Source organism: Perognathus longimembris, chromosome 28 (genome assembly GCF_023159225.1).
Source record: "Perognathus longimembris pacificus isolate PPM17 chromosome 28, ASM2315922v1, whole genome shotgun sequence".
Taxonomy (NCBI): domain Eukaryota; kingdom Metazoa; phylum Chordata; class Mammalia; order Rodentia; family Heteromyidae; genus Perognathus; species Perognathus longimembris.
Genome location: NC_063188.1, coordinates 31,485,203 through 31,773,560, shown reverse-complemented (window position 1 = coordinate 31,773,560; position 288,358 = coordinate 31,485,203). Strand labels below are relative to the sequence as shown.

The window sequence follows — 288,358 nt, the reverse complement described above, 5'->3', positions numbered from 1 at the left end:
TGCTAGTAGGATTCAGTAATTAGACTAAAATAATTTTATATCATGCATGTGTGTGCACACACGCATGAGCGCTCATACACACACACACACACACACACGCACTGAATTTAGCATTAGTAAAGAATAGTCAAGTTGGCTGAAACTAAGATCCAGTGACTACTTCCTTTTCTCCACCCACTTAAATAATACTCTTTAGACTATTGTAAATATGTAAAAGATTTAAGTAAACTCAAGGGCCAAATAGCATTAAGTTTAGATCATGTGTTTGTTCAATATGAGTAAAGAATGTGTCAGTACTTCTGCTCTGTATTTCCATGCCAACAGGTTTATTATTTGGCCAACCAAGTAGACTGTAGGCTATAGTGTAGCATATTAGCTATTTAATCTAAAACAAATTCATTTTCATTGAGCTTCAAAATGAGTTTTTCTATGTTTGAAATTGGATTAGGATTCACGTTCCCTACTTCAAGCACGTTTTTGATGCATTGTCCACTCGTAATTGTCATCAAAATAGAAAAATATGAATTCAAATTGAATAAGCTCATTACTGAGTCAGAATATTTCCGGCATTAAGTCACATGTCCAAATAGGTCTAACTCCCAACATTGTTGAAGACTGCTTTTCCCCTTAAATGAGAATTTCTTCATATTTGGAAGTAGCTGTTGAAGGAACTATTTTTCACTTGCAATGGTACTGTTATTGTTCTGACCTAGCCATCTTGTTGATTTGTTTATCTACACTTGTTTGCCATTTTTTTTTTGCCAGTCTGGGGCTTGGACTCAGTGCCTGAGCACTGTCCTTGGCTTCTTTTTGCTCAAGGCTAGCATTCTACCACTTGAGCCACAGAGCCACTTCTGGCTTTTTCTGTTTATGTGGTGCTGAAGAATTGAACCCATGGCTTCATGCATGCTAGGCAAGCACTGTACTGCTAAGCTACATTCCAAGCCCTGCCATTGTTATATTATAAGAACGATTTCAAAGTACGCTTTCAATGTACAGGCATACCTAAATTAATTTTCCTGGTGGAGGCTGAAAGACCAGGAACCGATGTCTGTCTTAGGGTGTTGTGGCCACTAATTCATTGATATTGTGCTGACAAAGCTCAAGAGCCACAAGTACACTAAACACTAGGTCTGATGACTACTACACCAAATATGTCATAATGCTTGTCCTATTTAATCAATGCGATATCTCTCCAAGATGAAAATTGCACTCCCATTTAGCAGAAGAAGCTGTATAAGTGGCTTACCTTAAAGTGGCAGATCTGAGATTGAGATACAGCTGCCTTAACTTCAAATTCAATGCTGCTCAGTTTCTTTTATTAGACATTCCTTCTCATCATTTCCATTTTACTATTCAAATAGCAAGTATTTAGAAATAGATGTTAGGTGTTATAGAATCCAGTCTACCTAAATTGTGTCAAATGTTTTTTGTTTTTTTTTGGTAAACTTTACACAGTCTATTAAAAACTTCCACCTGCCAGATTCTGGTGGCTCATTCCTGCAATACTAGCTACTCAGGATGCTGAGATCTGAGTATCATGGTTCAAAGCCCACCTGGGCAGGAGAGTCCATATGACTTTTAACAAATGACCAAAATTTTAAAAAAAAGCCAGAAGCATAGCTGTGGCTTAAGTGGTAGAGTAGTAGTCTTGTGCACAAAAAATCTCTGGGACAGTGCCTAAGCCTTGACATCGTGCTCGAAACTTCTCACATAATAATGGTGGGAAGGAAAACACAGAACAGGGCTTAGGTCCCAATATCTCCTTTATGGAATCACCTCAATTGGCCTAACTTCCTCCCACTAAGCACCGTTTTTTATGGTTTTACTACCTCCCAGTAGAACCTAATTGAGAAGCAACTAAACTTTACACATGGACTTTTGGGGACATGTTTACTCCATATCAGACATAAACTTGATCAGTAAGATGCTATATTTTAAACCTCAAATAGCCTACAAAGGTTTGGTTGACTCTCAACTTGGTGCTACTGGGAAGTGGTGGAACTTTTAAGAGATGGGGCCTGGGGCAAGGATGTTAAGTTACTGTGGAATGCCTTTGAAAGACCTTTTGGTACCCCACCCCCTTTCCGCTGTCTTTTTTTGTTTACCAGCTGCTATGAAGTAGTTTTCTCTACCATGTGCTCTTCATAATGATGCACTATGTTACGAGCCCAAATTCAATGGTGTCAACTGACCACAGACTTAAGCCTATGAAACGATGAGTAAAAACAAATCTTTCCTTCTTGTATGTTTTTATTTATTTATTTATTTATTTTTAAATTATTTTTTATTTTTATTTTGTCACACTGATAGATGGCTATGTACACATAAAGCTTCCTGGAAAATTAAGTTTGGAAGTGTGTTTTGAAAAGGGCAAAGGAACTCTTGAAAAGCATCATTTTATATGATCATATGTACATAGCTATTGAGCCCTTGTGATCCTTTCCTAAGAATATTCTCCTTTGGTCTCACTGTGAATGTTTAGAGTCGTGTTTAATTTATCACATCCAAGTGTAATTTTTAGCCTTCTATCATTCATTGAGTTTACTTGCAGATTTATGGGTACAGGTATTTTTTCTGTATAATTACTTGTTTATTGTCAAATTGATGTGCAGAGGGGTTACAGTTTCATACGTAAGGCAGTGGGTACATTTCTTGTACAATTTGTTACCTCCTTCCTCATCAGATGTGTTAAACAAGAAAGGAGAGGCAATCCAAATCTATAAGTTTTACTAGGATAGTGTAGAGTACTGGGCTGCATAGTACTTGGAAGTCAGCTAGGACATGATAAAGCAAGTCTGTTCACCTACTATGGGGGTCTAAACCTCTGGACTGGGATGCATTCCTGGGAAGGAAGAAGCCCACAGATTAGTCTATGGAGGAGGGGAGGATATCACTGAGAAAGAGAATATGCAGACTGTGATTATCCTCTTTAGGGCCAGCTGGACCTTAAAAGCTAAGAATGACATGGGAAAGTATAGGGAGAAAGGAATTCAGGTAGAAGGCAATAGAGAGGGAAAGGAATGGAGCTGAGTATCTAAAAGTTCTTTGGGGTAGTGTAGATCAGAGAACAAAGCTGAAAGTATAGGTTGAACCATGTGGATGGTATTAGAAATAAGTCTATTGGTTTTAAAATAAATTCAAAATAATGGGAAATTTTGAAAGCTTTGGAATAACATGTTTAAGAAGAACAATATGTTTAGAAATGTGTCTTAGAAAGATGAATTTGTTGGCACTTCAGAGGATGAGCTTCAGGGTATTAAATTAGAAGCTATCTAGGAGGCAATTTCTATTGTCCACATTAAACAATTTGCAAAAAAAAAAAAAAACTGGGATGATGACAGTAAGAATAAAGACCAAGTCAAAAAATTTAGATGCTAGGAAGTAGAGGTAGAGCTCAAATGCACAGTGCCAGCCTTGAGAAAAAAAAGCCAAGTGATAATGCAAGGCTCTGAGTTCAAGCCCCCATACTAGTATACACAAATAATCAGTTACAAAAAGAATTTAGATGCTAAATCTGACAAGGAATGGCCTTTGAATGGCATTAGAATGCAAGCTACAAGATAGCCAAGATATTAGTCTATCTTGTTCAAGGTTGGATCCCAAATATGGACTTTACACATAGTTCTTACTCAAATACATTTTGAATGCTGTTCTACTTTTGGACTAATTGTACAAACTAACCAGTGGTACATGTTTGAAACCTGACTCCTGGTGTTTTGCTCACCTTTCACAATTCCTAGTCTGCCTTTTTCTTTAATACTCCCAATTTTTGTTCCTCCATTCATTTGTGGGACCCACCAGTACTTCCTGCCAACACTGATAGCATATTGGATTAAACTTTTCTCCATTTCTCCCTTTCAAATGCTTTGGTTATAGTGTGTATATTGACAGTGTTTGTTTAAGACCTAAAGAAGACGCGTGAGCAAGGATAGCAAAAAAACAGTGTATCAAGCCAAGAATAAGACAGAATGTGTCTGTGTTGCAGGGAGGAACTAGGTGAGATTTTTCCATATTTTATCATCTAAACAATAGTTAACGATTTAATTATCATTCAACAACAGTATCCAGTGATAGGTAGACTAAAAACATTAAAAATCTACTTTCAATTTTTGGATACTCTATGCAATGTGTTTAGTTATTAATACAACTATTTACATAGCTATTGAAAAGCAGCAGAACATTCCAGTTTCATGATAGAATAGAAAAAACACTTTTACATCGTAGTTTCTTTTAAAGACCCCATTTCTCAGGGAGCCAAAACTAACCAAAGAAAGAGATATGAGGACATTCAATTACACCTAATATTTGAGACCACTGAAACCCTGAGCAGCCACAGTGAATTAACAGAAACCAGGAGAGCCAAATAAAATACTTACCAGTGGGTATCAAGGAAAGCTTTAAAACCATACTTGTAATTCAAGCTTCTAGAATCAGGAGGAATTACATGCAAAATTGACATGTTTCAGAAATAGTGTTATTTAAAAAATCATACTCACATAATAACCTTATATAAAATTTCTCATCTCAGAGGGGCTTAAGAAATGATGAGTTCTAATTTGCACTAGTGCTTGGTTAGTAGTAAGTTAGATACACCAGGAATCAAAGAAATTTAGTCAGCCTATGAAGGATAATTTATTGTGCAGCTGGAGAAAAATGTGGTTCTTCTAATTTATATAAATCCTCTTTTAGGTAGCTAGCTAGCTAAGCCAACTTGGCTTAACAGCTTTCTTTCTTATTTTGAACATTCCAAGTGTTACTTTTGCTCTTATTTCCCCCAACTAAAAACTCTTTTTGGGACTGCTGGGGTTCAGGGTCTGACAAAGACCATTGGTTTGAACCCTACTCCACATTAAGAGATGTACAATTAACGTGTTTGACTTATGAGTATCTAATGGGAAGATAAGAAAAACAAATAACTCTGGCCTCTTAAAGCCACTTGGATGCACCAATACAGGTAGCTGATTGCCTACCCATGAATCAAGTATGCCAGGGAATGGCTAGTTTCTCTTTTCCATTTTCTTTGTTGGGGATTGAATTCAGAGACTTGTGAATGCTAGGCAAGTGTTCTACCACTGAGCTATATTCTCAGTCCACCAGTTTCTCTTTGTAAACTTTTTAATTATAAAAATCAATTTGACAAAGTCAAATTTAATTAATGAGTTTCAATTATATAGAATGTCAAAGAAATATAGAGCATCCATCTTATCAGTAGTTATCTTCTCATTTGTAGTTCTTTGTGGTTATATTTGTTGTTATATTCACAAATAATAGAGGGATAGAGAAACTTAGGCCTCTTTGTAGTTTATTTTGTAGTTATATTCAGAAATAATAGAGGAATATACCTTATGTGTAGTTATATTCAGAGATCATAAGGGATAGAGAAACTTAGGACTCTGTCCTCACTTCTGATAAGAACTATCTTCTCAGATGAAGTATCAGTGAAGTAGAATAACTAGTGTTTCCAGGTTCTTATGATTAATATCACCTTTTAGACAAGCCATAGTATGTAGTTTTCCCAACATATAATTGTACTTATCTTAAGTAACCCCATGGAACAAGTGAATTCTAAATTCACCATCACAAACAAGTTCCTAGAAGGTCATAGTCATAGAGGTAGTTACTAGCATATTATTGCCAGATAGACTAAGATAATCAAGTTTCTGGATTTATCTAGGATTGAGGTGTAGGGCTCTTAGTGACAATTATAGACAAACCAGGACAATGGGTTACACTAAAAGTAAAGTCTTTAATAGTCACTAAGGGAAACAATGTAGCATAGGAGTTACAATACACACTGAAATATAGTTCAGTTTTATAACTTACTGCATGTGTGACACAGAATCATTTAATAACATAGATCTGTATAGTAACTTTTATATAAAATATAGTTAATGTTAGAACCTGCCTCAAATAGTACAATGATTAAATGAATTATTAATATAGTGTCAATCTCAATGCCTAGCCAAATGTATGTTTTTTTCTCTTCCTTATTGTCAAAGTAAAGTACAGAGGGGTTACATTTTCATATGTAAGGCAATTAGTACATTTCTTATCCAATTTGTTACCTCCTCCCTCTTTTCCCCGTCTCCTCCTTCCCCCTTCCCCCTCCCCCTCATGAGTTGTACAGTTGGTTTACACCATATGGTTTTGCAGATATTGCTGTTGCATTGGTTTGTCTTTTTATCCTTTGTCTCTCAATTTTGGTATTCCCTTTCCCTACCCTAGTTCCAAGACACGTATATACAATATCCAGTTCTTTTCCTTTAGCTCAAAGGAAATGACCAGAATACAAGGGAACACTAGGACCTCTGCTCCATCACCAGTTACCTAGTATTGATTTACTCAGTTATTGGAGTTTGCAGCAAATATTTAGGGATCTATTTTAGAATGCACCAGAATCACCCAAAGTGTATATTATGAATGCAGATTATCAGGCTTTATTGTCTGACCATTTATCTCAGTAAGTCAATGAAAGGGAATAAAACCCAATTTTCCCAGCCTTTCTAGTTACTACAGATGTAGATGAACTCTAAACTTCGTACAATGCTTTGCATCCTAATTCTAAATAATTATTTAAAATAGAATGCCTATAGTGTTAAAATAAATGAAAGAACAGATAATAGGATACCATGAAAGAACTCTTAGAAAGTTTTTAGAAGTATCAAGTAGAAATATTGGAAGTGAAAGAAAATCATTGAAGACTTCTGCTTCCATTCATTAGAGCATTATAGAGTATACAGTATTGCCTTCCTATTGCAAACAATTAGAAAACCTGGACAAACACCCGACGACTGTTCTCAGGTATGTGACAATTTATATGCACTGTATGATTATAATGTTGGACAAAGCTGAAACATAAAGAGTGAACTTCATGGCCACACTGGTTATCTATGTGGAGGTGATTCCTAGCATAGAAAAGTTGAGCCTAAATGGAGTATGAAAATAATCTTCATTTGAAGAGGCAGAGCTTGAACTAAGGGGGAAATACTGACAAGGAGGAAACTGTACATAAGTAGTAATTATAACTTGGAAGAGGGAGCCTTTCCATGTTAGACTTAGGAGAAAATATTTCCTTTTGTTGGTTGTGGGACTTGAACTCGGTCCCTGAGCTTTTTGCTCAAGGCTAGCTCTCTACCACTTCAGATAAATCACCACTTCTGGTTGGTAATCTGGTAGTGAATTGGAGATAAGAGTATTGACTTTCCTGCCTCGACTGGCTTCGAACTGCAACCCTCAGATCTCAGCCTCCAGAGTAACCAGGATTATGGATGTGGGCCACTAGCACCCAGCTTGGGGGAAGTATATTTTTCACATATACAAGTACAAGTATTTTTTCACATGTACAGAGTGAGCAAAAATTATTTACTACAATTAGGTTGAAAGTGGAAAGAAGATACTAAAGGTATCACAGTATAAAGTAATGTTGAAATAGTGGATTAGCCAGGGTGGAGACACCTGGGTGACATGGAAAGTTATGATTAAAGAGTAAGGACGACATTTCATTTTTGCTTATGTATTTATTTTTGTAATACTAGTGATTGAACAAATTTTTTCAAGCAATGGCTACTCTACCCTTGGTCTTTATTAGATTAACTCTTGGCAGGCTCAAACATAGCTGATAATGAATTAACTGATTGCTGGCCCCTAACTCAAGAACCAGCTAAAGTCAAACACAAAGTAAGTAAAAATCAAGAAGATAATAGAAATAAATAAAAATATAAGATAAGTAAAAATAGAGGATGTCAATGATTAGAGAAAATGTTAATACTGAAGAAATAAGTAGGATAAGTAGGGTAAGTAGAGCTTTCAGGAAAGAATAAGGATGTCACTAAAAATCTACAGACACTAAAATGATAGTAAAGGAATATTGTGAGGCCATTGTAGGCCAAGGGTTGAACAGCATAGATGAAACATGCAGTTTTCTTAAAATATGCAATTTAGTAAAATTAAACAGAGGAGAAATAGAATGATATAATAAGTCTCTATTAGATGTATTCATTTATTAAAGGCATAGAATAATTTGTAATAAAACCTCCTACAAAGGGAACCTCATGTTCAGATGGGTTCATTGGTGAATGTTATAAAGTATTTACGGAAGAAATAATTACAAACTTAAACCCTTAAAAATTAGATTAATGCAAAAGAAGAAATTTGAAGACCAATATCCTTCATGAATTTGGGCAAAAACATCCTCAAGGCAATATTGCCAAATCAAACCCAGAAATGTAAGAAATAAACCACATTGCTGTGATTTATCCAAGAAATACAGAATTACTTGAACTTTTAAAACTAAGTGTAATTCCTGTACTTGACTTATTTCACTTAACATAATGTCCTTCAGCACCATCTATATTGTGCAAACAAAATACAATGATAAAAGAAAACCTCATGATATTAGTATTAAGATATTCACACAGAATAATGAAATATACTACAATCTAGAAATAGAGTTACCCAACATGTAAGTGCTTAGACAATTGAATAGTCAGACAGAAAAACAGCCAAGCAACCAAACATCTCAGTACCTCACTTCGCACACAAAATTAACTTAAAATGAAACATGAGCTTAAACAGAAACACTATGTTTAACAATTCTAGAATATATAGTAGAAAGTCTTCTTTATCTTGTGGGAAAGGAAAATAAGAGAAAATGGTTATTAACACATTTTGTGAGGTCAGCATTACTCTAACACTATAGGTAGACAAAAACATTGTAAGAATGGAAAATGACATGGACATAACTACACAAATAATCAAGAAAACTTTACAGACAATTACAGAAGGGTAGAAGACCCATCCTGAATAATGATGGCACCATCCCATAAGATAGGAGCTTAGATGGAATAAAAACAGAACAAGGAGAAAGTTCACTAGCCCAAGCATTCTCTCTGCTTCTGTGTACAATGACACAAGTAGCATCTCCATAGGCTTACACTGCCATGTTTTCCTGCTCCACCACAGATCCAGAATCAACAGCCAAGGACTATAGATAGAAACCTCTGAAAGGGTGAGTCAAAAAATAATTCCTGCCTTAAGTTGTGTTTGTCAAGTATGCTATCACATCAGTAAGAAAGCTAAATAAAACATGGATCCTGGACCTAAGTGGAAAAGCTAAATGCAAATTTTCTAGAGGAAAATATAGGCTAAATGCCTATATGGTTTTGTGGTAAAAAGTTTTTTTTAGTTATATAGAAAAAATAAATTATATTTTAAAATGACAAGTTTTTCTTGCATTAGTTAGAATTCTTCATCAAAACAGAATGAATAGGATGGGCACATACATGCACACACATACCTACATAATGTAGGCAAATGTACACATGAATTGCCACATACAATTAAGGAGACCAACAAGTCCCAATGTCTGTAGTTGGCTAACTGGAGACAAAGAAAAGTTGATAATACAGTTGTAGCCTGAAGACTGGCAAGTGGAAAAGGAGAAGAGTTCATAGAATCTGAAGGAAGGAAAATAACATGTAAGCTCTTAGGCAAAGGAGTTCCCTCTGGCCTTCAAATGGCTAGATGAACTCTCACACATTGGGGAGGTAACATCCTTGCTCAATCTGCCGGTTAAGATGTTAACCTCATCCAGAAACACGCTGAAACGATATCTTGACAAATGTCTAGGTATCTCGTGAGACAGTCAAATTGGCACATTACACTAATCATTGTACCAAACATTTAGAAACCCTGCTTTTCACTGTTCAGGTAATAGAAAGACATGATGTACTAAGAGAAAATACTCTGAAATATTTTTTTCATTTGGCATTATAAAAGACTATTAAGATTCTATAGTGAACAGCTAAACCACATAGTTTAGAAAAATGGGTAAATAGATACCTCAGCAGAAAATATCGAATGAAAATGTATATGAACAGCCAATTGGCCAAAGAACACATAGAAAGGTGCCTAAAATAAGTCACAATTAAGGCAACACAAATTAAATTCATGAGACACTATTTCATACCAGTTACAATGGAAATTAAAGAGATTGATAATAAAAAGTGCAACTTAGGATGTAGAGCAACTGGACTATCATTTATTATCAGAGTGTACTAAAATGCTACAACCATTTTACAGAATAGTAGCTGGTAGTTTCTCATAAAAACTAACAATGTACTAAGACTTAGTAATTCTACTGGGAAGTATTTACCTGATGGAAATGAATATATACTTCTCTTAAAGACTTGTATACAAATGTTCATCGAAACTTTATAATAGCTAAAAGTTGGGAACAATCTAAATGTCTATTACCTGATGAACAGGTACATAATAGTATATGTACACAGGAAATGTAGAATCTGTTATTCTCAATAGCATGTGTGAATCTCAAGAACAGTATACTTAAAAAGAAAACAGACTCAGTATTTCCTCTCATGAATATTTCAGTCTAGGTCATCCCAAATTAGCCAATGGTGTGTGAATGAGGCAGGCATGATGATGTAGCATTAGGCCATGACATGAAGGCTACTTGAACAAAAGACTGTGATGTCACAATAGTTGTTCTGATAGCCACAACAAGTAGCAAGTGATTAATGAGTAATAGCATGTGTACTGGACAAAGAATTAATTTGCATCAGAGTCAGAGCAGCACATAATTTTCTTATGCTGCTTAGAACAATAAGGAAGTTGGAATGCAAGGGAATATGAGAGAAATTTTTGGTGTGATAAAATGCTTTGTATCATAATTGGGCTGATCAGTAATACATGAGTACATATAGTTGTCATGTAATTACACATTTAAATGGGCACATTTTGTTGAATGTACTTTATACTTTGATCAATTCAAAAAATATTATGAAGTCAGTAACTTCAATAGAGGTGAAATAGGCTAAAGGGAGAAATACTAAATTGTCCCTGGGTAAGATCTCTCAATGAAGAAATCACTGAGAATTCAGGACAGAGAACTAAAGAGGAAGAAAATATGAGAAAAACACAAAAGATACAAGAAGAAGTTGCAAAATTTATTTAATAGGAATTCCAAGAACAGAGAGAGATGAGGAGCCATAATATTGATAGTTGAGAATTTTCCTCAAGTGAAGACAGACACAAGTGAAAATATCCATTTAAACTCAAGCAGGAAAAGTAACATAAATCCAGTTTAGTCACATCACACATTATGTATTATCTAGGATTCACAGTGCACTTACTGTTTTATTCAATCCACAAGTAATTGGATAGAGTTGAAAGGACAATCTGAAGGCTGCTCACACAGCCTCAAGATCATTTTTTTCTTATAATGTCACCATCCAAACTTTTGTGATACTCTAGGGACTCCCACAATTACAGCAGTAATCCATTAACATCCCTGAATAGTCCTACCTCTTAATATTGTGGCACTGCGAATAAAATTTCCAACTCATGAACTTTTGGGGACATATTCAAGCTACAGTAGCTGAGAAAAGGTGATGAAATTTGAAGGTTCTGGTCTTTTTTTGTGTGTGAGCAGTTCTTATTTGGATAAAAAGGGAGGTTGAAAATGGCAGACTCATTTTAAGTTTTCAAAGCATCTCTGGGATTCCATTATCCAGGCTCCAGAGATTTCGTGCCATGTCTTCATTGGCAGGCTACAGAGTAGCTGCTGCTTTATTTACTTGAAAACTCATTAGAGCCCTTTCTCAATCTGAAGAAGAAAAATGTCACATATTCACATCACTAAAAGTATAACTTTTCCTCCAGCAGAACATAGGATTGGCATGTCAGAAACACAGATGTTTACTTGTATCTATGGCTTCCAACCTTTCTCACAGTTCTTTTACTAATTGTTTTGCCAGGCAGCATTTGACTTTTAGAAACCAAACATGACCTATGTGTCACTGCCCTTTTAAACAAAATCCAATCTTAAAGAATAAAATAACTAAGGTGCTCTTAAAAGACATCTAAAAGAACAAAAAGGAAAAGCCAAATTCAATAGAAGTAGAATTAAAGTTTGGACTCGAAGGGCAAAATGACACATACTAATTGGAATATTTTTCTTTTCATGAGATAATAAAATTAGGCTTCTTGCTAACTAATTCTTCAGATTAAATAGATTTAGGATATGAAATGGGTATAGGAAGGCTAGTCTATAGTGATTTGGTGACCCAAGGCTGTTTTAACACCTATAGACAAAACATGTGGTTTAGTTTCTGGATAAACAATGAGCTCCTGATGCCTACTGATGGATCAATTTTAGTCAGAATAATACAATTATTTGAATATGTGTGGAAAGTTTGCAAATATCTAATTGGAAAAAAGAATTAAATCAGCCATTCATTTATTTATGTTTCCATGGTGTCAGGCATGGTAGAAAACTACTCAGTACTTTTGGATTTTTAACTATTTTAGCTAGATCTTCTGTAAATACTTTAAGGGAAGTTACAATTCTTGAAAGCTTCCACATGCCTGCAGAAATTACTAAATGAATAATTGAATATTTTCATTTGATGTAAGGAGTAAGTCTGATCAGATGCACATACAAATATGCATATATGAATATCTTAAAACCTCCTTGCAAGTAAGTGATGCTGACAAAAATGTGGAGAAATAAAAGATTCCTGCTCTCACTCCATATCATGGTATAACTGTTGGAGAGTGGTCATTTAGCCAGGAACTGCCTGTTTCAGTTCCCCTCACATTTAAGTAAGGATTTATGACTGGTTGTCACTAATTGAATAATAGATTGCAGTAACTTTAGAGTATTTTCCTCTCTGACCACTGGGTGAAGAGAACTCTAGGGCCTCAGTTAAGGTCAGAAGCCTAAGGTGGAAGGGTTGGAATCTTTGATGTCCATTTTAATGTCCATTTGAATGACAACATTCATGAACTGTGCAATGCTTTCACTGTGTTAGTATTGTAACACTGGGAGTTCAAAATTTATTTATTAGGGTATCCAGCAATAACTTAATGTATACAATGTTAGTACCTATGGCCTTGAATGGTCTTGTGGGTCATTGAATCTGTATGGTATCATCTTTTTTTTTTTTTTTTTTTTTTTTTTGGCCAGTCCTGGGCCTTGGACTCAGGGCCTGAGCACTGTCCCTGGCTTCTTCCCGCTCAAGGCTAGCACTCTGCCACTTGAGCCACAGCGCCGCTTCTGGCCGTTTTCTGCATATGTGGTGCTGGGGAATCGAACCTAGGGCCTCGTGTATCCGAGGCAGGCACTCTTGCCACTAGGCTATATCCCCAGCCCCTGGTATCATCTTATTGATACAGTGATAGTAGGACCTTTTGGTCGGTCTCTGCTGCCATAGGAATCTCAAAGGGGTCAGAGCTGAATGTCTTCTATTTGCCCTTTTCTTCCCCACTCTTTCTCCTCCATAATCTGAACTGTATGGATTACATCAGCTAGCTCCCTTGCCCTCTGGCCTGTCTGAGTTTGGCTAATGCGAACTCCCACAGGAGGTCAGAAGGAGAGAGGAATAAGGTCAGAATATTGATTCTATTGGCTTTTCACTATGAAATTTTCTTGGAATGGCTGTGTCCCTCAACCAAATTACTGCTTCTTTCATGTCAGCCTTTTTTTTCTTACTAGTCCTTACCTCTCACTGATCATTATTCTCCTTATCTCATCATGTCTAGGGCTGGTAACAGATTGCTGCTACTAGCTCTGACTTATCAGACTATTGCTTTTCCCCTATATCTTATCCACTTTGAGATAAATAGGTCTTTAATGGATTATCTTTCATATTCTTTGAATTTGAACATGTCATCTGTTTCTATTTGATACCCTGACACATAAGGCAACTGGATCAGATGATCACAAGACAGTTCTCATTAGTCAACATGAATGGGGCTCACTGAGTCTCTTAGTCTCACTCAGTTGTGGTTATCTATACTTTTCATGGGTCTCATTTTTCCTATGACAGTAACCACAGCAAAGGAAGACTGGGAATTTTTGTTATATATATATATATATATAGTAGCTGACTAGATGTTTGATATTTTTAAAACTGTGATATGTATAAGATTTTCTACTACATAGTAATTAAGAGAGTTTAGTGTCAATAAAACAAGGTTCCAAGTTAGGCTGACTGTACTTCTTACTATCTATGTTACCTTGGACAAGTTACTTCATTTCTATAAGTTCCAGTATCTTCACCACTAAGATGGGGTTAATATTGCCTATTTCATAGGGCTATTTTGAGGCTTAAATGCCTACTGATACTAAGTATTCCTTAAATTTCCATTTCACATAAGCATATATGCTTGACTAAAATTGATATCCCAACAATATAGGCGTTGTCTAGTCTCTAACTTCACATACCCTCATAATATAACCACATATAGTCCAAGAAGCATGAAGACACTAAAGTCTAAAGTTTTATTTAAGAACAGCAGCCACAAAGTACAAATTTGTATTTGATTGTACAAATAGTATTTGATTATCCGGGGGAAGAAAAAACAAGAAGGAAGGGAAAGAGGGAGGGAGAGAGAAAGCATCATATTGAAGAGACTGTTTAACACAGAAAGTGCAAACATAAACTGGGTTCAAAATCTCATCTCTATGACCTTGGGAAAGATATTTAACTTCTATGTAATCCATCCTTTCCATATGAAAAGTAGGTAATAATAATGATATCTATTTTATAAGATTATTAAATTAAATGAATTAACAAAAAGTAAAGTGCTGACAACAAAAATTCTGGAACACCGTAAGCATGTGTAAGTATTTATTAATTCCTTAAACAAATTCACAACTTAGCAGTACTTTCTTAGCTCTTATTTTGAATTACATGTGGAGAGAAGCACTATATAGTTTTCAAGAGCTTGGTGACATTAAAGATTTTCATTAGGCTGTGCCCTTGCAGTAATGAAAATGCTTCATATCGTTTCTTGTTTGGAATACATCTGTCATTTTAGACAATAATACAACAATAGTTACTACAAAAGCAATACTCGCAAAACTGTTTGTTGTAAGTGAACTGAACACCTCCGTGGGGGGGGGAAGGGAAAGGGGGAGGAGGGAGGGGGGTATGAGGGACAAGGTAACAAACTGTACAAGAAATGTATCCAGCGCTTAACGTATGAAACTGTAACCTTTCTGTACATCAGTTTGATAATAAAAATTTGAAAAAACAACAACAATAGTTACTATCACACTTCATACATGGAGAACTCCAGAATCAGGGGCATAAGTGACCTGCCCAGATTTATGTAGGGAAATAAATAGTAGAGCTTGGATGGAACTCAAGTGTGTCTACCTAGATGCCAAGTCAACTGTTAATCCATTTTATTTGATAAATACAATAATACTGAAGGGCATTTTGTTGTCAATATGAAATTGTTCTTGCCACAAAATAGGATCATTTACTTCCTGAATCAGTTATAGAACAGATGTGAGTTATCACTGGTCTATTCAGTCAAAAGAAGTGGTCATTTTTGTGGATTTGATCTTGGAAAAAAGCAAAAAGGAAGCAAGCAAGGAAGGATGGTTGAGGAAAAGAAGAGAAGGAGAAAGAAATAAGAAAGGAATGAAGGAAGTGAAACACTGTGGCTGAGTTTGTGTTTTAGTTCAACCAGTATTTAGTGAAAGGATATTAGATATCACACACTGACTGTTACAAAGATGTGACTCTTAGTGAATGAAAAGGCTACATCACATACACAGTGTCGCAGCATGGTTCATAACAGAACATGTATATGTGCAAAGAACTTTGTTATAGATCGAATCTATTTAGATTAAGGTGAAGTCTACTGGTATATGATTGGGCAGGGTATATTTGAGAAGCTTCAGCACTTCTAAGTTGCCCCAGTGTATTCAGATGGCTCCATAAACCGACACAGGAGAATTTCTAGTTCCCTGCCTTAGGGTCAGAGACCTGGGTTAATGAATTGGAGTCACCAGTTTTCCATCATGCCTGATTCATGAGCTCTGTCTAGATTCTGTTTAAACTCTTCTTTTTCACCAAGGAGACTGCCTTTTTTCTCACACAACAAAAGAAAGAAAACTTAATGATAAGCAAGTGGAAAATGAGTTGTTTCTTCTTCGGATTCTTTTTGGCTTTCGAGTGGGTGCACATGCTTGAGGGTGTGTTTTGGTAAACCTCCCTTCTCCTCTCCCCCTAAGTTACTTGGCTTATACCACAGTTGTGACTAACTTGGAACAATCCTCCTGGGTGTGCCTTTCTCTTTCTCTTTCTGGAGACAGTTCTGAAGAAGTAGGATCTGAGCATTTTGACATGGAGCTGACTAAGGTTGATGTTCTCAGCCCACTGTAAATCTTTTTCCGTGGGCTAGCAAGTCTTTTGGCTTCTAAAGGACCTCACCTTTGAGTGTCCTCTAGATATCAGAAGATACAGCAAGAAAGTCTTTGTTCCTGTGAGTACTACTGTTTAAGTATATAAACTTTGGCTGTGTGTCTAGGATCCAGTTGTTATTTGTGGGGCAGAGTTGAGGAAATGTCCCAGTAGACCATATGGACATGTTGCTCTACTGGCATTGCACTTATGCCACTGCATTTTAAGTGTGGTTTGGAGTTGGTCTGCATACTTGTTTGTCCTTCAGAGCCCTAAAGGACAAACTGTAATGTGTGTGCACTCAAAGTAATTTTAAAAAATTCAACATTCCAATTCAGACCTTTAGAAAAGTTCTTTTAATGATTTCTAGTTACTGATTCAGCTATTCTAATAATGACTTACATTTTCAAATCCCCTTTAGTTCTCATGATAGCATCCTGAGCACCCTCAGACTTATTTCTGTTTGTACAAGTTGTTTCTGTAAGGGGAAATCAGAATTCTTTGTTTCAAAGCTCCCTTGGGTTCACTTTCTTCTTTTGTGTTTCTTTCACCTTTGTGCTTTTCTTTCTAGAGTTGACCTTATGGGCAAGTAAATGATGTATTGTGTGCTTTGTTTTGAGAGGTACTATCCAAGACACTGTCCAGGGAGTTTCCCACAAGGATTTCCACAGATTAACTTCAGTATCCCTTCTAAGAAGAAGATCTGTTTTTTGAAATTTATCTTTTCTTTTCAAGCTGGGCCTATAGACTCACCATTTTCTGCTTACTCATAGTTGAACCCTTTCATCCCAAACTTGATTGCTGAATTGCTTACAATCTCTTTGGCCCCTCGCCTAGGTGCTACATCTAGTGATAAGCTCACAGGTTATTTTGGGTCTAGTATAGTAGGGAAGTGAACTGCATTTCAGTCTAAATCTGGGCCACTGTATGTTTTTGTAAGTGAAGTTTTATTTATATACCACCATACTCATTAGTCTATGTAATGTCTAGCATTGCTTTTGCCCCATAATAGCAGAAGTGAGTAGTTGTGACAATGACTTTATATGGTCTGCCATATCAGAAATATTTAATATCAGGAACTTCACAGAAAAACTTTCCTGATTCTTTCTCTAAAGTTTGAAGGCTAGTCACTACTGGAGAACAGGCAGGGGACAACATACATAGCAAAGACAAAACCAAGTTGAAGATTTACAGCTTCTAACTCTTCTCTCCTCTCCTCTCCTCTCCCCTCCTCTCCCCTCCTCTCCTCTCCTCTCCCCTCCCCTGCCCTCCCCTGCCCTCCCCCCCTGCCCTCCCCTGCCCTCCCCTGCCCTCCCCTCCCCTGCCCTCCCTTGCCCTCCCCTGCCCTCCCCTGCCCTCCCCTCCCCTCCCCTCCTCTCCTCTCCTTTTCTCTCCTTTTTTCTTCCTTCCCCTTCCTTTTTTTCTTCCTGTCACCTTGGTATTGGCACTTGAACACATAAACTTGTGCTTGCCAGACAGGTGCTCTACCACTCAAGTGATCTTCCCAGTCATTTTTCACTTTCTTATTTTTTTTAATACTGTCTCACTTTTTGCTTGGGTTGGGCTGGACGGTGATCATCTTATTCTTCCCATGTAGATATGATGACAGACACCTGCCAAAATACCCAGCTTTTTATTGGTTGAGATGGGGATCTTGTGAATTTTTTGCTAGGACTGGCCTCAAATTTAGATCCTCCCCATCTCCACCTCCAACTAGGATTACAGGTGTGGTTACCATGACTGGCCATGTAACTGTTTCTGATGAACAATTTATGACTTCTAAAATGGCAAGTCCAAATCCAGATGGGCTTCATATGGATTCTTTCAGTCCTGTAGGTTAGCCTCACCCACTGTTCTAAGACCTTTTAGGCAAAAAGTTACCATGCTCCCTTTACACAAAAGAATTTGTAATTTATATCTGTGAAGACAGAATGATGATACTAGATAACAGGCTTTTTCTTACTTTCTGTAAACCTCTTTCTTGTATAACCTCTGTATAGCCTTTCTCTTGTATAACCTTTCTGTATAACCTCTGTCTTGAAAAGTAGTAACATGGGCACTCTGGTGGTTTTTTTCATGGATTAAAATGTAATAATACTCTAGAAAAGTTTGGTTCAGTTAATCAATCATATCTTGCTTTGGCTCTTTTCATTAGTTTTCTTTCAGGGGACAGAATGTGTATCAATTACTATCTAATTTTGAGCCTCTGCATTGTCCTTTTCCCACAGCTGCTTGGATTCTTCCTGGAGCATCACATAATTTTTTTGACCAATCCTAGACTTTGTCAAAAATTAGAAGTCTTTTTTTTTTATCTAGCCAAATACTTTTGTTTCACAAGAAAAGTGTACAAGACTAGATAAGATTTTGTGTTTCAACTTTGATAAATGTCTTGTAGTCTTGTTTCCTGATCTTTCCTGATTTTTTGACTCTATCATAGCTGTCTAACACCTATTGTTACATTTGTTTATGTCTTATTGGGACAGGAATTCTCTCATAAAACTATTCCTGTGGCTGGGGCCCTGTTATTTGTTAGCCTATTTCTTGAACATAGACTTCATACTTGGATTTCCAAGTGTCAGTCACTTATGAGTAATCATTTACTAGTATCTACTGTTACTATTATACTATTATATTACTATTATACTATTATCATGAGAGTTATTTCATATTAAATCCACTGATGTCTACTACTGGATCATTTAAAACATGAACATGAGGCCCTGGAGAAAATTCCTTTTCCTGTTTTTAGAGACCAACAACAATTCAATATTTGGGGTTCTGTGTCATTAATATATATCCTTGGGCCTCCTCATAATGGGTGAGAGCCTTGGAGGTCAAAGAACAGCAGTCATATCATATAGTCTATGAAAGCACATGGAAATTTTGACTCATCTGACCTTTTCATGTCTAACTAATGAGATTTCATGGCTATTTTTTGTCCTCTCCAGTTTACATTCTTTGTATCATTTTTGCTTGCCTTTCTCAATCTGTAAAAAATATTGTCTCTGGTATTTGTACATTTTGCCTCTGATGCAGACTTAACCATGTCATCAATTGAGGTGGTTTGACTTAGAAATCCAAGAGGTCAAAGTACATCCCCAACTGCTAACTAGAACATCCAGGAACTGCAGTAGGAACAGGGGACAGGGCTGTGGATGGGGAGCAAGAAGCTTCCTTGTTTACTGTTGGACCAGCAGTTGGCACAATTCCTGATACAGAGTATGTCCTCATAAACAACTTGGCTAAATGAACAAATTGCAGCATAGATTTCAAAAATATGGACTTAACCAATTCATCCAGTTAACATTATCTACACATTTTAGTAGTGCTTATTTTTTACTTCCAATCCTCATCTGACCAAAGTAACTATGCTAATCTCTTTAGTCTCTAACACATGGTGAATGATAAAACATACCTGGTGCAATTAAAAGTCATTTTCAATCTTCTCTTAAAGTGTATTTTAACCATTGTCAAACTGAAAAACTTTGAGCTGAAGTGACAGTTTATATTTATGGCAAATAAATATAGTTCTGAAAGAATATCCATTTCTATGAAGATTTGGATGACATGACAATCTACTGAGAGAGAGTATGCTAAGCATTGACTTGAATTTCAACCAAAATGGGTTTGGAAGGCACAGGGTACCTGGCCTTCTCAGATATTCAAACCATATAGTATTATTCTCAGTGCCTTCCAGCTACACATAGTGGGCTGTGGCTATGGAGTAGCCCACACTGATAGAGAAAATTTCTTGCTGCCTGCCTCTTCAAATCTGTCTTAGCTTGCTTTAAGAAGCAAGGATTCTTTATCATCTTAGTCTTTTTTTTACCTATTTTATAGATAAGAAAATGGATGCAAAGAGGTGAATGACTCATACATCCTTCTCCTGTGTCCAACCACTAAATTTGTACTTGGCTTCCCTGACTCCACACTTTAGGTTATATTGATCTCATGCCACCATCCTGACTGATATTCCACCAGGTTAACTCGACCCTTATGGCTCTCCCTGACCATGGAAGTTTTGTATCCATTTGACATTATACCATTAGTCAAAAAGTAGGAAAAAAATGGTCCATATACATATACCATTGTCTCTTAAATGATAAACTAAAATGACTATATGTACATATAGGTAAAGAATCCAGCAGATATTATCCTTCCTGAAAGTAGCTACCTCTCTATAAATACATTCTTCATGTTCACCAATCAGTTTGGTAACTTTTGCTGGAATATGATGTATATATTTGGGAAGCAATTCTACTTATATTGTTTCTTCAAGTTTATCTCAAGACAATTCTGAGACATTTTCTCTCATTAAGAGCTTACCTACCTATAGAAGTGTCTCAAATGGACAGCAAGATATATAAAAAGAATTTATTGCCTCTCATGGAAAGATACTGTGGAGATCCCCACCTCTCTCTCTTTATTCCCTCCCCTGTGTATGCAGGTGTGTACAGAATGCAGAGTACCAATTAGCTACATGCCACACTTGATTCTTGCCTTTGAGGAACTCTGAATCTGTTGGAGAGGTAAGGTTAACACTTAGGAAGTCTGTATGAAGAAATGTAAGATGTGCACAGTCAAGTACTAGTGTGGTTAATATTGATTATATAAAGGAAAAGGTGACCTTTAAACTTAGAGCTTTTAGATAAAGGAAACAGAAGGATTTCTTGCTAGAGAAAAGTGCTGGAAGTATAGGATTGAAAGACATAGGAGTTAAAGGGGTCATTGAGACAATTAGTATGAATGGGGAAGAAAATATGTTTGTGGTGGGATAAGTTCAGCTTAATTCTTATCTAACATTCTGTAGTATTATATAATCTGATTATTTTTATTTTTCCGAAGTGTAGGTAAATACTATTGTCCTGAAGAATTTGAATGTCTTAATGGAGTCACCTTACTCCATACCAGTCGAAAATGATCAACATCAATCACATTTCAAAATGTTATCAATCAGGCTGGCCATGTGGCCGTGTGTGTGTGTGTGTGTGTGTGTGTGTGTGTGTGTGTGTGTGTGTGTTTTAATCCCAACTATACTGGAGGTAGAGATGGAAGGATGACTCAAGGAAAGTCAGTTAAAAATATTAGTGAGACCCTATCTCAAAAAGCAGTTTGGGCATGGTAGTTAAACCTGTAATCCCTGTCACACAGGAGGTGAAGGTAGGAAGATCATGGTCTGAGGCTATCTCTAGACAGAAGTGTGAATCTCTATCTGAAAAGTAAAGTAAAGCAAAATAGGTCTAGGGAAGTAGCACAGGTGATAGAGACTCTGACTAGCAAGCTTATGTTGACTTCAAACCTTAGGCCTTCCCACAAAATGTATTGACCACTTTAAGAAAGCCTACTAAATTATTGTGAGTAGCCAAATGAGCATGCTTTAGTGACTTAAAAATCCTCCAATAAGTAATGTTTTTGGGGATAATAGGAAAAGTCATGAAAATAGTTTGGAAACTTTGTATGCTGGAGTTAATTGCCTTGAGTTTTGAAAGGACCTATTTATCGTTCACATTTACAGTCAAAATTCAGTGAAACATTGCCTCTAAATAATGTCTTGGGGGGGTTGGTGGGAGGGGGATCATTACCTTACTTATGTAACTGTAACCCCTTTGTATATCACCTTTACAATAAATTTTAAATTAAAAATACTTAAGGCAGTTTATAAATAGAATTGTACTTCTTAAAAGTCAATAAACAAGTTTTGTGTTGCTTATAGGCCAACAATTTCCTGTATGTCAGTGACTAAGAAAAATATATTTCAGATATTAAAATGTAAAGCAAAAGTTCACTACCAAACTCATACTGTAAAGCCAGCATAACCCTTATCCCAAAACCAGACAGGGACTCATCAAAGAAAGAGAACCATAGACCCATTTATTTGATGAACATTGATGCAAACTCTCTCAACAAAATTCTGGCCAATCAACTCCAACAAGTCATAAAAAAATCATACACTGTGATCAAACCAGATTCATTCCAAGGATGCAAAGCTGTTTTACTACATGCAAGTCAATTAACTAATTCACCACATCAATAGGAGCAAGGACAAGGATCACATGATTATTTCCATAAATGTAGAAAAAGCATTTGAAAAAAATCGAATACCAATTTGGAGAAACAAAGAATCCAGGGAACATTCCTGAGTATAAGAAAGGCTGCATAAGGGGCTGGGAATATGGCCTCGTGGCAAGAGTGCAAGCCTCTTATACAAGAAGCCCTAGGTTTGATTCCTCAGTAACACATATATAGAAAGCAGCCAGAAATGGCACTGTGGCTCAAGTGGCCGAGTGTTAGCCTTGAGCAAAAAGAAGCCAGAGACAGTGCTCAGGCCCTAAGTCCAAGCCCCAGGACTGGCAAAAAACAAAAACAAACAACAAAAAAACAACAAACAAGCAAACAAAAAAAGAGAAAGGCTGTGTAAGACAAACCTACAGCTAGAATTATACTTAATGGCGAAAAGTTAAAGCCATTTCCTTTAAAATCATGAACAAGACAAGGATGTCTGCTCTCTCCATTCCTCTTCAAAATAGTACTAGAATTCCTATCCAGAGCAATAAGGCAAGAGGCAAATATAAAGGGGATCCAAATAGGGAAATATGAAGTAAAACTCTCTTTCTTTGCAAATGACATGATACTGTATTTAAAGAACCCCATAGAATTTCTCCAAAGTTACTTGAGCTGATCCAAAACTTTGGCAAAGTAGCAGGACATAAAATAAATCCTCAAAAATCAGTGGTTTTTTTTTGTATGCTATCAATGCAAAGAGTGAGGCTGAAATCAGGAAAGCAACTCTATTTGCAATAGCTTAAAAAATACTTAGGAATAACTTTTACCAAAGAAGTGAAAGACCTCTACAATGAAAACTTTAAAAATCCAAAAAGGAAATTAAAGCAGAACTAAGGAAATGGAAAAACAACCCATGCTCCTGGATTGGGAGAATTAACATTGTGCAAATGGAAATACTGCCAAAGGCTAACAACAGATTCAATGCAATGTCCATCAATATCCCAACACTATTCTTTAATGAAATAGAAGAAGCAATAAAAAAAACATGGAACAACAAAAGTCCATGAATAGCATAAACAGTCCCAAGCAGGAAAAACAGTACTGGAGAAATATCAATACCAAACTTCAAGCTCTATTACAAAGCTGTAGTAACAAAAACAGCTTGGTACTGGCATAAGAATAGTCCCGAGGACTAGACTAGAACTGAAGACCCAGAAATGAACGAGCAGAACTATGGACACTTAATCTTTGACAAAGAAGCTAAAAAATAGGATAGAAGAAAGACAGTCTCTTCAACAAATGGTGCTGGCAAAATTGATTAAACACCTGTAACAAACTAAAGCCAGATCCTTATATATCACCCTGCAATAGAATCACTTCCAAATGGATCAAAGACCTTGAGGCACAAGCAGATACCTTAAAAACATTGCAAGAAGGAATAGGAGGAACACTTGGGCTCCTTGGCACAGGTAGCAACTTTCTTAATAAAGGCCCAGAAACACAACAAACCAAAGAAAGGTTGGACAAATGGGATTGCATCAAACAGCAGAGCTTCTGCATGGCAAAGGACATAGCTTGCAAGATAAATAGAAAGCTCTCAGATTGGGAGAAAATCGTCACTTGCCATACAACAGACAAGGGCCTCATATCTAAAATATACTCAGAAAACAAAAAATTAAATTTCCCCAAAACAAATCCTCAAAGAAACAACTGCCCCCTTAATAAATGGCCTAAAGACCTAAAGAGAGAGGTCTCTGAAGAGGAAATGAGAATGGCCAAGAGGCACATTAAGAAGTGCTCAACATCACTGGCCATAAAAGAAATGCAAATCAAAACCACATTGAGTTTCCACATCACCCCAGTAAGAATGGCCATTATCAACAAAACGGATAACAACAGATGCTGGCAGGAATGTGACCAAAAGGGAGCCCTACTACACTGTTGGTGAGAGTGCAAACTTGTTCATCCACTCTGGAAAGCCGTGTGGAGTTTCCTCAAAAGGCTAAACATAGAACTCCCCTATTGCCCACCAGCCTCACCCTTGCGCATTTACCCAAAGATTACAAGCAAGACCACAGTAAAGCTACCAGCACAACTATGTTCATCGCAGTACAATTTACCATCGCTAAAATATAGAACCAGTCCAGATGCCCCTCAGTAGATGAATGGATCAAGAAAATGTGGTACATATGCACAATGGAATTCTATGCTTCTATCAGAAAGAATGACATTGCCCCATTAGTAAGGAAATGGAAGGACTTGGAAAAAATCATACTAAGTGAAGTGAACCAGACCCAGAGAAACATAGACTCTATGCTTTCCCTCTTTGGTAATAATTAGTACATGTCTAGGATAGTCCTAGCCGAAGATCAAAGTAGCTCAATAGCTATGTACATATGAATATATAAGATGACGCTAAGTGATATGAACTCCAAATTATGAAAATAAGTGGTTTATCATTGTTGTTATTTTCAATGTACCATGTGAAATTATGCCTTTTTCTTTTGTCTTTCTTCCCCATGGTCTTTACCCCTTATAGCATTGTAACTGATTTGGGTATTGAAACTAAGGAAGGGAAGGGGAACATCAAAATGGAGCGATAAAGGGTAAAAGGCAAACCAATGCAACAGCAATATAGAGAAGACAATATGCTGTAAACCAACTGTATAACTCAGGGGAGGGCGAGGCAATTGGGGAGGGTCAAAGATGGAAGAAAAATGAGGGAGGAGGTAACAAGTTTGTTAAGAAATGTACTCACTGACTTATTATGAAACTGTAATCCCTCTGTACATCTCTTTGACAATAAATAAATTAATTAAATAATAAAAATGTAAAGGTCTAACTAAGTAATTAACTAATGAATAACCAGAAAATACCTAGTGTTTTAGTGTATGAACTGGTTCTTGGTAGAACTGCTCCATCTCATGGGCAAGTTGGGTGTGGTATAAGATCTGGATCAGGTTTTTTTCCCCCTAGTGTTTTCATTACTGCTTCAGATGCTTTGTTAATTCAGTGTTTTGTCTTTAAACAGAACTCCAGTGTTGACTGACAAATAGGCTCTGCCTCAGTTGCATGGTCTTTCTTCTGAAGATGACCATCTTGCATGTTTCTGAGTATGTTTCCTATGATTGCCCCAACAGTTGTGTTTTGTTGATCTGCCTAGGGAATAATTCAATGGAGAAAATGTAGTCAGCTCACCCCTCCAGTGAATAATGTGTTTTCTGCTTCCATCATATGACAATGAACCTTTCAGAGCCTCTGGAATGATTTCCAGGGAAGAATAAGCACCCAGGACTGCTGACATTTTTCTATGTAGCTTGTTTAAATAGGGGTAAACATGCACATCATATAAATAAGGTGATGGAAGGTACAGTCACGAAATGCTTTCTTCTGCTGCTTGCATGTGTCAGTATTGTCAATGAGCGGTTGAACATTTCGAAAAGGCAGGGAACATGTTCATTGGAATTCCACTCCAGAATTCCCAAGAAGGGATCAAATCATCTTTCCCCATGGATAAAATGGCCAGAGTTGCATGATGACAGATTTGGTTGGGTATATTAGGTTACAAATGCTGCATACATTTTTGGAGTGGGCTAGCAAATTTTGGAGATATAGTTAGAAAGACTAGAAAATGTTCAGACATTTCCACATTCTACCTGGAACCAAACTGGATTATGGCAACTTGTCATGCAATGGGTACAAAGTTAGAGGAAAAAACTGAGTTTCAGGTAGAAATATCTTACATTTAATGGCAAAGTGATGTTTGTACATGTAGGGATAAGTGTTAATGTTGCTTTTGTTTATAAGTAAGGATTCTCAGCTTTATTCAGAGGAAAAATCATGATGGGTTAAAATCACTTATCCCTCCTGTGATGCATGCCTTGGGGATAATTGGACATGTCCTTCTCAGTGTTCTCACCAAAAGAGACTTAGGAAAGTAGTCACACAGAAGAAATGTCCTTTCCTGGTAATAATTTAGCTTATTCAGGTTTTACACATTCCATGGCCATTGTCTTCTAATTTTTGTAATTTACCTTTGGGCCTCGTGATAGACTGATACAGTGATATCCTCTTCTCAGTTCCCATCCCCTTGTTCCATACTCTGGGATTGGCTCCTCCTATAATGACTCTGGGATTGGCTGTGTGACCTGCTTGTCCACTGGGACTGTAGCACACATCATACCTGGAAATTGCTTGTTCATTGGAACATGCTGTTTTTACTGCTTTATAATGTATAGTCATGTATATTCTCTACCACAATATATGTGTCCCAAGAATAGGAATGGTCTCTTATTTTTCTGTGTATCTCTAGCACCATGTCTTAGGTATAGTAGGTGCTCAGGAAGTTTGATAGAATGAATGATATTTGTGTATGAACGAGTGAGTTGGAATGAGAGCTGAAGCTAATGAACTATTGTGGCTGTTTAGGGAAAATAAGAGACAGATTAAAAGCAAAGGGCTTTTGAATTAGACTGGTTTCAGCTTTCCAGCTCCAAATCGTAAGTGCTGTGTGTGGTCATAGGCAAATTACTTAATTAGCAACTCTAGATTTTGTTTCTTTGTTACTGGACACTCTTAGTGAATATAGCTCAACAAGAGTAGGCTTCTGAATGGTATTAGCAGAGGCAATAAGGCCAGCACTTTTTTGACTTTCTATCTGAGGTCACTTTTCACAATACAGGGTTCATTGCCTGGGAAATGCAGTGACAACAGGACAGTTCTGCAAACGCAAGATGCAAAGTCTCCTGGAACAATCAAAACAATTACTCTCCAAGGTTGAATGAAAAGTCTAATCTTTAGGTTGTTATTGCACTTAGCAGAATTGGTGTGGTTATTAAAGGAGGCGTCTTTTTGTGTGTTTTTTTATATCAAAAGACCAGAGTGCTTTTACATCAACACACTAGAACCAATTTGAAGTGATTGAGTGTGGTCCTTCCAAATAGCAACCTTGGGGGAAAATGTCTACACTAAAGTAGCAGCTACTGCCCCCAAATTTTGGCCTTCTTTTTTGAGAAATGTCTTTAGAACTGGTTTATGAGCTACATAAGAAAGAGGGTTCTTCATATTTCACTTGAGGTGATACACACCCTGTATGATGAGCACACGCTCTGTCATCTGACCCCTGATGTCAGTACTGGCCTTTGGCCCTCATTCCACAGCATAGTTTCCAAAGAGCTCAGCTTCCACTGTGGCAGACTTTCTAATCAGTCTATGGAGAAAGGATTCTTTCTCTTGGATTTTATACAGAATGGTTCTGGAAGTGGGGAAGTGCCATGTGTTTTTTCCTATTAGAAATAGCAGTACTGGGATCAAATATTTGAAAAGTTCAAAATGCTTTTAAGAATTTTTACTCTATTTTTGATAGCCACACAGGTGACATTTATTCTGGATTAAATAAAATTGCTCCTATTTTCTACTTTCAAACCAATAAAAGTTACAACACGAAGAAACAGAAGTCAGAAAAATAGTAATTTCCCCTCTTCCTCCTTCAATTCTGTTTATCTAAGACAATAAATGTCATGAACTTTATGTATGCATTTTCATGTTTTATGTACACCCACAAAGACATATGTCTACACCTTTTTCAGTTTGCAGAAGTAAGATCATATGCAGGTACCAATGGTTCATGCCTGTAATCCTAGGATTACTCAGGAGGCTGGGATCCAGAGAATCATGGTTTGATTCACCCAAGCAAAAAAATCCGAGACTCCATCTCCAAAACAACCAATAAAAACCCAGACTGGAGGCATGCATGTTTCAAGTGGTTGAGCACCAGCCAAACAAGCAAATCCAGTGAATGTGAAACTCTGAGTACAAAATCCCAGTACTGCCGAAAAACATGAAATCGGGTTATATATTCCTCCAGGTTTATACAATAGATCTAATCCATTAAAAATACTTGAAATACATTATTCTGCTAAATGGATATAGCTTAATTTACCATATTTTTTATTAATAGTATGTTGCTGTTGTTGTTTTTACTAGTATTAGGATATCAACCTTGAACCCTTCACTCACTAGGCAGGTGCTCAACACTTGAGCTCTGTCTGCCCCATTGTTCTAATTCTCTGTTGCCACTATATGCAATACTTCTTTGCATTGCTTATGAACATAGCATCCTGAGATGTTTATAGTTTTAATTCTTCAAACATATGCCCCACAATGAGAATGCTGGATCAAAGGCTAAGTGGACTTAAGATTTTTGTGACTACCATACTGCCATTAACAGAAAAATCTGAAGAAATACACAATTATACAAGTAGGCTACAAAAAGTAGGGTAGAGTACTGTACTCATGGACATTAGAATACTGTTGATTTTTCAGTTCCTACTTTTATGGTTTGAAAAGTAAAAATATTTCCTTGTATATCAGTAGTCTATTAATTTGCATCTCCCTAACCTTACTAAACGTGAAGAACTTTTATTGTCTTATGTACCTTGGCCATTTGTATCAGAGACTTTGTGTGGTGACTTTCAGTTAGTATGTAGAGATTTTCTATTATAATTCACTTGTTTAAAATCTTTGCTCTTTCCTATTGAACATGTTATCATTTTTCTTATCAAATTACAAGAGCATGAAACCTACAAATGTCTTAACACTTAGCCTGTCCTATATGCTACAATGTTGGTTTCAGTTTATTTTCTATTCAAATTTCCCATTATTTTGCTTATGGAATCCCTTTTGAAGGGAACATATAGACATCCCTTTGTTGTCAAAAATATATTTCCCTTATGTTTAACCTAATTTTTTTCCAATTCACTTCTTTCTCTGGATTCTGTGCTTTATTACAGCTGTCTGTATCCATAAAGACATGTCTATTGGAGCTTTTCTGCTGATTTGACAGAGGTGAATCAACTGCAGCATCTCCTTTCACTTACCTTTTCCTCTTTACTAAATTGACTACTTCTTTACATTGACTTTGGCATTGTGAATCTGCACGGACATGTGTATACACATGTGTATGTCCACATGTGCATGCATATATGTGTGCTATTACCCAGTGGCAGGACCATACACAGAAGCTTCAATCGCTGCTTTCAGTTAAAGTGTTCACCCTCCATCCATTTACTTTCCCTTTGCAATCAGCAGCATCCTGCATGGTGGCTGTGTATCACTCTAGCTACCCTGCTGGGTAAAGAGGAGATAGGCTTGCTTGATTCAACTGAGAATTTAGTTAGAACTGTGCCTCTAACATGCTGAGGAAAGTTGTCAAAAAGGCACGTGATGTCTTCCAATTACATCCTCCCAAGCCCTAGTGTCTGAAGGTCTTCTTAGCACACAGTGTTCACAATCTCCATACATTCTTTCCCTATAGATTTAAATTCCAGCATGTGTGTTTGTTGCTCAGTCATTGAAAGTTTTGGAGTGATTTTGGTAACAGAGATGAGACAGGAAGAACAAGGCAATCTTGCTATGCAGTGGTTGGTATTGGCGGGGGGCGGGGGGGAACTACTGTTCCCAAATTTGCATCTGCAAAGCAGGCTATGTGGGCTATTAAGGATATACACAGGCAGAACATATATGTGGGCAAATATTGCGTAGTGTCGGACTGCTAAATTTGACTGAGGACATTCCTGTTCATATTCCTACTGTGTGAATTTGAACAAGTTGCCTTGTCTTGCAGAGCTTTGATTTCCTCCTTGGTAAAGTAGGACTAAGCACAGTATAAAGAACGTAAGATTGGAGGACATAAGCTAATACACATTAAGTACTTCACATAGGCTTACTAAGTGCCCAATTGATGTATGAGTCCTTTGTATTTTTAATTACCTTTTAGAAACTTTGGGTCAAACAACTTAGTTTTCAAAGCCTCCAACATGCTTGTGTACCTAGTGAATCATCACAAGGGAAGCTGAAAAAGAAGCAAATGCTTAGATTGTGGAATCAATGAAACTGTGCTCTGTGGAGGAGGACATTTGGGGGAATAAAGTGTAGAGGAAGAAGGAGGACAGGGCTTTGAAATAGAAAAAAATGCTGGGGTTCCTGTTTGACTTAACAATGACTTCTATTGCTTTAATGACTGCATTTTACTTTATTTTTCTAAGCCATTAGCTATCTATTTGTAAACCAAGGAGCCTGAGATTATGTATTTTATGAGAGAGTGAGACAGAGAGAGAGAGAGAGAGCAAGCGAGAGAGAGAGAGAGAGAGCGCTTTGTTGGCATGAGGAGCATTGGTGAATGGGTGATCACTGTGGATCCAGATGAAGGAGCAGGGAAGGACTTCTTGTGTTGGTGAGTGCAAGGGCATGGCCAGTGAGATCTCCAGATTGCAGGGATTAGGATTAAAATGAGCACATGATGGAGCTTCTTGCAGTTTGTAGCATGAGCCAGCTTCGATTATTAGGTCCCCTTTCAATCTCTGGGCTGTTTTCTTACTTTACTCTCCCAAGCAAGAGTCTTTTAAAGAAATCCTAGCATTTGATGACCAGGTCAGGTCCCTGGCTTATATCATTTGGTACTTTATTTATATAGATGGATAGAACCACTGAAATTCAAAACATACATAATGAATGAAATTTGAGTTTCTAGAAAGTGTGTACAGTCTTTTCTTTCCATGGTCCATTTGAAATCAGCCTCCTAGAATAGCAATGCTTGCCTGAAACAGCAGGCTGATGGGGAAGATCATCTGGGCAGGAGACTCTTCTAAGCATCCCATAAGTCAGATTGGAAAAGTGACTATCTCTTTACTGTACAATGTAGACCAGGCACAGGGTCAAATTAATTTTTCCTCAGCCTGTTGTTCCCAGACATACACAGCCCAGTGGAAAGACTATAAACAGAAAGCATGTGACTGACCCTTGTCTGTAACATTTTGGCTGCATGGTGAACTTCCCTGCCTTGGAACCACTCACTATTTCCTTCATCAGTAGCTTTCAGCAAACTTCTTCCAAGTGGTTGAGATGCTTGATTAATATAGCGGAAAGAGTACTGAGTTGGGAATTGAGACATGGAGGCCTTGTTTGTGCTACTGACTCATTCTGACATAAGACAAACCACGACCCCTTCCTGAACCTCAGTTTTTTTTCATCTGTTACACAAGGCATTTGATCTGTGGTGATCTCAAAGTGCATGCTATGGTTTTACTTCTTCACCTTTCAGCTCACACTCACTCTTATTCCATCTTCCTGAATTGAGCACATCCTTTTAGGCTAATTGCAGGATGTTGGAGAGCTGTCCAGAAACATCTGAAGTGCTGGAATATTGGTTTGAAATTAATCAGACACAACAGAACACGCAGGTGGTTGCTCTTTCCCTTTGACTCCTAGCCCCTGGGAGCTTGTATCCTGGAAGGTATTCACAGGCCACAGCTGCAGAGCACAGCTTGTGGATGGTTGCCCAGAAGAGCAACCTCTGTGAGTGGGAAGGGTAAGGGTAAGACCATCCACTGGAATTATTTCTGGGTGAATAGGGGCAATAGGTGAATAGGCAATAGGGACTGCCTTGGATTGTGATTAAAATTCTACCACAAGCTGTGAGCTCATAATTTACTATCTTACTACCCATATAAAACAGAGGCTACATAAGTGTTAGTTGATCATTATTGCAATCATTGCATCCAGGGGTTATTCCTGCCCCCCTTCAAAGAATTGGATAATTGCAGAATAAGTCATACCTTAAAAGGTAGTCTTTGGTTAGACTACTTATTCATCTTTTCAGAATGCTCCTGATAATTTGTTGTTTGACCCAAGTTTATCCAATTAACCAGTCTTATCTGTTCTTCAGACTACTGGGAACTTAATTGCCAATTCTTGTCGAGATAGATGTTTTGTGGAGTGCTAACCCTATCTCACTCTTTTCTCTTTTCTTTTTACCCTCCATCCTAACAAGCATTCATGGGAAAATGTTAGGTCATTAGTGATAAAAATAGCTAAAAAAATGCTTGTATCTGTTCCAAACTGTTCGAATCCAGATTAGCTCCTTTGGTTTGTCCAATTGGCATATTTTGTTATTTGAAGGAACATTCTAGAGCCACAAGGGGACACTGACTAATGGTGGCTTGGAAATATGTTCTTATCCTGCAGCTGTCAGAACCCAGTTAAAGGTTTACTTGGTTGCACATTACCATTCCTTGGGGGGATATTTTTTTATTTATTACAGAAATAGAATGTACATCATAGAATATATTACCACTCCTGAAAAGGCCTAGAAAATTACCTAAACTCAGTAGGGGGGAGCATTAGCTAAAGAGGACAAGAGAATTTAGGTTTAGCCTATGTCTAAAACCAAAGAGACAGAAGAAAGTTTGCAGCATAGCCACTGTTAATCTGTGAGCAGCCTTTCTGCTCTGAGATTTTCCTTTTGCTAAAAGGTGTTTTTACATCCATCCCTTTCAGGCCCATGGCCTTGAGGCCCTCAGAACTCTCTGTCACTCTCTTTGGCTATACCTGCTCAGATTAACTTGCTTCCCTGGGAAAACAACCACCAATATGCCTCATAGGCCTTTTCTTTCTTTCATTAAGAAAAAAAAGGGATCCAATGTCATGACTCAGGGAGTAAGAAAAGAGGAGCGGTTATTAGACCTCAGGAGGAAGCTGTCCACTTGGCCAATGCTGACTGGCAACTCTGGCTTGACTCAGTTGTTTTCCAGAAAAGGTCCTTTTACTACCACAGAATTTGGATTACAGACAACTAGTCACAGGAGTCTGACTTACTTATTTTTCTTTCTTCTGTTTTAGATGAATATATGAGAGGTTTTTCAACTGACAGAAGCCCTTTATCAGAGTTAAAAGGGGGAGAGCTAACTGAAGGAAGCCCAGGAAGTTAAGTAAAGGAAATCACTGATTTTTTTACTTACCGGGGGAAAAAGTCAAGAAACTACCTTCTAAAGAAAGGACAAAGAGTAAAAGGCAAACCAATGCAACAGTGATACTTACAAAACTATATGCTGTAAACCAACTGTAAACTCATGGTGGGGAGAGATCTGGGAGTGTTGGAGAAAAATGAGGGAGGAGGTAAGAAGTTGGATAAGAAATGTACTCACTGCTTTACGTATGAAACTATAACCCCTCTATACATCACTTTGACAATAAATAAATAATTTTTTTTACAAAGGATGGGAAAAATATAGATTATGTCTTCTGATCTCTTGAGTATGCAATGGTCACATGGTGCCTAGGGACTGGTGTGGGTTATGGTTCTTGAGGGGAGGGAAGACATGTGTAAAACTTGAGTACATTGACAAGGATAGAAGGAAGTATAGACAGTGGAGCCATTTCCAGATAAATAAGAACTGGGGAACCTGAAATCTTTACTTTCTCTGAAATTTCTTGCTGAAAGTAAAGGAAAAAAGTGTCCCTTAAGGAAAGTAGATCTTTTGGAGACAATGAAATTATGGGATGCGAGATGTTGGGCTCCAGGTTGGGTGAGAGAAAGAAAGAATCTAACCAAATTGGCCCCAGATACTTTTTTCCTTTAGAAGAGGAGGGAATTGTTTATTTGTATTAACTAAGAAAACAAAAGGAAATCTAATAAATGCTGTAAGTTCTTCTCTCAAAAGTGTTTGTGTCAAATGTCTCCTTTTTCTGTTATAGTATTAAGAAGACTAGAAAAAAACATTGTGAGGTTGTTTATTTTGAAAAAAAATGAAAAGAAAATTCCAATTGTAAGGCAAATATACTTAATTCAATCATTTGGGAATGAAGTAACTTTTCCTACTTTGCTGTGAAAGCCTGTTCTGAATCACCAAAGGGTCCAGGATTTCATCTTTTCACAAAAGGAATGTCAGTTGGATTTTGCAGACACCAAGTTCTTTTAAGGCAACTTGTAGGCAATAGTCTTTGGGATGAGAGGCTTGATCAGCCACCCTAGGTAATATCAGAAAGTGTAATGATTGAGTTTAATCATGATTTCTTCTGTTATCCTACCACTCATGCTTCCCAAGAAGACATTTGAGATCTTTGGCTCTAAATCAATATAAGCATTGAAGATTTCCAGGAAAGAGACTGTTATACGAGTTCAAGAACAAGAAGAGAGAGATAAGAACCTTGTCTCTGTGAAGAGCCTACTTAATACAGTCAAGGTCTTCTCTTTATTTACAGAATGTTAGAAGCTCCTATGGAAAGGATTTTTGATCAGCACCTGAACAGAAAGCAAGCAGTGTGTGTAGATGTAAGCAATCACATGAATGAGTCCTGAATATATTTCCCAGATTTACCCCTTATTATATGACTAAGTAAGCTGCTTACTTTCTTTGAGGGTTTTTTCTTTCTTATATACAATTAGGCTAATGGTAACAGTGACTATCTTATGTGGTTATTATAAGGTTCAAAGATTTATAAAGGTGAAAGTGTCCAGTAACTACTAGCTATAATAATTATTAAAAAATTAAAAATATATCTGTAACCCAATATGGCAACAACATGTATCTGATGATTCAATAACACATAATCATTGCAAGGGTAGCAACAGCCATTGACAGATGCTACTGACAGGTATCTGGAAGAAATTTCTCCAACTTACTGAAAATAATCCTATAAAGGACTCCTCTGAGCAATCAGTTTGCTTCTAACATTCATCTACAAAAAATGAATACCCCAAATAGATTTAAACAGATTTGGCTCTGTGTAGAATTGTGAAATAGGCCAAATGTGCTGAGATTTCTTCATTGGTCAGCTTCCTCCTACCTTTGGGGTACATATTGCTCGTGTATATCAAGCGCTTGATGTCTTAGTCTCCTCCAGTGACCTCTGGAAGTGGTGCTAAATATGGCACTTTCCTCTGCCTTCATTATTTCTTAAATTAGCTGTTCGACTATTAGAGTAGAATATTGGTTACCTGAGTGTGATGAGATTAAGCTGATGGGGAGAGAGGTATCAAAAGGAACAATGTTACAAGCACATAGGAGGGATAAATTCAGGTATTCTGTCACCTGGTAGAGTGAATGTACTTCACGTGTAAGGTACAATCACATTGACCATTAATAGTCATCTCTACCTGATTTTCAGTAACCCACATGTATAGTACTAGCTACTGAGTAGGTCTAGATTGGAGAAAATTGTGGGTTTTGATACTGGCCTGGGCAAATAAACAAGATCTCTTCTTAATGAATAGCTGAGTGTGATCCTACCTGTGTCTGAAGCTTTTGGAAGGACATTGGTTCCAGTCCAGTCATTCAAAGTCCACAATATTTCATCTCAATGGCAGTGGCTGATGTCTATTATCTCAGCTACTGCAGGAAGTTTATTATAGAAGGATCCAGGTCCAGGGACATGACCAGGCAGTAAGTGAGACCTTATCTCACATCCCTGTAATCCTAGCAACTCAGGAGGCTAAGATCTGAAGATCATGGTTTGAAATCAGCCTGGCCAGGAAAGTCTGTGAGACTTTTATGTCCAATTAACCACAGAAAACCAGAAATGGAGCTGTGGATAGGTAGAGCACAAAAGCTCAGGGACAGCACTCAGGTCCTGAGTTCAAGCCCCATGACTGATGGAAGAAAAATAACCAGCACAACAAAGGGTTTGAGGTGTGGCTCAATATTATAGTGCCTACCTAGCAAGTATAAGGCTCTGAGTTCAAAACCATAGTACTGTTTTAAAAAGGTCATTCTATTCTTCTGACTCCTGCTCCAGCTCTCAGCCTCATACTACACTATACAAAAAGTACATCTTGAAATTTCTAGTGGTACATAAGGTTATAACCATATGCTATGAGGTTGTCAGTGGAGTAAGTTGGAAAACTGCTCATTTTTCTTGGCTTCCACCATATGTTACTGGCATAGGATCCCTCATTCCATAGACAGCAAACAGTGGTGCAAATGTGACAAAAAAGAGGCCACATTAAGTTGGCATATCTCTAGAGAACGGGTAAGGCTACTACACAAATTAAAGAGGTACAAACAATCTTGAACTACATTTGCCACATTTCTCTGGCAGAAAAACTGTCCTGGAGACCATCTACTACATGATTCAGTTCCTTGCCACCAAAGTGGTTGTATTCATTTCCCTTTAAGGACTAGCATGATCCATCTACTTCCATTGAAGATATGAGTCTAGTTGAGGCTCCCTACCACTATCTCTGTTCCATGACTTTCGTTGGTTGGCACACAGTCTGGCTGATCCATGAGATTGTTAGCTTTCTGGTTCACCCTGAACATGTAGTTGCATGTATATGTCTGGGCTGTAGACCACAGTGCTGCAGGTTTCAGGTTTCCTTCAGGCTGCCAGCATTAGCTTGGTATCACAGAGAAGAGTAACAGCAGTAGCAATCAGTTTCCCAGCAGCCATTCAAGGAGAACATGGTGTCACAGGCAAAGAAAGTAGCCCAAACTCAGAACCCCCTTGTAAAATATATGTCTGTGGCTGGGAAACAGGGCCAGTCATGAATGCCAGTCCCAGAGTTTGTGCCAACTCATGACCTTTTGCTTTATTTTGAAACCGGATTTTTAAAGAAAAATGTGAGTACCATATTTTCTTTTCTTATAAAAATATATTTGCAATAGGAGAAAGTAAGATATACTATATGAAAGAGCCTACAAAGTGCCTGGCATCTATTAGGTATTAAATAAAATGTTTCAGGGCTGTGTTCCCTGCTTTCAATTATCACAGCCTACTGTAGGACAACTAGCAGGAATATTATATTAATATCACATGTTTAGTATATTGTTCCACCATGGGCATTCAATTATTGGCATCCAATGACTTTGGGTAGTACATGTACCATTCAGTGAATTTTGAAGTATGTATTTCAAAGCAGAAGAGGCAGTTAGTGGGTAGTGAGGATTTTCAGGACAGTTACCTAGACATTCACATAGAGAGAGCTTCAGTTATGTGACCTGATTGAAGTTTAACATATATTTTTAGAGCTTCTCTACTAGACTGTTATATCATATGCATACATTAGGTGATCTGTGATATAACATCTGTACCTACAGAAGGATTATAGACTGTGTGTGTGTGTGTGTGTGTGTGTGTGTGTGTGTGCGCGTGCACGTGCATACACGTGAAAGTCCTGGAGTTTGAACTCAGGATCTGGGTGCTGTCCTTGAGTTTTTTTGCTCAAGGTTGGTGTTCTTACACTTGACTTCTGACTTCTGATCCACTTCTGACTTTTTCATGGTTAACTGGAGATAAGATGTTCAAGGCCTTTTCTTCTCAGACTGGTTTTGAAGCATGATGAACCAGATCTCAGTTTCCTAGGTTGCTAGGATTATAGATGTGAGCCACCAGTGCCTGGCATATATACCTTTTAAATAAGGCTAAGAATTTTTGCATCTATGTTCATCAGGGAAATCGGTCTATAGTTCTCTTTTTGTGATGAGTCCCTGCCTGATTTTGGAATGAGGGTTATAATGGCTTCATAGAATGTGTCTGGTAGTAGTGAACTTTCTCTTTCAATTTCATTGAAGAATTTGAGAAATATTGGTGTGAGTTCTGTATTGATGGCCTTGTAGAATTCTGCAGTGAATCCGTCTGGATCTGGGCTTTTCTTGGATGGGAGAACACTTATTGCCGTTTCTATTTCAATGCTGGATATGAGTCTGTTTAGAAGGTTTAATTCTTCATGGTTGAGTTTGGGGATATCAATTTTTTTCTAGGAAATCACCCATTTCTTGCAGGTTCTTGAATTTTCTGGCATAAAAGTTTGCAAAATACTCCCTTATTATTTTCTGAATTTTGGTTGTTTCTGTGGTGATGTTACCTGTTTCATCTTTGATCTTGTTTATTTGGGTGTGCTGCCTTCGTTTTTTGGTCAGGTTTGCTAGGGGTCTGTCTATCTTGTTAATTTTTTCAAAGAACAAACTCTTTGTTTTGTTGATTCTTTCGATGATTTTTTTTGTTTCTAATGCATTTAATTCTGATTTGGTTTAAATTATTTGCTTCCGTCCATTGACTTGGGGTTTGGCTTGTTGTTCTCTTTCGAGGAGATTAAGGTGTTTCTTTAAGTTGTTGAATTGCTGTTTCTCCAGTTTGTTGGTGCATGCACTCAGAGATATAAATTTTCCTCTGAGTACTGCCTTTGCTGTGTCCCAAAGGAGCTGGTACTTTGTGTACTCATCTTGGTTGAATTCCATAAACATTTGAATTTCTGTTCTAATTTCTTCAATGACCCACTGATGGTTCAGCAGTGTGTTGTTTAGTCTCCTTGAATTGTAGGATTTTCTGTGGTGGCTGTTTGAGTTGAGCTCTAATTTTATTCCATTGTGGTCTGAGAGAATGCAGGGAATGGTTTTGATACTTCTGAATTTGTACAGATTTTCTTTGTGCCCTAAGATGTGATCTATTTTGTAGAATGTTCCATGTGCCTCTGATGAGGAAATGAGAATGGCCAAGAGACATATGAAAAAGTGTTCTACATCACTGGCCATAAAAGAAATGCAAATCAAAACATTGAGATTCCATCTCACCCCAGTAAGAATGTCTTATATCAAGAAAACTAACAATAACAAATGTTGGAGGGGATGTGGCCAAAAGGGAACCCTACTTCATTGTTGGTGGGAATGTAAACTGGTTCAGCCACTCTGGCAAGCAGTATGGAGATTCCTCAGAAATCTAAACATAGAGCTCCCCTATGACCCAGCAGCCCCACGTTTGGGCATCTACCCAAAAGACCACAAACAAGAACATAATAAAGCCACCAGCACAACAATGTTCATCGCAGCACAATTTGTCATAGCTAGAATCTGGAACCAACCCAGATGCCCCTCAGTACATGAATGGATCAGGAAAATGTGGTACATATACACAATGGAATTTTATGCCTCTATCAGAAAGAATGACATTGCCTCATTAGTAAGGAAATGGAAAGACTTGGAAAAAATTATACTAAGTGAAGTGAGCCAGACCCAAAGAAACATGGACTCAATGGTCTCCCTCATAGGGAATAATTAGCACAGGTTTAGCCTAGTCAAAGCAGAGGATCACAAGAGCCCAATAGCTATACCCTTATGAATACACAAGATGATGCTAAGTGAAATGAACTCCATGTTATGGAAACCACTGTTATATTACTGTTGTAATTACTTTCAACATGCTATGTGAAACCGTAGCATCTATTATTGATGATCCTCTTGGATCCCCTTCCTGTGGTTTGTACCTGCACTATCTCTGTATCTTATCTGAGTACATTGGAAACCATGTATACTGGTATTAGAACTAGGAAACTGAAAGGGAATACCAAAATTGAGAGACTCAGGATAAAAAGACAAACGACTACAAAAGCAATACTTGCAAAACTGTTTAGTGTAAATCAACTGAACAACTCTTAGGGAGAAAGTGAAAGGGGAAGGGGAGGGGGGAATGAGGGAGGAGGTAACAAACAGTACAAGAAATGTATCCAATGCCTAACGTATGAAAATGTATCCTCTCTGTACATCAGTTTGACAATAAAAATTCAAATAAAAAATAAATAAGGCTAAGACTTGTGACTTGCTTGGGCCACTGAAAGATGAGGAAAACTGGAGTATGTTACACCTAAATAGAAGTGGGAAGAAAACAGTGTCTGGTTATCACTTTCCCTTTTCCACTTTTGACTGTTAATACCCATGCAACTTTTACAGTCAGAGCCTCAGAGTGAGACAGATAAGATCCACTATGAGTAGATTTCCTATTGCCCTCCTGCCAAATTATGCTGGTCAGGTGCTAATAAATTAATAAATAAAATATTTATTATAAGATTCCTTACAGTACTAGGGCCTTGTATATACTAGACAACATACTCTACTGTTTGGCCTATGCCCCCAGCAATTTTGTTACAAAAGCAAACCTTTAAGCTAGATGCTGGTGGCTCATGCCTGTAATCCTACATACTTGAGGAGGCTGAGAAGAGGAGGATTGGGATGCAGGTCTAGCCTCAACAGAAAGGTTCATGTGACCTCATCTTAATTTGTAGCTTGACACAGTGGTACATTCCTGCTATACTAAACTATGTTGAAGACTGAGATTGGAAAGATAGTGCTATCAGGCAAATATGGGCATAAAAATCCATATGAATCAATCTCAACAGAGGGAAGCTAGACATAGTGCTATGTGCTTGTCATCTCAGCAATGAAAAGAAACTTCAAATAGGCAGATTTTGGTCCATGTGGTACTTGAGAAGAACTCAAGAACCCACCCCAACTAGTACCAAGCAAAATTGGTGTTTGATATTCAACTTAGTGGTAGAGTATCTGCTTAACAAGTGTGAGGACTTAAATTCAAACTCAGGTACTGCCCAAACAACAACAACAACAACAAAAACCAGCCAATCAAACACACCTTTGAGATGACTTTCAACTCACAATTCTCCTGACTCTCCCTCCTGAGTAGCTGGGATTATAAGCATGTACTACCATGCCTGATTACCACTAACATTTTGAGATTGCTTCCTACTGCAGCATAACCTAGCTTATCTGCGCTTCACCAACCTCCAAAGGTGTGAGAGGACTGTTTATAAGCAGCCAATAGATGATAACTCTTGTGAGCTTCAGCTGAAGAACCAACTTACTTTTTAGTGTGGTTCTGTAATAAATATTGAAAATATTCAAGTCACAAAGCTCAAGAAGTCTAGGTGCAAGAAATGGTTCTTGCTCTTAAAGACAAAGGCTGTTCTGTGACTAAGTACCCTCCCTTTGGGTAATGAGGTAGAACCTCTGAGCTAGTCTCATGAGGTCCAAGTTCAGTGGCTGTCCTGAATTTATGGAAAGCATATTGTAAATCCTCACTTTCCCTCATCATAAACCAGTGTGAGAGTTGGCATCTGTGCTGCAAGTGGAATTTTCTGCTTTCAGTGATTTGACACTTTGGCCCTTTTGTTACAAATCCAGTTTTAATTTTCTTAACATAGTCCAGGCACAGCACATAAACCTCTATACCCTGGGGAGGCCTGTATGGTCAGTTCCATGAGAGGCTGAGTTTTTTTTTTTCTTTCCTGAAATTGACTGCAAGTGTTGCAACAAGTATCCAGGTGATTTCCTTGTCTGGGCAGCTTAGGGACACAGGGGGAAACAAAGCTGTTGGAGCACACAGTAATTGGTGAACTTGGAAACTTCTTATGGAAAGGGCCACACCAGATGCATGGAAAACAAGACATAGACTGCCAGCCCTCTGCTTAGCATTCAACTTTGATATTTGCACAGTCCTTTCTATCAAGAACATCGCAAGTGAAAACTATGCAATATTCAATGGATACTTGTTACTCCTTATTTGACATACTCTTTCATTCTTCTGCATTTCGTACAGTTGGTGATTCCCTCCTTGAAATAGTCCTATCCCTTTCCTCTCGCTGAGTGCTCATCATATGTCTATAATTCCTACTTGGTATCATTTGTTGAATTATTCTTCTCTGTCTATTTGGTAAAAATGCTGAATACTGAAGCCAGGGATTCATGCACACTAGGCCAATTCTCTGCTTTCTTCATGCCCTCCCCCCAGTACTTTTGTTTGAATTTTGTTTTGGGACATAGGATCTCATTAAATTTACTTGGGTTCACCTTGAAATCTTCATCTTCCTTCTTCTGCCTGCAAAGGGGCTAGGATTACAGATGTGTATAATTATGCCCATCTATTCAGTTGCATCTCATGGTCATACTATCGTTGTACAATTCCATCCATTTCTGTTACTTTAGCTGCAATGTATATGGTTTGTTTTCCTCAGCAAAGACATGTTATTTTAGAATGTCATATGTATTCATCTTCATTTGGGTGCTTCGTGGTATCTAAATATCAACATATCCAAAGGACTATATGACCTCCTACTCCCTCTGCAGCACCTCCTCTATGTGTGTTACCTCATCTACCTGGTTTCCCTAAGAAGAAATGCAAATATTACTCAAACTCATTCTCGCCCTCATCGTACTGATTACTGTCAAATCTCTCCATATCTATGCTCCCATTGATTTGTTATATTAAAAAAGATGTAAAAATTAAATTCCTCCAAAATAAATCCTCAAAGAATGAACTTCCCCCTCAACAAATGGGCTAAAGACCTAAAAGGAGACTTCTCTGAAGAGGACATGAGAATGGCCAAGAAGTGCTCTACATACACGAAGAAGTGCTCTACATCACTGGCTATAAAAGAAATGCAAATCAAAACAACATTGAGATTCCACCTCACCCCAGTAAGAATGTCCATTATCAAGAAAACTAATAGTAACAGATGCTGGAGGGGATGTGGTCAAAAGGGAACCCTACTACATTGTTGATGGGAGTGTAATCTTGTTCAACAACTCTGGAAAGCAGTTTGGAGGTTCCTCAAAAGGCTAAACATAGAACTCCCCTATGACCCAGCAGCCCCATTTTTTGGGCATCCACCCAAAAGATTACAAGCAAGACCACACCAAAGCCACCAGCACAACTATGTTCATTGCAGTGCAATTTGTCATCATTAAAGTATGGAACCAAACCAGATGCCCTTCAGTAGATGAGTGGATCAAGAAAATGTGGTACTTATACACAATGGAATTCTATGTCTCTATCAGAAAGAATGACATTGACCCATTCATAAGAAAATGGAAGGACTTCGGAAAAAAAAAAACCCACAAAAAAACATACTAAGTGAAGTGAGCCAGATGCAAAGAAACCTAGACTCTATGGTTACCCTCATTGGGAATAATTAGTATATATCTAGGATAGTCCTAGCAGATGATTACAATAGCTCAATAGCTATGTCCATATGGACACATAGATGATGCTAAGTGAAATGAACTCTAAGTCATGGAAATAGTGGTTTATCATTGTTGTTGTTATTTTCAACAAGCCATTTGAAATTATGCCTTTTTCTTTTGTCTTTCTTCCCCATGGTTTTACCCCTTATACTACTGTAACTGATTTTAGTACCTGGTTATTGTATATAAATCTATTGAAACTAGGGAAATGCCAAAATTGAGAGACAAAAGATAAAAAGACAAACCAATGCAACAGCAATACTTAGAAAACTATATGGTGTAAACCAACTGTATAACTCATGGGAGGAGGGAAATGGGGAGGGGGGAGGTGAGGGAAAAATGAGGGAGGAGGTAACAAGTTGCATAAGAAATGTACTCACTGTCTTACATATGGAACTGTAACCCTCTGGACATCACTTTAACAATAAACAAATGAAAATAAAACAAAGCAAAAAGATGTTCCATCAGATCATTAAATCAATAGTTTCCAAATCTAGTTCACTATTTCCACTTTGTTAGTCTACATTAGTTGCTTCATTATTTAGCATGTGTAAAAATCATTGTCACCATACATGGCTGAGTTCTTCCTCCATGTATTAACTCACGCTTTCCTTCAGTATAATATGATGTCTTCTCTGCCTCGAAATGAACTGTTCGTCTTTCAGCATCAAGAAGTAATACTGCTTTCTCTGTGAAATCTACCATGGCATCATCTATAATAAATGATTCCCTATTTATGCATATAACATATACATGTGTGTATACATATATGTATGGGGGAGTATCTATCCTCAAATTTTATCATATGACAAATACAGATTTTTCATACTTGTTTGTCTATTAGACTTTCATATTAAAAATTTATGTTTTATATTTATTTGCCCATTAAACTTTATGCTTCTTTGTCGTGGGCACCTGTTAATCTTTTTTCCTGCAGGCCTAACAGTATGCTTGACACAAAATTGTATGCTGATGCCAGGGCTTGTTGTACTCTCCCTTAGCAATTTTGCTTAAGGCTAGTGCTCTACCCCTCCAGCCACACCTCAACTTCCAGTCTTTTTTCTGGTTAACTGGAGATAAACACCTCTTGGATTTGTTTGACTCAGCTGGCTGTAAAGTGTCATCCTGAGATCTCAGCTTCCTGAGCAGCTAGAATTACAGGCATGAATCACCAGAAACCAGCCTCCATGAATCTTTGACCATCATGACAATATGATTGCATTATGTTTTACACTGTGTTGATACTATCTTTAACGTTTTTTTGTGTGTGTGATTTATTTTTTGAAACAAGGGCTCACTATGCAGCTAAGGCTGGGCTAGAATTCAAAATCCTCCTGCTTTTATCTCGCAAATGTTGGGATTACATACACATGCCATCATGCCTACCTTGATAGTATCTTATTTATTTCTCACTGCAATACCATGAGAAGAACACACTTACAAAATAATAAAACTGAGGATCAAATAAGTTAAGCAAAGTATCCAAGGTTAGATACCTAGAATTAATCAAAGCTACAATTCTTGGCCTATATGACTTCATAGTCTGTATATATTTTGCTTGTATTTTTAAAATGCCAACAATGACTTCATTTTGAGCAGTTTTAGGTTCATAGCAAAATTGATCAGGAAAAAAATCAGAATTCACATTAACAGCTCTTTATCCTCAAGTATGCACAGCTTCTCTTGCTACATCTCCAGGTATGCCAGAATGTAACTACACTTAAGTATAATTATCACTCAAATTTCTAGTTTACCTAAGGTTGACTTAAAAAAAATTTTATTGTCAAGGTGATGTAGAGAGGGTTACAGTTACACAGGTAAAGTAGTGAGTACATTTCTTGTCAAACTTGTTACCTCCTCCCTCATTTTCCTTCCACCTTCCCTCCTCCCTAATGCCCCCCCCCCAGTTGTACTTTTTTTATACTGTATTTTTTGTGTCAGTCCTTGGGCTTGAACTCAGGGCCTGGGTGCTGTCTTTAAACTTTTGTGCTCAAGATTAGTGCTTTACTACTTTGAAGCACAGGTCTGTTTCTGGCTTTTTGGTAGTTAATTAGAGATAAGTGTCTCACAGGCTTTCCTTTCTGTGCTGGATTTGAACCACAATCCTTAGATCTCAGTTTCCTGAGAAACTAGAATTATAGCCATGAGCCACTGGTGCCAGGCTTGATGTTGTACTTTCTAAGGGCTCTGGCAAATATATAATGACATATACACACCATTATAGTAAAACACTAAAACATTAAACATACTCTGGGCTCCACTTTTTCATATTTCTTCAGTTTCCCTACTCCAACCCCTGATGATCACCGTCTCCATAGTTTGGTCCTTTCTAGACGATTTGCAATTAGAATTAGACAGTCTACAGTCTTTTCAGATTATTTCCTTTCACTTAGTAATATGCATTTAAGATTCCTCCACATCTTAAAAATAGACCCATCAAGCAATGGACAGGGTAGAGAGCCAGAAACAAAACCACAACTTTACGGTGAATTGATTTTTGAAAAAGATGCCAAGAACACACATGGGGAAAGGACAATCTCCTCAATAAATATCATTACAAAAGCTGGATATCTACATGCAGAACAATGAAGCTGGGGCTTTATGGCCCACAATACACAAAAATAAAGTCAAATGAATACAAGGCTTAAATGTAAGACCTGAAATATAAAACTACTAGAAGGACATTCAAGAGGAGTCTCCATTTATATCAGTATTGGAAAAGATTAAAAAAAATATGACCACAAAAGCACAGGCAATGAAAATAAAAACAGGTAAAAGAGATTGTACCAAAACAAAAAGCTCCAGTGGATCAACCAACCAATGAAGAGAGTGAAGACAATCCAGAGGGAGAAATAAAAGATTTGCATAGATATTTCTCAAAAGAAGATATAGCAATGCCCAACATAAGGAAAATCAAATTAGAACCACAAGGAGATATTATGTAACTCTAGTAACAACAGCTATTAGTCAAAAAGAAAAAAGAAATCCAGGTACTGTTGGTTCACGCCTGTAATCCTAGCTACTCAAGAGGGTGAGGGCTGAGGATCATAGTTCAAAAAGTCAGGAAGGACAAAGTCAGGAAGTAAGGAAGGACAGTCCATGAAATTGTTTGCTTGTTTGTTTGCCAGTCCTGGGGCTTGAATTCAGGGTTTGAGCACTGTCTCTCTCTTCATTTTGCTCAAGGCTGTACTCTACCACTTGAGCCACAGCACTATTTCTGTTTTTTTCTATATACGTGGTACTGAGGAATCGAACCCAGGTCTTTATGTATGTGAGGCAAGCACTCTACCACTAGGCCATATTCCCAGGCCCCATCTGTGTGTTTCTTTTAAATAATTTTAAATTTCATTTGTTTATATTTTGGTTTTTAATATAGATAGAATTTACTTTTCTGTATGGCAAAAGATAGGAGTATTTTTGTCTTATGTAAATCTACCTGTGCCAATCCCATTTACTAACAGGCCTATCCTTTCCCTAATGATTTGGAAAGCTACTATGTTATACATGCAATTCCTTTATACACATGGACCTAGTATTGGGCTTTGCTTTCTATCCTACTGCTTAGTTTGACTATTTATGTGCCAATGGTACATGGTTTAAATTGTTATGGTTTTATAAAAATTCATGTTATTTGGCAGATAAGTTCTTGTTCATTATTATAGACTTTTCTTGACTATTTCTGGACTTTTGTTTTTCTATACAAATGTTAGAATCAGTTTGCCAAATTGTACCAAAATAATACTATTGGGGTTTGTGGGCCCTGATTCACATTTAAGGATGAGTGTTGATAGATATCACATTATTTGTCTCAATTTTGGGGAGGGTATTTTTTCCAGTCCTGGGGCTTGAACTCAGGGCCTGCATACTGTCCCTGAGCTTCTTTTCCTCAAGGCTAGCACTCTACCACATGGACCAAAGTGCCACTGCTGGCCTTTCTGTGTATGAGGTACTGAGTAATTGAACTCAGGGCTTCATGCATGCAAGGCAAGCCCTCTACCACTAAGCCACATTCCCAGCCCAGGAGGGTATTCTTTTATGTTCTTGAAAGTATAGATATTTTCTATATATTGTGAGGTATTCATTGTTTAGGACCAATAACCATGCCAATAACTATGGCCCATGCAACTACAGACAGAAGATGGAGGTTTGTTAATGTGGCTCTAGTAGCAGACATAGGGAGGTGGGGAGTAGGACTCTAGTTTACCTGCTCATGCAGCTACTGGTGTTTTCTACCTTGTTTTATCTTAAACATGGAGTATGACTTCTAGCTCATGATGGACTACTGCTGGGCCTTCCTGAATGAATACTCCCTAAGTGTGGCAGAACATAGCTCATAGTAACCTGTTTTGGATAAACCATCACTTGATAGCTAAGTATTCAATATCTAAGAGACTCAGTAACCTGTTAACAGATGATTCTCAAAAGGAACATATATATGGCATAGTCCAGAATCTCATAAATATGCATTGTTACTTTGCTACTGGAATTTGTCATTTAGTTAATACCATTTAAAATATTTCTGGGACCTGGATATTTACTTTTTTACTTTTAAGCTTAAGTATACATGTATACATTAATATTAAGCATTTCTTCATGTTTAGGATATATGAGTTCATGGTACAGTTTGTGTGCGTGTGTGGCTATGTATGTGCCATGTGTAGTGTGTATGGTGTTTGTGTGTGTTATAAGTGGTGTGGTGTGTATGTGGGATGTGTTTTCATGGTGTATGTAGTATGCAGAGTGTCTATGTATGGCGTTTGACATGAGTTTGTATGTTCTGTATGTGATGTATGTAAAATGTGATGTATATATATGCTATGTGATGTGTGTTTGCATGTGATCTGTATGTTATATGGTATGTGTTTGGTGTGTGTATGCATGGTTCATGCGTGGTATGTGTGATATATGTGGTGATATATGTGTATGATATATGAGATATGTGTGTGGGGTGTGTGTGTGTGTGTGTGTGTGTGTATGCTAGACAGTGTGTAAATGAGTGCATGTTACTATGATGTTGGATCACTTGCTGCAGCAGTCTAGCCTTTGACCTTGAGTGACAAATAAGCCTGTGCTCAACCCCCAGCCCCACTGCCTTCTAGTGTTGTTTTCCTTCTTAGGTTTCTAGCATCACCCTTGATGCTCCCTTGCATTTTATAAATAGATGAGTACCTTGCATGCACTTTCTCTTTACAATAGATACACTTGTCACACTTGGCATTATTAACTGTGGAAAAGAAGTTAACAAATTATCATTCTTTATTGTCCAAAGGAACCTACCATTGCTTTCATTAGCTACAATTGCTTCACAACTCAACCTTTAGTGAATAAAGATATCATTTGTCTCTTTTAGTTGCTTACTATTTTATGGGACACCAGGGAACAAGTTCATATAGTCCTTTTCATAAGGAAATTAGGCCTCAAATTTAACACAGAACCTAGAATTTGGTCCTCAAAATTTAAGTGTAAACAGAACCTGGTAGATATGTTGCTTCTTTTCTCCTTGCCTGTGGACATTCTGCCTTGACTAATATATTTAGAAGGGTGAAGATCAACACCTGTTCCTCTAGCAGTTCTCTCTGGTACACTAACCTTTGCGTCACCCTGTATAAATACACACATGGTGATCAAGCTGTCAAACACCATACGGGACTTTTTCAGGAGTGAGAACAATGAATCACTCCTGGAATTTCTCACTGATGTCCCCCCAGATGTCTGCCACCTGCCTGGCCAGGTTTTTCTTTGTCCATTTATTTTATTAAGCCCCAGTCAACAGGCCCACTAATGTGGTGGCATTTGAATTGTCTGTTAAGCATACTTCTTGGACTAGATGGTCTATTACTAAGAGCCCTCCAAATTCTGGCATTTTATAGGTTCAAATTTCATTGCCAGCTTCCATGACTAAAGACAGATATCACATGACACTGAGTTTTTGCTTAGGAAAGTATCTCATGTTTATTGCCACCTCAGGACTTAAACACAAATCTATTTATCAGCAGTGAACTCTCTAGCACTCTAGAGGTTTGTGAAAGAAAAAGGAAGAAGAATAACATTTATGGTATCATTATGTAACATGTATTATCTTAGTTAACCTTCACCTACAAAGGAGGCATTTTTCCCTTGTGTCAAAGAAATTGAGCCAGGTGCAATGGCTTACACTTCGTAATCTGAACTACGCAGGAGGGTACAGTTTCAAGATCAGATCACAAAAAGAATTTGCAAGACCTCCATCAACCTTATCAAAAGCTTGGCATGGCAGTGCATATCTGTCATCCCAGCTACACAGGAAGTGAAAATAGGAGAATAATGGTTCAGGATAGCCTGGGAATAAATATGAGATTCTATCTAAAAATTAATCAAAGCAAAAAGGGCTGGAAGCCTGGCAATAGTGGCATAGCGCCTGCCTGGTAAGTACAAGACTCAGAGGTAAAAAATAGAAATTGAATTTGAAATAATCACAATGATTTGCTGAATGTTATATATTTAATAGGAAGAAGAGACTACATTAGAGTCTTATTATCATGACTATGTAGCCTTGAGGACAATAAACATTCCTGTGGATATAATGACATTCAAAATATATGATGCCTTGATTACAAATCTCTCAATGGACTTAATATACTTTTGTTATTGTTGTTCAGAAAAAGGACCAATCATCATGTTTTAGAACCACCAAAAGATCCCATCTCATTTGAACAAATTTTACAACAAAGGAGATCTTTACCCTTTTTTCCTAGACAAGCATATACAACCCAAATATATTAGGATATAAGATACCCACTGTAAAAAACCATCCATTCTCAGTATATAATCCAATGTCTTTTTTTTAGTATATTCAGAGTTTTACAACCATTACTACAATAATCATTTTGAAAACTTTTCTTTTTGGTGGTAGCATGATTTGAACACAGGGCTTTCTGCTTTGAGCTTGCTAAGCAGAGAGGTGCTCCAGCAATTATGCCATGCTCTCAATCTGTTTTGCCTTAGTTATTGCTAACGGTACAGTGCCATCTTGGACAGGGACTCTCCTACTTTATGACTTTCCACAGAATGTGATGATAGGCATGTGCTACCATATCTTCTTTTGTGTGTGTGTTAAAAAACGGATTGTGGTACCTGTTGTGCCTGCCTTGGGCTGGAACCAGTCTCCTGATCTCAGCCTGCTGTGTAGCTAAGATTACAAGCATGAGTCATTATGTCTGGCTTGAAGACTTTCATTAGCCCCCAAACTGCATAAACAAAACAGCAGTCATTCATCCTGGTTCCCTACCTTTCTCAGTTCCAGACCCAGGAAACCACTAATCTACTTCTTATCCCTATAGACTTAGTCCAGATGGTCTACATCAATAGAATCATATACTGTGGAATCCTTAGTAACTGGCTTGTTTTACTCAGCATAATATTTAAAAATTTTATCCATGTTGTAATATGTATTGGTAACTCATTAATTTGTATGGCCAAATAAAATCCCTCTGTTTGTATGTAACACATTTTACTTGTCCACTTCCTAGCTAATGGACAGGTGGGTTGAGTATACCTATTATAAATAATGGTATAGTTATTATTTGTGTACAAGTTTTAACTTAGTCACTTCTCAATCTTTTTGTATATACTACAAGTAAAATTTTCTGGGTCCTGTGGTAATTATATTGAAGAAATATTTAAGAACCAACAGTCAGTTTTTCCATAGTGACTCCAGCATTTTATGTTGTCATCAAATAATGAATAAATTTTCCTGTTTCTCCACATCCCCACTTTATGTTAAAGACTATACTGCTTTAATAATAGCATCAACATCAATATGAATTGCTGACATTTACAATGTATCAGGCACCGTTTTAAATATTTTATGTAAATTAACCTAGTGAGTTTTCATACACACACAATGACATATGTACCTCACATTCCAGAAGAGGAAACAGATACAGAGAAGAGAACCAAACTTCCCAAGCTCATATAACTAAAATGGTCAGAGTCAACATTTGAGTCTAATAGTTTTGGACTCGCAAGTTTGTCCTCTTGACAAAGAGGCAATAAATAAGGAGTCAGTCTCTAATGACTTACATCCTAAGTGTTCACATTTCTTCTTACAAAATATATGGGTGAATTGGTGTCATTTTATCCTTATCAATAAAGTGAATAAGATATAGAGAGGTTAAATAACTTCCCCAATCACATGACTTATATTCCTGAAATCAAGATGCAGATCCAGGTCCACCATGTCTAGTACTTCTGCTCTTCTGAACATGGGTGGAATTTAAACTGCGTTAGTAGTCAAACTGGAAGGGAAAACCATACTCATAAGTTATCACTTCCCTGTCCCTTCACCATGAGAAGCCATAGGAAGCAGAATCACCTCAACACTAGTGAACTTCCAGTGACACCTGCTTGCAAACTTTTGCACTTAAAAACTGAGTGAAAATTAGGTGGGAGGCTTAGGAGACATTTGGATGCTATGGGGGGGGGAGGGATTTCTGCAAATGAAAATTTCACTGCCCAAATAAGAATGCATTTTTGTCACATTGTCACTGGTGTGTCACATTGTCACAATAAATCTGAGCCCCTGGTTGTCCTTTAAAATGGCTTTCAATTGAATTGTGGTTAAAAAATTAAAACTACAAAGGTACTGTAGCAGTTAAGATCATAGGTAATAGTCTCTGAGTTCTATTCTGGACTCTAGCTCTGTAACTTTAGTTACCTGTACCATTTTAAAAATTATTATGAAATAGTTATTATTAATACAAAGGGATTTTAATGTAAAATTTCAGTCTATCAGTATAACACATCTTGATATATATCACTACATTTATCACTTTCCCCCATTTCTCTCAACCCCACTTATTCCCTCAATTTACCTTGGTCCATTTTTACCAATGTACATTGAATATTATGACTGCAATCACCCACCCTTCCTTTCTCCATTTGTCTGACCCCCATACCCTTGACCACATCCCTCCCTAATAAGTCTTCTGTCTCCCAGGTATTATTCACTTTGTTAAATTGGGAGTTAGTTGTTCAAAGGCATTATACTACTGAAATTCTTCCCAGCATATATACCATACTTTAGTTAATATGTGCATGGATACGTGCATATAACCCTGTATATATTTACATATATTTATAAATTATATCTAATTTCAACATATGAGAAAAAAATATGCATCGTGTGTATGTGTGCACACTCATGTGGGGAGGTGTCCTGGGGCTTGAACTTAGGGTTTGTACACTCTCCATGAGCTTTTGTGATCAATAAGCACTACACTTTCAACATTTGTTATTACTTAGAGAAAGAGTCTCACAGACATTCCTCCTGGGCAGACCTCGAACCACAATCCATAGATCTTAGTTTCCTGAGTAGCTAGGATTACAGACATGAGCCATCTGTGCCTGACAAAATACATGTCTTTTGTCCCTCTCCTCCTGACTTAATTCACTACACACAGTTTAACCAGGTCCACTCACTCCCCTGTAAATGAAATAATATCATTCTTCCTGACACATGAATAAAATTCCATCGTATATGCATATATGTTGTATCACATTTTCTTATAGCTTTACAAAAGTTTATCTATAAAATGGGCATCACAGTACTTGCCACATAGAACCTTGGGAAGGGACTAAATATAAAACATGCAAACTGCTTCAGACAGGTGTTATTTGTGTATTTTTCAAGAGTGATTTTATAAAGTCAAAGCCTGCCAGTATCTGCACCTGCCCACCTGGCAACTGGCTTGGACACTAACAGATGTAGTCCAGGTTGTATCTGGGCTACTTTACATTCTCCACAGCCTGTTAGGGAGGGACGGAATTTCAATTAGAACATCAAGGTCTGCTTTTTGCTGCAGTTCTATCTATGAACTATGGTGGATTTGCATAAATTAAATGCCCTACTAGCTAGCTGGGTAGGTGCCATAATCTTGAAAAATGGAATGTGATTAGTATGGAGGGGGAGTGGAATGGGGAGGGAGAGGGAACATTTGCCTTTGTTTCATGTGACCCTCTTCTTGTTAAAGCTTATTCAAGTTTGTTTTGATGGCAGCTCCCTTGTGGTTTGGTAATTTCCATGACTTTTTTTTTACAATGGAGAAAACAATTGGAGCAACATTTTCTTTCGTGAGAGGAGCTCCTTAGGAAAGAGATGGTAGACAGCCAGATTACATGCCATGGCATAGAATCATAGAATTTTCTAGTGTGAGGTGCCTCTAGGTATTACCAGTTCACTGCTATCTGCAATTCTTGTGGGCATTCCCATAAACAAAAGCTCATATCCTTTCTGTAGTTCATATCAAGAAAATGACCTTTCTTTTTTATACTTTCCCTTTAAAATTATTTATAGTTGTAAATGACATAAATCTGAGCTATATATTTGGAATATGAAACATACATTAGAGATTTTACTTTTGTCTTTTTTGTTGTTACTAGACTTTGAAGTCATGGCCTTACAGTTGTTCACTAGGAGCTCTAATGCTGACTCACATCTCCAGTACTTTTTTTGCATTGTTTATTTATGTAGTTACTTATTTTTGTGCCAGTCCCAGGGCTAGAACTCAGGACTTAGGTACTGTCCTTGATCATTTTTGCTTAAGACTTGTGCTCTATCACTTAAACCAGCTCTACTTCAGGTGTTTTGGTGATTAATTGCAGATAAGAGGCTTACAGAATTTTCTGCCAGGACTGGTTTCTAACTGTGATTCTCGAATTTAAGTCTCCTGAGTAGCTAGGATTACAGGAGTGAGCAACTGGTACTCGGCTACATTATTTTTGAAATAAGGTTTTGCTTCCTGGACCATGATCCTATTTTTTTTGCTTCTTTTGCTGGGATAACAGTTATGTGCCATTACATACATCTTTCTCTATTGAGATGGAGTATGGCAGAGTTATTTTGCTTATATTAGCCTGGAACCACAATCATCTCAATTCCAGCCTTAAAAACTGCTAGAATAACAGGCACATGCTACTGTCTCCAGCTATGGGTTGAGAAGGGTCACACATGTATGAGCTGGCTTCAAACGTTGATCCCCTTCACCTGACTGTCTCAAATGGCTAGAGTCACAGGCCTGGGCCACCAGCCTGCAGTGCATTAATGCTTTTAAAATTCATTTGATTTTGATATACTTTCCTGGGATAAGTGTCCACAAAGCTTTCACACAGTGTGAGCAAAAATTATTAAACTAAACATCTCTCCCCATCACCAATTGTTAGTTATTGAGCCACCACTATATTCAGAAAATATACAAGATATATTATGTATCTTCCTATGAAGAGAGAGACTCCACAGATCTAATGAGTGAGTCTATTGTTTAGTGGGGTTTCATTCATCCATAAATTCATTGAATAAATATTGAACATCCCAGGAAATAACTTAGTTCCTGTAGGAAATAGCAGTACTCCAGAGCCTACCATTTATAGTGAAGAGAAACAATAAAGACATAAAGGCAGGCAGTGATCAGTGCTATGAGGAAAACCAAGTAAATAGAGGAGTGTTTATTTACATAGAGCAATTAGGGACAACCTCTCTAAGGAGGCAATATTTGAACCAGTTGCTGAATGCAAAGGACAGGGCACGGGCAGAGACAGTCTATATAATGCGTACAATGAATCTATTGTCCAGTGTTAATTTTTGAATTTGATGAGTTTTAGAACAGAGAGGTTCCCTTGACTAAGGAGAGATGACCAGGATTTGGCAATCAGGGGGAATCATTCCACAGATCATATCAGAAACCAAGCCATAGCATTAGTCTATATAGGGCTAGCAGAGGAGAACTCAGAATGCCCATATCAGGAACAAAAATCAGCAGCTGCCACTCCTAACTCTGTAGAGGATCAGGCTCTGCTTTTGTGATGGCTAAGTCACTAGTCCATGTTAACCTCTCAATTCTTTCTCCCTACCCTGACCCCACCCAATATTGTGACCAAAGGGTCAAGGAGCTCTAGGTTCCACAGAACACAATGTGTTAAAGCCATGAGGCTAGATGCTCTCAAAGACTTGTTAGGAACAGAGATGGAGAGAAACCAGCGAAACTCAGATAAACTTCAGAGAAGAAATTATCAAGAAAGAACAAACTGAGCCCACAGAGATATAGTCATGTTTCTAACCTCGCATCCTCCTTTTGGTGGCCCTTTTTCCAATGTCCCTGATGGTATCTTAAACTAGATGATGTTCTCTCTCAATGAACAGTCCATTGATGTCTCCAGAAAGGGTAATTCATAACTTGTCCAAGTATCAGGCTTTAGTTGATCATCTTAGAACCCCAGGAGTCTGTGATGGTGCTTTGTGGAATGCTATGAGAGGTGAATGCTGTAACTCAACAAATACTCTCTGAGTTTCCCAGCCCTGATAAATAGATCAATTATATTTGACCAACAGCTTTTAAAAACCACTAAAGCAGAGATAAAACTGTCACCTTAAATTGTTAGGGTCCAAAATGAGGCTGTTAATAGTCCATCCTGGTATCTTAACTACAATGATCCCCAAGGGCCAATTACAAAGTTCTCTGAATCTGATTGCTAGAATTTCTGTTTCCCCTGAAGATTGTCATGAAGATCAAATAAAGTAACTGTGTTTGAAGGACTTTGCACAATGTCTGCCACCAAATAAGGACACAGTAAATATTTTATATATATATATATATATATATATATATATATATCATTACTCCAGCATCTTACTTATTTAAAGCATAGCCCATGCCCCAGGAACAAACAGCACCAGCATCCCCTGGGAGATCATTTGAAATGCAAAATCTTAGATGAATAGAATCCAAGTACATTCCTGTGCATGTATAGAAATGTCATGATGAACCCATTTTGATCCATATAATTTAATTTATGCCAACAAAAATAGATGCAGAACCTGAGGTCCCAATCCAGACCTAGCTAATCAGAATTTGTACCTTAACAAGACCTGTGAGTGGCTCATTACAATGGTCTAGATGCCATTAAAAGAAGAGATTTTGGATGATAATTTTCTGGGACCTTATTTGGGAGCAGTAGAGGTTCTACCTGGTACTTTTCAAACTGAGAAGGGTGAGTTTGTAAGAGAAGTGCTTGAGAGTCCTCATCTTGCAAGGCACGGACTAGCATTTCCTTGGCAGTGCATCCTCTCCTGATAAACTTATCTCAACTCCCTAAACTCTTGGCCCATTGTCTTTCTTAAGACTCTGAATCAACCCCTCTATCAGCACCAAAACATTTACAGAAGGGCTGGAATGTACTCTCAGCAACTGACATGTTCAAAAATGTTGTCTAGAATTGAATTAAACTACCCCAGTAATTCTTTTTACCATGCTGCGAAGGGGAGAGACAATGCAGATACACAGTCTCTGTTCCAATGAAAGAATCTGCCTTTGTGGATAAAAAATGAGCCATGTATGTTTTTACTTGACCTCCTCTCTTCTTATAAGATATCATCTCTGGGGGCTGTGGGGATGGGAAGATTGGACCCTTGTGTCTATGTTTACTCTTCTGGGTGGCTGATCTGGAAAAACCTCCACATCTCTGGGAACAGTGATGTGTAAATTTCACATCAGTGGCTTATACCTATAATCTTAGCTACTAAAGGGCCCGGGAATGGGAGGATCATGGTTTGAGGCCAGTACAGGCACAAAAGTTTGCAAGACTCCTTCTCAATCCATACCTGGGTACAATGGCATGTGCCTATTTTTTAAAAGCTTATCTAGGAGGCTGAGATTTGGAGGATTGAGGTATCAAGCTAGCTAAGGCAGAAAAATCCACCAGACTACATCTGCAGAGAAGGGAAACCGGATGTGATGTTTGACGCCTGTGATCCTAGTGACAAAGGGAAGCCTAAAAGCAGGCAAATTGAAACTCAGGCTCACATTCTGGCAGAAAGGGAGACTCTATCCTAAAAATAATCAGTAAAAGGTAGAAGTGAAGGTGTGTCCCAGGAGGATTTTGCCAGCCTGAAAAATACAAGGCCCTGAGTTCAAATGTCAGTGCCTCCATCACCAAAAATAACAATAAAAAGAAGTGATAAGGATTTTGTTCTTATTTGTGTTTTAGGGACGTCATTGGTTGCACTCGTTAAAATGCAGCCACTTGGATTATTCAACCTCTTCATTCAGTTTGTTGTATACACATTCAAAATGACTATCAATGAGCGTTCTGATGCAAGAGTAGTGAAAATTATGATCTATTTTGTTCTTTTTGTGCTTTAACTTTGGATCCCATATTTTTCTTGAAAAAAAACTAAACAACCAATAACATCCTCATCAGTAGACTCTACTGAATGTCTAATCTGACAGTTAACACTAAACACTGAGTTGGTATGCACTTTTCTCTGAAGAATAGACACCTACAAATTTGGTGAAACTTACAGCACCAAGGCCTCCAGCAAATTAAAGATATAGTGTTAAATAGTGTTAAAATGATTATTGCCATCATATTATTGATTGGCACTGCTTTGTTTTCATATCTGCTTTCTGCACCGGGCCCTATGCTCTTTGAGATCAAGAACTGTTTTAGTTCACCTGTGTTTCTTAGGGGCTAGCCCAAGTGAATCAACTGTGCTACAAGTCTACAGGACCCAGTATCTTTCTGAGCCATTCAACATTCAGTTCTTCCACACATTCCACTTGCTATAAACCATCAGTCACTTGTCTCAGCTACAATACACCCCACCTCACTTATTTGATTTCCCACTTTATCAATCCACATACACAGGTACTCATACATCATAGAAAGGCAAACCAAGTAAGGAATATCAGATAGTTCTAAGCTAAAACTTTCAAAAATCAACTTTTTAGTATGCCAGAGGAAGTTTGTTTGTCAGGATTCAGTCCAAACAAAGAAAAGCTCCTCTTATCCTTAAAGTTTTTGGGGAAGAAGTTTTTAAGGACACAATCCATGTCTGTGCAAATTTTTGTCCTTGATGATGATAGAAGAAGGGGCCAAAGTCAGAGCAGCTTTGTGGCCACTGTCCCTAGTAATGGGCCCTAGCCACAGGACCTACAGGCAAGAGATGTGGATTGTGTAGAGAATGGAATTTCCCGAGTGGTTATGCCGCAGACGCCAAGCTGATGCTTTCTCCCTGGCACCCTGCTTCCCTCCTCTGCCTTTATAAGTGAGATGGCAGAGAGAATCAGGAATGCAATCTCTGTAAGGCCAAAATGTGGTTAATTCCATTGATGGCTGGAAATCAAGACCAAGATCTTTAATACAGAATGGTGCCCTTTTAAGACTGCATTGTTTCGATGTGGAGTGAAAATTGCATTACAAAAAAAATGAGGCCTGTGTAGACTGTGTTTAGAAACATAGGAGGCCTGTGGTAGGAAAACATTTTCCCCAAGAACTGCCTTCTCTAGGGTTGCATTGCTTTGTCTGCTCTTTAATGCAAATATGGGAACAAAGAATTTGAATTAGATTGGCTAACAAACTACCTTCCTTCCATTGCCACTCTTCTTCAAGTCTTAGTAAAATTTGGTGAGAGGGGCTCAGTCAGGTGGTGAGAAATGAGATGTGTGAAGGCATAATAAGGTTAGGCTTTGTTATTCGTGCACGGTATTGAAGGCATTAGTTCTTTCTCACTCATTCTTTCACTTACTCATTCTTTAACTGGTCAACAGCTATGTGTCAGATTCTGTGTAAGATGATCCAAGTCAAACCCAGGCATAGTCTCTGCCTGGGCAAGTTTCTTTTTTTTTTTTTCCTTTTTTTTCAAATTTTTATTATCAAACTGATGTACAGAGAGGTTACAGTTTCATACGTTAGGCATTGGATACATTTCTTGTACTGTTTGTTACCTTGTCCCTCATACCCCCCTCCCTCCTTCCCCTTTCCCTTCCCCCCCCCCCCCCGGAGGTGTTCAGTTCACTTACACCAAACGGTTTTGCAAGTATTGCTTTTGTAGTTGTTTCTCTTTTTTTACCCTGTGTCTCTCAAATTTGGTATTCCCTTTCAATTTCCTACTTCCAATACCACTATACACGGTTTCCAATATACTCAGATAAGATTACAGAGATAATGTAGGTACAACCACAGTTAGGTGATACAAGAACATCATCAATAATAGAAGCTACAGATACACATGGGATGTTGTAAGTAGTTACAAATGTGATATAACAATTGTTTCCATAACATGGAGTTCATTTCACTTAGCATCATCTTATGTGTTCATAAGGGTATAGCTATTGGGCCTTGTGATGCTCTGCTATGACTTGCCTAAACCTGTACTAATTATTCCCAGTAAGGGAGACCATAGAATCCATGTTTCTTTGGGTCTGGCTCACTTCACTTAGTATAATTTTTTCCAAGTCCTTCCATTTCCTTACAAATGGGACAATGTCATAATTTCTGATAGAGGCATAAAATTCCATTGTGTATTTGTACCACATTTTCCTGATCCATTCGTCTACTGAGGGGCATATGGGTTGGTTCCAGATTCTCACTATGACAAATTGTGCTGCGATGAACATTGTTGTGCTGGTGGCATTACTGTGATTTTGTTTATGGTCTTTTGGATAGATACCCAAAAGTGGGGCTGCTGGGTCAGAGTGGAGTTCTACATTTAGCCTTCTGAGGAATCTCCATAGTGCTTGCCAGAGTGGCTGAACTAGTTTACATTCCCACCAACAATGAAGTAGGGTTCCCTTTTGGCCACATCCCCTCCAACAACTGTTATTGTTAGTTTTCTTGATACATGACATTCTTACTGGGGTGAGATGGAATCTCAGTGTTGTTTTGATTTGCATTTCTTTTATGGCCAGTGATGTAGAGCATTTTTTCATATGTCTCTTGGCCATTCTCATTTCCTCATCAGAGAAGTCTCTTTGTAAGTCTTTAGCCCACTTGATGAGGGGGCTATTGGTTCTTTGCGGTTTTGTTTTGGAAGAAGTTAATTTTTTTAGTTCTGCATATATTTTAGATATGAGGCCTTTGTCTGTTGAATGTCCGGTAAAGATCTTCTCCCAGTCTGTGGGTTTTCGGTTTATCCTGCGAGCTATGCCCTTTGCCATGCAGAAGCTCTGCAGTTTGATGCAGTCCCATTTGTCCAACCTTTCTTTGATTTGTAGCCTTTCTGGGTCTTTGTTAAGGAAGTTCCATCCTGCGCCAAGGAGCCCAAGTGTTTCTCCTACTCCTTCCTTTAGTGTTTTCAGGGTGTCTGTTTTGATTTCGAGGTCTTTAATCCATTTGGAATTGATTTTGGTGCAGGGTGATATATAAGGATCTAGTTTTAGTTTGTCGCATATGTTGAGCCAGTTTTTCCAGTACTACTTGTTAAAGAGGCTATCTTTCTTCCATACTATTGTTTTAGCTCCTTTATCAAAGATTAAGTAGGCGTAGTTCTGTGGATTCATTTCTGGGTCTTCAATTCTGTTCCATTGGTCTTCAGGCCTGTTCCGGTGCCAATACCAAGCTGTTTTTATTACTATAGCTTTATAATACAGCTTGAAGTTGGGTATTGTAATTCCTCCAGCACTGTTCTTTCTGCTTAGGCTGGGCAAGTTTCTTTAGCTCTGTAAATTTTCACTTGTATATTTCTAAACTTGAACTGGTATGTGTTTTAAAATACATGTATACTGGCCAGGCACTGTTGGCTCACATCTATAATCCTAGCTCAGGAAGCTGAGATATAAGAACTGCTGTTTGAAGTGAGCCTGGGTAGGAAAGTCTGTGAGACTCTTATCTCCATTTAACCATGAACAAGCCAGGTAGAATGCTAGCCTTAACTGGAAAAAAGCTAAGGGACAAAGCATAAGCCCTGAGTTCAAGGCCCAGTACCTGCACACATATGAAAAAACCATACAGGTATATTTACTTGAAATATTCTGCAGATTTTCTTTAAAATATTATTTTATTTTTCTATTTAAAACCTTAAATATATTTTGAAATCTGATACATGTTCCAAACAAAGTCATGGATTTGGGGAACCAAGGCTGGAGAGGTCTAGGAATTGATTCTATGGCCTTGGATTCAGTTTGTTGGATTTTTTATGTAGACATCAGCCTGTGAATTTGGTCAGACTGTGATCAGGGATTTACTGGACCAGTTCATTAGGGGTCTTCAGTGACACTAAAGTTGCTTTTTTGTGTACTGATGAAATTCCAGCCCAGTTAGTAATTTGTGTCCTGCTTGACATTTTTTTTCTCCAACTCAAACCCTTACCAATCAGTTTGCTTGCTTGCTTACAAGAAGTTGAACCGTGCCTCCAGTCTGGATTTTTGCTGACTTTTAGCTGAATTTTCTTTCTGGGCTGACTTTGAATTGATATCCAAACTTTAGCCTTCTGAGTAGCTATAATTATAGGTGTAAATCATTAGCACTCATCTTTCCCTGATTGAGTTATGGCCTTAGTGCCATCATAACCACATTAAAGCTTACCTTGACTCTTCTTTTTTTTTTTTTTTGGCCAGTCCTGGGCCTTGGACTCAGGGCCTGAGCACTGTCCCTGGCTTCTTCCCGCTCAAGGCTAGCACTCTGCCACTTGAGCCACAGCGCCGCTTCTGGCCGTTTTCTGCATATGTGGTGCTGGGGAATCGAACCTAGGGCCTCGTGTATCCGAGGCAGGCACTCTTGCCACTAGGCTATATCCCCAGCCCACCTTGACTCTTCTTAGAAAACTCAGTATTAGTGGTGTTTTTCCAAAGACAAGTGATACTTCACTAACAAGACCATTAAGGCTCTTAGACCTAGTCTCAGAAATAAGCTATTTATCCTGAAGCCCTTTGTTGTCTTGAGTACACAGGTTAGGGAACATCCTGAAATCGGGCTTAAGAGATCCTGTCTATGGTTTCCTTCATTGGTAAAAAATTAGTATATGTCTAGGATAGTCCTAGCATAGACCCACAATAGCTCAATAGGTATGTACATATGATCATAAAAAAACAATGCTAAGAGAAATCAACTACAAGATGTGGAAACAAGAGGTTTTTTCATTGTTGTTATTTTTAATGTACTATGTGAAATTATTTATTTTTTCTTTGATTTTTCTTCCCTATGGTTTATGCCCTGTTGTCACTGTATTTGATATTGGTACTGTGGGTATTGTATATATGGTTATCTGAATTAGGGTTGGGAAGGGGAACACCAAAATGGTGAGACAAAGGATAAAAGGTGAACTAATGCCACAGAGATACTCATAAGACAGTATGTTGGAAATGAATTTTACAGTTTTGGGAGGAGTGAGTCGTGGGGAAGGGAAAGTTGGAGAACATGAGGAAACAATGTTCAACAAGAAAAAACAATTCTCGACAAGAAATGTACTCACTACCTTATGTGTATAACCTTAACCCCTCTGTACTTCACCTTTACAAAAAAATTATAGGTTTCTTTAGACCAGCCACAATACAGTGCTGCCATTTGTTGAGCAGAGTTGCCTTCACTCACTGGGATGTAATGAATAGTGGAGAGGCATAAAGATAGAAGATATTTCCATTATAACCTGACATATTCACTGATACTTCAAACATTTCTTCTTGTTTCTGGCAGATACAGACAACTGAAGGTCTCTAGAGATCATCAATTTTGGCACATATGAACATCCTAAAAATATTTCATAAGTATTCTATAGCCACAGGGGGAGAGGAGAAAGAGAAAGGGAGAGAGCGAGCATGTGACTGCCCGAACTTTCAAGTCTCTTGATGACCTACAACATAAGTCTTCCTCAGTAAAAGTCACAAACAGCAAATTGTCTTTTCCCAGCTCAATAACATAGCAACACCTGGAAACCCTTGGCAATTCAACTTAGCAATCCAAAGATTAGTTCCTCATTCAGTTACCTTTGCCTTTGCCCTGCAAGGCAACTTGGGTTTGACATTACTATGTGGAAGTCTTTTACTACATATGACATTTGATATAATAACACTGCAATCTGATTATTCTGATTCTTATTGACTGCTTAAGTCTCTCCCTCCATCATGGAAGCACAAGATCCATCAGACCTAGCAAAAAAGAGTCCAAAGCCAAAGACAAACATTTTCTGTTGCCTCTAAGGGACCACAATAGTGAACTAAGAATCAAAAGGAAGGAAAACTTGACTTTACCATTCTATCTTCTTCTGACTTCATTGTTTTGGTTTAGGTAAAAAAAAATTCAACCACAATGAGATGAGTAAATTCTGAAGACTGTTTTGGATGCTATGTACCCCAAGAGGGGTTTTTGTCTTAACATATGTGCCACTCTTTTTGTACAGTAGGGACTCTATGAACATGGTCAAGGAGCACAGCAAAAAAGCAAGACTCATCCTCTCAGCTCTGAAACTAGTATGCTCAATGCAGTGTGGATGAAGTAGTGTAAAACTGTGGATTCTGAATGGGAGAATGAATAAGTAAATAGAGGTACTTGTTATATTGGAATACTCTACCTATAGGACAAAGGATTGATCTTGCGGTATAAAAATAAACTGTGAATCCAAGTTCAAAATATATTATAGGTGCATATATTTATATAGTAACATAATTGTACAGCAATACTGTCTGTTGCTCAGGGATGCATTTGTATGTATGCATTTATATGAAGAAAAAGTAAATGATGGATTTGAATGACCTATGTAGTACATAATGGTTCATTAAATTATCCTCAGTATCTTTTCATTATTTCTAACACTATATCTAGCATTAAATTTAGCACTAAAAGCATTTGATCGAATCTATGTATTGGATCAGCCCATCTGACAGAAGTCCATATACTTCCAGTGGCTGATCACATAGACTGAACTGTTTCATATATATGGAGCTAGAACTTGTTAAGACCAGTAAATCTGTGCTGATTACTGAAAGGGCAGGCTATTTAGTGTTATACCTTCAAAAGAGAGCTTTGGGTTATAAACTTTCTGGAATATGAAAGCCAGTAACACGTTATAAATGGATTAGACAGTCATGGGAAGAGGACCAGGGGACCAAGAATATGTTGCTTGGTTTGGGAACAGATATAATTCTAAAGTGAGAACCAATAGACTTTCTTTCTAATGAGTGTCAATTCAGGGAGAATTAAAATGCTTATTAGACAACATTCCCCCTTGTTTGAAATGAAATGTTATTGAGTTCCAACATGAATTATTCATCATGTAAAATGGTTCTAACTAACACATTTGTACCAGCCATGTTTGAAGGGTAGTGACCCAGAGATGCTTTTCAAATATTCTATCCTCAAATTAGATTGCAAGCATGTCACAAGGTCAACTGGCTATATGAGGCCTTGTTTTTTTGTTGGGCAATTAATCTAATCACCAGTCTAGATCAGGGGATGGCAACCTATAACTCATGGGCTAAATCAGGTCAAGTTCTGTTTTTCTTTTTGTGAAAGGACTCTGGAATACAGCCATACTCATTTGTTATATATTGTCTATGGTTGCTTTTGCAGAGTTGAGTAGCTGTGAGACAGAATAAGTGGCTCGTAAAATCTTTACCATGTCTATTTACAAAAACTTTATCAACATCTAGACATGAGTCAAGGGAGCAAGCAATAAGCCAATGCTGTATGGTATAGTGGGGAGGTTCTAGGCAGGAGAAGGGAGAAGCAGAGGAAGGGCAACTGAAGTCTAAGTTGGCTTTTTTCTCCCATTTACCACCAACTGCTCTATCTGCAGTTATTCTGAGATTGTTCCATTGCCCAGGCATGCAGTGCAGCCTCCACCGTTACTTCTTATAGTGTTTCCAGAGCCAGGCAAATACAAATCCATTAATCATCCAATTTAAATTACTCCTCATCCCCCATAACACACACATCTCAGATCTGCTCCTCTATTCATCTTTATTTCAGGTGCCAGCAATTCGAGTTTTCAAATTATTTAAGCCCAAATTCTTGCAGTTATTCTTGACCCCTAGCATTTTGTCTAAATTTAATTTTAAGTTTTGATATTGAATTGTATACATTTATGGAATGATGTTATGCTGTATGAATGAGATGGGAGTATTAACTACAATATGTATATGTCTCAGAGGAAAAAAATTTCTCCTGTCTAATTGATACATTTTACACTTGGCTACCATCTAAAGAGTCAAGAAACAGAAACAATCTAAGTGTATATCAACCGACGAATGAATAAAGAACACCTGTAAGTATAGAATATTGCATAACCACAATAGAAGGATGAAATCCTGTCATTTGTGACAGTATGGATGGAACTGCAGATCAGTATGCTAAGTGAAATGAGTCAGGCATATATGGAAAAACATTGCATGATTTTGCTTATATGAAGTATCTAAAATATAAGACTAGAAAGGTGGTTACCAGAAGGTAAGTGTTGGGGAATAGGAAGACGAAAAAGTTTCAGATGAATACATTTTAGTGATCTGTTTACTTTTAACTTTCTTTCTACCAAACACAACCAATTTATTAACAAATTCAGTCCAAGCTGGATGCTGGTGGCTCATGCCTGTAATCCTAGTTACTCAGGAGGCTGACATCTGAGGATTGCAGTTCAAAGCCAACCTGGGAAGATAGCCCTGTGAGACCCTTACCTCCAATTAACCACTCAAAAACTAGAAGTGGAACTGTGGCACAAGTGGCAAACTGCTAGCCTTAAGCACAAAGAGACACAGGGACAGCCCCAGGCCAAGTTCAAGTCCCACTACTGACAAAAAAATCAGTTAGGTCTTCTTTTTAATGTTTATCAGTATTTGACTACTTTTCTGTCTTTTCTTTTCTGTCTTCCTAGTCCAAATAATCATACTTTCTTGCCTGGATTACTTTAACCCTTCCTAATTATCTTTCCATCTTCTTTACAGTCTACTCTCCAAGTGGCAGCCAGAAAAGTCCTTCCAGATCATAAATACCATGTAAGTCCTTTGTTGAAAGCCTTCCACTGACTTCCCATCCTACCTACAAGAAAAATCAAATCCTTCATTTATAAGACACTATACGGACTGCTCTTCTTCAATCTCCAATTCTTCTACATCATTTCAACCTTGATACTCTTCTATCATGCCAGGCCCTACCACATAACTTTCACGTGACTCCTCTCACTGCCTTTAAGTCTCTGCTTAGCATCACTTTCTCCATGATCTTCCTTGACATATAAAAATCATAAATTCCAGATGAAAACTGTTGGCTCATATCATTTTCCTAGCTATTCAGGAGGCTGAAATGTGGAGGACTAATGTTTAAAGCTAGCCTAGGGGGCTGGGGATATAGCCTAGTGGCAAGAGTGCCTGCCTCGGATACACGAGGCCCTAGGTTCGATTCCCCAGCACCACATATACAGAAAAACGGCCAGAAGCGGCGCTGTGGCTCAAGTGGCAGAGTGTTAGCCTTGAGCAGGAAGAAGCCAGGGACAGTGCTCAGGCCCTGAGTCCAAGGCCCAGGACTGGCCAAAAAAAAAAAAAAAATTAAAAAAAAAAAAAAAAAGCTAGCCTAGGCATGAAAGTTCTGGAGACTCTATGTGTAACTAACTAGCACAAAACTGGGCAGGATGTGTGGCTTAATTAGTACAGCACCAGCTAAATGATCAAGCACAAGGCTCTGAGTTCAAGCCCCAGTACCAGTAAAAGCAATCAAGCAATAAATAAATCAAATGTAAAAAAAAAATTGTAACTCTCTACCACCAAGCTTAGGACTTCCTATTCTTCTTAGCTCTGCTTTATTTTAAGGAAATCCTTCATTTGATACATATTTCCTAAATTAATTGTCTTATTCATGATCTGTAACCCCTTATTCATTTATAAACTCAAAGAAAGTAGAAATGTTTTCCTGTCGTGTTCACTAAACTGAATTAGGGCCCCATTTTTCTTTTCTTTTCTTTTTCTTTTTTTTTTTTTTTTTTGGCCAGTCCTGGGCCTTGGATTCAGGGCCTGAGCACAATCCCTGGCTTCTTCCCGCTCAAGGCTAGCACTCTGCCACCTGAGCCACAGCGCCCCTTCTGGCTGTTTTCCATATATGTGGTGCTGGGGAATCGAACCCGGAGCTTCATGTGTAGGAGACAAGCACTCTTGCCACTAGGCCATATTCCCAGCCCATTAGGGTCCCATTTTTCTTCTTTGCTTTCCTGAAAGCAAGGAGGAAGAGCGTAGAACTCAGTTTACTTATTTGGTACACTGTGCCTTATTCAGAACATAGTAGAATCACTTCTTTCTTCTTTGTTTTTGTTGCCAGTACTTGGGTCTTGAACTCAGGGCCTCGGTGCTGTCATTGAGCTTTTCTGCTCAAGGCCAGTGCTCTACCAAGTGAACTACAGCTCTACTTACAGCTTTTTTATGCTTAATTGTAGATAAGAGTCTCACAGATTTTCTTGCCAGGGCTAGCTTTAAACTGCAATCCTCAGATCTCAGCCTCATAAATAGCTAGGATTGCAGATGTGAGCCACCAGCACCCAGCTGCTTCTCTCTTCTGATTCCACATGAGATGCCTGCAAACATCTGAGCAGCTGTGGTGGCACTACTGGTGAGAGCAGCACAGGCTGGCATCTCATTATGCACAATAAGCTCTTTCCCTGCCACTTCATCTTTCAGCCCTTGGCTTCTCTCCCTCCAAAGGAGCAGTCTCCCTTTTGTTTACCTCAAGCCACAGTTTGTGGGGACAAAATAGTCTGTGGAATCTTGAAGTTGAGACCAGTATTGAGGGATGGAAAAGGCTTAAAATAGCTTTGTGAGACCATAACTCTTAATGATCTAATCTTTCAGCAGCCTTGGCATGCTAGTGCAAATCCAGCTTGAAGCCCCCACTCATTGGTTGGCAACTCCATGGAGACAGTGGTCTCTTTGTTCCTCTTATCAGCCTGAATAATTAAGTTGTGGCAAGTAGGCCCTTTCACTATTTCATTCCTTTAAAGGGCTCCCAGGAGAATGAGTAGGCTAGATGGGCACAAAGGGTCTGCTCACCCCTTTCCATCTCAGAGCTGGGGGAGGGGCTTGGCATTCAAAAATGATTCACTTCACATGTAGAAGTTCTACATAGGAGATTCTCAAAGCACTGGGTTTCTCTCTCTTGCTGAGGTTTTCTGGTGCAAAGCTCACCATCCATACAATTTCTCAGGAGATTAATATGGAAAAGTTATGTCTCAGACCACTAGGAACTGGAAATATCAAGATATCTAGACTAAGGAAAATATAGATGGGTAAAAAATGCTGGTATTAACTATTATTAAAAATATCTAAACTGTCTATGAAAATGTCCTAATGAAACCCATTATTTTCTACAATATACACTAATAAAAGGAAGGCAAAATAATTAACAAAACTTTTGCAGTAGTGATTTCTAACCTGTTCTACTTCTGTGTTAAAGCTCTCTGGTCCTGCAATAACATGAATTTCAATCTTATTAAAAATAAATCTGCAAGTCTACTATACATTCTTCTCAACGCCTATATGCAGTTGCCTCCAAGTATGTGAACAGCTTACACTTACTTTAGCAGAGATTCTGAATCTTTATTTTTATGTCATCAAGTGGGCCATATTTTATTTGTTCAATCATTAAGCCATTTGACAAACATGTATTGAATACTTGCTATATATTAGGAATTACCTATACTTGTGAGTATTTGATTATTGTACCTTTGGCCTACAGATCAGACTACAGCAATTAAAATACTATGGGAGTGGCACAAAGACAGACATATAGACAAATGAATAAAAATAGATAACACAGAAATAAATCCCTGCATATGTCACCAAAATAGTTTTTATAAGGGTGCAAAGAGAATTGAATGGGGAGAAAGACACTCTCTTCAGCAAATGGTACTACAGAAACTAAATATCCCCCTGAAAAAATAATACAGAGCCTTACTTTACACCACATTAAAAAATTAACCTAAAATGGATCATAGACCTTGACATAGAAACTACACTATAAAACTCTTAAGAGAAAACATAGAGGAAAACCTCATTATATTGGACTTGGGTATGTGTTTTTGACTATCAAATCAAAAGTACAGATAACAAAAGGACCAAAGCTTAACATGGAATTCATAAAAAATTTAAAACTTTGTATTGAAGAATGGTATCAATAGAGTGAAAGGCAAACCATTGAATGAGAGAAAATATTTTCAAATCATATATCTAATTATAGGCTTCATATCCAGATTATATAGAGAACAATGGTCCAGTTTTATGAATGTGCTAAGTGGACAATGATGCCTCACACCACTAGCTAGTGAGGAGGCGGAGTACACAGAAATCATAACTCAAGGCCAGTTTGGGCAGGAAAATTTGTGAGACCCCCCTTCTGAACCCATTGCTGGTGCAGTGATGAACATTTGTCATCCTGGACCACTTGGAAGAATGGGATTGGGGGAGTCACAGTGCCAGGACAGTCTGGCAGAAAAATCTACACAATTCTATCTCCATGGAAGAAAGCTGGATGCAATGGTCTTATGCCTGTGATCCCAGTGACAATGGGAACCCTAACAGTAGGCAGATTGTGGCTCAGGCATATACCCAGATGGGATGCAAGAAGCTATCCTAAAAATAATCAGTGAAAACACAGGGCTGAAGATGTAGCTCAAAAGTACCCTACCAGCTTAGCAAGTGCAAGGCCCTGAATTTAAAAGCTTATACTATTACTACCACCACCACCACCACCACCAACAACAACAACACCACTACCACCAACACCAAGAAACCTCTGACAATTCCATTGTAAAATGGAAAACAGTAGTAACCTCTCCAAAATTCTTCATAAAATTGCCAAGTGATTAAACAATTTTGAGTTACATATTCAAAAGTATTGATAGCTGAGACTGGATATTTGGAAATCACTGTTCATAGCAGCATTATTTAAAATAGTCAAAAAATGAAAACAACCCAAATGTCAATCAATAAACTGCAGTCTAGACATACGATGGAATATCATTCAGCCTGAAGAAATGAAATTGTGACAAATGCTACAGAAGGGCTGAGCCTTGAAAACTTATGTTAAGTGAAACAAGACAGACACTGATGAAAAAATATTGCGTGACAATGAGAATAAAGTAGGATATTCTTAGGAGAGATTCACAAAGGATCAATAGCTATGTGCATATGATCATATAAAATGATACTTCTCGAAATGAACTCCAAAAAATCGAGTTTTTGTTATTTTAGTTTGTTTTTCCCCTTTGTATCTATTTTGATTTTTCTACATTTTGTCTTGTACGTAAGTTTATCTGTTTTGAGGAGGGTAAGAGGGATCACAGAAATGATGGGACAAAGGGTGAACAAGTGTAGCAGTGATATTCACTAGACATCATGTTGAAAATGAACTATACAACTTGTGTGGGAGGGAAATACTGGGAGAAAACAAGGGAAGACGTGACACTGTTCAAAATTCTGACTTATGTAACTGTTACCCCATTGTATATCACCATTATAATAAATAAATTAAAATATATATGGTGTGAGTCCAGCTATGTACCTAAACTGCCTAGAGTAGTCAAGTTCATAAAGACAAAAAAGAATGGCAGCTGTCCGGGGCTGGAAGGGGGAATCAGGGAGTTGTTTTAGGAGTATACTGATTCCGTTTGGGGTGAGGGAAATGTTATGGAGATGGACAGTGATGATTCCATAACAATGTCACTCAATGCCACTGAACTGTAGAGTTTAAATGATTAAAATGACACACTCTATGTTATGTATTCTTTTTACCACAATAAAAATCTTCAAGAATGCTCTCTGTCTGCAAGAATGTTTCCTAGCTTGCTATATTTGCATTGGTTTCATCCCAATTTCTTACCGCCTAGAATTAAGCAGCTTCCCTCCATTTCTCTAAGCCCCAGCCCAAGTCAGTTAAATTGCCATAACATCAAGCCAATGGAAAGAATTTTTTTTGCAGGGATAAGTTTCCCAGAGTTTGGAATGTCCATTGTGATGCCACCATGAATCAGGAGTCTGCAGTAACTCTTAAGGCAAAGAATTCTTTAATATTCCCCAGAAAATCTCCCTTCTTCCTCACATCTGTTCCGTTGCCCATGAAAATGTCCATTAGTGCCACTTGAAATTTGTGTGGCATTGTAGAGTTTAGAAACATATTCTCACACAAGTGTTTACATTTTACATAAATTCAGAAGCCCAAAGCTGAATATTTTTATACATATTTTTTTAACAATATAACTATATATAACTATTTAACTACATATAAATATATACAGGATCCTGTTCATAAACTGACTTCCCACTCAAGTTCTTTTAGCTACCAAGCTGTAAAGCTGGGATTTCTTGAAATGCTATGACTCTGCTCAGATCTCTCCTTTCTTAGTGGTCTTGTGGGTGTCTTGCAAATAACATGTTTGAAACTTAGCTCACCAGGTCTTCCTTCAACTTATCTCTCCTCCTGTGCTTTCCACATCTGTGAATGTGGCCAATATTTTTTCCAAAGCAGAAGTCTCAGATTCACCATTGATAACTTCCTTCCCTCTCTCCCCACAGTAAATCTGCCAACATGTTTGTGAATTTTATCTTTTAAACTGTTTATTATAATTATTGATTCTCTTCCTTCTACCCCTATTGCCAGTTCTCCTAGTCTAATCTACTATCTTTGTCTAAACACATTCAGTAGCTCCCTGAGTGAGCACCTTGCCTCCAGTCTTGCATTTTACAATTTATTTTCTCCTTCCTTCCTTCCTTCCTTCCTTCCTTCCTTCCTTCCTTCCTTCCTTCTTTCCTTCCCTCCTTCCTTCTTTCCTTCTTTCCTTCCTTCCCTCCTTCCCCTTTTCACCCTTCCCCCATCCCTCCCTCTCTTCCTTTGAACCATGCTATTCATTCAGATTTCAGGCCACAGGATTATCAGCATGAGCCTCCAGTGCCTGCCACAATCCATTTTCCTAGAACACACAGAGCAATTTTATCATAATCAAGTCCAACCAGGCTTCATCTGGCGTTTTTATTAATTTCTGTTGCTGGCAGTGAAGCTTTCTAAATAAACAGTAGTATTCAAATAAACTCTTATGTGTGGGAATGGGATAAGACGAATAAAATACAATATATGGATTTGACCCTTAGGGAATCCAGATTTCTATAACCTTATAATCAATGTCTCTGGCATTCTGAAACAGTGAAGATATAGACAATTCATTTAATTCATCTGGGCTTTATTATCCTCAGTTCTAAAATAGGGATCTATTTCCAGTCTTGACAGGTTTGGGGTAACGCTCTATGATTCTTATGAATATGAAAGGGCTTAGACAAATTTCAGGTTTAAATACTTATTTAATAACCATATATAACACTGTAGAATTTTTATTATTATGGAGAATGTACATTTTTGTTTGCCATGTCTACTTAATCCCTTCCCAATAATGATGATTCCACTTGGGGACAACATGTAGTTTTTAGATAGCTGACCCAAGTACTCATGGAACACAAACAAAAATAAGCTAGGGACTCATTTCATCTCCTGGATACAGTGCTTGGTTTTGGATAGCAATATGATCCCAGCTGTTCTGTCAGACTGAATCTCAAGACTTTGCTGAGAATACTGGCAGAAAATATTTTTCCTTGTTTGACATGAATGAGTTAAAATTTGGCCTTGTATGTAGCAGTCAAATGTCTTGGATCAAGAAGGAAAAATTTACTTAACAATGGAGTCCTTATCACAGAAGTAGTCTGAGAAAGAGGGAAAGAGAACATGAGACTAGGTGAGCAGAATTAAGCTGACCCAAGTATGGGTTTCTCTCTGAGCTATCCATCTGCATTGGTCAATAAGTTTCATTTTTAAGTCTAGAAAAATTGGGAACACCTAACAGAATCATTGATATTATTTTACTTTTTAAAATTAGACTATCTTAATGCATTTCCTCAATCACATACCCCTCCTCTCCTTTCACACTCTTCCATCAGACTGGTATTTCCCTAATAGTCCTCCTTTTGCCTTCATGTTGTTACTTTTATTTTGCCTTTGTACTTTGAATTTCTTAGGCCTATATTTTTATCAGATTGTTTATAAATGAATAAGAAATCTTTTCAAATACAGCAAAGCTCTAAGCAGAATGGGTGGCTCCTGAGGTTGCATTAGTACACCTCTCTCCTCAAGATGGAAATCCTGCTAAGAAAGTGCCCTGAAATGGATTGTTCAAGGTTTTCAACAGTTCTGTACTGCAAATGATGTCAGCTGCTTCTATTTTGAAAGAGGAAAAACGATATCCACTTTCATACATTTGTTTCCTCATCTGTAGTTGACAAGAGAAAGAACCCTGGAAATAAAATCATTGCAGGTGGCTGATGACTCTGCTCCGTTAGCACGTGTGATGAAATGGAGACTTTGGTTTGTAAAGAATGCCCCTCTAGAGGATCGTGGGTTTCAGAACTGAACACCATGAGGAAGCCTAAGGAGCCTCAGTCCACAGTGTTCCTTTCTCTGCACAGCGTCTTCCAGTCCCAAGGCTGAATGTGTAGAACAAATGCTTTTGAAACAACACAGCAGCCAAAACCCTAACAAAGGCACTTACATTCATCATCCAAGCTGCGGCTTCCCTCCAGTGGCCTTGCCTTCTTGATTGACTATTTTAACACCCATAAGCATTCTTTCTACAGTTGGATTGTAAAGATTTTATCAGATTTAGGGCAGGCAGGCAGGAGAATAAGCCTCCATAGTGGTATAATGGTAGGTCTTGCTTACTACAAACATGATCACATTTATCCTGAACACTTATGCTTCAGCACCACACTTACCATGCATGATGAAGAATACAGACATTTGGAATTTGGACTGTGTCCTCATTAAATAGAGTGCTTACTTAGCAAGACAGGAAATAAAGTGTCACTCCTCAAGCACCTTCTCAAAACGTGTTTTTCATCTAATACATTCCTACATACCTATTCTCAGCCTCAAATATCACCTCCTTAGAGATACCCTCTGATCATATCCCTATAGCCCTATGTAACTCTACTTGGACCACTGACTATACTTACACTTGACATTTGCTTGTGTGTGTTTTTCCTATTTTTGTAAATTAAAGCCACTTTTTCCCATTAGATTCTACATTCCTTGGAGGCATGGGTAGTCTACGTGTTTATTGTTTAACATACACTACTGTAGATTTTACTGTCTGTTAATTTCTCAGCAGTTTATAAATATTACATCATATATTTTTAGTTGTAGCTCCATACAGCATGGCTATTGTTATGTCTATGGAAGGTACTGATACAGAGGCAGAGTATCTTTTCTCAGCCCACCAAGTTAACAAGTGATAGAGCCAAGATTCAAACTCTGGGAGCCTGGTTTCAGAGTCCATACGCCCAACCATTATGCTATGTTGCTTTGTTTGCCATTAGATCCTCAGTACATACCATAGCCTGACACACAAAAATCATTGAATGAAGTAGTGGGTCTGGCCATTTGTAACTGTAAATGAAATAACTTCAAAATAATCTCACATTGATTTGTAACTCAAATTCATCAAGTTATGTTGCACCTATGATAATTATAGCCCTCTATGTGATCGATCATACTGGAGTTTGAATTCAGAAACTCATGTAGGTTAGTCCAGGCACTTTACTAATGAGCTCCAGCTCTTTTTAGCCCTGGATATTTTGAGATAGGATGTTGCTTATATTTACCCAAGCCTGTGTCTGGACAGCAATACTCCTCATTTACACTTCCCACTGGCATGATAGGGATATGGTACCACACTCAGCCTCTTCTGTTGAGATAGTGTCTCACAAACTATTTTGTCTGGGCTGGGCTGGAATAATGATGTCAGCCTTCCAAGTAGCAGGAATGAAAGGTTCCTGTCAGGTTGACTAGCTGCCTATTACTTCCGACTCAAGTTTGACTCCTTGAAATTTCTATTTAGTTAATTATTGTGCAAATGTCTTGAAAACAATTAGCTAAAAATGTTTTTCTGTATGCATTGTATATAGTAATGGTATGTTCTAGTAGACTCCTAATAGACTCTAACATCTTGAAAACAGCAGATGAAAATTTAGCCAACTATGGTCCATAGCTTTGGTAAATAAGGCTTTATTGGAACACAAAACATTCATTCATACACTGTCTATTTTTGCCTTTATATTGTCATGACAGAACTGGTTGCTTATGACAGATTCCATGACCCACAAAATTAAAAATTTTTATTATCTGACCCTTTACAATAAAAAGGTAATCATGGCCTGCTTTAGATAAAATACAATAAATTGTAACACATATAATTTCTGAATGAGCAAAAGGTGTGGACACCTGAAAAAATGGAACACAGGAAGTGAGTCCTTCCCCCCCACTTTTTTTTTTACATTTTTTGGCATGAGAGTAGACCAAAAGTTTGGATTGAATGAGGCATCTAATATGGATAGAAAGCTAGCAGTCTTCCTGGATTGAAGTGCCAGAGGACATAGTTCTGGCAACCACAGAGTCTGGGAAGTATGGAGATAATTTTATGAAGGACAGACTTTCAGAAGAGGACCATCAAGTCTGACCATGAGCTATGTATATATAAGACACAGGCGAAGCAGCCCAGCTCGATAATCAGAGTTGACACATAGAGTCCAATCAAATTAATTTACTGTTAAAAGAAAAATTTTAATGCCCTTCAGAGGAATACATGAGGATTTTAGAACCCCTAGAGCTAAGCATTCAGAATGTCTTGATTACATTTCTTTTTTTTTTTTTTTTGGCCAGTCCTGGGCCTTGGACTCAGGGCCTGAGCACTGTCCCTGGCTTCTTCCCGCTCAAGGCTAGCACTCTGCCACTTGAGCCACAGCGCCGCTTCTGGCCGTTTTCTGTATATGTGGTGCTGGGGAATCGAACCTAGGGCCTCGTGTATCCGAGGCAGGCACTCTTGCCACTAGGCTATATCCCCAGCCCTTGATTACATTTCTTAACATACGAAGAACCAGGAAAATATGAACCAATCTCAAGATAAAAAGGAAACCTATAACCCAGTCTCAAGGGGAAGATTATAATCTTAGTGTTGGTATCGTTCTCAAATTCACATGAAATTTAGTCGCCATTTTGATGGTATATGGAGGTTGATACTTTTGGAAGTGACTAATCATGAGGATAGTGCTATCAGCATTCTAAGAGAGCTCAACATGTGAATACACAACAGAAAGATATTATTTATGAGCCAGAAAGTAGGCCTTTACCAGACAATGAAATTTTCAGCAACTTGGTCTTCAGCTTCTCAAGCTCCAGAACTGTAAGAAATAAATTTGTCTTTGTAGTATTTTTATAATAGCTTATGGTGACTAAGACAATGAACATAAAACATAAAACATCTATCACAACACTATGTTCAATAAAGTGAAGACTGTTTATATTAAATAAAATGATAGCAAATATCAGCAGAGAAATAGGGATATCTTTGTATTTTTATAGCATATAGTAATTGTACAAGGGGGTTTCATTGTGATATTTCCCAATTAAACTTACCCTACTCATACTCCTTCCTCTCTCCCGTCTTTAAATAATTTCAACACATTTCATCATTATGTTTTCTTACATGCATACAAAGTACCTCATTTGCCATCTCTGTTTGCTTTCCTCCTACCAGCTGGTAACCATCCACCACAGCATCTGTTTTACTTTCTTGTTATTTTTTTGTGTGTGTCCATTAATTGTACACAGGAGATTTGCCATGCTATTTCCAATGTGCATAGATTATATTTTAATTGAATAGTCCCCTCTCTTTTTTTACTATAAAGAAACTTTTATTATTGGTATACAGCATAGTTCATGGATCTGGATGTCTCTAATTTCAGCACTCAGAAGGATGAAGCAGAAGGCTCACCAGTGAAAGGCCAGCATGAGGAGGGTAGGAGGAAGGGGAATGGGAGGGGGAAGAAGAGGCAGAGGAGGTAGAGGAGGGGAGAATATGAAAAGCAATATATGGGAAATTTATCAGAAAAAGGGAAGAGAGGAAGGGAGAGAGAATGAGAGAGGAAATGAGGGAGCATAAATAGTTTGTTTTATTTTGTGCTGGTGCTGCGGATTGAACTCATGGCCTGTGTGCTATTCCTTAGCTCTTTTACTCAAGTCTGGATCTCTACTACTTGAGCCAAAGCACCACTTCTGGCTTTCTGATAGTAAAATGGAGATAAGAGTTTCAAACTACCTTGCCTGGTATGGCTTTGGATCTCAGTCCTAAGCTCTCAGTCTCCTGAGTAACTAAGATTACAGGTGTAAGCCACTATTGCCTGGCAAAAGAGCCAACTTTCAAAAGTAGAAAAATATTGTGGAAAACAAATAATGAACAGGCACAGAGTTGATAACAAATATATTATTTCTGAATACAGTAAAACTAACACCACCTTTAGGGCTAGAAATAAGGAAAAAGGAACAGATTTTCAATAAGCCATTTCAATTTTGTTTGCAAGTGTATTTCCTTTTGGAATTAAAAATAGGAAAAGCAATCCAGAAGTTTGTGACTTCTGCCTGTAATCTTAACTACTTTGGAAGATGAGATCTGAGGAACATGGCTCAAAGCCAACCAAAGCAGGAAAGTCCATGAGATTCTTATTTCCATTAGCCCCAAAAAGGCTAGAAGTGGATCTGTAGCTCCAGCTAGCCTTGAGTAGAAAAAATGGACATTTAGAATTCAAGAATACTACGGGTGAAATAAAAAATTACTGGATAGGCTAACAGCAGAGTGGATATGACAGAGGAAAGAATCGGTACATTAGAACATAAAATAATAAAAATGATCAATTATAAAGGAAAGACGTAAATAAGGTTGAAAAGATATGTATAGAGTTTGAAGGCTTTTCAAGATACTGACTGTTTTTAACGTGTGACTGGAGTTTTAAAAGAGTTAAGAATGGGTGGCAAAATACTTGAGGTTATAATGGCTAAAAACACCCCAAATTTTGTGAAAGAAGCTCAATAAACCCTAAGTAGGTTAAATGTGAAGAAAACCATGCACAGATACATCATTATCATTTCTGAAAACTACAGACTATATCTTAAGGTGGACAGGAAAATGGAATTTTCAAGAATGAAGAAAGAGTAACAGATCAGGTGCTGATGGCTCATGTCTGTAATCCCAGCTACTAAGGAAACTGAGATCTGAGGATTGAGGTCAAATCTAACCCGGGAAGAAAAGTTCCTAAGACTCTATCTCTAATCAGAGAGCACAAAGTTTTGAGTTCAAACCACAGCACTGGCAGACACATTTTAAAAAATACATAAAAGAAAGACTAAGAGAAATGTTAACTATCTGGGTAAATAGAACAGATTTTTTAAGCTTTAAAAACATATTGTAATGGTTAAAATAAAAAAATATAACAATAGAACAGTTGTCAGGGGTAATGGATAGGGTGTGTGGTGTATGAACAGATGTTGGTCAATAGGTGAAAAGTTTCAGTTAGAGAAAATAAGTTCTAGAGATTTAATATATAGCATTGCGACTATTAATAATAATATATTTTGTACAGTTGAAAATTGCTAAGATGTTAGATCCTGAATGCTCTCATCACAAAGATAATGATGAATATCAAGCCAGATAGCACATGTCTGAATGTTAGTTTTAAATGCAGTCAGCTCAGAAGACAGCAGAAGACAGAATATTATCAGAACTGAGATATTACATAATTTTAAAGGAGTTTGTTCACCTTGAAAATACATCAATTTTAAATATGAATGCATGTGACAATAGATATTCAAAAACATAAGCAAAATTTGACTTAAAAGTAAGAGCAATGAACAAGTCTACAGTTATTGGTGACCTTTCAATAATTCTCTTAATAACTGATAGAACAAGAAATATAGAAAATTCAGCAAGGATATACAAGACTAGAACAATATCATAACCAAATTGACTTAGATGCCATTCATAAAACATTTCCTTCAACAACAGTAGAACACAAATTCTAATATACAGAGGGCATATTTTATATTATGAAACAAAAATACAGTGATCTCAAAGGAATCATACTAAAGGCACTAACAATATATTCTAATATTCAGAAATCAAAGAACACAATTCTATATAATCCATGGATTAAATATTAACCATGAAGGAGATTAAAAATATTTTGAATCGAAAGAAGGCAAAAATACAACATGGCAGAGTTGTCACAATTAAAGTAACATTTAGGGAAAAGTTCATTTTTTAATATTTTTTCACTAAGCAATATATTGGTATTGCTATTCACTTAATATTATAAAAAGTATTTTCTATGATTTTTCTTTTTATAGAATTGTCAATGCACACTAGTGAGTAAGTTAATGGTTTTCACTGTGACATTTCTGCACATATACATGCTGTATTTTGATCTGGCCCATTCTCACTTCTACCTTCTTTTGTCCTTTTCTCTCTCCTCACTTTGGTCCTCTTTCCCTTCTGAATGCAAGTTTACAATATTGAATGCTTGGGCTGGGGATATGGCCTAGTGGCAAGAGTGCTCGCCTCATATACATGAAGCCCTGGGTTCAATTCCCCAGCACCACATATACAGAAAGCGGCCAGAAGTGGCGCTGTGGCTCAAGTGGCAGAGTGCTACCCTTGAGCAAACAGAAGCCAGGGACAGTGCTCAGGCCCTGAGTTCAAGCCCCAGGACACGCCAAAAAAAAAAAAAAAAGAAAGAAAAACAAAACAATATTGAATGCTTAGAAACTAAATAATTTCAAGTCTACATTATAAACTTCCACACTGAAAAACTATCAAAAGAATATCAGACTAAACCCAAAGAAAAAATGAAGAAATTATAAAAAAAAATAGGAGCTAAAATTAATGAAACTAAAAACAGAAAATCAAGGAAATCAAAAGCTGGTTCTCTGAAAAGATCAGTATCATTGACAACCTCTAGCTAGAATGACTAACAGAAAGAGAAAATGCAAATTATCATTATTAGTAATAAAAGGGGAGGTGGAGGTGGATGCCAGTGGCTCACGTCTGTAATCCTAGCTACTCAGGTGGCTGAGATCTGAGGTCAAAGCCAATCCGAGCAGGAAAGTCCACGAGATACTTATCTCCAATTAACCACCAGAAAACCGGAAGTGGCGATGTGCCTCAAGTGGTAGAGCACTAGCCTTGAGCTGTAGAGCTCAAGAACAGCCCCCAGGATGTGGCCAAAAGGGAACCCTATTTCATTGTTGGTGTGAATGTAAACTGGTTCAGCCACTCTGGCAAGCAGTATGGAGATTCCTCAGAAGGCTAAATATAGAACTCCCCTAGGACCCAGCAGCCCCACTTTTGGGTATCTATCCAAAAGACCACAAACAAAATCACACTAAAGCCACCAGCACAACAATGTTCATCACAGTACAATTTGTAATAGCTAAACCCAGATGCCCCTCAGTAGACAAATGGATCAGGAAAATGTGGTACAAATACACAATGGAATTTTATGCCTCTATCAGAAAGAATGACATTGGCCCATTTGTAAGGAAATGGAAGGACTTGGAAAAAATTATACTAAGTGAAGTGAGCCAGACCCAAAGAAACATGGACTCTATGGTCTCCCTTATTGGGAATAATTAGTACAGGTTTAGGCAAGTCATAGCAGAGGATCACAAGAGCCCAATAGCTATACCCTTATGAACACATAAGATGATGCTTAGTGAAATGAACTCCATGTTATGGAAACGATTGTTATATCACAGTTGTAACTACTTTCAACGTCCCATGTGTATCTGTAGCTTCTATTATTGATGATGTTCTTGTATCACCTTCCTGTGGTTGTTCCTACGCTATCTCTGTAATCTTATCTGAGTATATTGGAAACTGTGTATAGTGGTATTAGAACTAGGAAATTGAAAGGGAATACCAAAATCGAGAGACACCGGGTAAAAAAAGACAAACAGCCACAAAAGCAATACTTGCAAAACTGTTTGGTGTAAGTGAACTGAACACCCCATGGGGGGAAAGGGAAAGGGGGAGAAGGGAGGGGGTGTGAGGGACAAGGTAACAAACAGTACAAGAAATGTATCCAATGCCTAACGTATGAAACTGTAACCTCTCTGTACATAAGTTTGATAATAAAAATTTGAAAAAAAAAGAACAGCCCCCAGGCCCAAAGTTCAAGCCCCACGACCAGCAAAATGAATAAATAAAAGGGGGGATATTGTTTTAATAACATTTAGGTATGAAAAAGAAAGGGAATATTACAAAACAACTTGATACCCATGATTTGACAATTTGGACAAAGGGGAACTAGAATAGTCCTACAAATGTTATAGAATTCAAGTGTACAGTTAGGAATGTGGTCCACAGTGGCTAGAGAGACTATTAGAAAGGATTCCACTATAGAGTACTGTAAAACTCTCTGCAACATCCCACAATTCGCTGGGCTTTGGTAGTTCACTCCTGTAACCTAGATACTTTTTTCATAAAATGTGTTCCACATATTTAAAAACAGAGAATTTTCAGGTTTCACCTAGCTTATGGAATGGGTTTTCTGAGTTGTTGTGCCTACTTTGGTTATGAACAAATGTCTGTATGAGGCAAAATTTCATTTAAGCCCTGTTTTTATGGTATTCTGGTGGGGATAATACTGAACAGTAGAGAGACCTCACCACTTCAAACACCCTTGCCAGCTATCATTGTTTATTAAATAATAGATTCACATTACCAAATGGCCTTAGGGAAGTTTGAAACAAATAGGTATTATGCTAAGTATTTTATGTCCATTAACTTATTATCTGTCAAAGCAATGCTAGGAGGCAAAAGCAATGAATATGAGAGGCTCAGTCAGAAACATATGAAATAAGTCACCCAAATTCAGACAGCAGCAAGAATGGAAACCCAGGCTGTATGATTTCAATGCTACTGTTTTAGTTACATCAGATGGGTACTTCATGCTGTAAGTCATTGTCTTCTCTCAGAACAGATAAACTAGCCTACAGTGAAACTGTTTACAGGTCCTGGTAATGAACATTCAAAGGGCTTGGATACTGGAAATGAAATAGGACAACCACGTACAACTCAAAACATCTAATGACACTCACTGAATTTTTATAGCACTTTTAGTTACAATTCACATACTATACATTTAAAGGGTACAATTAGGTGTGTTCCATTATATTGACAGAGTTGTGTAGTTCTTCTCCATTAACTCTGGCCAGAGTGATTCTTTTGTATTTATGACATTAGACAAAATTTGATGAGTAGTTTGGGAATATCTACTACCAAAATTTAAACACTGACTATTCCTACCGATGTCCTCTAGCATTTGTCACCATTGTATTATTTACATGTGCATTTAGAGTGGTTTTCAGAAGCATGAGAATTTCTTCTACTTTTTTGTCACTAATAGGTAGCCCTATCCAGACTTCCTACAGAAAAATCTACATGTGAGGTACAAGGAAAAGCTTTCACTCTGCCCCTTGGACACAAACCTTTCAAAGATTCTAACTGGACTGAAAGTTTCAATCATTTCTTCTAGTTCTACAACTCTCATGGGAGTGAGAGAGTGAAAGTGAAAGGCCTGAAAAATCTATCTGTGAATAAGAGGTTATTTTCTCAAGCATATTTATGATTAGTAAAACATAAACCTTTTAAAACATGTGACTGAATTCCTAGAAAGTTTTCATTACCTATTTTCTCAATCAGCAGGCATTAGAAATAAAACTCCTGTGTGGTCAGATAATCAGAGAAAGTTGTGGTAGGTAAAAATGGAAGTCATGTGGACCGAGAAAATTTAGAAAACATTGAATTAAATAAAGTTAGGGTAACTTTAGCAGAAGAGTGGGGGAAAGGAAGAGAGTTTGGGAGAATGTATATATAAGTATATGAGACTAGCATAATGAAATGCACTAAAACAATTTAAAAGGGAAGAATGAAAGGAAGCTAATGAAGAGTAATACTAGAGGTGGTGAATTTGATCAAAGTACTTATATGGAAATATTACAATGAAACAATAATAAAAAGAAATCTAATTACCAGTTAGAGAAGATGTTGTTAGCTTAGAGTTCTAAGTAAAATAAACAATTCCCTTTTGGAAGACAACAGTGACCCTGGTCACAGGATATAATTTCTTCACTTGGCAAAGCACCTACACATTAGCAGTCATTAACACAGTTGCTTAGTTCAGAGCATGACATTGAACAATTTCATCCCATAAACAAAGTAAGGAAAAGAAAGGGCCTCAAGTAAGTCTAATGGAATACAGACGTCAGCTTTTGTGGTGCTTTACGTGTATAGATAAATTTTTGTCTTTTTGATAGGCTAATTTCAATACATGGATTGTTTGGTTGGTGCCACTCCAAGGTACCAAACCCAATGCTCATCCCCATTAATGCTGGAAAATATTTAAAAGGAAATCAGACAGTGCTGAGCACCAGGGAAGAAGAATTCAATATATGTGTTCAAAACATTGTGTACCCTACAACTTTAGTAGACTATAATATAGAGAAAATGATTTAACTTCCTTTCCTTTTGAAGTTATTCCTTCTTTCTGTTATTTTTCACCTAAACACCTTCCCCTCCTATGCTTACTTGTGAACTTTCTCCGTCTCATCAACCCAGAGGCCCATTTTCTATCCAAAGCCATTCAATCAACTTGAATTGTCTGTGCTTTTCTAGAGGGGTTCCTCTCCAAAGTTACCACAATGTCTCAGTGTTCTTGGAGTTTTGCCTTAGATTCTGAAACTTCAAGGCACTCCATAGGCTACAGTTTTGACTTGAAATCACACTGACCTTTTCCTTTCAACCTAGTCCCCTCCCCATTCCTAGTGAACATTGCCATAGAGCTCTCCCAAGCCTTGCTCCAGGCATCCCCCTGACTGCATCTTGGGGTTAATATATGGTCCTTTCTAATCCACTTTAGGTGATTATCCTTTTGTTTCAGATCCAGGATAGTAATCATACTCAGACTGGGTCTTCACTACCCGACACACAAGGGTACATTTGAGGAAACAATTGGCTAGTCCTTGCAGAAAGGAGTTTTCGGTTGCCTGACAACTGGCTGATTGCCTCAATTCTTTTCTCTGTCTGACTTGACCTCAGAGCCATAAGTGGCTACTTTCCCCAGCACTAACACGGCAAGTGTACAATGATGACTTCAGCTGCTTGACAAGAGGCCATATCCCACGAGATACTCCAGATCGCTGATTTTCTTAAAATTGTAGAGCAAAAGGCTTTCTAAGGACTGGGCTGAAAAATATGCCTTTCTCCAACCTCTGTCTGACTGCCACCTAGTGGCATATGTGGGTGGGGGTGGAAGTGCTCCCACAAGGCACAATCAGTAACGGGGTGCATGTTGACTTGTTTAAAAGCCATGTTAAAACCAACTAGAAGTTGGTCCAACTTAATTAGCAAGTACTTGATAGTCTCAATAGTATTAGTGATCAAATATTTCCCACTATAATGCAACACTGCCTCCACCCTGCACCATATTGTTTTCCGGTCCCTTCTGGAGTGCCACATTTAAGCTTGACTTTTCAGATAATAGTTTCAATTTAGAACCATTCCCCTTTGTGTAGTTTGCGTCTTAAATATCCCTGCAAAGCTTCTATGTCCAAGTCTGTGTCTCAATACAGCTGTGTTCATGGTTAGTTAGGCCTTTGGGAGGTGATTGAAGTGTTGGCTTCATCAATGAATTAATTCATTGATGAAGGTAAAGCCTAATGAGTTTGTGGAGAAGGCCTTTGCTATAAAAATAATGAGTTATATCTCTGTTTCTGACTAGTATGTAGTGAGAATATTTCCTTGGCCACATTCATCCACCATGTCTGCCCTGCCTCAATACAGGCATAAAAGCAACTGGGCTAAGTAACCACAGACCTAAATCTCTGAAATCAGGAGCCAGGAGAAACCTTTTATCCTTTAAGTTTATTTCTCTCAGGTATTTTGTGATGGTGTGGGAAAGCCAACTAATAACCTATCCATGAAAATATCCTTGTCATGTGTTCCAACTTCCTAGGACTCTGTTCTTTATTTTCCTTACAGGAACATCTTTATAGGGATGGTTTATAGTAAGTAATCAGGTTTCCTCTACTAGGGGGGGGGCACTTGCATTGTAACAGGAGTCACCTGAAGAATCAATACTTTAGTGTGAGAGAGTTTTATTTTCCAACTCTTTTAATGCAGCGAGGCTCTGTTCAAGTAAAGTATGATAAAGTATCTCCAATTCTTAACTCTAAGTTTCATCTATTTTCATTTCCTCTGAAAAATCTTACTTGGATAAGTCCCCATGACCTACTCTGAACCATGGACTTACCTAGCATATTTTAATTGCGCTTTTGGTGTGTGTTTTCCCTGATAGACTGTCACCCATGTGTAAGTAGATACTGCATCTATGTTATTCACCATTAGAATTCCAGAGCCCAAACTAGTGCCAGCCCACTGGTGGTGATCCAGAGAGACGAAGAATGAATTGAAGCTCTCCCATCACTACAACCTGAAAGTAAAGGAACATCGGAAATAGCCATTACCCATGCTGTTTTGCAGGCTATTATTGAAATTACACTTAACAACAATCCTAACTTAGTTTTTAGGGGAAAATTCGGTTAAGCAGGTTTTCCTACCTTGCAGTTGTGGGATTCCATTTTGAAACTAAATGCAGTGGTCACACTCCTGGGGCATCTGGCTCTCACTAGGCTTTTTCCACTTATAGCTGGCTTGCTACTACTTGAGCCATGCCCCCATTCCTGTGTTTTGAGGGATTTATTGGAGATAAGAGTCTCTAGGACTTTTTTGCCTTTTCTGGCTTCAAATCATAATTGCCAGATCTCAATCTACTAAGTAGCTAGGATTACAGGTGTGAGTTATCAGTGCCCCGCCCAGGTTCTGGTCCTTATTAAGTCCTGAATGAAGTCCTGTGGGAACAGTCCTTTTCTTTTTCTACAGCAGGACCCTCAAAAGGCTTCTCTGTGGGGACTTCCCAGGTTGATACTTCCTTCAAAGCCATGCTCAAGTTCCATTTTCTGCCTGAAGTGAACCCATACTGAAATTGCTTTCCTCTTTTTCTGAGCTTCTAGAGTTTGAAAGCATTTGATCCACTTAATTTTTTGAAAACAGAATTCATTGTGCTCTTGCAGTCTTGCCAGTCACTGTCATAAGGACTTCATATAATTCCATTTAATCCTTAAAAAAACATCAGGAGATAAGGAAATGTAGAAATCATGAAGAAACATTAATTGTTCACATATATCAACTCTGTCTTCTCTTTTCCTGATTGGAATGGATTTCTCACCAGCTTGGCCCCAACTTTGTATTTTCTCATCAATTTCAATGAGCCCTTGGACAGAAGGGAAGACCTTGACTGCAGGACTGAAAGTGGCTAAAGTCTCTTTGCAGTGTTTCCTTTACCTTTTCTAGCTCCTGATGCAGGGACAACATGGACGAAATCTCAAGCTTTAGAATTCCTTAACCACTGATCCCTCCTAGTGCTAGCACAGGGACATACCCAGGCAAGTACTAAGGGACTAATGAACAGACCATAGGTCTCAGAGCTCATGGAGACCAGCTTCTCATCTTTTTTAACCAGCATTTCTGTTGCTATAGCAGCTGCTACTTCCCGCTATAAACAAACCTCCAACCTGGGCATTTTAGAGAAGTAGCAGGCTTACAATTAAAAAGAGAAGCCACAATAAATAAGTAATTATTCAAAAAAATAAAAAAAGTAGGGCTGGGAATATGGCCTAGTGGCAAGAGTGCTTGCCTCACATACATGAAGCCCTGGGTTCAATTCCCTAGCACCACATATACAGAAAACGGCCAGAAGTGGCGCTGTGGCTCAAGTGGCAGAGTGCTAGCCTTGAGCAAAAAGAAGCCAGGGACAGTGCTCAGGCCCTGAGTCCAAGCCCCAGGACTGGCCAAAAAAAAAAAAAAAAAAAGAAGAAGAAGAAGAAAAGAAAAAAAATAAAAAGTAAATAAAAAGAGAAGCCAGGAACATAGGAGTGACATTAGTGCTCTTTACAAGATGGAGGTGGCACTGCAGATACTCAGGATTGACTCATAAGGCCAGCTAGGTGCTGCATATTTCTCCCATCCTCCCAAATCTCACCCCCCTGTACATATTTTTCTATTGCCTCCACTGTTCAAAGGATTTCATTTCATTCAGCCCTCTGTAATTTTGTAGTTATAGAATTTGTTTGGAGGGCTTTACAAGAGAACAGTATCTAGCAGTTAAAGCAGCTATCATTCAGTTCACTAAAATTGCTTCCTTCTTCATGCCAGACAGCTCTCCTGAAGATTCACAGTTTGGTTGTTGAGCCAGATGGTTAATACTGGTGGGGCCTCAGGCTACTAATGAGAAGCATTGCATGTTTTCCCCATCATGTATCAAATGATTTTGAAGACCTTATATGACCTGAGAGCTTGATGTCCCCACTGTGCAGTAGATTTGTTTATAGTAGCATCACCAAAAAAAGAATAATGAGTGAGGGAAGGGGTGACATTGTCTAAAAAGAAATACACTGATTACCTGACTTACAGACCTGTAACCCTTCTGTACATCACCTTTATAATAACAAGTAAAAAAATTAAAGAAGCAAAAAAGACTAATGTCCCACACTCTCACATTACAATAGGTATAATGCCAAAGAGTGGTAAGAGTTTTCTATTTCCAAGATAATCTTATGGGATGAGAGTCACATACATAGTTCACCATTGGCTAAAACTTTGTGGCAACATGTAGTACCCTACTACAGTTGGAGGACTTAGTACACAATGGGAAGGGCTATAAAACTAGGAGAGGATCAAACAAGACTCCATCAGGAGGCTAATGTTAGTGCTGGACCTGAAATTTTTTCAGTCAAACAAGAGGGAAGAACATTCTGGTGTTGGAAAAAAGCAGTCAGAGGCACAAAGTTACACATGTGTTTGAAATATTTGGAGAGAATTGTATGATTTCGCTGGAGCCTTGGATTCAAGAGGACATCTCCCTTACTTGGAGCTTTCAAATGTATCTGGGAATTTCAACTATGATTGCTGGAGTGGGGGCCTTGAAGCCAATTTCAATGAGGGTTTGAAAGGGGAAATCAAAGCAGTACATGCACCCTAAAGGGAAAGGAACTTGGAGGACAATCTTTATCTGTGTCTTGGAGCCTAATATTCTGCACATTAAAAGTTGAGGCTTCAGAAAAGGGCTTAAAGAGCTCAGAGGACTCGTTCTTAGGGAATCCTCTGTGATATGCTGGGATACAAGAAAATTTTCTTTTGGTGCACATACAATACATTCAATAAGCTTGGGTGCTGCCCCTGAGCTATTTTGCTCTAGCACTCTACCCCTTGAGTCATAGCTCCACTTTTGGCTTTTTTGGTAGTTAATTGGAGATAACAGACTTTCCTTCCTTGGCTGACTTTGAACTGTGATACTCAGATCTCAGCTTTTTGGGTAGTAGAACTACAGACATGAGCCACTGGTGCCTGGTTAAGGTGACTGTTTTAATTTAAGGTGACAAAATAACAACCCAGGTCAAGAGGAAAGACAACATTCTCTTCATTTGTGCACAGAACACAGTGTTTCTGGAGAACACAGAGGATTGATTCCAAGATCTATTACTATGGTAACACTTATAGACCAGCACAATGAGCCCCACCAGCAATAGAACAGCTGGTAGCAGTAGTGACTGTCAAGAGACACCAAATACTGGAGGTGGAGGCAGTGGATGGACATGAGCTGGTCCCTTCACGATATCTCTTTGCATTCTGCAGGAGCTTCTCTAGTAAGTTGTCTTAAACTGCTATCTCTACTTCTTCATCCCCCTCTCTCCCTCTCTCTCCCTCCTTCCCTCCCTCCCTCCCTCTCTCCCTCCTTCCCTCTCCCTCACCCTCCTTCCCTCTCCCTCTCCCTCCCTCCCTTCCTCCCCCCCATCTCTTTTTACAATCCACTAGTGACTCTGGTCACACATGCAACATTACTATTCTTCCATGTTGCCAACTCTAATGCATGCTTTTCTGTCTTTACATTATTTGCATCTCAGCAACAGACCACTTGACACATTTGATTTCTCTCTTGAAGCCCTCTCATATTTTTACTTCTGTAATAGCACACATTTAGCTGTATATTGAAGGTTTGATTTCTGCGGGTCAACATGCATGACAAAACTCATTCTATATAAAATACCGTTCTCTGTACAAACTATTGCTTAAAAGTTTGTAAACAGAAGGTCAAAAGGGTCATCCTGTTGTAAACCATTAGTGCTCTAAAAGATTAGAAACCAATGATGAAATTTCAGTGCCTAGCTATATTCACAGTCATTAATTGATGCCCACTATGTAGGGGCACTATTGTAATGACTTTATAGGCATTGACAAAATTAAACTTTCCTGAAAGATTGCAGGCAAAGGCAATAGTACCGTTATACCCTTTTTATAGTTGGGGAAATAGACAAACATAGTTTTTAGGGTAAGAGCTGGCTTGAAAATCTAGGGAGTATAGAGTATAGTGTGAGAGGTCCTACTCATCCGCCAGTTCAAGGTCATTCAATCTCTCATATATAACTTCCTGCAGACAGATGAATTTTCAAAATTACAATTTTATTAATTTAGAGATCCAGAAACACAGTGACTACATAAATAAGTACCATTGATTGGTACAAGTCCAATAAGAACAGTGAAAGTGTAATACTGTTATGTTACTTTTACTTGTTTACATGAGCTAAGAAGAAAGCGGCTATAACTGCAAAATGGTGCCATGGTCTTGTTGTCCCAAGTGTGTTTATGATACAAATAAATACACAAGAAGAACCATATCCATTCTTCTCTATTAACTACAGGTGGCTTAGCCTCTTTTTGCTATGTCCTACTCCTGACACAACACCGAATACTGGAGGGTTTCCATATTGACTTTACTCAGTTCCCTGGTTCCTGCTTCCAAAGTGCTTTGGAAAGGCATGTCCCAGCACCTAGAGACAGAAGACTAGGGAAGTTCTCTGGGTGTTCCCTTAAGGCTGAGCTTTCAGAGAACACCTGGGTGGGAAGGCTTTGTGGTGAATCATCCAAAAGGGGAATCACCATTTTGCTTCAGAGATCTGGTTATTGGTCTCCACATTATGGCAATACTAATGGCTTTGAAAGGGTGGCCATTTACTCTTCTCCCCCATGATAATGCTCTATACCTTGCAGCCCAGGGTGTCCAATCTTCCTTTCCTGAGGAGAATGTGTGTGATGAGCTAGTGAGAGGCTTGTCCTGGTAACAAGGCCTCTATGTCTCTTTCATGGAAACTGATTATTTTATGCCAGGTGACTGTATTGTCTAGATTTCTTACATTTCTCCCTATCCATTTCAAATACACTACAGAAAAACATGCTATCATATTGGTTTTATAGTGGGAAATATGGTATTTCTGAATTCTTAATTCATCTTAGTATTCACTAGAGTTCATCATAAGTGATGAATCCAGAACATAGGCTTAAGTACTTTTGCTCTAAAGTATTTATTGTTTGAGGGAGGGGGAGACACTGTTCAAAAAGAAATGTACTCCTTTCCTGACTTATGTGACTGTGACCCCTCTGTATATCACCTTGACAATCAAAATTAAATTTAAAAAAGGATTTATTTTTGCACAAAATCATTTTTAAAGTCGGGCCTTAGAGTGGATAACTTATGCTGTGGTGCTTGGGCTACAAACAGACATTATAGAAACAGCCTTCTCTAGTATCTCCAATTCAAATCCATGCAGAAAATGCAAGGTTGGAAGTAAGGTTTAGAGAAAAATCTTTATCAGAATTCTCTGCTTCCTAAATGAACAATAACTCTCTTAGCTCTTCAGTTACATCAAGATTAAGTTTCTTTGCAAAGCAAAAATATCCCCCAAAGGCAAACAAAAAAATTCTTATAATTGGAAGAGAAAAACTGACCTTTAAATGAGCTTCAATGTAAATTTTCTGACTAGACAAATATATCCTCAAGGAAATTAATGAGTATCCATCTACTAATTGGTAAGTTTTTGCTGGGGTAACAAAAACAGCTTGCTTGACTTTTATCCTTTCCTGTCTTCAACTTACTTTGTTTTACATAGATTCAATTTCTGAGTACTGTACTCATTTCTAACATCTTTATAAAGTATCTCAAGATGTGAGAGAAGGGATGATTAGGGAAAGTTATTTATCATTTCAAACTTAATAAGGTCACAAAATGAGGTGCCTATCCTTCACTCTGCCACTACATTTAATGACTACAACATCCACTTCAAAGGCTTAAAGGAAAGCCTCTGCTTTTAATTCTTTACTTTTCTGGCCACCAACAACCTCCTAGGTAATTGGGAGCGACAGAATGGCAAAATGGAGGCTATAGGTTCATGTGCACATGTGTGTAGGTATGATGTCTGTGTCTGGGGATGGGAACTTAATGTTTTCTGCAGTGCTGGGTATGGAGCCCAGAGCCTCAAGCATGCTATGCTGCCACTCTACTACTGAGCAGTATCTGCAGTCCCAGAGTCAGTTTTCTTTTCTTGTTTACAGAACAAAAGACACACTAACATTCCGAGTCAATTAATTGCTCTGTACTCCAAACTCTTGCTAAGTAATTCTTTTCTCTTTCATTGAGTCACTGTCTAGATACAAACATGGGGGTTTTGTTAACTCTTTAACCTGCAAACAAATGTGATTTTCTAGTAAACTAGAGGTGGTATTCCATCCCTCCTCCTCCCACAAATCATTCATAAGTCTTCTAGTCTCTTTAGAGGAGATGTCTAAGGGCTGACACACCACTGCACATAGGGGAGCAAATTACACTGTGCATGGCGTGAATAATTGACTGCATTTGTGTTTGGGATTTTAGGGCACTGTTGACTTAAGCAAAATAAGCTGGCAGACCGGCTGCAGCTTGAGCTTTCTTGCTTAACACGGTCCAATCCTGTCAGTCTTGCTTAGCAATGGCCCTTTTCAGACCTCTCCAGGTATAAAACTTTGACCAAATCTTCCAGCTCTGTTCTGCACACTCGACTTGAACACATCTGGCTGATCTGAGATTCTCCTTCAGTGAAAATCTTCCATTGGCCTACAAGGCAAAAACAAAATGGCCAAGAGAGAAAATTAGGAAAACAATCAATGTACCTCATACTTGCCCACTTATCTATTAGACCCACCATGGGCTTAGAAATACAAATGTCAGGTGATTTCAGTGAAATAGCCTCTGCAACACTTTGCTGGGAGCAGAGATGAAAGATAAGCATGGAGTTTTCACTTCAACACTTGACATTGGTAAGAATTCCAAGAATAACACATGACTTCTTAAGAGTCAAGCCTAAGCATTCTTTTTTGTTATTTAGGTGGCTCACTTGGCATCAGATCAATAAAAGCACTGGCTATGATTACTTAATATATTACTGGAGCACTGTCTGATCTCATAGGGCCACCCTATGATGGTGTGGGTTACCACATTGGGCCATCCAGGTTATCCCCATTGGATCTCTCCTTTCTCACTTTCTCTGGCTGCGGAGTGTAAAGTACATACTACCTACTTCCATTGTACATCTCAAATCTTAATTTCTGTGTGTATAGAGTATGTCTACATCTGTCACGTCTGCTGAAGCCTAGCATGGTGACTTGTTCATGAATTACAACATATATTTGAAGCTAATAGCAATTTCATTAGTTACATCATTGATCCTGTAGTCTTAGAGTCTATCTTCTCTAATCCCACACCTTGTAATTTTCATAGTGTACATTTTATTTTCTATTAGTTCTGCAAAAGACAAATAATTGACCTCATCAAGTCTATTTTAGGGGTCTCTTCATTAATTGTTCCCAAAGGCCCCCAGGCATCATAATCTGAACAATACTCCAGGTGAAAGTCTTTTGTTTTTTCCAATACCTGCTTGTTCTTCCGTTTCCCATCGATAAATTGTGTTCTTACTCATCCAATCATTCCAGACTCATTTCTCTCAACACCCATCTTTCTGATTTAACCAGGGAAATGTCTCACACAGTAACTCTTTCTTAGTTTCTCAGTATAGCATAGCAACATCCTAGTTCAGACTATTGCTAAAAGCTGACCATACACTATCCCTCCACACAGTAAGCACCTCCCCCTAAAACCTGAATGCACCATTCACCTGCTTAAAATTTTCTACTGTGGTTTTCTGGCTGGGTGATCAAATTCAGTTTCTTAGCCTAGCAAACTAGACTTTTCTTAAGCTGGCTGCATCAAAATAGTTACTGAATGAATCTATTCAAAAGCCCAGAGATGCCAGGCCTTTCATCCTAGTAACTCAGGAGGCTAAGATCGGAGGATCATGGTTTAAAGCCAGCCCAGGCAAGAAAGTCCATGAGATTCCAATTAACCACCAAAAGCTGGAAGTGAAACTGTGGCTCAAGTGGCAGAGCACTAGCCTTGAACAAGAAAACTCAGGGATAATGGGCACCCACCCCCTGAGTTTAAGTCCCAGGGCCAGCACACACAGAAAAAATAGAGCCCAGAGACAACTTTCTAGAGCACCCTTGTGTTATCAGGATGTTGTTTGTAATTTTTAAGCAACTCCCAGTATTACCTAAACGATGTGAATTTTTCACTGGCTTCTTCTGTGCCTTCTGATTATTTCTTACCCACTCTTCTCATCTTTCAGTGCACCTATGTGGGCTTTGTGATCCTTCCTCACCCCCATCAAACATTTCGTGTTTGCTCCTGTCGGAGTCTTCTCTTAGGCTGCACCCTCTTCCTGGACTGAGTTTTTGACCTGGTGCCCAGTCACACCCTTCTCTTTCAAAACGCACCTCCTCCCCGAAGCCTTCCCCGACTAAGCCCACCTGGCTCTTATCTCATTGTTCTTTGCAGATTCCCCTGAGCACTTTAGGTATTTAAGTCCCCCAAACTATACTAATTCACACTGAAGGCATTTTCATGTCCTGTCTCGCCCATTAGAATTCCCTGCGGATAGAAATTTTGTGCCTGTTGTCTCATTAAAAGTATTTCCCCACCCCTACCATTACTGCCATCCCAGTGTCTCACAGTATCTAGTCCCTAGGCTCCATCTAGCGTAGAAAGTGGGAGAGTTGCAACTTTGAGTAAAAGTGGGAGTGGTGGGAAGGTAGTTATAAAAGAATCAGCACAGGAGCTGCTATGCTATGTATAACTTTGCTCTCTGAATTGCATCCCCACCACCAGAGCACATGGCCTTTCAGATAGGAAGTCTCTACAACTAAACTTGGAATCCTGTAAAGCTTTTATAAACCCCCTACTCCCTTGTGAATCGGTTTAGCAGTTCCATGAAAGACATTCGGAAATCCTTGACTAGAGACAGCTAATGCTTGGACGACATCCGGGTTTGTATTCATCAGGCCCAAGCTTTTCAGTTCACATTCAGCCACCCTATTTACTGCTAAGTCCCCTAGAAGAGAGTAGTATATCCTCTCATGTGATGTTTATATTGAGTATTGCTAATGTACAATGACTTTAGTTGTGCTTATAATATATTGAAAAACTAGAGGTAGTTTTCCAGGGAGCAATAAAAAGAGGTACCACTTACTCAGGGTTGTCCTGGTCACCAACTTGAAGTGATGAAGCTCCTCAAACATCCTCTTGGAAATCTTCTCAATGTGGAAGTGCTGGAGGATGCCTGGGGCCAAGCAGAAAGTGGGGCAGGAGATCAGGCACTCTCCAACTCTTTCTGGAACCACTCCTTTTACTGCCTGGGCTGGACGTATCATGTCATTACCAGGGCTTCTAAGTATTGAGCTGGGCTGTGTAATGTGCTTAACCAGGAACTCCAGGGTTTTAATTGACTCCATTTGTTTCCTTTGCTCCTTGACCTCCCATTAGTGTCTCCATGGAATTGAAATAAGGGAGCTAGTACTGTGGACCACAGGACTCTCTCATAGGGAAATCCATGTAGCATCAAGCACGAGTGCTTGTAGGAGTCTCTGTAGCCACAGGCCGTATTAGGAATCCTGCCTTTGCCCCAAATCTGCATAGACTACATCCCTGCCAAACCACTGGGCTGCCTCTTGGCTAAACAAGAAAGCTAATAGTAGGACCAGAGGCACATGATTTGGGTAAATCATGAACTCACTCATATTTTTTCCTTTGGGAAATATTCACAGGTCCTTTAGAATTCTCTAATTGAAAAGAATGAGAGAGTTAAAATAGAATGGTCTGCAAAGTTTCAAACTTGCCTGTGTAGTTTTAATTAGAATAAAGGGTAAACAGGTGAAAATTATCCAGTACTTAGGGAACAATATGTTATCAGCCCTCTTAAAGAATCTTCTTGAGGTCTACTGTGGAAGAAGAAGATGCAGCCCCACTGTGCATAGACCTTGATGACCCTGCAATGTTTAGAAGGAGGCTATTTAGATCCTCCAGTAGCAAGTCACCTCTGGGGTGAGAGATGAGGGGTGAGGAAAAATGGATGCATCACTTGGGAAGCATCAGACCCCTGTTTAGTCATAGGGCCACTCAGAGATGACCTGCAAGGTTAAAGGTGGAAAACAAACATGGCAAGGTAGAAAGTCAAAACAATCATGGGTAAAAAACCATATGTACATTCTAGAATTTTTTGAGAGGTGGGGAGGAAGATATTCTTTAGAGAAAGGGGGGGTATTGGGGAAGGGAGAGAACAAGGTCCTAGAAATTCTGCAGCAGTATTTATGAAAGTGTAATCTAAGCACCACCTGAAGCAGTATCAGCAGGCTATGACTTAAACATGTAATATTTATATCCTACTCAATGCCTTTTGAATTCATATCTCTGGCTTAGGTCCAGGTAGGTGCTTTTAAAGGCTGAAGTACATGGAAGATTGAGCATCTTGAGCCTCTGTGGGAGCCACTAGAAAAATGTGTGTTATGTCAAAGTAAAATCTCACCTTTACATTTGGATTCCTAGAAAACTTGACTAGACTAATTAACATTAGTCTTGTACATACAGGGATGTGTGAAAATATATGGGATCACAGTGAACATTATCGCACAGGTTATGATATTCACTGTGAGTAGTTATAAAAAGTGTTGTGCATCACAACTAGGATTGTTTGTCCAATAAAACTATTATCTTCTTGAATACAGGGATGAAGTTTTCAGTTTCTTATATCCCAGAGTATGTAGCATGATTCTAGTTCTTAGCTTCATATCAAATAAATGGAGTTTACCTGGTTTTTGAGCTTTACATTAGAAATATAGGAAAAATAGACTACCATTCTGTAGTTTGCAACCTTGGTTGAACCTGTGAAGCTTTACGAAAATACAGATGGCCCGGCTCTGTTCAGACCATTTAACCAGACTAGGTGTAAGGCCCATGCATTTGGCATTAAACATCAAACAAGCAGAAGTCCCAAAATGAAACCAAACAAAAAAATCACCCAAATTATTGTGATATACCCCAGAGTTAAGAACACCTCTTTTACTTTTTGGTGGTGTGAAAAGACAGTTTCTAGAACCCCAAAGGTTAATACGTAATTGAGACGTGTTTAATCAAACATGGTCTTGTTTAATTTGCACGGTCAGCATAACAACTGTGTTAGACATGCCAGTTTCTTAGCAAAAAGGAGTTTTGACCCAAACACAGGAACATGTTAAAACCAAATTAAGATGAGTCTTCTCATCCTTTTTTTGTCTCCCTTACAAAGACAACATGTAATGTCTTGCTCACCCTTTCGAATGGTCCAAACATGGACCTCTACCTGAGGTGGTCTTTCCGTCTCCAGTGCTATTTTTCTGGTTGTTTCCCCATCCTCCATAAAAACAGACTCATACACAGGCATTGTTTCTTCTCCACAAAAGTAGCCTTTGCTGTCAAAGTTTTGGCTTGGAAGTTCTTCTGAAGTTAGGAAGCAAGTAGAGTTTGGACATGATTTTCAAAAACTAGAAATGAACTTCTGTAATTATCTCATTGTTTATAACACCTTCCACTTATCACAAGTGGATAACCAACAAGAACGTTCTTACAGAAATAAAGGTACCATTTTTTTGGTAGTACTGGTGTTTGAATTCATGCTGGTTAGGCAAACATTGTACAACTTTGGGCTTTACCATCAGCCACATTTTTTTGTTTCAGTTAATTTTCTGAGCTTTTTTTTTTGGGTCCATCCTTAGACTATTATCCCTAGCATAGCTGGGATTGCAGGCTTGCCCACCACACCCTGCTCATTTATTGAGATGCACTATTACTAACTTTCCCCCCAGGGTTATCCTCAATTTGCTATCCTCCCAATGTCTGCCTACTAAATGGCACAGGTTACAGCACGTGCCACCATAATCAGCCCCAGTGATCCTATCCTTATTTTATTAGCTCAGCCCAGGTTGCCTCTGCACAGCCACCAAATGACAAATAGATGCATAACCCTGCATTGAAGTTCACACAATGAGAGAACCTACAGATGTGCAGACTGCAATTAAACTAGATCTCCCTACTACAGCTGCTGAGAAGTAGCCATTCATGAGGAGGAAGAATGAAGGCAGATTCAAACTCCTGTGCTTAAGGGAACACAGGATTTTCCATACTCTGTCAGATTCATGCTCACTCCAGCCCAGTTGTTGCCAAGAGAGGCCCAGGGAATGGGTTGAAAGAGGGCCTTGGTTAACTTTTCTGACATCATTTAGGCATACTTAGAAAACATTCATGACACTCATTTATGTGCATATACTTGCCCAATGGATCTATCCAAATTGCCTTGACATTTCTGAATGCTCTTTGATTTGTTTGTAAGGGGAATGATAATACCGGATCAACACCAGTGCCAAAACCTAGATGTCAGATTAGTCATATGTATGCTATGCCAAGTAAATGGTTGGGAGTCACAAAAAATTGGTTAAATCCCTCAACTAGGGATCATTTAATGTGTAAACTAAACTGTTGGATTTCAGCTCCCTGGCTTAGTAAAAGTACCAGTGTCTTAGTACTTCATTCTACTCCACCCTTCCCTTTCCTCAGCCCCCAACCAAAAACGTTTCTCTGGCATGACTAGATACGATAAGGTACGATAAGTTTCTTTTTGCTAGCTTTGCAATCAGCGCCCTCTTCAGCTGTGTATTTAAAATGTGTATTGAGTCAAGAACAACAGACTGAAAACTTAGACACCCTGAACACTTTGAGTATGTGCAGAAACCATCTGTGAGAATATCTCCGTGGTTGAGGATGAAACTGCTGGAGTGCTGAGTGTTTTGGATCTGTGACTCTAATTGGGGAGACTCACTGTCAGCCAATCACACACAGTTGGACAAGAAGTTATAATCAAATTGCTATTGTATGTCTCTTGCTGACTTGATTAGTTCCCCCCCTCCCAACATTTGGCACTGGAAGAACAAAAACATCATGTTCTCCTGACAATTCCAGGTTGTATTACTCAATTTGTGGATTATTCTTGAATCAAGCTTCCTTTCTCCTTTTGTCTTTTTTTAAAAGCTGTTTAATTACTTGGCAGGACAGTTCTTGGTGATGTTAGGCAATTAAGGGATGTGTGCTAACACTGTTCAAATGATGGGGACCAGGTCACTGAGTGTACAAGGCCTTCTCCATATTTACTTGTCACCTCCAGAATGGGAGCTGAGCTCAATTATTAAATTTTAGTCACTGCCTCAATGCTGGCTATGGTTCTAACTGACATGAAACTCAAACGGCACAGGAGTAATATGTTGAAAGTCCTCCCAGGATCTTGGAGAGTCCTCATGAACTACCACCTCTCCCCTCCCCATGAGCTGAACTTACTAGACTGAAAGATGTGCAAACAACAAAAGCCATTAATGAGTCCGCCATAGTTGGCACTTGAAAAGATGAAACGTGGCCAAGTTTATCTTCAGTAGGACCTACTCAGCAGTGTCTTCCACTTTCTTCACTGTACACTTCAATGTGATTTCTGATCACTCCATGCTCACCTGCTCTCCTTTCTTTCCAGGGCAGCATAGCATGCCAGGCCCCTAGTCATTTCTGACTATTCCCATTCTCATGAGAATGCTCCTGTCCTGATTCTGTTAGAACAAACTGAGAAACCAGCCTTATGGAAGTGATCATGATTGATGAAGATGCATCTTTCTTGCCCAGGAAACTTTTAAGTCTTAACAGGGGCATTTAATGAGAAAACCCAAAGGGAATGTTTAGGAAATTTGAGGTATTTTGGTGGTTTAGGAGGCTTAAGAAGTTAGTTGGGAAACTGATGAAACAGAAGTCTTTCCCGGTCCTGATGTACAGGTAAGGCTAGCCTCTACCTAGCTGGTCACTGGAGGAGCCTGCCATCATTTGTCATTGCAAACATTCTGCCTAAATCCCATCCAGTCATTCTTTTTTTATTCTGAAAAATATATAAGCACTTTTTTTTAACACAAAGAGTGATCAAAGTATGCATAGGTTGATGTATCTTTTTTCATACTTAATACATTGCAAATATTTTTCCAGGCTACCTAATATTGGACTACAATGATTTTAGTGACTGTATAATACTGCGATAGTTTAGCTGCTCCTGTACTTGTGGAATTATAATTGTCTCTAATTTTCCACAAATATAAAGTTTGGTAGCAAAACATTTTTGCTTTCAATATGTCTCTAATTTCTTTCTTAAGGTATTTGAGAGTGAAAATTCTTACTCAAATGTTTTGAGTAACATTACCAATATGAGAGGGAAAAAATTTAAAAGCAAAGCCTGATCTGGGTCTTATTTTTGCAATGTTTTTCCTTTTTATTTGAATTACTTCTATCAATAAAATTATCAGCACACATGAAATGGGATTTGGTCTGAAGGTCTGAGATTCAAATTGGAATATAGGGAGAGGGTAGTTTAAAGAACTATTACTTTTTGTCTAAAGTTATCCTGTATTATTTTTAACTACAGCTCTTAGACCCTTGAGAGAAAATTGTATTGGTAAAATTATAACTGAGTGATGATAAGAGATTTTGGGATCCAGTGAGATCACAGACTTGGATGTTACAAAAGTTCATATTCGGGGGTCCCTAATACCCTTATCTTTAGACTGTGCCTATTGCCTAACTCTAATAAGCAAATTTCCTTGTGAATTTCAATGTCTCTCCCTCTGCTCATTATTAGCTACTTCTTGTCCTTCCCAGACACACTCTGCCCCATTTACTCTGAAAGATAGAGATCATTATATTGTGGAAGATTTTGTTTGGTATTTGAATTAGTGCTTTCCAACTCTAATGTATTGGAATCATCTGAAAATCTTGTTAAAACACAGATTTTAATGCAGTAGGTTGGAGTGGGATCCTAAGAATCAGCATTTGGGCTTACAGCAGTGGTTCCCAAACTTCATCCTCCCTCTTCCTCTCCCCTTTCTTCTTCCTTTCTGATTCCCTGTCCCTCCTCCGCCTGTCTCTTTTGCTAATACCAGGGATTGAACTCAGGACCTGGGTCCTCTCTCTTAGATTTTTTGCTCAAGGTTGGTGCTTGAACACTTGAGCCACAAGTCCATTTCTGCCTTTTCAGTGTTAATTGCAGTTAAGATTCACACAGCTTTTCCTGCCTAAGCTGGCTTTGAACTGTGATTCTGCAATCTCAGCCTCCTGACTAGCTAGGATTATAGATGTGAGTCACTAATGGCTGGCCTCCCAGACTTTACTGCATACTAATACAGTCTGAGGGATGTTTAAAAATTTCAAAGCCCAGGACACACTTCAAATCAACTAAGTCTTAATCTCTAGGGATGGACACAAGGTTTTTTTAGGAACTTAGATGATTCCCACATGTAGACATTTCAGAATCACTGGAGCACATAAAAATGCTCAATAAATATGCACAGACTAGCTATATGTTTGCTCTGTTACACAGGAAAGATTCCTGAAATTGAAGGAATAAATGGTTTAGCTCTCTGCCTACATTTAAAAATGTTTGGCTTTTCATCTATGTTTACATAAATTCAAACAGAAGGTATAAGAAATGACAAATTCATGTACGTGGGAGTAGCCAATTCACTTACTATAGAATATAGGAAATCAGCTGTTTTAACCTTGGAGAACAGTGAAACCTATTGAAATTGGTTTTTTTAAGTTGGTGAAGAGAGAGGAGAGAGTGAGTGATCGAGTGAGATTGATCATGGTACATTGTATTCAATATGGGAATATTGTCGGGAAATCCCCTTGCACATCTAATATATGCTAACAAAGATCTAAAAGTAACAAATTGAGGCTCAAAGAATAAACTTATGAGATCTTTGTCTAGATGTATTAGGATGCATGACTACCCCCATCCCTTATTCTGCCACTGCCAATACTACAGACTACATTTTGATTTAGCTCTTATCTTTAAACCACTATTTAAATAAGGTGCCTTTTTAAAAAAAATCAGTAAACATTTCTTTCTGGAAAAGATGATGGCCGGGAAGTAAGCTAAGTTCTAGGCCTTGTTTTATCAATTAGTTTTATTGCTCTGAACAAGTCACTTAATGCATCACAATTTTCTTCTTTTGAAGATCTATGTAATGTGCTAATGGCTCCTATGCAGGAGGCTGAGATTTGGAGGACTGTGGTTTGAAGTCAGACTACACAGAAAAGTCTGAGAGACTGTTGCCAAAATAAAAAGCCAAAAGTCAAGTAAGTATGAGGTTCTGAATTCAAACCCTCAGTACTAGCAAAAAAAGATAAATATGCTTAATATTGTTAAAAGTAGGAAAGTGAGGTAAGTGAGTGGGATAGAGAGGTACATAATACATAGTTAAAAGGAATTAGTTCTGGTGCACAATGGGGTAACTATAGTAACAACAATTTACAATGTATTTCAAAATAATTATTAAGAGTTTGAAGGTTTCAAACACAGAAAAATTATGCTGGAGGAGACATAAATGATAGTTACCTTGCTTTGATCATTGTACCTTGTATACATTTCCCAAATTATTATACTGTAGCCCATAAACGGATGCAAACATTATGTTTTAAAAATTAAAAAAAGAAAATGGAAAAAGCTACTAAATTTGAGCTTGGAGATTACTTTACCCTTTCCAAAAGAGGCTGATGAGTCCATAGATGCTATGGAATATTTTTAGCATCACACGTGATTTATATTTTGATTAGAACCTAGACCTCTACCAGCATAACTTACCTGTCTCTCTTCCTGTCTAAAAAAGGGTATGGATGTAACTTGTTGTGAGGTGTTAATGAGAAAATGAAAGACATGATTTTTTTCTAATAGTCATATTTATGTAAAGTCTTTACCTTTTAGAAAGGGGTGAGTTCAACTGTGTGGCTATGTGGGAAGTGGTAGATATAGAAAATCCTCAGTATAGCTCTCAAGTTATAAATCATGTACAAATCACTTCATGCATTCATGTAAGAAGTGTTATTTCAATCATAGGTCAGTTATGTTTCTCAAATCCAAATAAAGTTGAAAAGGACTAGGTCAATCAACCAAAGGCAGGGTCTTCAACCAACGCACCTTTTGTCTTTTTACCTGGACACACCTTGCAGCACTTTCCATCTATTTTTTGAGGATACTTGCAGGGGTATCGGCTAGGGCAGTGGATTTTCTTACACTCTTGCTTGGTGACATTGCAAGTACATAGTACACACTCCACAATGCCAAATGCCCGAAGATTTGGGTGCCAGGACTCGCCATGGGAATAGGTCTTTCCGTTGGAAACACAGACTGGAAGACAATATGAGACTGGTGATTAATGGCAACAGAGCTAAGATGGATTTTCTATGCTTAGAATCCAAGCCTTGGATGTTTAATATCCTTTGTTTTGCTTATGCATATAAGATACATATAAAACTGCAATTCTAATCCCAGGGGTGACAGTGTACATTTGTAACCCCAACTCCTTGGAAGATGGAGACAGGTGGATCCAGGATTCAAATTCAATTTGGGCAAAGTAAATGAAACCCTGTCCTTAAAAAAAATAAAAACAGGATGGGGTAAAAATCTCAAGGGGCTGACTGCTTGCCTAGCATGTATGAGGCCCTGGGCTCAATATTAAAACCACCAACAAAATAGAAACCAAGGCTGATGCTGGCGACTCACATTAGCAACACTAACTAGTCAGGAGGTTGAGATCTGAGGATTGTGGTTTGAAGCCAGCCTCAGTAGAAAAGTCAGTGAAACTCTTCCAACAAGCCAGGCGTGGAGGTGTGGCTCAACTAGTTGAGCATCAGGCTTGAGAGAACAAGCTAAGAGACTGTCTGCGGCCCTGAATTCAACCCTCAGTACTGGAAAATAATAACAACAACACTAATGGTAGTAAAAGAAACCCCAGAAAGTAGAGTTCTGTCTGTTCTGAGCACCTGATAAAGAATCTCTCTAGTAGAATTTAGCAATAGCATTGTCTTCAGTGCCATAAAAGTTTATATAGATCCAGGTAGCAGTGGCTTATGCCTGTAATCCTAGCTACTCAAGAGGCTAAGATCTGAGGATTGTAGTTCAAAGCCAGTCCAGGCATGTCTCCAATTAACCACCAGAAAACTGAAAGTGGGGCTGTGACTCAAAGTGATATAGCATTAGCTTTGAGTGAAAAAGCTCAGGGATCCAGGCACTGAGTTCAAGTCCCACAACTGACAAAAATAGTTCAGATAGCCCAAGTAGATCTACTTGTATGCATGAAAATTTCCTAGAGAAACAACTACTGCTTTTTCCAAAGAGCCAATTCCTCCCAGATGCTGAAGCAAATCTGTTTAGAATGTTAACTGTATGGGACTGATCCACCTGCACAGTTCAGCAGGGATCTTAATGCTACTGGCCTCCTTTCTAGTGTGGGCAGAGAGGTACTAAGACAAGGCTGAGAGGCAAGGGACTGGTGTCTCTCTAGTAACTTGTGAAGGGCTTAGCCTTTCATGCTTCTGATCTTCAGACCATTTATATAGTCTCCTACCTTGTCATGGTAGTAGATTATTTTGCTATAGTGAATCATTGATTGCTCCACAGATATCTTTTGGAACTCTGCATTTGTTGATTGGGAAGTTTTTTCTGAGGGGCCTTGAAAGACCAAACATCTGGACTGCAGGCCCATGGCCTATGAAGGAGAAGGGCACCGGGAATGTCTTTCTATAAATCATTCTAAAACTTATCAGGCTCCAATTTGAAGGCACAGAACTAGGTTAAGGGATAAGAAATGTACAGAGCTATGAATGGGGAAGACTATGATCACATTTTCTCCCTTTTTGAGAGTGCTCAAGTCCTGACTAGGTCTGGGTGTGTTTATCATTATTAACATCACCTCATCACACCCAGGGAGAGCTGTCGGCATCCCAGGCATCCCAATCAACAACATCTCTAGGGCAGGATATATCATTTTAGGCAGGGCTTGGGAATGAAGTAGCCCCACTTGGGGCGTTTCTAGGAATAGAATGATTTGGCTGGAAGACAATAGGCTCAAGATGACTCACTGGGCTATTTCTTTCTCATCAAGTCCACTGGGTCATATTAAGAACTATGAATGATATTGGCTGCCTTTTACTGTCCTTTGCAAGAGCTGCTAGAATACTGGACAGGCTTATTAACAGGACAGTCCATGTAAAGATTTCCAAGAACCTACACTGGAGAGGCTCCCAATATTAGTGAGTCATAACAGATATTAACACTATGAGACTCAAAGCTGTGGGCAGGATCACATAAAACAGGTCAAATTTGTTGCTTATTCTTCTCCTCAGACAGTGACACTCCCTTCTAGTCTTTGTGATCAAGAGGGCCCATAGTCAGCTTCAAGAAAATGTGGGCTGGATTCAATATGGTAGAGTTCTAGTGCTCTATCTTTGACTTTAAAAAGAAGCCAAAAGGTGGACCATATAATTGGAAGAAAATCTGAGGAGAAAGGTGACCCATGCTGGGAACATGGAAGGCAGGAATACTCATGTTATGCAGTTAGTTTCTCTTCCCCCCCCCCCACCAGCCTTTGGACTAAGGGAAGCACCCAATCTGGGTGACAGCCCACACTCAATTCTTAATTTCTTAAGATGATTCGGAATCATCCATCTGTGGAGTTAGGAGCTGGGATGGAGACAAGGATTCTTCAGTGAATTATTATAGAAAGGTCAGAAGAGAAGTTCTGCATTCAGATCAGTAGGGAAGATGAATAAGTGGATTCCAGATGGAGCTTTTGTAGGACAAGGAGACACTGAAGGATGAGGTTTTCCCCTGGAAATAAAGAGGCCTTATGGAAATTATGGGATTTAGGGTTTTCAAAGTCCATTTCACCACTGTTTTTAAGGTTTGAAATACTTTTCAGAGTAGATGGGAAATATTGTGGGTAATTTCAAATTGTAAAATGAAATTGACTCTTTAACTAATTCCTCTTTATTTCATAAACTTGTGTCAGAAAGCTTTGGAAGTGGGCTAGGAATATGGCCTAGTGGCAAGAGTACTTGCCTCACATACATGAAGCCCTGGGTTCGATTCCTTAGCACCACATATATAGAAAAGAGCCAGAAGTGGTGCAGTGGCTCAAGTGGCAGAGTGCTTGCCTTGAGCAAACGAAGCCAGGGACAGTGTGCAGGCCCTGAGTCCAAGGCCCAGGACTGGCAAAAAAAAAAATCCTTGGAATTTAAAAATAATAAGTTTCAAATCCAAAAGATCAATAATAAATATTTCTAATGATTTTCATATAACATTTTATTAAGTTATGTTTAGAATACTCTTTTAAGTCTGTAAGTTTCAAAAGCAATTTCATCTTTTTATCTGTAATCTGAAATTTACATCTAACTAGTAACAGATGTGATCAACTAGCTTTGGCTTGACTAGGTTCGTTGAGATTTATAGTAGGAGTTCTTTGTAATGGATTGTTCTCCCCCCCCCCCGTTATTCAAATGTTTGGTTTAATAATTTATTATTTTTAACCCATTTAGAGAACTGCCTTGATTTGTTTTTTCTCTAAAGGAAACAAAACTTGTTTGTGGTTTCATAAAAAAAAAATACAGCTGAAATCTTGTACTGAAGAGCTGATTGACAGAGTGCCTAAAAAGTAAGAAGTAAGAAGTAGTTCATTGTTTCTTTGAATTCTCTCCTCTCACCTCTGCTTCCAGGGTTGAAAGGGTGGAGGCCACAGTTCTGTGGAGGAATAAACTGGACCATAGATATGTGTGAAAAGCTTGCTGCAGGCTGTCAGTTAGCTGAATGGGCTACAGGTCAGTGTTAACCTGATCAGTTGTCCTGGTGCTCCGCCAGGTGTTTCCTGGATTTCTAGCTGAACTTCTCATTGCTAAGGACAATCCCATTTGCTAGACACTGAACCATAATTTTCACATGAGAACAAAGATATCTAACGAGAACTCCAGGAGAAGCTGAAGTGCCTGAAGTGTGAGAAAGACATAGGTATTCATGGATGCTTCAGAAATAATTAGCACTCAGTACTTTTTAATTTGTGGTGTCTGACTTGGTAAAAACTCAAGAAAATTTCCCAAATAACCTACAGCCCTCACAGATAGTGGAAAAAGTGCTGGTCGCTGCTTCACAAATAGAAAAGGATGTGTGTGTGTGTGGGTGAGTATTTCGCCAAAGGAAGTCTTAAAAGTAACTGGAGTTACTTGTTTATACCCACTTTGTACACTTGACCTTGAGTGATGCAGATGTGAATATGTACTATACTTGGGGGAAAGGGTCCTTTCCCAGCCCCAGCCCTCTCAAGACTAGGGATGCTGAGGTCCTAAGGAGGACAAAAGGACACCTCTTACCTTGTCCATGTTTGTGTTTGTTATTGATGACAATCTGCACGATAGTCCCTGATGCTTGCTGAGAATCTATAAGAGTTCCCCGGTGACTTCTGGCCCCAGAGAAGCGAGGTAGCCCTCCAGCTTGTCGACTTGGTGGGGGATCATAGTGAGAACGGGGATAAGAATGTCTCTATAAGAGGACAAGAAGAAATTCAGTCCAAAATATCCACCAATGAGATGGCAGAGGTTGATTTACATACATTTGAAGTTACTGGATTCACTGATATCTTTGATTTTTTAAAAGATGAACTCTGATTCTAACTGCATATTCACTTTATCATATCCTTACACCAAAGCAAGCAAGGAAGTGAGCATGTGAAAGCAGCATTAGAACTTGCTGAAAAGATTTATACATAAATTCCTCAAGTAGAAAATAACTAAATAGACATAAGTATGCTTCCTGTTTTCAGACTCTCATACTTTCAAATGTAAGAATTTAGATAGCAATCTTCCATACAAGGCTGAAGGTGACAGAGGCCATAGGAGAAATTTCAAAGCTACGCAAGTCAGGAAGAGAAAGAGAGCTGCTAATCAGGGAGGGGTGGTGGCCTGAGCTGTGAAAAGTGGGTACGCTTTTTACAGGCATTTCGTGGGGAAAAGTCCAGGCAGAGGTTTCCAAGCTGAGAAGGTGTAGCAGAGAACAAAGAGTCCATAAAAGGGAACAGTCGAAGGATAACATTCCAAAAGGGTTAGAGCCAGATCATGGAGGACTTTACATGACAAGCTAAGGAGTGAGCACTTTATTTGGTAAGCCATAGAAGTGGGTATGTGGGAGCCTTTGGGAGATTTTTTTTTCCAAGAACTAACCAGAACTCTTACAAAACACTGAACCCTGATGATGTTTCGGGGGGAACTGGAGAAGAAAGAGGAAAGTCAAGTGTGGTATTGATAAGATGCACTGTAAGTACTGGCAAAGGCATAAAATCATAAGTAGGCATTTCATAGGTAGCTATTGCATAGGCAGGAGAGAGTAGTATTAGACTGTAAGCTCCACAGAGCCCAGCCTTTGTTATGTTTTCTGCTCTATCCTCAGTGCCTAATATGTACACGAGTCTCATTAACTGTTAAATGAATGAAACTGTCATCCCTAAGGAAGGCTAAAAATTTTTCAGTACAAATAAGGCATTATTCTTTCAGTAAGCGTTCAAGACTCGTGATCAACACACCATTCTGCTCCCTACCCCTCTTGCAAAAGCTGAGGTAGACTGCTGACAGAAGAGGATGAAGTGAATGGGAAAAGCCAAATAATGTTAACTGCTTTAGGATTAACTGTTAGGGGTGAAGGAGGGGAAATCCATTACAAATTTTCATAGGGAAATTACAATGGAAAATCCTTATATTCAGTGATAGAAATAGTAGAGAACTTTTAGAAAACAGTTAAACATTTATTAACATTATGTCTCCTAGTTGCACATGTTGCCAATTTAGCTTTCAAGCCTAATATTGCTCTCTCTGGAGAAGGGAAGAGTGAATAGAAGCTAGAATGAGTGGACCGTTTTTACTCTTTTGAAAGAAAACATTCTCTATATGCCCTTGTTGGTACATTGCCATAAAAATTCACACAAACACAATTTTCATCATTTTTAACATGCACATGGACAGGATTCTCAGTACAAATATTTCTCATTCCCACAATGGCTCAGACGTCTTTTTTCTGCCATAAGCACTCACATTCCACACAGGCCATTACAGATTGCTCTGTCTTTTCTGGACTTTGGTATAGTTTTTCAAAGGAACACAGAAAAGTTAGTTTGCCTGGTGGGTGTCCCAGTGATGCTGAAAGGGACAGAATTAGAGTCGCTGACCCAGGATAAGTTGCAAATACAAGAAGTTCTCTGATTCATGATGGTGAGCATAAAATGAAAGGCTGTTCTTCAGCACCAGGGACTGGTAGTTTGGAAAATGATTCAAGAAAAAAAATAAAAATAAGAACAAAAGCTTTAGGGGTTTTGATAAGAGGCCATATTGTGTATTAGTGCCCCCTACCTCCACACGGCTAAGCACACTCTTAGCACTTCACCTTCTCAGTTTTTTTCTACACACTGAGAAACTAATGCCAGACGGGATGAGGAGTACTTTATTCAAGAAGGTTGAATTTGGGGAGATACTGAGAGTAGGAAGGGATGTGAGAATGAAAGATAAAGAGAGAAAAGGAAGAGGAGAAAACGTGATCTACAAGCACTTGGCTAAAATCTGCTTCAAAGAGACATTCTTTTAGACATAGAAGTTCTATCAGCTACGGTGTTTCATGTATACACTTCATATTCTCCACTGTGCTACTGATGATAATCACTTTGGGAGCCCTCAAAATGTGAATGCCTGGATTCTACTCTTAAAGATTCTGATGTCATTGGTATGGGGTGAAGCCTGGACATCAGGATTTTCTCTATTATCCAGATGTCTGTAATTTGAAGCTAGCAATAAGAATCACATCAAGGATCTTCTGTTTAAGAAGATGAGTGGGATATGATGATGTATAATTTTGAGTTAGGGCAATGACTATCTTTCAGTTACCTCTAAACAAGTGGGAAAGACTTACCAGGAGCCACTCTGAGTTTATAATTTGAGCAAGAGAAATTGAGCTTTTTGAACATGAAATTGGAGATATCACAAGATGTCACCATTGAGGAGAATTAAGTGAATCTAGAATTATCTAAAAATTTAAAAAACAGCTCAAGAGCTAGGCTTGTAGCCTAGTGGTAGAGCATTTGTCTAGCGTGCAAAGGGCCTTAAGACCCACCTTCGGCATTGCAGAAAGAAGTTTAATTTGTGCCGTCAGAATGAGTTCTCATCCAGACAGCCATGAAAACATTAATCACTACTAAGCTATAGCGACCGCTGGTTGGAAGACTTTTTAAGCCAATTTCTTTCCCAAACCACTATTCTGACAGCATGAATAAGAAAGAAATGGACTTTTAAATTCATGTGTTCCAATCTCAATCTTTCAATTCTCTAATGGTTAAGTTCAATGTAATTTATTGAAGTCGGGCAAAATAACAGAACTTTGCTATTGTCCCAAACAAAATTATGTATGTTTGCTTCCATGTTTGCTTAGCTTTTCTAAACACACACACACAGAGAGAGAGAGAGAGAGAGAGAGAGAGAGAGAGAGAGAGAGAGAGAGAGAGAGATACAGAGAGACAGACAGACAGACAGAGAGAGGGAGAGGGAGAGGGAGAGGGAGAGAGAGAGAGACAGACAGACAGACAGAGAGAGGGAGAGGGAGAGGGAGAGGGAGAGGGAGAGGGATAGGGAGAGACAGGGAGACAGAGACAGAGACAGAGAGCGCAAAGACACAAGTAATGATGTGTAAAATTATGACTTGAAAATTAAAATGTCATAGGTTTTTACAAAGATGATACACTTAAACCACTGGTTCCCCTTCCTATTTTCTTCATAAAATTAGTAAGCTGATAGTATTCATCCCACATGGCAAATAAGCCAGATATGTTTCTGGATAAGTGAAGTTTTAAATGGTTCTTGCAAATAGGAACAGACTACTGAATAAAATCTGACTTTTTATTCCCATGTAGAAGTTAGGCCCACAAAGAGTATTTAGAAGGGGTTCTCTTTTATCTTCTCACTTTAGACTCTTCAACAAACAGGAAAATTGAAGAATTTCACTCTGAGAAAAACTTTTGATTATTAAAATTAATGCAAAGCCTCCTCCAGCCCCCTACATCCTTTACTGCATATTCTATGCCCATTCATTCAACACATATTTATTTATTGGGTGCCTACTATGTGCCAGGTACATATTTTCCATGACTACAGATGGTATGTATTATTCAAATCATATCCCACAATATCTATCCTTTTCAGAACAAAGGAAAATATTTACTTACAATAAAGTGGAACCATCTGGTCATTTTGATCCACCAGTACCAAATGTTTGTTTCTAAAGATAGGATTTTCAACTCCTTTGAAAATCAATCACTATCTCAAGGTCCTGTATTGTGTACCTAATGTATTTTGCTACAAAAGCCTTCCAGTAAGTCTTTCCCCATGCATAGTTTAGAAAGAATAATAAAGCTGAATGTCAAGTGATGAGCTTTGTGGGCAGCATAACATTATGTCAAGAAGAAAGGCTAATTAATGGTATTACCAGCAAGATTCTGAGGTGACATAGTGCTTACTACGGAGGCCAAATATCTGAAAGTGATTGAGATCCATATTTTATTGGGAACCACATCTAGCTGGCAACAACTAATTTAGGCACTGTCAAATTCTTACTGCCCCCATCACCACAATGACAAGATGAGGCTGAATAAAAGAAACCCGTGATACAGAAAGCTGAGACTGATATCCTCTCCTCTCAGGACCTGGAAGTAGTCGCACTATAGATCAAAACTGAATGGAGAAAATCTTCCTTCAGTGTCTATATTACCCAGCAAATGAGGATGCACACTGTCTCTTGTGGGATGGATCTGTTAATGTAAGATGTTTGTTCAGGATACTATTCTATACTCCACACACGATCCTTCTACATTCATTTAGAAAAAGCAATGTCTAAAAAGCAATACTACTAATGACTAAAGCAAATAGAAACACTTCATCCTTGGTGAAGCGTTGACTGGGTATTGGCAAGCTGGGACTATGCAGGTCAGACTGGTCCAAGTGATAATTGGGAAGATCAGCCTAAGCAGCACTTCCATGTCTAAATCACTCAATTGCAAGTGGTATGAACCTCTTCCTCACATCCTCACGATCCTGAGGCCTGCTCTAATTTCTCAGGCTCCTATCTCATCTTCAATGTTTACTGAAAATTTATTCATAAGATTTTACAAAATCACTTTAATTTTACTTATTATAAAATGACTTCATTTTCATGGCAAAAACATCAAATAATACAAAAGAGAAAGTAAAGTCATGTTCACTTTTCCTCTTGTTCACTTCTTAAGACACTGGTATGTGACCTTCTAGATTATGTATGTAGACACACACACACACACACACTTATATGCACACACAGCTTTAACAACCACAAGATGTCTTATAGGTTTGGTGTATTTAACAAAGCCTCTATCAACAGATTTTATCTTCATTTGTGTTGATGAAAACACTAAGTGTACGGTAAACAACCTGTTTATGAACAGTGAACAACTTTGAACATTTTGAATATTTCCCAAGTCCCTTAATATGATTTTTTTCTTTGACCTGGAACATCTTCTTTTCACACTCTAACATGTTTGGAGAATAACTCTTCTTAGGCATGCTCTTTTAAAGATGGGTTCTGTTTTGTTAATTACTTTAAGATAAAAAGGAACAAAACCTACTATGTGTAGCAATATGGCAGTATATCAAGCTTATTCTAAGATTTATGCTACTACAGAACTGAGATATAGTAGAATGAAGGGAAGATAACCTGTTCACTGTATGACTAAAGAGCCTTAAAGCTTATAAGAAACATGTGGACATGCTCAAAGTGTCAGTCAAATGCACAACCCCACAAAGGGTCTTCCTTACAGAGGACATACAGATTTGGTAATCTACACGATGAGCTACAGGTTTTTTGTGTTCTGGCCCTATTTACCAATTATGCAGCGCACTTACATGGTTATAGATTAATTAAATGGTTATATAGATAGTGATGATGTCATTTAAGTTTCTGATTAAGGTAAAGAAAAATGGTGCTAGAAATGGGCCCTTTTGGGGATTTCCTTGGATAGTAGCCATTGGGAGAAGAAAGCTTGGCCTGATGTGGTGTGTTGAATTATTTGAGCTATTCACACTTACTGCTTCTCTGTTGGCAGGTTGCCGGAAGATATCACCATCAGAATGTTCCCACGATAATTCTCCATCCCCTGTTTATTAAAAAGAAATAAAGGAGGAATCATACATACATAGAAGGGAAAACTATCACCCTTATGACCCAGCCACATTTTTGGAACTATTTTTCTAAAGTTCTCAAGATGCCTCAGCTCTTGTGGCTGCCCTTCAAGAAACAGCACTGAACAAATCTCTGGGTGGGCCTCAGGTTTCAAAACAACTCAGAAGAAACTTGTCTCTTTCTCAACAGATCATCTGGAAACATTATCCAAAATGTGAAATATAAAAGGGGAAATGATCACTTCTCATATTAATAGAGTTATCATTGTCATTTATTCCAGTGACAGTTAAGTATTTTGCAGATCAAATTTAACTCATGTTTAAAGTATCATTAAACAATGAATTTTGAGGATTTGATCTGTCACTATTTGTTATGTTCACTATAATATTGCTGAGATGTTATGACCTGATCTGGTAATAAAGGTAAACCTCCCCGTGGTTAATTTAAAGCACAAATATTCAAGATATTCACAGTTATTCTTGACTGACACACTCCTCTTTAGGTCTATATCATCCACTCTTCAGACAGCAAACACTTATCACTGCTGTCTTCCAGAATCTTTTAACAGGAAGATTCTACATGGAGCCTTTGGAGTAATAAACACACAACAGATATATGGATATTCCTCAGCTGATTAAAACCCAAGAACAATAGGATATTTTCCAAGACCATTTTGTTACCTATGTTCAAACAAGCAGATGGGAAAAGTCTGGTCTTGGAGATATATGCAGCAACCCAAATGAGTGCTATTTAATCTATCTATCTATCTATCTATCTATCTATCTATCTATCTATCTATCTATTTTTCTATCTATCTATCTATCTAATCCATCAATCATCCATCCAATTTGTCTATGAAGATAAACACCACATTCAATTTGCTATTTTATGAGATAACAAAGAATATGTTAACGTATACTTATAAAGGATTTTCCGCTTTAATAAATCCCCCATCATTTCAAATACCTAAAACTAAATAATATGTTACTACTTCAAACATGTGTTAATAACTTAAGGGAAATTACATAATACCATTGCTTTTTAGAGCTTGAAAAAACTTGGTTGATAGCAATATTAGAACCAAAGAGTCACTTATAACAAAGTATGGCTTTAACTCCATGATTCAAAATAAATCTTTGAGTGAGGAGTTTTAAAGATGTAATTATGACTGGTAGGTTAATTGTAAAACAGTAGTTTGATTCTATAGTCACATCATTCCTTGATCAAAATCTTGTGAGAATTCCCATACAAGACTGTAGTTAGCTTTCATCTTTTCTTTCTTTTTCGTGAAAAAATTTAAATTTTTTTAAATTTTTATTTATTGTCAAAGTAATGTACAAAGGGGTTACAGTTTCATACGTACGGCAGTGAGTACACATTTCTTATTAAACTTGTTACCTCCTCCTTCATTATTCTCCCACCTTCCTCCTCCCTGGTTCCCTCCCTACCTGCCCCCAAGCTGTACAGTTGGTTTACAGCATATTGTCTTGTAAGTATTGCTATTGCATTAGTTAGCCTTTTACCCTTTGTCTCTCCATTTTTGTGTTCTCCTTCCCTATTTCTGATAAACGTACCCAGTATAACAAAGTCAGTTTCAGTGACATCAGGGGTAAAACCATGGGAAAGAAAGACAAATTCTATGCTTCTATTAGAAAGAATGATTTGGCCCATTCATAAAGACTTGGAAAAAAATCATACTAAGTGAAGTGAGCCAGACCCAAAGAAACAAACTCTATGGTTTCACTCATTGGAATCAACTAGTACTTGCTTAGGATAGTCTAGCAGAGGAGCACAATAGCCTAGTAACAAGGTACATATGATCAAATAAGATGATGCCAAACGAAATTAACTACAAATTTGGAAGTAAGTGGTTTATCATTTTTTCTTCACTCTATGCCTGCCTTCTAATTCTATCATTTTCTCTATAATGGGAACCCATTGCACTCCTTGCTCTGCACTGAGCCCCCATTCCCGCTTCCCTGGTTTGTCCTATCATATTTTTCCTTTGAAATTATCTTTAGATAATTTAGGATTTTCCTCCATTGAATAGATGGAGAAACCAAGGCCCAGGGAGAGAAAGTCATTATTCATAGTCAAATAATAAGCATGTGAAGATTAACACACAAAGAATTCACGTTTCTTGGTTTCCAATCAAATGTGTCCATGTTGTAAGGTAAGGCTTATTCTCTGTGTTATTCATGACTATATTACCATCATCTATAACAGCTCTCAACAAATAGTAGTTACTCAATAAGCATCTACCAAAGATGAAATTTCAGCCCTTCTTTAATATTTCTTTTCTCCTTTCTGATTTTACCCTTCAGCACATATCACTAGCTTGTATTTTTTACACTTTACTTATTTTGTTCATTGTCTGCTCCCCCCCCCCAATTTCTCCCATAAAAACAAAGTATTTTGTCTGTTCTATTCATGGTTATAACCCAGTACCTAGAACAGTGGTGGGCATATAGTACTCATCCAATATTTGATATATGAATGAAGAGTAAAACATATTTTCTGATGTTAAATGTTTCCTAGTCCTGTTTATCTACTTGGACAGACTGAAAAATCCCTTGAAATGGGACAATATGTATTAGACTACCTTTGCATCTTTTTAATAACTATTTCTCAAAGCATGGCCCCTAACTAACAACATTAGTATTATCTGGGAATTTGTTAGACATACAACATTTCAAACTCCACCCTTGACCTACTAAATCAGAAACTCTGGAATGAAGACTAGTGATTTGGGTTTTGATGAACTCTCCAGGGGTTTTTGATGCACAGAGAAGTTCAACAGTAATTGGGCTGGGCCCCTTGGTGTATTGCTGGATACATACCAGGTGTTCAATACATGTACATTAAAATGTAGAATAAAATATGCAGCCATTTTTCTCTCCTCTTTCTGGTTATTCTGCATCTGAGTGAAGATGCATGAATACCTATGGGAACCCTGACTACTGAAAGAGTGAAGATTATTTCATCCTTGGCTATGACTAGGACATAATGCCCAAGACTCAATTAGCATTCACTGAATGGGGCTGGGATGTAGTTAGACACAGTAGAGCCACTTGCTAAGCAAGCATAAGATCTCGTGTTCAGGCCCAGTACTTCAAAATTGAAAATGTATTTGAATGCATCTTGGTATTCAAATATACCAATATGCCACAGAAGGAAGAGTGAAAACAAGATTGGTCTCCTGTGCTTAGAATATTTGTTCCTTGGTTGGAGGTACAACAGAAAATCACATTTCAAACATCATAACAAACAGTACAAGAAATGTATCCAATGCCTAACGTATGAAACTGTAACCTCTCTGTAAATCAGTTTGATAATAAAAATTTGAAAAATAAAAAATTAAAAAATTATAAAAGAATATATGCAGATCAACATGTCGAAATCCAAATGGAATATGCATACTTATGAGGTACTGAATGGAAGAAATAAGCAGTCAGATGTAATCATGCAGAGATTCCTAAGGGAACTGAGTGCCATTTATAGAGATAGATGCTGGCTGCGGGATCTAAACAGATAGTGATGTGAACAGAGAGAACCTCAATGGAAGGAAATGGCATTTGTCAAGAACCAGAGCTTTGGAAACAGTAAGTCACACATTGGAGGCAGAAAGCAAGATGTGGCTTGAGGAGCAATTTCAGATGTAGAGACAAGAACACGGGCTAGTAATTGCACTAGCTAGGGAAGGGGGGAGGGGGAAGAAAGGAAGAAGGAGGAGGAGGAGGAGTGAGTGAATGAGTTGTTATGGTAAAGGTGAGTAGGAATAACTGCTAGACTTAAAAAAAAACAGGTGGAAGAATTTTCAATTGATTCTATTACCAATTTTGATGTAGGGATCTCTATGGGAAAAATGGTATTTATGGAATCCTCTTTCTGGCAACAGAATGTAGAATAACCAGAGAACAACTGGAAGCTGTGAAGCCAAGCAGGAGGCTGCTGTGGTATTAAGTGATAGGCCACAAGTATCTGCACAATGGAGAAGAGTTAACTCAAACTGCTGCAAAATATGAAGCAAATGGCCAGACGGCTGGAACATTAGATCATGGTTGAAAGCAGAGAATAAAACAATATAAATGGTCATTAGGCTGCAGATCTTGAGAACTGCAGGATGCCATTAACAGTGACTGAGAAACTTTTCTCCTGTCCTGTTTTAGCTAGCAATGATAGGTTTAAGTCAAATGAAAACTGACCAGAAAGAAGATTAGAAAAGAGAAAAGATTCTCTAGTAGTTGGCAAGAAATGCAAAAATCAAACGGATATGGCTTCTGCTTGGATCTAAGTAGCTAAAAGAGAAAACAAATTACAAATAAAAGTCATAGAACATCTCTTTTCATTAAGTATCATTTTTTTTAAGATTTTGTGATTGGCATTAACAGAAAGTGCTTCATTAACATGGTCTTCTCAGAAGTGCAATTTATTGAATTTAGGCACTGGAGTTTTAAAGACGCTTCTAATTAAGGAGTGTCTTTCTTTAAGTACTTAGAGTCCAGTTAGAACACGGAGTTGTTATAGAAATGTACAGTCCCTGTTACAAATGAGCAGTGGTACGATGGCAAAGTAATGAGGCAAGATGGTGTCAAGCATGACAGGAAAATATTAATCCCCTGTAACCCAGATGAATGTGTCACAACCTGTATGTGAAAACTTGAGGCCTTGTACATAGATGAGTACTTAAATTGTAACTATGTTACTTCACTGAAAACTACTTGAGATATTCCTTCTGAGTACACACATATGTACACAGATATATGCATAAACATTAAAGTTATATATAATATATCACATGAATATATATAAATACTAAGGACTGTTAGTATTTCTGTTGCTTTTGAGCACATCATCAAAAATGACATTATTTAAGCTTGAATACTAATTGTTTCAACATTTGAATTATCTCATTTAACCTGAACCACAGATAGGCTGAAAGGATCTTAGATATTCACACTTTGTATTGGTATGAATAGTTTTCAGACTGAAAAGGCATCTGTCTGCATAACTAAAAATAGATGCAGTGTGCCAATTTATAATCGTAGATATTATATCTCAAGAAAAATATGTACCAAATATCCTAAGAAGTTATTACTTTGCCTTTTTCCCTGACTCACTGGACAATTTTTCTTGAGTGATATGGAGCTTTTTTCTTTCAGCCAACCAAGGCTTTTTGTGTAAAAAAAATCCAGTGATTCTAATGGAGACAGATGGATTGTAGTTAATTCCGAGAAGCAACAAGATGTAATTTTAACCAATTTTTTAAACCAAAATGAAAAACAACTCTGGTGTACTGTATGTCAAACAATATTCATTTAACCTTAAAAGCCACATGTGTTGTTTATTCAAACCTCAATTATAGTCTGAGTGGTACCCTATGGGGCCAAAATGGCTTGGCTTTCTGGTAATGGGAGAACTGGAGAACAAGTATTTGAAAAATGGTCAAAAGTTAGGCTGAAATTCAGACTGTTTATAACTTCCATGGCTTCCATTAATCTCTAGTTGGCTTGAGCAAGTCTGGAAAGCAAATCCTGTTCTCTCAAAAAGACTAAGTGTACAAGGAGACTCTGAGATACCCACAAAGATAAGTGTCAGACAGCAAAACTACGCCAGCATGTGGCCACTTCTGAACCACACAAAGCATCAGAAATAGGGTTGTTATAGGGCCCAACTGATCCAGGATAACATAATTTTATTTCCTATTCTTTTCAGGCAGGAATAATTATTATGATTCCCCCTTATGCTTCCAAAAGTGGCTTGGTTGAATGGTAAATGATATAGTCACTGTAATCACAAGGCAAATAGAGTTAAAATGAATCCCCAAGACAGAGGAAATGATTTTTATATTTTCAGAACCAAGAATGGAAGCCAGCAGAACCTGGGCATACAGTGAAAAGGCTTCTGAAAGAAAGCAGGAGACTGTAGGTGAAATCTCTACCTACCATGTGCCAGCCTCCATGCAAGGCTGTACTCAGGACTCAATATTCAAGCTACAGATGAAAGAGCAGATGAAAGAAGATAACCTCAGGATACCTCTAAAAAACATTTAATTCTTCAGATTCTGTGAGGAAGCAAGTGTACTGAAATTTGAAGGAAGATTTAACAAATCTTGGACTAATTCTTCCCTACTTATAAAATCTTGAGTTTCCAATACAGGATATGATAATGGTAGTAGGAGAAGTCTTTCAGTGTCATTTTTTAGAAAATACTTTATTGTCAAATAAAGCATTTTATTATTTGGGCTGTCCATATAGGCTCTTAGCATTTTAAACAAAATAAATTATGTCCTTGCAAACTATAAAGACACAGACAACAGAAAACTTTCTGCAGCAAGCCAAATCTGAAGAAAACAAAAGGACTTATCCAAAGAGATGAAAATATTTGGTCTAAGTGTTTTTTAAGAAGAATCAGGAGACAGGAGATAAATCAACTAATTGCTAGATAATGCCTATGACTTACAGTCTATATTTTCAAAGAAAATGTGGTTAAACAGAACCAAGTTCATCATTAGAAATGGGAATCTTAGCTTCTAAGAGTCCTCATTGTCTGTTGGACTGCTATACCTGAGAACATGATCATCACAAGCTCTGTCATTCCAAATAGTCTCCAAGATAACAGAATTCCCTATGTAGCTTCATATGCACAAGTTGATAGCATAATGTAATAATGGGAAAAAGGGAACCGACTGGGAATAGACAGCCTTGATCCAAATCCTGCCTCTATTCTTCCTGCTTGTGTAATTTGGGGACAAATTAATTTCTTTGTCTCACAATTGTCTTTTTGTTATAACAAGGCAATAATATCTACTTCATAGGCTTGTAAAGAATAAGTGGATTGGTCCATACAAAGTGCTTAAAACAGTGCCTAGCACATAGAAGTCACCTTGTAACCTTTGTGTGTGAATCTTCCTTAACTTCTTTCCCCTATATTTTCCTTTCCCTTCAATACTTTCTCTACCTTTCTCCCAAGAATGAAACATGGGAAAACCAAGTTTAAGATCTCTCATGAATTAAAGAAACTCCTAGCAAAGAGAAAATGTATAGCTTCCTATATTAGGGGACTCATTTTGTTTCTAAATTATCAGAATCCAAGGTCTTGGACACACGGGCACATGCACGCATGTGCAGCACATGCACACACACATGCACAAACACACCACCCCCCCCCACACACACATACACATACACAGATGGCTACAGAAATTCTTCCTTCAGCTCAGGCCTTCTAAATTAGCTTAGATACTGCTGGTGGAAGTGGTGGATCTGATTTTAATAGGTAAAGCAAGGCTGTAAGTGGATGCAGTCATCGTTAGTCTTTGCTGGAAATGACTGGATAAATATGTCAACCATCCACTCTCCACTATGCCTGAACTCCTAATAGTATTATGGTAGGTGATATTCAAAGGTGACTGCTATGCCTGACCTGAGCTTGCTCCTTTTGGTGTTTGCGTGATATTGGTATTGGCTCTACTGCCATTCCTATCCAGTTTCATTAATTTTCTAATAGAGGTTTGCATTTATTCTGGAGCTGGCCTGGGCTGTGCCCTTTTTATTTTTGTGTCCTGGTATAGCTGTAATGATTGGTTTTTATTGTTGCAATAAAGGTCTTGGGAACTTTTTGCCTATGTTGGCCTCGCCTGGAATAGCTATCCTCCTGATCTCTATCTCCCAAGTAGTGGGATATAGGACCAGGACTATCAGGACCAGATCATTGTGTTTTGTGTTTGTGGCAGTGGAGTTTCAACTTAGGACCTTGTACTTGCTAGGCAGGTGCTCTACTACCTGAGCTACACCTCAGAGTTTTGTTTTTCACTTGTTTCTATATGTTTATAAAGTTAATCATTAACTCAGAGTAAGTCAGAAGCTGAGCTCATAAAAACTGTTCTGATATGAGCAATGGGCTCATTCAATGACTTGGTCCTGGGAAGCCATAACATTCCTTGAAGTAGTTAGAAAGAATACAAATTGAGGAAGAGTGTTTTTCACCATCCTTGAAGAAATAATTACTGTGAAATGCTTCACTTGGAATTCTTTATTTTTATTGTAGAACCAGACTCAGATACAAAAAATTCAACGTGGCCCTATACAGAGAAGGCAAATTATTGACCCTGACAGGATAGCCCAGATAGTAAATTAAAACCCATGGTTATTAATTTGTTAAGCATAGTATGAAAGTCGGTGCTGTCTTGTCTTGACTACCCACTCTCCAAAGATTATCTTTTTACAAGGAAATATTGTGGCCACAAGACATTCCAAGAAGGAACAGTGACCTCATAAGGATGAAGGTTATAGAATAGTCATCAAGCCTGTTGAGATGAAGTCTGAGCACAAGAAATAGAGCAAAAACAAAAACAACCTGGAAAGTTTCTATGGGAAGAGAAAGATTGTACTTGGGATTTGGAGAAAGAAAGGTAGGAAGTGATGGAAAAATCTCTAAGAGGGTCCCATGTATTCAGAAGTAAATGATTCATTCTTGTAAAAAGAAACCCATATGGGGACTAGGGATTGTGTAGCTTTGAGAAGATCAGTGTATTTTATTATATTTTAGAGTGTAGATGAGAAAATACTAATTGAAAAAGCATTAAATCAATTTTAAATGTTTTTCTTTTACAGTGATAAGAATATTTAAGATGTGATATATTAAGTGTACAAGTAAATCTAGAAATTATTTATCTTAGAGGAGGAACAGTTGCTAGTCAACAGGCATGAAGTTTTAGTTATGCAAAATACAGTCTTATTTTTTAATTCTTCAATATTTTGTTAGTTCTTTAGATTTTATCATTTTCTTATCCTTCCCTTGTTGTAAAAAGAGGTGATATTTAACAAAGCAGTTTATGAATAAAATGCATCTTGATCAGATTCTTAATTTTAAGTCATGTTTCTTATTGCCAATCTTTCCTTTGATCATAACATCATGACCAAGAGATAGTGGTGTTTCTATTGAAAATGTGGGCCAACTAAAGCTAGATCCTTATATATCACCCTGAACCAGAATCAATTCCAAATAGATCAAAGACCTCGAGGTAAAAAAACAGATTATTCTGAAAACATTGCAGTAAGGAAAAGGAGAAACACTTGGGCTCCTTGGCACAGGTAGACACTTTCTTAATAAAGGCCCAGAGACACTGCAAATCTGAGAAAGGTTGGACAAATGGGATTACATCAAACTGCAAACCTTTTTCATGGCAAAGGACATAGCTTGTAAGATAAATAGAAAGCCCTTCGATTGAAAGTAGATCTTTACTGGCCATACAACAGACAAGGACCTCATATCTAAAATATACTCACAACTCAAAAAATTAAATTCCCCCAAAACAAATCCTCAAAGAAAAAACTGCCCCCTTAATAAATGGGTTAAAGACTTAAAGAGAGACTTCTCTGAAGAGGAAATGAGAATGGCCAAGAGGCACATCAAGAAGTCGTTAACATCACTGGCCATAAAAGAAATGCAAATAAAAACAACATTGAGATTCCCTCTCACCCCAGTAAGAATGTCCTATATCAAGAAAACTAACAACAACAGATGCTCATGGGAACGTGGCCAAAAGGGAACCCTGTTGTTCAACTACTCTGGAAAGCAGTGTGGAGGTCCCTTAAAAGTAAACATATAGCTCCCCTATGATCCAGCAACCTTGCTTTTGGGCATTTTCCCAAAGGATTACAGGCAAGATCACACTAAAGCCACCAGTACAACTATGTTTATTGCAGCACAATTTACCGTCACTAAAATATGGAACCAACCCGGATGCCCTTCAGTAAATGAATGGACCAAGAAAATATGGTACATATATACAGTGGAATTCTATGCATCTTTTAGAAGGAATGACTTGGCCCCATTCATGAGGAAATGGAAAGACTTGGAAAAAATCTTACTGAGTTTAGTGATCCAGACCCAAAATTGGAAACAATTTGTAGTTGTCTAGGGTAGTCCTAGCAGAGGAGCACAATAGCTCAATAGCAATGTACATATGATCACATAAGATGATTCTAAGCAAAAAGAATATATTTTTCAATGATTAACACTTGCTATGTTTACTGGTGTTTTGTCCTTGCCCAAACTCATATGTTTTGGTTACCAATTACAGTGGTATTAGGAAACAGGTATTTAAGAGGCATTAACAACTTTTTTGGGTGATAAGTTTAATTCTTCTGACAGCAGTAATTTCCCTTTCATATTTTTTACATACATGAAGTAGCCCATGGACATCACCAGTTGCTTAGCAAATGAAACAGCTCAAAAGGACTCTGAGCTAAATCTTTTTCTTCATAAATTACCAAGTCTCTGGTATTTTGTTATAGTAACAAAACACATATGTACAAATTAGACTATACCAAAATATTCAAAGAAGAGATCACTAAGAACTACTGTGATCAGGCGGGACTGTTGCAAAAGGTGCAGCTTTGCAGTTATGCTTATCTGATTCTAGACAAAAGCATCAAAACATATGCTAAAGAAACAATAACCACTTCAACAAATTGTGTGGGGAAAATTGGATATTCACATGTGACAGACTGAAACCTGATCCCTATCTTTTACCTTGTACAAAAATCAATCAACTTTGTGTGTACTAGAGGAAAACACAGGGAAAGTACTAAAAGATATAATCATAGGAAAGAACAGTCTGAATAAGACTCCAATAGTTCCAATAGGAAAGAAGATCATTTGTTAAGATAATTTATTAAGGTAAATTTCGAATAGGAAACAAACTCCACAGAATGGGAAAAAAATGCCTGCTGTTCATTGGGCAAGGGATTAATATACAGAATAAAGAACCAAAAAACACACAAAAAGGCTCCTCAAATTATATATGAGTTATGCAATTAGTAAGTGGCCTAAGAATTAAAGTTGCCAGAAGAAAAAATATAAATAGTTAATAGTTACATTAAGAAATATTCAATAAATGCAAAGCAAAACTACACTGAGATTCCATCTCACTCCAATCAGAGTGGCCATCATCATGAAAACAAATAACAAATGGTGCTGAGGATGTGGGAAAAGGAACCCACATACAATTTTACAGACTAATGTAAATTAGTATAATCACTACGAAATCCAGCATTAAGGTTGCTCAAAGGATAAAAATGGAACTAGTCTATGTCCTGCCATAGTATTCCTGGAAATATACTTTTAAGATCTGTAAGTCAGCAAACAATATAGATAACCTGCACATCTATTTTTGCTGAGGTGCTATTCACACTGGACAAATTATTGAATTAGTCTAAGTGCCCATCAATATTTGAATGGATAAAGAAAATGTGGTATGTAGACACTGAAGAATATTACTCATCCATAAAAAAGCATGAAGACATGTCATGAAGGAAAATGGATGGAACTGAAGATCATCATGTTACATGAGATAAGCCAGGTTCAGGAAGTCAAATATCACAAATATTTTTCATATGTGATATCCATATCTAAAAATTTTAATAACATGAATGTAAGAGGAAGGCTATTGGGGTGAGGCAATCGGTCAGTAAGAGGGGAGAAGAGGGAGAAGAGAGAGTAACTGAAGATCAATATGATAAATGTAAATTATATATGTATGAAAATAGCACAATGTACCCCATTAAAACTCTGAAAAATGAGGAGAGAAGAGGGTGAATGGGTAAGAATAATAAAGACAGGATGGAATTGATCAAAGTGTATTGTATGCATATTGCAAATATTAGTAGGAAAATCCTTGGTAAAATTAATTTATGCTAATACAAATTTTATTTTTTTTATTGTCAAACTGATGTACAGAGAGGTTACAGTTTCATACGTTAGGCATTGGATACATTTCTTGTACTGTTTGTTACCTTCTCCCTCCTAATACAAATTTAAAAAACGAAATTTTGGACTCTGGAGTCAGAGAAACTAGGTTCAATTTCAGTTCAGCCATTTACTACCATGTGTTTCTGGAAAGGTCACTTAACTTCTCTGCCTTCTTTTCCTCATCTGTAGACTGGAGAAAAAGGTTTTTACAATCATTGCAAGGATCAAATGAGTTATTATGCATGTAAATGTTTACACAGCCTGGTATCTGCAGAGTAAGTGCAATAGATAGATAGATAGATAGATAGATAGATAGATAGATAGATAGATAGATAGATAGATGATATATAGATGTAAATATAGGTGGTTATAGATATATCATATAGATATGTTTATGTATATCATACACATATAATGGTATGATAATGTATACATATATAATCCATCAAATACATAATTGGCTTTCAATACAGTCAACAGCTTACTCCAAATACCTGGACCTTGTTCACAGTCCAAGTACTTAGTCTTCCTCTTTGCTCTGGCAAGATAAACAGGAAACAAATAGTAGAAGGAAGATGAGTGTGGCCTGCCCATTTACAAAATGGCAGTAGTACAATTTCCAAAGAGATTCTTCTTTTCTTCTGATAAAAGTTGCCCTTCAGGTTCTCGTGGCTGAACTTCCAAACAGATGAGGTTTGCTGAAGAGCCAGCAACGACATGCACCCCGCCAGCACTCTGTCGACTACCCCAGCCTTGTAGACATGTCTTAACAACGGAGTCTGAGGCTTACATTCAATCTGCACTGAGAATTGCTGTCTGACCCAGGTAGAAAGGCACAAATATGTGTTTGGTGACAGTGTGGACAGGTTGTTTCAATGGGGCCTTTTATATGAAGGTTTCCAAGTTCAGCACTGAAAAGCTTATTTTTTCTCTTCAGTATTTGGCCTGCAGTTAGGGTGGTCAGCACAGGGGAAAAGCGTCTGAGTTTCCTGCTGGTTGGGTAATGTGCTTATAGAAGATATATGTTTGTGAAAACATTATTTCTACAAAATAAAATAACTAGGTGCTTCAGAAATGAGAACTTCACAGGAGTTTCAAGCACATTATATACAACTGAAAGATGGAAAGAAATTGAAGGCACAGAAAAAACAACTTTCTATTAAAGTGTAGTGTTTAGTCTTTATAAGGAATGATGAAAGAAAATGGTACATTTAAGTGGGAGAAGAGATGGGAAAGAATTTAGTGAATTGTCTAGTGTCTGAAGGGACAATAGGCGATCAGAATAATTATCTTTCATGTGCTGCTTCTGAGCATATAATAAAAGAAAAGAAATTCAAATTGTGACAAAAGAATTGAAGACAGTTTGCTCCAGGACCTGTTACTACAGGAATGATTAGAAATAAAGCTCTGTCTATGGAGATTAGGTAAATAAACAAACAGGCAAAATGACTGGAGACAGAGAAGAAGGTTCAGTTCTACCTAACTTTAGGATGACTTTAGGATAGTAATGACCATTTCTTAAGCAATCATTCTACCCTGAGTCCTCTCCCAGAACTCTGTGCCATCTCAGCTCATCTTCCTAACTATTGTGGGTGGTTGAATATAATCTCTATTTTTACAGCTGAGAATTCAAATGTTCTGATTGTTGAAGTAGTTTATCCCAATGTCACAGCACAGGAAGATCAGAGCCCTGCAATGAGAAACCAGTGTCCTGGCTTCAGAGCCCATGTTCTCCTTATTCCATGGCCTTGAGAATATCACTTTCTGTCTTTTCATGATTTCCTTACTTTGCTTTTATTAATTGTTCTTCAGTTTAGATTTCATATAAGCCTTTCTCCAAATAAAATTATCTTGCCCTAACAATGAGATTACAGAGCACAGCTGGCTGTATTAATAACCACATATTCATTTCTGCTTAGTAGAATTTTTTTTAAACTTTGGGGTAGGTTCCAATTAAGTTGGAGTAAGATGAGAAGGGAGGTGAGAGACAAAATATCTATATTTTCCTTGTGGGAATGTAATAACTTCCCTGTGGTAAAGATATAGATGCATATGGTAAGAAATAGAAGGATCTAGAGCCTTATTTAAGTATAAGTCAAGTCCAGTAACTGACAAATAGCATATTAGAAGGAATAATACTAACAGATATTGAGTGGTAGTCAGAATAAGGCCAGTACTTCCTCAAAAAGTACTAATTATAGTGTTTAAAGTGGAATGGTTAAAAAAAACAATTTAGTACATCTTACATTAGGAACTCTAGTACTAAAATAAGATACAGTTGTGATGTCTGTCTCCCAAACTTTACATGTGCAGATGTCATGGAGGCAGCCATTTTGCCTTTTGTTCTTCTTAATTATCATGAAATGGCTGCTACTCTCTCACCTCAAAAATGGTGGTCAAATAGTTGGAATTAGATAGTTTGGCCCAAGAGAGATTGAAATGGATTGATTTTTTTTATTTCTTTATTCGGGTTTCAGTAATAGGTTTAGTTTCAATGCACTAAAGATAGATGTAAAACCAGCATTCCAAGCTTTTCATCAATTGGCCAAATGATCCTTCGGAATGTTTTCTCAAAGTGGTGGGGCACACACCACCATTCTGCATGAGAAAGAATTACTGGGTAAGTTAAAATGCAGGCTCTGGGATCAACTCCAAGGACACTACACTGGAATATTTGTAAGTGTGGTCCAGATATATGAATTTCAACACATTTCTCTAGGAAATTGAGAAACACTGAGAGGGAGTGGAGAGAACAAATATTTATAGGTAAAAGCTCAGGAGCAAACTGGGTAAAATGTGAAGTGTGTGAATGTAAGAATATCAGTCTGAAAAGGTAAGGCAAGCCATGGAGGACCTTCACTGTCAGAGTGAGAATGTTGACATGTATATTAGTGACAAGAGTCATTCCTTTAAGTGGTAAAGTGCCATGTTTCTGAGCCTGGAGTCCAGAGCTATGCTGCCAGCATTCAAATCTTAGCTCCTGGGCTCACTGCTTTCTAAACTTGGACAAAGATCTTAATTTCTTTGCACTGGTTTCCTCATGCCTGAAATAGGATAGTAACAACATTCACCTCATAGGGATATCAGGAAATTAAATGAGTTCATATATGTAAAGTTCTTGGAATTGAGATTAGAATATGGTAAGTACAATATGTATTGGTATAAAGACTTTGTGACAGAATTATACAGAGATGAAGACTTTGGTTTTGGAATATTAAGATGACAGTAATACATAGGCATTATCTATCCCTCTATCTCAGTGTTTTTCTTGGATGCCCATTAGAGTCACCTCTTGCCTCCTGCTCTAGGTATAAACTCATCACAATTCCAGTGAGAATCAATGTTCTACATGCTTCCCATTTTTGAGTGCTCACTGTAAGCAATATATTGCCATAGATCTTTGCTTGTATTATTTCACTTAGCACTGACTACCATTGTCATCACTTTACAGACTGTTACAAAGTTGGAGGGAAGTCATCTGACTGAAAATTTCTAGGGTTAGCATTCAAATTGAGGCAGTCTGCCTTCAAAGGCTGTTCTCACAACAAGTATCTATACCATGACCCCAGTTCAAGCCAAGCCTCTCACACTAAGGAGGCTATAATAGCAAAAATCTTCACAAATAGATCTTATTCTGCTGTGCTCACAAATTTCCACTGGTTTCCCAATGGCCTGAAAACTGAAATCCCAATTCATTCTCAGGGCCTTCAGAGCCTGGCATAGTCTGACTCCTGCTCACCTCCTCAGCCTCATCTCATCTCTTGCCAGTTTCAACCACAACCATCATATTGCAGCCACACCATTCCGTAGACTCAGGGAATGCTCCAAGCTCTTCCTTGCCCGGGGCCTTTGAACTTTCCTCTCTGCCTGGAATGTTCTTCCACAGGCTCTTTGCATGGATGGCTCCTTTTCATCTGCTTAAAGGTCACCTTCTCAGAGGCCTTCTTGACCAAGCAAGATTTGAAAAAAAAAATTGTATTTTCTATCTCAGTCTTCTGTTTATCTTATAGTACTTATAGTGTTTATATTTAGATATTTCTTCACTGATTTTTCTGTCTTTTCTGGTAGAATGTGAGATCTATAAGAGAAAGGAACATATCTTTTCCTCCGTGTGTGTGTGTGTGTGTGTGCATGCGTGTGTGCATTCACGTGCATGCTTGTGTGATGTGTATGGTTGTGTAGAATGTAATGTACAAACGTGCTACAGGAAAAGCGATGCATCCACAAGGATTTTTCTGGCAAATAACAGTTTAAGTACCTTAAGGAGTTCCTTTCAATGGTTCACACGAGGATTCCATATATGCTAGCAGTGCCCTATATGTGTACTTTCTTGGCTCTGAGAAGATAGATGGCCAGGAAATATGTTGGTTGGATTTAAGGAAATAAAACAATATTAAGACATTGTCTATGGGAGCATAGAGGGATATGGAAGATAGCTTATGGCTACAGTAATTAGAACAAAAAAAAGTAAAAATTAAAGGTGATTAGGTCTGTTCTCAGGAATCCACAAGGGGAAATGGTGCCATTATTAAGACAAATGGACTAAGAGAAGAAAAGGCTCATTTGAGAAGATAACAATTTCATTGGTAAGTAATTTGAAATGCAGATGTCTTCATTTTGCTTTTACTGCATGTGTCATCATTTTAGTGTGGTCATTTAAAATAGATCTAAATGTGCCCCACATAGTCTTCAAAGCAGTCATATTAATACTTTGCAAGCTCCATTGCTATTTGAAGTGTGTTGCATGGAAATGTTCTGTATTTTATGATATAATCATTTGAGGACAAGATACAAGGGATAAAAGAAGAGATAAAATCACTGTCACATTCAATGGATTTCATCCATCATTTCTCAACATAATCCAAGCAATCTTTTAGGTCATGGCCCTTAAAAAGCAATTCTTTGTTTTTTTGTCAATGAAAATATTTCTAAATATCACAGAGTATCCCAGCACAGAAAATTCCTTTTCCCAAGAACCCTTCAAGAACTCATATCTAGGGCATGGGACACATACCTCTGCATACCCGGCAGCAGGAATCTGGAACTGAGACTGGGAAAGCACAGGTCAATTTCGGGCAAGTCTTGAGACCACAATATACATTCCCCTCCTGCCAAAGAGAAACAGAAATAATATCAGAATGATCTTAGATAGGATACCAATACCTGAGATAGAGTTCAAATATGATGCTGATCTTTTATCATCAGTTCTGGTACTTTCTCTATTTTATGATGCATTGTTTTCTCTTATTTACATTTTTTCCATGCCAGAAGACTTAAAAATCCCAGTCAGTTCTTATGGTCCAATGAGGGAGAAAATATTCTGTGAATGCTGTTGTTGACCTTTGAACTACGAAATATATTTTGCTCTTCTCTTCTCTGTTCACTGTTACCTCAAAGAAAGCCTGTCTCTTTGGTTTTAGGCAAAATTATTCAACATAATCTGATTTGAATACCTCAATCCAGTGCAAGGTAAGAAAGAAGACTCATTTTACTTTTGGTTTTATCTGGCTTTGCAATAAATTCCATTCCCTAAAATTCTACCTTTCAAATGTTATTTCCTAAGTCTGTACTTAGTTCTCAGAAGTATGTCCTCCTCGAGCTAGAAGGAAAACTAGTTCATAAGAAATTCTTCAAAATGCTTGACATACCATGTTTTTCTAAAATTCTAAGAATAAATTCTCTAACTTCCCTTGACAAACCAGTGTTTAATGCACCTCACAAATAGGTTATTTCTCTACCTAACTTTATTCCTTTATGCTTCATTTGAATAATGATTTTCTTCTACTTCCTAGTTCTATCAAAAGTATTCTTTAGACTGCACAATTAGGTAAAGATATCATTTGGTATCCTTTTTTTTGTGGAGTATGCCCAGTTTATTTGACAAGTAATGTCATGAGAATTTTCTCATTACAGGATACTATGTTAGTAGAACCTTCAGAGATGAGAACCGACTGACATCTCATTTTTTTTTTTTTTTTTTGGCCAGTCCTGGGCCTTGGACTCAGGGCCTGAGCACTGTCCCTGGCTTCTTCCCGCTCAAGGCTAGCACTCTGCCACTTGAGCCACAGCGCCGCTTCTGGCCGTTTTCTGTATATGTGGTGCTGGGGAATCGAACCTAGGGCCTCGTGTATCCGAGGCAGGCACTCTTGCCACTAGGCTATATCCCCAGCCCGACATCTCATTTTTTTGTGAATCAATTTTTTTGTGGATCAATTGAGGCCTTTCAATAAAGGATTACAGGGTGTAACTATTATGAAAAAGAGCCCTAATCAGTTCAAACAACTCTTCTTTGCACAGTTGAGCATTCTTTACAGCTTTAAGCCCTGGGTGCAGACAATAGAGATTGACAAAGTTGGTGGAGATGAGGGAGTTTGGATCAACAGGGATGCTTATGAGTTAAATGCAAATCATTTTTCATTCAAACATCTTACAGTGCAAGCTCATATGGAAAATACAGCCCAGAAAAAGCTCTCTTATTTGGTAGAGACTAATAGAGATATTAAGACACAGGATCTTACCGAACAGCTGCACTGGGTGCACTGATTGGGTTGTCGGTTCTGAAAGAGCCCTTCAGCCACGAACAGCTCTCCATGCTGGTAAGTGGTCCCATTGTACTCACATGACTTACTGGTAACTTTATTGTTCACTGGGGGTAAGGAGTCTTCTGGAACAGGGTGTAGAAAACACACACAAAGTATTGGTTGTCATCATTGCAAATAATTTCATAAATCCCAACAGCAGATGGGGCTGCTCTATATGAGGGAGTTCAAAGACAATCCTGGGCAATGATTTTAGATAACATCAAACAGAGACCAGCAGCTGATATTACCTATCCAACCACCTTTCATTTATGGAGGATGTATTGATAACCTACTGTGTAACAGGTACTGTAATAGCACTAGAGAGAGAAGAGAGAACAAGGCTTTTGTCTTGGTGAAGCTAATAGTCCTAGATGGATGTTATTAACTTGCCGGAAGGATGGAGTCCACACTGTTTCTATTGAGTCCTTCTTGGACTCCCTTAAATGAGCAACTGTTGACTGTATATAAAACTATCCTAGAAGGGTTTGTCCCCATTCATATTTAAATTACTTGTCATATGCTTGCATGTTTGTTTTGGCATGTGGAGTTTTTGCTTATTGTTAGTCCTGCCACCAAAATTGTGCCGCCCTCCTCATTTCCACCTGTTGAAGTTCTGTGTGATTAAGGCTCAGCTCACATTTCCTTTCCTCTACAAAGTATCTAAATAACTCCAGCCCATAATCTGGATGTCTTAAGGCATATCATGTCAGAAGAATACAAATCTATCACTTGAATATTATAGGAACTGACATTTGTGAATTGTACTAGCCTAGCAAACTATATACAAAGACTTTATTATTATTATTATTATTATTATTATTATTGAGATTCTTAACAGTCCAATAAATCAAGTAGGATAGATTCCTTCCTTTATTTTCTATTTGAAGGAAGCAATTATTATATTGAGAGACTTATATGAACTCAAAGCCAGGAAATGGTGAAGAGGGAATCAGAATCTGGTCTTCTGGTTCTAAACTTCACCTTTTGTCAATATATTTATGTGTATGTATGTGTGTATATATATTAATGTTTGGTAATTAAAACTCTACATGTCTCTTCACTCCATCGAATGTAGCACAGGGTTGCTATACAACAAAATGTCAAGTATTCAGTGAGTTAATTCTGGAAATGATCTCTAGAAAACTTTTTTCTAGTTACGCAATAAGATATTCTATTTAGGATGGAATGCTTAATTACAACTTGAGAGTTTTCTTGCTATTTTAATCATCCATTGGAGAGCTTTCCCATCTTTTTGATCATCTACTCCTGACTGGTGCTCTTTCATTGCTCCTGTGTGTGAACCAACCACCCCTAAGAGAATAAGTTCAGAATTCCCTGGCTCACACTTCTTGTGTCCAGTGGTCTCACTCCAGCCCCCTTATCCTCAGGTCACCGCTACAAACACTGATCATTGGCTTCTCAGATTCTTTTTTTTCTTCTTATTTATTGTCAAAGTGATGTACCGAGAGGTTACAGTTGCATACATTAGGCCTTGGGTACATTTCTTGTACTGTTTGTTACCTCCTCACTCATTCCCCCTTTCCCCTCCCCCTTTCCCTCTCTCCACATGAGTTGTTCAGTTGGTTTACACCAAACAGTTTTGCAAGTATTGCTTTTGTAGTCGTTTGTCTTTTTATCCTTTGTCTCTCGATTTTGATATTCCCTTTCACTTTCCTAGTTCTAATACCAGTATATACAGTTTCCAATGTACTCAGATAAGATACAGTGATAGTGCAGGTACAAACACAAGAAGGAGATACAAGAGGATCATCAACAATAGAAGCTACGGTTTCACATGGCATGTTGAAAGTGATTACAACAGTTGTATAACAGTCGTTTCCATAACATGGAGTTCATTTCACTTAGCATCATCTTATGCATTCATAAGGGCACAGCTATTAGGCTCTTGTGATCCTCTGCTGTGACTAGCCTAAACCTGTGCTACTTATTCCCTAGGAGGGAGACCATAGAGCCCCTCAGTACATGAATGGATCAGGAAAATGTGGTACATATACACAATGGAATTTTATGCCTCTATCAGAAAGAATGACATTTCCCCATTCGTAAGGAAATGGAAGGACTTAGAAAAAATTATACCAAGTGAAGTGAGCTAGACCCAAAGAAATATGGACTCTATGGTCTCCCTCATAGAGAATAATTAGCACAGGTTTAGGCTAGTCACATCAGAGGATCACAAGAGCATAATAGCTATGCCCTTATGAATGCATAAGATAATGCTAAGTCAAATGAACTCCATGTTATGGAAACTACTGTTATATCTAGAAAACTTTTCAATGGGTTTCCTTAAGGACACACTGCACGTGAGCACATGTACACAAACTTACACAAGTATACACATACCTATGCATACATACACGTGTACATATCACATAATGATCAGTATGTCCTAAGACTGAACTAACAACAGATATTAGCAGAGCTGGAAAAATACAATTGTTTAAAATTATTTTCAAAATATATTGAAAACAATAAAGGCTAATAATAAAAATGTCATCATCAAGATATAACAGTAGTTCATATTTCTTATTGTGCCACATCCAACTATGAGTGCTACTGTATACAATATTTCACTCGCTTTTACAATTTTAATGTAGACCTGATATGCCCATTTTGCAGCTGATGAAACTAGTATTTTAAAAAAAAAATTAGAATGTTGTAACCTAAAGGACCTAGAAAAATAGACAGCACATTTTTCTCTAGCTTTACTAGTTCGGGTAATCATTGTACATTATGTTATATAAGTTGATCTACAGTTAATTTCCAAGTAACTCATTTTTTCACATTACCTATTCATGATCATTATGGCATGTAGAACACCAAATAATTTTACCTCAAAAAGGAGAAGCCTTCAGTCCAAGAAAGAGTTTAACTCAAATTAATTGAACCTTTGTCTGAGCTAGCAGTCTGTGCTCCTGCATGTGGGTGCCTACCACGTAAACAGACAGCTGTAGCTGGTAGAGATGAGTGAGAGCCATCAGAGAGGACATAAGAAGGGCTATTTGCCCCCTGGGCTCTAATTATTCCAAATTTCACTATTTTGTGGTAAAGGAAAAATACAACGACCTACAAAATAATATTTACCATGGCTCTTAAAGGAGTTGGCACATCTTTGCAATAAAAATATTTGGAAATATTTTGCCTCAGAAGAATGTAGATTGATTTTTGTTCTGGCCTTCTACTAAAGTATCAGCGGTAAGACAATCATAGGATGATGTTTTCTGCTGGAAATATGACATTGAGAGCCTTTCTTGCAGTAGTCTTCTAAGTAACCTCACACTGGAGTCTATAAATCTACTCAACAGAAGACAAGTGTAAGCAAAAGACAAGACGACAAACAAGAATCAAAGAGAAAGACAGCAATAATGGTCAAGCTTGCAGCTACTCTTACGTACTAAACTTATTGTGACATTTCATTTCTTATATTATTCTTTTAGCATCCCTAACAGTGTAGAGGAAAGAATTGTGAAAATAAGGCTACTGATACCACAAAATATTTGTCCCTTGTCAAATAACTCCTCCATATGAGAGCCAACTCAGAAATATGGTTTTTCTGTCTACAAGTGTGTGGTGTTTTCACAGAACAGATATTAACACTTCAGAATAGGATCACTGAGTTAGCTACCTTGGGTACAAATTACTCCAAACCTTGTAACAAGCTCTTTTACCTCACTGCCTCATTGGGGATGGATTTTTTTTCTAAGAATGGGGTATGAGTCTCAGATCTCCCCTGAATCTATAGAGGGCCAATACAGCATATTTGCAAACCACGGAACCAAGGAAAGCCACCTCAATCCACCCTCCTCTACCCTATTTCTTCCCACATTTTCCGAGGTGGCTGGGCTTCTAACCAACTATCCTTGGAACACATTTGGTGTTACTGGCCCAAAACTGTCAGAAAATCAATCTAAAGCCAAGCTGGCTCCAGGATCCCTCAGGAGAATAAATACTACAACAAAAATGACCATGCACATTCCTTCTACCCTCCCTTGCCCTTTGCGTTTCTAGTCTAGTTATTGCAAGGTAGTAACAACTAAGTGGAAGGAGGAAATACATCATGAGAGAAGCCATTTCATACAGATAGAATGGGAAAGAAGCAGTTTTTCTCCCCATGTGGGAGATGATAATTATATTTGTGTGTATACATATATACAGAACTAGAGGTGCTCAGAAAATACTCCTTATCCTACATGTCTCTTACTACCTTTTCCTCTAACTGCTTCTTGAAATGCGACTAGTATAGATGCATCCCTTTGTGTTAAATGGTTGCCATTTTGCAATCAGATTTTGCAATCCCAAAATTTTCATGAGAGACTACCCACTGTCACTAACATCATAGGCTTTTTCCCCGTCATAGTGCCTAGTAAATTATACTAATAAGTCTGTGGTCTTACCCCACTTCCTTTGGTACATCATTCTTTCCATGCCTGCCACTACCTTTGTTCCTACTCTCTGATATTCATGCTGGTTGTTCTTTTCCCCACTCTCTCAATCCTCAAGTTGCAATGTTCTTAGTGGAACTGTTCAGTCTGAACGTCAGGAGACAAGTTCAATCTGAATGTCAGGAGACCAACCAGCTCCCAGCTCAAGGATCTGTTGCCAATTTTGCTATTGACCATATCCTCCCTTCTCTTGCCATTGCTACCATTACTCTAATTTCTACTTTACGTTGGATGGCTGAGCCTGAATCTAACTTTTGTCTGCTTCTCTAATATTTCATTGATAGCATTCTAGAATATTGTCGGGCTACCTGAAACATTGTAATGGAGGGAAAATAGTAATGGACATGAAGGTAAAGGTTTGAAAGAGGTTATGTTCTGTAGAATCCAGAAATAGGGGGAGTAGAATGTCAAAAGAGCTAAAAGGAGGACATGACATAGGGCTCTGTTTGCACATGTTTTTCTTAACCCCATATGTTATGATGATGAAAGATAAAAGAATTAAGCTTGATCATTGGGGTTTACAAACATTGGTTTTGGGGTTCCAAATGTTGTGATTTGGGTGTCTGTCTTCCCCTAAAGTCATAAGTTGAAATTCTAGCCCTTAAGAAGTTCATAGGAGGAGACAGGACTTTCTGGGCATATTTAAATTACAAAAATTCTACTATCAAGGGACTAGTGCCCTTACCAGAGACCTATCAGTAGACACAGGAGATATGTTTACTCATTAATGCAATGATTGGTTATGTAGTTTTATATATGAATGGGTAATCTCTCTATGCTGATATATAAAAATATATTATGCACTGAAGACAGTAATAAGGCATAAAGTGATTTTCACAGTATACTACATTTTATGTGTAAAAGTAGAGTATATATTCATATTTTTAATATTTTCCTAAATAAAACCTGGAAAGATATGGAAGAAAGTATTAATAATTATGGAAGAACTACATAATGTGTATATGTGTGTATGATAAAAACTGTGCAGTTGTGGGATAGAGGTAAATTAGATATTTATTGCATACTGTTCTATATGTAAGCATACCTACATAATCATGTCTACATGAAGTTACATATACATTCATATTCTTCAATGATACAAATACGTTTCTCATTAAAGATTAATTCAGGGCTGGGGATATAGCCTAGTGGCAAGAGTGCCTGCCTCGGATACACGAGGCCCTAGGTTCGATTCCCCAGCACCACATATACAGAAAACGGCCAGAAGCGGCGCTGTGGCTCAAGTGGCAGAGTGCTAGCCTTGAGCAGGAAGAAGCCAGGGACAGTGCTCAGGCCCTGAGTCCAAGGCCCAGGACTGGCCAAAAAAAAAAAAAAAAAAAAAAAAAAGATTAATTCAAAGGATTACCAGAGTGGCTCAAATGGTAGAGTACCTACTTAATTGGGCTCTGAGTTCAGTCTCTAGTACTTCCAGAAAAAAAATTAAATTTGAAGATCATATTTGAGAAATTTTTATGTGAAAGGCCATGGGCTAGACTTGATGGTTATTTTTGGGTCCCACTAATGCTACATAATCAATTCTATGAAGCTTGTCATTTGAAGCCTATTTCTATTCCTACTAGTGGGACAGACCCTAACTATGGCTCTGTTCTTAATTTTATTTCCTTAGGGGGTTCTCTTGTACTGAGGAATCCATGAGGAAAGTGGGGGCTGTTACGTTGCTTTTCACAATATTTTAAAGTCACTGTGTAAACTGTGGGTAGCTTTTAAGCCTTTGTGTAAATGGGAAAGAAAGAAGACAAATAAGGATGCTAATATGACTTCTGACAGAAAGATGCTCTAGTAGTGAAGGGGCACATGGGTCCTGCATTGTGGTCATGCCAAATCAGAGCACACAGCAGGTATGCAACTCATCTTACAGAATGAATGAATCCCATACAGTAGAGATGAGTAGTTTCCCTACAAAAATTCATGGTCTGAAACCAGATAAGTTTGGATAGGTTTTTCTTTAGGATACTCAATGAGTCCAAATGAGTCTATCACCTGAACTGGTTACTTACCATGTAGATTCTTCTGCTACTTCAAATTCTATCATTTATAGTTTTGCCTCTTGATGTGATGACATAATTAGCTTTGCTTTCTTTGGTCATAAAGCAAAGACTTCTCCAGTCCCTCACACTAAGTTCCTACCAGTAGTCCTTAGTATTAATTTCATTAATTCATATTAGATACTGGGGGAAGACAACATTTTAAATGGTATTGTTTTTAGTCAGATGTATTGGTGAATGTCTATAATTCTACCATGTAGGAGGCTGAGGTAGGAATATTGGATCACAAGTTACAGGCCACCTTTGGCAATATAGTGAAGGCCTGTCTAAAACAAAGCAAAAAAAACCCAAAAACTAAAACAGAACAAAATGGGGGTTTTTATAGGTCCTTACATTGTGACATGGTCCATGTACGCTTTCTATATAATGAGGCTGTAGTGCACATACCAAAGAGTGTGGCAATTTCTACAACTTCCCAGAATTATGACTTGTGCTGAAAATACAGATGTAAAGAGCTATCCTAGCAGGAAGAAAGGTCTTACCTCAGACTGTCCCAATTGGATTCAAACTTCAGCTCTACCAAGAATTAGTTATTCCTTATTAGCTAAGAGAACAAGTTAAAATATCTCCTTCATCTATAAAATGGGGATGATAATAGTTCCAGTGTCATAGGTTGTGATGAACAAAGAAGATATACAATATGCTTAGCATAATACTGGGTATATATTAATGTTAAATAAATGTAATTATTGTTATATCACTACTGGTTGTAAACCATGGAGTTCTGGAAAGGCTGAATGCAGGCTGATAAAGGAATCACTGTGGTGCTGCCTGGTTCTTACAGCTAGCATAGTTCTCTCACACTGGAAGACCCTGCCTCTGTAGAAGGCCTGCACTGAACACCAAAGTTGCAATGACAGTGAAATGAGAGAAGCCATTCATTGAATGCAGATGCCTAGCGCAAAGTGAGCTGGGAGAGCTCTGCTTCAGAGAAATGCAAATTACATAGCCTTAGGAAAGTTTTATGTAGAGAATGCGCTGATTCTGTCTGATTACCTCTCTAAATGGCTAGAATCACCCACCTCTGAGAAGCTCTAAGTATACCCTTATATGGAATGTTGAGGAGAACCTTCCCTAGATGGAAAAGTTCTGCTGCTACCTGACCTTATACCTGAATATGTCCATATAAGGTTAGCTTTTGTTAAGGTTTGGTGTAGTCTTTAAAAACTTTGTGTAAGCTCTGCGCTGGGCTGCAGATCTTTGAGACAGGAGTCCATCTGCAGATACCAGCCTCCAATAAAGACTCCAAATTCAACTTCTCAAACTATGGCTTGTCTGTTTTCTCCTGACTGGATTCCCAGATGGATTCACCTAACAACAAGAGTTGTATTATATTAGAAGAGCTGTATTGTGTTAGAAATTCTCAGCACCTGCAACTCAGTGACAATCTTTGTTTTTACTCCCATAAAGTAAAACATTGCTTCACTGACCTATAGAATTATCTCACAAATTGCCAGATCCTGAGGGTGAATGGACAGTTCTTACATCCTTGTGTGCTGGGGCACTAGATGGTAGTCCAGATATTAGCTGACACCATTTACTCCATCTCCCACATCAGCAGGGGTGAGGGTTCAGGGGAAAACCAGGTGTTGCTTCTTAAGCTCAGCATTAGTTCTCAGGCCAGAGACATTAACCAAACCCATGCAATAGATTCTGTTTTGGATTTCCTGAAGACTCAAACAAGTGGATTTATGTGTCAGAAATTTCACAACTGTGACCTTATGTTGATGACTTATTCTAAATACAAGAAAGAAAAAGAGTGTTGATCTCCTGAGCCAATAGATACACTGTATTTCACCCATTATTCCCAATCTCTTCTGCTGCATGCTTTCCTCTTTCTAGAAGGACTGAACAAAAATGAACACTGACTGGTTAAACATTCATTTTTGTTTTGAGTCAGTATCTGAGATGCTTTTCAGAGAGAACAATATAATTTAGAGTTTAGGATTCTTTCCATTTCTCCTTTCTCCCACTTTCCTGCTTTCATGGCTCAGCTTGAGCGTCACATCCTAAAGGAAGCTTCACCTATCTCTGCACATTATCTTCTGTTTAGGGGAAGGGAAACAAGAGCAGATGGCTTTTGCCATGGTAGAGCTTCCCATGTTGACTCTGTCTCTAACCTGCTTTTTTTGCCAGTCCTGGGGCTTGAACTCAGGGCCTGGGCACTATCCCTGAGCTTCTTTTGCTCAAATCTAGCACTCTACTACTTGAGCCACAGCACCACTTCTGACTTTTTTCTATGTATGTGGTACTGAAGAATCAAACCCTGGACTTCATTCATGCTAGGCAAGCACTCTACCACTAAGCCACATTCCCAGCCCTACCTGCTTTTTTCTCTGCTCCCCCAGAATGCTTGATGTGTCCCCAGGTTCGGGCATTACTTAGATGAGGATCTCATCTTTCCAGATTTGTAAAAATTCATAGTCATGAGTACAGAAGACTGGGGCAATGCACTAATAGAGAACAAGGTACTGAAAGATAGGAACAAAATAATGAGATGCATTTTGTACCCTCTAAGATGACTATAATAAAAAGACAATAATAATGACAAATCTTATCGTGGATGTATAGAAATTGGACCCCTAACATAGAGCTTGTGTGAATGTAAAAATGTAAAATGTTCCTGCTCCATTACAAAACAGTCTGGCATCTCCTCAAAAAGTGACACAGAGAGAAAACATAAGAATCAGGTATTTTGTCTGTAATCCCATCTACTCAGGAGGTAGAGAAAAGGAGAGAGTTTGAGGTCAACCTGGCCAAAAATGTGATTGTAGGTAAAATTGTGGTCTGAGGCCAGCAAAAACTGCACCATCATCTAAAAAATAATCTAAAGCAATGGCTCAAGTGGCAGAGGTCTTGACTAGCAAGCATGAGGCCTTGAGTTCCAACTCTAATACTACCAAAAACAAAAGAATCAATGATTCCACTTAGGTATATACTTAAAGTATCACATTGTTTCTCTCATTTGTAGAACTTAGGGTGGAAGAAAACGAAAACAAAATTATGGAGAGAGAGATTGGTACTGGAGAGGTAGAAAGGACATGGAAAATAGGAGGAATACAAGAGGAACAGTGAATGAATATGATCAAAATACATTGTATGCATGTTATGGGAATGACAAAATGAAACTCCTTACTATATATAATCAGTGTGAAAAAAGAATTGACAAGAGAATGTATATCCATTCAGTGCAGTAATATTCAGTAATATCTTATGAACCTTAGCAACATGCTAAGTGAATAAAGTCACAAAAATATCACATTGCATGATCCCATTGAGATGAAATTATCAGAAGTCCTAAATCTTGTAGAGACAGAAAGTAGACTAGTGGATGCCAGGAAGTGGAGTGACTGTTAGTAAAGTATAACTAGAATGTGTCTATAAATCTAAAAATGAATCCAATGGCTAGTGAAAGACAAACAATTACACTTGGACATGATTAATTAAACAGTACTCTAAGCATCATACAGTGAGAACATAGGAGGATATTCTTAGGAGAGGATTACAATGGCTCAGTAGCTATGTGGATATGACCATATAAAATGATGCTTATTGAAATAAACTCCAAGAAATGGGCACAAGAGGTTTTTTAAAATTGTACTGTTTGCAGTTCTTTCTTTATTTTTCCTTTGGTTTGTTCCCTGTTGTCAATGTTTCTTTTATTTCTGTACCCTTTGTCTTGTATATAAGCTTATCGACTTTAGGGAAGGGAAGAGGAATCACAGAAACTGTGGGACAAAAGGTGAACCAGTTCAGCAGTGATACTCGCTAGGCACTATGTTGGAAATGAACTTTACAAACTTGGGGGCTGGGGAGGAGAGTTGAGAAGGGTAAGTGGGAGAAAATGAGGGAGGAGGTAAGACTATTAAAAAAGAAATGTGCTTATTACCTTATGAAATTGTAACCCCTCTGCGCATTACCTTTACAATAAAATTTAAATTAAAAAAGACTTCTTTGGAGATGGTGAAATATTCTGAGAAGAAAGAGTAGTAACTAGTTTCAATATCTTGTGATTATGCAAAAGTTGACTAGACCATGCACTTTAACAGGGTTAATTTTTATAACATGTGACTTATATCTCCATAAAGGTGGTACCTTATCTTAGAAACATCCTACAACACAGACATAAAGGCTGGTTAGCAGAATGGGGCAGGCCTCAACACAACAAAGATGCTTTATATGCTGGTGATGGAAAGGTGAAGAAGGGGACTGCATAAAAAGAAATGAAGAATCATAAGAGTAGAGAAAGGCAACACCAAGTACTTGATTTACATGGTGCCACTGGCTATGGATTGCCCCCTGGCCATAGGGCATCCACTTTGGGAGATGGGGTGTGTTTGCCTGAGTTAAAGGGGAAGATTGATGGGGGAGCAAACTTTCCATTAGAATTTTCAAGAAGATTCTGTGGCCCACATTTTCTACAATATTAGTGGCCTCTACTCCTGCCCAACCCACACTGGGGTTCCAGGCCAGGAAATTCTTGTAGTAGATTCAGCAAATCACTCTTCAGCTAAACATAGAGATACTACACTCTGTCCCAATCACGAAGGTGCCGAATGAGAGAAAACAGTCATCTGTTGCTCCAGCTGGATACTAGAAGAGGGCACAGAAAGCTCACATTCTGGGTTAATTCCAGTTTTCCCTTCTCATCCAGTCCCTATTTACGGGCTTTTCCATCCCACTTTTGTGATTATTTCAGCTGTTGTTAGTCAGTAGCTGACCCTACCTACTAATGTACCATTTTGCCAGGCAGATGGCTAGGAGAGCTGGCTGGTGGACAGGTCTTGTTTGAATAGAATCCACATCATTGAGAAGGGAGAAGTGTTTGTAGTATAAATTTGAGGAGCTTAGGGAAAAGAAGCATGTGTCCTTGGCTGGGTTGTGTTGCTGGCCCACTTTGTGATAAGTCATTGTTCTTTTGCATCTCTGGGTCTCAGTTTCTAAAGAACTTTCTGTGTGTATGTGTACTTGTTGGGACTAATCATTTCACTTGCTCCTACTTTTCAGTGAAATAATGTGGACAAATACAATTCTTTTTTGGAAAGGCTCAGAGAATGGAAAAGTAATATACTTCACAGGTCTCCAGCTTGCCACTAGCCTTCTATCTGAGCCAGAAAGTGATTTAGGATTGTGTCTGCTCTGGAAGTCCATTGTTTACAGTTGACTACATCCTTGTCAGCTTCTTCCAATTCATCAAAAACCCTCAGCTTGTGATTTGCTGTCTTTCAGGTAGCAGGTCCAATGGCAGTCATCTACCTACCTGTGGGCCTCCAGGGATGAAGCTACATGGACATAGCAGCATCACAGTATGAGCCAACATGAATATGAAGAACATCTCTAAGGCACTCCTGGGATTTAACTTTGTACTGAAGAATTCTCTACTGCCTGGTCCTTGGCCTTTCTGCATTTTTTTGTCAATTCTGCCCTGACTCATGCTAAAACCACTCACCCACACATAACTCTAATGGTCTATCTCTGCCTCGTTGTGTAGAGGTATGCTACCTTCTAAGCGATCAATAGGTTCAAAAGAGACAGATCCTATGTCTTATACTTCTCTATCTCCTGGTCAGATGGTACCAATTTCTCTTAGGTGTCCTATAATGCAAAAGCCAAAAGCACTGCCACCATTACTGCAATACCAAGCCAGCGTACCTCTGATACATCAACAGTACCAGATGTCTTCATGCAACTCTGTCCACACTGTATGGCTATAGAGTTGTGCACACTAGTTTTCAGTGTGTGTGTGTGTGTGTGTGTGTGTGTGTGTGTGTGTGTGTGTGATGAAAGTACTTACTGGTAGACCTTTCTCATAATCCAGTCATCAGAGGAACTTCTACATTCTTCCCTGCCCAAATTCTTTCCACTTTACTGAGCAAGTTTATCAGCAGCAGCATTATTCAGCTCATGGACCATTCCAACCTCATTACAGAAAACTACTAGGGCTTCTTATGTATATCTCTTAAGAGAAACCAGAAATGGATTCCTCTTTGGATAGGCAGAAATGAGGCTATAAGGTGCAAAGAAGACACTGTTTTTTAACAACAAAACAAGGACTTGAACTTAGGTCTCTTAATTTTACCTAGAGCCACAAAATATGAAGGCTAGATAAGACCATGAAAATCTCCTTTAATAACTGAGGAATAAGCAAAATAATCCTTGTTTTCAGAGGCTAATTCCTCAATCTCAGATCTTCATCGGAATGAAAAGAAGCCTTTCCAAAATGGATCTAATTCTGTTTATTACTCCTTCGTGACTACACTGTGGGTTTTTAAATTTTTCTAATTACCGAAAGGTATAATAAATGGACTTGCGGTTGCAATGGAAATGTTAAATCCACTGTTCTGCATGATGCCTAATTGTTAATGACAGGTTTTGTGGTAACATGTGTCATTCACTGCCTTCCTTTTCTTAAATAAATTAAGGATGAGTTCTACTATTACTTGGTTATTTCTAATCCTTTGGGAACTAGGCTTCTTTGAAGGCCAATGACCCTTTGAAATGGACAAATTAGTCACTACCCTCAAGCAGCATTTACAGAAACAATGTGAGGCATCTGGATGAGACAGTGGGGAGGGAGTTCAGTCAAGCATTCCTTTGTATTGCCTACACCAGCATTTCCCAAGGCTGCTCTGCAGAGCAGTACTAGACTGCAAGATGCTCTGTAAAAACAAAGTTCTGAGTGGGGGAAAGATCCATAATTGAGGCTCACAATGTGCCTCTTATCATGCCAAAAGATCTGAGAAAGCCCATAGTATGATGCTTGTTTAATGACAACTGAGCATTTTCTTTGAACCACTATGGTCTTGTTATTTTACCTGGGTAGTATCTATGACCATCCTTAGGCAAACCTTTTGGAAAGTACTGATACATACCACTTCTAATGCCTAGATCTATTGAGGATCTTGATACTTGCATGGACTCTATTAACTACTGAATTTCAGACCTTACTGTAACTCTCAATCACCCAAAGTTCAGCTAAGACACAGCATATCCCATATCTTCGTCCCCTTCCCTTCCCTCCCCTCCTCTCCCTTCCCCTTCATCTTCCCTTTCCTTTCCCTTCGCTTTCTCTTCTCTTCCCCTTTCCTTTCTTTTCCTTTCCTTTTCTTTCTGTTCCTTTCCTTTCCTTCCCTCTTTCTTTCCTTTTCCACACTCTTCCACTTTTCTTCTCTTTTCTTAGCAAGCATTATATATCAAAAAGCCCCCCCCCCATTAAATAAAGTATATTGCTGAGAATTGGAACCACATATATTGATACTTAGTCAAATGACATCAGGTAGCTGTGGACACAAAAAGTTAAGCCTGTGTATTTTCCTGTATATGATGAGAAGCCAGTAATATAATTAAAGCAGTGAATTGATTTGGCAAGACACTGAATTTGTGAGTGTTCTGAGGTGACTGGAGCAGAGACAATAAAAGTAAAAAGAGTATGTGGCAGAAGACTGAAAGAGCCTATTTCTATTGCATTACCTATGGAGGGAAGGAAGAAAAGAAGGAACGAAGGGAGAGAAGGAGGGAGGGAGGGAGGAAGGGAGGGAGGGAGGGAGGGAAGAAAGGAAGGAAGGAAGGAAGGAAGGAAGGAAGGAAGGAAGGAAGGAAGGAAGGAAGGAAAGATTCAGTATTTGACGATTAATGGAGAAAACATATCCCAAAACATGTGTTTCGTTGTATTTATAAAACTGTTGTATTTAGGCTTCAGAAAGAAAGTGTTCTCTGAAGGCTAGAGGGAAGAAGGCTACTGGGAGAGGGGTGGCAGATGAAGCTTTGGGCTTTAGGTTACTGGAACAGGTTCCCTTTTCCTAGAGACAAAAAGGAGGGAGTTCCTCTGCCATTTCAAGGAACTACTAAAATGAAAATTAAAATTATCAACTTTCTCTTCTTAAGAAATTCCTTTAAAATCACAGCCAAAATCACTTGTGGAGGGAAGTTAATTGAGTCTAGAGATCACAATGTAGAGAAAGGACAGAAAAAATATTAGGGAATCTAGATTCAAAAGAACTCTACTACTGATTGCCATGGAAATCCTTTCCTTGTGAAAGAGGTATCAAAGATAAAGAATCTTCAAAGGTTATTGAAAATGTCCAGTTTTAAACTATGATTATGCACAGATGCTCCTAGCATGACTCTTTATTTTCATATGAACATAAAGTTATTAGAGAGAAAGTTTATTGTAGGCCTCACAGATTAAACAAGTAAATAAAGTGTGTTACCATCTTTGGATTTACCAAGACTGGAAAAGTAATGAGGTCCAATTATTGTTTAAGACCAGTAATTCTCCAAGTGAGAGCCAGGAGACCAGAAGCTTTGGTGAGAGTGGTTTCAAACTCCAAATATCAGTTCATCTTTGATTTGAAAATCACTTCTCAGACTGAGAAGCATCACTGATGAGGTTGCAATATGCACAAATAGCACAGACACAGAAAAGAATCTTATAGCCAAGATTCTGATAATCATACCAGTAATATTAACAAGTAATATTTATATATTTGTGCTTATACTGAGCAGGCTTTGTGTTCGACTCTTCAAGGTTATATTCATTAAGTCCTTTCTCCCTGTGGCCACCCTCTGAGCTAAGTAATGCTGTTACTTCCAGTTACACATGAGAAAACTAAAGTTAGGAAGCAGTCAAACAAGAATTCGAACCAAGACCTGTGACTTCAGAAGCAGAGTTCTAGTATATTGCTCTGGAGGTGGAAGTTGCATTGTCTGAAAGCACAGCTACAATGAAGAAACTACATACACAGATCTTTTCTGTCACTCTAATAGCTTTTCCTGTTTTCACTATTTACTCTCAAAAGGAAACATCTCTCTCTCTCTCCCCCTCATACACACACACACACACACACACACACACACACACACACACACACAGATATAGACAGTCATAAAACATAGAGGAGATTATTGATAAGAAGAAATTGACTACTTGTTACCACTGAGCCTTAAATTGTACTGGAGAGGAAGCTATCACGCTGGTTTGTACCTAGTAGGAGCAATATTAGGAACTATACATTGCCTAACTGGTTACTAGGCCAGTGGAATAATCTTATAAGGAAACAATTTCCTTTATAGAACCTGGAAATGGTGTCTTAATGGCCAACTAGACTTTTCAGAGCCCAGCAGTCTTTTCTACAAAAATGTTTGCTGTGAGACCAACAGCATTGCTGTCACTTAGGAGCTAGTTAGAAATAAAGAGCCACACCTGTACCATCAGATCTGCTAAACCATTGCCTGAACTTGTATAACACATACATTGATTCACATGCATGTTCAAGTTTGAGAAGTGGTACTCTTTTGGGTTTCAAACTCATCTCATCCTTCAGGTTCTCAAAGACTGTAAAGAAGCCATTTTACTCCCAGTTCTGGAAATACGCATGGGGTGTTAGGATCACCTTGTCTAATGCTTTACTGCACTGAGGTCCAAGTACAGGCACTCATAGACCTGAGTTCCCTGCCACCTGTAAATGTCTCCAACTCCCATCTCTATGAGACATGGATAAATGTATTTAATTACACACTAGGATTAGGGGAAAGTGAGGTATTCCTAGGAGGTAACAAACAGTACAAGAAATTTATCCAATGCCTAACGTATGAAAATGTATCCTCTCTGTACATCAGTTTGACAATAAAAATTTAAAAAAAGAAACTACTTTAGAATTAAAGTAGTTCTCAATTGAGGGTAGTTTTCCCTCCCAGATATTTTTAGCAATGCCAGAGTTTTCTCGAGTGGAGGGTTTTGATGTCATCTAGTAGGGAACTGATAAACATCCTACAGTACAAGGAAGAATTGTGGAACTCTCAAATCAGTGAGAATCTCTGGGCTACAGGAAATAATAGATACTAATGATAAGATCTCTAAATATTTAAGACAAAGCTAAGGAGACAGGGAACTTGAAAGGCTTTTTATAGATTTAGGTTAGACACTAAAGTTGTGGCAGCCCTCAAAGGAGTGATGTACTCTTTTGAACTTTTCTTCTACCTGAAATTCTTCTATAAAATTACACCACATCAAACCAATTACTCAAGAAGTCACAACACACATGTGAAAAATATTTTCACAAATACTGGTCTTCAAACTTAGTATTAAATAAAATAAGAAAAACCACATCTATATGTTTTCTCCTTTCTGTAATAACAGTATGGACCATCAAGTATGTACTGATGGTATGGGAAATTACATTTATTTTGTGTCATTATAATAAAAGGACCCTGAGGGCAAGACTAGTTTCTTACATCACCAAGGTTTATAATGCACCCTAAGTAGCAAGCATATCAATATGGAGAGCATGTTGTTGAGAGCTTCAGTCTGTTGGCCAGTTTAATCTCTTTCTTGGTAATTCACCTTTTTTCCATCATTATACAGTAGTACACTTAATACTGTGCACTCATCAAATTGAATGAAGTATAGGGCACACAGCTATACTGTATTTCACACCCTTACTTGAAGCTAGGTGGAAGTACATAAATGAGTTCTAATGGAAGTGTGGTGAGAAATGACAGGCACAATTTAGAAACATGTCCTATATAATCCTCCTCCCCCTACACTGGGTGATACGGGCTAAGGATCCAGTAAAAGACTCAAAGGCACTAGAGTAAGAAGAGGTCACTAAAATGAAAAAGACCTGAGATCCTGGATGATTATATGGAACAAATACTCCTTTTTATATCAAAATGAAATTTATTTCAAAAAGTTTGCAAATCACATAACCCTATAATTTAAAATATGACCAATAACTTTCTTTTACAAAGAAAACCAATTCTTCCTACATTAAGCAGACGTTCACAATATTGAGAAAGTATAATACTAGAAGCTAAATGGTAAAAGGCTCAGAAGAAATGTTTTTGTAGGCTGTGTCAGTTTTTTATGCTACATTTGTCCTGTAGATGTTCACCTATCACATTTCTTTCTCGCTCATCCCATTATGTTCATTGTAGTGACTCATGCTCCTTGTGTGCCTCTGAAGCACTGAATATAGTTGTGATTTATCATTTTGTCTACACTCCTAAGGATAGTACATAACAAAGAAAGCAGAGCTTAATTTTCTCCTGGAAACCTAATTGATAAGGATATTCCTTCCCTTTATCTCCAAACTAGAGGGAATCTATTTTATATCTAGTTTAAATATATTCAAATCCATGAAGAAAGGTAATTTGAAATATGAAAATACACTTGTTGATTGGTTGGTGCTGGGCATCATACCTAGAGCCTTGCTAGCCTTGCTAGTCAAGTGCCAGCCTCTAAGCTTACAGCCCAGCCCAAAGTATCCATCATCCATCCCTCACTCACTCTCTCTCCTAACTTTGTCAAGTATTCTGAACAATACAGAAAGTACATATAAATTCAAAGTTATAGGGCCACAAATACTCCTTTGCAATCTCCCATTCATATTCTGGTGTTGTCTTTTCTAATAGACTAAAATCACAGACTGTAAATTTCACTTCAGTCCATAACATTACATTATTATCACCTGTACATTCTACCTTTCATGTTCCATAGCCCTTTTCTATCTTGACAAGTGCCCTCCACAGAAGTTAAGAGTGGGACTTGCCTAAAGTCAATGTACTTACAATTCCCTCTCTGATTGAAATTCCAATCAAAAGTAAATACAAGTGAAATCAAAACCAGAGACATGGGAGGTCTAATTGTTCTTAGGCATGCTGCCCAATGGCAATCAATCCTTGGATCCAATGGTTCATAGGACCTGGCTCAGAGGCCTGACATCATGTTTGTGACAGGTCTACATAGTATTTTAAGGAATGCTCATTGTACTAATGCATTACTCTGTAAGCCATGTTCCTGTGTGTCAATGTCAATGACCCACTGAGAAAAGCCAGGCAGGCTCAGGCAAAACAGAAAATTAGGCTAGATTAATCTAAAGGGTGAGCAAAGAAGGGCAGAGAGAAAAAAAAAAAACTAGAAGTAGGACATAGTTCGTGTAGAGTATGTGTTTATTAGGACTATTCATCAATAGTCCCCTGTCCAAGAACACGGTACCATTGCGTTTCTGGGTGCTTTAGAAGTCCTGGCCATGCGACTCCCTTTTGTCAATGACACATGAACAGAAATAACCAGTGTCACTTCTGGACAGAAGTTTTTAAGAGCCAGAGCACTATTTTCTATTTTTTGTTTCCTTCTCATACCCATGGAGCTAAATTCCAGGTGGTACAATCTGTCAGCTAGGGTCCTGGGGGTAGAATGATGTGCCAACCAGATGTGGACACGAAGATGTAACACGTCTTTATTATTGTTTTAAGCTCTTGGCATTGGGAGTTCTTAATACATCATAATCTAGTTAATTCTAACCATTATATGTCATCTAGTACTTTATGAGAAATGAACTTTGATACTCAAACTGGAGTGAAAATATTACCATGCAATTTCTATATCTCCACCTCAAAAGATGTTAGGATGAGTGGTACCTTCCTGGTAATGATCCTTGCAGGCACTCTTAAGAAGTTGAAATGATATCTCTCCTAACTAATTTATGTCATTTTATGTCTGAAAGTAGAGTATGCGCCAAATTTGACCTATTGCTTGTCTTTGTAAATTAAATTTTATGGAAGTGAAGCAATGTCTGCTCATTTACATGTCATCTATGGCTACTTTCACACTGCACTAGAAGTATTGTAGCAGGAGTTGCCTGCAAATGCTAAAATATTTATTATCTGGCTCTTCATAGAAAAAAAATTGCCATTCTCTGGCCTAAAAGAATCCAAATGAAAACAAATCCATGGAGGGTCTGGAAAAGAAATTGAATATGCAGTGCCACTCTCAGTAAAAAGTACATGTTATTTGTAGCCAAAAGCATACACAGATAAAGAGTTGGTACTGGCAGGGTTTTTTTTTTGTGTGCTTTAGGCCTTTTTGGAGACACAGAGGCACAGGAAGCCCTAATGCAATAATATCCAAGGAGCACATTCTTAAAGTTCTATTGTTTATACCCTAGCTCCCCCAGTATCAGGATAGGGACAGGATCTGAACAAAGGATATACACAGTATATGTCAGGATTAGTGAACCTGACAGTCCTCAGGATGACTCAGTGGAAAGTTGCTTAAGGGCTTGCTTGAAATGATTCACTGCCCAGAAACCCCATGGCAAGTCAGATTCTTAGGCTAAACTGGGCGTTACAGTTTGTCCATCTCCCTGAACTCAGCCCAGGGCAAGCAAGAAGTGCAGACACTGGCTCTTAGAGGGTTTGACGAGGGTCTTAGCCCATTGGATGTCCTGTGCTGTGGCCACTGGCTGCCCTCCAAGGGTGGGGGGGATATGGTGTGGCTGGAATGCTAGGAATCCTGGGCTGGCTTAGCAGGCTCTCTAATTGGCTTGGTGTTCTACATGCTCCAAAGAGTTTCTCTAGTGTCCTTGGCATCCAATGTCTATATTGGGCTTCAGAGTTTTAGGACTGGGTGGGTCCCTGGAATCCTTCTATCTCAGTACCAGATCACTCCTTCATTAGGTGGTACCAGAAAACAAGCTGGCCATTCCACTTCACACAGGACACAGGCTATTTGCCTCCTTGCCTTGGCCTGGCTCTTGGCAGGGCTGCTTGGAAGAGTCAGCTACCCAGCTATTAACAGGTTTTTCTTCAGTTTGACTACTGCTGAGTTACTGTTGATTGGCTTCAGGTTGGGGGCAAGGCCCTGTTCTAGGAAACACACAGAAGAAGAAAGATGAAAGAATATTTAAATCACCTGGATGCTTTCCCTCCATAAGGTGACAGAAAATTCAAACTTTAGAGGGTCCCAGAGGTCAAAGTGCTACTGCAGTCTCCATCAGAGAAGCATCCCACAGTTCTCTAGTCTATGTCTTAACACTGGCCTAGTCCAGGTCTATAATAAAGGCCATGCCTCTCTAGACTCAAGACAGCATGAACTCTGACTAGCTCAAAAGCAGTAAGACAGAAACAAGACCCTCTTGAAAAATATACCATAAGGGATAATAGGATGACCTTAGAGAATGAATTCACCCCACAAGCATTTGTCCAGAGCCTACTTCGTGCTTTGGCATATGAGACGATACAGACTTGGGTTCCAAATTATTTCCAAATGTCAGGGGATGGATCTCAGCTCTAAGTAGTAATGACAGTGGACACAAAGAGGGTGTTTACTCTTTTCAAATTGGTCTTCAAGGGATGCAGTAAAAGCCTAATCTAGGAGAACAGGGAACCTGGGTCCTAGGCTTGCAAGTGTTATTAAGGAACATTGTATTTCTGGTTAAGTTCTTCAGTTTCCCACAGTCAAATTCAGAGGAAGGTGATTAGAAAAAATATCTCTTGATACATTAGTATAAATTAATTGCACAAATGTGTTTCAATTCCACTATTTCAGCATGGGCACACATTGAGCAATTTCAGCTTCCAGATAGGATAAGGAAATCAAAAGTGGTAGGAAGGTAGATTTGTTCACATAGACAAAATATCACTTTATGGAAAAATTTTCCGTAGCTGTAGAATATACGAATTTTGTTCCCAAGAGGTTCATGATCTCACTGCAGGACCATAAACAAATACATTGAAGGTATAAAATTAAATTCATTGTTAAATTTAATTCAGTATGAAACTACCCGATGAATGGGATTAGGGTTGTGCCATTAACTACAGTAAAAAAAAAAAAACACCTCTGTTCAAAGATATCAATTTATACTTAATCTAATTACCATTGAAAGCAATTTAAAATGTAGCTCATTTATCTTACAGCATTCACTATGGTAACATGTGCTATTGACCACTGTGCTCCTAAGGACAACACGCTCCAGAGATGCTCAGAGAACACAGAACTTCCTTCCTCTTTCTTTGTTCTTCCTAGGCCTGAGCTCTTGCTGGCTGGTCAGCTGTAACCAGAATGATGGGCTCTGCTTCTAGCCATGATTATTGCCTTGCTCAGTATGGAGCTGCTCCACACTCCCCATTGTCTCTGTTGCTTTGATCTTTCCCCCAGGGCCTATGGGAACACCATAGCCATCCAATCCTCTCATGAAAAATTCCCTTTTAAGCAAAACTATGAATAATCTAGATAATCCAGGAATTCATGCATCTTTTAGAGCTCCCTGGGCTGTTTTCTCAAGAGGTATTGTATGCAAAGTCCCACAAAGACCAGCTTGATCAATCAAAGTCAATCTTCTACTTATTAGTTTGGAGAAACAATCATGACCAGAACTGAGGAGAGAGTCCTTACATGCTCTCTCCACAGCACTATTAATAACATGAAAAAAATATCCAATCTCATCCTGAAGACTGATTTCAAATCAAAACAAAACAAATAAAGGAAAGCAAACAAAAGAACAGCAAGACAAGCACAAGGGCTCCCCAGGGTCCCGCTAGCTTGTGGGATGGGTGTGGGTGAGTGGGAGAATATATTCGAGGGCACATGCTTCAGAGTGTATACCAATTATATGGGTGAGATGGGGGCCGGGGAGGCAAATCTACAGGCCAGGCAGACTGATGTGGAAGAGTCTGGTTTTGTCAGGTTTCTTTTGGTGGGAGTGGAGAACAAAATTTAACTTTTGTATGAACAATCTCATTCCTGATCCCTCTAAAAGGGGCAAAGAGGACAGTGTCCTAACACAGTGTTAATGACTGTTATTTTAACAATCTAAACTTTCTGCCCCAGGGCGCCAGGAGAAACCAAACAGTCTTACTGCAAAGGATGCAAGTTTTAAAAATCAAATAAATAGCTGAAGGCACACTCACACTGAACTTGTGCCCAACTCAGTGTCAATCAACAAGTTTCTATTGAATGCGGGACCAGCCAACCCCTTTTGCAAAGAGAACACAGAAAACATTGTAAGTTCAATTTGGGGGCAGCTGGATGATCTTATGTATCCTGTCCTTCCCACTTTCTTTTCCACTCCTTTTGCTCTTTCCTTCTTTCTCAAGCTAAGACTTTTGTTCCTAATCCAGCCCCTCCCAAGTTAATTTCTTTCTAATGCATCTCCTTGGCTCTGGCTCCAGTATTGTGGTTCTTCTATTTTATGTTCTCATATATAAGGGAAGACTTGTGAACCTGAGATTCAAAGAAAATCTGCACTGGATTTTTTTTTTCATGGCTAGGGACTTGAACCAGGGTCTTTATGTATGCTAAGCAAGCAGTCTCCCTTTGAACTACATTCTCAAACTGGAAAAAGGTTTTATTTTATATCTCAGTCTTATCCTGAACTCATATATAGACCAAGCTGACATTAAATACTTGTGTTTGGCCTACAAATTACTGAGATTACAAGCATATGGCACCATTGCGTGTGGTGGATTGATATTTAGCAAAACAATGGCTTCCTGCCTGCCATTTGCTCAAGGCTCAAACTACTCAAACATTCATAAATTGATGCTGCAGTACCACATGGGAACTTATTTTTTTTGGAGAATAATTTCTTTATTACCAATCAATAAGATATTTCTAAAAATAGCCATCAATACACTAATCCATTCTGCTTACAATTTAGATAGCAAGTCAACCACATGGGAACTTTTTGATAAGCTAACATACTGAAAACTTATTGTCCTAGTGGTAGGATGTGGGCCTTCTTGCATATTTGAAACTAACGAGATATAGCCATCAAGTCTTTTGATAGTCTTTTTTTTTTTTTTGCCAGTCCTGTACCTTGGACTCAGGGCCTGAGCACTGTCCCTGGCTTCTTTTTGCTCAAGGCTAGCACTCTACCACTTGAGCCACAGCGCCACTTCTGGCCATTTTCCATATATGTGGTGCTGGGGAATCGAACCCAGGGCTTCATGTATACGAGACAAGCACTCTTGCCACTAGGCCATATTTCCAGCCCAGCCATCAAGTCTTAGCATAAAATTTACACCTCCATCTGGTCTACTTCACACTGAAATAATAAATGAATAGCTTAATTTTATGTGTGTGTATGCCAGTTCTGAGAATTGAACTCAGGGCCTGGGTGCTGTCCCTGAGAGTTTTTTTTTCAACGATACCACTCTACCACTTGAACCACAGCCCTAGCTTTGGCTTTTATTTGTAGGTTACTGGAGATGAATCTCATAGACATCCTTGTCCAGATGGGCTTCAAACCTTGATACTCAGATCTCAACCTCCTTAGTAGCTAGGATTATATAGCAGCAGCAGCACCCAGCTAAGAATAGCTTAAATTTGTTGAAGGTTTACTATGTACTAGGCTATGTGCCAAACAACTTACATGCCTTAATTCAGTCATCCTCACAATCCTTTGAGGTAGAGCCTGTTATGGTTCTATTCTCTCTCTCTCTCTCTCTCTCTCTCTCACACACACACACACACACACACACACTCACACAAACACACATCCACTCACACATCCAGTATTCTAGTATTCATAAAAGAAACGAGCCCTTTCTTCTGAAGATACTTAATGCTCAGTTTTTCAGTCTCCACTTCTCAAATTCAAATTCTCTCTCATTGACATGTAATTTTTACAGTTCAGCATTGTTCCTTCTGCTGCTAACTAACAAACTTTTTTGAAATGATTAAACTAGCCTCATTCCTGTAAATTACTACTATGTGAGAGCTGAGTGGCTGAATATAGATAGGCAAAGCTGAGAGGAACTTCAAGAGCGTAAAAGGGAGGCGGAGGCAAGAATGATGTCTGGGAACATCAAACATAAACCTGTACTACTCTCACTTTTATGTTGAGCGGGCTCTACAAAATAACATCCAGCAGCAGAACATACAAAGAAGGTCCTCTGAGACTAGGCCTCTGTCACTGTGATATTTCCAACTTCCTTCTTCCTGCATAGACCACACTCAACTGTACTCATAGGTCACACATATGGCTTTGTATGTGTCCTCCCCACTTTCCCCTTCTCCAACTGGCGAAGTCCCATTTGTCTGTCAGAACACAGCTCGAATGTCAACTTCTCCCTGAGGCTTTGTCTGGCTTTCTGGCTCTTAGAGCTCGTGTCTTTCTCTTTTCTTTGCCTGTACAGGCCTTGTCCATACTTCTATACCATTGTGCTCATCATGTCTATTTTAACCATCTTCTTATGCTTGCTGCCCACACTAGAAAGTGGGATCCTTGAATCAGGGACTCTCAAATATATCTGACACCTAGTGTAAAGCTTGCATTCTGTAATGTTTGTGAAATGAGTGAATGATGGAGTGAGCGAATAAATGAGGGGATTCATACCACTAAGTTCTGGTTAGGAAACGACTTTCCCTGGTTTTCTCTGTATACAGTCGTTGTCCATCCACACATAGGGTGGCAGGGTCACTACTGGAATTTTGCGTGGGGCACTTCTACACTGCATTGTGCTCCTACTCTTTGTGGAACATTTAGCATCCCTAGTTACTGCCCACTAAATGCCAATGCCATGCCCTATCACATCACTGTGATAACCAAAACAGTTCCAAAGCCCTGGAGAACTGGGTCAGGGGTGGTCCTCCTTGGTTTGGAAGCAGCCCTACAGTAATAGCTGTTTCCCAGATCTCAGTGGTCTGAGCAGTCTTCTGCAACAGGGTCATGTGGTGCTCCTGCAAGAGGTGCTAGATGACAGGCTCCAACCAATGCATAAATTAGTAGGAAAAGAGAGAGCAAAGCAGTCCTGGCTAGTGTGCACAAGAATGATGGCTGCTAATGAGCACATGAGAGTACAGAGAACCTTGCTCACTGTTTTTATGATTGATGAAGGGGACGTACTAAAGCCTAGCCAAAAACAATAGTCCCTTCAAGGTTTCAAGGCAGGCTAGAGACTTTTCACTTTGTCTGTGTGTACATTCTCAGCATTACCCCAAGTTTGTGTTAAAGGATTGCTCACCTTTAAATGTTAGCACTGTTGAGCAGCACAGTCACTTAAAGTGTATGTGAGAATGTATCAGAAAACAAAGAAAGGCAAGGCAGAGGGGATGTTAGAAACACATGGTCACTGTCTGGCTAGAGTTACTGTCACTGGGATCTGTATGTCAGAATGCACCAGAATGCCAAGCTTCCAGCTTTTCCATAATGCATCTCTGTCCAGATGCAATCTGGGGACCAAGGAGTTCGATTCCTCCTTTCCACTATGGAATACTATATTACTTATATAATATACCTACTTACACTTTGTAAACTGTTTTCATCACACTTACACACATCTCTAGAAGAGAGAGTTTAGTTTTGCTCATTTCTATTAATGGAATTGTTTTGCATGCATCTGTACATTTTTTCTGTTTTGCTTTTAATCAACATTAAGCTTGCAATATAATTTTAAATTAGTTTTAAATGACTTTGTTCCTCTTGTTCATGCCAGAAATACTTCCTTATGACTAGTTTTCTTATGCTGAAGTTCATCTCTAACCATTCTCCCATTTGGAAATGGAATGAGAAAGTCATTTTATCTTTCTGAAACTGATTGAAGTCTCTGTATTTCTTTCACCAGGCTCAGTAATTACAGTTTTCCTTCAACATTGCCTCATAGGTTTGATACTCTAATCCTTTAATAGTCTTTCTATAATAAAATCATCTTTTTTGTGTGTGCCAGTCCGGGTCTGCAAGGGGGGGAAGGGAGGCTGAACTCTAGGCCTGGGCACTCTCCTTGAGCTTTTGTGCTCAAGGCTAGCACTCTCCAACTTTAGCCACTGTTCCACTTACAGATTTTTTGGAGGCTAATTAGAGATTGACTTTCCTGCCTGGGCTGGCTTTGAACCACAATCCTCAGACCTCAGCCTCTTGAGTAGCTAGATTTATAGATGTGAGCCACCTCAGATGAAGCATATAATAAAATCATACTGAAGGGCTCCAGACCTGATTTATCTCAGAGAATAATGCCAGAGGTGGCCCTTTCAGAAATGCACTTTTCCACCTAGAGGAAAACAGGGACATCTTTCTATGAATAAGGTGCTCCTAATGGATGACATTCATTGAAGTTCCCTAGAAAACATGAATAAGAAGTATGTCTTTTGATGCACAGAATTTTATACAGCCAGTAATGCTAGTTTGTTATGCCTTCCATTGTCAAAGAGAATGTGATCTTTGGAATCTTCCTCATGCTTTGTAACATGTGCTCTGAAAATCAATGTTTGTTTCCTCTGATACCCTTGATTGTCTTTTGATTTAATGTCCTCAGATCTGTCACAAACCTAATGACTTTCTCTAATGTATTCACAACCCTATTCTCAATTTATGATGAAAGGAACACATCATCATAGATTAACTTTCAAGAGAATGCTACAGGAAACTGTCCCAAAAGATCAAATATTGTATGATTCTACTAACATGAGGTAACCTGAGTATTCAAATTCCTAGACAGATTGATGGATGGCTATCAGAAGCTAAGGTGGGCGACAGAAGTAGAAAAATCATGTTCAGTTGGTAGAGTTTTGGTTAGGGAAGACGAGAATGTTTTGAAAGTTCACTATTCTGAAGTGTTGATGGTAGTACAACAACGTACATGTTTATGATGCTATTGAATGTACAGTACACTTACAATGGCTTAAATGGTTATTTTTCTTTATTTATGTTTTGCCATGATAAAATAAAATTTTACATAGGAGAAAAAAAGGAAGAAAAGAAAGAAGAAAGAAAAGATGGAAAGGAGAAGAGAAACTATGAAGAAAGCAAAAGAAAAAAAGGCATACTTCTCTGTTCTCTGCTTCTTAACCTCTATTTCACTTCTTAAAACAGTAAATGAATAGACCATATGAATAGTGAAGTGGTGAGTGTGGCCTCTGATTGGGCCTTAGATTTCCAGTGGCATGATTTGTGAGTGTGGAGAAATCAAACTTGTATGGATTTGCTAAAGAAAGAAGACAGAGATTGCGTGGATATTTACCTTCATGTCTAAAAATTCTCTACTCCCTTTCACCTAAAATATCATCCAATGTCTACCTCCTGAAGGCAATTTAGATTTAGAATTCTTTCTTAAAGGTGCAGAACTGTATACTTCATAGCCTATCTCTGATTCAGGGAGTAAAACTCTTGAAAAACATCTTGCAAGCAGCCACACATAGATTGTTCCCACTCTCTGAGTCTTAGTGTGTATGTAACAAAGACAAGGGATGACAAACACATTAAGCCATTTGTAAAACGACCAAAAATGGAGTCCCATAAAGAGGTGGATTTTGGAACAAATTTCAATAACCAATACCCCAAGCCTGCCAGTTTCTGAAATAGTTTTAGTGAATATCTGATAGTGTAAAAAGTTAACTACAAAATTCAGACAAAGATCGTTCTAATAAGAACTGCTATTTATCTTAGTGGCTGCAAATAATCTGGAAAACCTTTTGAGATGTAACTATTTTACATCCAAAATGCTAAAGTGAAACCCTTTGGCTCTAGGTAATATATAACAAGGATATTTGGTTACTTTGAGAACATATCGGTTTGAAATCAACAATTCCAGAGTCAAAATTCTGAGAGTTGACAATTCATCCTAAAAGCCAGTGTATCCTCTGCCATATAGAGAACTAACTAACATTTAACATTTGGGAGAGGTTTGGTGCTCCACAGCACTGTGAAGAAGAGCTTGCCTGATTTCCCAGGCTCCTCTTTCATGCTCCACATGCCCATAATTTGCCCAGGTGCCTAGCTTAGCTAGTAACCTTGGGATGTTTTCCCTCAAAATCTTTCCACTCTATGATCCAATTATGTTTTCTAGAGCTCAGTTCTGATTAGATTAACTATGATTATCAAGAGTTAGGTTTACCACTTTCAAAGACAGACAAATGAGCATATCAAGAATCAAAGTGACATGCAAGATGTAAAGCTGTAATGGACAATTTCAGGTGTCAGGCAACTTGGCAGGCAAGTGGGATGATGGTAAGCAAGGCTGATCTACTAGCTAAACAGGTCTTGCAATTGCAGATCACAGGAAATCAAGGTACCAATCATCTCCTCTGCTCACTCAAGTAGAACACTGGTTCAAGAGTTAGCCCTGCATCTAGGATGAAAGCCCATTGAAGGACATTTCACTAATCCTTTTTTTTAAATACCCTAGATATGAGTCTTATTTCAAATGAAGTTGAAAACAGACTAAGCTGAAAACATTGATTTTATTTCAAACTATGTTGATTGCTTTTCCCTTTGAGAGTTTCATTTGTTTATCAGCAGAAATTCCTGAGCCAATTCCAAGAAATGCCATTCATTTCTGGCCAACAACAAGTCATGAACAATGGGTGGGGTAGAAAGGGGTCCTCCCCATGGAGGGTCCTACTTTGTGGACATGACAGCCAGTGGCCCTGGATGTGCATGATGGCAGAAAAGTTTTGGGTGGGAATGCTGGGAAAGCAGGGTAGGCAGGCCAGATGGCATGCTGCACATGTTACTACTGCACAGTTGGTCTTTGGCATATGCCACACATACAGGGTGTCTATCCTCCCCATTATCAGATATCAGAGAAAATGTTGTCATCTTGCCCACAGCCCTTTGCAGATTCACAGACCAATCTCTCTTTTACAAGGTCTTACCCAGGACTGCTTTCTAAAATCTTCTGACCTCCTTCCTCACAGTGTCTCTTGGGCCCTATTACTGTAGTGCATTCCTCAGTCAAAGTGATCAGAAATAATAAGGTGCTTGTTTTAAATGTATGATAATCAGTGTAGTCCAATTGAATCAGATTTTATAATGTAGGGACTGGGAGTCATCATTTTATCTAGTGTCCAAGCTTGTCCTTAACAGTTAAAATTTGAGTAGTACTTAGCATGAGTTTAGGGCCCAATGAACTCCTCTAAACTAAGGTACTGTTTATATAAATAAATTCTGGGAACTGAACGGTATGGTCTAACACTTCTTAAAACATATACTAAAGAACATGAATCTTGCAAAGTGCTATACAAAAATACATACTGACCTAGAGGCATGATTCAAGTGACAGAGGGTTTGCCTAGCATATGTGAGGTACTGAGTTTAATGCTCAGAATCACAAACAATAAACTTGAGTTTTATAGCTGAAAAACTTTGCATCCTACTATATTTCTTTTTTTTTTGGGGGGGGGGGGGAAGTCCTGAGGCTTGGACTCAGGGCCTGAGCACTGTCCCTGGCTTCTTTGTGCTCAAGGCTAGCACTCTGCCACTTGAGCCACAGCGCCACTTCTGGCCATTTTCTGTATATGTGGTACTGGGGAATTGTACCCAGGGCCTCATGTATACGAGGCAAGCACTCTTGCCACTAGGCCATATCCCCAGCCCATCTACTATATTTCTTAGTATGTTAATAAAATGTAGCAACACGTGAAAGGCTCTAGTAAGTTCTACATTGAAGGTTTAAATTTCTCTGATTTGGAAACTCTGAAATTTACTTGACCACATAAATATTTTCCCTAGGAAACACTATTACCATCTCGTAAAACTGTGTTCCTTAGAACAACCTTTAGGCATGTAATCTGAAGAAAATGGTTAGAATATTGAAAGTTTCTTGAATATGAAATGTTCTACCACGATGGGAAGTCTTTTCATATAGTTCAGGACTTCTGATATATACTAACAGAAAATCACATTCTTTAAAAAAGTTAGTTCTGTCCCTTTGTGCTTTTCTAAGTGTTTAAGGACAAGTATTGAGCAAAAAAATAATAGAAACCAAGTTTGGAAGAAAGTTAAAGGGGTCTGAGAGAGCGGTATGTACAGATACAGAGACTGTAGTAATCAGTGGTGGTTCTCCTCTCTGGCAGCTATTAGCAACAGGCAAATATAATAATGATATCAATGATAAAACAGCAATAGTAATAATATAAAACCTCTGCTATCCAGTGAATACCATTTCAGAATTGTGAGGCTTTTGGAATGTTTTTGGATCAGAAGGTTCTGTTGTTGTTCCATTACAAGATAGTGTCTCACAATATAACCCAGGCTCTCCTCAAACTCACAATCCTCGTATCTCATCCTTCCAAATAGTGGGATTACAAAACATGTACAATTATACCTGGCAAGGATTTACCTTCATTTTATTTCTTTTAAACTCCCATAAATCCTTTGAAGGCAAAGCACTGGCTGCTGACCAATTATTGTCTTTATACTAAAACTATTAAAGAAAATGGGACAAGCTAATTGGCTGTTGTTCTTTACAAATAATTGACATTTTCAATAAAATTAAAGTGGTTGACTGTCAAAGAATTTAGCAAAGAACAGAATATGAGAGGTGAAAAGGGTGGAGAAAAGACAGGCTTAATGGCAACAGCAGCAAATTGGCAACAGCAATAAGTCAGCAGCAATCATATAGCAGGCAGGAGATAAGATGAACCAGAAGACAACAAGCTTAAAATATGGGAAACAGTTTTCAATATGTTAAGCATAGCATTACCACATGACCCAGAAATTCCACTCCTAGTTATATACCCAGAAGAACTAAAAGCACGTGCCACACTTAACTTGTATTCAAATGCTTGTAGCAGATTTATTCACAGAAAAGAGTGGACACAACCATGATGACCATCACCTGATTAATTCATAAATAAAAGTGATATACCCATACAATGGGTTATTATTCAGCCATGAAGAAGATTGAAATGCTGGTATATGCTACAACATGTACAAGAGATTTGAAAGTGTTATGGCAAGTAAAAGAAGCCAGAAGAAAACAAACTATGATATTTGTGTGAAATCCAGATTTGCAAATCTATGGAGACTATAAGTAAATTAATGGTTGCTAGGAACTGAGGGAAAAGAATAAGAAGTGATTGAAAAACAAAGGAGTAGTGCACAGGGCATTCTTTTAGGATGCTGAAAATTAGTGATGATGATTGAACAATATTGTGAAAATTCTTAATGTCATTGAGTTCTACACATTTTTTGGAATAGAGCAATCACATTTTAATCAATAAATATGAACATTTCTTAACTAGTTATTAGGCAGAGCGAAAATAGAAATGTATGAAGAATGCAAGAGATAATACTACACTTTGAAAATGGAAGTCCCCAAATCTTTGCTACAAATTTCTTAGAAGATTAGAGGTAAGGGGCTGGGAATATGGCCTAGTGGCAAGAGTGCTTGCCTCGTATACATGAAGCCCTGGGTTCGATTCCCCAGCACCACATACATAGAAAATGGCCAGAAGTGGCGCTGTGGCTCAAGTGGCAGAGTGCTACCCTTGAGCAAAAAATAGAAGCCACGGATAGTGCTCATGCCCTGAGTTCAAGGCCCGGGGATGGCAAAAAAAGAAAAGAAAAAAAGGAAAATTAGAGGTAACAAAAATTTTACTTGGAATAAGCTTTGAAATAATCTAAACAGTTTCAGGTGTATTTTAAAGTTCAAACAAATTATTTTCCACATAAAATGGCACATATGTAGAGCATCTGACAAATCAGGGGAAAAAAGGTTTGAAAGGATGAATTGTTGAACACCAGGGGATATGATTACTTATATTCACATTATGGGTGATGCTTTGTTTCTTGTTCCTGTCTCACTTCCCTTGCTCTACTACATATCATATGAAATCACGTGAATTCTACACATTTAAATGATGAATTTTATGTTATATGTACTTGCCACAACAAAAACAAATAATTTCCCCTTTGAGATTTTTTTTCCATAATCATTGGAGGGACCAAAAAGTACTTCACATCTTAATTATTGTAATACTAGGAATCACAGACACAGCCATAAAACAAGAACCTCTTTTTAGACAAACGTATGGGATAGAGTTAAAAAAAAAAAGGACAAAAATACTTAAGGTCCGTGTTGAAAGATGGAAAAACAGACTCGGAATGGTCAGGTGATCTCAAACTCTCTCAAATTTGTCAAAGGTAACCTCTATCAGTAACAGTCACAGACAAGTTGGCATTATTAGAGAGATGGACATAAAACTTCCTTAGTGTTGTTAAAAAAACTGACAAAAGTAAAACAAAACATATCTAACTTATTTTTCTGGTAATGGAACTCAAACCCTGGGCCTCATAATCTCACTCAAGGCTGGTTATTTAGAGACAAGAATCTGTTAGATTTGTATGCTTGACATGATCCTATACTTAAAGAATCCCATAAACTCTACCCCCAAGCTACTACAGCTGATCCAAAACTTTGGCAAAGTTGCAGGATATAAAATAAACCCTCAGAAATCAAAGGCCTTTCTCTATGCTAACGACCAGAAGACCGAGGCGGAAATAAGGAAAGCAACTCCTTTTGCAATAGCCCCCCAAAACATAAAATACCTAGGAATAACCTTAACTAAAGAAGTGAAAGACCTCTTTGAGGAGAACTTTAAAAGCTTGAAAAATGATATTATGTCAGAACTAAGGAAATGGAAAAACCTCCCATGCTCCTGGATTGGGAGGATTAATATAATCAAAATGGTAATATTGCCAAAGGCTATCTACATATTCAATGCAATACCCATTAATATCCCAGCACCATTTTTTAATGAAATAGAGGAAGCAATCCAGAAATTCATATGGAACAATAAAAGACCTAGAACAGCAAAAACAATCCTAAGCAGAAAGAAGAGTGCTGGAGGAATTACAATTCCCAACATCAAGCTGTATTATAAAGCTATAGTAATAAAAACAGCTTGGTATTGGCACCGGAATAGGCCTGAAGACCAATGGAACAGAACTGAAGAACCGGAAATGAACCCACAGAACTACGCCTACTTAATCTTTGATAAAGGAGCTAAAACAATAGTTTGGAAGAAAGATAGCCTCTTTAGCAAATGGTGCTGGCAAAACTGGTTCAACACATGCAACAAACTAAAACTAGATCCTTATATATCATCCTGAACCAAAATCAATTCCAAATGGATTAAAGACCTCGAAATCAAAACAGACACCCTGAAAACACTAAAGGAAGGGGTACGAGAAACACTTGGGCTCCTAGGCGCAGGACGGAACTTCCTTAGCAATGACCCAGAAAGGCTACAAATCAAAGAAAGGTTGGACAAATGGGACTGCATCAAACTGCAGAGCTTCTGCACGGCAAAGGACATAGCTCGCAAGATAAACAGAAAGCCCACAGACTGTGAGAAGATCTTTACCGGCCATTCAACGGACAAAGGCCTCATCTCTAAAATATATGCAGAACTAAAAAAATTACCTTCTTCCAAAACAAAACCGCAAAGAACCAATAGCCCGCTCATCAAGTGGGCTAAAGACTTACAAAGAGACTTCTCTGATGAGGAAATAAGAATGGCCAAGAGACATATGAAAAAGTGCTCTACATCCCTGGCCATAAAAGAAATGCAAATCAAAACAACATTGAGATTCCATCTCACCCCAGTAAGAATGTCCTATATCAAGAAAACTAACAATAACAATTGTTGGAGGGGATGTGGCCAAAAGGGAACTCTTCTTCATTATTGGTGGGAATGTAAACTGGTTCAGCCACTCTGGCAAGCACTATGGAGATTCCTCAGAAGGCTAAATATAGAACTCCCCTATGACCCAGCAGCCCCACTTTTGGGTATCTATCCAAAAGACCACAAACAAAATCACAGTAATGCCACCAGCACAACAATGTTCATCACAGCACAATTTGTCATAGCTAGAATCTGGCACCAACCCAGATGCCCCTCAGTAGACAAATGGATCAGGAAAATGTGGTACAAATACACAATGGAATTTTATGTCTCTATCAGAAAGAATGACATTGCCCCATTTGTAAGGAAATGGAAGGACTTGGAAAAAATTATACTAAGTGAAGTGTGCCAGACCCAAAGAAACATGGACTCTATGGTCTCCCTTATTGGGAATAATTAGTACAGGTTTAGGTAAGTCATAGCAGAACATCACAAGAGCCCAATAGCTATACCCTTATGATCACATAAGATGATGCTAAGTGAAATGAACTCCATGTTATGGAAACGATTGTTATATCACAGTTGTAACTACTTTCAACGTCCCATCTGTATCTGTAGCTTCTATTATTGATGATGTTCTTGTATCACCTTCCTGTGGTTGTACCTACACTATCTCTGTAATCTTATCTGAGTATATTGGAAACCGTGTATACTGGTATTAGAAGTAGGAAATTGAAAGGGAATACCAAAATTGAGAGACACAGGGTAAAAAAAGACCAACAACTACAAAAGCAATACTTGCAAAACTGTTTGGTGTAAGTGAACTGAACACCTCAGGGGGGGAAAGGGAAAGTGTGAGGAGGGAGGGGGGGAAGGGACAATGTAACAAACAGTACAAGAAATGTATCCAATGCCTAATGTATGAAACTGTAACCTCTCTGTACATCAGTTTTATAATAAAAACTTAAATATATATATATATATATATATATATTCTTCCAAAAATGAAAAAAAAAGTAAAACAACACATATCTAACTTATTTTTCTGGTAATGGAACTCAAACCCTGGGCCTCATACTCTCACTCAAGGCTGGTTATTTAGAGATAAGAATCTGTTAGATTTGTCTGCTTGGGCTGGCTGCAAACCACAGTTCACAGATCACAGCCTCTTGAGTAGCTACAGTTATAGGCATGAGCCACCATTGCCCAGCTCTAACCTTGCCTTTGTCTTTTGTAGCCTGTTCTGCTATAGTATGGATTTGTACTATGAGGACTGGATGTGTGTGTTTTAAACAAAGTAATGAGGCTGATACAAAAGGGAAACCATTTTCATTCACACACAATTTTCCCAGCACATTAATATTTTGTGCTACTGACAGTAGCTGAATGCCAATTACATTAACTCAACACAGATCAGCAATCTATGAAGAAACAACAGTATTCCGTCCTATTCTTTTTCTCTTTTAATTCTTCTTTGCATATTTTTTCCACATCCTGTGTCTTCTCAGAGTTTAATTCATGGTTATTGTTGTCTTATGTCTATACATTTTTTTCTTATTTCTATTAACTCAGCAGCCTTAGTTCTTCCTTCAAGCCAATGTTACCATTTATAAGGTAAAACCTGTACTTTGTAATATTCATTGTATGGTGTGTGTGTGTGTGTGTCTGTGTGTGTTTGTTAGTAGTGAGGCTTGACCTCAGGCCCTCATGCTCTGAATTAGCTTTTATTTTTGTTTAATAATCGCTGGTGAAACTGTAGCTTCTATTGATGATACTCTTGTATCCCCTTCCTGTGGTTGTACCTGTACTATCTCTGTATCTTATCTGAGTACATTGGAAACTGTATATACTGGTATTAGAACTAGGAAAGTGAAGGGGAATACCAAAATCAAGAGACACAGGATAAAAAGACAAACAACTACAAAAGCAATACTTGCGAAAATGTTTGGTATAAACAAACTGAACAACTCATGGGGGGAGAGAGAAAGGAGGAGGGGGGAGGGGGGAATGAGGGAGGAGGTAACAAACAGTACAAATGTATCCAATGCCTAATGTATGAAACTGTAACCTCTCTGTACATCACTTTGACAATAAATAAACAAATAAATAAAAAAGAATAAAAACCAAAAAAATAATAATGGCTGGTGTTCTTACCACTTGAGTCATGCCTCCAGTCTCATTGTTTTGCTAGTTAACTGGAGATTCTCAAGGACTTTTTTGCCTGGGCTAGCTTTGAACTATGATCTTTAGAACTCAACCCCTGAGTAGGTAGAATTACAGTATGCACCCAACATCTTTTTTTTTCATTTTTATTGTCACACTGATGTACAGAGAGGTTACAGTTTCATACATTAGGCCTTGAGTACATTTCTTGTACTGTTTGTTACCTCCTCCCTTATTCCCCCCTCCCCCCTCCCCCTTTCCCTTTCCTCCCATGAGTTGTTCAGTTGATTTACACTAAACAGGTTTACAAGTATTGCTTTTGTAATCGTTTGTCTTTTTTACCCTGTGTGTCTCTCAATTTTGGTATTCCCTTTCAGTTTCCTAGTTCTAATTATTTGGGGGGGGGCAGTCCTGGGGCTTGAACCAAGGGCTGGTTGCTGTCCCTGAGCTTCTTTTGAACTCTATCACATGAGCCACGAAGAGCCACTTCTGGCTCTTTCTGAGTGCTTTATTGGAAATAAGAGTCTTACAGACTTTCCTCCTTGGGCTGGCTTTGAACTGCAATCCTCAGATCTCACCTTCCTGAATTGCTAGGATTACAGGCATGAGGCACCAGTGCCCTGTAACACTTCTTCATTAGTATAACTGTTTTGCTAATACTCTGTGGCAAATTTCCCTATGTTTTGAGTGGTTTTTCATTTTTAAATTCATTTTAGATTCATTTTTAAAGCCCTGTATTTTTCAGTATATAGTTGAGCAGAACATAGAGAAATGTATAATAGTAAAAATGCCTGTGTTTATTATTTCACTCACAAACTACCACTGAAAGGTAAATGACATAAGACTTTCCAGCCTTCTACTTATGGGAGTATGCAGCACCACTGGGAAGTTTATTTTCTTAACTTATCTGGAATTTAAAAGACTTGGTAAGGAGTGCCTCTCCTGGCAAAACCGCACTGTCACTATCCCTAATAAAACCATTTCATAGAGCCAAACTTTTTCACACCTAACTGAAAAGAAACTGTGGATTAGGTCTCTGGTAACCAGATCAAATCAGTTATTTTGGCAATTTTATAACAGCTCTTTAATAACCCAGGAATGCTGGAATACCTCCAAGGGAACCCGAATTTATTAATTCTGAATAGCAAATCCTCAGTGGAATGACCATTTAAAAGACAGTATCATGCTTTAGATTCCTACTCTGTAGAAAACCCTTCCTTTTGTGATAATATATATATATAAAAACAAAAAAGAAACAAGTCAGATTGTTTCTCTACCTTTTCTCCTTTTGCAACTTCATTCCTCCAAGAGATTTAATTCCTACAAATCTGATTATGAGTGACCATACAATGTCCTGCTTAAAGACCAGGAAGAAAGTAATGATCTGCAAGACTCCTGTGCATTTTTTTTACATTTCCTTAAAGAATGTTCCAGTTTTTGCATAGTACTGGTGCCATGGGCCCAACAGAACTTTGTGGTATATGACCAAGACCTGACCTATGCCACGGAAATTAGGACAAGTGCTGCTGACGACAAACTTTTATTTGCTATTCCTGGGAACCAATACAGATGTCTTTCTGGTAATTTTAGAAAAAGTAGTAAGTGTATAATGATTTCCATGGTGTAGTAGGAACTGCAGAAAACATATTCAAATATAGGAAAGACCCTTGGAAAATTCACAGGTAAGGAGTTTAGAAAGTAAGAGCTAAGGAAAACTCAGAGGCAAATGATAAGAGATGGTGCCTCTATCTTTTTCAATGGAAAATGACTTTCAAGCATGAGTTTGTGACTATCTAGCTGATTGTTTCCTATGTTACATTGTTGTTGAACAGTGTGTAAAAACATTACCTTCAAGATATTTCTTATTTGTTTCCTCTTTTTTGGTGGAGAGTTTGTTCATCACCTTAGTTTTATATATTCTATTTTTAAGAGAGGGTTTTTTTTAAATCATAGTGCCTTCTATTGGATTAAGACAGAAAACCAGAGCCCCTTTCTTTGACAAAATATTTCTGTGGCCCTGAAGGCAAGTGTTTCTTCATGCCTAACAATCACTGGGCTGGAAAAAATACAGAAGAGTCATCACATCCATTCCCTGTCTCAAAGTGGGGCTATGCCAGCTCTAACTCAGATGAGTATGCTTTATTTCCATACATGCTCAGTAAAGACGCTAACATATACTCCTTAATCATTTATTGTAGGATTTAGGATATTAGGGTTGTGATCCACAGTTCTACCTTTTATCAAACCCCATTCCACTCTCTGCTGTGGTTTAAACTCATTTGTCTGTTTTTAGTTTTAACAGAAAAAGAATAACTGGTTCCACTGGTTCAATATGGCAAATATGTAGTGTTCTAAACAAAGAAGAGCAACAGCATGCAAAACTACAAAAATAAATTTAAACTGACAAGTTATTAAAATGATATGTTAAGAAATAAAAGATATAAGTGAAAAATAGTAATAAATTGGAGCCCAAGCTATATGGGCCAATGGCAGCTGGGACTAGATATAGATAAGTTGGACTTGACCGTTCCTTCTCCTCCCCTGCTATTCCTTCCTGACTATTATGAAGTGAGCATCTTCTTCTGCCACACATTCTCACTATGAAGCGCTATGTCACCTCAGGCCTAAAGGCAATAGTGCCAAGCAACCATGGAGAAAAATCTCTGGAACCAGGACCCATAAGAAATCTTCCCTCCTTTAGATTGATTTACTCAGGTATATATTGCCACAATGACTAAAATCGAAGTAACATATCTGGGGTCTGGAGTCATATTCCTTACATTAAAATGGAGCTAACAGCTCTGCACACCCAATACTGTTTCCAAATTGTAGCTTAAGTCAAAGTTCAAGGTCATTATCACAGACTAGCATTGCACAATTCAACAGAGGCAGAGAATCAAGCATGAGAAGTCTAAGCTTAGGTATCAATAAATAACTTAGTAATTGTGCTCCACGGCCTAAAATGACCAACCATTACAGAATGAACAGAAGACACGTGCAAGACGCAATCTCGGTGGATAATGTGCTTTTAAATAAAATCTAGAAAATCAAGAAAAATTCAAAACTAAATCTGCCCTCAAGGGAAAAAGATCAGAATTTATATCAGAAAAACACAGGTATGTGAACAATGTAAGATGTGTTTTAAAAAAGCATAGAACATTTCAAAGAAACAAAGAGATGGAGATATCAAGAATTGACACCAGATTACAAGATAGCAATATGTGACATTTAAAACTGCAAACTTGGAAGAAAATATAGTTGTTCTTTAAAATTTTTATTGTCAAGGTGATGTACAGAGGGATGACAGTTACATATGTAAGGTAGTGAGTACAGTTCTTGTCAAAATTTGACAAGAAAATTTAGTTATTGAAGATAAAACAGACAAACCCAACACATACTCTAAATAGTATGCATGAAAAGAATTTGTGAATTGAAGGATAGAGATGAAGTAATATCATTAGTGAATATATGCCACAATTGAAAACCAAAGGAGGCATTAAGAGACCTAAAGAATAAATTCAATGAGATACAAAAACATACATCAAAGACAATTTTGCCAGGGAGAAAAAATAGAAGGGGTAACAAGCAATTTTCAGAAAAATAATAGCTAAAATTGAAGAGATATTTAAGTCCTTTGACTGAAAACATCATGCTAAGCAGGCTAAAGGAACAAAAATCATACATCTACACATCTCATTGAGGTCATCAAAGAGGAAAGAGAAAATCTTAAAAGCTAGAAGGAGAAAACGAAAGGACTTAGAAAAGAACTATGATCAAACATCAGACTTCTTATCCACATACAAAAAAAGTCACCAGGTAATTTCTTCAAAGTCTTGAAGGAAAATGAAGATGCACCTATAATTTTATAGCCAGCCAAATTGTCTCCAAGAATGAAGGTAAAATCAAACTATTTTTGTATATAAAGATTCAAGAATTTTAGTATTATTACTCACAGAGTGCCTGAATAGTTAATAAGAAGAAAATGGCCTAACAAAGAAACAAGCTGCAAGAACAAGAAAAAGAAAGAAAAGCTTCTAAAAAAAAGAAAGAAAAGCTTCTGAATTCCATAAAATAAACTATTAATGTTTTAAACACAATGGTACTTATTTCTTTGCATTTTATCTGTGATTTAGGATCTCAATTGTTTAGCACTTTTTCCTTTAAGATAATCCCTTGCCTATATTTTCCACTTTTTCCCCTGAATACTATCCTTTATCAGCTACATTCCAGTCACCTGGGATACATGAGAGCCACACTGTGCTTTCTCTGTGTAGTATGTGCCTCAACCTCCTTCCCAATGGAAGAACAATCTTTACCTAGTGGTTAGACAAATTCCTATTACATTAAAACATCTCTGGGGACTTCTGGGAAAGATAGATTTTATGAAGTGATTTAACAGATTACCTGGCAACTAAAAAAATTTTGTGCAGTTGTCATTTTACCAGAAATACTGTCCTATGTACATCTGCTCCTCCCATATCATGCCTTTGTAATTAAGTTTCAATAGAATTAAATAACACATGCAAACCCAGTAAGTCTCAGAATTTATTAAAAAACAATTTTCAGATTGGTTATATGCTCAAGTCTCTCAGATGTTGAAGCATATTCTATCATTACAGTGATCAGAATGACACACTGGTGATATGGTGTGTGACCTTTTGTCATCTGGAAAAAATTGCTTGTCTTTCATTGAGGGTATTATTGATACACAAATGTGTTCCTTATAAAGAAATACCAGTAAATCAATGGATCTGTAAAGGTATTTACTTCTGTTCATAGGTATGCCAAAATGCAACTAATTTCAGGGGGTTATTTGACTTCCTAAATCCCACCTAGGAGCCAAGAACTTTGCTAGAGAATATTAGAACCACCTTAGAGGATGACAACACTTCTACTTTGCAGATCGCAACAGGGTCATGTAACTTTTTCTAGGACTGGGGTTGGGCTGATGGGCATTCTCTGAAGCATTCCATGTCTCCATGCCTTTGCTGTGGGAACCAGACCTGGCTTGGAGGGAACAAAATGTCATTGAGAGAACCCCTGCCTCAGAAAATTACCTTAACCACAAATTTTGAAAGGTAACATCCTAGCAGCTGTGTGAAAACATTTCTGCTTGGCTCCCCCCATAGTTACTCTTAACAAAATAACTGTGCAGTTTGAAGGAGTCCACTATTCAGCTGGCAGGCAGCTTTATACTGTCATAAACCTCTTTGGGTCAGTTCGTTTGATTTATGCACAGCTCCTCATCATTTCCAAGCTATGCTTGGATGCAGTTCCAGCACTAATTGCATACTACACGTGCCACAATGCTACAACTCCCCTGGTGCCCACTGTCCATGGCAAGAAGAGGCTGTTTAAGGCCACAAGTCCCTACCCCACAATTGGCATCCCTTTTTAAATGATTAAAGGCCCAATGAAAATTTGTTGCTACTTACCCAGTAACTTATTAGTGTCTACACATGTCCCACTTGGGCTATAAACTGTATTGAGCAGCCAATTTGGGCTGACTAAAACTATCCTATTGTTATTTTTTATAGACGTTTCCCTTCTGAGGAATTGGGATGGGTTGGGTGAAGAGAAAAAGGAGAAATCATTTACCTGGGCAGCGAGGGCAGCACAAATGAGGAATATGCACAGGAGAGAGGCAATGAAGATTTGGACATCTGACTCGGCTGCAAAGAACATTCCCATTCTGAAAGAGAGAAGACACCAAATAAACAGAAATGTCTTTCAAAGGTCACTGGGATCATGCCAGTTTGGGAAATTCATTCAGGGGCTTACCCAAGAAACTGAATGCAAGAAACACTTTTTCTTTTCCCATTACCAGCATAATGGCTAGATGGATTGAAAGCTTATTGGCATATTATTCTATGGCTGGGATCATGGCTGTTCCACTTCCAAAGCCTCCCATTGTGGGAGGCTTCCTCTGGCATGACTCTGTGGCATTTCTACCCTTCCCCTGTTCTCTCTGCATGTCTTTTCCAACAGCCTACTCTGATTTTGTAATCATCTGCCTGATGCCATGGAAGGGAAGGGATGATGAATAATAGGTCCCCTGAGCTGCTATCCACCCCTGTGCAAGAAAGCATCCCTAGCACGTGAATTCTGGATTCTATATAACTCTGCCTTGGTCCAGTAGGCTGAGTGACTCCTCTCCTCATTTCCCTTTTTATCTAACAATTTTTTTCCTGAGAACAATTTAAGACTTGGAATTGAGCTGATTAGCTAGTACTCCTGGGTGGGGCAACTGGGTTCCTGCTTGGTTCTTCAGTTAGATGATTCTCTAGCTCTGACAGCTATCAGTCATTGCTAGAACAAAGGAAGACTTTGGAAAAACACATTTTGCATTTACATTTCTCATTCATAATACCTTGGAAGCAAAAGCTACTTGTATCTGTCAGGCTGTTATGGGAGAAGAAGGTGATGAAATATGTGGAGAAAAGAAAAGATGCCTAGTGTGTGAACTGTTGGTGTTTGAATCATATTAACATTTACACTGCCCTGCAGACATCAAAGTCTCAGCCTCCAAGGGTTAGCAGTCTATCTCCAAATTGTCACGTCAAGAATGTGACAAAATACTTTCATAATTAATCAGGTAATCAGGTCCTAGATGCTGTATGTAATACATATTCTAGCTGTTTAAAGAGGCAGACTTCTTTTTTTTCCAAATCAAAATCATCTTATCACATCCCCTTTACTAGTTTGCTTTCTAGAAAAGATTTCTGGAGTGCAGCATTTGGAAACACCACAGAGGCTCCTTATGTATCACATTGCTTATAGCCAGGTAGTATCATCAGGAAATGGAATACTTGAAGCTTATCCGAAATCACACCACCCTGGCCTGCCTGAGTGATAAAATTAATCTTTAATGTTGTGTACTGAATTCCAATATAGTTAAAAGATTAATAATTGTCATGATAGCCATAGTGCTAGTGATGGAGATGGCAACAATAATCCAGTTAATTTTTTAATATTTACCAGGACTAGGTTTGTTTAAAATGACTTAAGTAGATTAGTGAATTTAATATTTACCACAATTCTATGAAAGTGGTGTTATCAACATCTCATTTTAAAGAAGATGAAGGAATTTTCAGAGGTCAAATAACACGTGTGACATAACATGGCTCAAAAGTGGTAAACACAACTTTGGAGATTTAGTTCATTTAAATTCTAAAACCCACAGACTCTTAATACCTGACATTAATTGAAGGTTAGGTTTCTGCATGTTCAAAATTCTAAAGACTCAAAATTCTGTTCAAATGGCAAAATATCCACCCTTTTAAATGACAGTTCCTGCTATAGTTGGGCATGATGCAAGAGTTGCAGTTCTTGCTCAAGTCTCAAGTAACAGGTTGGTCTTGAAATGTCTTCCTGTGTGCACAGAATTCTTCATTCCTAATGCCCCCAGTGCAAAGCTTCCCTTCCCAATTGTCTTAATGCAATAGTTTTCCTCCAAAGGTGATTTTCCTTTCTTGGGAACTCAACTATGTCTGAAGACATTTTTGGTTGTCACAACTGGATTTTGTGCTACTATAATCTAGTGGGTATAGGCCAGAGGTGCTGCTAAATGTACAATACAGACCTCATCACAAAAATTCTCACCTCAAATGTCAATGGTACAGAGGTCGAGGGATCCTAGCCTAACACTATCTATCATAGGCACTTACTCACGAATATAAACTACAGCTGTGGTCCTAGGACAAGACCATGGAAACAAAATGGAACTATCTACTTATCACAAAGATGATATTTAAGCTGTTCAAGAGCCTCTAAGTGACTGGATACAAGCCAATATCAAGCCAAGACAACTGTAATCCTTAACAAGGTACAGGCCAAGCTTTCAGAATCTTAGTCTTAATTAAAGTTATTGGCTGAGACAACATAAAATATCCTCCCAATCAACCAATATATAATCTCTCCTAATCTCCTGTCTAAAGACCAGGTTTAAAAAATACTTTCTGCAAATCATTTGATCTGACAATCTAGGCACTTTTTCCAATTATCAAGTTCTTCCCTCTCCCAACATGTCTTATGTCATTAGCCTAAATGACCATAGGTATCTATCTGCCCATAATGAACACTCAGAGATCCCACAAAAACAAATCCAAAGTACAATAGCAGAAACAAGACAGATGTTTATTTTTCCTTGCAACCTGTATCTTAATTTCTTTTATGTTTTTATGCTGGCTATGTGAACATCAAAAGCCACTCTGCATGCTGAGGAACAAACATGAGAAATCGTACCTCTGAGCAGATGCAGCCCACACAGTAAACCAACCCATATGGTTCCAGGTAAGGATGCCATTTCTCACCCACTCTATACTTCTTGTCTTGAAACATACAATATGTCTCTGAATCTGTTAGGAAGGAGATAAGTAATATGTCTGTTAGAAAATATGGGCCAAATCACAAAATCCAAATGTGCTCACAGATTCCATCCACTTTAGTACCATGGTGAGTAATTATAGAACCCTTACTACTGGCTCAGTGTTTTATATACTTTCCTTTATGGATTTTCACAATGAGCTATAAATACTGTTAGTCTTATTTATGCACTGAGGGATATCAAGACTTGTATAAACATTAAGTAGCTAAGAGTGAAACAACAAATTTTAACTATTGCTCACTTAGAATGGTAAGTGAACATATCATTTGTCTTTTATTTGCAAATGTGTTCCTTTTACTTGGAAATTCAAGGTAATATCTGAAATATTGACAGCAGAATTTATGTTATCTCTGTGTATAAGTGTCTTTGCCTACATATTTTAACATTATCCAAGCATTAAATATTTGTGCACTCACTGTTTCTCAAGCACTATGCTAAGTTCTAGGAATAAAAGGATGAGCATATTTTTTACATACAGTTCCTGCTTCCATTCAAGCTACAAACTTCCTCTTTCATATAAAACTCCCAGTTAACTCATTTCATTGATTGAAAAAGATTTTTCCCTTCCATTCTAAACTTGAGCATATACCATATTATTTGTCGTATTTTACATATCTTATTTTGTTGTTAGGAACCTCAAAAAGTAGACAACTTTTCTTCTTTACCATTTCCCATCACATGATCCAGTACACTCTGGGACAATGAATGTAAGCAATTGACAAATTGTCTGGTAAACTGAATTTCTAAATCAAGTAATTATATTCCAACCTTATCCTCTTCTGTCCCTTCTTATACAAAGTGAAAAATAAACCAATGCTCTTCTTACAGCAAGCACATGAATTTTCCTCATTTCACTACACATTTCTCTATTATTAAAATCTAAAGAGTGGGGTACAGGTGGCTCATGCCTCTAATCCTAGCTACTCAGGAGGCTGAGATCTGAGGATTGCGGTTCAAAGCTAGCCTAGGAATAAAAGTCTGTGAGACCCTTATCTCTAATAAACTACTCAGAAAAGCCAGAAGTAGATCTGTGGCTCAAGTGGTAGAGCACTAGCCTTTAGAAAAACAGCTCAGGGACAGTGCTCAGGCCCTGAGTTCAAGCCCCAGGGCCAGTATAAAACACTCAAAAGAATAAAGGAAATACAGGAAATTGAGGAACTGAGATATGATATTTTTAAATATTTCAAATCAGAGTGAAAAAAAGAAGAACAACAAATCCAATGGAAAAAGTACCTAAGAACATGAGCAGGCAATTCTTGGGAATAGAAATGATGTTTGTACCTCTCTAGTAATCAAATACATCTACACTCAGAAAAATACCTCTCATCACTTACTGATTCTAAGAATCTCCAAATGCCTGCCCCGATACAAGTTCTAATTTCCTTTTCTATTTTAATTTAAATTTTATTATAAAGATGATGTATTGAGGGATTACAGTTACATAAATCAGGTATGAGCACATTTCTTTTTGAACAGTGTCACCCTCGTTTTTGCCATTTTTCTTCTCCTGGCCAACCCCCCACAAGTTGTAGCGTTCATTTCCAACATAGGGTCTAGTATCACTGCTGAACTGGTTCATCCTTTTTCTCACCATTTCTGTGCTTCAAATTTCCTCTTCAACTCTTTATTTATAACTTAAAAAATAAGTTGGGAGACAAAATTTGGATTTGGGTCCTAATTAGCTCTAGCTGTGTGACATTAATGAAGTCGCTTAAACTCTTTCAATATCAGTTTTCAACATCTGTAAAATTAGATTATGTTTCTGAAGCAGGTGTTGGAGGACTAAATGAAACTAAGTTACAAAGTGCTTTAAATGTACTTATATATTATATTTAGTTTTTCTCTAATTATAAAGTGACACATTCATGTTCAATGTAGAAAATTAGAAAACACAAACAATAATATGAAAGTATGTAAACATGAACATAATCTCAGCATGTGAAGTGACCATTTTAGCATGCTAATACAAATAGCCCATAACTGAAGAAATCCCAAGAGAAAGCGGAAACTATTTCATATTAAATAAAAATGAAGACTCAATACATCAAATTGGTGGAATTCAACTAATAAGTTTTTTTATAAAGAAATTGATATTTTAAGCACTTACAGTACAAATGGAGAAAAGTGTCAAATCAATACTTTAAGAAAACAGAAAAAGCAGATTAAAAAACCAGAGAAATAATAATAATAAAACAGGAATCAATGATATTAAAAAAAGAATTCAAATAAACAACTCTTTGAAACTAAACTCTGTTCTCTGGGGGAGATCAATAAGATATAGAATCCTCTAGTAAGAATGAAGAGGATGGGGTAAAAATAGCAAAAGTTCATCATATAAACACACACACATACACATATACCTATATTATATATATGTGTATAATGTATATACACATATATATGAGGATAGCATATGGATCACACCAAATAGAGGTTTTTCTGTTGTATATACTGTTTTATTTTTTCTTATTTATTGTCAAAGTGATGTACACAGAGGTTACAGTTTCATACGTTAGGCATTGGATACTGGGGAGGAAGTCAGGCGACAGTGGCTCACCTGTAATCCTCAATACTTATGAGGCTGAGATCTGAGGATCCTGGTTCAAAGACAGCCTAGCCAGGAAATCTTGTGAGACTCATATGCAATAAAGCAAAAACCCTCAGGGCTAGAGCCCTAAACCTGAGTTCAAGTCCCAGGGCCAGCACACACACGAAAAAGAGAGGAAGGATAGAGTTATAGAAATGCAATTAGAGGGGTATTTTCTTCAAAGTAAAGTGCTAGCATCTACGGAATTATCACAATCAAACCCCTATATTGTTAATGTATGCTAATAAAAGTAGGTTTCAAAAACTCTAGTAAGGTTACCAAAGTTATAAAAGAGAATGTGCAAATTATAAATACTAATGACAAAAATGAGAACATCATTAGAATCTATAGGCATTACATGAATAAAAAGAAATTGTTGCGAATATCTTTATATCAGGTAGCTTAACTACTTGCATGAAATAGATTAATTTAAAAATATTCATCATCAAAAGCATCTAGAAAAATATATAACTTGAATAGTTCTACATATTTGTCAAGAATTTGAATTTGTTGGAAACTATCTCACAATGAACAAGCCAGGTAGTTTCACTGGTGCATTCTAGCAAGCATTCTACTTTCCTTTTCAACAAAAACTGAAGAGCAGGAAATGCTTTGCAGTGATAAACTTGAAGAAAGAATCATGGTATCCCAAAGCTAATCAACTGTGTTATGAGAAACTGCACACCAATTTCCCGTGCAAACATGGATGCTAAAATTTTCAACAGTATTTTAGTAAATTAAATTGAATGATATATTAAAATAATAATTTCTGAACAAATAAGGTTTGTCTTGGGGAGCTGGGGATATAGCCTAGTGGCAAGAGTGCCTGCCTCGGATACACGAGGCCCTAGGTGGACTCCCCAGCACCACATATACAGAAAACGGCCAGAAGCGGCGCTGTGGCTCAAGTGGCAGAGTGCTAGCCTTGAGCGGGAAGAAGCCAGGGACAGTGCTCAGGCCCTGAGTCCAAGGCCCAGGACTGGCCAAAAAATAAAAAATAAAAAATAAGGTTTGTCTTGGAAATATCAAGGTAACTCATCATTCCCAGTTTAATCAATGCATCGTATTCAATTTGTAAATTATTTCTGTATTGTCACTGCAATAAATGCAGAAAAAACCTGCGACAAAATCCTACCTTCCTTCAATACTCAGCAAACTGGCAAGAGAACTCCCTCAACTTGATAAAGGGCCTTCCCCAAAACTATAAGTAACATTACAATAAAAAAACACAAAACCAAATGCTTTCTAAGACTGGGATTCAGCTAAGGACATAAGCCCAACCACTTCTGAAAATCTTCACCAGTAAAATCAGGAAAAAAAGAAACAAAAGGGCCACACATTGGAAGGCAAAAAGTGAAAATTTCCATTTATAGATGTCATGATCTCTACACAAAAATCCCAGGGAATCTATTAAAATGTTACTATAAATTGTAGGAAATCCCAATATACAAAGCAAACTAAAAAGAAACCAAGCACACTTGTATTTTCTATAGTAAATAATGGGAAAATAAAATTGTGATACCCACAATTTACAACAACTCCTTCAGCACATGCAAATCTTGAAATTTAAATCTAGCCAAAAAGTCTACACTCAGAAAACTACAAAACATTGACAGAAGAAATAATGAAGATCAAAGAAAATGGAGGGATGTATGTTTTATTGTAGATTAGATGATACAATATTGTCAGGATGTCAATTCTCCCCAAAGTGAATTATAAATTCCATGGAATTCAAATGCAAGTATTGGCAGGATATTTTTTAAATGGTAATCTAATCAAAAATTTATATGGAAAGTCTAAGGAAGTAGAATAGCCAAAACAAGTTTGAAAAAGAAAGATGTTAGAGACCCAATATAAAAGTACAATTTTGAAAACACTGTAGTTTTGGCAAAATGTTACATAAACAGATCGATAGGATATCAAATAACAGACCTACACTTATGTGGTCAATTGATTTTCCACCAAGGTGCAAAGGAAATTCCATGGAGAAATAATAATGTTTTCAACAAATGCTGCTGCAACTTTTGGATAGTCATGCGTAACATAAAATGAAGTAAACCTTCTTCCATATCTTACACCACATATAAAAATGAACTCAAGATGAATCATAGACTTTAATATTAAACCTAATACTTTAAAACTTCCAGAAGAATACATAGGAGACTATCCTGGTAATCTTGTCTTAGGCAAAGAGCCATAAGGAAACAGCATAGCCTATGAAAGAAATACTATTAAATATGACGGTACTAAAAGAACAATGACAATAGCAGGGTCTAGTGGCATATTCCTCTGACAAATGTGGATTGTGAGTTCAAGGTCAGCTGAGCTCAGCTATATATTGACATACTCTCTGAAAAAAAAAAAACAGAAAAAGGAGGTGAAGAGAAAAGCCACAGTAAAATAAAATATTTATTACAAATTATATTCCTGATAAAGGACTTTTATCTACATTATATAAGGAAATGAGGGCAAATATAAGAATATAACCACATTTTTAGAAAAGAGTAGTTTGAATTGTTCCTTTACCAAAGAAGATAGAGAAATGTAAAACATATTAGTCATTCTGTAAATGAAAATTGAACCTAATAAGCCAACTATTAGTACGGCAAAACTCAAACAACTTGACATTGTCAAGTGTTAGTGAAGATATGAAACAACTGTAACTCTCATATTCTGCTGGTAATACAGCCACTCCAGAAAACAACTTGGAAAGTTCTTAAAATTTAAACATGTACTTACTATCATCAGTCTTATTCCTAGTTACTTGCCCAAGTGAAATAAAATTCATATTCATTCAATCTGTACATAAATGCTTCAAGTACCTTATTTTATACTCATCAACAATAGAAAACAATTCAAATATTCTCTAAATGATGAATTTATAACCATCTGGACAATAGACTATTAGTCATTAATTTGAAATAATGAATGGCTCGTCATACAAATATTCATGAAGCTCAGAGACATTACATTAAATGAAAAATGTTAGTACAATTACAGTTATTTCCATTCTGGAATAGTCAAATTCACAGGGACAAAACATGGACAGCAGCTGCTAAGGCCTGAAGTGGAGGAAGGAATTGACAACAAAGGGGCAACATTTAGTCAGACTTTGAATGGTGGTAAAATTCTATATTTTTATTTTTGAGGTGTCTACATGACAGAATGCATTTACCAAACTCAAAAAAACTGTATTATTAAGATCAAATTTTACTGAATGCAAAAAAACACTCTGTGTTGTAATTTCTATGCATTTTGACAAATATATAATTACAATATCCACCATTATAGTCTCATCTAGACTAGTTTCATACTTTTGAAAAGTCCCCTGTTTTCTACATGTTCGTCCCATGATCCTCTTTTCCCTGGCTCTACTCCTGGAAACCACTAATTTCATTTTTAACTCTTTAGTTTTATCTTTCCAGAATGCCACATATATTTTAAAATATTTTAAAATAAGCCTTCACTTAACCATGTGCTTTCATGAGTTGTGTCCATTTCTCCCTCTTTCTTCCAATAATTTTTTCTTGTGCCAGTCCTGGAACTTGGACTCAGGGCCTGGACACTGAACCTGAGCATTTTTGCTCAAGTCTAGTGGTCTGCCACATGAGCCACAACTCCACTACTGGCTTTATTGGTAATTTATTGGAGACATGGGTGTTCCTGCCCAGGGAGGCTTTGAACCATGATCCTTGGTTGGGTTTTTTTTAACTGTATTTTTGTGTGTGTGTGTTTTCTTTTTGGGTACTGGGGATCGAACCCAGGACATTGCACTTGCTAGGCAAGCGCTTTGCCACTGAGCTACATCCCAGCCCTTGAACCATATGCTTGGATCTCAGCCTCCTGAGTAGTAGGATTAGAGGCATGGCCAATGGTGCCTGGTTCCATTTCTTTGTATTGTTGAATTATTATCCATTATATGGATGAACTAAAGCCTATACATCCATTCCTTTCCTGACAAACATTTTGGTGGAATTGTTTATGGAATTAAAGCTTCCATAAGTACTAGAGTACATGTTTTTGTGTGGACATAAATTTGAACTCCTTTAGCTCATAAGTAGTAGTATACTTCCCGGATTATATGGTAAAGTTATGTTTTCCTTTTAAAGCAATTTCCAAACAGAGTTAAATTAACTTTACTGTTCTTCAATCTCCCTAACAATGAAAGAGAATTTCTGTTGATCCATATGATTCACTAAGCATTTGCTATTGTCAGTGTTTTGGCTTTGGGCCATTCTATTAAATGTATGAAGGCATCTTGTTTTGATATTTACTCTTTAATAGCATATAATGTTGATCATATACTTATTTACCATTAGAAAGTCTTCCTTGATGAAATATTTTCTTTGATAATTTGTTTATTTATTAATGACTTCATTTTTTACTATTTATTTTTAAGAGTTCTTAGTATATTTCAAATTCGGGCCTGTTATTAGACACACATATGTTGAGAATACAGAGGTACTGAGTGACTCCCCGTTCATTTGTCTTTTATTATTTTAAAGTCTAAGACCTTCATTTCATATTCCTAATTTGCATCATCTTTTTTCTTAGTTTACATGGCCAGAAAGTTCATTATTCCATTGATTTTTCAAATAGCTATCTATTAATTTCATTGACTTTCTCATTGTTGTACTGTTTTCTTTTTCATTGACATATATGCTGTCTTTGCATCATTTGAAAGAAAAGGAATGACATGGAAAAGTTATGTTAAGTAAGTCAGGCCCAGAGAGACAAAAATTGCATATTCTTTCATAGCTAGAATTAGATTATAAACATATAATTAAATACTTTGTATGGTATGCAAGTATACACAAATGCATTCACTGGAATATGGTAGATTCAGGTGAGAATTTAAACAGTTATTCCTTAGAAAAGCAAAATCAAAGTTCAACAAAATAAACAATCTGGAAAGCAGTATGGAGCTTCCTCAAAAGACTAAACATAGAGGTTCCCTATGATGCAGCAATTCCACTCCTGGGCTTTTATCCAATAGACCATAAGCAAGGCCATACTAAAGCTACCAGCACAACTGTGTTCATTGCAGCATTCTTTACTATAGCCAAGATATGGAACCAATTCAGATGCCTCTCAGTGGATGAATGGATCAAGACAATGTGCTTTGGAATTGATTTCTTCTTCATCCTCTAAGCACTAATTTGACTGTAGCCAAGAAATCTTTTTTTTCTTTTTCTTTGTGCTTATACTAGGGCTTAAACTCAAAGTCAAGGTACTCATCCTTAGCATTTTCACTCAAGATTGATGCTCTAGTACTTGAGCAACTTTCCACTTCTGGCTCTTTTGGTGATTAGTTGGAGATAAGTGTCTTGTAGACTTTTCCTAGCTGGACTGTTTTGAGTCTAGACCCTCAGACCTCAACCTCTTGAGTAGCTATGTTTACAGTTGTGAGCTACTGGCGCCCACATCCATAAGTCAATTTTTGTCAGTTGTGGAGCTTGAAATTAGGGCCTGTGTAGATTTATTCTAGGATTTCTATTGATCTGTGTGTGTGTGTGTGTGTGTGTGTGTGTGTGTGTGTGTGTGTGTGTTGGTTCAGTAGCATGCTGATTTTATTACTATGGCTCTATAGTACAATTTGAAGACTGAAATTGTGATACCTCCAGCATTGCTCCTTTGGTTCAGGATTGCTTTTGCTATTAAGGATCTTTTATGTTTCCATATGAATTTTAGGACTGACTTTTCTTTCTGTAAAAATACTACTGAGATGTTTATGAGGATTAAGTTGAAAGTCCCACTATATTTCTTTCAGCCATTTTCACAAATTTACGTTGCAAATCCAGGAACCTGGGAGGTATTTACATCTTTTAATGTCTTCAATTACTTTTTAAAATGTTTTATATTTTAGATGTTTCTCACCCCTATAGACAGATTTATTTCTCTGCTACTGTGAATATTTTTCCTGGTTTATTTGTAAGACTGAACTGTAGTTATATAGAAAAACCACTGGTTTTTATGTTAATTTTACAACCTACTACATTGACAAAGTGTTCACCAAATCTAGAAATGGTTTGTTGGGAGTCTTTAGGGATTGTTAGTATAGGATCATTTAATTTGCAAAAAAGGGATAATTTAACTTCAACCCTTTCCATTTGTCTCATTTACTTCTTTAACTAGCCTTTTGGGGCTGACTAGGAATTCCAGAGCTATATTGAATTAGAGTGGGGAGGGTAGACACCCTTGTTTCATTCTTGACTTTTGAAGAAGTGGTTTCAACTTTTCACCAGTTAGTATGATAGTGGCTATGTGCTTGTCATACATAGCTTTTATTTCTATTTCTTTGCAGCCCCCAAACTTTTTGTATTTTTCCCTTTTTTATTAGAAAATATTAATAGTACACAGGACTTTGTGATATTTCCATACGTGTATATTTATACACTATAATCAAAATCACCCCCTTTGTTATCCCCTCTGTTAGAATAATTCTAACAGGATTCATTATTCTATGTATTTTATTATCCATATTTATATATGAAGTATTTCAATCATATTTACTTTTAATCACCTTTTTCTTTGATCTCATTTCTTTCACTGGTTTCCACATCCATATAGTCCTCTCATTTGACACTCTCAACATTTACTTTTTCATGTCTTGAATTTGGGGGGGGGCGGTTGACATGCGGTGTTTGTCTTTCCCAGTCTCACTTATTTTATTTAATATTATAGTTTCCATTTCTATCCAATTTCCTATAAACATTATGTCCTTTTTCTTTTTATGGCTGTCCTTTTCCTTTTTTGTATATTTGTCATAGTTTCTTCATCCATTCAGAACTGAAGAACAACTAAGCTCATTTCACAGTTTGGCTACTGTGAAGAATGCTACAATAAACAAGTGTAGGTTGTTCCTTTGCACATGTTCTCAGGAGTGGTAGAGAAAGCTCATGTGGTATTCTATATTACATTTTTCAAGACAACACACAACCTTTGATATGTGGCATTTTCATTCTTATTTAATTTAATTTAATTTATTCTCAGACTGCTTCTTTGGTCCATGAGCTATTTAGAAATTACGTCTATCACCATTATTGGTTTCTAGTTTAATTGCAATATGGGCTGAAAGCATATTTTATATGATTCCTACTCTTTCACATTTGCTAAATTGCATTTTATGAACCAGAGTGTGTTCTATTTAGGTAAATGTCACATAATGCCTTGAAGTATTTATGACGTATGTATATTCTGCTATTGTTAGATAAATTCTTTCGTCTGTCTGTCTGTCTAGCATCTATCAGATACTGTTAGGTATGTACATAATAAACACTATTATGTCATTTTTGACATTATTTTGCTATATATGATAGCTTTCTTACCCTGAGGTCTTTCTCTGAAATAAATACAGCAAATCCAGCTTCCTATGGATTACTGGACATTTTTGTATGTCTTTCTCCATTTATTTGTTTTTATTTCAATCAGCATAATGTCTTCCAGGTCCATATATGTTGTGGCAAATGGCAGATCTCCTTATTTTAAAGATGAATATGCTACTGTACACATTATGCTAAGTAAAACAAACCACATACCTAAAGAAAAATAAAACACAGTATAGAGGGGGAAAAGGTAGATAGGTCGCATGATACAAAATATCTAGTATATAGGAAGAACAAGTCTAAAGATGTAATATATAGTTTAAAATAGTGTATTTCACTCAGAATTTTGCTACATGAGTAGTAATAATTAGTACTGATGTACCAATGTGCTAATACAAATGGTGTATTCATTTATTTCAAATTCCTCTTGTACATTGCTAGTATAGAGAAAAGCAATTGATTTTTATATATTAGTCTTGGCTTCATGGAATGGACAATTGTGTCATCTGTGAACAAAAACAGTCTTATTTATTCCCTCCCAATCTACATACCTTTTATTTTCATTTCCATTCATAATATAAGAAGAATTGCTTCTTTTCAGTTCATTCAGCTGGTATGTCAAACTAGAAACTAGAAGGCCTTTCTATTTCTTCAAACACCAGAAACATTATTAGAATAGTTTTACCTTATTAACAATAATGCCTAGTGATAAGATTCTATTCTAATTATTGACCAGATTTCTGTAGGCTGTCTTTGTAGCTTGTTGGCTATGTCCTTTGCCATGAAGAAACTCTTTAGTTTGATGCAGTCCAATGTATCAAGTCTTTCTTGATTTGCTGTGCTTCTGGATGTTTACTTAGAAAGTGTATACCAGTGCCTGAAGTTTTCTCTACACTTCTGTAATAGTTTCATGGCTTCTTGTCTTTTATTTAGGACTTTGATTCGTTTTGAATTGATGGTAATACAGGGGATAATAAGGATCTAGTTTCAGTTTTTTTTGCATGTGGATATCCAAATTTGCCAGCACCATTTGTTGAGAAGGCTGTCTTTTCCAGTATATGTTTTTGGCTCCCTTATTGAATATCAAATGGCTATAGTTCTGTGGGTTTGTTTCTGGGTTTTATTCTGTTCCATTGATCTTCAGGCCTGCTTTTGTACTAGTATTAAGCTGTTTCAATTATCATAGCTCCGTAATAGAGTTTGACATTTGTTATTGTTATTCCTCCAGCACTGTTCTGTCTGTAAGGATTGTTTCAGCTATTCGGGGTCTTTTGTTGTTCCATAAGAATTTTTTGATTGCTTTCTCTATCTCGTTGAAGAATGTTGTTGGGATTTTGTTGGGTCTTGCATTGAATTTGTAGACTATTTGGGCAATATTGGAACAGACTAATGAGCTGAAGAACCTTCTCAGAAGAAGTAAAAATAACCAAAAGACACATAAAGGAATACTCAACATTAATGGCAAATCAAAACAACACTGCGATTCTACCTTACCCCAGTTAGAATGGCCCTTATTTTTAAAAAATATGATAACAGATGCTGGCAAGGATGCATCCAAAAGAGAACCTTAATATACTGTTGGTGGGGTTAGACTTTTTCAACCACGCAAGAAAGCACTGTGAAGGTTCCTCAAAAAATGAACATAGAACTACCCAATTACCCACCAATTCCACTCCTGGGCATTTATCCGAAAGATTACAAACCAGGATACAGTAAAGCCACTAGCACAACTATGTTTACTGCAGCACTATTCACTATACCCAAGGTACAGAATTAGCCTAGATGCCCCTCAATGGATGAATGAACCAAGACAATGTGGTATTGATATGTAATGGAATTTTACTCATACATTAGAATGAGTGATATTGTACCATTCATAAATAAATGGAAATACCCAGAAAAAATTATGTTAAGTGAAGTAAGTCAGACCCAGAGACCCAAATAATACATATTTTCTTTCATATATGGAGACTAGATTTAGTTTATAAATATATAAATAAATACTTTGGGTGCTATGCAAGTATACACAAACATATTAACTGAAATATAGTAAACTCAAGGGAGATCTCAAATAGTTTAATGCCTTAGAAAGCCAAAATCAAAGTTCAGTAAAATAAAATACCAATAATTGGGTACTCAAAAGGGTTAAGGTGTAATCTAGGGGGGAAAGGGTAGGGAAATAGAGAGGAGAGGAGGGGGAGAAGCAGTCAAAATCCAGCGTATATTTTACAAATTAAGAAGAACAAGGGAAGGAATTGGCAGGGAAGGGATGAATGAGAATGTTCAAAGGGGTGATCAAGATATATTGTATTCCTAATGTGCTTTAGTTAAATGGCAACTCCATTGTTCAACTAAAGATAATAAAAAATTAAAAAATTTCCATATCAATACATAGTTGAATCATAACCTATTAACTAGTCATATATTTGGAGCTATTACTAAGTTTCCACTTCATACTATTTTAAAAGCTCCACGACAAACATTTCTGGTATATAAATCTATGCAACACTGGTTGTTTTCTTAATATAAATTTTTAGAAGCACATATAATGGGTTGTGAATACTTTCAAATTTTTCTCTGTATTGCCAAATTTCGCCACAGAAAATTTTCACTAATTTGCCATCCCATTATCATCTGGATGATAATGCCCAGCCATGAATGGTTTGTTTCAATCTTTGGTAATTTCATAGAGGAAATATGACTGATAATTTTTATTATTAACATGGCTATACACATCTGTGTGCATATATAATCATTTTATTTAACATTTTATGACCGTCCCATTCTCCTTAATATTGTTGTGCTAATTTAGATTTCTTCAGTAAGCATTTGTGTTCAATATCATTGATCATCTGAAAGAATAGAAAAAACTAAAAAGTACTTTTTTACAAAGAAGTTTTGTGGGTTTTAGCTAAATCTGAAAAATACAACTTTCTTTTAGAGATACATATTAGACTTCTGTTCCATGACATTCAAGGGTAGAGCAAGAAACATTTAACTGATGAGATCAGGAATTTCCCAAGACTAATTTCTAAATAAGGCACCTTCTCTACCTTGCAGAGTAAAAAGAAAGGGACTGCATGTGACAATGAATGTATAGTTTCAATGTCCAGCACTTCAGTGATTTGCATTTCACATATACAACTTATGTGATCATTTCAGAAAGAATCTGAGTACAGTTGGAAGCAAATCCATGAAGGTGATGCCTTCAAATGGAATTACTAGGCTTGCAAAAATAGTCATAGTTATATGGATTCAGAGCACTAGCATTTAAACTGAGGTAAAACAACAAGTTATTTCATAAGTTTGTGTCTACATTGCCAAGCACAATAGAACTTGTATTTGATTATGTATTTTTTCTTTTTTGGATTAGTGTTACTCAGAGTTTGACATCAAATCAACCTTAAAATATGAAATTGGGCCAGGTACTGGTAGTTCATATCTGTAATCCTATGTGCTGAGGAGGCTGACATCTGAGGCTCACAGTTCAAAGCTAGCATGGTCAGGAAAGTCAGAGAGTCTTATCTGCAATTAACCACCAAAAAGACAGAAGTGGAGCTATGGCTCAAGTAGATGAGCACCAGGCTTAAATGAAAAAGCCATGTGAAAATGTGAGCTGAATTCAAGCCTTAATATTGTTGGCATAAAAAATAAATCTGAAATGCAGAAGTGGTTCTCACTAGACAGTATGTTGAAAACAAGCTATATAACTTGTAGATGGGAACTGGAAAATAGCAATGAAAAGGGTGACATTGTCCCAAAAGAAATATTGTCATTATCTGACTTAGGAATATGTGACTCCTCTACTTATCATCTTTATAAAAGCAATAAAAATTAAAATTGAATGAGATACTACTATCTGCTATACAATCTTCATGCCTGGATGATTTACTCCTTCCTTAGTGTAAGAAGAAATGGGGTAAAAGAAGATAAAAAATAACCTCTTAAAAGCTAAGCAATCACTAAAATTAGATAAACTATGATATGTTATGTTGGTTATGTGCATTTATATATTTTTAACTCTCCTTTAAATTGTTAAAGATCCTAACTTGTAGGAAAGTCTATTTTGAAAAAGTCAATATGCCACAAAAAGAATATTGTTTGTCACTTTTAAGTAAGTTACTTTCTCTTCACTGAAACAGTACAGAATGTTTCACTGACACTATTAAATGAATATCTTTAATGTGCCTGACTTATCATTACTCATGAATAACACAAGTAACCCAAATAACTACTTTCAGCGGATAGGTGTCATTTTCCCCAAATTCAACTTAATTAGGAGGATTGTTACACAAAGTGTGAATCATAAGCATGTTCCTGATCTAAATTTGCCTCCAAGACCAGAATGCAAGTGAAGAGTGGACGAAGTGGCCAGGGAACCAATTCTTAAATACAGGGAACCAGTGAGAATGATGGTGATAATAGTAGTGAAAGCAATGTAGTTTGTTATTAGAGTTTCCTAAATGAGATAGGGTTAAAGGGGAGCAAGAGTAAAAATAAGTAAGCAGAATTTTAAAAATTGTGTTAATATTCCCAGCATAATGAGAAAGAGCCATAGCAGGATTTCTTGTTGTTGAGAGAATTAAGGAAGTCATCTTAGACTAGATTCTTCTTGCTTACTGAAAAGCATTCAAGTTCATAAAAAGCTTTTGTGGACTCATGTATTACTAAAAATGTTCTGACTTTAGGCTTCACACATTTCTACTTGACCGAGGTATCAAACTTGAGGACTACTTGTGAGGCAGGTTCTGTTCAAAAGATTTAAATATGTGAGATATATAAATTTTAACCATAGTCCTAAGCTATAGCCAATAATTAGCTGTATTTAACAGAAAAAAAAATAAATGTAAAGCACCAAAGGTCTTTCAATTTGGTAACTTGTTCAGGTTGACATTACAAGTCAAGTATAAAGTAGCATTCAAACCTGAATAATCTCAGGTGGAAATCAAGGACTTGTCATCCATATATCATTTTGTCTCTCTTGCTATGTGGTTGATAAGGCACCATTCACCTACTTTAGAACTCACAAAGTGAATTTTTCCATAAATTGTGGCCTAATCTTTTCTCAAATTTACACTCTACTTTTGAGACCCAGCTCTGATTACCTTTCAAAGAGCTAGTGTCATTTTCAGGTCAGGTCATATTCAAGATAGACTATAGAAAATGGCATAGATGGCAGAGACTTTTTCAATCAAAGTTGTGCTATACACCTTGAGTCATACTACTACTTCATTGGCAGACTTCATATTTTTTGTTTCTATATTAATGACAAACCACAAATACTACGACTACTACACCTGCTCCCAAGGGCTTTGAAATCAACTAAAAGTTCATGTTCATTCTTTTCAAATCTAACAGCATTTTCCTCCAATGCTCATGTGGCATTGATCCCACATTACTGCACTTGTGTCTTCAAAACTATGCTTCTTGAGAAGGCAAATGTCTTCCTCAAATTCTAATTGCTGAGAGAAACCTGATCCTAATGCAAACATAATGGCTTTTCATCAAGTACATTAGTCTTATTATCACCACAGTATGGGATTTAGCCAATTATACCCTAGAGAGAGAAATCCACAACTCCTTGAGTGAGAAAAAATCAAGAACTACAGGCAGACAAGGAGCTGAATAGTAACATCAGTGATGCTATTAAACAGGGCTCTGCAATTAGTGACATTGATATGTTTTCAAGTGCACAATAAATGTAAATACCATAATTTTTAAGACATGTTTTAGAAAACATGTCCATCCAAAATGGCAAGGTTAGCACATATACTGTTATCTCTATAAACACATTAGACCACTATCAATTTTCAGAAACTATGCTAAAGTGAATTTCATCACCTACTAATAAATCTGAACTATTAAGAAAATTCTGGCAACATCCACGAAAATTTAATGAGTGACATCATATAATCAGCCATACCTAATATCCAAGCATAACAACCCCAAATAGTCTGATTTTATTGACATTTTAATGAAACAATTATATCTCAGTAATGTTTAGGAGATGTGAGGAAGAAAGGGTAAAGGGATTCCTTATCAATAGGTGACAGACACCATTTGAATAATGCTTGACTTACTATCACCTAGTGATATCTGAGAATAGAATTTGGTTGACAAGAAATTTCAGTAACATGTGAGATGCACCCTCAACTTTCATCACCCTAGCTATTTTCCAAGTGGATGCTCTGATGCTTCAGAGGCCCCAGTTAATAGAACAGTGACTCTAAAAAGTCGACAAGAACAGAGATGTGTCATCATGCCATAGGTGTTTTCCCCAACCACTACTGCTCATTTGCCAAGATTAAGCAAAAAGGCAGGTGCCACATGTAATCCTAGCAACTCTGGAGGCTGACATCTGAGCATCAGGGTCCAAAGGCTGCATGGGTAGGAAAGTCTGTGAGATTCTCATTTCCAACTAACCACCCAAAATAGCTGGAAGTGGAGCTATGTTTCAAGTGGTAGTGTGCTACCCTTGAGCATGAAAGCTCAAAGACAGAGCCGAGGCCCTAAGTTCAAGCCCTAGGACTGGCATAAAAAGAATAAGATTAGGTTAAAAAAAAACTCAGTAACTCTGTCACCAAATTCAAAATCCAGACAACATTCCTATGCACTCTTTTTGATAGCAGTTATTATAGTAGAAGAAATGGAGAGATGAACCTTTTCTCTTCATTGCGTTATGTGGGCATATCAAGTTATCAATTCATTTTATAATTATTTATTTCCTTAGAAAGCTCCCAGAACACTGAGGAAAAAGGAATAAGTACTTCCTTTCTGTCATTTCTCATACTTGAGGCAAAATGAAGGAGCATATACATATGTTCTTTTTGTCTCTGACATGGAGTTTCTCGAGTATAAAACATTGTCAAATTCCCTAAGAACTTTCCAGGCTATGAAAATCCGTGAAAAGGAATCCAGGAAGAGGACAGAGTCTTCCTTCTGTGCATATAGCTTACTCTCTTACTCAGGAATTATCTCATTCATGCTCACTGGATCATTCACTCGAAACTAATTCAACATAATATATATTGAGCTTTGTGTTAATATCATGCCACCCCCATTACTTGCTTTGTGGGAATTTTTTGTTTTCTAGTAGCAGGTGGGAAAATACAACAAAAAAGATCTATAGTTCAAAGATGTTTCAAAGTCAAGCAAAGTGACAGCATTGGATAAGATGAGAGATGAGGATTTGCCATGAAATTTCAATTCATTGTTTGTTCCCATCTCTTATTAGCATGGATAACTGGGAGTTGATGGTATTCTCATTAGTCTGTACTACAGGGCTGTGGGGAGATCCTTTTACAGAAAGACGATTTGGCTGGTGAAAATTGACCTGACTTTTCTTCTGACTAATCTGTTCTGTGTCATATGCCATAGGATTTTAGTCAACAATCCAAGCTCTTGTTCAAGAAAAATTCTTCCTATCATCACTTCAGCTTCACAAGTATCAAATAAAGCAGACTTTTTGTTTAGATGGGAATATTTTCTTTCTATTTGGTTAAGAATACAAGTTAAAATATTGAAAATTTCACAAGAAAATAAATTTATATCCCACCCAAATTTCACTTCAGACAAGAATGCCTATATGTCCACTATTTCAGAAAATCCAGTGGTGAATTGACATAATAAAAGAAGTTACTTCCAATACCTCATTTTATAAAATAGTATGTATGCACATTTGAACTTAGAAAAAACTATATATGTATATATTACATTTATATACCATATATTACATCATATTTATGCTATAATAACTATTGTTATCCCAATATGTTGAAATGTCTTCGGATTTTGTCTTTTCTTATGATATCTATGGGCTTTTCGTATATTTAACCATGAGCATCCATACTTAAGTCAGAAAAAACTGTAATAATATAAAGGATACTTAGGGCATCTGACAGTTGCCAACCCAATATAATAGCCGTATTAATTATCCATATGTTTAACATATCTGTTATATCATCAAATTAATTAAGGTAACTCAAATGTCAAGCACTTGGAGCACATTTTCTTAGTACTTACAGAAAGACCTTTATCGGGTTATTATTTGACTTCTTCCTTTATGAAAAGTCAATAAAAGAAGCCAATTAGACAATTTGTTCTTATATTAAACAAGGTTACAGTCTTCTTGTACCAAACATAGTGATTTACTCAAATCTCTCATGATCATATTGCTTTAGTGGGAGAAGAGAGGTGAAGAAAGTCTACAGATAAAACTAACTTTTCCAACAACCTCAACATTTTTATTTTTATCTTTTCAGGAAGTATAAGCCAAAGTTAAAGTGTAAATGCTGTTATATACCAAAACACATGTTAAATATATTTACTCATCTCTTCAGATGGCCTCTGATATCTTTATAATCACTTTCTTGCACCTAGCCTTTCATCTGTAACCTGTCTCTAATCTTATTACAAACAGCTAGGCTATAAATCTTAACTCAGTAAAATTGTCTTTGTAAAAACCTTGTGATCACATTGAAAGTCTAGGTAGTTTGCTCAAAGCATCCTAAATTTGTGCTTTGGTTTTCCTTGTTCAATCTGCCTAGCCTCAACTTTGTTCTTCTTTAATTCTCTGTCCAGAAAGCAATGATTCTTCTCAGTTTATATGTAAAGAATCTTTACTTCAGAGAATATGAATGACTCAACCAATATTACACAGCAAAGAATGAAAAGAATGTCCAGAAACTAGGACTCCTAACTTAAGCATAGTCCTCTTTCCATTAAGCTACAAGGGTATTCTAATCTTACTGAGAATTCAGGGAAATCTAAGAAATAAAAACTTAGAGGTGTATATTTTTAACCTTCTACACAACTTCTGGCTTAGTATAGGTTTCTGTACAATTTCAATCCTAGTCTCAATCTTCTAACACCCAAATGTTTTATTGCCTCCCTTAGAAATTCTTGTTACAAACTTTTGTATTCATTCACTTGGATCATCTCTTATATGATAAGTAGCTGCCATGTGTAAAAGACTGGGCTTTTATTCAAGAAAATGAACTAGCTTTCTCAAAGAATTGCCACAGGTAAGCTGATGTGAACAGAACACCAAATTTGTAAACCTTAGATATAGGTTCCGACTCTGGCTGGGAACTGTCTTTCCACAAAATCATTTAACCTCATTGAGTTTCATATTTTTTACTTAAAGACATGACATAATTTGGCTTATAAGAAGGAGTTTCTATAGAGGCAACCACATTAGTGGATGACACCTGTAATTCCAATCTACTAAGGAGGGTGAGACATGGAAGAGTTCAAAGTCAGCTCAGTTCATCTTTGATTAAAAAGCCAAAAGCAGGGTTAGAATACTAGCCATATGCAAAAAAGCAATGCAATAAAGCTTTGTAGACAAAATATTAACTATGTGTAAGCCACTGTGCAAAAATATTTAGCATACACAATTTCATTTATTCTTTAAGTGATCATGGTGGTGTTTATTACACTATTACTTTCTCCCATTGTACTGCTAGCAAAATTAAAGGTGGAAAGTTGAAACATTCCTGAGGTACATAAAACATTCATGGAGTCGAATTTAGGCTAATTATAGAGTCTTCTTGCCACACATTATAAGTTACACTTTTTTGTTCGGGAATTTTTTTAATACCAGGAGTTTTAAATTAATTTTATTGTCAAGGTGATGTACAGTGGGGTTCCAGTTGCATTTGTAAGTTAATGAATGGCTTTCTTGTTGAACATGGTTACACCCTCCCTCATTTTTGTCCCACATTTCCTCCCCCCAACTCCCTCCCCTCCCCAAGTTCTAAAGCTAATTTCCAACATATTGTCTTGTGATTATCAATGTTGCATTGGTTCACCCTTCGTCCTTTGTCTCACATGTTGTTATTCCCCAATTCAGATAAATGTATATACAAGACACTGGGTACCAAAATAAAATACAGTGACAACATGGGATAAACCAATGGAAAATAATGAAAGAAAACAGAAATAATTTCACACAGTGCTTTAAAAACAAAAAAGAAAAACCTCTCGTTTCCATATGTTAGAGTTCATTGTGATTAACATCATCTTATATGGTGGTATGTACATAGCTATTGAGCTATTGCGAGCCTCTGCTAGGGCTACCTGAGACATATACTAATTATTACAAATGAGGGAAACCATTGGGTCTGGCTCACTTCACTTAATATGATTTTTTCCAAGTCTTCCCATTTCCTTATGAATGGGGTAATGCCAATCTTTCTGATGGAATTATAGTGTTCCATTGTCTATACATACCACATTTTCTTGATCCATTCATCTACTGAGGGGCATCTGGGTTGATTCCATCCATTTCTTGGCTATGGTAAAGAATGCTGTAATGAACATGGTTGTGCTGGTAGCTTTATTATGGCCTTGTTTATGGTGATATGGGTAAATGCCCAGGGGTGGGATTGCTGAATAGGGGAGTTCTATGTTTAGTCTTTAGAGGAACCTCCACACTGCTTTCCAGAATGGTTGAACAAGTTTATATTCCTGCCAACACTGTAGTAGTGTTCCCTTTTGGCCATTCTAACTGAGATGAGGTGGAATCTCAATGATGTTATGATTTGCATGTTTTTTGGCCAGTGCTGGGGCTTGATATTCAGGGCCTGAGCACTATCCCTGCTTCTTTTTGCTCAAGCACTCTATCACTTGAGCCACAGTGCCCCTTCTGGCTTTTTCTATATATATAGTGCTGAGGAATTAAACCCAAGGTTTAATGTTTACAAGGCAAGCACTCTACCACTAGGCCATATTCGTAGCCCATGATTTGCATTTCTTTTATAGCCAGACATTACTAGGGTTTAAACATAGGGTTTGCCACCACTTGCTAGGAAATCCTTCTACCATTTTAACTCTGCCCCACCTGGGCCTTCTGTTTTCATTTTGTTTTTCAGGTAGAATCTCACTATTTCCTGGATTGGGCTCAGACTGCAATCCTCTCACTTTTGCCTCCTGAGTATTATAGGTGTGTACTCACATGAAGGTTATGCAGTCTTAATGTATTCTTTCTTCTGTTCACCTACAGAAACTTCTATGACTGGTTTATTCTTTGTGAATAGGCTTTTATTTTTTTTGCCATTCCTGGGCCTTGGACTCAGGGCCTGGGCACTGTCCCTGGCTTCTTTTTGCTCAAGGCTAGCACTCTGCCACTTGAGTCACAGCACCACTTCTGGCCATTTTCTGTATATGTGGTGCTGGGGAATTGAACCCAGGGCTTCATGTATACGAGGCAAGCACTCTTGCCACTAGGCTATATCCCCAGCCCCTGGTTTATTCTTTATCTTGCTTTTGACTGTCACATCAAATATCAAGTTGAAACTAGAAAAGCCATTTCTTTTGCAATAGTCAGTGGTTCTGGGCAGGTTTCAAAGGCCACACTTTCCCTCCTTTCTCTTGACATGTTGTTGACTTACCTTTCGATAAGTATTTCCAAAAATATGAATGTCAGATAAATATGAATTTCAGAAGCTTGCATCATAAGGAGAAGAATGAGTGAGGATCTAGTCCCCTGAAGATTCATTTAAGACAACTTGTAAGGCTAAATGAGCTTCTTGAGATACCTGAACCTTTTTTTTCTGTCCAGAATCTTCACCTTACTTGGTACAGGCTGGCTCATTGAAAATGCATAATTACTCTTAACAACTCAATTTTTCAATTTCACATTAATTGATCATTCATTACCTAAGTTTGTTCTGCTAAAAGGGGCAAACTCCAGCCCATTTGTCTAATATTTGCATGAATATTATGCTGAGAATGTTATGCTCTTTTGAACTTCAAAAGAACATTTGGCCCCATTGACTACAACTTGAACAACAGAACATAACAGAGTAATAGAAAGATCTTTTCTGGCTAAAGATCTTAAAACTTGCTGATGCAGGACAGTAACAAACTTTTGCATATACAACTAATGGCTCATCCATCCATCATATTAGACCATCCATAATGTTTTCTAGAGCCCTTCTACTTGTAAGAGCATTGAACTATGGCTAGTTAGCTAACAGCAAATGGCAACACAAACCTTGACCAATTCTTGGGAGGAAAAAAAGCACTTTTTCAAGACCTCTTCACATTACTACAGCAATTGAGAGAGGATCTTTCCAGATAATGGCACCTTGAAAATCCACCCTGGTTCCACAAACAGGAGAGCAAATAGGCCAAAGAATAGTTTCCGTCACCTACAAGCTTATATTCTAACCAGCCCTGAAAGATTAAAAGCTGTGGCTTCCTTAAAGAAAATGGAAACTGGCAGCAAGGAGAGATGAGAAAGTTTATTATTTCTACATTTACACATCTCTTGAACTTTTCCCAGTTCTTTTTTTAATTTTAAAAATAATCCTCTTTTTTCATCAACTACTGTAACTTCCTTTCTGTAGATTTGGACAGTAAAAGTATGGGAAATGATATGTCCTTACTTTAAAGGATTTTTCTCCTATTGTAAAAGTAATCCTTGCCAATTGTGAAAACTTTGGATGAAATAGAAGGAGCATAAAGAAGAACAAAAATAACATCCATAATCTATCATACAGAGATCCTTTTTTAAAATTATATCCCTATTGCATACCATATGTGAATATAAGTTTTAGATGAATTGGAGAACCCTGGATAAACTCCCAAATGATGGCAGCAGCAGAAGCCAGTGCAAGAATATAAGGTGGGAAAGGCCTTCAGAGGAAGAAGAAATTCAGCAGTTATACAGAAAATGAATGACAGCCATAACTACACAAAAATGTAAAAAGTGAATATGAAAATACAAATTATACAAAGTTACAGCAAAAATTCGGAATCATAAAAAATCTGATTGAATAAGCTTTCATAAATAAAAAGAAGAGCAATGTAAACGAAAAAAATAGAAAATCCAGCAGAAATTCAATTTAACTAAAATAGTTTAAAAGACACTATGGTAATGAGAAAATATCAAAGCAAAGAAGAAATATGACTCTAAAATAAACGAATTAATAATAATCTTGGTGAAAGAATTTTAAATGGATATTCACATATACATGGTGGGAAAGTCAGTTAATATAACTTATTTCAAGAGCAATTTGGCAGCATTTACCAAGATTTAAACTTAATATACTTTGACAATTGATACAACCAACAATTTCTCACAAATGCATTAATATCTAAATGTGTTCATTAATGCCTTACCTGTAATAGCAAAAGCTGGAAGTATCCTGTATATCTACAAATAGAGACTGGTACACTTAAAACATCTGGAAAGTGTAAAGGCATTAGAAAGAAAGAGCACTGCAATGTACTTGAATCAAAATGTATTTAGACACATTGTAGAGTACAAAAAGTTACAGTAAGATGTGTATAATCTCTAATTTTTGTAAAAGATAAAAAGCACACAGTCTTGTATGTATGGTTTGTAACAGAGAAAAGTTAGGAAGAACACAGAAAACTTCTACTAGTTACCCCTAGAAAGTGAGTTATGTAAGGGTTTTTTATGAACTCTATATACTTTCAATATTGTTTTGTGTAGAGAGGATACAAAAAGTTTGCAATTTAAAATTTTTTAAATATGTTATATAAGGATTTATCTAGCGCTACCATATTTTCAATGCATATTTGGGGGGGGGGGTTCTTGGGGCTTCAACTTAGGGCCTGGGAGCTGTCCCTGAGCTTTTGTGTTCAAGGCTAGCACCCTACCACTTGAGCCAAAGGTCCACTTCCAGGTTTTTGTTTGTTAATTGGAGATAAGTGTCTTCTGGACTTTTCTGTCTGGATTGGTTTTGAACCCTAATCTTCAGATCTCAGCCTCCTACATAACTAAAATTAAAGACATGAGCCACTGGCATCCAGCTCAATGAATAATATATTTAACAGTGACATATTATAGTACTTAGGTAATTTGTATAACCACTGCCCTATGGATTGAAATGTCCACTGGTAACTGTTTCTAACTTTTGACTGTTAGAGCTGCAATATAAATCACTGTGCATGCATATTGTGGAGTGGATAATATATATAGGAAGTATGCTTTAGGTGTCTCCTTCGTGGAGGTGATTTTGTGTATATTTGGGAGGGTGGCAACATGAATCAGGGAATAACCATAACCTATGCTCCATCGACCAGTAACTATAATTTTAAAATATTAAACCAGAACTGGTGTCTTGGTCCATCCATTACATATTCATTTTGATACCAACTAAATGTTAAAATGGCTTGAGAAACCCTCATAGCCACCAGGAAATATTAGCAAATATTAGATTTTTAAGCACTTTCCCTGGTTTGTCAAAATCGATGTTTCATGGAAAATATTCCCCAATTCTTCACAAATATGAAAATGTTCCCCAAAAGGTTGTCTCATGAGAGTTACAATCTTCCCTCAACAGTAGTTTCACTAAGTAGTTGCCATTCAACAAAGCAGTTTATGAATACAGTGCGTCATGGTCAATGTTACCCCTTTCCACATTTTAATCTCTGACAATTGTTAGTTGAGCTGAGAATGAGTAAACAAAAATGCTACTCTAGCCATATAAATTAAGGAGGATTTCTGGACGATACGAATGCTAACATGGAAAATATTTAAAATGGAAGGTGAAGGCGATAGTTTAAGGAATATAAGGAGAGCAGCTGATGCAGGCGTCCTTGATGAGACTGCCATGCTGCACTTCCATTCATGTCTCAATCATAGTAGATGCCACTGTATATACTCAAGCTTAAATACCTAATCAAAACTACTCTTTCTCGTGGGAAGAAAAGGAACTTTACCTTAAAAACCATAGTGAAACAAAAATACACTTAACAATGGAATCGGCTTGGCAACTCCCTCTTTGTCAACAAGTTTTCAGTTGCATATATTGAACTTCTGCTGATAAAGAAGATAAATGTTTAAATGATGGGCTTCAGATGCTGCTGTAGCTCCTACCAAGAATATTTTCACAGCTCCTTCTCATGAATAAGTTCAGTGGAGCAGAGAATGCAACTCTTGGACCAATTCATTTTGTGCTTCTTTTTGATGTAACCACAAAGGGGGAACTAGGGCTCTGGGTTTTCCTTCAGATTTAGTGCAAGCATTTACCTCAGAACTGGCTGCCAATGGCCCCAAGAAGTTGAGGCCACACTGAACAAAGGCAGTACATATGTCAACTGTTACTCATAAATTTCCCAAATGTGGCAGCAACGAGAGTTAACTACGCCCCGCACCCTTTCTCTCTACTTTATCCAATGTGTTAACCCATTTTATAGATCTCTGACTTTCTAGCAATATTCCTTGGCTATGCAAACACTTCATTTCAATAAACAGCATCCAATTTGATAATGTTCCCCAGAATCTCAACTTCCTCAAAGGATTTTTCATCTGATTCCAGTTAATGTGAAGATTTCTTCTTCCTTTTTTGTGCATGAGGGAATAGACAGAACCTGCTTTAATTTTTCTCTTTCCCCTGTTCTTCTGTTTTCATAAAATAAAAAGCTCCGTGGAAGAGTCTGAATTTTGGGAAAAAATCCAGCTCATCTGTCAGATATTTCTAGAGTTATGTAAAATGGAATGAGATTTGTACAACTTAGAACAGGAAAGGGGAAATAGGCTAATGTGGTATGTGTTCTATGAGATGAAAACTGTATGAGGATCAGAAAAATAGCTCCACACTGAGCTGGTCTAATTCAAAGCTCTCGTTCTTTTATCAACTCATGCATAAAGCAATAACATTTACTTTCTTCTAATAGAAAAATGGCATGGCCACAGTTGGGCTAAATCACCATCTTTGCTGGTTATAACCACGCTTACCAAGAGAAAAACGAGGAAGGGGGTAAAAATGTTCAACAAGCAATGTACTCACTACCTTACCTATGTAACAAACCCCTCTGTACAACATCTTGACAATAAAATTAAATAAAAAAAGAAATTATCAGACAGTTTCTTATTTTTGAAACTCCAGACACTTACGTTTTACTTGCTCTGTTTTGCTTCCTTCGAGAAAAAACAGAAACAGCAACAAGGAAAAGATGTATTTCATGCCTCCCATTTTCCACTTTTTCCACATTTGGGCTACTGCAAAACGTAATGCAGAACCTTCAAGATGTAGTGGACACAAGCTGTTGAAAAAAAAAGCAGAAAAAAAAAGAATGAAACTGGAACTGATGGACGTAACTGCCACATAGGCTTCTATCTTGCTAGAGAAAATGCTGGAGAATTGAGACCCTCCCAGCAAGCATTGTTTGCCTGCTTGGGAGAAAGGACTTGCCTCTCTTGTCTTGCAAAGATTGTAAGAGAAAATTCAAGTGGACTATGCTTTCCTATGGAATGCTCAGGGTAGATCCTTACAAGCAAGTCACATGAAAACAAAAATAAATTTTGAAATCCTCCCTTCTAAGGGAATGAATGTTGATTTCTCAAGAGATGGGTAGCTGAATCTTGCAAAAGGGTTGTTTTGACAATCAGAGTGAAAGTAATAGCAGAAGCCAAAAGTAGTGTCTAATGGAAGTTAACCAACTATCTTCAGACCACTGCCATCATGAATCCTTTCAGAGATCAAGTACTAATTTATCAATGTTTCTCTTGTATCCTAGCAGTGATCTATACTGAGCTCCAGTTTGTGTACTTATGCTTTAAAAGATAGTTGTAATTAGCAAGTGGATGCGATTCAATACGTGAGAGGTTTTATTGCTTGAAAAATTTCAGACATACACCTCCCTACCAAGTCCATAATGAAATAATTTAAAATGAGCTATTTTAAGGGAATTTGTTTTTCTGATACCATTATGCAAAACACTGCTAAAGCAACTACAGTTCTTTAAAATTTGACATTGGCATTTGCAGGCAAAGGAGAAGAAATCTTAAATCTTTGGATCCTTAAACACTCACAAAAGTTGATGTATCTAGTCACAAGTCATTTCCATAGATTAATTTGCAACGCTCTTCCCACGGGAGAAAATTCTTAAATATTTGAAAACATCACATTTAAATATCACTGAATTGAATTCAGTGGTTTCTCTGAGTCCAACCTGAACAAAAAATAGGTAGGAACATAGCGATCATCAAGAATTTGAAAGAAGATGCACAACTGGGAAAACTAAATCTCATTTGGCTGGGAAATGGATGCCACAGCTTCAACTATAAATGCTATAAAGTTACTGGAACTATTCAAAATCAATTGTTTAAAATTATAAATACATAAATAATGGCAAATTGAGCCCAGAGATAATTTTTGCTATCGGAGAGAATTTGTAGCACCTGGCAGTCTTCTTCTCCTCCCTCTTCTGTCATCTCCCTGCTCTTTAACCAGTGATCCAATTCTCCCTGTACATGTTTATAGCCTTCTAAAGGCCTGAGTTCTGATATCTTAATTCATTCTGTGAGTTTGTGAGACATTTTCAATCACCCAGAATGTCTCTGTGCTGTGATAGCTACCATTCCCTTGAAGGAAGACATCTGCATGAACAATTTAACACAGCTAACCACCCCAGTATCTTTCTTCCTGAGATTAATATTAATAAGGTTGCTCCTTCAGCCCCCAAAAGACAGAAGTTTTAACTTCCAAAATTGAGTTTATCACAATCATATATGGATCTCAGGGGGTGTTTTAGAAACCACAGCTTTTGGGTCTCCCTATCTCCCTATGCAAGAACCAACAGGATTGTTATTCTTGTACAATGGTTGGGCGATTCAGTGAACAGTAGCATTACTTCATAACTCAAGCTGGCAAGGAAATATCCCTTAGATTTTCTTTTGCTTTTCTTGGGTCCCTACTAATATTATGAGCAAATAGAAAAGTTGGTGACTAGAGAGCAATTAATCTCTTTTGGCATTCTTGTCATCTGTGTGGCCTCCTAGGTGGTGATGGAGAACATCAGAAAATGAATCATGTTATAAATATTCATTTTAAATATGCAAGATTCTGAAGTCCTGCCTTTGTATTCTGTGCAGAAATAGGACCCACAAAGAGTTTCCTCCCCAGGCCTCCACTTCATTCAGTTTCTCTTTATTTCTTTGCCTTTTAATTTGAGGGGACTGGGGTGGTTCAAAATATTTGTTGGGAATGCAGCAGGAAACACTGCAAACATTGCTCAGGAAACATCCAACTCTATTCTTGCAAAGAGCCAAACTGTCCTTAATTTTTCAAATTATACTTTGACCCAGTTAACTGGAGTTATTTCTGCATTAACTCTGTGTCTGCTTCAAACGGGCCATTGTACCATTGTACTTGGATTAGTCCTTTTGCAGGATACATAGAAATGTAGCCACCAATATGTTTTGGGGAGTTCTAGCATCCACAAAAACAACAAAGAAAACACTATAACTAACAGAGGGAGTGAGGATTGGATGGGAACATGTGTGCTCTGCTTTGCAAGAAATGTGTTGGATGCCAAGGAAAAGGTATCCACTTAGTGCCTACAAAAACATTCACATTGTTTCTTTGCATCCAGCAAAAAGATCAACTGCTCTTTGTAACTTCAAAGCAATCAGGGCCATCAAATGACAGACACCCACTCTGGGAACAGATCTCCTGGGTAGAATTGGACCAGAGGTATGTCAAAGGCTTAAAGAGACATCATAGGTTGTGAAGAACTGACCTTGTGAGAAGCTTGACTGACCATGTAATCTCACATTATCTATCATCTGTCCAACAGCCCCTAGGATAGCAATTTCCTTCTGACAAATGATACAAAAGACCTTGGAGTCTCAAGCTCTTGTCCATCAGCTCAAATCCTCTCCCCACACTACCACCCAACAAGAAAAGCTCAGTTAATTCCTGGTGGGTTGCTACTGAAAATGTCAGTTTTAGCCCTAGGTATCTCTTGTCAGAGGCAATGACTTCATCGCTCCTTATGATTGGCAAACATTGTCCGGCTTGCAAAACACCTTCCCGTCTATAATTTCACTTCATTCCACACAACTGTGCCTTCAAAATAAGTGGGTAGTGGGGGAGGGGAGAGAGAACTCAAACGAGTTGCCTTAGTGGCAAGCCTGGGGGGCCGTAGAAGGCAGGTTTTCCAGCCTGTGTTGTAGCAATACCACTTGGCTTTCTGAGTAAAGTATCTCAAACGGTGTCCCCAGTAGTCTGGATGGAAAAATGCGACAGATTCCCAGGCTACAGGAGCCTCAGGTCCATTCACTCTGTCTCGTAACTTTAGTTCGCATTAATGAGCTACTGGTCCAGAGCACTACAGTTAATGAGAAAACAGACTCCTGGACACAGGCGGTAATAAAGGAGGAAGGCCAAGTCCCTTAGGTAAATTGATAGGTCTGCTTTGGAAAGGATAAGATCCTACCTACAACTGTAGGCAAGGCTGAGTAGCGAGTAGTGGGTTCGAATCTAAAGTCTCCAATCCATGTAGGCCCAGTTCCCTGTCCTTCACCTCCATCCTGGTCACTAGCAGCAGAAGCTTTGAAAGGTTCTAAGAAGTATGTTAGAGAGAGAGAGTTCAAGGTGCCCAGAGGAACTTGCAGAGCTGGCTTAGGCCAACGGAAGACACCCCACCTGTGCAAAGGCTGGCAAGGAAAGTGGAAGAAGAGGGAGTAGGGCACTTGCTCACTGACCTTGATCACTGGCCTCCTCCGTCTGTCTGCCACGCGTGCGCGCTCTGAGCTCTCCGGGGCGCTCCTCCGAGGTCTGAGACTTGCAGGTTGTGGTGTGAGTTAGAGTGCGCGCGGGAGGAGGGGGGACTCCAAAGTGGGTGGGAGGAAAAACATCACCGCCCTCACACCACGAGGGAGTAGAGGCTCTCTCCGCTCCTCTCCTGGGGGCAGAGCCTAGGCGCGGGAGCTGCAGCCTGGGGCCACCTGCCTGCCTGTCCTTCCACTCGCCTGCTCCCCACTTGGATCGAGAGGCTAGCAGCCCTGCGCTGGCGGGAAGCCCGCAAGGACACACCCCTGGCCAGTCTTACCCTACAGCTTTATTCCTGCTCCTCAGACCCGATAGTTTAAAAACCAGGAGAAAGTGTGAGGCTCAGCCGGCCACTTTCCCATCACACAGCGCCCCCACCCCCCTCCTTTGGCTAGGCGAGCATTGGGGTCTTAAAGGGACCGCACATCTTCCCCGGTCCCCCGCCCTCCCCTCTGCACAGGATACTGCCAGGAGCTCTTTGCCACTGGCTCGCACCCGAGACAACAAGCCTTGCTTTGACTCTCCTGCTTAACACCCCCCCTCCTGCCCCGCACCTTTTCTCTTGCGGGACAATGACCTTCCCTTGCCCTCCTGGTCTGTGCCTGTACTGATGTGCAGCATGCAAATGAAGCATTAGCCCGCCAAATATCATTTGGGAGCCTTTGCCCTGTCTTCATTGTGGCAAGTGAAAATGGTTTGGTGTTCATAAAGGCTGGGTGGAGCTGGGGAAACCGAGTCTGGAGGGGGCTTAGGAATCTATTTTCTGCTACAGAGGGCTCCAAGCAACATGGGAAGGGACCTGGCTAACAATTGTGTTTAGAAAGATACTCCCACCATAGCCACCACTGTTTTAGTGGTCCTTAACATTCAAAATTGATATAAAGCCCAATCTTAAAATCATGACACCGTTTATGCCTTGCTTGCTACACATTACTCCAAGAAAGTGTTCATTTCATGAACTACACTTACAAAGAAGCATCAAACATCATTTAAGGCCTTCGAAAGCACTTCATCTTTTCTTAAAGATAACTGTTTATATATCAATATACAAAGTAAAATATATTGATTGTAAATATAGTAACTGTACAAAATAATTAATATAGGAATTGTACAAAAATAATGGGTTTTACTGTGACATTTTTATACATGTTCATGAAGTACTTGGGTCATATTCATCTCCATTGCCATTTTTTTTCTGCCTCCTCTCTTGTCCTGATTCCTGTCACTTTCCAATAATCCCTAAGGAAAGCATTGCTTCACAGACACTACCTATTTACCATTCATACTTTAAGCCTCTGAATATGAAGAGAGCTGTACAATTTTTTTCTACATGAACTGGATATTGGTCATCCTAAAACACGTGGAACAATTGTGGAACACTTTCATCATTAATAAAAAGTATATTAATATTAGTTTTCCAACCCTCAGAATGAACTGAACTGTCATTGTCCTCAGATGTGAAGTGCTGGGTACCTTCTGAGCCATTCATCTCAGTCTTTATTTTAGAGAAAGAGAATCTGATGTGGGGACTAAAATACTCTAGGTCACACAGCTAGTAAATGAGAGATTTCACATTCAAGTTCATATTTCCTGGCTTTGAGCTCACTTATTTCTGTTTCCAGTATACAGATGGAAAATTGGATGCTCAAGAAAATTGTAAATCCACAACACACACACACACACACACACACAAACACACACACACACCTATATTAAGGAGCAGAGACAAAAGGAAAACAAAAAGAAGAATAAGTACCCCTGGAAGTTACCTCCTTGCTTCTGTCTTCAGAAGGTCCAGTATCATCCATTTAACCAAAGAATTGTTGAACAAGTATATTTCACTGTTCATAAAGGAAAGGGAGGCCTCTCTGAAATGTTTGGAGAGCTAAAATGTTAAGCACTACCTGCTACCAGAAGTGATACTATAGTTCAAGTGGTAAAGCACTAGCCTTGAGCCAAAGAAGCTCAGAAACAACACCCAGGCCTAGAGTTCACGCCCCAGGATGGGCAAAAAGAAAAAAAGGGGGGGGGCTGTTTAGTTTTCTTTGTGTGTGCATTCCCCAGTCCTCATGATCACTTCCAACATGCTTACAGTGTTTAAAAAAAGTTTCAAGAAATAATCTCGGACAAGCATGGATACCAGCACTTAAAATTTCTCATTGAGATTTAAACGTTCAGTTTTCTATTTAAGTAATAACTGCTCACTCTTATTGGTTAATGTAGCATTTAGAGTACTGCATAAGATATCTCCAAAGCTACTGACTTAAAGAAACTTATTATTGTCAATTGGTTATATTGAAATAATCTAATCAAACTTGCTTAAGATCTTTCATACCTTTGGAAACAGGTATATATGAGGGTAGGGTGCTCTCATTCTCTGAATAATTCTTCATAGTGTAAATGTTGTCACTGTTTTACTTGACACTCCAATTGGGTACATCCTAACATAAACTTCCTACCAGGTCTTATACTAACTAAACTGATGATTATCTTTATGTCTTTTTTTCTCTGTTGAGTATGTTCATGCTCCTTAAAAAATTATTTTGTGACAATGAGAAATTCACAAATTGTAAGAAGTAAGTAAATGCCCTTCACCCAGTTTCCCCCATTGAAACATTATGCATAAATGTAGCTTACTATCACAGCTAGGAAATTGACATTGACAAAATCTCTTTACCTTACCCAGATTTCATCAGTGTTAAACCTATTTGTTTGCCTGTGTATAGAGTTCTACATAAGTGTACCATGTGTACGCTCACCATCACAGTCATGACACAGAATGTGCTAACACCACAAAGACTCCATAGTAACCTTTTGTAGCCACACCCACCTTTTCCCCTCTCCCTACTTCTTGGTAGCCACTAGTTTACCATCATTTTAATTTTGTCATTTAAGAATGTTGCACAGGCTGGGGATATAGCCTAGTGGCAAGAGTGCCTGCCTCGGATACACGAGGCCCTAGGTTCGATTCCCCAGCACCACATATACAGAAAATGGCCAGAAGCGGCGCTGTGGCTCAAGTGGCAGAGTGCTAGCCTTGAGCGGGAAAAAGCCAGGGACAGTGCTCAGGCCCTGAGTCCAAGGCCCAGGACTGGCCAAAAAAAAAAAAAAAAAAAAAAAAAGAATGTTGCACAGAACTATACAGGATGGAACTTTTGGAGAGTGGCTTTACCCCCAACATATATTCCCCTGGAAAACTATTCAAGTTGTTCCAGGTAATGATAGCATGCTCTTTTTAATTGCTAAATATGCTTCCATAGTACAGATGTGTTTAGCTAGTCATCCACTGAAGGGGTTTATTCCATATTTTGGTTACTACAAATAAAGTTACAACGAATATTTGTCTAGAGATTTTTGCATAAACACATTTTTATTTCTCTTGGATAAAAGCCCAACTGTGCAGTTCTTGGGTTGTGTGCTTCATTTTAAACTTATTCTGTTTAGAACAATGATATTCATTTGTATTCCTATCATCAATATTCAAGAGATCTAAATTCTCCGTAACTTTGCCACCATTTGTTATCATTAAATTTTAACTTTAATAATTCTGGTAGATATACACTTATAATCCATTGTGGTTTTAGTTTACATTTTCCTAATACCTAACTTCTGATTTTTTTCTTTCTTTTATTTTCCTCCTCCTCCCATTTACCCCTGTTCCTCATCCACTTCTTGAGACAGAGTCTTGCTTTGGTAGACAAGTCTTGCCTCAAATTCATAATCCTCTTTATTCAGCCTCCCAAATTCTGGGATAAGAGGCATGTATCACCACACCACACCTTAACAATATCTATCTTCTCAGTTATGTGTTTAACCTCTGTATACCTTTGCAAATATTTTTCTCATTCTGTAGTTTATCTATTCATCCTCTTATCATGAGTTTTTATAGAAGATAAGGATTTCATTTGATAATATCCAATTTGTCAGAATTTCTTTGTGTCTGTATGGTAATAGGGATAGAACTCGGGGATTTGCACTTACAACATGAGCCATTCCCTAAGTTTGTTTTTGCTTTTGTAGGGGTATTGTCCTGTTTGTTTTGCTGTTAGTTTATTTGCTCAAAGTGTCCTCGAGGGGCTGGGAATATGGCCCAGTGGTAAAAGTCCTTGCCTAGTATACATGAAGCCCTGAGTTTGATTCCTCAGCACCACATATACGGAAAAATCCAGAAGGGGCACTGTGGCTCAAGTGGTAGAGTGCTAGCCTTGAGTAAAGAGAAGCCAAGGACAGTGCTCAGGCCCTGAGTTCAAGCTCCACAACTGGCAAAAAAAACTCAAAATGTCCTCGAACTGCCATCCTCCTATTCTGCCTCTTGAGTAGCAGGGAGCATAGGCATGCACCAGCACAACCAGCTCTCAAAATTACTTTTTATGGATCTTATTTTCATATTAAGTCTAATATCTCTTGGACTAGCTCAAGATCCAAAACATTTTCTTCTATGTTTTGTCCTGAAAGCATTGCACTTTTATCTTTTCTATGGATGTCCAATTGCTCTAGTAACATTTGTGCAAAAAAGTTATCTTTCCCTCCATTTGTGTTGAACGTCGGTTTGGTACATTTGTGTGGTCGAGTTCTGGTTTCTCTATCCTGTTGATTTATGTGTCTATTCTTCCACCAGAACCACACAGTATTGATTTTTGTAGATATTTAAAAGTTCTTAATATCAAGTTCAGTGGTTTCTCCCACTTTTTTCAAAACTGTTTTCCTTAACCTGGATCCATATATTAGCATATAAGCTTCAGGAAAACTTGCCTATGTCTACAGAAAGTTAATGGGGTTTGTATAGGAATTATATCAAACTTACAAGTCAATTTGGGAAGAATTGATAACTTTAATGTGTTTGGTATTCTAAAACATAAATGATATGTCTCTCCATTATTTAAGTCGTTTCTTATTTTCTTCATCACTCTTTTTAAATTTTAAGCATAAAAATGCTCTCTATAGTTTGTTAGAATCATACCTACATAGTTCATTTTGTTTGGAGCAATTTTGCTTTTGTGTTTCTATTTAACTTTCTAGATGTTCATTGCTAGAATATATTAGTACAATTGGTGTTGTGTGTACAATGTATTGGAAGTCGATGGATTTTACAGTGATTATTACTGGACAATGTTCTGATGACACAAGTTTACACTTTTTGGTGTCAGTTGTAGGGTTTGAACTCAGGGCCTGGGCTCTGTCCCTCAGCTTTTTTGCTCAAGGTTAGTGCTCTACTACTTTGTGTCACAGTTTCATTTCCGTTTCTTAGGGAGATAGTTGGAGATAAGAGTCTCATGAACTTTCCTGCCCTGTCTTGCTTCGAACCATGATTCTCAGATCTCAGCTTTTTGAGTATCTGGGATTACAGGTGTGCACCATCAGCACCAGCACATTTTTAATATTTATTTTCCAACTGAAACATGAAAACATCAGGTTGTTTTATTAACTTTAAAAATGAATGGACTTGTAATAAAGTTATGAGTATATTATGGTAAGATATTTCCTTATCTAAAAATTCAAATCAGGCAGAATATGATTGAAGTACTTCATAGTCATGTATGAAAATACGATAGAGAAACCAGTTAAAAACTTTCCAGAAACAGGGGAGGAGGATTAGAAAAGGGGAATGGGGTGGATTTGATCCAAGTACTTTATATGCACACATTGAAATATCAGAGTGAAATCCCTTTGTACAATTAAATATATAACAACACAAAAGAGGAAAAATAAAGACAGAATCAGAGTAACCTAGTGTGTAAAAATCAGATAGCAACAATATTTACTTTTTATGATTAAGAGGTTGTATCTTGACTTAGATTCTTCTCAAAAAATTAGAATTACTGACAACACTGAGCTGATATCTTTACATGGAAACAGCTGTCAGTTAATTTATGAAAGCATATTACTAATAGCTACAGTCCTCACTAGACCCTGTTATGTTCCATTTGTCACTTACAGGCCTCTTTTACTCGTTCCCATTACCTTGATAGTCCCAAGAGGCATTTGAGTCTGAACTCTGGGGTATAGTGATCACTTAAAAAACTAGCATTCTATGGAGAGATTAAAAAACTCAACGTATAGACATACCCAATTTCTGTTGTGTGAATATTCCCAATATAGTCAATTTCCAAATAACAATGTGTTGTTTTCATTTTATGTGGACTTGGTAAAAGTTATGGATTCTTGCCTTATAAGCTGGTGAGAACTTGAAAGAACATCACTGGCTTAAATCAGGTCAAGAAAACTTCAGCAAGCTGATGGAATGGTCAGGAGCATGAGCCAGATGTTATTCACAGACTAGGAGTCAGAAATCAACCAGAAAGACTTTGATTCAACGCCTGACATAGAACCCATCATTAGATCCACACTGCTTTCTTGTTCTCTAACCTCTTTTTGAGAATTCCACAGGCCAATTATGCAGCCTTTGGGCTCAGGAAATCTGGGAGGGAGGTGTGGGCTGAGGAAAGGTTGGCACAGAATGATGAGGTCAAGAGACAATTACAGGACCCCTGAAAGTACTGCTGAGATCTTTCTGTCTAGTGCTACTGAACTCCTTTTTCCCTTATGAGGACAAGACTAAAGGAGGGAACTAGGATATGCTGGGAGGTGCTTATTTAGAAGCCAAGTGTGGGATAGAAACAGACACTGAATCACATATGAAAATGTCTTCTTACACTAGAACTGTGTGGCTGCTGACCCCACAGATAGCAAAGATTTCAAGCAGGGACACCATCTTCTCCCACTCCATGCCATAAAATGACTATGTATAGAACAGTAGTCTTGAATGTAAAAACTATAAACCATATTAGAAACGACTTGGCCTAATTAGGATTAATTTATACAATGAGAACCTGAGGTGTGGGTGGGACAAAGGGTACAACCCAGCCTGAATGGCCAGTTTTCTCACAGCAGTCTGAGCTTTTACTCCTGCATTTCAAGGAGTTAAAAAGTGAAAGATTTAGTCCACCAACTGAATTCATGTTGCCAAACTAGCAACCTGAATAATATTTTTGACTGAATCAACTGTCTGTTTGGGCATCGTGTAGACACAGTCAAACACTCATCTCCAGTTTTCTCTGTTTGGATGATTTAAAAACTTAGCCGAGAATCTGCACGTCCAGGGAATTTTGCCAAGAAAATCTGAAAAATCTAAACAGTAAGTCTCACATTGCCCCTATAACCTAGTGTCCAAGTCTTTTTTCTTCCCTTTTCATATTAGAGCAAATATAATGTTCTTGCCACAAGAGAAGCACCATCTGAACCTGGAAGGATCCTTCAAGTACAATTTAAGACTCTTGGCTCTAGTTTTCATCTTTACTTTGAACCGATCATATCCTAACTTCCTGCTCCCTGTGATCCTCAAGTTTCTCCATCCTTAAAATGCAAAAATTGGACCCTCAGGTTCCTTCAAGCTCTGCCCATCTTCAGTTTTCAATTTGGGTTCCAGATACCTCCCTCACACTGTCAGTTGGATCTTTTCTATCTATTTCTCTAAGTCATGGGGAATTTTGGAACCCAAGTCGTGCTTCTGATTCCCTGCAAGGCTTTCTTCACAGAGTCATTTCCACAGCACTGAGTATAAACAGACAGTCCCAATTTTCTCATTAGGGACCCCTCTTCTTGCTGCCTTTGAATTTTCCTGATAACCTCTTAAATCATTTTTTAAAAGTTGCCTGAACTTGAAAAGAAAATGAAAAAGGAACTCAAAGAATCGTACCTTTAAAAATAAAAAGCCTAAACCCAAATGAACCTTTTACTAGATTATGGGCTCCAGTGCTTATTCCTCAAGGGACTCTTGTGAAATCAGAGACAAAAACTTGAGAACAATCAGACAAAGAGAAATGTCAAACTAAAGGTTTGGGTTTATTTAATTTTATTGTTTTCAAATCCACCATGAGTTGGAGGGGGAGGGAATTAAAAGAACGCAGAGAAACCCACTCCTAGCTACAAAGTCCATGTGCTAAACCATGTTTTTCTGTCACTTAGAGTTCAGCTTTCTCCAATATTAATGGAACTTAAGCCAAACAAGAGCTCCTTTTATGCTTTCTCCCCCAGCTCCCTGCTTGCTAAGTCCTGTGCAAACTTGCAGCAGTTTCCAAGCACACGGCTGTGAAATTATCAGGGCTGGACTAACGCCAGTACAAACCAATTTATTGGGGTCCTAAAATTAACTAAAACCTAGAAAGCTTGATTAATTGTGGCATAGCACAGCAAGGAGCATTCAGGGGGGAGGCCATCAGGATAGAGTTTACACCACGAAGACTGTTCAGTCTCTCGATTTTCTGGGCATATGAAGAAGAGTTCCTTCTGTGGATAAGGCTGTGTTGCTCTTACCATTTATTCATACCACACAAAAATGTCCTTTTCTGAGTCCAGCAGGAAAAATGATAGTGGGTCTTAGCTACCTATGTAATCAGCCGATCCCATAATAGTAGTTCTTGGGATTAATTTCATTTAATTTAATTATCATCTTTATGCAGCTGATTTGACAAACTCTGCTTTAAAAAAACATTAGCAAAATATGCCTTTGGAGAGTTTTTGTGGATAGCCAGTGTTTCTATGGTTTCTTAGGATCTTATCACGTATGAGGCGAGGAGGAGAGTTATTTTCTAACAAAATGTCGCTTGAAAAAGATGGTCTGAAGCCCACTAAAAACTTTAAAAAGGAGGTAGAAGGATTATGACGATAAAAAAAAAAGAGGTAGAGAGGATGAATTTGATCCAAGTACAATATATGCCTGTAGATAAATATCACGAGACCCCTTTGTATAATTAATATATGCTAATAAAAATGGAAGAAAATAATATTCAATGATAGGATAAATTTGTAGCTTCCTAGGTGATTGGAACAATGTAGTAATTCAAGTACATGTCTTCTACGTATGTTTAATGTTTTGACTTTTTTAAATGGTGGTTTATATCCCCTATACCAGAGCTGTTCCCTTCCCTTTCTATTCAGAGCAATACTAGCTTGATCTATTGCAACAACAAAAAAAAAATCTTACTTAAAATCGCTAAGTACCTAACATCTAATGATTGCTGTGCTATTTGCTGGTCACAGCTCTTGAAGAATTCTTTTAAATTTCCACTTACCAGTATGAAGAGGACTGAAATTCCTGCCTCATTGACTTAGAACCCTGGCCTGGCTACAGTTGTCTACCACTTGTGTTTGTATAGTAGTGGGCTCAGTTCTGGCTGGATCCTTTGGTCAATCCCAGGCCTAACCTACCTGACTATATCTACAGCTCACCCTTAACAGTATCATCTGTGTAGTCTTACCATCAGTAAAGTACAGAAATATATCTTCATTTCTGTGGACATTTTAGTTGCCTTAAGCATCCCTAAGTGTCCCCTGCAGCCTCCATTGTACCTCAAAAATTGATTTCTTGCCACAATCCACAATGAAAGACCTACTGGCTAGAGTATCAGAAGGCCTTCAGTCCCTTTCTCTGGTGGGCCTTCTGGTACCTTTTCTAGTCAGTCCCATGCTGGACTAGATGTTCACTATTTTGGATGTTACCCCGAATACATTGCTGCAGATGGTAAGGAAACAGTTACTGAGAGAGGCAACATGATAATCTTATGAGAACAAATATTATTCTCTTTTTCACCCCCTACAGGCAGCACCAAAGCCATGGGTATGCACACTTGCTGTAGAATCCTAATGGGGAGAAGAATGTTTGATATCTTCACAGTGAATGTACAGGGAGGGAGTCACCTATGGCTTCTGAAAAGGAGTTGTTGTTGTTGTTTCTCTGCTGTGATCTTCCATAAGGAAAGGCTGATTCTTAGGGATGGAAATTCCCAAATAGATATCACTAGGTTTTTTCAGTAGTCTCCAGGATGGGGAAAGGAGTGGTAGAAGGACACAAAGGACAAAAGTGATCCTTGTCACAATTCTGCCAATATCTAAGTATTTGATGTGGAGTGGAAAGACCTTTAGGAAAAGTCCTCTGGAGGCCCAGATGTTATTAGTCTTTGTGCTCCCCTTAGCTGTTGGCCCTTTTACAAGTGTCTTCACCTCACTTGAGTCCAAGCACCTTCCTGTATACAACCAAACTTGCTAGCTGTCAGATTCTGTAGATTTGAGTTTAATCTCAGTTAGATCATTAACTACCATTCATTAGGTGTTCACTGTGTATTAGGCATGATGCTGTATATACTTACATGTACTCTTTTATTCAGACCTCACAACAATCCTATTATGAACTACTGTTATCCTATTTTTATAATTGAAGTAAAAAGCAGTACAATCAGAGTCAGCCATATCATCCTTAATATAGAACCTGTGCTCTTATCTGCTCCCTCTCCCACCTATTCTGTGTCTTCGTGTCTCCAAAATCGCAATCCATGTCTTGGTATGCACACAAATCTTGGTATGCACTGCTATCTCTATTTTCCTTCTCTCCACTCTACCTGATAGTAAGTTCTTGGCTTCCCTATCACCAGCTAAGGCTCACCAGACATGTGTGTACCAAATTTCATTTCCCAAGCCTTCCCATATCCACAGTGTTCCATAAGCAAATAAATAGAATAGGCAGGGGCCAAAAACTATACACAAATTCTTTTAAAAAAATAAATAGACCCGCCTTCTCTCTTTTGAGGATGAATTAGGAGAAGAGGGCTGTCTGATTAGACTCATGACCCCAGAAACTGTTCTCAAGCAGACAGCCAAGCCAATAATATTTGGAAAAATAACAAAAATTGTCTGTATTTAGCTCTACAGAGAAAGCCTGCTAGTTATTCTTGGTTAAATATTAATATCTCAGCTGTTTCTGGCCATCTGAGTGACAGGCCATAGATTTGGTTAAATGACCCTCTACAACCCAGTTTGATAATAAACATTTCAGAGGAAAATAAGAGTTGCCTTTATATTACTAGTTAGTGACCTACAGGATATTAGCTATATATTTTTCCAGTATAAAAGATAGAGTTATACACTGTTGGAACTAAAAGAAATATGTCAATTTCATCTATTTCCCTTGTATTTCAGATGAGTATATGGGGAAGGGAAAAGTTGTACCCAAAGTCATATAGCAAGCTAATGGATGGGTAAAATTTTGACCTTGGCTCTAACATTAACTTTATATAGGTTGAACTGAGGCCCAGATTCTTACTGAAGGTCACACAGTTATTGGCAAAGGTAAGGATAGTGTATCTATTTAGCCCCCATATTTCATATTCCCAGACAATTCTAAGGGTCCATCAAATAACTTGTTCGTGTAGGAGTGTCATATCTCAGTTACATAAGGAATGAAATATCCTACACTCTTCCGGTAGCTAAATCTAATTTCTATATTAACTTTCTTCAAGCCAGTAATATACTCTCCATCCTAGTCACTTCTGATCAGTTCAGGTCCCCTCCCTTTTCTCTAGAGATGTATCCAAATTCTGGAATATTTCTAAAATGTCTCTAAAATCAAGTTGGGGTGGTGTGGGAGAGGGTACTGGCATCTTACTTGAATGGACCCCATTTCATCTGATCCTTGGCTGTGGATTCAAGCATGTCACTATGCACTGTCCTTTGTCTTCCATCACAAGGATTCTTCAGGTCTACCTCTCAGAGTGCTCATCAAAGTCCATGGGACACAGGGCCCTTCCTTCTTATCTGTTTTAAGCTATAGGCAACTCAATAAAATTGAATCAGGACCATCTGTAAACATTTCTTTTGGTGCTGGTCCTTCCCTAGCCCACAGGATTAGTAAGTATTTTTGTCAGACACAAGATCCTGCTCATGAGTCACTACCCTCACTTTCTACCACCACTGCTGGCTTCCTGACGTCTTCTTTTAAATCTTTAGATTGTTGTAGATGTGAGGAAGACACTCTCCATAGCTACTGCTTATGAATAAGAGCTACAGAAACTCGAAATCTGTTGTTAGCAAATAAACTCACTTTTTGTGTTGAGGTTATTTGTTGTTATCTGGTGTTTAAAATTGTTCCTTCTATATACTGAGAGAATTCAATTTAATCCTTGCTTTAAGGCATAGCTTTATCACTGTAACATGTATGATTAAGTATTGATTAAGTGTGTTTAGTAATTGACTACTAAACATCCCATTAAAAACAAAATCTAGGGCTGGGAATATGGCCTAATGGAAGAGTGCTTGCTTCGTATACATGAAGCCCTGGGTTCGATTCCTCAGCACCACATATATAGAAAAAGCCAGAAGTGGTGCTGTAGTTCAAGTGGCAGAGTGTTAGCCTTGAGCAAAAAGAAGCCAGGGACATCATTCAGGATCTGATTCCAAGCCCCAGGACTGGAAAAAAATATTCCTGGACATAGATGCAGTACTGTATGCCTGACATTTTCCCACTGAGGAGGCTGAGGTTGAAGGATTATGAATCCATGTCCAGCCTGTGCTACATAACAAATTTGAGGCCAGCTTTATCTACATTGCAAAACTCAGTCTTAAGAAAAAATACCTTAAGAAGTACAAAATGTTAGAGCCTACCACATGTGCCTTGAATTTAGCAGCAGGCTAGGAGTTCAGCCGAATAAATTTCTCTCTTGTGCAGAATCTTAACACCTACAGATAAGCATAGGTTGTACCTTCATTTTATCCCTATCTTCCCCTACCATCCCTTGCCTCATTATACTGAAACCTTCACATGTATCATTCTCTTGCTTCCTTTTTGTATCATTTTATAGCATCTATATGAGTCACAAAAATAACCTTAATTTTGAAATCATGGTTTTTAATTCGATTAAAGGGATAATCATTTATTGCACCAACTATCATATCACTAACTCCGTCAACACTATTTTCTATAACTCTAGATCATTCATTTTGATAGTAACAGGGTATTCCATTGTGTGAAGTTTTTATAGATTACTCATCTAGGCTCAACTGATGGGCATTTGGTTTGTTTATATTTGAACTTCAAAAGATAGCAATTGACTCATTTCTTTTTTTCTCCCATTATTTATGCTGGAATGGTTCTACTCTGAACAATGAATGTGTTATGATGAATTTGCCTGAGTGGGGGAAGGGCAATGGAGTAACAGAAAATGCCAGGAATGAAAGCACACATTTGTGAATATGTCAAAAATTATCCAGATACAAACTCAAAGAGTTGGTACCTAATCAAACCCTAAGCATGGTATTCATTGGTCAACAGGAGCAGTGTTTGGGGAGAGGGAAACGACAATAGCACCCTTCCACATAGCTCAAGTACTGAAAGACCATCTACAAAATTTTTCATTGCATGATGTTTTCATAATAAAAGTGCAGTATGTGAATTAGTCTGTTTTATCCTCCCTTGTCTCTTGATGATTTTGCTCAGAAAACAGGATAGGTGGGGTAGGGAAAGTTCAGAAAGAATGTGCTTCCTGGCACAGCAGTACCATTAGCATCTTTCAATCATGTTTTAGATTACCTCCTCATTTATGGGAGAACATTGACTCTGCTAAAGTTACACTATCATTACTGCCCAATGCAATTTAAGTCTCAATTTCTTAACATATTTCTCTTTCTCTGTCACTATTAATTATATCATGATACTGACAAGTGCCGCTTAGAGGTAAAATGCTGAAAACAAATAATTTTCTTGAAGATTCTGGGTGTAAAGTATGTTTAGAAGAGGAAGGGAGGTGGTTTACATGGTTTACAAAATTACTTAAAGATAGTTTGAGTTGAGGATCTTTTTTCCTTTCAATTCCTCAGGCTTATGAACACTGATGGAGGCAATAGATCAGGAAATTTGGCGAGGTGGAAGTGAGGTTTGTAATACTCCCTGTTTTATATTCTTATGGTAGTCTGAAGTCAGCTGCTGCCTCCTGCTTCTTTAATTTAACTGTGGGACTTCCAAGGTCAATACAGAGTTCAATTGTTCCAGAAGATACCATGGAGCTTACTGCTTGGAGAAATATTTAATGGAAGCTGTGATATTTGTTTCAAAGTAGAAAAAGAAGTAAAAAAAAAAATGTTCTGGAATGTTATTTATTTTGAAGTAAGGATACTACATCTAACCTGTGCCATCTTGGCCACGTGATGGATGATACTGAATTGAGTTTAACTGGCACCATTTTGTCTTCATGATAACAGCAGGAAAGTTCCACTCCCAGGTGATGGGCTTGCTTGAATTCCTAGAGGCAGGGGCAAGGACTTGGATGATAGGTTACTTCACCTATCAGTCCTCTTCTTTGAACTGGCAAGACTTTTGAGTTTCCTATGACCTTGCCCTCTAACCCTGGCACTTTTAGGCCTTTGCCAGTTCAAGTGCCATTTTGCCATGCCTTGTGTCTTGTGCTTTCTCTCTCCTGGCTCTCTTCTGGTTATCATGGAACCCCACTTCAGCTCTCCATCAGAGTTGATCTAGTTTGTTGATATTGTTTTTCTGCCCTTTCTTTGCTTTACTACTGTCATGGCTCAGTTTTCTAACAGTGGTAAGTGTATGAAGGGACTTCAGGTCTTTGTGACAAGAGTCCACCTGCAGTCACCGGCTTTCCAATAAAGACTCCCAACCTTTCAAAAAAAATTGTTCCAGGAATGTATTTTGTTTTTCTTTATTCACTACCAGTCACACAATTCCAACATTGGAATTGCACAGAAAATAGAGGGAAAAGGATGAGAGGAAAGTACAAATATGATAGTGATACAGATGAAAATACTATGTTCACATGAGATATACCAAAGAATAATTTCAAAGTGACTGTTTTTTGCAATTATATTTAACAAACATTTGGTTTTGTTCAATTTTGCATTTTCAAAATACTTGCAAATACAATTTTATATTTACATAAAGTTACAAAAGTTGAAAAGAGTAGAATTCCCATGTTTACATGATTGTACTATGCTTGTCAAAATAAGATTAACTTTGATACATTGCTGTTAATTAAATGTCACCTTTATTCAACTTTCACCAGTTTTCCCTTAAATATCCTTTCTTTGTCCCAAGATTCCACTCAGGCTACAAAACTGTATTTAGAAAATTATATTTTAAATAGAGGAGAAATAGCAAATTAGAGAGACACTTGAAAGAAAACCCTCACTGCCCAAATCACATTACTTATTCTATTTTTCACTTTTATGAGTGTCTGAAGGAATGACAGTAGAGAATGAAGAGAGTAGGAGGCCAAAAATAAGATCAGGTTTTAATTTAAGGTGGCTCTGGAGAGTCAGTATTTTTGGATAATTTCACCAGAAGTCCTTTTGGGTGACTTCAGAGAAATATGTCATGCAGTCATGTGGACAAAGTGTTGAGTCAGTAGTAAGGAAACTTGGGTTCTAGTTTGAACTCCATTCATAGACATCTCTGGGGCCTTCCACAATTCAGGAGAGTTTTTCCCTCTCTCTTTGGATTATATGCATATACCTCCACATTTGTGAAATATATGTATATATTCATAGAATGTATGAAATGTGGAATATATAATTCTACATAATAAAAGCCAACCTTATTCAGAGACATGGAATATATGTATATATCTATCACTATACATGGAAAATATGTACTCTATGTAATGAAAGTGGAGTTTTACTCACTTGCTTCTTCTCAAAAAGTTGATAGATGGAGAAAATGACATACAAATATGTGAAGTTTCCCTTGAGGAAAAGAAGACAAAGGGCTATTTGTATGCTTAGAGTTTGGTTATATTCAAAACCAAGTGGACCAATTTTCCATCAAGAACTATTCTCCAGATTTATCCAGGTTGTCTCAAATGACAGGTGGGGATTTTGGTCAAAGGGTACTAACAACTTTCAGTTATTAGTTCTGGAGATCCAATGTACAGCATAGCAACTATAATTAATAACATTTTGTTATCTCCAAGAATTTTACTAAGATATTCTTCAATACCACAAAAATGGTTAGTATGTGAAATGATGGATGTGTTAAAGAGCCTCACTGAGACAATCATTTTACAATATATACTTATATAAAAGCATCACATTATAGAGCGGGTGCCAGTGCTGCCTGCTTTTAATCCATTCAGTTCAGGAGGTTGAGATCTGAGAATCAAGACTTGAAGCTAGCTCAACAGGAAAGTCCGTGAGACTTTATCTCCAATTAGCTAGCAGAAAAAGCCAGAAATGGAGCTCAAGTGGAGCTCATGTGCTGGAATGCTAAACTTGAGTAAAAGAAGCTCAGGAACAGCACCAGGCTCTGAGTTCAACACCATAATTTTGTGTACCTTAAATATATGCAACTTTTTATTTTCCAATTATACCTCAGTACAGCTGAGCAAGAAGAGAAATATTCCTCATGCCTGCAGTTGACATTCTTAGTTTCACTCATAATGTCTAGTTCTTTTATATTCTGTATGCTTTGGAAATAAATTGATTCTGGCCAATTGAGGCTCAAATGTTTTCATTTCCAAAAGCATGACATCAGGGTTTTTTTAATTAAATAAAGAATTAACTTTGGGTTATGTTTGCCTGTCAACTAAAAAATGGGAAAAATTAATTTAGATGTTTTGACTTTCTGTAACTGAGAAAAGCATTCTACGTCACTTTTTTCTTGAACAGAGTAGTTGTTTAGGCACCATAAAATAAGCCTCAGAAACAATTTTATGTCAATTTTCATATTCATATTCAGTTGGATATTAGTACATCAGGTAGGCTGGGTTACTAGGAATTCCTAGTCAAAATAGATTCTAGCTCCCCCTTTCCTGTCGTAATAAGTGTTTGATACAGATAGACTGCACTTTAATTAAAAATATTCTAATTAAAGAAAAAATACTTGGTCCTTCTTCTGTACTTTCTGAATCTTATCTCTTTCTGGAATGTTAAAATTTTTACCTGAGTTTGCAGTCAGTTCAGAAACCTAAGTATAAGTGATGGGCATATCATCTTCACCAATTGCCTGTCCCCTGTACTCCTGAAATGTGAATTTGATGTCTATGTTACAGTGCATAAATACAAAAGGAGATTGCTGTAATAGGCTCCAGTTATAAATCAATGAGCATATAATGTTGGTTTAAATTTGTACTCCTAAATACATTGAAGATGTATTTGTGTGGCATCTAATGTTTTTAGGAATTAGAATTTTAGGCTAAAAAGTTAGGTTGGGAAGAATGTAGGAGAATGATGAAAAGGGTGATATCAAACAAGATGCCTTGTACTTATAAACTGATTTGTTTTAATGCTAATTCATTTATATAACTACTTAAATTTTTAAAAGGTTGTACACCAATGGCTCACACCTGTAATCCTAGCTAGTCAGGAGCTAGCAAGTCCATGTGACTGTTATTGCCAGTTAATCACCCAAAAGCCAGAAGTGGAGTTGTGATTCAAGTGGTAGAGCCCAATCCCTGACTTTAAGCCCCAGGACACTCTCTCTCTCTCTCTCTCTCTCTCTCTCTCTCCCCCCCCCCCTCTCCTTCTCCCTCCTCCTCCCTCCCCTCTTCCTCTCTTTCTCCCTCTGTCTGGGGTCATGCCCAGATGCCTTGTATCAGAAAGAGAAGTCCCAGGCGGCCACCGTTTCCCAGCTCGGGGGCCATGTGTGGCTATTCCATGGAACCCAGGAAGGCGGTTCTAGCTGGCCCTGTCTCCCAGCCTTGGGACCACGTGTGGCCAAGATGGTGCCTGGTGGTGAACCCAGAGGCAGTCCTGTGGGCTGTGAAGTAGAATTAGGCCGCCTCTTAGGATTGGTCCTTCAGCCCTCCACCCTTGACAGACAGCTCAGGCCTCCCTTCACAGTCCCTAGATAGGTGCTCTTACACCGCTCCCCTTCCTGCTGCTCTCTGACCTATTTAAGAGTGGAGCTTGTTTCAATAAAGCAAGAAGTGCTCAAGACATTCTCCCAGATGCGTCTGATTGTCCTCGGTGAGGGGGGCTGGGTGTGGGCGGTCCATCGACCCTTCTCCTTTCTTGGCTCTCCTGCAGGTCAGGAGAGCGCTGGGGGCTAAAGACCCCGACATTTCTCTCTCTCTCTCTCTCTCTCTCTCTCTCTCTCTCTCTCTCTCTCTCTCTCTCTCTCTTCCTCTCTTCCTCTCTTCCTCCCTCCCTCCCTCCCTCCCTCCCTCCCTCTCTTTTTCTAAATATATATATATATTTAAATATTGGCATACTTGAATGAGGGATATGAAATAATAATTATAGCAGTATTATATACCAAGCATTGGGCTAATTATGTTTTATCTCATTTACTTCTAATAATAGGAAGTGTTACACGAAAGTAGTTACAATACAGTATAGCACAGTAGGGGATGTACTATCTTTATTCCTGTTTTATACAGAAGGAAATTAAGAAGTTAGCAGTGATTCATATAATGGTGAAGTTAATCTGAATCAATGTCATGGCTAAATCAATGTCGTATATTTCATGTATGAACTCAGTGAATGTTACTTTTAATGAATCACTTGGCATATCTCATTCTAGTTAGGGAAAAAATATATTCAACCTAGAGCTCTGAGTTGGGATCCTACTGGTTTTGAGTCACTTTGACTATTGACTTCTTCACACTTATAATGCATGCTTTGACCCATTTTGCAGGTAATACTACAACTTCCCTGATTTGTTCTACTTGAAGCTCACTTTTCCATTAGGAAATAGGCTGAGGAATGTTAAGTCACTTTCCCAAAGGCATCCAGCTTTGTCAATGCAGACTATTAATTACCTTCCAGCACCAATGCCTTCAACTACTATGATAAGTGATTTGATTTTAATGCAAAATAAGATTCTGCATTGGGGCTGGGGATATGGCCTAGTGGCAAGAGTGCTTGCCTCGTATACATGAGGCCCTGGGTTCAATTCCCCAGCACCACATGTACAGAAAATGGCCAGAAGTGGCGCTGTGGCTCAAGCGGCAGAGTGATAGCCTTGAGCGAAAAGAAGCCAGGGACAGTGCTCAGGCCCTGAGTCCAAGCCCCAGGACTGGCCAAAAAAAAAAAAAAAAAAAAAGATTCTGCATTGAACTAGGTTATTCAGGAAAGTGTGAGATAATTTGTTAATAAATAATGAATCTCCAGCTTTTCTTTATTTGTTATTGAACATCAGCTACATGACAAGCATCATTATAGGCTCTAAGAAATATTGGTTAACAAAATAGAAAAGATTAGACAGCAATGTCTTGTCTTCAGGGAGCATACATTTTTGTGGGGCTAGAAGAGACAAAGATGATAAAAGTAAAATATGAACAGGTTAGTATACTGTTATGTAAAGTAGAAAGGAAAATAGAGTGTTTATATGATGAGGATGCGTGGAGTTTTAAATTTTGGGTTAGACTGTACAAGGCTAGATCATTGAAATCTTTAATTGTCACAATTAGTATGTTGGTTTGAATTTTGATGTACATGGTGAAATGTTGGGGAACTTGGAGTAGAAAATTCTCTGTTGAGAACATATTTAAACTGTGCCAGGACAGAGGAGAGAGCACTGTCTTGAAGACCATGCAAGACAAGATGGTGGCTTGGGCCAGAGTGGGAAGCGGGTGTGTCCAAAAGCAATGTGTTTCTCAATGCAATTTGAATGTAACATTTACACCATTCTCAGATATAAGCTCAAGGTTTAGATAAACTGAAGGTTTTAGGTCTTTTAAAAAGGAATAGAGTTACCATTTACTGAAATAAGAAAGATTACAGTAGGATCAAATTTGTAGATAATCAGTAATTGAATATTATACATGTTAAACTTAGCATGTGTGACATCTAAGTGTGGGATGTTAAACTGGTAGTTGGAGTCCTGTACTAATACTGTATAAAATGAAAATCCAATGTGCAATCTCCCTCTAATGAATGAGTATATATATGAAAGATGGGGGAAATAATCCATGGGCATTTTCATCCGTAGAGGAGAGTAAGATGAGGTGAAACCAGCAAAAGAGATAGAAAATAAATAATCATAGAATTAAGGAACAAAGAAAAATCCTAGAAACCAAGTGCAGTAAGTAAAAGGGAGTGACTAGTTACAGAAAAGTATACAAATGGGTCTATTAAGATAAGTAATAAGTAATCATTGGACTTTACAATATAGGTGTTTCTAGTGATCTTAATAACAAAAGTATTGCATTTTTTTGTTTTTGTTTGCTTGTGTACACATGCTTGATGGTCTTGGGGCTTGAACTCATGGCCTGGAAGCTGTCCTTGAGCCTTTGTGCTCAAGCCTATAGCTCTACTCCTTGAGCCATAGCTTCACTTCTGGCCTTTTGGTGGTTAATTTGACAACAGTCTCACAGACTTTCTTGTCCCAGGTTGGCTTCAAACATTGATTCTCAGATTTCGGCTTCCTGTGTAGCTAGGATTACAGGCACAAGCCCTCAGTACCCAGCTAAGAATAGTTTTTAAGTAATGGAAACCAACACCTCATTAGACTGGCTTCAAAGGAGATGTAGAGGAAAGAAATGAGCAGTTGAGAGTACAGGTGATATTTTTCAGTTGTTTTTCTATAAAGAGAAGAAAAAAACATATCTGGAGGAAGAAGTAGAGTCAAGTAGAGTATTTTAGTTTAAAGATGGGATAACAATCTATTGTTGATTAGAGATGATCCAGTGAAGAGGAATTTCTTAGTGTTCTCATCCACCAAGTATTTGAGTTTGTGCTGACCTTATTGAACCATGTGCAATGTTGGAATTACTTGAGGAGCTAACTTTTCTAAAATATTAAGTCTAGATCAGTTAAAGCAGAATATGTGTGTGAGAGGGAGTGATGATTATTATTACTGGATATATGCTCTTGTAGGTGATTTCAGGAGCATTAGAAAAGTCACATTTGCCCCCATCTATTATCTCTCCCATCTTTTAGATCCTTAAAGTTGAGATATCCTCCTGTTTAGTTGCGAAGGAGAAAAAAAACACGCCATTATCAATCATTAACATCTTAGAAGAAATGGTTCCAGACTTTTGCCAGTATGACAGCTAGCTTAATACAGGATTTGGCAGCGGTGAAAGATGGCACAGATAATTTTTGCTTAAGGGTAGAAAGATAAGTTCTGCATTTCTCATTCTTTTGATTCCACATCACAACTACAGTTATTCTTTTGAGTTAGAAGTGCCCAGCAGGCTTCCTGTCATGGCCTTTGTTTTTCACTTGCCATTGCAAGCAGAATGCTGCATATATGGCAATGCAGCAAACAAACCTGTGACTTCTCATGGAGTAGGAGGCCGAGGCATAAGATCTCTCTCCCTTCCCCCTTGCTAAGGAGAATCTGGAGAACTAATAGACAAATGGCAATCTTATATTATCCCTGAGGAAACCACCTACAAGGCCCAATGCATTGAGTATCTAAGCCAAGCGCTAAGAAGCTCAATGACTATTTACCTATGATCATATAGGATGATGACAAGAGATATGGAAACAACTGGTTTTTCATTGCTGTTGTTATTTTTAAGGTACTATTTGAAAATATGTCTTTTTTCTTATGTTTTTTTTTCTCTACGGTTTAGCCTCTGTTGTCACTATATATGATTTTGACACCCTGGGTATCGTATATACATTTATCTGAATTGGGGAAGGGAAATGGAACAGCAAAATGCTGAGACAACGGATAAAAGGCAAACCAGGGAAACAGTAATACTCACAAGACAATATGTTGGAAATTAACTGTACAACTGGGGTGGGGGGAATTGGGGAGGAGGCAAGGTGGGGGAAAACGAGGGAGGACGTAACACATTTGACAAGAAATGTACTCACTACCTTATGTATGTAACTGACAATAAAGTTAAATTTTAAAAAAGAACAAGTACATCCCACACAAAATTAAAATTTAACTTAAAAAAAAAGAAAGGAAAGGTGAAGGAACAATTAATTCTGGTAATACTTTATCTACAGAAAAATTCAAGAGATAGTTGTTGAGTACCTATTAGGTATCTGGGATTGTTCTAGGCATTTGGAATTATACTAATGAACAAAATACATCTTTGTAAATTTTTATTCCAAATGGGGAAGAGAGAAAATAAAATAAATGAGATATATTTAAATTTTGTCTCTGAATATTTATCCATTTATCTGTTATTTTCCATGTGACTTTATTATTTCTTCTACTAGAGACTGAGTATATTATTAGTGTATATTGTCCTATTGATGTTGGTCTTGGCCACAGATTTGGTTTAGCAACTGGAATATTGGCAGAGGTTGTGGGAACAAAACTTAAAATGTTCTTATGTGGTTGAGTTTGGTTTCTGGTGCTAGTGTGATAAACTTGAGAAGGATGTATCCCTGGTTGCTTGTGGGTCCAAAGAAACTTGTTAGATCAACTTTCTCCAGGAAAGCTCCTTTTCTATATAAAGTGCTATTACAAAACCACCATCTGCATATGAAAGTCCTTATTGCTATTGGATTAGTTCTTGAGGCTTTGTTGAAGTATCATATTGTATGAATTACAAGAGATCCTTTCCTACTCATATTTAGAATGACACAGGCTTTTAACTTCTCCTACCTAGCATATATCCCTTGAGAATTCCTGTTCTTATGCATGGCAGTGTTGATAAAGTCTGAATATCACTTTAATTATTATTGGCATTATTACACACTGCATTCAAAACTGAGATGTGTTCATATGCATGCACTCAACCTAGATTTTACTTTTAGTTATTTATTCCTAAAGGAAAACCTTCCCTATTATTCATATGAAAAAGCATATACCTGGATGTTCATCAAGGTCTTAGTCATAAAACAGAGAAAATGTGGAAACAACACGTTTTCAGTCAACATGTTTAAATGCCAGTCAGTAAGATAATGGGAAAGACAAACTTGATGCACAATGCTATGAAACATAATAAAATTCACATATATAAAATCAGGGTATTCAACTTCAAGTTGTATTATAAAGCTATAGTAATAAAAACAGCTTGGTATTGGCACCGGAACAGGCCTGAAGACCAATGGAACAGAATTGAAGACCCGGGAATGAACTCACAGAACTACGCCTACTTAATCTTTGATAACGAAGCTAAAACAATAGTTTGGAATAAAGATAGCCTCTTTAACAAATTGTGCTGGCAAAACTGGCTCAACACATGCAACAAACTAAAACTAGATCCTTATATATCACCTGCACCAAAATCAATTCCAAATGGATTAAAGACCTCGAAATCAAAACAGACACCCTGAAAACACTAAAGGAAGGAGTAGGAGAAACACTTGGGCTCCTTGGCACAGGACGGAACTTCCTTAACAAAGACCCAGAAAGGCTACAAATCAAAGAAAGGTTGGCCAAATGGGACTGCATCAAACTGCAGAGCTTCTGCACGGCAAAGGACATAGCTCGCAAGATAAACAGAAAGCCCACAGACTGGGAGAAGATCTTTACCGGCCATTCAATGGACAAAGGCCTCATATCTAAAATATATGCAGAACTAAAAAAATTACCTTCCTCCAAAACAAAACCGCAAAGAACCAATAGCCCGCTCATCAAGTGGGCTAAAGACTTACAAAGAGATTTCTCTGATGAGGAAATAAGAATGGCCAAGAGACATATGAAAAAGTGCTCTACATCACTGGCCATAAAAGAAATGCAAATCAAAACAACATTGAGATTCCATCTCACCCCAGTAACAATAACAGTTGTTGGAGGGGATGTGGCCAAAAGGGAACCCTACTTCATTGTTGGTGGGAATGTAAACTGGTTCAGCCACTCTGGCAAGCAGTATGGAGATTCCTCAGAAGGCTAAATGTAGAACTCCCCTATGATCCAGCAGCCCCACTTTTGGGTATCTATCCGAAAAACCACAAACAAAATCACAGTAAAGCCACCAGCAAAACAATGTTCATTGCAGCACAATTTGTCATAGCGAGAATCTGGAACCAACCCAGATGCCCCTCAGTAGACGAATGGATCAGGAAAATGTGGTACATATACACAATGGAATTTTATGCCTCTATCAGAAAGAATGACATTGCCCCATTTGTAAGGAAATGGAAGGACTTGGAAAAAATTATACTAAGTGAAGTGAGCCAGACCCAAAGAAACATGGACTCTATGGACTCCCTTATTGGGAATAATTAGCAAAGGTTTAGGCAGAGCATCACAAGGCCCAATAGCTATACCCTTATGAACACATAAGATGATGCTAAGTGAAATGAACTCCATGTTATGGAAACAATTGTTATATCACAGTTGTAACTACTTTCAACGTCCTATGTGTATCTGTAGCTTCTACTATTGATGATGTTCTTGTATCACCTTCTTGTGATTGTATCTACACTATCTCTGTAATCTTATCTGAGTATATTGGAAACCGTGTATACTGGTATTAGAACTAGGAAATTGAAAGCGAATACCAAAATTGAGAGACACAGGGTAAAAAAAGACAAACAACTACAAAAGCAATACTTGCAAAACTGTTTGGTGTAAGTGAACTGAACACCTCAGGGGGGGAAAGGGTAAGGGGGAGGGGGAAGGGGGTATGAGGGACAAGGTAACAAACAGTACAAGAAATGTATGCAGTGCCTAACATATGAAACTGTAACCTCTCTGTACATCAGTTTTATAATAAAAACTTAAAAAAATAAAATCAGGGAACAAAATTAAGGAACAAAAGGGTTGTTGAATTTCTAGCATTTGTTGATGGCTTAATATGTCCTAAGCCCTTTATATTTTTTAAATATCAATATATTATATTAGTATAAACTAAAATATATTTTTATTTCATCTGCAAAGATATGAGGAATATATCAAACTAGCAATTCTTATTTAGTGGTACAGGAATGAGTCAGTGTGATCCAAGAGAAACTTTTCTTCTGTCTATAAGCTCTGAAAATTTTACAATAAGACTACATTTCATTTTTATTATCTTCACGTAGTTTTACAAAGGAGTTTCCATTGAACAAATAAGTTTATAAGTAAAATGCATCTTATTCAGTGCCACCCCTTTCATCATTCCCAATTTTTAAAAAGGAATTTTTTAAATAAAATACCCCCCAAATTATTGGATATTGATACTGAAAATATTATACAAAGGTCACATACTGCATAATTTATTTCTATGAAATATTTAGAATGGAAAAATCCACACAAAGTAGATGGGCCTTGCGATGGAGAGAAGGGACAAATTGGGGAGTGAATGCTAATGATTTTTTATTGGGTTGATGAAGATGTTGTAAAGTTCGATAGCATTGGTGGGTACATAACCTTATAAATATACAAAAAAGAACTAGTTTTTACACATTTGAAGTACAGATTTTATGTTATATAAATTGTACCCTCATAAAGTTGTTACAGAAAAAAAGATAAAAAGTATAGCTATATATTTTTTGTAATAAAAATATTTTTAAAGTAATGTGTTCTACTCCTGGTAATGGCCAACTAGTTCTTCCTGAAGATGGAATAAAATATATAAAATCTGGGCAAAATTAGAAAAACTACAAACACCAGGGTCTTGAAAACAACTGAAAGCAAGTGTTACAGCTGGCCAAAGAAGATAGCAAGGAGTAAATTTCCTTTTATTACAGCTTCTTGCCTGAGGGAGGGCCATGGAAGCAGCTAATTGTCTGATGGAAAACTGGCAGTTTTTATGATTGAGTAACAAAAGGATAGCGTTTGGGCCAACTACAGATACTAGGAAGGAAATGGAGATTCTCAGAAAGGAAAGTAGCCAAAGAAGTGAGGCACAAATACGTTGGGGTTGTTGTTGTTGTTGTTGTTGTTGTTGTTGTTGTTTAGCAGTACTGAGATTTGTACTCAAGGTTTCCTGCTTATTAGGCAGGTGTTTTGTTACTGAGCCAGGTCTCCAACCCCTTTTTGCACTGGATATTTTGAGATAAGATCTCCCTTTTTTAGACAATGATATATCTATCCCATGTTTTGGTTTGTAGCTGAAATAGCAGAAGTACACTATGTCCAGCTTATTCAATTGAGATGGAGAATCACAAACATTAGTTTTGTCGGGTGTCCTGAAACCTTGGTCCTCTACATCTTAGCCTTCCACAGGGCTAGAATGACCAGTGTGTACCACCTCAGAAGGAGTCTCATATATATACTTGAGCCATGATCCCACTGATTTCAACCTTTCAAGTATTAAAGATTATGGGCATGCACTGCCAGTGCCCAGTTAAGGCACAAATTATATATACAAGTTTTTTGTATTCTCTGATAGATCTTTAGACTTCATATGTGCAGAGAAAATTCCAGACTGTTTAACAAGGGGTAAAAGAATGATCTGACAACAGATAGTTCTAATTTTCAGTTTCAGTTCAACCAGTTTAGTTACCTGCTGAAATAAAATATTGATACTATTCAGAGAACTCAGAGTTTCCACAACATAATATTCACAATGCCCCGGTTATTATGCAAAACTATGTGATAATAGGAAAAAGTGTGACAAATGAAAATATAACTCATTATCAAAAGAAAAAAGCATTCACTGAAGACCATCTCTGAAATGTCCCATGTTGGAATTAGAAGATAAGAATGTTTTTACTACTCGTATCACTATGGTCAATGAAAAAAAAATAACCTTTAAACAATGTGTAAAAATTGGTAATCTCAGAGGAAAAAGAAACTATAAAAAATAAAATAGATTAGCCACAGGCTGATACATCACACCTGTAATTCTAGCAACTCAGGAGCCTGTGATCTGAGGATAATGGTTCAACGCCAACCCAGGTAGAAAATCTATATGAATCTTAGCTCCAATTCACCAGCAAAAAGCCAGAAGCAGAGGTGTGGATCTAGTGGTAGAGTACCAGTCTTGAGTGAAAAAGCCAATGAAGATTGTGAAGCCCTGAATTATATTCCCAGTCCAGCAAGCACACAATAAAATAAAATAAAACATTCAAAAGACAACATCAAGCCAAGTGTTGGTGGCTCACGCCTGTAATCCTAGCTACTCAGTAGGCTGAAATCTGAGGATTGCAGTTCAAAGGATGCCCAAGCAGGAAGAGCTGTAGGACTCTTATCTTCAATTCACCATCTAAAAACTGGAAGTGGAGCTGTTGCTCAAAGTGATAGAGCACTAGCCTTGAGCAGAAAAGTTCAGGGACAGTGCGCAGGCCCTGAGTTCAAGCCCCACAACTGACAAAACAAAAAGAAAATATCAGAAATAGAAATCCCATCTATGCTTAACTGAAGAAAGCATAGGAGAAAGAACAGTCTGAACTTAAAGACAGATCCATCCAAATTATCCATTCTGAAACAAAAGTTTAATGAGGTAGCTTTAGGGCCCAGTAGGGTAATACCAACGGTTTAATACATATGTGATTGGAGTTTCAGAAGGAGGGACTAAAATAAGAAAAGCATAATGTATAAAAACTATAAATTTGTTGAAAAGATCTATTATTTACAAATTCAAAAATCTCAGTGAACTCCAAGTAAGTATATACAGGCAACTCAGTCTAACTAAGGAAAACCAAAGATGCATAGAAATCTTGAAAACAATCAGAGAAAAAAATATACCATACAGCTGTACAATTATTCAAACAATCTAGAAATAATGCAGATGGTAGAATTAAAAGAAACATGGGTTTCAGAAGACAGTGAAACAATGTCTTTAGGGAAAAATCCCTCTTCACATAGAATTTTATATGAAAGAAAATTTCCATGCAGAATAAAAGTGAAATAAAAATAGTTTTACATAGAACTAAGCAGAGAAATTTTATCTATAACAGATCTGTACTATAAAAATAATAAAAAGGATTTATTTGGGCTGAAGGGAAATTATAACAGATGAAAACCAGAATTCTCAGGAAGGAATTAAGTGTATCAGAATGGTAAATGACAGCCAGGTGTGGTGGTTCAAGCCTGTTATCATAGCTACTTGGGAAGTATAGATCACCACCAAAAATATTAAAAAAACTGGAAAGGGAGCTGTGGCTCACATGGTAGCATGCTAGCTTTGAGTGAATGAGCTCAGAGACAGTGCCTAGACCCTGAGTTCAAGCCCCACCAACCAGCACCAAAAAAAAAAAAAAAGAAAGAAAGGGTATTAATAAATGTGCTAAGGGATAAAGAAATGAAGCATATGATAACCCAAAGTAGAATGAACTGGAAACTATGAAATCTAGGGATTTTATATATGGATGATCACTGTGAATCCCTTAAACTTTTCCATGTTCAAAAACATTGATGAAAATGGAGAGAACAGTATAATGTTGCCATTTTTGTAGAAGTGCTCTTTAGCTTTTCCTACGTCTGTCTTCTTCAGGGTTACCCATAATGTCACCTCCTATCTTGTTCTCCAAATTATTGCTTGTTTCTTCACACTTTTTATATCCTAGATACCCCCATAACTGCCATTCCCATCCGAACTCCATTTCAGACTGTACTCTGATAAATGATGGAGTCAGTCCCTCTGCTGGACTTCTTCAAGGGACTGGACCCATGTTATGGAAACTTCCATCCCAGACTCCAGAATCCATCACTTGCTCCTGCTGACACGGATTATGGTCTTGGCCCACCACTTGCAGACTATACAAAGACTTCACGGCACACCAATGAAATTCAACTTGACCTTGTGTGGTTTCTTATCCTTTTTTGTTGGTTGTGGGGCTTGAACTCGAGGCCTGGGCACTGTCCCTGAGCTCTTTTTTGCTCAAGGCTAGTCTTCTACCACTTTGAGCCACAACTCTACTTCTGGTTTTTGAATGATTAATTGGAGATAAAAGTCTCACAGGGATTTTTCTGCCTTGGCTGGCTTTGAACCTCAATCCTCAAGCCTTAGCCTCCTGAGTAACTAGGATTAGAACCCATTGGCACCTGACTTAGGGTTTCTTATCTTATACCTAGATCGAACACTTACTTTTGTGTACTGCAGTGATAATTTATACTGACAGTGGAAACCAGGCAGTGTCATGAAGGCCTTCCCCAAGAAGCCATGGTAACCTTGCATAGGAAACAAGATTGTGTCTCCTGTTCCTGTATATTTGTGAGCTAAGCTTAAGAGAAAATGGCTCTCCATAATGCTCAAAACATCCAATCAATTTGTTCTCATCTTGACTATGTATTATAATTGCCTACAATTTGATATAATTTGATATGTATTAAAGACTGTGCAAATAATCTAGTATACAAACCAAGCCAGTAGACAGTTCAGTCAGGGTCCACTAGGATAACTGTACAAGAAGTGAAAAGGATGGAGAAATAGTTTGGTGAAGTTGGTAAATATCCTGAGACACTAGTGCCCTAAATACCTTGTGTCCTCCTAACCACTACCCCCAGAGCTTTCCCAATCAGTTACTAAAGGGTTAATTGTTGGCCTAACAGGAGTCCTCCAGGAAGCTGCTTAAGCAGTTAGCCAGATTCCATTCTAATTAATCAGTGCCCACTACAGTACCCATTATGAAATGATTTGAATACCACATCTGCAACTAGTGCTGAGATCCACTGATCTAGTCAATTCAGAATACCATAGGAGCATTTTCCCTGTACCACCGAATAACTATTCAATTAGACATTGTGCCTGATTTATGGTGATTTGAGTGAGTAATGATTCTTTTCTGCTTGATGATGGTGTGAAGGTGATAGACACATGCACATATACATACACACACACACACAGTAGAAATCACACCTCAAACTGTGAATTTTATATTTCTTCTCAGTCTAAGAATATGTAGAACTATACTCCCCTGGGATGAAGTGCCCATGCTGCATTCAGCCACACAATTGCAACTGTGACTCAGCAGGGAATATATTGCTAAGCGTGAATGTTCAGTAGGCTCAGAGTATTTGAAATGAGGAAACTGAGTCACAGCCATCCTGGTGTCTGGGCCAGGTGCCAGGGGCTGTTGATTTCACAGCCATCCTGGCTCCTAGCCAGAAGATTATGGGCTGTCCACCCAGCTCTAAGGCCTAGAGGTGAGAAGAGCCATTCTTTGAATTGCAGATGCTTGACTCAATGGGGAGAACCAGGAGGGCTCTGCCAACACATGATCTTTGTCTTTAAAAGTGTGGTGCAAGCTCTGTTCAGGGCTGCAAGTCTTTGTAACTCGCCACCTGCAGACTGCTAGTGCTCCAATAAAGACTTAAAAGTTCGACCTCTTTAAATGTGGCTTCTCTATTTTCTTGAGACTGGATTAGTATCTGACTTAAGGTATAAATTAGCGCACAACATATTCAATGCTTTTTTCATCATATGATGTTTTTTATCTTAGAAGTTTTGGGGAGGTGTACATAACCTAATAGTGCATACATGCCCACCAGTACAGTTCAAACTTTATGCATACACATTAGTCGCGTCATTTCTTGTCTCTGATTCCCATCTGAAAAATAATGGAATTGAGCTAGGTTTTCTTTAAGAAAATTGGAAGTTTGGGTTGTTTAAAATTCTGAATCATGAACCCAGCAGAATTAAAAGTTTCTAAGAAGTAGGAGTGAAATAGATCCAGACTTTGTTCACCAACCCAAACTAGCTTTCAAAAGGCCTCAGTCTCTGGTAATTTTGTGTTTGTTCTTCCTAGGATCCAAGATTCTTTTTTGAAGCTCCATCTTCCCCAACCCTACCAAGTTATGGGCTTGGAACTTGAAGTACAAAGATGAATTCTCCTTTACTTGGAACAAAGATACAAATGCTAATAAGATGAATTTAACCCATCCATTTTAAAAGCATGGTTCACATATTTCCATTTACAGTTTCCTACAGTACTGACTTTCACAAAGGGGGAACACATCACACATGTCCCTCTCCATGTTCATACACTATACTCTTTGTGTTCAGTACTGATCCTTCTCTACATCCCCCAAGCCAGAGGCCAACAACCAGGTATGAGAAGATGATGATATAAGGATGCAAGGAAAGGTGTGATTTATTTCCCAGTCAGGGCCCAGTGGAAGGAAGAAGCTGAACTCATTTTTTAAATATATGTTTTTTTCCTTTATTGTCAAAGTGAAGTACAGAGGGGTTACAGTTTCATATGTAAGGCAGTGGGAACATTTCTTGTTCAACTTGTTTCCTCCTCCCTCATTTTCCCCTCACTTCCCCCCCCCCGTTGCTTTCCCTCTCCCTCCCCATGAGTTGTACAGTTGGTTTACACCAAATGGTTTTGTAAGTATTGCTTTAGAATCGTTTGTCTTTTTATCCCTTGTCTCTCGATTTTGGTATTCCCTTTCCCTTCCCTAGTGAGGCTGGACTAATTTGACAAATAAAACCCTAATTGTATAAGACAAACACTGATGAAGATCAGATCAGGATCTCATCCTGCAACTCTACCATTTTCTGCACATCATGGATAAGAAATTTCCCAAATGTGCCCTGTACTAAGACACCACTAGCAGAGTTACTTCAAATGTTTTTGAAATACAGATCCCTACATCCCATGAGGATCAATTGATAAGACTTAAAACTAAAGAACTAGTGTACTTTTCTTTTTCTTTTTCTTTCTTTTTTTTTTTTTTTGCTGTTAGCAGATGCAGAAGCTGCTTTCATAGTGATAGAGTTTCTTGTTTTTTGCCAGTCCTGGGGCTTGAACTCAGGGCCTGAACACTGTCCTGGCTTCTTTTTGATCAAGGCTAGCGCTCTACCACTTGAGCCACTGTGCCACTTCTGGCCTTTTCTGTTTAGGTGGTAAGGAATCAAACCCAGGGTGTATGAAGATACACGCGAGGCAAGCACTCTACCACTAGACCACATTCCCAGACCCCTGACAGGGTTTCTTATAAACATTTTTTACTTATATAATGCACAGTTACTTTCACCTAATGTTTCAAATATTAGTCTTCTGCTGACTGAACAGCCTCCCCACATCAAGCTTTTCACATACCTCAGTGGTACCCCAACAGTCATAGAATCCCAAGATTAAGCCTTAAATCAACAATAACAAACTAAGATGAATTTATCTTCTATATTTCTTTCATTTTCTACTTTTCTTTATATCCGTTTCCTTTTCCTCTCACTCTCCATTGCTCCCTTCCATCTTTTTTTTTTCATTTTTGATAGGGATTTTTGCTATGTAGTCCAAATTCACCTCAAACTCACAATCTCACAATCCTGACTCAGACTTGCTATTGCTGGGATTGCAAGCATGCACCATTATGACTATCTTTTTTTTCTGTTTTGCTGCATTTTGTGACTGGGATATTCTCCCCACTGTGTGTGTGTGTGTGTGTGTGTGTGTGTGTGTGTGTGTGTGTGTGTGTGTGTGTTGGATCAAAACTTGTTATCATTGCATAAGTATGATCACAGCATCATCTTTTAATAGCAAAAATATTCAAACCCTTATTAGGAATGTGTTCTTGGAAGAAAACTGTTACAAGATCTAAACACCTTACAAGGCACTAATTACCCTAGGATGGCACCTATGTTCTCTTACTCTGGGTCTGTTTCCTCCAGGTTGAAGAGATTTCTCTTCTCACCCTCACACCAATCTTTACCTATACCAAAAGCCTCTGCTTGTTGACTCCAAAGTTAGAAGGTATTCATCTTCATTATCTAACAAGTACCCTATACCCATACTAACCAAACATTTTCATTTGCTACCTACATCTGTAATTCCAGGTCTAAGAAGGCCAAGGAAAGAAGACTGTGAGCTCAAGATCAGCCTGAGCTATATAAGGAGAACCTGTCTCCAAAAGAAAAAAAAAGGAAAAGAGAAGAAAAGGTTTCCATTTATGGAACTCTTACTATATCCCAGACACTAAAGATTCTGCAAGGTTACATAGTCAAGCAGTGCACCATCAGGCTTCAGATCTAGTCACTGTGGCTGGAGAGTCCATGTTCTGAACTACCACACTATCTGTTAGCAACCTCGAGTGAAGCTAAAAGTTGTGTGCACACACAAAAAAATCAGAACTTCTTTTCTTCTGTGACTTCTGACAGAACAGTGTGAATCTTCTGCTAGGGAGTTGGCAAAGACTTTGAAAGAGCTCCTGCTGCTACATACCTACAGAAACAATAAAGAATTCTATGAAATGATGATAACACCATTTACATGGCGGGAACCTCTGGAGGAAAAGCAGGGGGGGGAATAAAAGAAAGGCACTGCATTGCTAAATATTCAGTTTACTTAGACTTAGTAGTGGAGGTATATATGTATTTCATATATCGGGTATATTTCATAATAAAGGGAAATTTCAATAGCCCTTCACAATTTTAAAAACTCCTGAGGATCTGTTTTAGACAGAGGGGAAGCTTCAGCCTATAGGATCAGCTTGTGTTCGGGCTTGAAAAAATCTAGAAGACAACCTTTAGATATATAGTTTTTTACTTTTTCTTACCCAATTGCAAACATTTTAAGATCTGATGATGAAAAGGAACTTAGCTTTACATATTCCTTTATGCAATAATTCTAAAATTCCAGATTTCAAAGCCTAAGAGAAGCTAGGCACACGTGCCTCATGCTTATAATCCTAGCTACTTAGGAGACAAAAATTTGAGGGTCACAATTTAAAGTCAAATCAGGCAGAAAAGCCCAAGGTTCCCTTATCTCCAGTGACAATGAGGAAGTGGAGGTGGGATTCTAGTGGTATACTTTTAAAAGGCAGAGTGAGAGTGTGAAGCCCTGAGTTCAAACCTCAGCACTGACACTAAAACAAAATATTCCTATGAAAAAACGGAGTGAGGAGGGAAGGAGCAAGTCAGAGAGCTAGGAAGAAGGAAGCAAAGAAGGAAGTACTAATGGAAAGGTAAATATTAGAATAAACTTTGAATATTGAGACAGAGAAGGGAAATAAGAGCAGAAAAAGAGACTAATGCAGCCTAGATGCACAAATATGGACTGAGAGGCAAGAGGTGGAGGGAGATGGTAAGAGGAAAGAAGAAGGTTTGAAACCTTTGCAGAAGATGGCAGGAAGAGTAGAAAGATAGTATTAACTGAGGGTCAATTCTGTGCAGATACTGCACCAAACACACTGCAAGCTTTATCTTATGTCATTCCCCCAATAGTCTCAGGAGATAGGTATTAACAAACCCTTATTTCATAGATGAGCTTGAAATTAACTGAGAGATGCACCTGTGGTTGTCCAGCTTGAAAAAAGAAACTGGACCCCAGTTCTAAGTGACTTCAGAGATTAGGAGATTAACCTGTGGCTTTACTGCCTCTCAACAACACAAGGTACAAACTGAAGAAAGCAAAGATATTGGAGACTCGATATGAATCCCTTATTTAAAATGTATGGGAGGGAGAGAGGTAACCTACAACTAGGGAAGGAGACTTGGCAGGCTGGTAGCACACTGCAGAGAACCTGCCTCACCAAAGAGGACCTGACTCATCACAGCCCAGCTGATCTCTGCATGATCATCATCTGACGGAAATAGTCAGGACTGTAATTTTCAAGTAAAGTTCAAAGACTAGACTTTTAAAATAGGAAATGTCCTGATGACTTAATGCTAGCAAATAACTTATTAAGAAAAAACATACTGTGGGCCAAAGAAAACCCAACTGTCAGCCAAATTTCACTCACCAGTCACCAGTTTGTAACCTCTAGATAAACAATAGTGGATAGATTGAGTTAGAAGATCAAAAAGGAATAAAGAGAAAAAAATGACCTGAGATACAAAAGAGGATAAGATAAAACAGGATACTTTTTAAATGAGAAAAGAGGAAAAGATCAAATAAATAGTGCTTGAGGTGGAGGAAAACGGGTGGGGAGGGAGGGATAGCAAGAGAGAACTATGGAACACCCAACAGGTAGTAAGCTAGAGGGGAAAGAAAAGAGAGCTGATGAAAGAAGAAAGAAGAGGAAGGGGAACAACACAGGGTAGAGAAGAGATGAATGAGAAGAAAAATACAGATGGACACAAGATAAAGAAAAGCAAAAGAGACTAACCTCTAATCCACAAAGCATGGCTAATTCTGGATCAGAGTGGGCCTACTGAGGCAGGGTTGAATAGCCACCTAAGGTCTTGGGAAAGTTCTTTCCCCTTGGATGGTAGTGTTCTCTTGAGAATCAATTGGGTCCCGCTCCTCACAGAACACCAGGTGGCAGCAGCAGCAGGAGCAATTGTAGCTGTCATCTCTCTGTGAAGCCCTTCTGGCTGTCCTGGGGGCCTCCAACAGTAGGTCATAGAGCCCTCTGCTGGCCAGCACTGCAGAGATTAGGGTGGTTTCCAGACAGTGTTAGCATTCCAAGACAGCTAGTTGGCCACAGTCTGCCATGCACCCTTTCCTGGCATCAGACAAGAACTTTTGCCATAAAGCAGTAGCCATGGTAACCGTGTGCTGCTACCCTGTTTGAATTCACAGAGGGGAGCTCAATTTTGCATCATTACATCTGCATTCAGAAAAGGCTGATCCAGACTCCCTGAGTGCCCTACGTCCCCTTCCTCTGAGAGTCTCAGGGAAAACATGGAGAGAGGAATAGTATTCATAAGTGATTTATTAATCACTAGCTTTTCCCATTCATAGACGCATGTTTCTCCTGAGAGGGTCTTTTTTGACCAAAAATTCACAAGCCCTCAAGGTTGGAAAGGATTCCAATGATACTTCCTGCATAAAACCCCATCATTATTCTTCCCTCACTATACCTCTCCAAAATGACAGTTTTCATCTTACATGGGAGTTCTCAGAGAACTGGACACACAGAGATCTTCAGATGACTCTAGTCCCCAGCCCTCAGTCACCCCCAGCCTTCAAGTGTAAGACACTGATAAGGATGCATTGCACTCAGAACCTGATATGAGGAATCAGAACCCCTTCGCACACTATTTAAAGATTATAAGAACAGTTCTAAAAGATGATACATATATATTAAATATCAAAACACTATTCAAATTTAAATGTTCACCATTTATATGGAACAAAGTTACACTTTGAACTTTAAACACACTGAATTAATGCACTTTTCTCTCCACAAAGCATTAATGGTTAATGCATTTTGTTTTTACTGATACCATTGTTTAGCATTTCTGCAGCTGCACAATGTCACAAGATTTTTGAGATTACAAATATATTATCAAAAGAGACTATTTTAGCCATTACATGTTTGGCCAATGACCACTAATCACTCAATCTATAGACTAATTCTACTTGAACAAATGCACTACAGTGGTGAAGTACTACCATTAATATTTATGCTAGTTACAAGAAAATGGCTAGGTCAAAAAATAATTTACAACGTAGGACATGTAGTGAGCCTGGTGATGGAATAGGTTATGTTTAAGGCTATATGATGATGAATTTATTTGCCTTATTTTAAACTGTGGGTTTTAAAACTCATTTGGTGTTTTTTTCAGAAGGCTAAAGCTAAAACATTTTATGCATAGGATGACTTCCTTTCTTTTCCCTCCACCTCTATAAGAGTAGTGGTTATTTGTATTAGTGGACTTTCAGAACTAAAATCTGTCGGACAAATCTTGATTGGAGTGATTATAGACCTTCAAAAGAAGTGATGTATGGAGGAGATTCAAGGTCTTTAAATGATGCCAAAAGGCAGATCTTAACTCTTGCCCACATGAGCCAAACCTGAGTTGTTGGTGGTAGAATGATGGAGTTGTGATCCTGAAATTCTGAAATATTTCAAACCTATTGTTACAAATGGCTACCCAATTTAATAGTTGAAAACCACCATGATTTCACTATGGGCATGGATTCCTTGGGTCATACATGTAAAAGAGGAACAATGAAGACAATTGTCTCTTGTCCACAGTGTGTGTTGGCTCTGGGAACACTTGAAGGCTGGGGGTGACTGAGGGCTGGGGGCTAGAGTCATCTGAAGATTTCTGCAAGAACATGAGTACATAGGCTAAGCAGATGCAAACACCAGAAGTATCTAACCAAGTATCTACAATGTGGCCTTTGCACACAACTGACTTCCTTAACTGTCCAGTAGCTTCAGCTTGTTCAGAGTCCTTACATGATGGCACAGGGCTCTAAGCAAAAGTGTTCTCATAAGCAGAGGAAACAGAAATTGCCTTCTCTGATCTAGCCTCAAAAATAACAATTACTCCCACAACATCTGATGAGTTCTAAAGGTTGCCTTACAAGATTCAAAAGGAGGGGGCAGACACCATACCTATGTATGTCAGAGACCTGCAAAAATACAAATAATAATATGATTGCCATCTAATTACTCACCACCCAGTATTTGTGCATCAACATTCTCATTAGATTGCTTCAGATAATTTTAAATCATTTAGAAAATCATGTCTACATAACTGTGCAAAGGAGTTTCAATTCAAAGTGTCAATTTATAAGATAATGCATCTTAATCAATGTCACTCCCTCAATCATTCTCTCCCATATCTCTCTGAACCTCTGCCCTCCCCTCATTTCCTGGTTTCATTTTCATGTATGTACACTGAGTGCTATGACTATTCACTCACAATTCTACTCTCCATTCATCTACATCCCTCTCTTCATTCCCCACCCCTCTCAGAAAAGGCATGTTTCAGCTTCCTGGTATTTATTTTGTTAAACTGTTAATTGTTCAAAGGGGTTACATAGTAGAAACCCACACTTGTGTCTACCATGCTTTAGTCAATTTGATCATGTATATATATATATATATATATGTATATATATGCATATGCCCTGTATGTGTCTTCATATATGCTTATATTTTAGACATAATTTCAACATATAAGAGAAAGCATGTTTCCATTGTGTCTCCATGAAGGAAATTACCCCATTGAGTTTACTAAAATCTTAGGAAGTTAGGAAAATAGAGAAGATGGTCAATATTTGATCCCAAGTAGCCTCATTTCAGAGTCTATATATTCAAATGGGCCACTGGTCCTATACAGATTCCTACTGTTCATTTCACTATGATAGTGAATCTGATCAAATTCCATTATATGCATGAATGGGAAATTACAACAACACTTCCCTGTGCAATTAGTATATACTAAGAAAAATAATTCATTAAAAATAAAAATTGTTTCCAGGCACTGGTGGCTCATGCCTATAATCTTAGCTACTCAGGAGGCTGAGATCTGAGCATCATGGTTTGAAGTCAGCCTGGGCAGGAAAGTCCCTGGGACTCTTATCTCTAATTAGCCACCAGAAAACAAAAAATGGGGCTGTGGCTCAAAGTAGCAGAGCACTAGCCTTGAGCAGAAAAGCTCAGGGGCTGTGTTCAGGCTCTGAGTTCAAGCCCTGTGACTGACAAAAAAATAAATAATAAAAATGCAACAGTGATACAAGACAATATGTTGGAAATGAACTTTACCACTTGGGGTGGGGGGAGAGTCGGGGGGAGGGAAAGTGGGAGAGAAATGAGGAAGGGGATAACAATATTTAACAAGAAATGTACTCATTACCTTACTTATGTAACTATAACCCCTCTGTACATCACCATAACACAATAAAATTAAATTTTAAAAATTGTAGTTCTGCCTGTGCTATATGTGTCATCCTTCCGTCTAGTACTATACAACATGCTCTCCCTTTGGCCCTCATTGAAATTTTGTATCAGCATCCGCTGCTTATTTGACTTGTCTCTGATTTTTTCTGGTAGAATTCTCTTGGCAGGAGACAATCGTGTGACACAGAGGCTCTATGAAGCAGAAATGTTTAGACTATCTTTAATAAAATAAAATGGCCATCTCCCCATAATCAACCTCATGGAGCATATATTGAAACCTCAAGAGTTACCAAGTTTTCATTCATCCCTCCTGCATTATGAAATGCCTAAGTGCTTTTATCACTTAATGAGATAAACATTAAATGATTTTCTTGGAAACTCTAAACACTTAGAAGAAAAATAAAGTGGTTTGGACCCTTGAGGGTTATATCTAGATCTTCTAGGACTATTTGACTAGGTTATGACACCTGAGGACTTAGAAAATAAAGGTTGATATTCTCATCCATGTTAACCTCAAGTTTGTGGGATTTGTTTCCATTAGCCACCAGTCTTGGGTGGCATTTTATTGCAATCAGATTATGCCTGTCTCTTGTGCCATCGATACAGTGGGACTTAATGAAAATGTCAGGCTTTCTGTCTTTACAAATAAAGCACAGGAAATGAGTTGGGTGCCTCTATGTGGCAAGCAAATGAAATAGAACAAAGTTTGATCACAAGACTGCCTTTCTTTCCTGGTTTGAGTTCTGTGTCTGTTTGTGCCTAATTTCCTTAGGCTCAATTAGAGAAAAAGATGGACCAGTCCTATTTGGATTTGAAAGTAGCTTTTAGAAATGTAATTCATATAGATTCTCTGGATTTTCCCATTCTGGACATTTCACAGTACATAAATAGGATCTGGACCATCTCTGCCTCTGTTGCTCTTCTCCTCCCACCTCCTTCTCTGATTCCATATAAATTCTAACTTCTGCACAGCAAGGCTTAACTGAGTAATGAGGGCTGCTCAATCTACTCACGGCAGATTTTCTTTTCTCCTTTTTTCTGACCTGCAATCCTAGCCTTCCTTTTTAAATTCTCTTCGCTCTTCATTTACATTAACTTTGTTATTGGATGCTAAACACAAAGAACCATATAATATATAAAACCATAATATATAAAACTGAGCACTTGATAGGCACTTCGAAGAACTGTGTTACTTGTGTTAAGTCTTGATACAGTAAAGGATTAAGATAAGCATTATTTATTATTATTTTATTTTCCCATTTTACTGATAGGCTGAAGCACACACACACAAAATTAAGTGGCTTGGTCACAGCTAGTTAGTTGCAGGCCTAGGGTATCCATCGTGCTATAGGCCCTAGGGCAGAAGGAAGGGGTGCCTAGGAGGGCAATCAAAGAGAAGACCCACTCTCGTGCCTCCAGGAGTTGAAACATAAGACCAATCACATCAGAAGCATGAATCAATAACAGACAAAAAACACTCATCCACATGCTATATTAAAGCAACCGCATAAATGTATGGTTCTCAAGAAGTGGCCTGGGATTACAACCAATCCTCTAGAGGATTATTAAAGCAAGAATGGCCACACCCTCACCTGCAGGATATTTGATTTGCTAGGACCTGCTTAGGCCCAGTGGCCATGTGAATGCAGCTGTCACTGATGCTGCTAGCTTAGGGACCTCGTGTGAGAATCACTGCGTTAGAGCATAAGTGCCTGATGGTATGTGGAAATCAGCTGCAAGCAGCACAATTATGCAAGAGAAAATGTCAACTGTCCTGTGGCTGCCTCACACACTCCTGGTATACCTTACTTCCAAGGCCCTTTGCCATGTGACTTCTGCACCTTTCTCCAGCCTCTGAGTCATGATCTTTCAGGCACCCTCACTCCACAATCCAGCAATCGGAGTTCCCATCCTTCCAAGCCAGTTCATGCCCCTCACCTTCGTTTGTTTTGTACCAAATGCCTTTCCCCCCCCTATTTCAAGGCTACTTGGTTTGAAATTCTGGTTCTTTCTAGCCATAGTACCTGAACAGATTAGGTAACTTCTCTGTGCCTCAGTATACTTCTCTGGAAAATAGGAATAGCAACTCAACTGTTCCTTCAACACAGGATTGTGGTTGAGGTGAAAGGCGGCAATGCTTACAAAACACTCAGCACAGGTAGCAACAAAGCATATGTCAAAGATGCAAACCCAGCTGGAAGCTGGTGGCTCATACCTGTAATCCTAGCTACTCAAGAGGCTGAGATCCAAGGATCACAGTTAGAAGCCAGCTTGGGAAGGAAAGTCCATTAGACTCTTATCTACAATTACTCACCCAATATCTGGAAGTAGAGTGGTTGCTCAATTGGTAGAGCACTGACCTTTAGCATAAAAGCTCATGGATAGTGCCCAGGCCCTGAGTTCAAGCCTCAGGCCCAGGGGAAAAGTGATGTAAAGCACATTCACTATTACTGTTATTAACATTACCAAACACAGCTTGGGGTAAGGTTTTGGTCAAAGTTTTCTCAGTCCCTCTCAGCTCCACACCCACTAGCATTGTTGGTGGCTTGCTGGTTTTCAGTCATGCTTCTGTCCAAATTGCAGCCTCAATACTTCTCTGTATTACTGATAGCAAGTCACTAAACTGTTCTGAAACTATTTCCTTATGTGCAAAATGGAGATGATAATAGCTAGCATGATACCCATCTCATCATGTTTCCACTGGTATTAAAAATGGTAATGCATGAAGGAACCGTTGGTATAATGTTCATCCTATTACAGGCTCAATAACTGCCAGGATGACTTTGAACTGCATCATATGATTGGGAGAAATGAAAGTATTATTTCTTTTTCAAGAAAGGGAACGATGCTCCTATCTCAGGAAGTACTTGTGAAGGATTCACTCTTAGTTGTAAGATTATTATCATAATTCTTTGACTTGCCATTTTATTCCCATTTTCTCTTATTACCTAGTTCCCCAGTAACCAACACTCCTTGCCCTTGTAGGCCTTTCTGCTTAGTCTATTTTCTCTACCTGAAATACATTTAGCCACTTTCTGCCTTGGTTAATACCTGCCCATTTTTAAGACCCAACTTTTGGAGTCATGGGCTGCAGAAGGACTTCTTTGAGCCCCTGGGTAGAAGTAGGTGCTTGCTTCATCCTGTGCTATCCCATTACAGTGCTCATGATATGATTGTGCATTGGCCTCTATTACTTAACTATACCATGCCTTTCACAAGTGTCAGGCTTCATCTCTGTTAAGCTCTACCAAGTTCAGTATTTGCAATACAATGTGGTCTCAAATAAGTTTTCCTTGAGATTGGGGTCTGAACTCACCACCTCATGCTTGCAAGGCAAGCACTCTACTACTTGAATCACAACCCCATCCTTCTGGCTTAGTTATTTTATTCAGCTAGGCTTTCACACTTTTGCCTGGGCTTGCCTGAGACCACAATCTTCCCAATCTTCACTTCCTGAATAGCTGGGATTGCAGGTATAAGCAATGGATGAGCAGTTGAAGTACACTAAGGAGATGCACCTGTTCTCAGTTTCAAGGTTGTTAAAATGACAACAAGTTGTTAAAGACAAGCCCCCTTTTCTGAAATTGCACTATGGAAACCATCTGGGCACTCTTTTGCCTGCAGAAAAGATGATTGATTTGACTCATGAGGAAAAAAGGCACTAAACAAAACTAGCTTTTTGGGGCTGAGAGAAGCTTGGAGAACAGTGCCATCTAGTGAAACATTTTAGAAATGCTTGAGAATGAGAACTGAAGTTCTATCTCCTTGGAGCATGGAGGAAACCCAGGAGGCTGCACTTAAGCAAGGAAAGATGAATGGCTAATTTCCCCCAAACAAAACATGTGTAACAAGTGCTACTGAAGTGGCTTGTTCCTGATGGGGGGAAGAAGGCTGTTCCAGAGTAGTCTAGATGGACTTCATTTAATTCAATGGTCACATTCAGTGTTAGGCATTGCACCTTATTTTTCAAATGGGAAACGTAGTTGGATTCGAGCTGCCTCTAGGCATTATACAATCTAATTGGGCACAAGAAATAGTTTAGGAATAAGCTATCATTAAAATTGAATCATGAGGGTTGGGAATATGGCCTAGTGGCAAGAGTGCTTGCCTCGTATACATGAAGCCCTGTTTTCAATTCCCCAGCATCACATATACACAAAAGGCCAGAAGTGGTGCTGTGGCTCAAGTGGCAGAGTGCTAGGCTTGAGCAAAAAGAAGCTAGGGACAGTGCTCAGGCCCTGAATCCAAGGCCCAGGACTGGCAAAATAAAATAAAATAAAATAAAATAAAATAAAATAAAATAAATTGAATCATGGTATTGACTGGCTGTGCGTTCTAAAGAAACGTACCCAATTGTGCACCTGGGTGTTTTAAGTTATCCTTGGGGTTGTCTATACTTTTTCAGAGATTTTCTAGGGTCCTGACCTGATAAAGTGTTTGATGGCATTATTAGGAGATGATGAAAGGTAGGAAGTAAAGCCTGTTTGGAAGTAGTGTGTCATTGAAAGGTGTATCCTTAGGGTTGTATCCTGTTGAGGAGTCTCCCTCAGCTTCCTGATGCCACGAGAAAGCTCCTCCACCACAAGATCAGGCTCCGTTATATTTCACCAAGTACACAGGATCATGTAATGGGATTGAAATATCTGAAACTAGGAACCAAAATAAGTCTTCTATTAGGTTGTTTCTGTTAGACATTTTGTTATGGTGATGAAAAGTAACTGCCAAGCAACACCATTACTAGCTTGGAATGTGTTTTGCCTGTGAAGTTAGGCAGGTTTGGATTCCAATTGCTCTTCTGTCACTCGCAAACTGTGTGAATCTTAGGCAAAGTAATTAACCTCTCTGTGTCTCATCACCTGTAAAACAAGAGAGAAAATAATAGTGATCTCTTTCAGACTTCATGGACATGATGTCAGATACACACCTAAAGCCTTCCAAACAGCAGTGGACACTTAAAGAAGTATACATTTTTAAATAAGTACTTCACAACCACCTCTTTATATTCTGAAACTAAACAGTGAAACTCAGTATAATATAATGTACTTACTGAGCATACAATTGAATGGACCCTCCATACTAGACCTAAGGAAATAGGCAAAAATACATAGAAACACCTGAACACAAGCATGAAAAATGCAATCACAGATGGGGCATTTCATTACCACTCAATTACCATGTTCAGTGTTGCTGTTGGCAATGTGATCTTCAAAAATGTTAAATAACTCTTGGGGGGATTTTAAACACAACAAAGCCTAGATTTCCTTCCATTTACATGGTAGTTGTATTTCTGGAAATTCCAGCATATACTAAAATAGGACAAAAATTCTTAGTGTTTATGTGTGAAACAGAATTATATTGTGGATACATAATTATTAACAGATTTTTAAACAGCATGAGTAGTCGGGCAGGGGCATCCGAGTTTGGACAGAATATGGTCCTATGTGGGGCCGTCCAGCCTATTCAGGATGACCAGCATCTAGGTCTCTTGTCCACTAAGTACTTGCCAAACCTTGTAGAATTAATCTCTGCCACATTTATTCTCACATGAACACAAGACCACCAAATTAGACAGACACAGAAACAAAGTCTAAAGGGAAAACTACAGATTCAGATCACCAGTGTTTGTTTTAGGGCCAATGTGAAAGACAAGAACACTAGGATGAGGATTGAGCAATGAGTGGATATGGAGAAGGGCCTGAAAAACTGAAGGTGTCATTCTGGTTTGAGTCTGGTGAGGCATATAGGGAAGGGATACAATGGGATCCAGAAGGACAGGTGAGGGCAGTAATAGGAAGGGAAGAATATAAATATTGAAAACTGGGTTGGGAGGAGGCTGGCAGGGAGCCAGCCCCCAGGCTCAAATTATGTTAGAGTTCTGGAAATACAGCAAATTAGGAGCCATGGCAACAGACAACAACTAGAATTGAATCATAGGCTCAGTGAAAAATGGGAGTCTGAATAGGAGCAGGGTATCTGCTGGAATTGGAGTCACATAGACCTGGGTTCAAACTTTGGATCTGCTGCTGGTTGTGGGATCATTCAAGTACAAGTGTCAGACTCCCCCATACCTTACGTGTGTAAACAGACAATATTATCAGTGCTTACCTCCTCCTTCACACAGTAGTCTCACCAATCACACTGGAAATGACAGGAAGTGCTGGCCAAAAGCACATTCACTGTTCAGGCTAGTGGTGACTATGACTGCACTCCTTATCTTCCTTCTGTGTCTGTGCCTCTTTGACCTCCTTGGTCATCCAAACCAGAAACCTGCAGCTGACATTTGAGCTCTTTTTCTTGTGCTTCACAATCCTGCAGCACTGCCCATGCATATTCTCCCACCATCTCTATCCTCCTTGTGTTTGGATCCATTGCAGCTGGCCCAAGAACCAGGTCTTCTGGAGCTTTGTCTGGGTAGTCTTGATGGCTGGGCTCTAGTGGGAAAGCTGTTTATCCAGAATACATAGAGCAAATGAAATGTTTTAAAAAACTAGTTTAGAATGTAAAAATGGTCTCACCAGTGCCATTATATGACAATGTACACTACAGTACAGTGACTGAGCCATGGAGTGTAGACCCCAAAGAGTGGCATCTGGTTTGGAAACACTGACATTTAGCAGCTGATTTAGCTTGCCAAATTACTTTACTTCTCTGTGCTTTTGTTTCCACAGTTCTGTGTGGAGTTAGAAATATTGCCTTTATCAGAGAATTGTAGTAATGATTAACTGGTTTATTATATGTGAAGGACTTAGAATGGCATCTGGTGAAGAGCAAGCAAATAAAGGGTTTAAGTATAGTTAAAAATGTAAGGCCATACAAAATAGATCTTTTTTATCCTTTTTTGTTGATAATAGCAATGGAGATTTAAATCTGGTCCTTGTGTTTCCAATACGAACACTTTGTCACTTAGCTATAACAAAAGTAAACTAGAAAAAAAAAAAAAACTCGGGAAATGGTTGACCAGAAAATGTTCCATTATATTGAGCATTGTCCCAAGAAGACTGATATCTAAACAATACTAATCAAGGGACTTGGCTAATCTTGAATATGACAAGTAGGGATATTTTACCAAGCTTCAGAAAATTTTGTACAATATCTATATAATTATGTTACATACATGTCAAATTAAAATGTTACACATCAATTATACAAATTAAATTCTAAAATTATCTATTGATAGGATAATTTAAATTAATTTAAGATTCTTTCCTTAAAAAGCATAGAGTCCAGGCACCAGTGGCTCATGTCTATAATCCTAGCTTTCTGAGGATGACAGTTCAAAGCCAGTTTAGGCAGAAAAATCTGTGAGCCTCTTTATTTCCAACTAACAACCACAAAAGCCAGAAGTGCCTCAAGTACTAGCTTTGAGCAAAAAGGCTGAGGGACCGCACCCAAGACAAACAACAACAACAAAAGAAAACAAATGCTTTGTCATTTCAGCCCAGAAGACCATGCAAACCCCAAGTCACATACAGCAAAGTTGTCAGCAAGCCAACATGGCTGTGCCTTTTGGACTGGGCACAATGCTTGTTTTTACGAAAAAGGGGTATCTTTATAGGCCAAGGGAGGCGTACTCTGTAGTTACAGCTGGAGCCAAAGATAGCATATAGCCTGGGCGGGCTTCACTGATTGCAACAGTTGCAGTTAGGTCTGCGCAGAAGGCATTCCATTGCTGCAGCTGGAGGCTATCTGACTGGAGGTGGGAGTTAACAATTGGGTTCAGGAGGTGGGAGTTAACAATTGCATCAAAAGTCTGATTTGGTCACCTGATTTCAGGGAAAGGGCAGAGGACCTAAGATGGAGGTTTTAAGTCAAAATGAAGGAAGACATGCTAACTTCATCTTTGTTGTTTAATATGTATGGGTACTGGGCTGGAAACATGGGCAATGGTTGTTTCTTCTGAAATGAATTCCTGCTGAAAAGGGGCAAAGTAATCAATTTGTGTTTTCCCTGAGTCACTGTTCAACTGCCTTCTGAGAAGCTTTTGGTTGACAGTCTGATTAGTAAAGGTCCTGATCCTCTCCACGAGAATATTAAATACCTAAACGGGCAAGGCACAATTAATAAAAGGCAAAAACTGTCTACTACTAGGCCCAAAAAGGGTATAAGCCAGGTGGTGATTGGCTCCCAAAAGGTGCTGTCATCAAGGCGTTACTTATCCTGAGTGGGGTCCTCTGGTTCCTCAATGACTAGGAGAAGGCTAGGTCCAGTTTCTTTATTCGCAGAGATAGGCGTCCAGTGGGCTAAGAGGTGTATGAAGGCTGGTCAGGCAGGTGACACTTATCATAGTGGAGGCGAATCCAGTGAGGATGACCCTGAATCTGCACAGCCGTGGGTGTGAGAGTTACAGGATAAGGTCCTTCCCACTTAGCAGAAAACTTAGTGGAGGCTGGTGCCTGTGGCAGATGAGTTTATAAAGGTATAGCAGGTCCCTAGTATTTACGAAGGGCACAGGGAACAATAAGGAAGGCATGGGCCTATAGTGATCAGTATATAATAAAAAGACAGATAATGTGAGGGGGTTGTTGGGGCCTGTAAATTTTACCCTCCACCCCAACTATGGAGGTCTCAGCTAGGTAGTCTGGGCCCTAGAACTGAGTAAGCACAGAATACATAGGACCTGTATCCACCAGAAATGAAATAGGCCTACCTGCAACCATGATTGTTACCCTCGGCTCCTATGTGGTGGCATGAGTGGTTGAGGTTAGGAGCCCCGGGCCTCATCAGTCTTCAGCAACCAGTCCCAGAAGATTGAAGGATGGTGGCAAGGCTTTGGTGGGTGTAAACCAATTATATTAAAATATTATTACCTAAAATAATTGTTTTGTGGAGTCAGTATTGAATCCAGGGACTTGTGTTTGTTAGACTAGTGCTTTGTCACTGTGTTCCATCCTCATCTTCTGGTTACCTAAATAATAAAAAATGATTTTGTGAAAAGGCTAAATACATGCTTCTTTACCAATATTAAAGAGTGCAATCTCATAGAATGCCTCTACTACCATAATTTCAAAGTAGTGATTAGCATAAAGGGTATTGGAAGTCATTTTAATACAGCTATCATAATGTGCTGTGCAACCATCTGTGACTTCCACTGATGGCAAAATCACAGGTACTGTGAATATCGCAGTGGGTTGTTGGTTATCTTCATAATGGCAGGGAATGCTGCACTGAATTGGAAGTAGAGGATTGTAAAGACAAAAATTGTGATTTTTTTTACTTGCAAATGCTTAGATTCCTTTGTTGGATGAACCATTTTTCTGGAGGTCAAGTTAAAAAGCTCCTGCCTTAACAGGCTCTTTTGGTGGGTGCAGTGATTTCACCTTTGTCTACCCCCTTAGCATGATCTTAGAAGAAGATGATTGGAGCCAGGTGTAGTGGTACACACCTGTATCATCAGCTACTCAGAGGATGGGTCTAAGAACAACCCAGTTCCTTTAATGTGGAGGTCAGATCTGGCCAGCGCCATCACTGGCCACATGGTGAGTTATACTATCTGGCATCTTGTCTTGATGGGTGTGCCTGCATTCCTAGAGGAAGGGAAGTCCCATCCCCAGGTGATGGGTGTTCCTGAATCCTAAGAGACAGGGGTGGGCACTTGGCCTATAGGTTACTGAACCTGTTAGTCAAGTGCTTGGGACTGGGAGCTTCTTATGACCCAGCTCCCTGACCTGATCCTATTAGGTCAGGGCAACTCAGGCACCATTACACCATGCCACATGTCTCCATATTCACGTCCTGTCTTCTGTCTCCTGGCTTGTCTCTGGTCACCATGTCATCCCAAGTCAGCTCTGCATTGGAGCTGGATCGGTTTGCTAGTCTTGCTTTTGCTCTATCTTTCCTCTCTGGCCTGTTCCCTGATAGTGTTAAGGGTATTTGTGGGTTGCAGGCCTTTGCAACAACTGGCTGCTTGCAGACAGCTAATGCTGTAATAAAAACTCCAAGGTTTGATCCTTCAATATGTGGCTTCTCGTATAACTTACTATATAACATTCCTATCTCAAAGTAAAAGCAGAAGGGCTGGGGGCCTGGCTCAAGTCATAGAGTCCTTAAAGCTTCAGTACTGTAATAAACAAAAGAGAGTGGTTGGGAATTCCACACAAAACTCTAGAGTGATTGGAAATTCCACAGAATACTCTTAGAAGGAAACTGAATACACAGTAGAACTCCCCCTACTCCATGCCCTGTATCTTACTTCTCTACAGTCAGGCTCCTACACAAGATTGCTGATCCAGGGCAGACAGAGAGTGCTGCAGTTTCAATTTCACTTTTCTGGTGTCATTTCCTCTTTCTTCCAGTAGGTGGCATAGAGGCAGAGCTGGCATTCCCTTAGCAGCTGCACCTTGAGGCATCACTATACACAGAGGAGCAAACCTCTCCTCTGTGACTAACAGCTTTCAGAAAGCTCAAGAGAGAGAAATCTGCCCTTTGCTTCACCCATGTTTGGTGACAACCCTGAAATAAGTGAACCAGAGATAACCTGCTTGACTCCTTATTATGTTAAAAATGGAGCCTAAGGCTAGCATACCCAGTAAGAGGGAAAGCACCTTTAACTGGGGTTTGGTCCTGGATGGCTAGAGGGTAGAGAAGGAATTCTGATTGAGAGATGGACTGGACCACAAAAATAGGAGAGTCAGTTAAGGTCACCTCTTCCACAGAAAAATGAAGCTGAGATACTAGACTTTAGTCACAGTCTCAAGTTCAGGGTCCAGTGGTTCTACAAAATGTCAGTCAAAAGACTGAAAAGTCGGGCTGGGGATATAGCCTAGTGGCAAGAGTTCCTGCCTCGGATACCCGAGGCCCTAGGTTCGATTCCCCAGCACCACATATACAGAAAACGGCCAGAAGCGGCGCTGTGGCTCAAGTGGCGAAGTGCTAGCCTTGAGCGGGAAGAAGCCAGGGACAGTGCTCAGGCCCTGAGTCCAAGGCCCAGGACTGGCCAAAAAAAAAAAAAAAAAAGACTGAAAAGTCAGAGGGCCACACCTTGGCAGAGGTGGGCACAGAACAGTCAACACAATAATTATCATGATGGTTTATTAATGTGGACTAGAAGGTGTCTATCTTTGGTAAGGGTAGGAAAAACTTGACTTCAAATATGCAGGGTAAGTGAGTTGGAGATACAGGAAAATACTGACAGTATATCAAAACTTGTAGTGTTCTGGACAGAATATTTATAGGAGCAGTATGTGACTTAAAGGAGCAGTATGTGACTTCAGAAACTGATATCTAAGACCTTTATACTCTTCTTTGTGTACTCCTCTTCTTCCTAATGAGGCTACATGGAATTTGGGGTAATGGAAGTACTGAAGTCGTGTTGTTTATCTTTACAACCTAGGTCTGCTTGTTACTATTGTGTGGTCTTGGTGAACCTTTCTGTGCCTCTGCTTCCCTGTCTGTAAACTGAGGACAAAAGTGTTACCCACCTGAGAAAGTTATAATGAATGTTAAATAAGGAAATAAAATTATTTAGAACAGTGCTGATATGTATATATATATATATATATATATATATTACTATTTTTATATGTTGCCAAGAAGCAGTAGAGCTGAATGGCATAGGTTTAGACCCAGAGTCAGTTAGGTCCTAGCTCCATCATGCATTTTCTGTGCAACTTGGAATAAATTACTTACCCTTTCTCAGTCTCTATCTACTTAACTATAGAATAAGTATAGTAATGCTACCAGACCTCACTGGGTTGTCATAAGGATTGAATGAGATAGTATGGGTAAAGTGCTTGGTATATACATAGGATAAACTCAGTGTTAACTCTGTTGATCTGTGAGTGGAAAATAGGCAGTCATTTTGTCTCCTTTCCTTCCCAGGCATCTACTGTGCTTAGCTGACATTCATCCTTCCCCAAAAAGGTGGCTAGGTGGTTGAAATCCACAGCTCTGACCAGTCAGATAGTTGACTCTGTCTACTTAGCTATTGCTTTATCCAGCATACTGTTCTTGGAACATATGCTCAAGCATGCGATGACACTAGGTATCACAGTACAAGAAAGATCAAGTAGTGCCTTGCTGAGAGGAATGAAATGATTATTATATAAGATTGTATATCTGAAATGCCTAGCACAGTTCCTAACTGCTATTGTTAAATTATATGAGTTTTTATTATCTCCCAAATCCCTATTTGTCTCTGGACTGTATTGACATTCTCAATGCTGAGTTCTGGTGCATAATCCCTGCAATTACTCCTAACTTTGCCATATTAGAATTCTCTATCACAAAGTATCCAAGAAAGTTCCCCAGGTAACTGGTAAGCAAGAGAAGCTTCTGAGAAGAATCCTGAAGGATGGATAAAAGTCTACCTGCATCAGTGTTTCTTGTTCAAGTGGCTGAAATTTGGTCTCCCTTGCAACTTTCTTTGGGCCTTGAAACTTGGTAACTGCCCTCATAGCATCCCTCTTCCCACTGTTCCTTACCTGCATAACAGTCTTTAGTCTTAACAATATCCCTCTCAAAGGCTTTTTCTGCGTGAACATTTTACTAGCTGGTATGGACCTCCCTTCTTCCATTACATCTCTCATCTGTGCTTTAAGAGTTGTTCTCTCAGTCTGGTTACTAATAACAGGGGAAAATGCTGCTAACATTTCAATGTGAATTAGAACTACTTGGGGACTTGTTAAACATATGCATTCTCAGATGCCACCCAAAATGTAGCCAAACAGCACTGTCAGCAATTGAGCCTGGATATCTACACAAGGTGGTTTAGATGAAAGTCTCCCAAGGTCCACATGGCTTGGTTTCCAGGGTAATAGTATTGGTAGGTTCTGAAGACCTTTATGAGATGAAGCCTAATGGGAGGTCATTGGAGTTGAGCTCTCAAAGGAGATTGTGGGACCCCATTTTGTCTCCGTGATACAATCCTCACTCTGACACATGCTCCTGCCATAGTATGTGACTTTCACCAGAGGCCCTGACCAATGGACTGGCACCTCCATAACTGTGAGCTAAAATGCACATATCTGCTCAATGCACATCACTGACAACAGAATAACATGAGGTGCTTGCTTAAAATGAAGATTCCTGAACACCTGATGGCCTGATGCATGTGCTACCTGCTGAGGATTGAGGTCACTTTCTGCTGCCTCTTGAGAAGATTCCAGAAAACATTAGCCCCCAGCATATTCTGGACGAGTCTTAGGATCCTCTTGTGACAATGTGACCATTCTGTCAATTATAGGAGATATCTCTCTCCAAGAGTCATATGTGAACCAGGTCAGGGTGTCAAGGGTAAATAGGCCTCAAATCTACTTGGAATCTGAGGAAGCTTTGTTTCTACTTTAAGAGATCATTCAGAAGGTGTGAAAACTGAGGAAATGGATGTGATTTTTCTTTTTTCATTGTTGGTTTGGGGATGCTTGCTATTTTATATCTTAGGAAGGCCACATCCCACCTCAGCCAGGACCTGTCTCAGAAACTCATTTGTCCTCTGTGTTTTCAAATATGCCTCCAAGAGGATCTTTTATAATTATTATTTTATGTCACTTGTATGATCTGTATGTGAAAAAAACTGCATTGAGCACTTTTCCAGGCTAACTCATTAGAATTCTTACATCACCCTTGTGACTCATGCAAGAAATTGAGGCTTGGGGAAGCCTACACAAAGTCACACTGTTGGTAAGTAGCAGAGCTGAGATAGAGAGCTAGGCATACTTGATTCCAAAGTCATACTCTGAACCATTCTTTCAGTTGACTGGTCACTGATTCATTATTTATCCATTCAAATATTTATTGAATCAATAGTCTAGAAGAGATACAGTGCAAATATTCAATGTGTGGTATCGAATATGAGCAAAATAGATTTAAAAAATCCATGGTATCAAATAAGTTGCACTCTAATGTACAGCATAGACAATAACCTAAGCAAATTACTAAAGTATATGATATATGAGATTATCATTCGTTTCAAAGGAAAAACATAAAGCAGAGAAGGGGCAATATAATGTGCTTTGAATGGAGGATGTGAAACAAGGTGGCCAGGAAAGATCTCATTTAAAATGTGACATGTGAACTGTAGCCAAAAATAAGCAATGGAGCAGCAAAGCAGATATTGGGGAAGAGAAGCTTTCAAGTCTGGGTAACAAGCAAATGCAGCAACTTTGAGGTGACAAGTTCCTGATGTACTAGATGAATAAGGAAGTGGCTTTTGTGACTGCTATATGACAGGTTTTGTATTTGTTGGTACCCCTGCCTTGAATATACTAAAATTGATTTTTGTAAGGGTTTAAAACTCTTTTTGCTAAAAACCATTCATATGCTTCAAATGAGTGAACTGTACACTAGGAGGATTATATCTCAATAAATACTCCTTTAAAAGAAATCAGTAAAAGCTTGGACCATGAAGGAAATAATAAAGAGGAGAGAAATTGTTGGATTTGGAATATATTTTGAAGGCAGGATAAGCAAGGTTTGCTAAGAGACTAAATTCTGGTGACAAGGGGAAAGATGAATATAAGACCAAGATTTTTTTGCTTGTAGTTGAGCAACTTGAAAAATGAAGTTGCCAGTCAGTAATACTGGGAAGCCAATGTGAGAACCAGGTTGTGGGTGAGGGTAGATATGTAGTTCATTATTGGACATATTACATACAAAATGCTTAGTAAGCCTCCAACTTAGTAGTGAATGAGTCTGTCAGAGATAAGAACTGATGTTCACAGGAAAAGCCCAGTCTATGACATGGAAATAATATTTCTCTATAGAGCAAACGTAAATGTACCATAATGTCTCTCATCTATGTGCTGGTCCTGCTATAATCATTCTAGAACTATCTAAACCAGAAACTTGTGGGGGAACCAGACCCTCAGGGAATGTCACTATGTCCTTGAAACAACTGATCAGTTTCACTCTCATGGATGTTATTACTCATAAGACATGACTGCATCCTTGAGGCATTGCATGTTCTAAAGGGAACAATTAAATAGTTCAACCCAAAGAAAGTCTGAGGTCCTAATTTTCATTCATTTCAACTCTGATACAGAGATGAATATGTGCTCCTTTTAGATTCAGGATTGTGAAGACCCACCCTTTGAGGTGATATGATACTCTGTGCTTGACCGCAATGGGTTGCAACCCATTGTCAACATTGCAGTACATCTAACATGATTTTCTTTATATTTGTCCAAAGTAATCACCATTAGTTAGTGTTTTCTGGGAAATTTTAGTAATTTAGAAAAGAGAGGTCTAATGTATTAGAAAGGATGTAGGCTCCAGATAAAGAGAAGCACACTGGAAACTCATTATCCTTTGTTCCAATAAGGTTTCTGGGGGAACCACACTTTTACTTGGCCAGGAAGACTCTAGGGCCACTTTGAGTGATGTGTTGGTCCAGTTCACAACAAAAAGCTGAGGCAACTGAAGATGCAGAAGGACAAGGACCCAACAGTGGCAGAGATTTCTAGTTTGGCAAGGATGAGGAAACACAGAGATACTACATTAGCTATTCAATATGGTATTTAAATTGTATAATTGTTGAGGACAAGGACTGTATCTCAACCATTTTTCTCTCTGTGAACATTCTCCTTCAGGAGATTGTGGTGAGTCAACCTAGGGATATTAATCGAGACAGACAGTGCTATCATAAAGCCTTGGGGAGCAAAGGACACCTCTCCTCTGTGTCTCTCTGTATTTCTCTCTCCCTCTCTTTCTCTCTCTCTTACCCTGAGACATCCATGAACAAGAAGAGCCAACGGAGAGGATCAAGTTATAAAACCTATAAGGTCAAGCCCAGCAAACCACGCATCAGCCTGGAGCTCTATGGCAAAGGGTAAGAATTCCATGAAAGAGTATCTAAAGTCAGAATAGAACTGACATGACAAACTTGAACCAACCATAACGTCAAACCCAAGCCCAGCAGGATACCATTTTCAAACATTCCTTCATCAACTCTCCAGCCCCTAACCATCTAGGGAAAAATACTAGACCCGGTGGTAAATGTTTAATATAGAAGAAATACCAGAACTCACTCCCCTTTCCAGTAATGTATGAAAATTCATTAAAACTTTCCCCTAAAACCCAGCCAAATTTGTTCTTTCCATGAGTAGTTGGAAAACGAAAACCATAATGATCCCAGAGAGTCACTAAGTGTTTTGGTAGATGTGAAGCAACAAGGAATTTCAGTTGATGCATTTATATCCCTACCTAGTATTAAAGGGAAATTAAATAAGTAACTACATATAACACATTATGTTAAGGGCTCTGATAAAAGATTCTGTTACAAGGTGCCCACTAGTAGGGTGGGAATGACCCAGCGGTAGGAGCAACCACTTCTTCCAGGAGACAGGCAGCTTCTTTAATGTTTACCTGAGTTTGGAAACAGAAATAAAAAAAAAAAAAACTACAGGTGGTGGGAGTGATGTGAATGAAGGCAAGACCAGGGTCCAGGAGGGAAACTGGAAAGAGGTCAATATTATTGGAGGAGCTGGAGCTAGAGGCAAAATCACAGAGCAATGATTTTTCTTTTTTTGAAATACTGGGCTTTGTACTAAGGGCATCACACTTACTAAAGTGGTACACTACCACTTGAACCATATCTGTACACCTCAGATAAGATCTTTTCTTCCAAAACTTATCTTAGAACATATTAAGGAAAATCACTTCAATCAACCATGACCAACATTTTATTAACTTACAAGGACTATAATAGACAATAATGTAGTGCACTACAGAGTACAGTAAGAATTCTTTGGGGAAACTTTAGTTTACACAGGTGTGTACAGAACTGAAATGTAAGCTGCATGTTGTACCATGTATCACTGTCAGAAAGTTTGACAAACTTTGTCACCATGAGCCTTAGCATTCCTGCCAACACTTTTGGATGTTCTTCTGTGGGCAATTACAAGTTATTGAACAATTTTAAACGAAGTGATGACATGATCCAATTTGTGTTTCATCTAAAAGTTAACCATCTTAGATCAAATTAACCATGGAAAAGGTGTTGGAATCAAATTAAGTACAGATTGACAGCTGATCTTTTCAAAATTAAATGTTCAAGCTAATTTAATTCATGTTTCACAAGGAAGGCCTTTCAGCATGAACACATTCATTTATTTGACAAATATGTTTGAAGTGCATATCATGACTCTAGCCACTGCTCCAAATACTGGGAAAATAATATAATGACATATAAAATTAACACTGAATTTTCCTTCAGGGAGTTCAGTCCAGTGAAAGAGACAGCAGACAGGTAGACCAACAACAACAACAAAATCACAAAGAATGGCTGGATAGGATGAATTGGCTTAGATGAGTGCAAGTTTACCAATGCAAATATATCTTACTTTGCCCTTGACATTAGGAGAACACTTTGGCTAAGTAAATCTTAGTTCAGGAATTATATTTCAGGGCTCTTAAGTAAATATTTCTCATAGTTTGTCCTAAGAGGAATAAGTGAAAATGTTATCAACTTGACAATATTATGTCCATGTAGTAGTGGCATAGCTTACAATTTGCTATTTGCTGAATATTTCTATCTTCTAAATTCAATATGCTAGCATTTTTACATCTTTAGCAGTAAACATTTCAGAAAGGAAGTCAAGAAAGCAACTTTGTTTATAAAAGAATAAAAATGGTAATAAATTGAACTTAGGAAGAGCAAGTCTTGTATACTGAAAACAGTATTGAATTAAATAATACATAAATAAATGGAGCAATGTCCCATGTTCCTATATTGGAAGACTTAATATTGTGAAGATGGCAATACCAATCAGATTTCTGTAAAAATTTACTATGTTCTCTATCAAAATCTCAATAGTGTGCTTTCAGGCACAAAATTAGCATTTGACCCTCAAATCCATTTGTAATTCCAAAGGGCCTCAAACAGCATAAAAATCTTAAAAAAGAATAAAATTAGATAACTCACATTTCCTAATTTCAAAATTTATTACAAAGGTTTAGTAGTATATGCAGTGTTGTAGTGGTGTAAGAATAGATGGATCAATTTAACGGAATATAGAAACTCATGTATCTATGGTCTATTGATTATTTTAAAATAAACTTCCAACATCATTTAACTGTGGAAAGGATAATGTTTTAACAAATGATGTTGTACAAGAATCCAATGTATATCCTACAAAATTAAGAAGAGTGAGGAGAAGGCTGTGGAGGGGATGGATGGGTGCGAATGTTGAAAGAGGTGACATTGATCAAGATCTATTGTATTCATATATTGCTTTGTTAAATGAAAACTCCTTTGTATAGTTACTTAAAGATAAAAATACAAGAAAAGAACAAATCTATTGGGACAACTGGACATCCATATACAAAATAATAAAGCTGCATTCCTATTTCACACCAAATACAAACAGTAACTCAAGATGAGTCAAAGATCTAAGTGTAAGCGCTAGAGTTATATGAAACTGAGGATGTAGCTAAGTGGAAAAGGCATTGACCAGCATATATGGGACGCAGGGTTATATCCCTAGTCCAAAAGAAATAAACAGTTAATAAATACACAAATACATAAATGAAAGTGCAAAACTCAGAAGGAAACATAGGAATACATTTTCATGCCTTTGAATTTGGCAATAGTTTATTAGATAGTAATATCACAAACAATGAAAGAAAAGACAGACTAGAAGATAATAAAAATCATGAAAATTGAAGCTTTCGTGCATTACATTGTGCTGCCAACAGAGTGACAGGATATATCACAGACTGGGAGAGAGTATTTGCATACTTGACAAAGTTCTTGTATCTAGAATATATTAAACCATTTTTGCAACTCATGAACAAGCGAATATCCCAATTAAAGAAGAGATTCTAATGATGGGAAAAAAAGAAGTTTCTCCAAAGAAGATATACAAATGCCCTTGGAAGGATATTCAATGTCACTAATTATTATGGAGATCCAGTCAAACTCACACTGAGATACCACTTTGTACTCACAAGATAGTTATCTCAATAACAAAATCTTAAACACCAGAAGTGTTGATGAGAATGTAGGAAAATATTAGTGGTCATTCGTTCATTACTAGTATGGATGTAGTATGGTTGGAGAGATACAGGAAACAGTGGACAATAGGTAAAATGTAGTGTTTACTGTTGTTCCTGATTAAAAGCATTTGAAAGCCATACTACATTTTACATTTTAGCAATGATCACCACTACAGGGAGGTGGGTGGTTCCTCCCAAAGTTCCAGGAATTCCACTCCCAGGCATATACTCAAAAGAACTGAATACATGTACTCTGAAAGGAATTTTTGTGCACAAATGGTCATAGCAGCACTATTCACAATAACCAAAAGGTAGGAACAACTAAATGTTCATTAGTGGATAAATAGATAAGCAAATAGTGTTCATGTGCATACAGTAAAATAGTACTATCCATAAAAAGTAAATGAAGTAATCCATGGTACAACACTGATGAACCTTGAAAATATTACCCTATGTGAAAGCTAGTCATGTATTATATGAATTCATTTATGTGGAATACGCAAAACAGGTAAACCCATAAATACAGAGAACAAATTAGTGCTGGCCAGGGGCTATGAAGGGAAGAGAATAGGAAGGGATTATCTAACAGGTATGGAGTTTCTACTTGGAACAATGAAAATGTTTTGGAACTAGATAGAAGGTGTACCCAATACCAGTAGATCAAACACTTTTGAGTCACTAAAATGGTCACTTTGTTACATATATGTTGCCACAATAAAAAATAAAAACAGTAGACAAACTTGAACCTTCCTTTAGTGGAGATGGAGGCCTTAATGGCATCCTCAACATAGCATCATCTCAGTAATAAGTGTTCTTTACAAGTATACCTGTAAAATCAAGGTAATAGTAGAGTTGTTGGGTCAAGGATAATATCATGTATGTAAAAGTATTTAGCATAGTTTCTGGCACATGGCAATCACTCAATAAGCTACAGAAGCATGTCTGGTGATATCCTGAGATTGGGGCCCAGGGCTAACAAAGGGAGGAGGAATAACACTATAAAGGTAGTGTACTTTGAACAAAATAGTAAAAATGTGTGGATTTCTAGCATCCAGTACCTGGAGAGATACAGCAGACAGTAGACAATAGGTAAAATGTAGTGTTTACTGTTGTTCCTGACGAAAAGCATTTGGAAGCCACGGTCATGAAAGCTCTAGGATGCTGTGCTAATTCTTTTGGACATTGCCCTGTAGGCAATGGTGAGCTATTGAAAGATATAAGCAGAGTAGTGGCGTGATCTAATTTTGTGTTTCATTGAGTTTAATTGTAATAAGTTGGCCAATGGAAAATGTCTTTTGATGTGTTCTCCATATTCACCTACATGGGATCTTGGCCAGCAGAGATTGTCAATCAATGTCAGCTTTTATATTACACTTGGAGGCCCATGTTATTAGTTTACAATGTTGGGGAGATGGTAACATGCTGTAGGTTCTTGAAGAATACATGGACAGGCAAATCACATATAACCACAGCCCCACAGCTTCAACAAGTACCACCAAGAACCCACATGAACAATGTGATCCTAGGGGTTTCTGAAAGGCCGATTGTGATATCCTTGAACATGTCTCTGAGAATCATGTCATGTGTCTAGACTAGATATTTTGGTAATAATTCTCCTCGGCTCTATTTTTGGGAGTTTAGCATATAGCAAATAAACAGAAGTACTGATTCTTGACTCTGAATGTGTCAGAATATAAATTCTTCTGGGCTCTTAATTTCTTAGGCTACTAACTGGCTACCTGTGTGTTCCTGATGCTAAAAATAAAACCAGCAAAGAGGACTCAGACTGTAGCTTCTATGATAGGAGGTATTTCCAAAGCAAGAATATACTGAGATATCATAGGAAAATTGTGCTACGGTGAAGCAAGTGAATCAGTCATGTGGCTGGTAAGTGGTATGTCAGAGGGAAACTTATAGCATTAGACTGGTTCAGTTCTTTGACTCAGACTATAGGAGAATGATATGCAGATGGATGAAGCTTGGCCAGATGGCTAGGAAGTCCACAGAGGCACTTTACCTCAGTTGCTGTGGCTATAACAACCCATTTTCTTGAAGTAAAGGTTTACTCTTAACAACGGCAGGGCAGAGAAATGGTGAATAAAATGTTAAGCAGTTCTTGGTGAGGTGCAGGCAGCTATGGACAACTTTGATTAACCCATGGGGGAACTACTCCTGGTTTGTGTTACTTTGGCATCATTCCTGAATGTGTTCAAGAACTACACCTTTGGGCTGTAAAATCTGTACTTTTTAGTGTGAGTTCAAGTGTGATGTTATTTCAGGCATTGTGGGCATTGCAGGCCAAGTTTATACTTCTCTTGTTCTTGAAGTGTGTCAAGAAATAAAACTACACGATCCATATAGAGAACAGACTATACAGGAGGTCAAATAGAATGCTGAACATTAAAATAATAGTAGCTAATAGTGAGCACTTATTATATCCCTGGTCTTATTTTTACTTCTAATTTATATGTTAGAATACCAAGACACCAAATGGATAAGTAATTTGTACCAAGATAATATAGATAGTAATTGGAAGAGCTACAATTCTAACAAAAGTAGTCTGCACCTTTGCTAAACAACTGCTACATATTGAACTCTCTTCCTTTCTAGAATGTTAGAAGATATTTAATATATTATTCAATCTAAATAATATGGTAAATTTGACTTGGTCAAGGTGCAACTAATACTTGTCATTACCAGTAAATTAACACAGCTGTAAGCCCCAAAGATCCAGTTTAATAATGATGCCTCAAAGATTGAAATTGAAATGAGATTTGAAATGAGCATGACCACATGGTAAGGATTATGTGGCAATCATTGGCATCTAAGTAAAATGGAAATCTTCATATTCCAAGTTGGATATAAACCTGGAGTCACAACAATGGAAGCGAATGAACCAGTACTGAAAATTGCTGTCTTACTTTTGGACTCTGAGATGGAATGTACAAATGGGGCAGTAACCCAAGCCTTGGAGTCTAGAATGAATAGAATAGCTGGATTCCAGTGTAAGCACAGTTTCTCTATTCACTACCAGAAAAACCGTGATGGGTAGTGTTATATAGGACCTAAAACTGAGGGGACATGTGAAGCTGTGCTTGTGTGCCATGAAATGGAAAGTCTGAGTTATCTAAGAGATAGTAACTTGAAGGATTTCTAGCCAGGAGAGGGTAAAGGCCCAGAGAAGGGCAAACCCAGTATAATAGACTGCAGCATCGTCTCCCTATTTTCTTCCACCTTTAGCTTAATGGAATGTTTCTATAGTTACTGAGCTCTCTCACAGGTAGCACCTGTCAGTGGTGTTAGTAGTAATAGTAGTAATAGCAATACTAATGAACAGTAATAGTAGTAATAGTAATGGACAGTTTTCTAAAATTGCAATTTATTGTTTTTTAGTACTTTTGTTATTTATATTTTTAAAAGTATTTTCATTTTCTTTAAGTAGTTGTACAAAGGAATTGCCATTCAACAAAGCAGTCTATGAATACAATGCATCTTGATGAGTGCTTATGGACATTTTGAATTATTTATGCATTTATTTTTTATTTATGTGGTACCAAGGAATTGAATCTAGGGCCTCATGCATGCTAGGCAGGTATTCTACCACTAAGCCACATTCCCAACCCCATTTTAAATTATTTATTGTATGCCAGGCCCTGTGCTCAGCACATTGTATACATTGTTTCACTGAAGTCTTTCAACTGCTTATGTTGCCTATTCCATGGGTATGCTATTTTAAAAATGAAATTACTTAGACACAGAGAGGTTAAATGATTTACTTAGGGTCACAGAGTCAATGACAGGATCAGTAACAACCCCAAGAAGGCTGAATCCAAAACCTACTGTGTTAACTAACAGAATGGAAATAACTAATGGAAATAAGCATGGCTCCTTCCCATCTCAGGTACAAATTACATTCATTGGTATTTCTCCTTGAAACATTTTTCTCCAGATAGTCATGTGGATGCCTCTTTCTCTGCATTCAACTCTCAACCTAAATGCTATCCTATCACAAAGACATTTCTTGATCACCAGTCTAAAGTAGCTTCCCCTGCCTAATGCTTGTCATATAAGCACATGAAATATCATGTTTCCTTCTTGTGTATTCTACCTTTCCCATCACAACCAGAATGAAAATTCCATGAAGATGGGAATGTTAATATGATCTGATCAGAGCTGTACAGCCAGCATCCAAATCAACGTCTGGTTCATAGGAGGAAGCAGATAGATATCAATGAACAAAATAGCATTACAATGTCACCTCTAGCCAATGAAACTTTGTATTGGGGATGGGGAACTTTCAAGCCTTGATCTGGAGTAAAGAAACTAAGAGCTCACATTTGATAACACATGTTCTCTGGGTGTTGCTGTTGGGCTGAATGTGTTTCTGATAGGTCAGGACATGGGAATAATGATGTTGTAGTAAATGTTTAGCCATTCATTTTCCCAAAGAAGAAGCTCTGTGCTGATGTTCATAGTGTATGTACTCACACTATGGTTCAAACCATCATGTTTCAAACTGCAACGTAACGTCACTAAACCTGGGGTTGGAAGGGATACACAGTAGCACACTATCAGATACAACAGCCATAAACAACTTCAACAGCATAGATAAGAATAAGAAAATATAGTGAGGTTTTTGAGAAACAATCAATTTTGAGTATTTGTAGATGCCCCTGTTTTTGTATATTTCTAATCACAGGTTTATGTGATTTAATCATGGCCATGTTTCACATTTACATTATAGCATTCTTAACAATTTAACAACTGGCTTTCACTAGCCAGTATAAGCCAGCTCTAGTACATAACTGGACCAGCATCCCCTCCCCGCATCCCAGGAAAGGAGACACAGCTGCTTTCTCAGCCTTTGGACGTACTCTCTATACTTGCCAATGAGTAATGTGTGCAGCAGCTGATTTTAGTGTGAGTTGGAGGGAGAATGTGAGCAGCTGCAGTGGAAAATGCAGGTGGACCCTTAATAGGTTCTATCCTAGGGTCTGATTGTTTTGCATTTCTGTGGGGCTTGGGATTTGGACCTTTGAGATCATCTCAGAATGGTGCTAATGAGGAAAATTGTTTCATTCCAGCTTCATCCCAACAAATGAAAATTTCTAACAGAACAGAAATCCATTGCTAAGAAAAATTTCTCCCAAATGAAAGTGCTACGTTGGCTCTGTTGAAGGGAGTACTATTGTGGCATAACAGGAGACTTGTGCACATTTTTGTATCAGTAAGAAACATAATATGCTTAAACTCATGAAATCTAGAGGCACACTGACTGCTTGAGCCAAAATCTTGACTCTACTGCTTATTGTTTGTGTTAAACTCAAGCAAGTTACTTAACATTTTATATCTCCAAGTCTTTGTCTTGAGAATAGGTTAAGAATGGTACTTGTATTAGGGTTTACATGAGAATTAAATTAGTTGAAACTCTTAAAATAGTGAGTGATACATAAATTCTATGTGAGTATGTTAATATTCTTGTTATCGGGGCTGGGGATATAGCCTAGTGGCAAGAGTGCCTGCCTCGGATACACGAGGCCCTAGGTTCGATTCCCCAGCACCACATATACAGAAAACGGCCAGAAGCGGCGCTGTGGCTCAAGTGGTAGAGTGCTAGCCTTGAGCAAAAAGAAGCCAGGGACAGTGCTCAGGCCCTGAGTCCAAGGCCCAGGACTGGCAAAAAAAAAAAATATATTCTTGTTATCTTCCTGTTAAGAGACTGTGGGTGCAACACACCACCTTCTCTTACAATCCTGGAGGAGAATGGCTTCAGTGGAACTCGGGTAAGCTTTTGATAGCAGTAGGTACTTTCACAGCCACAGAGGGCTGACTATAGAAACTCCTCAGTGCCAGTGTTGGTAGAATCTCTATCTATAGAATTGCCACAGCACTCCTTTGTGAAATGTAGATAGTAGCCTCCAAGAATCAAGAACACTATAAAGTTTGTTTTATACTCAACCTCTGATAGGTTGGGTTGTAAGATGGATTGCCATAGTCAGAGGTATCTATGCCTGCAGAGGTCAAAGTAGTGCAGTGCCTTTGGTCCTTTGATATGATATTTGGAATAAAAGAACAATTCCCTGAAGTAATTTCATTATTAAATATAGGTTTCAAAAAATTAAGTTGTAGTGAGTATATTTCTTGTGATATCTTACACGGTCATTTTTCTTTCCCTTCCCTAGATCAGGTAGGCATATATGCTATATATGCCATGTGAAACCATAGCTGCTTTTCTTGATGTTCCTCTTGTATCCCCTCCCTGTGGTTGTCCCCATGCTATCACTGTATCTCATCTGAGTACCCTGGATACTGTATATACTGGTATTAGAACTAGGGAAGGGAAAGGGAACACTAAAATTGAGAGACAAAGGAGAAAAAGACAAATGACTCCAAAAGCAATACTTGCAAAACCATTTGGTGTAAACAAACTGAACAACTCATGGGAGGACAGGGAAAGGGGGAAGGTGGAGCGGAGAATGAGGGAGGAGGTAACATATCGTACAAGAAATATACCCATGGCCTAACGTATGAAACTGTAACCCCTCTGTACATCACTTGGACAATAAATGATTATTATTTAAAAAAATAAAATTAAAAATTTCAAAAATTAAGTTTTTGTATTCATTTTGTATTCATCCAGTTAAGACTTGATAAAATTGAAGCAGTAAGGTACAAGCAAGGACTTGCTCATCAATGTGTTATAATTGCATCTACAATTTGTGTGTTTTATTTCTAGTGTTTGACAATTTCCATAGTGTAAATAGTTTTATTTTAGATAATTTTGAGTTACTAATACTTATATTTAGGTATCAGGAACCAGTGTAGCTGGTTCCGGAAAAGAAAAAACATTCTGCAAGCATGATGTAAAATGGGGTTAGAAGATAGTGGTGGGGTGTGAAATCTCAACTATTTCTGAACCTCAAGTAAAACATACACATAATATTCTAGAATATGTCTATGATATTCTTAGCAGAGGATCACAATATCTCAATAGCTAGGTGCATACAACCATATGAAATGAAGCTTATCAAAATGAACTCTAAGAAATGTAAACAAGAGATGTTTAAAATGTACTATTTGAAGGTATTTCTTTTCCCTTTCTTTTTTTCCCTTTGGTTTATGTCCTGTTGTGACTGCTTTTTATTTCTGTACCCTTCATCTTGTTTTTAAGTTTATCTGATTTGGGGAAGGAAAGGGGAATCACAGAAATTGCATGACAAAGGGTGAACAAAGCAACAGTGATATTCACTAGACATTATATTGGAAATGAACTTTACAACTTGGGGGAAGAGGGGAGGCGAGAGGGAAGAGGGAGAAAAGGAGGGACTCCTCTCTCAAAAAGAAATGTACTAATTACCTTACTTATGTAACTGTGACCCCTCTGTATATCACCTTTACAATTAAAAAAAGGAAATGAAAAGAGAGTGGGAAATTATATTTTTATAATACATTCTATTTCTGCTGGGTCATTGGGCTAGATGTTGAGTGATAACTTAGAAGAAACACAAGAATATTGAATTGAACAAGGGAAGACATAGAAGAGAAATGTACCTCAGTGACTATCCTTACTGGATGAGATGCAAAAAGGTTTTTGACTAGTTAATGAATCCTCTAATTCTTTATTTTTAACTGTATTTTTTGTCATTGTTGGTGCTGGGGATCGAACCCAAGATGTCATACTTGCAAGGCAAGCACTTTGGCACTCATCTACATCCCAGTCAATCCTGTAAGTTTTGTTCAGCCATTAGGGTGAATAAAATTCTAAATAGAAAACCAAATGGTTTGGAAAGAGATATGCCCTAAGAGGAGTGTAGTAGTCGATTATTTGTGTCTTCCTCTGAATACTTTTTTTAAGTGTATCTACTGTGCTTAAGAGAATACAGGGTTGCCTTCAAGAGCTTATCTAAAAGATCTACCTGGTGATTCACTGGAAGATGGTGACAGGTAAATGAAAATGTGAATGGCTTGAACAGTGCCTTCCAAAGCAAGGATAAAACATGACTTTCTAGTGAGAGAGCAGGTGATGTCAAATCCTTGGGAGTGTATAGTTTTCTTGATGATTTAGTATACTGTTTGAATAATGGTATTCTTAGCCATTAAATTATCCCCTAGAAGTAATGTCAGCAAGATGGAGGACTAGCAGGTCCTAGACCACATGTCCCATCAAACAGTGTTTTTACAGATATTCACTGACAAAAACAACTCTGGAGAGCTCTAGAGCACAATGAAGAACTTCAGAATAAATAAACAAATGTTTAGAAAGTAGCTACACATAAAAGTATAGGAAACATGTTTTGTGCATCAACCATCACCAGTCTGGTATAGCTCAGAGCCAAGAGATATGCTTTTAACCATTAACGGTTCCTATGAAGTAAAAGGTAAGCAGGAGAACTCTAATATCTTTCATTACTAAGGACCCCCATAACCCTTACTGCTTTCATAGCAACCCATAGCTTTCATAATTATACATGGACACATACATCATATATATATATATATATATATATATTATATAATGGACAACTGAGCACTGACCTCAACTATAGACCGGTATATCTGGAGCTCTCATATCCTTTCTCTATGGTACAACTACTATGTGGATACCCGTACCCTCAGTCGTGGCATTGGTACTATCACACATACCTATGGCTCCATGATTTGGTGTTGATGTAGCCATACACATAATATGCCACTCTCTAAGGATGTGAGATTATCTTGACTATGATCAATTCACCTGGAGAAAAGGAGCAATAGTTAGATGTCTTTGTTAGAAGGATTCCAGTTGCCCTTGCTACCACCATCAAGGAATTCTCACCACCACAGAATACAACACTATATTTGATATGTATTCCATGTGATTTGGGGCTGCATGGAACCAAAGCCACTTTAACCTACCCAGAAAATGCCCTACACTACTGTAGGCAAAAATCGTTTCTCATTGAAGTAGTTCATAAAGTCCACAAGAGATGATAACAGGTCCTTCCAATGTGTAGATATCAACACAGGGTCTAAGGAATATCATGGAAGAGGAGACAAACATGATACTAAAAAAAACTATTAAATTACCCATGACCAGTCGCATAGAAATGGGGATCTGTGAATAGCCTCACAAAGAAATAAAATTAATTGATTTAAAGGAGCCCAGTGAACTATACAATAGCACGTACAACTCAACACATTCAGGAAAAAAAAATACATGAAAATGTTACTTGTCAATATAGAGATTGAAATCATAGAAATGAAATAAACAAAAATTCTCATGCTGAAGAATTCAATGAATGGAATTAACATTTCAATAGAATCTTAAGGGTAGATTTCATAAAGCAGAAAAAAAGTGAACTTGATGAAAAGAAATTTGATACAGTAGAAAAGAATAAATGAAAAAAATGAAGAAATTATATAGGATTTATAGAATAACCATCAGGCTAGCCAATGCACATGTTATGGTAGTTCTAAAAAGAAAATAAAAGAAGAGAAAGCTTATTTGAAGAAATAATAGTTGAAGGGCAGATCAAGACATTAATGCAGTGAGACTCTCTAGATATTATCTCTTCATAGAAACATCAATGTAGAGAACAAAGCATTGCATTACAGAAACAGATGCCTCTCATTTGTGGGAGGGAGAAAGAATTTCACTATTTTGAAAATCCAGTAATGACAGAGTCCCACCATCCTTGCTCTCATATCAGTTCCTGCAGATGCAGCTTCTAAATCCATATTAGCCTAGTGTCTAACGGACTACCACTACCACCCCTTCCTTGATCTTGGAAAACAAAGCTTTAAGAGTCAGTTTGTACGACATAGGACAATGAAGTGAGCACAAAGCTTTGCTTTGTGACTCATTGCTGAGCTAATGAAATACAATATTGGAAGGAGGTGCTCAAAGTTATTGTTCCCAAGCTCGTATTCACAAACAGGGCCTTTGAACCTACCATCATGCCAGACGGAGACATAGCCTCAGTCAGACTGACTCCTATTCCAACCATTATAACTAATTGAAGAAAGATGATAGGAATTTTCTATAACATTATAGAAACAAATATTCAGATTATTGGAGTTCCAAAAGGACTTGAGAATGCAAAATACAAAAGTTCCCAAATACAAAACATTATACAAATATCTAAGTCCAGGAAGATCCAAAGTAATCTGTTATATTCCATTTAGTGAAGTATATCGTCATAAATATTATAATCATATTATCAGAGGTTAAAAATTCTGAAAAAAGGAAGATATTAAGGAAAACAATGCACATATAATGGTATTCCAATTCTCTCACAGAATTGGCACAAACCTTGCATGTCAGCCGGATGTAAGATGATATTCAAAATACTAAAGGAATAATACTTGCATCACAGAAAAGCTAAACATTTAAACATATGAAGAAAATTGAGACATTCATAAACAAAAACAGCTGAGAAAATGTGTGACCAAAAGATCTGTACATCACAAGGGAAACAACAGAAACATAGAGGATAATTACATGGTCAAGAAGAAATGGATGGATTCCTTGACATATACACTTTGCCAAGACTCAATTCCACACACATGATACCCTGAGTAAACCAAGAATGACTAACAAGATTATCCAGTAATAAAATCTCCCATTGAAGGAAAAATTAAGGAAATACTAGTGCCAATTTCCAAAAAAAAACATTGAAGAGGAAGAAATTCTTCCGAACTTATTTAATAGCCTTAGCCTGAAACCCAAGTCAGATACAGACACATACAAACAAAAAGGAAAAGAAAAATGTACTAATTACCTTATGTATGTAAATGTAACCCCTCTGTACATCACCTTGAAAATAAAATTAAAGTAAAAAAAAAAGAAAGGAAAAGAAAATAAACTACTGAAAAATCTTCACGATGAGCACAAATGTAAAAATCCTGAACCAAATAATAGCAAACTGAATCTAGCAGCTAATTAAAAAGATTGTTTATCATGGTCAAGTATGATTCATGGTTCAATGCAAGGATGGTTTAGCATCCAGAAATCAGTGAGTGATAATCCATATCAATAGAACAAAGAATAAATGCCACATGATCTTTTCATTTATTGAAGAAAAAGCTTTGATAAAATTCAACAATTCTTCATGACAAAATATCTAGAAAAATATAGAATATACCTCAACATAATAATAAAGGTCATATATAATAAATCCATAGAGATATGCAAACAATGAAAGAATATTAAAAACTTTCCTCTGTAACCTGTCATAAGAGGCTTTGCTCTTTTCTCATGTATAAAGAGGGGCCAGATGAACAACTGAAGGTACCCAACTTCCACCAGTTATACCCAAGAAGTCCTTACTCTTAATGGGAAGGTTAATCAGGTATGAGTGAGAAGAGTGTGACTACTTTGTTTTTGCCTGCCCAACTAACCCCAGTCTACTCAAATTCTGATTATTAGTCAGATTATAAGATCAAAGCTCAAGCATCAAAATCTTTACAGCAATCACTCATCACTACACACCATTTCCAATGTTAACTGTTGGGGGGGGGTCGTCAGACTGACTCCATCTCAGATTAGAGAGAGAGCAGGGGCTGACCCCACTCCTGAGCGTCAGAGTTGAGGGCCCTGCCATGTCCAGGGAAGGTTCCTTTCGCCGTGATAAGATTGTATAAACTGCTTGACCACCTGAGTTGTGGAATGTTCAAGGTTAACCCCTCCCCACCCCCAAGAGTAGGCATATTCGCCTGCATCATGTGGGGACCTGACAAATTGGCGCACCAATTTTAACTAGACTGATAGGTTGGTTCCAACAGATACTATGAGGCAGATTGTAACTCCACTGGCCACCTGTGTGTGACCTGGCATGCTCTGTAAGTGTTGTAACCTCATTGGCCACCTGCTTGTGGCAAGCTTGACCATGTGGTATTTGCCTTTGTAACCCCACCCCAAGCACGGCCCAGCGCGGAGTCCTAGCCCCCAGGTCTGGGCTGCAGTCCTGGCCAGTCAGTTTGCTTTTTACTTGACCAATAAGTCCACCTTTTTCATCTTTTTGCTTGAGATTGTCTCTGAGTGGTGGACTCTTAGATGGACCATGAATCCCCTCCTTGAACCCCATAACATTAACATGGTCTGATCTCCTACTAGTTTAAGTCTGAAAGCTTTTCTCTGTTTACCTCCTTCATTCTTAACAAACACTCACACTTTAGACTTTGTTTCTGAGTGAACACCTCAGCCAGGCTAGCCCAAGATTCTTCTGTGTTTAAGTGCATATGGTGGGGGGAGGGTTGATTTTAAGAGGTGGGAACACTGATGCTAATAAGAAAGCCAAGTCCAGTGCTTGAGAAATACAAAGTACCAAGATTAAAGATATAATGGAAGGTTCTAAATCAAAGTTAATGAAAAATATTAAGGGTCAAGGAAACAAGAGGCAAGTTCAGAAGTGAAGCATAAGATGGTCATAAAACTCCTTTTATGAGGTGGGTAGCTGAAAAGGCAGGGCAGATGTTATTGTTTAATTAGTGTTCGTATCAAGGTGCAACCCTCCTACTCAGACCACACACTGCTTCTGAAAGTCTATAGTCAGTCTGACACCAGCTAAATAAAACATAGTACTAATCCTCTGTACTTATTGTACAAAACCCTTGGTAAGATCTATCTATCCTCATCCATTTATATTTCCCCTCTTTCTCTCTGTACCTTTCTGAGTGCTAGTTTACCTGCCTAGAATGACATGGTCATCTTTTTGCCTGGTGTATTCTTCCTCTATTTTTTTTTTATTTTGGACCTTCTCTGAAAGGTCTGCTCTACTAACTGTTTTTATACAGAATGGATTATACTTTCCTTATGTCATTCATTGAGAATACAGGTAAGCAAGACATTGATGACAGAAGCTGTGGGCCTTAATGAACAAGGTGGATGCTATGGGTGGCAGATATATAGAAGTTAAAGATGTTCCCACCATTCTTGCTCAAATTACAGTTGTGTAGTTAGTAGTACCATTCACTAACTTAGGGAACATTGAAGCAAGGGTAGATCACAAGAGTGATGAGTTCAGTTTTGGAAATGTTGAGTCAGAGGTACCCAAGAAGTATCCAACTGTAGATACAAAGTAGGGAGTTGAATATACTGATGGAAAGCATGCAAATAGAGTATATGAACTGGAGTCTTTTTGCAAATGAAGAGAATTGCTCAGAAACACTACAAGAAGATCTAAGCCAGAATTTCAACAATCACTAATAATAGCACAGAGGAAAACAAGGGATGTTTATTCACAGGCAGAATCTGTTTGAGGTAAGTAGTGGGATAAAGGGGAATTTATTTCTGAGTTAAATTAGAGCATTACAACCAAGAAAAATAAGCAATGGTCCCTATAATGTGTATAAACAGCGGAGAAAGTTTCCTTTTATATGGAACAGGTAAGTGTAGAAAAAAAGAAAGTACAATGGTGATTCCAGTGACTGGGAGAGGGAAGACAGATTTGGTATAAGGGATATAAATTTTTGGTTTGGAACATGAAAAGAGTTTTTTTCCATTTTTTCTTATTTATTGTCAAAGTGATGTACAGAGAGGTTACAGTTTCATACGTTAGGCATTGGATACATTTCTTGTACTGTTTGTTACCTCCTCCCTCATTCCCTCCTCCCCCCTCCCCCCATGAGTTGTTCAGTTGGTTTACACCAAACAGTTTTGCAAGTATTGCTTTTGTAGTCGTTTGTTTTTTTATCCTGTGTCTCTCGATTTTGATATTCCCTTTAACTTTCCTAGTTCTAATACCAGTATATACAGTTTCCAATGTACTCAGATAAGATACAGTGATAGTGTGAGTACAACCACAGGGAGGGGATACAAGAGGATCATCAACAAAAAAAGCTACGGTTTCACATGGCATGTTGAAAGTAATTACAACTGACATTACTTGTGTCATATAGTGAGTGTATATAACTCTACTGAACTATACAATGAAAATGGCTAAGGTGGTATATTTTATCAGTATTTTACCACCGTTTTCCAAAATTTTCATAAAAGAATTGTAATCTACTTTAGGGAAAAAGGAATTTAGAACTTTCTTATCCTTTGTAGTTCTTTTGTCATTGAGATTTTTATTAACATGAATTTCTTGTGCAAAGGGGTTTCATTGTGACATTTCCATACATGTATACAACGAATCCCAATCAAACTCCTCCCCTCCATCTTTCTTCTTCCCTATCTACCTTCTTAAAACCATTTCAACAGGTTTTATTGTTCTATTTTTACACATGCAATTCTTGAGCCATATTCACCCTCATTTACCTTCTTCATTAGCTTTGCCCCTTCTGCTGCTACCTACCCCACAACAGAACTCTTTTTACTTTCCTCTCATTCATATTTTTTTATTTTTAAAAGTTCTTTGAACACCCAAGGACACTATATAGTCCTATGTCACCCCACAAGACTACATACCTCACTTGAGCACCTACCTCAGTGCTTATCAGAATTCATTGTTTGAAAATCTAACTCTTAAATAAAATGACCTTCTATTTCAACTGATTAATATAGATTTCCTCTGTGCCTGAGAATGCTATTTCAAGATATGAACCTGGCCATTCTCAGGAGTATTCATTTCTCTGCAGTATTCTCCCGCTTTATAGACAGCAGCCTGTGTTTCCTGCTACAGGGAGCACATGCACAAGGGCTTGAGTTACATGGACCTGGCAGGCTGACTGAGGCTGCTTTGAATACTACCAAATGCCAATCACTCATCTTTGGGCTCCAAAGAGAACAATAAAACACAGTGAAATCTACCTCCTATGAGTTAGGCCAAATAGAAGCTTCAGTTATTTCCAAGAGAATTTACCTTTAAAAGAAGGGTATTTTGCTCCTGGTGAAATACAGAGTTAATTTATAGAAAAGGAATGGGCAGCAGGGTATTAGCTAATGGGTGTGGCCTGTAGGGGAGGGATAAGGTGTGAGCAGCATGCTTCTGAGCATGAACACAGAATCATTTGTGGGCCCCTTCCCCCCCTACCCTGCCAATTCCATTTCTCTCTATAAATGTTGTTTAGTTCCTGGGCACTCAGTTCAGCCACAGGTTCTAGTCCGACTGCAGAAATAAGTAACTCACCCCAGTCTTTGTCACCTCTGCCCTAATATCCAGTTGGGTAACAATCTATAGGACATTGCCAAACAATCAATTTTGTAAATTTCAAATGAATTCAGTGTTCTCTTATTCACATTTTTTATTAACATCATTTAGCATTACAAAGAAAGCACTTATCCTATAAAAACAAACACCTTGAAAAATATCTCTTCTTGGCACAAAATGTGTTTGAAAATGTTTACCTCAAGAATGGACACCTGGTTTGAAGGGAACATGTGGCAGAATCCATCTTTTGTTTGAGAGGATGCTCAAACATCAATCACCCAAGTTTAGGCTGGACACTGGTGGCTCATGCCTTTAATCCTAGCTACTCAAGAGGCCGAGACCTGAGCAGAATGGTTGATAGGCAGCCTGGCCTGGAAAGTCCTTGAGACTTATCTCCAGTAAACTACTCATAAAAGGGCAGAAGTGGCTCTGTGTCTCAAGTGATAGCGCACTAGCCTTGAGCAAAAAGAGACTCAGGGACAGTGCTCAAGCCCTGAGTTCAAAGCCCAGGACAAGCATACAACAACAAAAGCAGTGACCCAAGTTTAGTGAACAGTCCATCCTTGAAATTTTCTGGGCCCAAGTGACAAAACTGTGTAAAGCAAGAATGATGGAAAATACAATGTTTCTGGGGGGTGGGGAGAAAGTCAGCCTTCATCCTAAGGTAAATATTTTTAGTAATAATTACGTATTTATTGTCAAAGTGATGTACAGAGGGGTTACAATTTTTTTTTCAGAGGGGTTACAGTTTTATATGTTAGGTAGGCCATGGGTACATTTCTTGTACTATTTGTTACCTCTTCCCTCATTCCCCCCCTAAGGTAAATTTGAGACAAACCTCAACTTACTTTTTCATCATAAATCCCCATGTGTTAGAGTATTCATTGCACCTGTTATCTGATGTGTCTGTACCCACATCTGGGTTGTATACTATCTCTATCATTTCTTTGCTTTACCTTCCTAATCAACTTTCTAAGTCTCTACTTCAATAAGTCCTCAGATCCATTTTCATGACAGCATTGAGAACTTGGTTCTCAAAGGCCAGAAAGAGGCCTTCTCCCTTTTGGAGAGACTTCCTCCTTGGAGCATCAGCAGCCATTGGATCTGGTAACCATTTAATATTGCACAATAATTCTTTTCCTATATGTCATTTATTGCACTTACCATGATGTCTTCTGATTTATCCACATTGTTAGCAATGACCTTTTAGTAAGGCTGATTTTCCATTGTATATTCAAACTGTTTTTCTTTTTTTTCTATGTGATACTGAGATTTATACTCCAGGCATTGTCAGGCCTCATGCTTGCTCATGCTTGCAGGAGCTCCATCATTTGAGACATGCCTCCAGGCCTTTTTTGCTTTAGTTATTTCTTGTATAGGCCTTACTCTTTTTGCTAAAGGCTAGCCACACCATGATCTTCCTACCCATGCTTCCTATCTGGGGTTATGGATGTGAACCACCATGCCCAACTTATTCAATGGGATAGCATCTTACAATTTTTGCCATCTTAATTGGAACCACAATCCTCTCAACCTTTGCCTGTCAGGAGCTTGGATCACAGGTGTATACCATCACACCTGACCTTTACCAAATTTTCTTTATTCACTCATCTATTGATTGATACTTCGGTTGGTTGCATACATTGGCTATTGTGAATAGCTACACAATAAACAAGAGTATAGACATCTCTTCAACATATTGATTTTTATTTACTTGAATATATACTCAGAAACTGAGTTGCTGGATCAGAGATGCCTTTTTATAATTCATCTCATAATGCCATATGTGCTGGTGGAGACCTTGTTCTGTGAATTCAGGATTACTATTGCTCAAGGCACTGAAGTTGGAGAGACAGAGCTAGGAAGATCAGAGGCTACTGAGGAGATGAGGGTCAGGGTACAGACATATTGGTTTCCAAGGCAGCCTTTCTCCACACAGCTGACAGTGAATATCAGCATGTCAACAGACTGTTTGTGTTTTCCACTTAACACATAGCAGAGCTTTGTGCAAACTACAAAATGAATCTTTCCTAGTTTGGTATATAATAAAGGGCCAGTTTCTCTGAGCATGCGAAATGAAGCAAAAATTTTGTTTTTAATTGAACTATCCCATTGCTTCAACTTGGCTTTGTAGAATGAAAGAAATGTGCGCTGGGAATGTGGCTTAGCAGTAGAGTGCTTGCCTAGCATGCATGAAGCCCTGGTTCAATTCCTCAGCACCACATACATATAAAAAGCCAAAAGTGGTGCTGTGGCTCAAGTGGTAGAGTGCTAGTCTTGAGCAAAAGAAGCTCAGGGACAGTGCCCAGGCCCTGAGTTCAAGCCCCAGGACTGTCAATATAACAAAAAGGAGAAGAAGAAAGTAATGCTGTGCCTACAATGAGTGGGAAACAAGAGCACAGTCTTGGAAGCTTTGTGCTATCCTCAAACAGGACTTTCACTCCAGTTAACACTCATCATATGATGGATGGTGGGGTGAGGACGATTCAGTTGCCATCTTCCCTCAGCAGAAGGACAGATGCAGTTGTCACTCTGCTGGCCTGAGAGAAATGTTACTCTTCCTGCAGGCTGAGGTCTCCTTACTTGATAGGCATTTACAGTAGCAGAGAAGTATGCCAACCTGGTTTGCACATGTACAACTAAGTTGGAGTTGAATCATAATGTACATTTATTTTCTCTTCAGAAAAGTATTTCTCACAAAAAAGAATGAAAGAAAGCAAAACATGTGTGTTAATGCAGCTCTCAACAAAACTGAGAATTAGGTGAGAAGTTGTCTTTGGCTGCCTTGCATTTTCCCTTTAATTCTTCCCTTCATTTCAGATCTCTGGTTTATTCCCATCAGCTTTTAATCTGTGCTCACTTTTTAATCTTTTTACATGAAATGCAGGAACATAAAATTCAATGTGTGGCCACATTAAGGCATATTTTCCCAAAGAATTTGGAAATTATTGGGAAAAAATCTGTGATGATTGTTTGTGCCCGGAGGTGTCCCTGGGTTTGGGAGGTTCACATTACCCTGGGTGTTGCCCACTCTACCAAACCCACATGGATTTTTAAATTTCCAGAGTAAATCCTAAGTTCTCTCTCTCAAATCCAGATCTTACCTCAAGTTTGTTATTAAACACTAAAATTCCAAAATCAGTGGCTCAAAAAACAAAAACAAAACAAGAAAAGCGAAATTGCCAACTGCAAATACTGAGAAGGTGCTACTTGTTCATTAGCATGTGCCAAGCAATAATTATGAATCAGGAAATGCCCTTGGCATTTTCCAATTCCTAACCTCCTTTAATCCTTCCAGTACTCTTAGGAGGTGAGTATTGTCTTTATTTTGCATTTAGCTAAGTTTAGGCTCAGAGCTGTGCAACCCATAATGTGTGTGTGCGCGCGTGTGTGCACGTGCACGCGTGTGTGTGTAGGTGTGTGTGTTGGTACCAAGACTTGAACTGAGGGTATCATGCTTTCATTTGTATTTTATACTCAGAGCTGACAATCTACCACTTGAGTCATACCTCCATTTTAGCTCTTTGGCAGTTAACTGGAGTTAAGAGTCTAAGATTCGTGTGTTTGAGCTGGCTCCAAATTGTAATTCTCAGATCTGTCTCTTGAGTAGCTAGGATTGCAGGTGTAAGGCATCAATGTTCAGCACTAAGGACCCCTTCTCTAAATATCATAGTGAGATTTTATACCATTTTAATGCCTCAAAACAGAGATTAAATTTTAGCATGACTTCATTGGAGAACAAACCATATTTAAATGATACCATTGTGTGCTATAGCACTCATTATATTAGAAAAGTACTAGAATTACTAGAAAGAGTTCAATGGTTAAATTGAAATTCCTTTGTGCAACTACTTAAATATAATAATGAATAATAATAAAAAAAGAGCTGAATGTCTATCAGTATTGAACTGCCTAAATAAATTATGGTCCTTTTATGCAGTATTTACTTGGCCATTAGTGAAGAAAGAAAATAAACCAATTGAAAAAATCAATACAGAAGTGACATAGATTCTAGAATTAGAAAAATATATAAAAACTATTCCTTTAACTTTGTCCATATGTTCCAGAATTTTAGTGGAAACATGGAAGAATTTTTAAATGACTTAAATAGTGCTTTAGAGATAAAGCTACAATGTGTGAGCCTAAAAATATATTAAATAGGACTTACAGTTGATTTGAGATTGCATGAAAAAGATTAGTAAACCAGAATATACAGCAGTAAAAACTAAAAGTAGAAAGGGTAAAGTAAATAGAAAGAAAAGCACATCAGCATTCAGGAAGACAGATCCAGGCAGCCAAATGTATTAGTAGTTGAGTTCTTGAAAAAGAACAGGAGAGGACAAGGAATTTTGGGGCACAATTGTTGAGAAATTTCCAGATTTGATGGAAATTCTAACCCCACAAATTCCGGACGCTCAGAAAATCTAAACACAAGAAACAGGAACAAAACATTACTAAACTACATCCAATCAGATTCATCAAAAACAATGATAGATGCTCTGCTATAACTTGCCTAAACCTGTACTAATTATTCCCAATAAGGGAGACCATAGAGTCCATGTTTCTTTGGGTCTGGCTCACTTCATTTAGTATAATTTTTTCCAAGTCCTTCCATTTCCTTACAAATGGGGCAATGCCATTCTTTCTGATAGAGGCATAAAATTCCATTGTGTATATGTACCACATTTTCCTGATCCATTCGTCTACTGAGGGGCATCTGGGTTGGTTCCAGATTCTAGCTATGACAAATTGTGCTGCGATGAACATTGTTGTGCTGGTGGGATTACTGTGATTTTGTTTGTGGTCTTTTGGATAGATACCCAAAAGTGGGGCTGCTGGGTCATAGGGGAGTTCTATATTTAGCCTTCTGAGGAATCTCCATACTGCTTGCCAGAGTGGCTGAACCAGTTTATATTCCCACCAACAATGAAGTAGGGTTCCCTTTTGGCCACATCCCCTCCAAGGCCCAATAGCTATACCCTTATGAACACATAAGATGATGCTAAGTGAAATGAACTGCATGTTATGGAAACAGTTGTTTTATCACAGTTGTAACTACTTTCAACGTCCATGTGTTTCTGTAGCTTCTATTATTGATGATGTTCTTGTATCACCTTCCTGTGGTTGTACCTACACTATCTCTGTAATCTTATCTGAGTATATTGGAAACCGTGTATAGTGGTATTGGAAGTAGGAAATTGAAAGGGAATACCAAATTTGAGAGACACAGGGTAAAAAAAGACAAACAACTACAAAAGCAATATTTGCAAAACTGTTTGGTGTAAGTGAACTGAACACCTCCGGGGGCCGGGAAGGGAAAGGGGGAGGAGGGAGGGGGGTATGAGGGACAAGGTAACAGACAGTACAAGAAATGTATCCAATGCCTAACGTATGAAACTGTAACCTCTCTGTACATCAGTTTGATAATAAAAATTTGAAAAAACAAAACAAAAAAAACAATGATAGAGGAAAAAAGGGAGCTGAAGAAAAAAGACAAGTTATATACTTAGAAAAAAAGATAAATGTCCCATGCCAGAGCAAACTGTGGTCCGGAACCATTGCCTGGCCTCTGCCTGTGGGCTACTGACACTGAAGGGGATTACACAGAGGAAACAAAGAACAAAGATAAAGATGACAGTAGATTTCTTATTAGAAATGGTACAAGTAAGAAGAGATAGAAAAATGTTAAGGTACTAAAAGAGCAGTCAACCTAGTGTTTTAAGCATAGAAAATATCTTTTCCAAAAGGAAAGAAATTCCAGATCTACAAAAGCTTGAAAAGAACTCACTATTAGCAATCCTGCTCTACAAGAAATGTTACATATTGTCTTTCAAGCACAAGTAAAATTACACTGAATGGAAACATGTTTCTACACAAGGAAATGAGGAGAACCAGAAATGATAACAACCAAGGTAAGTGCATTCCTAATATTATTTAAATGTCTTTAAAAGAGTAACTGATTTTTGCATATTTGATTATCGTAAAGGTGATGTATAGCAGGATTACAGTTATATAAGTCAGACAAAGAGTACATTTCTTTTTGAACAATGTCACCCCTTCTCTCTGTTCTCTCCCATTTTTCCACTCCCTTACTCATGCACAAGTTGCATAGTTCATTTTCAACATAATGTTTAGTGTACTACTGCTGAATTTGTTCACCCTTTGTTCCAAAATTTCTGTGCCTCACTTACCCTTCCTCCCAAAGACAGATAAATGAAAAAATGGGACAAAAAGAAAAGGAAACAAAAACAGCAACAAAGAAAAAAATCCTGTTGTTTCCATTTCCTGGAGTTCATTTTGATAAACATTATTTTATACAATCAGAGGCACAGAGGCATTGCACCATTGTGTTCTTCCCCTCAAAGAATCCTCCTTTGGTCTCACTGTGTGTGAATGACTAGAACCCTGTATAGTTTATCATGTCCCAGTGTTTCTTTTTAAAAATTTTTGCCATCTAGTGTGTTTACTTGTAAAAGTTTAGGCACATTTTAGTCACCACAAATGAGGGAAACCAAGCAACCTCTGTTTCTTTGGGTCTGCCTTACTTCGCTTAATTTAATTTTTTTTTCAAATTTTTCCATTTCCTTATGAAAAAGTGCTCTACATCACTGGCCATAAAAGAAATGCAAATCAAAACAACACTGAGATTCCACCTCACCCCAGTAAGAGTGGCCATTATCAAGAAAACTAACAATAACAGATGCTGGAGAGGATGTGGCCAAAGGGAGCCCTACAACACTGTTGGTGGGAGTGTAAACTTGTTCAACCACTCTGGAAAGCCATGTGGAGGTTCCTCAAAAGGCTAAACATAGAGCTCCCCTATGACCCAGCATCCCTGCTTTTGGCCATCTACCCAAAAGTTTACAAGCAAGACCACACTAAAGCCACCAGCACAACAATGTTCATCGCAGCACAATTTGTCATTGGTAAAATATGAAAACAACCCGGATTCCCCTCAGTAGGTGAGTGGATCAGTAAAATGTGGTACATATACACAATGGAATTTTATGCCTCTATCAGAAAGAACGACATTGCCCCATTCATAAGGAAATGGAAGGACTTGGAAAAAATCATATTAAGTGAAGTTAGCCAGTCCCAAAAAACATGGACTCTACGGTTTCCCTCATAGGGAATAATTAGTACATGTTTAGGTTAATCATAGCAGAAGACCACAATAGCCCAATAACTATGCTCGTATGAACACATAATATGATGCTAAGTGAAATGAACTCCATGTTATGGAAACAAGTGGTATATCATTGTTGTAATTATTTTCAACATTCCACGTGAAACAATACCCTTTTGTTTTCTTTGTTTTCTTCTATCATATTCCCTTCCCGTGGTTTTACCCCTCCTAACACTGTATCTCATCTTAGAACACTGGATACTGTATATACGTGCATTAGAATGAGGGAAGGAAAAGGGAATACCAAAACCAAGAGACAAAGGATAAAAAGACAAACCATTCCAAAAGCAATACTTACAAAACCATTTGGCATAAACAACTATATATGTCATTCTTTCTGATGGATGAGTAGAATTCCATTGTGTATATACACCACATTTTCTTCATCAATTCTATCCACTGAGGGGCATCCCCACCTCTCCCAGTGCTGCCCAGATATTGGCTATGAGGACAGCTGTAGATCTCAGCAAGTAACTGATTTTCAAAATGCATATACAAAGTACACTTTCAAGTTTGTTAACATGTAAAAGTAAAATTGATGACAGTGACACCTGTTACGGGGTCCAAAGGAGGAGATAAACTATATTCCATGTCCCTCCAGGAATCCATCACTCAGAGACAGTCTCAAGCAAAAAGATGGATTTATTGGAGAAGCATAAAGTGAACTGACCCTCCAGGGATGCAGCACAGACTCAGGAGCTGCCACCATGAAGCCGCGAAGTCCTCAAATTGGGGTTTATAAAGGTAAAAGTGTAGCACAGATGTAGGGGGTTGACGTAGGGGGTAGAGCAAGCAACAATCAAGTTAAAGAATCAGAATTTTGGGGTCAGGTTGACCTAATCTACTGCCCCCAACATTTCCTACCATGTTTCCCTTATCAGGATGGAGTCATCTGTACTCCCTACAACACACCCTAAAGGATAGAAGGGAAGGTATGGAATTATACTGATGTTATATACATATACTTGAAGATAGACTTTAATAACCTCATTTTTTTCTGAAAATATGAAGCAACATATAAAATAACAAAATAAAACTCATAGCTAGTAAGTCAATAATAAAGTTACATAATTATTTCAATTAAAGTTGAAAAAAGAGGGACAAAGTATGAATGAGATCAATAGCAAGTAAATAGCAATGTGGTACTCTAAAAATTAACAATACTCATGGTAATGATAAAGTAAATGATGGAGTTGGAAGTTTGAGGTCAGCCATATATATTATATATGTATATATTTATCTTCCAAATTAACAAGAAGTTGTTCTCAGACTGGATAAAAGTAAGATACCACTACATAATCCATTCAATATACACATTTTAAAAAATAAAGGGAATCTTCAAGTGAAAATCTTTGTGACCTCGAGTTAGGCAAACAATCAAGTAATCCATATTAGAATCAAATGATAAATTAATCTCCACTAAAATTGATAATTCTGCTCTTCTAATATAATGGTCATATTGGTCTTCCAGGGCTTTCTGTGTGTATACTTGATGAGAATGCATGGAGGTCAGGTGATGATCTACTAGCTGGATCTGTGGTAATATGTATGGGGCTACTATAAGCCTTGCATTCTGTGTTTAAGTTTTGAATAGGCCACTGTACTAATCATTGTACCTACCAAAATATATTGCCAGCAAGTAGTTAGCATTGACCCTTCCATTTTTCTAACATTAAAATATTCTCTCCCCTCCCCCAGGCAATGTTGCTATATATGGGCCATCTGCCAATATATAGTTCCTTTTACCTGAGTCCCCAGGTACACTTGGTCATAATGACTGTAAAGCTTCTAGCCTTGTAAGATTGGATATATACTCACTGGGATACAGTAAGTGTGAAAATTCCATCTCCAATAGAATAGTGTCATTTTATCAGGAAAAACTAAGCTTTCCATCTGCTTCCAGAGCACATTTTGGTGTGTTTTCATAGGACTTGAATTCGGAGCCTGAGCTCTGTCCCTGAGCTTTTTCGGCTCAAGACTAGTGCTCTACCACTTTGAGCCACAGCACCACTTCTGCTTTTCTGGTAGCTAAATGGAGATAAGTCTTATGGACTTTCCTTCCCAGTCTAGCTTCAAATTGCAATTCTCAGATCTCAGCCTCCTGAGTATCTAGGATTATAGGTGTGAGCCACTACTTCCCAGCCAGTAGGAAACAATTACAGATACTATAGAGATAAAAACAAGATAATGTGGAGAAATACATTTGGATGTATTTGAAATGTATAGTCTAAAAGTGGACATATTCTTGAAAAAAAGGAAATTTAGAAAAAGTGTCCATAAATACAAAACTCAAAAAGTCCTCTAACCACGCAGGTAAATGAATCGACACATAAAAACCTTATTTACACAAGAAGACACCATAGCAATAGTGCCTGACAGACAAGTTCTACCAACCATTTAAGGAAAGTATCAACCAAAAATTTCCAAAGCACATAAAATTAGTAATACCATCTTATTTTATTTTGATTACAGAATGTAATGTTTTTTCTTTTTCTTATTGTCAAGATGATGTACAGAGGGGTTACAGTTACAAGCTTAAGGTAGTGAATACATATACATTTCTTGTCATACCCGTTATCCCCTTCTTCATTTTTCTCCCTCATTCCGCCCCCCACCCCTCCCTGCCCCTGCCCTACCCCCTTGCTTTCTTGATAGATAACATAATCTTGCTATAAATTTGCATTTCATGTCAAAGAAGCAAGTTATGATTTAGTCAATGTTAAGCATTTGTTTCATATTTCATTCATAGTTTTACTTCATCCTCTCTGCTTCCTTGGGAATTATTCTGATATTCGTTCTCCCATTTCTTAAGTGTTTTAGTTTAATTTAAAATTAAATTAGATGATTAATTCTGAGCTTTCTTTGTAGTGAAACCTTCTAAGTGTTTTCATTTTTTTCTAAATATCACTTTGACTCATTCCACAGTTCTAATATAAATATTTTCATTATCTTTTAGCTCTAAATATTTAGTTTAAATCTAATTTCCATTATGATTTTTTGCCAGTGACTTTTCTAAACATTGTTTTTCAAGTTTCTGTGCAATGGATTCCTAATCATATTTTAAATTGATTCATAACATATTTGTACTTTAACCACAGAAGAGGTTATGCTATGATATCTGATCTTTGAAATTTGCTGAAACTAGCTATGTGTTCAAATTTTGTGTACATTCCTTATATGCTTTAATAGTACATATATTCTCTCATTGTTTTCTGAAATTTTCTATATTGTCTTTCATATCCAGTTTGTTAATTATGCCCTTCAAATCATATCTCTCCTTGGGATGGATAAGGTGGCACATGATTGTAATTCTAGCTACTTGGAAGGTTGTAGATAAGATTGAGGTCAGAGGTTGACCCTGGGGAAACAGTGTAAGATCTTATTTGAAAAATAATGCAAAAGAAGGGTTAGTGTTGTTATTTTTATTGTACTATGTGAAATTATTTCTTGTTTCTTTTGTTTTTCTTTCCTATGGTTTATCTCCTGTTGTCACTGTATTTGATTTTGGTACCGTGGGTATTGTATATATGTTTATCTGAATTGGGGAAGGGAAGGGGAATATCAAAATGGCGAGACAAAGGATAAAGGGTGAGCCAATGCCAAAGCACCACTCACAAGACAATATGTGGAGAATTAACTGTACAACTCAAGGGAGGGAAGGGAAGGTGGGAGAAAAATGAGGGAGGGGGTATCAAGTTTTACAAGAAATGCACTCACTACTTTATGTATGTAACTGTAAACCCTCTGTACATTATCTTGACAATAAAATTAATTTTTTAAAAGAAGGGTTAGATGCCTGCCTTACATGGTATATGGACTGCATAGCCTGAACAAGGAGCTGAAAATAAACCTTAGTACTACAAAAATATATTTTATATCCTTACTGATATTTTCTGCTTAATTTTGCATTTGGAGAAAAAGGCAAGCTTATGTGAAATTTATTGTTTCTTTGATCAGGTTAATAGGGGATCATCACATATTTGTTTGTTATACCTTATTGTTTCACTTTATCCATTATTACTTTTTACCCTGTATAATGACTTTGCTTATAGTTTTACCTGATATTTCAATAACTACTGAAGTTTTCTTTGGATTACTTTTTGCCCAATAATATCTTTTTCCATTATTTTACCATCAGTCTTTGTGTCTTTAACATATAAATGAAAGTATATCTCTGCCAGGTGATATGTGCTAAATGTTGTATTTTAACTCATTTTGATAATTTTTGGAATTTTGATCAAACTTCTTAGTACATCTATTGTTATAGCAATTACTGATGTTTTGAAATTTATTGTGATTGTTTTGTGTCGTGTGCATGTGTGCGTATGTGTGTGTGTGTGTGTGTGTGTGTGTGTGTGTGTGTGTGTGTCTTGGTCATAGGGCTTTACCTCAGGATTCGAGAAATGTCCCTGAGCTCTTTTTGCACAAGGCTAGTGCTCTACCACTTTGAGTCACAGAGCCAGTTCCGGTTGTTTGGTGGTTAAATGGAGATAATAGTCTCATGGACTTTCCTGCCCAGGCTGGCTTTTAACCAAGACTCTCAGATCTTAGCCTCCTGAGTAGCTATGATTACAAGCTTGAGCCAATGGCACCTGGCTTTGATTGTTTTCTTATGTGCTTTTTATTTGTTTCTTTATCTGCCTGTTTTCCTCTACTTTTTTAAGTGGTTTTAGTTTATGCTTGCTTATTAATTTAAAAAGTATATTTTCGTTCTACATATCTGGAGGTTACGTAGTTTATATCTATCTTTTGTTGGTTACTCATTTATTTTTTGGTAGTACTAGAGTTTAAACTTAGGGCCTGTTACTTGCTAGGCAGTTGCTACACCACTTGAACCACTCCCAGCCCTTTTTTTTGGGTCTAGATTGGCTTTGACTGTGTTCTGCCTCTTTGTTGCTTCGATGACAGGTTTGTACCACTGTGCCCAGTGGCCATTGTAACACAGGTCATTGTAACATGCATAATATAAAAAGCCTAAAACCAACTGTTTTCTATTTCTGCCATATTTTAACTTTCAGAGTTCAATCTCTCTCTCTCTCTCTCTCTCTCTCTCTCTCTCTCTCTCTCTCTCTCTCTCTCCCCTTTTGTGCTAGTCTTGGATTTGAACTGAGGACCTGGACAATGTTTCTGAGCATTTTTGCTCAAGACTAGTGAGCGACCACTTGAGGCACAGCTCCACTTTCTTTTCTCTTTCTTTTTCTTTCTTTCTTTCTTTCTTTCTTTCTTTCTTTTCCTTCCTTCCTTCCTTCCTTCCTTCCTCCCCTTCTTTCTT

General features: G+C 37.9%; 1 protein-coding gene across 4 annotated transcripts; it reads right to left on the bottom strand.

Moving 5' to 3' along the window:
- Positions 1-89,003: 89,003 nt before the first annotated feature.
- Positions 89,004-204,227, bottom strand: Chrdl1 (chordin like 1). Of its 4 annotated transcripts, none has more exons than XM_048336194.1 (12): positions 203,808-204,227; positions 200,210-200,361; positions 174,282-174,394; positions 171,636-171,729; positions 130,159-130,304; positions 128,655-128,748; positions 111,790-111,857; positions 106,015-106,183; positions 101,807-102,001; positions 96,070-96,237; positions 93,956-94,045; positions 89,004-91,488 (listed from the first exon to the last, which is right to left on the bottom strand). In XM_048336194.1, the coding sequence occupies exons 2-12, from the start codon at positions 200,304-200,306 to the stop codon at positions 91,358-91,360; spliced, it is 1,365 nt and encodes a 454-aa protein (XP_048192151.1). In that variant the 5' UTR covers positions 200,307-200,361; positions 203,808-204,227; the 3' UTR covers positions 89,004-91,357. The 4 variants fall into 4 exon arrangements, with proteins under 4 accessions (XP_048192151.1, XP_048192152.1, XP_048192149.1 ...); XM_048336195.1 differs by having other exon boundaries at positions 130,159-130,301; XM_048336192.1 differs by having other exon boundaries at positions 101,792-102,001; positions 203,808-204,225.
- Positions 204,228-288,358: the final 84,131 nt, after the last annotated feature.

Bases quoted from the DNA above. Each gene is read 5' to 3' on its own strand.
- Chrdl1 (XM_048336192.1), bottom strand. From the start codon at position 200,306: ATGTGGAAAAAGTGGAAAATGGGAGGCATGAAATACATCTTTTCCTTG. The intron at 111,858-128,654 runs GTATGTGTCCCA...TTTAATAAACAG, and splicing joins CTGCTGCCGGGTATGCAGAG to GGGATGGAGAATTATCGTGG. The intron at 106,184-111,789 runs GTAAGTGTGAAT...GTCCTCTTATAG, and splicing joins AACCTGCCAACAGAGAAGCA to AGACATTCTTATCCCCGTTC.